Here is a 288,358-nt window from a genome sequence, read left to right as displayed (position 1 = left end):
AGAAATATATATCTCTGGGGATGTGTATTCATTCGCATTGCTATTAGTTTAATGAACTTGCGTCTGTGACGGTGGTTTCAATAATATCAAACAATAAAGTATGGATGATCAAATTCCAATACTTTGGGTAATACATAATGTGCATATGTAAGGAGTACCGCAATGATTAGATATTAATGCATCACGTCCGTCCTCAATCTATTTAAGATTTTTTAAACTAAAACTACGCAAATAGCGTAGTTCAATGGCGTAGAGGACATTCGTAATACATTAATACCATAGAGGTGCAATTTCAACTTCCACAAGACCTGAACAACTACAGGCTGGTTGCACTGACATCAGTCATCATGAAAGCGTTTGAGCGGCTGGTGCTGAATCACCTGAGAGAGAAGCGACTTATGCTGTGTACACACAGTGAGATTTTACATTATATTTTGACTATATAGTCAAAATCACATGCAGAGCGTATGCAGATCGCACAGGTTTTTTACCTTGTGATCCCGATGCGCACTCCCGTGACAGCACAAATCGAAACCCAAAAAGAAAGGGCAGCAATGATTATATAGTGCAAATCTAATGCAGATTGTATGAATTGCATGTGAACAGTACAGAGTTAGCAAAGATTGCATAGCACTCGAATCTTAAGTACACTTCATAACACTCACCTGGACCCCATGCAGTTCGCCTACCGAGGGAATAGAAGTGTTAAAAATGAGTCAACCTAGAGCTGCACCATATCCAACAACACCTGGACTGTCCATGAACTTTTGCGAGGGTCCTATTTGTCAACTTCAGCTCAGCATTCAACACAATTATCCCATGCACCCTGCAACCAAAACTTCTCACCTTAGGGCTTCCAGAATCAACATGCTCCTGGATCATTAATTTCCTGACAGCAAGGAAGCAAGTGGTGAAACCAGCTCATCCTCGTCCCGTGTGTGCACAACCAGTATGGGTGCCCCTTGGCTGAGCAATCAGTAAAAATCATAAAAATGTGCATATGACACCACAGTCATCGGCCTAATCAAGGATATAAGGCATACAGACGCTAAGCGGCCCGATTAATACAATGGTACGGCAGGAACAACTTCAACCATAACCCCCTCAATACAATCGAGATGTGGTGGACTTCAGAAAGAATCCGAATGTCATGCACCTACTTGAAATAGCAGACAGCAATGTGTCTTAGGTCAACTCCTTTAAGGGTCCAAAATCTCCCGAGACCTCTGTGAAGATACGAGTTCTTCAATCACTCAGACACCGAGCAGATGAAACCAGAAGAACGGTTTATTTTCCACAGCACGCACAAATAGACAATAAACAGTGGCAAAGGTAAATTGCAGAGTAGAAAGATATTCAGGTAGCAGGCCCAAACAGACAGTCCTTGTATAGTCACAGTCCCAGATCAGTTCCACAGGGCAAACTATCACTTAATCCACACAGCAGTGATAGCCGAAACCTGTGTAAATCCACACAACACAGACGCTCCACACCAGAGCTTGGTAGGATGCCCCCTTCCCGGGCAAACGATGTGTTCCACAAGATCCAGTGGCAGAGTATCACCTCTAGCCAGGATTGCGACTAACATACTGAGCTGGCAGGTGTACAAGTCATTTTAAAAACTTCCAATTTCCAACGGGGCTTAAACTGCCAGGGGGCTGGTACTTGGTTCGGATTGGTGGACCCAAGAGTCAGACACATCCCCCCAGGTAATATCCAGCTGCCCATCTGCTGCTGCCCCCTCCCCCCCCCCCTGCTGGGGTCGGTTCCAGTAAGTCTGCAGAATAGTGTCAGCACAAGATACAATATCAACACAAGATACAAAACACAGTCTGATTACATTATGTGGTGGTCACCCCCTGTGGACAACCTTCCTGTTGATAGCAGGGGAATTTGATCACCCCCTGTGGTGATTGTCCTTCAGCTATCACCCTCATGTAAACAGCAGGAACAATAATCGGCTGATTACATTATGGGCTGATCACCCCCTGTGGACAACCTTCCTGTTGATAGTAGGGGGATTCGATCACCCCCTGCGGTGCCTGGTTCCACAAAGTCTGCTAGAGCCCAGAGGTTTACAAAGAATGGTAAACCCCCCTGTGGAGATTGCCAATGGTATCAATGGTATAATGCTTACATTAATAAAGTCTTGGGAAATATAGACATTACATTTCTGGTGGGATTATACAGCCTAATAATATATGATCTGGAACTACACACACATATAGGGGGAATATAGACATAAAGAGGGTACAGACGGACTAAAATAGTACATTAATTACTACACCTAATAAAATATCATAATTACAGTCTTACGGTCAGTTTGCTAACCTCACAACCTCAAATCCCAACATTGTGGGGGTGGTACAGCCTCAAAAATGACATTTGGGGGCCATTGAACATGTTTGATACTAATTTCAATGAATTTGGATGCATTTCTGTTAAAAATCGCATGCGATCGCATGCGTTTTTTTGCTATGCGATGGACATCGTGGGAGCCGTGATTGTACACAAGTACCTTCAATATCCCTCAGGAGCTACTGCTTATCTTCTATATAGCCATGGTAGAGTCAGTCCTATGCTCCTCGATCACAGTCTGGTATGGAGATGCCAACGAGAGTGACAGACGAAGGCTGCAAAGGGTAGTGAGGTCAGCAGAAAAGATTGTTGGGGCCGACCTCCCCTTCTCCAGTAACTAAACCTGTCCAGCGTCAAAAGGTGTGCAGGGAAAATCGCACACTGGCCACAGCCTGTTTAAAACGCTTCCATCAGGAAGATGCTACAGGTCCATCCATTGGAAGTCGACCAGAACCACAGAAAGTTTCTTCCCAATAGCTGTCCACCAACTAAACAATGTCTGTTATGAATAAGAATGCTTAATATGTTGAGTGTAAAGGCCCAAACACACTGGGCAGCTTTGAGCTGAAAATCGCTCAAAACAGCAGCTTTGAGCGGCTTTCAGCTCAATGACTCCCAGTGTGTATGGCCTGGCGATGAGCGACCAGCAGATGAGCGGCTTTCAGGACGGCTTTGCATAGCGCTCCGCTATGCAACGCCGTCTTCCCCCCTCCGTCGGCGCCGGGCAGGGGGAAAGCCTCTCAGTATGTATGCACTGAGCGTCTTTCCCTGCAGCGATGACAGCGGTCAACGCTGTCCATACACACTGGGCATAATCCCCCAATGTGTATGGACCTTTATGCACACATAGAGATGCATTGTCCACTTTGATCCTGAATGTGTATTGTATGTAATGTGTGTTATGTATTTTTATTTCCTTTCGTGTTCTTGCTTGGTGATGCAATGTTGCCCAGGCTTGCCTACCCTCATGGAGTGGCCGGGAGCCTCCCGAAAATCGGGTCCTTCTCCCGGCCCCCCGCAACGGTAGGCAAGTCTCCCGCTTTCTGGTGATTGCCCCCGCTCCCCCCTTGCCCGCTGGTTTAATTACTGTAAAATTGCGGGTCCGCGGGGAGGGGGCAGAGCTTAAATGACGTGATTGCTGCATTTCACGACATTTAGGCCCCGCCCCCTCTCCACTGCTCGCGAATCACGGCGGTTTCCAGCATGGGGGCGGGGCCAAGTGATGTCAGCCTTGCCCCCGCCCTCCTGACGTGTTGCCTCTCCGGACTTCTCCCGGAGAGGTGAAATCCAAAGTAGCCAAGTATGATGTTACCGCAAAGAATTCCTAGTATATGCGAGTATACCTGGCCGTTAAAACTGATTCTGATTCTGAACACTAGAGATCTGAATGCCACTGTTTTATATTGCATAATATATTGGTGCGTTCTTTGTGCGCATTTGAATTATGCTAAATGTTTTCTTATTGCTGCCAATAATTAGCATTTGATAAGACAAATAACTACAAAACAAACAAGAATGGTGATTAGTTTTCCTAAGTAGACATGACTGGACAGAGGACTGAATCAGTAGGGTTCTTTAGAAAAGCAGACAATTGTGTGGAAAGTGGTTCCCATAGTGACAGCAGCAGGAAGTAACACAAATGTCTCAAACACACATTGCTGCAGCATGGTCACTACATACTCTAGGGAGTAGGGAGCTATTGCCTGGATAACAGAGAGACACAGAGTGCACACTTTTTCTGATACAGGTAATGACATTTGTGGTAGTTCATTGATTTCCAGGTGGTGTGCAACGCAGATAAGTCTATTTTTGTCCATGATGATGTAACAGAGTAATATGTGCTCAAGAGATGGTAGTCACTAGTCAGGGGGGGGGGGGGGGGGGTTATGGTGAAGGGTGTGGATCAGTGCCTTTCATATGTTTGTGTCACTTTATAAATTATTTACTTAAATACACAGACTAGGGTTGTCACAAAGGAATATATTTACTTTTAAAGGCTAGAATAGTATTGTATGTGATTTCACGTGTGAATGATTTTTGGACAGAATAATAATAATGTCATTAACAAAAAAGACCATCACTAACTTTATTACAAACATTTGGCATCCGCCAATAGCTTTTCCAGTGGTCAGTACTAGAGAGCAAATCATCCAAATAGTGAACCGGTTTGTACAGTGCTCCTTGCCCCCGAATGTGTGTTTGCTTCTTGGGATGTTTGAGCCATACCACAATTGCTAGCAATACTGATTTACTAGACTACTACCGTTTTAGTTTCACTTCTGCTGTCTAGTGAGTAGCCACTGCACAATGTGTCTCTGACATGGATGGTTATGATCCGCACAGTCAGCATGTATGCATCTGAAACTGTAATATGTATCAATAGACTATCATCAAAGTACACATGTGCTTCACAATTTTAGTCTTTTTAGACATGCAAAAAATTAAATAAACAAATATAATTGAGATTGATCTTTGCAAATGTCCAATGAAGCATTTTTAGACCTTAGTACTTACAGTACTGCATACTTTTTTTTTCTTAAGAATATTATTTTGTGCACCCCTCTTTAACACCACTACTTCCTGCCCAGGAAAGGGCACAGAGGTAGGGGGCAGATACTATCCAGGCTCAGGCTGGTAGGTATGTCGGGCAGTGTCCTGAGCCAGCTGCAGGAGGGTACACTGTCCTGCTTTTAGTGCTGCATTAACACTACTCCTCTACAAGCTACTGCTGGCTACTGTATATCAGCATAGTGGCACAGCAGGCAACTGCTTAGTGGATGATGCCTATCTGTAATAGCTTGATCCCATAGCTCAGCAAACAGCAGCATACGCACAGCTGGAACATACTTGCCTACTTTTGAAAACTAGTTTCAGGAAGATTATTTTTTTTTTACTTCAAATCTTTATTTCTTTTATACATATAAAGACAAATAGAAAAAGACTTACAACACACAAACTTGTACGCATAATTACAGTTCAGTGCATCTTTGTTACATAGACAAAATAAAATACATTTTTTTTTTTTTTAAATCATTGCGCCGTCGTCCTGCTACCCTGACTCATGTTTAAAGAACAGTTTGCCCTGTATGGCAAGCGATGTCGGGTCTTTCCTCCCTTGAGTATACTTATTGACCTTTGTACTACCCAGGTCCCTTCATGGGGACTTTGGGACAGATTCTTATATTTGTTTACCACCTGGGTAGTTGTTTTGGGGGTTGACCAGTTGAGGGCTAGATGTCATGGGGACCCACCAATGTTGCTGATTGTTACTGGATCTATTCAAAAATTGATATTGTCCCCAGGTTAAGGTCAGGGTAGTGACCCCTGGATGTATAATCTGAGTTTACTTGATGATGGGTGTATTAGTTCCGACAGGATAGTGTTGCCTTACCAACCTGAGATTTCTACAATTTAGTGAGGATAAGTGCATGTGTATAGAATAGACTTATATAGTTACAGTGCGAGAAAGGAGGCGAGAAAAAGTGTAAAAAAGAATAGTTTATGGTAGGTCGCCGCTACAGTTTCCATTACGTACAGTGATACCCTATTATACTTCCCATTATGTGCTTTTACTATGACGAACAAACAGGGTTTAACTGTGTGCGATATCTTTTTAATTATTACCTCGTGATACCATTAATGATATCTAGTATATAATATTTATAGTGAATGTTCCCTTCCCACCCCATCCCCCCTCCCCCTCCCCCATTACTGTCATTTATATCTATCATTGTGACGTAACTGTGTAAATTACATTTGATAATATGTGGAGTTAATCCACTTGTGCCATATTAGTTTGTATTTTGCCAGTGAATTACGGTTTGTGTATACGGATTGTTCCTGTCTAATGATATAGTTTACTAATACTACCCAGTTGTTCAGCTCGGGTGGTGCTTTCGCCATCCAGTTTCTCCCAACTACGACTTTTGCCAGCGAGACTAAGTTATTAATATAGATTTTCTCGATACCGCTCACATTATTGCCCATAATGCCTAGTAGGCAACACTTAATGGTTAAAATCTCACTATTTAACCCGGTATCTACTATTACCTTTTTGACTTCTTCCCAGAATTTGGCGACCCCCTGGCACTCCCACAACGAATGCAGGAAGGTGCCCGAGGTGTCGCCACACCTGGGGCATACTATGGCGGTTCTGCCTGAGAATTTACTTAATGTTTTAGCTGAGAGGTACGATCTATGAAATATATATAGTTGCGTTAACTGAACCCGGAGAGAACTAGTGGCCTTGTTTGTAGACTTCATTGCTGATAACCATTCCTCATCACTCAATTCACCGATGTCTTGTACCCATTTCACCCGAAGATATTTCAGTCCGTCTTTAGACGCTTCTTTCCCCAAGATCTTATATTCCCTGGAGACTATTTTTTTTTTGTTGCTAGATTTTAATATTGTTTTTGTCAGTGATTCCCCAAATATCGGGGGGTCACTGGCAAAATATGACTGTATAACACTTCTCAGCTGCAAATAGCGATAGAAGTGCGTTTGAGGCAGATTAAATTCTGTTTTTAATTGAGTAAATGATTTTAGGCCAGATGCCGTATAGATCTGTTGGAGTTTGGTCACTTCATAGGGGTGCCAGGCTTCTATAATCTGTAAATTGGACGCTTCCTGGTCAGTGAGTTGATCTACAATTCGATGATCTATATCCATGAAGTCTACGCCCAGTGTTTTGTCAACCTCGCGCCATATTTTTATGGCCTGTATTACTAGTGGCGGGTCTGCACTAGTGAGTTTCCCCTGTAAGATTTTTTGTAATGGGTTAACACTAGCTTTAGATAAAGAGAAGATTATAGTTGGTAATAGAATTTTACACAGTGCCCCATTGAGGGGGCGTGTTATGCTCCACCCAAAGAGCGTGTCTAGTTCCATATATGGAGAGATTGTAAAAAGAGAGAGCAAATGCATCTGTCTCTCATTCCTTTTTTACCAAAAAATGTAACAGTATATTGTGGGCTAGGTGACATGAGGGAGATTGCTAGACTAATGAGGGAGAGAGGGAGATTGCTGTTATTTCAGGGAGTCTCCTACAGAATGCAGGAGGGTAGGCAGCTTTGAGCTGGAGTCTCATTTTGCAGTAGTGGGCAGACAGGTTTTACAGGTGGGCAATCTTGCAGATTTCCAACCATCCCGGAGTCGCCCTTTAGCTGAGCATGTGTTGCTACATAAAATTTGTTTATACATTGTTTGGGTAGGGGATGTGTCAAAAGACCCCAGATTATAAATGGCTTTTGTTCCTAAATAACCTGGAGACATTGGGATGGTAAAATTATCTTGAGCACCAAAATTGTAATTTTCTTATCTTGTTTCCTGAATACATTTACAATGACTAAAGTTGAACTCTTTGGCATGTTCTAAGGATTGTGAGCCAAGGCTGAGGCAGCCAGAGGGCATATTTCCTGTGGTCCCCACACAGAGATTGCACCATGGCAATGCAGAAACATCTCAGTGTCCGAGAATGTCACAAGAGATCCATAACAGCACTTGGATTCCACTCAGCAAGACGGGAATTTCTCACAGGGTTTGAAGGTCTAATATCCTCAATTGTGTAATTATATCAACCATTTGAATATGTTGGGAGTCAAATAACAACATTAATATGATTCCACCATCATTATGCCAATAAAGGGGAGTTACTTGTTTCCTAGCACGGAGCCCGTCGCAGGTGATCGCATACCTTAACTTAAGGTATGCGATGGACGCGACCGACGCGATTTCAGGGCTATTTTAGCCTTTTCCCCGACAATTAAAAAATCGCGTCCATCGCATGCCTTAAGTTAAGGCATGCGATGCGACCGATGCGATGGACGCAATTTTACATAGGGAACAATGTTAAATGGGCCAATGGACCCGATTTTTCATTGTATACCCACCCTTATGGGTATTTTACATGTGAAATGCCCCCCCCCCCCATTGTTAACTCCACCCCACGATGAACGCCAACCCGAAGCGTGGCGAGCGCAGCGACCCCGCGAGGGGCGGCAGTACGCGTCCTCCGACCTTTTCAAACCCCCACTATCCACGTCGGCATGGAAGTGATTTTATAGAGTGTGGCGACCGCAGCTCGCCACTGAGCCCGAAGCGTGGCGAGCGCAGCGTGCCCCGCGAGGGGGCACGTAATACCTGTGAAGTAATGCGCGGCCACTCGCCACGCTTCGGGCTCGGTGGCTCGCTGCCCTCACCACACTATATAAAATCAACTCCACGCCGACATGGATAGTGGGGGTTTGAAAAGGTCGGAGGACGCGTACCGCCGCCCCTCGTGGGCTCGCTGCACTCGCCACACTTCGGGTTGGCGTTCATCGTGGGGTGGCGTTAACAATGGGGGGGGGGGCATTTGACCCATCAGGGTGGGTATACAATAAAAAATTGGGGTTTGGGGGGCATTTAGCATTGGGCCCAATGTAAAATCGGGTCTCAGGGACCATTTTACATTGGTTCCGATGTAAAAATCGCATTCGATCGCATTGCATGCGATTTGGTTGAATGCGATGCGATCGACTCAATTTTTGGGGACCCGATGGATACAATAAAAATCGCAGGCGTCATGCTAGGAAACAAGTACCAAAGGGGATATAATTGACATCTGTAAATTTTCCTGTCGCATCAACACATTCCTATATATTATACTAGTCTTAAGGCCTGTCCGATTTTCTGAAAAGGTTTGTAAAGTGAAAATGTTTTTCATTTAATGGAGCCTTCTTATGGCTGCTTGGGGAGGATTGGGGACACTCGGGGAGGTTCGGCCATGCTTGGCCATTCGTGTGTTCGGAAGTCAAAACACAGAAATGCCTGAACAGACAAGCGGCTGAGTACCTGAACACCCGAGGGCTCCCGAGCCCACCCCCAAGTGCCCCAAACTTCTCCAAGTGGCCGCAAACAGCCAAAGCCGGCAGCAGAAGCCCCAGGGAAGCAGGGGCTGCTGCAGAAGACAGCGTCTGCCCTTCTGTGGTGAGCATTTTCCTGCCGTGGTAGGTTTGTCCTAGGAAAGGACAAACCCACCAGGAAAACCCACCACTCAAGGCGTTAAGGGTCCACTTTAGGCAGTCTGTTTATTGTGTTGTATTCAGTGCCCTCGAGGGGGGTAAGCTGTCCTACAACCTATCACAATGCATGAAAACAAAAGAAATAGCATGGACCCTTATGACAGCACCCTCTTTGAACTTAGATTGTCTTTTAAGATGATACGGTAGTGTGCAAAGTTTGAAGATAAATAGTTAAAGCTAGAGTTATCGTGGAACATCCATACACACACATACACATACACACATACACACACACACACACACACACACACACATGCAAACATCATTCAGTTATACTTATGTACTATGTAGATAATACATACTAAAATAAGATTTGTTGCTGCTGACAACCTTGATATTGCATTGAATTGAATTGAATAGTACAACATGGCTGAATATTGCATTCATGACTCATTTTCTAGATGGTGTGATAAAATGGTGGGACCTGGATACTGGTCATCTGTCTCAGTCAGCAGCTGAACACTCAGGAATGGTCACTAATCTTTTGTACTGGTCAGAGACAAAGCTATTGTTTTCATCTTCAAATGATGGTACTCTTATTGCTTGGACTTCTGGAGCAGTGGTATTAGATAAGATTAAGGTAAATAAGTAATGTTCTCCTCAATATTCCCTTATATATTATCTTTGAAACAACTGTCTTTGGTAGATTATCAAATGCACTATGTTATACTATGCATTAATTTATCTTTCAATCCTGAGGGCACTACCTAGATGTAAGAAGGTAGATAGTAGACACTTTACAATTTAACACATTTAGGGCCAGATTCTCTAAGCTTCAAAAGCGATAAAATGGAGAGTGACAAACAGCTAGCCAATCAGCTCCTGCCTGGCATTTTTCAAACACAGTCTGTGACATGGCAGGTAGGAGCTGATTGGCTGGCTGTTTATTACTCTGGATTTGATCACTTTTGAAGCTTAGAGAATCTGGCCCTTAGAGAGGTAACTACTTCTTTATCTCCTCTCACACATATATAAGGGAGGGGGAATAGGAGGGGAGGATAGCTTTCTCCTCTCCCCCCCCCCCCCCCCCCCCTTTCTTTTTTCTCCCTTTTCACGGTTAAAGCACTTTACAAATTCACAGTAAGGAAAGTAGGTACAGTATATCACAGTAAATATAAATATTATTTAGATAAGTCAGTATATTTCCCCCCCCCCTCACCCAAATATAAATTAAGTTCCAAAAGAATCTTATATAAAGGATGCAAAATAATATAAAAGAGACTACAAAGCACAAAAACAAGTATATAAAGGCTCAGATATTAGAAAATAGAAAAGGAAAATAAAGAGAAAATATGTTAATATCGATATGATAGTAATATCGGAAGAAAATATTAGCATTATTACATGAAGATATGTGAGAAAGATAAATCCCAGGTATTATAATGATTAGTATGAAGAACAGGTACAAGTAAGTCTAAGGATGAAATACAAGGATGGAAATCTGAGGAAGAAATGTATGGAAAGATGAATATATATAAGTAAAATGACAATGTGATGTAACATGATGAAGTAATGGTGAACTGAAACTGTAAATGATCATATTTTGTTTGTGTGTTTGTGAAAAATATTAACTAAAATTTTATTAAAAAAAAAAGAGGTAATATTTCCAAAAAAATGTTCACAGTACAATGGTTCCAACATTGGAACAAAAGGCCGTTTGTCCAGAATATCTGTACACACTGAATGGATGTTAATGAAGGACAGAGCGATCATGTTCCATCCTTCAGTAGCATACTACTATAACACAGGACAGTGCATATTGGACATACACACTGAGCGATCTGCCCAATATGTCATTCCGATTGGGCTGGAAATTACATATGTGGCCGATATCACTCCATTGTTTACCCAGCTATAGGTACGTGCCACAGTGGCACATGTGGGCATCAATTTAATCACTATATTATGCTCTAACATCCTCCAAGATATTCTATCTCTCACCATGTCTGAAGTGAACACATATGGAGGGCAAATTGAAACGGTGCACTCAGGTACTTGAACCCAAGGTAATTTTCTCAAATTGATTAAAGTATATTGTACTTCTGTCCTTCAGCTGGGAAGCCCTGTCTTCAGTATGGCAATAAACCTCCGACGTCATCTGTTGGTGTGTGGATTTAAGAAGCACATTTCTGTCTACCCGCTGGATGAGCAGAAAACCTGCGGCCATGTGATTAACTTGAACAAGAGCTTTTCTGATTACCAACATACCGACATTGTCTCATGTGTCATTGCCCAAGACAGCCAGATCTACACTGTTGGGTCTGTAAAAAAATCAGCTCCTAGACAAATCTTTATTGTACACCTGTCACTTATAGTGGATGTACCCAATTGGTAGGCTGATTTAATATTCATGAAAATCCAGCCTATCAATTCTCAAGGAACTAGTGTAACGTGCAGAGAGAGAGAGAATTAGGTTATTTTGTTTCTGTGCAGGTACATTTTGGCTGCTCTATTTTTACACTGTCATTTAGATTTCAGCTTTAACACATCACACCCGAATGTAACTTTCTCTGCACATGTTGCCGCCCCACCCTCCCGCGGTGCAGCATGGTTTTGCCCTTTTTGAGAACAAATTTGCTTTGCGATCAGGCTCGAATTAGGCCCATTGTCTCAGACATCCAGATGCCTCTCTGGTACAATCATTAATTGTTTTCATTTTTATAACTAGAAATAGGAAATATTCAGTAAAACATGATTTTAAAAATGACTTAAGTAATCGTCTAAACAATTATCCAGCGTATAAAGTTATTGTTAATCAACATTTAGTATCACCACACTTCATAGGGAAGATGTATTGCAGTAAAGTGCTTGGCAGTGGCAAACGCAGGATTTCTAGAGGCTGGCTTTCAAATGCAGACCACAATCTCTCACTTTGTGAAACATTCGAGCAAGTACAGGAGTCTGGGGGGAGCATAAGAAGAACCTAGTAGCAATCCTGGGCACTAAAGTAAACTTTGGTCCACACACTGCAAACTTTGCAGAAGAAGCTTCTACCACTGAGCATGTGCAGCAGCTCCGCTCTTTCACGTAAACTTCATTATGTGGTGGAAACTATCATATTCATTTTATATACCATTTGCCATTGGTGTCATAATTTGAGCCATTTGTCAAGAGGAGGGGGCGGTTTCTGGGCAACCAGTTGCACCATCGGACTTCTAAGCAATCTTATGGTTGTTCAGAATATCTGTCACAAGAAAGCTACAGGGTCATTTACACAGCATACAACAATGCAGTCACAGGTTGATACAGCTCCAAAACTGACTTTGAATTGTCATCCCAGTACCTCCCACAAACTACCACTGACTGACAAGTGATAGTGTGACTCTTCCACATGCTCAGTGCAACCATTGGTCAGAAATGCAAAATTCTGCTTTCACCTCAGAATCAAGGCCCACGTCTTTAGTTCACTGTTAGATTTGCTATTTATTTGACCGCTTTCTCTCTCATTTCAGGTATGACAGAAAGTTTTTGATATTTGACACCTACCAGACCCCAGAAAAGACCTGCATCAGGACAGTGCACTGTAACTCACGGGCCCACAATGCAGGGATCACCCATCTTCTCCTTGTCCGTGAGCGCGAGAGCACTAGGTAAGAGCACCATGAGCAAAAAGTCATACATAGGTTTGACTCAAAAACAGACTGTTCCTGTGACCCATCAGTCCTAAGCTTAAGAAAGTAGTCATCATTTGATAGCCATGTGTTGTCTTTTCTTAAAGATCTCTTTGAATTATTTTTATTCTGCAAAGAGGCAGAACTACTGTACCATTAGTGCAGCAGGTGCAGTGCACCAGGCCCCTGAGGACTAAGGGGCCCACTGCTATGCCTGTCACCCACTGTTTTTTCTTATCACACTCAGTCTCTCACTGTCATCCTCTGCCTCTCCCTGTCACCCACTGCCATGTTGCATATTGTGAACTTGGTTTGGGGTGGAGGAGGGGGCCAAATTTATATTTTTGCATCTGGGCTCACCACCCACAGGTTCTGCCACTGTATTGAGTTAAGGTGCGTACACATGGTGCGATTGCCTTGCGATTCGGTCCTGCTTCAATCAAATCTCACAGCAAGCAAGACTAATTCATTTTTGTCTATGTAGTACAGATCTGTACTATATAGTCTTGCCCGCACAGTCTATTTTTCTTTGTGATTTCCACTAAAGCGCGCATGAGGATCGAATCGGCATCGAAAGTGTCTGAAATCCATTCATATTCAATTCGATTTTGACTAAATGTTGTCAGAATTGCACCGTGCACTATGGAACGCCCTTCCACGCACCATAAAACTCTCCACTAGCCTCCAAACCTTCAAGCATTCCCCGAAAACTCACCTCTTCAGGCAAGCCTATCATATTTAAGTATCACACATAACCCTCTGAGGTGATCCTGAATCGGCCCCAAAATCTGGAGACAGGTGATTATAGAGGAGTAAAATAAGACTAGGAATTATAAATAGAATTCTGGAGACCATATTCGGGCAATATTATGATATTCAAATGGTCTCAGCATTGATAAAGCAACAAGTAATGAGCTGCAACCACAATGAAATACATCGTAGGTTTACTCTATTCCTCCATGCATTATCATATTTACATGTATGCATTATAACAATGTATAATAATAATATTGGTCCTTATTCTAGTTCACTCATTCTGACAAAATCCTTCTTAGATGGACAAAACCATGTGCACTGCAGGGGGTCAGATGTAACATGTGCAGAGAGAATAAGATTTGGGTGAGTTATTTTGTTTCTGTGCAGGGTAAATACTGACTGCTTTATTTTAACACTGCAATATAGATCTCACTTTGAAGTAAAACCCCACCCAAATCTAATTCTCTCTGCACAAGTTACATCTGCCCCACCTGCAGTGCATATGGTTTTGTCCATCTAAGAAGGATTTTGTCAGAAAGAGTGAACTAGAATAAGGCCCATTGTTCCATAGTAATGAGTTCATTGTTGGAATACTCAGAGCTGAGATGAGGACCTCTGTCCACTCTATGTAAATCAATCCAGTAAACGCGTTAAAAGTCTTTTCCATTATGTCAGGTTTTTGACAGGCTCCTTTGATGGAACGGTTGGCATTTGGTCGCAGGTTGGTCAACTAATCCAGAGGCTCCGACAGTTCTCTGGGGAAATCACTGGGATGTGCTATGTGGCATCAGTGAGGACAGTGTGGATTACAAGTGGTAATAGTCAACCACTCATTCTGGACCCACGATCTGGGGATGTTGTGAGTTATTTTTTGCCTTTTTTAAAAAAATCAGCATGAGAAACCACATGTAGAGGTAGAGCAATTACACTAATAAATGGCAGAAAGTGTAGTTAGACACTGTGGGGTATATATATTTACTAAGAAGATGTGAAGTTGCCCTTAGCAACCAAGCAGTCCTTAAACTGTGGTTGCATTCCAGAATGCAACTGCAGTTTAAAGGGTTGCGCATGTGTGCTGCCAGGAACAAGCTGGGGCTGATTCAGCAAGCCCCGCTAAAGAGCGTAAATCACTTATTATAGATTTCCACACTTTGGCGCATGCAAGTCCTGGCTGTAAAGCACTGTAAGTGATGTTGGTTCTGTATAAATAAATGCTGTAGATTATGCTGGCTCTAAAGAAAAAAATCTTAGTAAATTAATTCATTTAGTATCTGCCTGGTTTTCTCTCTCATAGATTACTGACTTTGTGGACACTTTCCAAAGCCAAGAGGACAGTCCCCAAATAAAACAACTGATATGTCTTCCTGACACAAGTCATGTGATCGGTGAGTAACCGAGAAAACTCCCTTGCATGCTTTCTTTTACTTTTAATCATTTTTAGATGATATTGTCATTTCCCAATAGGAAACACAATTAAAAGAATAATTAGAGAAGTAGAAATGTAACTGCATGTTCTTCTCTGATATGGCATGTCATTACTGTATATTATTGACCATTTCTGGGATATGAATGCAGATATATTTTTTGAGTATTAGTTTATATGGTAACCAATGTGCATTCATAACATGACATGGGGGGTTATTCTGGTTGACAGTTCGCAGTGCTGCGTGTCATTTTTCACCTACCGTTCGCAAATGTCGCTTCCCCCTGAATTCCCCCGCACGGCTGCGAATGGATATTTAGCATAATAATCCCAGACATCAGCAGAATGAGAACTTGCTCCGATACCTGCCCGATGTTCTTTGAGTACGCTAAAGCTGGGAACACATTGGCCGATTTATTTGCTGTACAATGAAATGGACGATATATCGTGGGCGCATTGGTGGGTGTGTGCCCCCCAAATGTCTGTGAACGACTATATTCACAGACATGTTGTCAGCTGGTACCCATGCTATAGGTGCCGCCAGTGACTGACAGAACAGCTGGGTAGCCACATGTAAACTCCCACCCAGTTGTGATGTCAGGGCCGATTTATCATTTAAATCAAGAAATAAGAAAAAAATATAAATAAATGAAACACTGGAGATGGAAAATGTTTCTTTGTTTTATTAAGGGTCCACAAAAAGCAATCAGACGATTGTGTGGAAGTATCAGAAGATGGCTTGCGTTACTGTGCTGCACACTAAGCACCCTGTGGAGTGTCTCTCATACAGTAAGTGGCCATTAGTTCCTATCCAGGCTGTAGCTTTGCAGCTGTTGTGGAACTGCAAGTATCAGCATGTTTATGCTCTGATTTATAGTTTCACAGCAGTGTGTGTCTGTCTATAATCAAAACACTCAAGATTGCCTTCTTTTGTTGTTATACATTGTGTATACATTATTTTTCAGCTGCAAAGACCTTGCTCTTACTTTTCACTGGTGACAGCAGTGGCATAGTGGACAAGTGGAAGAGAAATGATTTGTCCCCCTTTACTTTCAGGTATGATTCTATGTTAATTTTTATTATTATAAATTGAAAATATATATATATATATATATATATATATTATTTTTACTATCTTTTTTTCATTGATTGTGTCTGGTTGATGGCAGTTCCTTTTAGTATATGATAGAATGGCAGTAACTAGAAATAGATCAAAAAGTCCTGTATCTGGCTTCAGTGAGGTAAATGAACTAAGATATGGGTTCTTTTAAAGATGGAATGTTGTCATAGCCACCAATCAGATTCTAGTTATTTATTTAGCATCTTCTACAACAGGCATTCCCATCCACCGTCCTCAAGGCACACCAATAGTGCATGTTTTAGTGATATCCAGGCTTGAGCACAGGTGACTTAATTAGTACCTGAGTGATTCTGATTAAACCATCTGTGCTGAAGCCTAGATATCACTAAAGGTGGCCATACACACGCAGATTTATCTTCAGATCTGGCTGGTTGGAACAAAATTCAAGAGACGGAGAGAGAAGAAATGTCCTTGTTGGGTGCACCAAAAAGATAATAAAACTTAACTTTTATTAATATTTAATCTAAGAACTGCGAAATAAAACACAACATATAGTAACAAACAAAGGTGGGGTTCACACAATTTAAAAACTAGGCGGCGGGCAGATGTGGCAGAAACTTTATTCAATAATCAGTATGTTGGGACAGAACAGTGTTTTGATACCTGATTAAGATAGCAGGAATACCTCTGCTGTCAGTACAGGTTATTTGAATATGAAAAGCGGGTTTGTGCGAAAACCTCTTTATAATAGTGCTTTTCTGGACGCTAGCTCACATATAGAGTAAGTATCATTAATGTTCACATACATGGGGTATAAGCGTTATTGCTTGGATCTGTCCATACTGCAGTAATTAAACAGTGTGTACTCCAATGAGGGAGGGTCCTTCAAACACCGTGGTCTGAGCAAGTGCTTATTCCCCACACATGTACTGGGTGAGTATTTATTCCCAGATTCAGTCACAGGCAGATTACCTAAATGACAGTGGTACACTATCAAGCGTGGGAACGCTCCGAGGTCTAATAGTGTGTATTCCCAATGTCGGGAAAGTTGTGGCTGCACTGATTATAATGGCCAAATATATTGGTCCAATGGAGTCGCCTCCAACTGGAATACTGCGCTGTATTCAGTGCTTTAGTGGCATGATCGCCCAATGGTCAGGGTTGCCAGGAATATGCCACAGTCGACAAGATGGGAAAAACAGTATTACATTAGTGAGCGTGGAGACGCTCCCCGATCTGATGGTGTGTGTGCGTGCAAAAGACTGCACAGTTATAATGACCAGTAACCTGGGTCCAATGGAGCCGCCTCCAGTTGGACTGATAGACTCAAGCGTGAGCGCCTTAACCCCTTCCCGACATTTGACGTATATATACGTCATGGCCGGGAAGTACTTCCCGACACATGACGTATATATACGTCATGGCTTCTAACTGTCACTGCGTCTAGAGACGCAGTGACAGAGGGACGATGTCTGCTGTCCCTGACAGCAGACATGTCCCTGCATGCCCAGGGGGGGCTGCGATGCCGCCCCCCCGTCGGCGATCGCTGTGATTGGCTGTTCAGTGTGAACAGCCAATTACAGCGTTTTCTGTGTCACCGGCGAATAACGTTCGCCGGTGACACGGGATCGGAGGTGATTGGTGCTGTAAAGTACAGCACCAATCACCGCGGGGTGTAAGGGTGACACTGGTGTCACCCCACCTCACCCCGCCCGCCCCCAAAGGCCGTGATTGGTCCGTCGGACCGACGGACCAATCACAGCCATGGAGGGGGGTTTAAACTAACGGGGACTACACTGCAGACGCCATTCCGGTCTGGAATAGCGTGCAGTGCGGTCACCGTGCCCAGCTGTCGCCATTTACTGACCAGAACCTTGCTCAATACTTACCTGATCACTGCTTGGGATCTTGCTTCATCTTGTGACATCCTGTGCTGTGTTGTGCTGTGTTGTGCTGCTGCAGTGTCATCGAGTTAGAGAGAGAGAGAGATAGAGAGAGAGAGATAGAGAGGCCTAGTGACAGAGAGTGCTATATTTTGTGCTGCTGCAGTGTAATAGAGTTATAGATAGAGAGATAGAGAGAGATAGAGAGAGATAGAGAGATAGTGACAGATCGTGCTATATATTTTTTTATATAACTGACTGCTGCCCCCCATTTTGTGCTGATCAGTATAAATTAACTGATCAGCAACTTTTTGGGGGCGCAGGGTATTTTTTATATATATATATATACCTGCTGCAGTGTCATAGAGTGATAGATAGTGAGAGATAGAGAGATAGAGAGAGATAGTGACAGAGAGTGATAGAGACTGCTATATTTTGTCTGCTGCCCCCCTTTTGTGCACCCCCAGCAACTTTTTGGGGGTGCAGGGGTTATTTTTCATATATATAACTGTCAGTGCTGCTGCTGCAGTGTCATAGAGTGATAGATAGTGAGATAGAGAGAGATAGAGAGAGATAGAGAGAGATAGAGAGATAGTGACAGAGAGTGATAGAGAGTGCTAAATTTTGTGTCTGCTGCCCCCGCCTTTTGTGCTGATCACTATATCTGAGGTGATCAGCAACTTTTTAGGGGTGCAGAGGTTTTTTTTTTTTATATATACCTGCCAGTTGCACTGTCAGTTGCACCAAAGGTTGTGCACCTGCTGCCCCTCACTGGTAATCAGTGTCGCATCACTGATCACCTTTTTTTTTTTTGTGTGTGCTGTGGGGTCTTTTTTTAATTTTTTTTTTACACACACTGTGATTTTGGGGGTGTCCTGTGGCCGCTGTGCGTTGATCAGTGACGTACATCACTGATCATCTTTTTCGGCACAGGGTTGATCTATTTTTTTTTTTTTGATCAAATTCCTGTTGCCTTTGAGCGCTGTTCAGTGACGGACGTTACTGACCGACATCTGTGCTCAATTTTTGGCGCAGGACCTTTTTTTTTTTTTTTTTAACCCCTTCAATTTTTATTTTTTTTAACCCCTTCATTTTTTTTTTTTTTGTATAAAGTATTTTTTTTTTTCTGCACTACATACACACTACACACTACATACCCCCCTGGTTGAAATAAAGTTTGTACCCCCCCCCTACACTATACACGTGTTGAAACATTTCACTACCAGTAACACAAAAATAAAAATGGCATCCCAAATGTCATCCCAAATGTCATCCCAGTCATCCAGAAGAATGTATTCAGTGGAGGAGGCATATACGATGCTTGCTTCTGACTCTGACACAGCCAGTGATGCAAGCGGGGAATTTGAAGGATTCGCCTTAAGCTCCTCTTCCTCCTCTGGTGATGAGGGACCCCCTCAAAGACGCCCCCGTAGAGCAGCTGAGACCCCCCCCCCAATAATTGATCTCGTATGGACCCCACCACCAGACAATTTTGAGCCCCAGGTTCCTGAGTTTTTGGCCATGCCAGGAATCCAATTTGATTCCACAGGTCTCAGAGAAATTGACTTTTTCAAATTATTTTTCTCTGATGATTTTATAAATTTAATGGTGGACCAAACTAATTTATATGCCCAGCAGTTTATTGCTCAAAACCCCACGTCATCATTTGCTAGGTGGACCCCTGTAGATGCAGTAGAGATGATGACGTTTTGGGGTCTGGTGTTTCATATGGGCATAGTAAAAAAGCCAGAAATTAGGCAATATTGGAGTACAGATGTTCTGTACAGCACCCCATTTTACCGTATGGCCATGCCCCGGGCTCGATTTGAGACGATCCTTAAATTTTTGCATTACAACGATAATGCACAGTGCCCACCCAGAGATGATCCCACCTTTGACCGGCTATTCAAAGTCAGGCCGGTCATTGATCATTTCAGTGCCAAATTTGAAGAGATGTACATCCCAGATAAATTCATTTGCATAGACGAGTCCCTTATACATTTTAAAGGAAGGGTTAAATTCCGCCAGTACCTTCCCAGTAAGAGGGCAAGGTATGGCATAAAAATGTATAAGCTGTGTGAAAGCACCTCAGGGTACACTCACAGGTTTAGGGTATATGAAGGGAAGGATTCAAGAATTGAACCGCCAGAATGCCCCCCCTCCCTCGTAGGTGTTAGTGGAAAAATTGTCTGGGATTTAGTGCACCCCTTCCTGGATAAAGGTTATCACCTCTATGTGGATAACTTTTACACTAGCATCCCCCTGTTTAAGGCCCTTGGTTCAAGAGGTACAGCAGCTTGCGGTACTGTGCGCAAGAACCAAAGAGGCCTCCCAAAAACGCACATTGCCCAAGTAATGAGAAGGGGTGAAAGCAGGGGAATATGCGCCGAAAATATGTTGTTGGTCAAATATAAGGACAAGAGGGATGTCCTTATACTGACAACAATTCACGGAGACAGTACCACCTCCGTCCCTGTACGAGGTACCAGTACCCACACCTCAAAACCTAATTGTATCCTGGATTACAATAGGTACATGGGCGGAGTGGATCTTTCAGATCAGGTACTGAAGCCGTACAGTGCCCTGCGGAAAACAAAAATCTGGTACAAGAAGCTGGCCGTGTATATCATCCAGATGGCACTGTATAACGCTTACGTGCTATTCCGTTCTACCGGCCAGAGGGGGACATTTATGCACTTTCAAGAGGAAGTCATAAAGGGCCTAGTATTTGGGAACCAGCAGGCAGAGGGCCCCAGTACTTCTAGTACTGGCCCCCGTATTGTACCAGGGCAGCATTTTCCGAACGAAATCCCCTCCACTGCAAGAAAGGGCAGGACACAAAAAAGGTGCAAAGTTTGCTATAAAAAGGGAATAAGAAAGGAAACTATTTTCCACTGTGAAACTTGCCCCGACAAACCCGGCCTATGTATAAAGGAGTGTTTTAAAATATACCACACATCTATGGATTATTAGGTTCATCATTTCACCGTGCTTCGGGGGTCTTGCTAATGCCACATAGCACCCACCAACATTCCACCAGAATCTGAGCTGCAAAATCCAAAAATCACTCCTTCCCTTCTGAGTCCTGCCATGCACCCAACTGGTATTTTTTGGTCACATATGAGGCATTGCCGTACTCGGGAGAAATTGGGGCACATTTTGGGGTGCTTTGTCTCCTTCATTCCTTCTGAAAATGAAAAATTTTGAGCCAGAACTGCATTTTTGTGTAAAAAAATGTAATTTTTCATTTTCACTGCCCACTTGTATCAAAATTGGTGAAACCCCTGGGGGTTTGAAATGTACACTATACCCCTAGATCAATTCCCTGAGGGGTGTACTTTGCAAAATGGGGTGACTTGTGGGGGGGTTCCACTGTATTGGTGCAACATAGCACCCACCATTCATTCCACCAAAATCTGTGCTGCAAAATCCAAAAATCACTCCTTCCCTTCTGAGTCCTGCCATGCACCCAACTGGTATTTTTTGGTCACATATGAGGCATTGCCATACTCGGGAGAAATTGGGGCACAGATTTTGGGGTGCTTTTTCTCCTTCATACCTTCTGAAAATGAAAAATTTTGAGCCAGAACTGCATTTTTGTGTAAAAAAATGTAATTTTTCATTTTCACTGCCCAGTTGTATCAAAATTGGTGAAACCCCTGGGGGTTTGAAATGTACACTATACCCCTAGATGAATTCCCTGAGGGGTGTAGTTTGCAAAATGGGGTCACTTGTGGGGGGGTTCCACTGTATTGGTGCTTGGGGGGTCTTGCTAATGCGACATAGCACCCACCAAAATTCCACCAGAATCTGAGCTGCAAAATCCAAAAATCACTCCTTCCCTTCTGAGTCCTGCCATGCACCCAACTGGTATTTTTTGGTCACATGTGAGGCATTGCCGTACTCGGGAGAAATTGGGGCACATATTTTGGGGTGCTTTTTCTCCTTCATACCTTCTGAAAATGAAAAATTTTGAGCCAGAACTGCATTTTTGTGTAAAAAAATTTAATTTTTCATTTTCACTGCCCACTTGTATCAAAATTGGTGAAACCCCTGGGGGTTTGAAATGTACACTATACCCCTAGATGAATTCCCTGAGGGGTGTACTTTGCAAAATGGGGTGACTTGTGGGGGGGTTCCACTGTATTGGTGCAACATAGCACCCACCATTCATTCCACCAAAATCTGTGCTGCAAAATCCAAAAATCACTCCTTCCCTTCTGAGTCCTGCCATGCACCCAACTGGTATTTTTTGGTCACATGTGAGGCATTGCCGTACTCGGGAGAAATTGGGGCACAGATTTTGGGGTGCTTTTTCTCCTTCATACCTTCTGAAAATGAAAAATTTTGAGCCAGAACTGCATTTTTGTGTAAAAAAATGTAATTTTTCATTTTTACTGCCCAGTTGTATCAAAATTGGTGAAACCCCTGGGGGTTTGAAATGTACACTATACCCCTAGATGAATTCCCTGAGGGGTGTAGTTTGCAAAATGGGGTCACTTGTGGGGGGGTTCCACTGTATTGGTGCTTGGGGGGTCTTGCTAATGCGACATAGCACCCACCAAAATTCCACCAGAATCTGAGCTGCAAAATCCAAAAATCACTCCTTCCCTTCTGAGTCCTGCCATGCACCCAACTGGTATTTTTTGGTCACATGTGAGGCATTGCCGTACTCGGGAGAAATTGGGGCACATATTTTGGGGTGCTTTTTCTCCTTCATACCTTCTGAAAATGAAAAATTTTGAGCCAGAACTGCATTTTTGTGTAAAAAAATGTAATTTTTCATTTTCACTGCCCACTTGTATCAAAATTGGTGAAACCCCTGGGGGTTTGAAATGTACACTATACCCCTAGATGAATTCCCTGAGGGGTGTAGTTTGCAAAATGGGGTCACTTGTGGGGGGGTTCCTAACTTTTAGCATCTTATGGTGCCTAGAAACCTACATGGTGCCTAAAAAATAATCTCATAAAAAGGAGGCTCCAAAATCAAGTAGGTGCTCCTTCTATTATGAAGCCTATGGTTTGGTCAACGTGCACACTAGGGCCACATATAGGATATTTATGAAAACAAAAGAATTGGGGGAATCAATTTTTAGTCACATTTCTCTAGTAAAATGTACTGTGTTCCTTAGAAAAATGTATTCAAATTGCAAATCTGCAAAAAAAATGAAATTTTGAAATTTCACCTACACTTTGTTTTAATTCCTGTGAAACACCTAAAGGGTTAACAAACTTCCAAAATGCTGTTTTGAATACTGTGAGGGGTGCAGTTTTTGAAATGGTATCATTTATGGGGGTGTCTCACATACAAGTCCCTCAAAGTCACATCAGAACTGAACTGGTCCCTAAAAAAATCAGTGTTTGAAATTTTCTTGAAAATTTGAGAATTTGCTATTCATATTGTAAGCCTCCTAGTGTCCAAAAAAATTAAAAGGAAGTTGAAATAATGATGTCAACATAAAGTAGACATATGGTCTATGTTAGTTATTAACTATTTTGAGTGGTATGATTATTTGTCTCACAAGCAGAAAATTTAACATTTTGCAAATTGCTAAATTTTTTTCATTTTTTTACGACATTTTGGTATTTTTCACAAAAAAACACAGACTGTATTGACCCAAATTTACCACTAATTTGAAGTACAATGTGTCACGAAAAAACAATCTCAAAATCACTGGGATAAGTAAAAGCAAAAAAAAGTTATCCCCACTTAAGTGAGACATGTCAGATTTGAAAAAAAGGGCTCTGTCAGGAACGCAAAAACTGGCTCTGTCAGGAAGGGGTTAAAAAAGGCTATAGCGTCACTGTCACCGTCTCGATACAGAATCAAAATACATAAGTAAGAAAAGTAACAAAAGTCTGCCTACATCTGCCCGCGCACCGCTAGCCGGCACGCGCTTCGCAGATACAGCTTCCTCAGGGCCAATCTGATGGGGTGTCTGCTGGGGTTTATATACCTGTATAGTGGTATAATGCTCCAATCAAAGAGTTGGAGGCGGACGTGCCTCCGGAAATGCGTCCCGGAGTTAAATGTCCTATCAAGTGTCTCATGTACTGACAAGCCTCTGGACGGTGTCCAGTATGGTTCAATTTAGCCTAGGAGTTGCCATAGCAACTGGGATTCGCGTGCACGCTGTGTGCGTCTGCCCGTGTCAGTCAAGTAGCGGCATAGAGGTTGCCGAGGCAACCAAGATTTGTGTGAGCCTAGCGCAGGCATAACCGTGTTGGTCCGTGCCGATCGCGCTGTCGGATATCCACACAGTGCGTGGATCCTTTATGTAGTCCTGTATTGATCCCGTGGCGATCTGAAAGTGGTGTCGTCCGGGATGTGAGAGGACGCATAAGTCACCTTATGTGTGTATCAGCCTTCTCCTTATGACAGATCCTGTTGTCATGGTGATCGGGCCGCCCATTCGTGCAGGTATCGGTCTATTGGTCAGTGGCGTCACGTTGCCATGGTAATCCTGTCCACCTTCCAGAGGCATGCTAGGTATATAGTGGTTGCTAAGTATAATGAAAGATAAAACCATAATCGTGGATGGTGTTTAGCTAGGATGCCAGCATATGGGTGGGGGATAATAAATCCCTATTCCAGCTACTTCGTAGTACTGGAAAATTATAACGTGGCTGTCCATATTAAAAATTGCGATTAGTACGCTTGGACTGTCTTGTTGCATTAGAAGGTTGTAATGTAACTCTCCATATTAGGAATTGTGATTGGTGCATCTGGACTGTATACATACGAGATATTATATTTCGAGTGGGGAACACGGGGTTAATTTGATGAATAACATTGTACATGATAAGATTATTGAGTGAAAATTGGTGAACAAAATATTGTGTCTGAATGTATAAATTAACATTGGGAAATGGAATGGGGATGTGTGGGATAAGATGAGATGAAACTAACGAAGATTGCCCTTTGAGAACAATGCAAAAGGTACAGTGAGAACGAATTCTAATTGAAGTGTCAGGTCTGTCTTCCGCAGAACCCACTATCGTGATCAGAAAGTTGGACTGTGTGTGTGCAGTGTGTGCAGTATACAGGTTCTGCGGAAGACAGACCTGACACTTCAATTAGAATTCGTTCTCACTGTACCTTTTGCATTGTTCTCAAAGGGCAATCTTCGTTAGTTTCATCTCATCTTATCCCACACATCCCCATTCCATTTCCCAATGTTAATTTATACATTCAGACACAATATTTTGTTCACCAATTTTCACTCAATAATCTTATCATGTACAATGTTATTCATCAAATTAACCCCGTGTTCCCCACTCGAAATATAATATCTCGTATGTATACAGTCCAGATGCACCAATCACAATTCCTAATATGGAGAGTTACATTACAACCTTCTAATGCAACAAGACAGTCCAAGCGTACTAATCGCAATTTTTAATATGGACAGCCACGTTATAATTTTCCAGTACTACGAAGTAGCTGGAATAGGGATTTATTATCCCCCACCCATATGCTGGCATCCTAGCTAAACACCATCCACGATTATGGTTTTATCTTTCATTATACTTAGCAACCACTATATACCTAGCATGCCTCTGGAAGGTGGACAGGATTACCATGGCAACGTGACGCCACTGACCAATAGACCGATACCTGCACGAATGGGCGGCCCGATCACCATGACAACAGGATCTGTCATAAGGAGAAGGCTGATACACACATAAGGTGACTTATGCGTCCTCTCACATCCCGGACGACACCACTTTCAGATCGCCACGGGATCAATACAGGACTACATAAAGGATCCACGCACTGTGTGGATATCCGACAGCGCGATCGGCACGGACCAACACGGTTATGCCTGCGCTAGGCTCACACAAATCTTGGTTGCCTCGGCAACCTCTATGCCGCTACTTGACTGACACGGGCAGACGCACACAGCGTGCACGCGAATCCCAGTTGCTATGGCAACTCCTAGGCTAAATTGAACCATACTGGACACCGTCCAGAGGCTTGTCAGTACATGAGACACTTGATAGGACATTTTACTCCGGGACGCATTTCCGGAGGCACGTCCGCCTCCAACTCTTTGATTGGAGCATTATACCACTATACAGGTATATAAACCCCAGCAGACACCCCATCAGATTGGCCCTGAGGAAGCTGTATCTGCGAAGCGCGTGCCGGCTAGCGGTGCGCGGGCAGATGTAGGCAGACTTTTGTTACTTTTCTTACTTATGTATTTTGATTCTGTATCGAGACGGTGACAGTGACGCTATAGCCTTTTTTAAGGCGCTCACGCTTGAGTCTATCAGTCCAACTGGAGGCGGCTCCATTGGACCCAGGTTACTGGTCATTATAACTGTGCAGTCTTTTGCACGCACACACACCATCAGATCGGGGAGCGTCTCCACGCTCACTAATGTATTCCTGTTTTTCCCATCTTGTCGACTGTGGCATATTCCTGGCAACCCTGACCATTGGGCGATCATGCCACTAAAGCACTGAATACAGCGCAGTATTCCAGTTGGAGGCGACTCCATTGGACCAATATATTTGGCCATTATAATCAGTGCAGCCACAACTTTCCCGACATTGGGAATACACACTATTAGACCTCGGAGCGTTCCCACGCTTGATAGTGTACCACTGTCATTTAGGTAATCTGCCTGTGACTGAATCTGGGAATAAATACTCACCCAGTACATGTGTGGGGAATAAGCACTTGCTCAGACCACGGTGTTTGAAGGACCCTCCCTCATTGGAGTACACACTGTTTAATTACTGCAGTATGGACAGATCCAAGCAATAACGCTTATACCCCATGTATGTGAACATTAATGATACTTACTCTATATGTGAGCTAATGTCCAGAAAAGCACTATTATAAAGAGGTTTTCGCACAAACCCGCTTTTCATATTCAAATAACCTGTACTGACAGCAGAGGTATTCCTGCTATCTTAATCAGGTATCAAAACACTGTTCTGTCCCAACATACTGATTATTGAATAAAGTTTCTGCCACATCTGCCCGCCGCCTAGTTTTTAAATTGTGTGAACCCCACCTTTGTTTGTTACTATATGTTGTGTTTTATTTCGCAGTTCTTAGATTAAATATTAATAAAAGTTAAGTTTTATTATCTTTTTGGTGCACCCAACAAGGACATTTCTTCTCTCTCCGTCTCTTGAATTCTCATTTGCCATATGTCCGTGGTAGCACACCCCTGATAACAGTTAACAACGTTACTGTGTACCTATAAACCACTCTAGGGGTCCAACATATTATGTCTTGTGCGACCAACAAAATCCCCCTCCTCTCATGGTTGGAACAAAAACCTGGTTATGGATGAGAGAAAATGACAGTTGACCATTTGCTTGGAAATGCTGGAAAACTGACAAACTGTCACTCATCCATAACCATGTTTTTGTTCCAACCAGCCAGATCTGAAGATAAATCTTACTAGTGTATGGGCACCTTAAAACCTGCACTGTTGGTGTGCCTTGAGTACCGTGGTTGGGAATGACTGTTCTACAGTAAAAGATTATAGATAGAATCTGATTGGTTACTATGGGGGGATTCGGCATGAACAGCCGGCGGTCAGGATCCCGGCGTTCAAAATCCTGACGCCGGAATCCCGAACGCCGAAATCCCGACAAGGGGGGGACGTGGATCGCCCCCCCTTGCGGGCTCGCTGCGCTCGCCACGCTCGGCACACTAATTTATTCTCCCTCCAAGGGTGTCGTGGACACCCACGGGGGGAGAAAGTGTCGGGATTTCGGCGTTCGGGATTCCGGCGTCGGGATTTTGAACGCCGGGATCCCGACCGCCGGGATTTAAACTGCATCCCACTATGGGTAACATTATATATTCAATATAACTCCCAGCTGAGTATATTTGCCCCATTGTCTAGTAAATAAACCCAAAATATAAAAAAAAAGTTATAAATATATATGAGCAGTACAGATGGTGTAATGGTTAGCATTACTGCCTCGCAGCCAGTGGCGTAACTAGATACATGTGGGCCCCATAGCAAAAGTTTGTAAGGGCCCCTATTTATTACCTTATGCTGAGAAATGTATACAGCACATGATACTTTGACAAGCAAAGTGGGCCCCTCTCAGCTCTGGGCCCCATAGCAGCTGCACCCCATGCACCTATGGTAGTTACGCCCTTGCTGAGGTCAAGGGTTAGATTACCACCATGGCCCTAACTGTGTTAACTTTGTATATTCTCCCCATGTTTGCGTGTGTTTCCTCCGGGTCCTCCAGTTTCCTGCCACAATCCAAAAATATACTGGTAGGTTAATTGGCTTCCAACAAAAATGAACCCTAGAATGAATGTGTGTGTGTGTACATGTGGTAGGGAAAATAGATTGTAAACTCCACTGCGGCAGGGACTATAATTGAGCTATTTATAGATTTACAGTAACAAAGGCTGGTGATGCTGCATAAATGTTTATTTATGTACGGATATTTAGAAGAGGTATAATAATAGATGGAATAATTCTAGTTCCTGAAAAAGATAAATTTGTATATGATCTTATTCTTACATTTACACTGTATATTTCAAGCAAAGAGTCATACAACATGGAGGATACCAGGCCGGAGAGGAGAGGATTGCGCTGCCTGCAGCAGAAACAAACAAGGGATCAAAGTGGGAGACCCCAATCAAGGCTTCAAAGACCTAGAACAGCTGGGATTTTAAGAAAGGGCATAATACTTAACAATCAGAGAACAAGTAGCACACGGTCAAAATGCAGTGGCTATACAAAGTAAGTGTTATCATGCATACCACGGGGGAATTCACTGTGCCAGATGACTCATTCAAGGCTCTGTGAGTTAGCTCAGTGCACAAGTTTTCAAATGATAAAATATTGATATACACTGACACATATCAGCCTTCCAGTTAAGTTCCGATGCCCATCTAAAAGAAAAATAGAAACATTTTTATCTTTGTAATACACATTTCACACCAGAAAATGCAGGGACTTCGTATACGATCATACGATCTGCTCCCGATCCGATCTCGATCGGTACCCATTTGAAGGAGTCATTTTCAAATCCTACCTTCTGCAGGTAGGATCTGAAGAATGACCAAATGACCCGCAAGGCCGCACATCGGAATCGGATCGGAAATGGCACAAAACATCGGCAATTTACATACAATCGTTCAAGATTGTATCTAAATTGGGTGTTTTGAGGCCAAATCGTTCTGGTGTGTACCCTGCATTAAGCTCAACAAGTGCTTATCTGGATCCTAGATTGCTGGAGTTTTCTAGAACTCCACCTCTCCCCAACAAGCATCAACATTATAGATGGGTCCACCGTCTATTGTTGCTACAATGCATACATACAGGCAAATGCATCATTGTAAATGCTACGTACATGCAAGTGCACAGTGGTTTCACACTGCAGCCTGCGTTCATCATACGGTACCTCAGACGGGACCGGTGTGAGGTCCCACAGCAGCAGGCTCCGGCTCTCAGTAGCTGCTGGGCCAGTCACCGGTGTGGCGGTGGCGCAACATCACACAGCTTCATGCGGCTCCACTCCGGCAGCTTCTCTTCTTCTCTTCTCTCCTCTCCTCCTCAGGGTGGATGTAGCACACAGGGGTTTGTTTGAGGCCAGCTGCCAGCCCGTCCCACGCCCAACACTGATCTTTGCTGCACGTCCTCTCCCAGCAGCTCTCATACTGACATCAGGAAGTGCTTCCGCCTTGCGGTGTTTGTGTGGCTGCAGGAGAGCTACACAAAATGCATTGGTAGACGGCCAACAGCGCGCTCGTTAGCGAACAGTTCTGCAGAATTGATAGTACATTAGGTATCGGTTCTGCAGAACCGGTGCGAACCGGCTAAATCCCACCACTGCTTCTTTCCCTATAACTCGCACAACAACAAATAAATAGCAATCACATTTAAAAATAAATAAGAGTATACAAAATGTAATTATTTTTAATGTATAATGAATATAATAAATAGGGCTATTTTCCTAAATACACTCTGATGATGGTACATTATTATGATCCAACACTTAATAAAGTCACCACATTGAATTAATAGACCCCCACAATATATTAATCGCCCCATAGATAATAGTGACTATGGATGCCAGCCTTGGTGACAGGTAAAGCTCATAGGGGCATATGTATTAAGAATGGAGAAGAGATAAACTGGAGATAAACTGGAGATAAAGTAAAATGAGATAAAGCACCAGCCAATCAACTCCCAACTGTCATTTTCATTGGCTGGAATATCTCCTTCACTGTATCTCCAGTTTATCTCTTCTCCAGGCTTAATACATCTGCCCCATAGTTAGACAATGGGGCAGATGTATTGAGCCTTAACAAGAGATAAATGCAAGGGCGATAAGGAGAGATAAATGTCCAGCCAATCACCTGCTAACTGCCATGTTACAGCCTGTGTTTGAAATAAGTCAGCAAGGAGCTGATTGGCTGGACGTTTATCTCTCCTTGGGGTAGATTCTCTAAAAATCTCCGCCCCCCTTCGCCGCCCATCGCATTTATAATTATCGCATATGTTGTAACATATGCGATAATTATAGCAAAGGACAGCTCTTGCTTTAAGAGCTGTCCTTTGCAGTGAGAGTCGCCGGGTCCCAGCAGGTCCCGGCGGCTCCCCCCTCCCTCCCACACCCGGCGCTGCTGCTGCACCGGGCTCTCCTCCTCCCTGCACCCGGAAGAGGATCAGTGCAGGGAGGAGGTCACAGGTCCAGGCAGCACAGCTCTGTGCTGCCCGGACACAGGTGAGGGGGCAATGCGGGGCGGCGGGGGTCCGTGCGGGGTGGTGGGGGGTCGTTGCGGTGCGGCGGTGGGTTGCAGTAGAAGCCCATTGTTTTTACCGCATTTCTTGCTTAGAGAATTTTCCCCCTGATCACCCTTGCATTTATCTCTTGTTAAGGCTTAATACATCTGCCTCAATGTATTTTTTTTAAAATGGGAATTACTTAATTACATACAGTACATTTGGTGCAGGTGAGGGTCTCCATGTTCTGCCTGATTTGGTGAAACTCACATATATATGGGGCTATGACTGCTGGCCTATTTTGTGATCCTCCTAGCAGATGCACCTTTTGCATCTATTACAGTTACACGTCAGGTGGCAAATTAACTTAACACCTCCAAAGGCAATAAATATAGGAGCTAATACATACCTGAGGACATAAGGTCCTCATGCCTGATGGCTAAACTAAACAGCAGCCCATTAATATGTGTGCAGGTCATTGTTCACAGAAGAATTGGATCTCCTGGTTATGGCAGCAGAGAATGGGGACATGTACCTGTGGGAGTTTGATGATGTTTCGGGAGGATTTCCTGAAGATAGTGCCACCACAGATAATAACCAGCATTGTATGGAGGTATGCTTCATCAGGGATTAGTGTACAGAACTAATAATGTTATGTATAACTTTGGGTACATAGAATTTGATTGGTCTGCATTGCCAGCATATCCAATTGAAATAATAATGCAAATAAGGTAGGAGCCATTTCATGGAGCTCCACAACACCAAAAGCTTCATCATTACACCAGCTTAGAAATGGAGGAGAAAGGGTCGTGTCATTGACTTTAATGGGATAGCTCTTGAGGGAAATGTAATAGGATGAGAGATTCAGAAAGTGAGAGAATTGGTAAGAAATCTCCAGGGGTTTTTTAAAGCGGCAATCATTTACACTGCAAAACCTGTTTGATTTTGCAGTGCAAATGATTGCTGCTTTTAAAAAAATTTAGATTTCTCACCAAATCTCGCACTTTCTGAATCTCTCATCCTATTACATTTCACCCCTTGTGTCATCTAGCACCTTGGTGTAGTAGCACATTTTGAGGTACAATCTGCCTATTGTAAAAGTAAAAGAGGGTCTACCTGTAATAAGGACTGTCCTGGTGTCTTTCTTACATCATTTGAGCCATAAAAGAGCCTAACCATGGGTTCTGTTATGGAGGAAGCAGAAGAAGTTTCATTTAAGGAAAAGGGTGTTTCCAAAGGGGTAGGACGTTGGCCTATTGATGGGACATTGACCTATTGAACCTCTTGAGATTTTTAGTCTCCCATGAACCTACAGTAATTATATATCTAGTTTGTGGAAAGGTTTACCAAGGATGAAGAGTGGGCGTAGATCGGTCCCCCAAGAGCATGGAGTAGGAATGGAATATGCAGAGAACAGAGAATACGCATGGACTGTTTGGCTGAGAGCAGAGAGTAATGGGGCATACACACAGGGCGATCTAAGCTCCATGTCTAAGTGATCTAACTAGATTGCTTAGAAATATTTGTGTATGCCCCATAGCGATAGCGATGCCCAGTTGCCCCTTTAACTGTAATTTGAGGTTTTAAGACAATCAGGTCATATCTGTTTTGGGATCTGTATGAGTTTTGGAAGTAAGAGATGTTGCCCATAGCAACCAGTCAGATTTTAGCTATTATCCTCTAGAAGGTGCTAGATATATGATAAGTAGAATCTGATTGTTGGGCAACTTCGCTAACTTATACATACTCACACCTTAGTAATTTACCCTGTTTTATCTCATTATAAGAATTGTGTCTATGATCCTAACCGTTACCCTAAGTTACCTCACCCCATTACAGTATTCATGTATGTACAGTATTACCATTCCCAAAGAGACAATATGTTATGATATACTCTGCCTAAGCTGTTTTCCTTTATACAACTCGGTTATTTTTAAAAAATATTGTCATTTTTATTTCTTGCTTTACTTGCATATGTGGGATGCTTGCATGCATGTGTCATACACTAAGAGAAAAGTGACCTCTTCCAATGTCCTTGTGAGTTTGTGGTTGTACACTATCATTTTATCTTTTATGTACGCAGCAATATGACATTTTGTTACCTGGGAATTCAGTAGCAGAAAGTCTACTAACAGCACAAGACATGAATGGGACACTAAACAAGCATCTAGCAGGTGAGAACAATAATACTGTATGATGTCATCTACAGTAGTTCAGGTTTCTGGTGCGCACCAGCGGCGGTGACAGCAGCAGCGGGGAAATGGGCAGCAGCTGCAGGGCAGAAACAGCATCTACTCACAACCACCTGCTGACAAGAGACAGTTGCAGTATCGAGTGGCAGCACAGAACTGCCGGCATTTATGTGTGTGTCCCCCCCCCCCCAGCTACAGTGCCCCACCACCACCAGCACCATGGATGGGCACCTGGAGCAGCTGCAAAGTACTGGCCAGTGTTAATTCCAGGGGGGGGGGGGGGGGGCTGTATGAGGAATGGATGGTATGGATGTATGTATGTACAGTATGTATGTATGTATGAGTGAGACAGTGGATGGATGGTTGTATGTATGCATGTATGTATAGATGTATGAATGGATTCAGTATTGAATCCCGGCGGTCGGGATCCCGGCGTTCAGAATCCCGACGCCGGAATCCCGACAGCCGAAATGCCGACAAGGGGGGGACGTGGATCGCCCCCCCTTGCGGGCTCGCTGCGCTCGCCACGCAGCGGGCCCGGTGCCTCGCTACGCTCGGCACACTAATTTATTCTCCCTCCAGGGGTGTCGTGGACACCCCAGGAGGGAGAAAGTGTCGGCATTTCGGCGGTCGGGATTCCGGCGTCGGGATTCTGAACGCAGGGATCCCGACCGCCGGGATCTTAACTACATCCCGTATGAATGAGGCAATATATGTATATGTACTGTATGTATGTATGTATGTAATGTGAGCCCCCTTTCCCAACCATGCCCATTTCCATTTGACTCATGCAGAAGTCTACTTTGGGTTGGTGTGGGAGGGGGAGGAGGGGTGGGGTGGGGGGCTGCCAAAATCAATACCCGCACACCATAAAAAATGATCTCAGACCAGCCCTGGGGAAGGAAATAATGTTGATCTGACCGCAGTCCCAGATCCGCCACTGCCTGGGTGACAGCTCTCCTCAGTCACACCTGCACTAGCCTGGGCTTCACATTCCCCAGCCCCGCAGCCCAGGCTCGCAGTTTCCCCTGCAGTGCCTCACCAATCACTGTCCTCACCACACACCACTGGGGTGGAGGGATTAGGTGTAGACACTAAGATGGGAGGTTAGGGTTTGGGCTGCGGGGAAAGTTGGTTAGGGTTTGGCACTAGCAGGGAGGGTTAGAGTTAGGTTGGGAAAAGGGAGGCTTAGGGTTGGGAGCGGGGCAAGGGGACGATAAGTATAATTAATAGACCCCTGTCGGGATTCCCTGCATCAGGATGCCGGCTTTGGTATTTTAACTGTTGTCATCCCCACCGTTAGTCATCCCTATGTATTCCCTAGATATGGGCTACTTTCAGAGCCCCTCCATCTTATCTTTTAATACAGGGGTTCCCAATCTTTTTTGAATCACAGCACCCTAGAGTAGAAGAATTTTTTTCACGGCACCCCTAGTCCAAAATGTTTTTTTTCATTAGATTGGGTTTATATGCGATTCTTAGGGTCAGTTATGTGGTAAAGGGCAGGATTTGCTTCTGTTGGTACACATTTTATGATTGACAGCCACTAGCACTGGTTTTGCTTATAAATAATTAACCATTAATAAATTGAGTTGGTCCTGGACCACCAAACCGTGGCACCCCTGCACGTGTCCCGAGGCTCCCCAGGGAGCCACGGCGTACAGTTTGAGAACCACTGTTTTAATAGACTCATGTGTATCATGGTCGTATGGTTTTTATATGAAAAAATAAAGTAAAGTAGAAACATGAGTGAGATTAAGAAAGATTGGAGTTTTCATGCTTCTGTTTAATGTTGTGTTTCCTATTGCATCGGTCAGGTTTCACCTGTAAGAAGGTATTGACTGGTCATTTTAAAGCGGTCACTGCGCTGGCCGTGGTTGGGAAGGAAAGTGACTTCTCCACGGTGTATTTGGTGGGTATACTGTACATAGCTAGCAGTGATAATAATCATGTGTCCACCACCCCATACCCTGTTTTTATCAAGAACAAGAGGAAATATATTCTAATTTATGGAAAGTATTGTCCTTTGTGTACAAAAATGTAAGACCTATTTAATAAAGATTGGGTTTTAGACCTGATGATTATAATTTCTTATCGCTGCTTATCATGCTATTAACAAATGATGGGGTAGCTGTATGAAGCAGTGATAAGGGAGAAGTGATAAAGTGCCTGGTACTTTATCACCAGCCAATCAGCTCCTGACTGTCCCTTTTTAAACCCAGCCTGTAACTTAACATTCAGGAGTTGATTGGCCGGTGATAAAGTTCCAGGCACTTTATCACTTCTCTTCCCTTATCACTGCTTCATACATCTACCCCTGACTGCTTAATGGATGTGAGAGATGGCCGGGAGTGAAGTAGAGGATGCTGCCGGGCTGCTCTCATTGAGTTATCAAGCACAAAAAGGGGCCAGATAGGGAGAATCCACTGCTTGCTGACAGACATGCAATTGCAGGATAACCTGCAGCCCCAAATCATCAGAATTCTACTGCCCCCATACCCCCACCACAGCCTCAGGGTTTCTAATGTAATGCTTGGGGTAGTTAGCAGTAGAGCACTACTAAGTAACCAGTAGGGAAACTGGTCACTATATACTGTACTATAAGTGTTGAGTGCTGTTGGCCTTCTACATGTGTCCTGTGTAATTAATGACAAGGATCAGATTAACTATGGAGCAAATTGAGCTACAGCTCCTTGCCTCCACATAAAATTGGCTCAGCATTATCAGCATTAACATTGTAATTCTAGTTTTGCTTTACATGGTGATGCAACTTTTCTTGTGTTATGTATTTAGATAAACAATAGTGCTAGAGTGTATGGGATGTACTGGCGCACATGACACTGGCCACACCCACACAGCATTAGTCACAGCTCCTCCCCTTCTCATTATAGGACCTGTAACATTTCAGCCCCAGGCTTATGTGGCCTTTAATTCTGCCCTTTTTTAGGACATAATAAAGGATTTAAACAAATTACAAGAGAAGTGGCCAAGAGTTAAGCTTCCCAAACGGGAAGCAGGAGGCATTCTCTGTGCTGGCTCCCATACTAGATAGCATCTACGAAGCAATTACTGACTTTTTTGCATATCCCTGAATTGTGCAAAAAATACCATTAGGGATAATGTCACACAAGTTTGAGAACCACCATCTTAGAGACACAAATTATTCTATAGTGAGGAATTGTCAATGTGAGCAGATAGTGTATGTTTCCTTTTCTAGTAGCTGAGTAGTGGCTGGGACCGCAGACTGTGTTTATGGGACCTACAAACATGTTCCCTCATTGAGACGTTTTCCAGACCCGAACTGGACCAATGGAGTGATCAAAGAGAAACAGCCTGTGATGGGGTTGTAATGGACATGTGTTACTGTCCAAAGAGGTAGGTACATTTCGGAGTCTTGCTACCTATACTGGCTGCACATTGGTCACTCTAGATACTGGGCCTGCTGATTCCAATTTATTGCTAGACATGGGTAGCCAAACTTTATAACTTTCTTATGAGTTTGGCCATACAAGAGAAATGGGAATCTCTTATTGCAGTTGGCAGATGATCACACACTGGCTGACTTTGGTTATATAATAATCAGATTTTGGATATTGTGAAAAACCAAACAATAAGATTTGATTGGATTATATTGACATCATGTATATCTTGGAGCCACAAACACAGATTATGGGACAATCTGCTGATATTGGTTCTAATTCAGAGATAAAAATGATCCCTAATAACCATAGTATAACTAATGTGCTGCAGATGTTTTTGGGCAGTGCCAGGCAGCATTGCAGGAAATGGGCATGATGTCCAGTGGCGTAACTACAGTAGGTGCAGGGGGTGCACTTGCTATGGGGCCCGGCCGCTCCGGGGGCCCGCGGGCCCAGCAAGCAACCCCCTGCACTAAGTTTTCCTTCAAGATGAGGCAGAAGCCGGGCACGGGCGGCAGTGACAGTGTCCTCGCCAGGCAGCAGCGCGGTGCAAACGCAGCCTGTAACAGGAGGAGTGGAGACACACACAACCCGCCGCCGCGCCCGCCCATCAACAGCGCGCTTCCGCTGCCTGCTAGGAGCACCACGGCAGGGACAAGGCCCCTGCCCGGCAGCAGCGCGGTGCAGAAGGAGCTCTGTGACAGCAGAGTGGAGACAACCCCCCCGCACCAGCCCAGCAGCAGCGCCTAGGAGCACCACAGTACAGGCTGCAGTGACAGGGCCCCCGCAGCATTGTGAGCCTAGAGCTGGCCGTAGCAGCGGTAAGCTGACCTGTATGTCATAGTATTCGCTGGCACAAAGGGGTGGTGGTGGGGGAAATTTTGGGTATACAGTATATTGATGTAGTTAGTACTGTATATTGATATATATGGATTGATGGATATGGGAATCAGGGTATGTATGGATGTATATGCAGTATGTATGTACCGTTTGTATGTATGTGGGAGGCACTGTATGGATGTTTGTGGAAGGCTATGTATGTATGTATGTATGTATGTATGTATGTATGTATGGGGAAGGCTATGTATGTATGTATGTATGTATGAGGAAGGCTATGTATGTATGTATGTATGTAGGTATGAGGAAGGCTATGTATGTAGGTATGAGGAAGGCTATGTATGTATGTATGTATGTATGTAGGTATGAGGTAGGCAGTGTATGTATGTGGAAGGCAGTGCATGTATGTGTGTATGTATTTCGAAGGCAGTGTATGTATGTATGTACAGTATGTATGTATGTATGTATGTATGTATGTGGAAGGCAATGTATGGACGGGATACCTATGCTGTATGTATGAGGAAGACTATGTATGGACGGGATACCTATGCTGTATGTATGAGGAAGGCTATGTATGTATGTATGTATGTATGTATGTATGTATGTATTGAGGTAGGCCATATATGTATGTGAAAGGCAGTGTATGTATGTGTGTATGTATGTGGAAGGCAATGTATGGACGGGATACCTATGCTGTATGTATGAGGAAGGCTATGTATGTATGTATGTATGTATGTATGAGGTAGGCCATGCATGTATGTGGAAGGCAGTGTATGTATGTGTGTATGTATGTGGAAGGCAGTGTATGTATGTGTGTGTGTATGTATGTGGAAGGCAGTGTATGTATGTGTGTATGTATGTGGAAGGCAGTGTATGTATGTATGTATGTATGTATGTATGTATGTATGTATGTGGAAGGCAGTGTATGTATGTATGTATGCATGAGGAAGGCTATATATGTACAGTATGTATGTGGAAGGCAGTGTATGTGTGTATGTGGAAGGCAGTGTATGTATGTACTGTATGTGGAAGGCAGTGTATGTATGTATGTATGCATGTATGTATGTATGTATATGGAAAGCAATGTATGGACGGGATACCTACGCTATAAGGATGCTGGCGGTCAAAAGAATGATCTCGGCATCCTGAATCTGACAGGGGATCCGTAGCACCCTTCCCCTCTTCCACTACCCTTCTAACATTCCATTGCATCAGCCTAACCATCCCCTCCCCGAAACCTAACCCCCCTATGAAGTGCCTAAACCTTCCCCCGCAGCCTAACTGTAAGTCGCCCCACCAGTGGCTAAACCTATCCCCCTTTTCTCAAATATCCTGCTTACCGCATACTTTCCATTTGGGATGCCGTCTGTCAGTATTCCGGCCTCTATGCAGTTCCAGCGCCGGTCTTTCTGAAGGCAGTCCTGATACCAACATCGGTACACTGAAGTCTGGCATCAGGACCGCCAGGATGCCGACTGTAGGCATGTATGTATGTATGTATGTATGTATGTATGTATGTGCGTGTGTATGTGGGAGGCAGTGTATAGATATATAGATGGATGGATGTGTATATATATAGATAGATATATATATATATATCTATAGATATATATATATATATCTATATATATATAAAAGAAAGGAGGTGGATGAATGTATTTATGTATGTATGTATGTAAGTATGTATGTATGTATGTATGTATGTGAGAAGCAGTGTATGTAGGACCTGTATATATGAGAGCGGCAGTGTATGGATGTATACATGAGAGACAATGAAATACAAAAGAGAGAATGTGTGTAAAGGGGGAGAAATAAAGATAGAAATGCCAATGTGAGAGATTAGATAAATACATAGTCCTAACCCCTCTGCAAGTGGACTGTATTGGTATACAGTCCTGGTGACCCCACCACCCACACTGCCCCGCCAGCCAGCACTCGGGACACACAGAGTTTTACTAGAGGATAGCTATTGAAAAAAAAACCTTCACAAAGGAGTGTGTTGCTTGCTGTGCCAACATTAAGATGCTGGCGACACTTACCACACCTCTTCTGCGGCAATAGACATGCTGACTTTATTGGAGACCTGAGTTGGGGGGCCCCTTCAAAAAATTTGCTATGGGGCCCACAAAGTTCTAGTTACGCCTCTGATGATGTCCCTGGATGTGCTTATGCCAGTAACTGCATCCTCAGTCGTAGCTTCACTGTCTCGAACAGCATGATCTCCCTGGACATCCTGGGTAATCTGATGGGTACTCAGATGTCCAATGGGAAAGCAGATGATCGGATGCTACGTACTTGCATGCAGCAGTGGATCACAGAAGCCGGGAGTGGGCGTCTTTTAGCACAGCAGCTATATACAAAAATGTATTGGCTGTGCTAACTGCTCCCATCTCTAAATCATTCCCATTGTCAGCAATATATACAAATGTTTTCCGACTTTGAAAATAATGGACAGTATTTCTGCCGGGATGCGGTCGAATGGTCGACAGTGTCTAAGATGACACTCAAAAGGACGACCACTAAAGCTCTATAGGCAACGGGTCGATACACAAAAAAAGGTTAACATGCATTAAAATTAGATTTTCACTTTTATTTTTTAAAGAACTTGTTCATGCTTTACCATCCCCGTGGACAGTGGAAATATAATAGTGTACCAAGCTCAGCGAGGCGCGGTGTCTCGCTGTGCTCACCGTGCAAGGGGAAGCGGTACATTTACACTGTGTCCTTGTTGATATATTTTTTAAAGTCGACGTAGACATAAAAAAAGCAACTCCAAAAATGTTAACCTTTTTTGTGTTGACCTCTTCCATAGCGACATTTTCCTTATTGACCGTGTCGACTCAATGCATATCTTTTTGTGTGTCAACATTTTGCCTGTCGACCATTAGTGGTTGACCTTTTTGAGTGTCAACCATTTGACCCATACCCCTTTCTGCTATCTTATGCATGTCCACCTTCTCACTAGACCTAGACTGCAAGGATATTAAGTATAGAGGAAGAATGTACAGGGCATATATTGCATGTAGACATGGCAGGTTTTTTCAAATACTAAACTGTGTTTCTAGGAAAGAGTTTGCCTACTCCTCCAGTGATGGAGACACTTACATCCGCCACTTTGCAGCAGTCAGTTCTGAGATGACCCTTGTGAATATTCTAAAGGGACATGAAGCAGAGGTCACTTCTGTGGTGTGGCATCACCTGCTGGACAAGTGGATCACAGGCTCAGAAGATGGAACCATTCGTATATGGGTAACTAGCCAAGCAGATACAAATCCGGACCAAAGTGGTCTGCTATTAGCAATTTACGGTACTCTTTACCTAGAACGGCGCCCGCGATTGGCATCGCGGGCGTCGGGGGTAAAAAATCGCGGGCATCGCGGCCATCGCATGCACATAAAAAACGGGTGCGACGCGATGCCCGCGATTTTCCCATAGGGATCAATGTTAAAAGTGAGATTGGACGCGATTTTAGTGTTAAATGCCTCAATGCCCGCGATTTTTACATAGGAATCAATGTTAAATGGGCCACAGAGCCCTAATAGTCCCCCTGAAGTCTTAAATGGCCCCCACAATTTTTAACGCCACCCCACGATCAACGTGAACCCGAAGCGTGGCGAGCGCAGCGAGCCCGCGAGGGGCGGCGGTACGCGTCCTCCGACCTTTTCATACCCCCACTATCCACGTCGGCGTGGAGTTGAGAATAGAATAGTGTGGCGAGCGCAGCAAGCCACCGAGCCCGAAGCGTGGCGAGCGGACGCGGATACCTGTGAAGCCCGCGAAGGGACGCGTTTACCTGTGAAGGTATCCGGCTGCGCTCGCCACGCTTCGGGCTCGGTGGCTCGCTGCGCTCGCCACACTATTCTATTCTCAACTCCACGCCGACGTGGATAGTGGGGGTATGAAAAGGTCGGAGGACGCGTACCGCCGCCCCTCGCGGGCTTGCTGCGCTTGCCACGCTTCGGGTTGACGTTGATCGTGGGGTGGCATTAACAATTGTGGGGGCCATTTCAGACTTTAGGGTGACTATTTGGGCTCTGTGGCCCATTTAACATTGTTTTCTATGGAAAAATCGCGGGCATTGAGGCATTGAACACTAAAATCGCGTCCAATCTCACTTTTAACATTGATCCCTATGGGAAATCGCGGCCATCGCGGGCATCGCACCCGTTTTTTAGTGCATTCGATGGTCGCGATGGGCGCCGTTCTAGGTAAAGCGTACCCAATTTACTAATAAAGTGCTCAGAAAGTTTCCAGTTAGCTTCTGAGGAAACACGGCCATAATGTATAGAAAAATATTAGGTAATTGCCAAAAACATTTTACAATAAAAATGCTTTACAATGTTGCAAATCTGAACAGAAGTCATTCTGTACAGTGCCTTTCTTTCTTTGTGTGTTCTTTTTTTGGGGGATTAAGACGAGAGGGATTCTTGACGGATTAACCTTACCACTGACCCAATGTTCAACCCTTCAGCTGCTCTCCACATATTTGTTAGATAAGATACACGCAACCTCAAGTCAATATGCAAAAGCACATTCTCAAATTCATTATAATTTACAGCAATCACCTCTTCACAAACTCACTTCGGGTGGGATGTTTGAGGCAATACATTTTCCAATGAACAACACAAGACAGGCAGAGCATACTGATGCCATCCAGTATATACAGTAGTACTGGACATACTGTGGTACTGAACATCATCCAGCAATATATGGTATCACAGAGCACTATAGAGAGGATTATAGCTGTAGAAGCCTTAAAAGACTGGCACATTTAAGGTTCCCTACTAGCAGTGCACTAGAGGTAATACTCAGGATGAGGAAGGGCTACTGTAATGTATTTACCACATAGCTCATACACTGTCTGTTTTAGACCTATTGTCTAGGTGCGTCTTCATATTTATTTCCATGATTTTCGTCTCTTGTGTGATTCACTACTACTAAAAGATCTCAAATCCATCTCTTCCTACGATTGCAGAGTGAGGATGGATCACAGTGCGAAAAGATCCTGAACACAAAGGGAGTGACCACTTGTATTTGCATTGACCAGACAAATGGCTGCATTGCTGCAGGAGTACATGACACAGTCAGGTAATGGGGCATTTGATTGCAGATTATAATACATAATACACAGTGTGGTAAATTTACTAAGATGGGAGTTCTAGTAAAGATGTGATATTGCTATGGGCAACCAATCAAAATCTACTTCTTATTTATGAAGCACCCTCTAGAAGATAAATAGATAAAATCTGATTGGTTGCCCATAGCAACATACCATCTTCTATAGAACTCCCATCTTAGTAAATAACCTCCTTTATGTCTGACACAACTACAGTACAATTAGAAAAAAAAGCCTAACCCTTAGCCATTATGGCTATGCTTTAAAAATGAATTTTAATACAGTATATATTTTAGTATCTTGCTTATGGGCAAAGGCCAAATGATCTATCTATCTATCTATGTATCTAAAGCACTGTACACACACATCGATTTGCTTTTGATTCGATGTTAGATTCGATTTTCTATTAGATCTGGATTAGATTTTCCATTCGATTTGGCATTAGATCTGTATTTTTGCATTAGGTATCAAATTCAATATACATTCATGGTACATTGTACACATTCGATTTACTATATCGAATTCGATATTTCCTTGGCTGCACAGTAGATTTTTCTGTTCGATTTTGTGAAAACGGGAGCGCGCATCGAATCGAATGTAGATCGAAAGTGACACAAAAACCATTCAATTTCGTTTAGGATTCGATTCGATTTTGCTTCTATATCGAAAATAGGGAAAAAAAAAAAATCGATGCATGTGTACAGGGCTTATCTGTGATTTTTCAATTAATGTATTGATTTGGTAAAATCCTAGGGTTTATGATCCAGACTCTCTACTTCTGGTTCAGTGTAACGTGGGACATACAGACTTAATCCGGTCCCTTATCCACATTCCAGAGACGAAGCAGGTACGCTGAGGTCATAGTATATCTGGTCTTTCTATAATCAGTAGTATATGCACGTGAGCAAATAAAAACTGCATTAATGATTGCCTTTGTTTTTGCAGTATGTTTCCGTTTCATGGGACAGAACAGTGAGAGTATGGAAAGCCTACCACAAGACAAACAACCAGCACAATTCTTAAAATGCATCACATAGGAAAGAATAAATCCATTATAGATAAACCATCTTGTTACTCAATCATGCAGGATCTACCGCTAGAATAGTGGCCAGATAAGGATAAGAATTCACTTTCACTCTGGATTGTATAAATTCATAAATACAATAGCAACAATGCCGTTACACCCCCATAGGGACCTGAGAGGCAGGTATACTAAAGAGACGCATTTGGATCATGGGTTCAAACTGGACAGCCCAAAATATTATTTTGAGGTGATGACTGTTAAATAATAGAACAATGATCTCAGCTTATCAGAGACGATAATGGCATAGGATTATCAATCTAATTCATTTTTATCATTATAGTATTTTTTACTTGTTTACAAGTGTTTGTTAATAAAATGAACATGTGTTGTATATAACATTGTACAGCAATGTGTTTTTATCACTATTTTATTCTTACTATCTATTTCCATATACTTTATAATGAATGCCATTAAAATGAGAAAACTCCAGTAAGTATTAAATATAATGTCATGTTAAAACAATTCACAAATGAAACAGCATAAACAAATTTCATAGATTCATAAGTAGTATTTCTAAAATTAAAATAATATCATCTCTCATAGAAAATAGTCCATATAAACCACACAACATGTACAGATGTACATATACATATACGGGATGCGGTCATTCGTCAGACTGCACTTAGGTCTACAGTCATTAGGTCGACCCCACTAGGTCAACTGGCAGGAAGGTCGACCTGACTTAAGGTCGACATGGGCCAAGGTCGACATGACTTAAGGTCGAATTTGCATAAAGGTCGACATGAGGAAGGTCGACATGGGTTTTTCACTGTTTTTTGAGCCGACATGTGCCGACAGGCGGTATTTCATGCCCTACCATCCACTAGGGCGTGGTGGGAGAATAAAATAGTGTGCCGAGCGCAGCGAGGCACCGTGCCCGAAGCATCGCGAGCGAAGCGAGCGATGCGAGGGTCCGATTCTCATTGCCAACTGTGTCCATGTCGACTGTGTCGACATTCGGATAAAAAACAGTGAAAAACCCATGTCGACCTTATGACCAGTCGACCTTCCTCATGTCGACCTTTATGCAAATTCGACTTTAAGTCATGTCGACCTTGGCCCATGTCGACCTTAAGTCAGGTCGACCTTCCTGCCAGTCGACCTAGTGGGGTCGACCTAATGACTGTAGACCTAAATGCAGTCTGACGAATGATCCCATTCCACATATACACACCACTGTGCGATCCAGCCTCCCAAGCTTGTTTGTTGCACCAAATTCACACCTGCAGGGCTGAATCACCACACTGCGATATCACCACTCAATGCATTTCTATGAGCCGCGGTAGTGAATTAAACGCATACCATAGTGATGGGATCAAGCCAATCGCCATGAGAGATGTACATACAATATGACAGGGATGTGTCCAAAGTCAAAAGTGATAAAACAAACTTTAAAAAATGGTTCAGTACATGGCTTTATCCAGGTGCAAAGTGTTAGCCTTTTTACCCTATCATATATTTCCCGGGTTATTGCACGTAAACGTGCAGCATTCTGGGATGTTGTGCACTCCGCTGAAATTACCCAGGTTGAGCAACCCAGCATTTCAACCCAACTAGCGAGCAGGGTTGAACATGGGCATAACTTTTCGATTCTAGTCTGTCTTTCATAATTGAGGTTGCTGCCTCGGATGTAAAGTTTATCAGAGCCCTGCTCTAGATTGTAAACTCCACCCATGCACATACTGTACTGTGCTTTGTGCCTGCTGAGATGAATTTATTATGTGGCCAATAGTGAGCTGCTGGCTGCTGCAGTATAGAACCTGCCAGACTGAGCTTTGTTTAATGACAATTTAATTTCAACATTTCTTTTAAGCCAAGTTATAAGGATACTAACGAGCTGATTTGGGGTGGTAACAGAAGTGTCTGCAGCTACACCTATTGGCGGTTGCCAGCACTGGTTCCACCATAAGGCAGCTGCCAGGATGCTGGCATCTTGGTGGCACCAAGAGTCTGCTAGGATGTTGGGCACACCCTCTGCCTTCCCTCTGATACATTTAAAAGGAACTGCTTTCGCAAAAGGGGAACAGTCTCACAAGGAAGGGGCTAATTATTCCCTTATCTCTGCTCTAGTTTTCAGTTACTGTAATACTTAGTTCTCTGTACCCTGTATTGTTATAATGGGCGCCATATGTACCGTGCTGTGAACCACTTGTGGCAGTGTAGTAAGTGTAGTAATAATCTCCCTGCATGCACTGCATTTCCAGTACGCTTCTCCCTGCCTGCACCTGAAATTGCAGTGATGACTGATAATCCGGACCCAAGCTGTGTGTACACCTCCTGACTCAGCCCACTGCTGGAAGACTAGGCGGTTGGATTTTAGCATAATAGAGGCTGTTAAGTAAAAGCAGTAGGAATAATCCATTGAAGATTCCACAGGACATTCAATGCTTCCAAGGAAGTACAGGAATCCTTACATTACTCACATATACTCGTCAGAGGCAGATTTAGACCTCATGGGGCACTAGCCAAGGTACCAGTTTGGGGCCCTCCTCATTCTAACAGTGTATAGCAATATATTGTGATAAATTCTCAGCTGTGTGAACATGGGCATTGCGTATAAATCTGAATCAGGCTCTATGTCCTTTGGATGTTGGCTTAATACCAGTGTCACATTTAAAGTAAACGGACTGTCCACATACAGGGGATGAAACCCTTTTCTGTGTCATTGTTATCCTATCAAAGGGACTTTAGCAGGGTTGGCAGGTTCATGTGGTGTCCAGGACATCACACGCTAGTTGTGCAATGCTCTTCTGGGAACATTTTGGGAAGCCAGGATATCTTTATGTGGCCCCTTTGTACCTGCTGGGTCCTAGGCAGGCGCCTAGGTTGCCTTGTGGAAAACCCACCTCTGATACTCATATATCTACATCCATGATCTATGTAATGCAGCATTTTAGTTTGCAAGCTGAGATCAACAAAGCAGTGCTGGTAGCTTGGGACTGTATAGTCCAGGTGTGGCTTCTGAGTCTAAGATTGATTCTTGTCTAACCAACAATGAAGTGATGGCAGATGGCAGTGGGATTACACAGGTAATTATTTAATGCTGAGCCAAAAACAGCAGCTAAGTCTGGCTTCCTAATCCTTTCTCTAACCCTCCCACTGAACTGTGCTCAAGTCATATGGAGAAAGAAGACCTGGCAGAATTCTGCTATCTCTGTGAACTGAGAAGCTTTATCATATTCCAACCACTGCTTTCTTCACAACAATACACTCAACAAAGAATGTTGCATTATGGGTGAAGTGCAAAAGGTATGTGCACATTTGTCAAATGGCTCTGGGTATTGATGTATAGTTTATATGCAGGAATAAAATAGATACCTGGTAATTGCAATCATACAGTATCTAACACGTTCAAGAAAGATAAATTGGAGAAGGTGCCCATAACAATCAGTTTCTAGTTATCATTGATCTAGAACAGTTTAAATAATGACAGAAGCTGATTGGCTGGATTTGATACATCACAACCATAATCATTTTGTTTGCTGTAAGTACTGATTTCTTATTGTGTATATGTCCTATTGTTACATAGAGTAGTATTTTATTGTAACTAGATGATTGTACCGTAACTCAGGTGACAGGAACAACATCCCCAGGCTGCTAGTGCATGTAATATTTAGCCCCAATATTTGTTACTAAATAAAATAAAAGTATTGGACATTGCAATAGGAAGGCAAAAGCAATTGTTTTACATGGAGGGAAATACAGCCTTTAGTACAGCCAATCAGAGTTGCGCTCGGATACTTCCAGGATCGAATGCTGTATGCACGTTATAGTGTATCTCCCATGCATAACAACATGTTTGCTGTGGTGTACGGCTTTCATCTCATGGCCTGTGATTAGATTTCTGGTGTTAGCTCAATTAAATGGTGTTGTTTTTTTTACATTTAATTCCTCTCCTCGCAAATTGCATAACAGCAGCAGGCTCCTGAGCACTCTACCAATTTACTGGCTCCGCCTTTTTCATTTAACAGTCAGGGATCAAAACCCTGGAGAACGTTTAATGAATACTAGGATCAGTGCAAGTGTACAAGGTGTTGAGATGCTCACTGCCAACATATATACAAAGACTCAGCAGACCATCGGTCGGGCCATCTGATTCTGCATATCTGATGCTGAATATCTGAGGTTCCATGGCCACCAGTGTCAGCAGAACTGCCTCTTTAGATGCATTTTGGTGAAACCAACACACCCACAATACATCCGCCACCCCTCTAGTCACCGCCCAGAAATGCCCATCCAGATTGCATGGATTTCCATGTAATTCCAATCTGCTTCCCTGATGGTAAATGTACCATTGGGTCACGGGCTCCGGAACAAGGGCCTAATTCATGGGTGTATGCAATGCTGATTGATTATCATTAGACTACACTTGTGCCTTGTACACACTGTGCACGTGCCAAGTTGCCATTGGATCACATATATAGGCATCACGGTGTGGGGCATAAGGTGTAATGGGCATCACAGTGTGGGACATAATGAGCATCATGCTTTGGGGTGCATTGTATAATGGGCATCACGGTGTGGGGCATAATGTGTAATGTGCATCACGGTGTGGGGCGTAATGTGTAACTGGCATCACGGTGTAATTGGCATTATGGTGTGGGGCATAATGTGTAATGTGCAATATGGTGAGGGGCATTATGTGTAATGGGCATCACAGTGTAGGACATAATGTGTAATGAGCATTATGGTGTGGGGCATAATGTCTAATGAGCATCATGGTGTGTGGCATAATGTGTATTTAGCATTTCAGTGTGCGGCATAATGTGTAATTGGCATTATGGATAAACAGTGTATATTGATTTTAAGTAGCCAGTCATTGGGCTTGATATGTGTGATGTACTAGGTCACTAACCAACTTAAGAGTGGGAGTACAACGACCATTCCTGCAGAAATCAATGTCGGGTCACGCAGGTTGCAAAAGTGAGGTGTAAGTTTACTGTTCCCCTGCTAGACCACACCCCTTATATTAAGCCACGCCCCGTTTTGTGAAGGCAAACATAATTGATTCACTACTAAGTTATGCAGGGGGGGGGGGGCACATTTTTATTTCTTCGCTCTGGGAGATAAAGTGTCTAGAAACAGACCTGGTATAACAAAGACGTTTGGGCGTCTATTATTTTTATGGTTTATTTATATGGCACGACAAGGATTTCAAAGCCACACCTAACAATACATAAACGAGCAAAAATAAGAAAATAGGAAAATAATGACTCATCTTCTTTTCTGGGCATCACTTGCAACTCTGTAGCCTAAAAATTGGCAGCTGCATAGGCAAATGCGTGCAAACATGAATTAGGCCCTTACATTCAGACTTTTTTTATGGGGCTGAAAAGTTTATTTGCTGATTATGTTCATGGTGTTCTATACTAAATGGCCTTCTGTCACCGAGTATGTGTTCATCCTGTAAGATTTATTACAAAATGCTGTATTTAAAGCCCCATACACACCAGAGGATACTGTTAAAGATATTGTTTAGAAAAGGCTTTCTAAGTGATATCTTTCACAATATTGTCTAGTGTGTCCACCCAATATGGTTAACGATGCTTGCTCCAGCCCATCGCTAATGAGCCTTGCTGTCAGCTAAACAGGCAGGTCAATCTGGCTATATAACCAACGACCTGCAGGTTCAGCGGGTCCCGCTGACGTCACTTATTCAGGTCGTTCACCGATATCGTTCAGGGTGTATGCTCATATCAGCAACCCGCGGCCTCTATTGTTAACTATATCGGGAGTGGCCTTGATCTCCTAGTGTGTATGGGGCTCAATGCTACAGTGTGCACTTAGTAGGACTTTCCCATAGTGCCATTATGTTGTAGAAGTATCATTGTTTTGTGGCTGATACCTTACTCCGGGAAATTCCTTCCTCATTTTTTTTTATTGATGTACAGTATTTATTGTGTGTCCTAGCATTTATTTGCTATGGGTTTTCTTTATTTAAGAATCTTACTAAAACTCTGCTATATGTACACTCCCTAGTGATTATCCATTTATGATTTGCTTATTGTTAATATACTTACATCTCCTAGTAATTATTGCCAATGCATGATGCAGGATTATCTAGAAGAATCTGTTTTCTCACAATACTGAGAGCTTACTAGATGGAGAAACTGTGGAGGTGGTGGGATATTTCTGCTGGACATATGGACACTTTTGTTTCCCTTCTCTCCCAACTAAACCAACACTGAATTGGTCTTAATTAATTCCTGTACTAAACATTAATGGGCGGGATGTTCTAACATCCGCAGCGCTGTTCGCCCCCCCTTCGCTGGTCACCGCATTCTTAATGACCGCATATGCTCTAACATATGCGGTCATTAACGCAAGGGACAGCTCTTGCGATAAGAGATGCGGTGCCGGTGTTGGACTTCCGGGTGTGAACCGGGAGTCCATCTGCGCATGTGTGCAGAGCACGGCGCCGGCCACAGGGCATGCTGGGAGGTATCCGTGACGGATCCCTCACACATCGCTGCGGTAAGAAGCCCATAGGCTTCTGCAGGGAATCGCCAGCTTTTGCAGGCGATTCCCTCCGTAGCGGTGACACTGCGGAGGGGGCACAGAGCATACAGAAATGCGGTAAAAACCCTGTTAACGGTTTTTTTTTACCGCATTTCTGTTTTAGAGATTCTCCCCCAATGTATCTACATATTACATTACTATTCCAACTATATTACCTTAATAGCCCTCACACATTACATTAATGCCACACACAACTTTGCCCTTGTTCTAAGAGGAACAGCTGTGCACCTTGTGCATAAAATCAAGGGGCATCACCTCATGACTAGTGACCTCATGCTAAATGCTGTGTCAGTGACCTATGCCCTCTGGGAGCTGCAGGCCATGTCCCGAGGCCCTCCCGTAAATGAATGCTGCGCACATGCACAAAGCATCTATTCACTACTGACCAGAGCATTGACCCCCGACGCATGCTGCAGCCCATGGGTGGGTTGGTGGGACAGTGCCGCAAAAAATGTCCCACCACATTTAGGACAGTTGGGAGCTATATTTATATATTAGTACCATTATATTAAGAAACCTCCCAACAAGCACAGTGCCATATTTGGGCCACTTTTGGGGGGGGGGAGCAGGGATCGCGGAAAAGCCTGTGCAGTGTCTAAACCATACCCACGGGGAATACATATGGGGCCAGATGCACTAAGCTTCAAAAGTGATAAAATGAAGAGTGATCAACAGCCAGCCAAACAGCGACTACCTGCCACGTCACAGCCTATGTTTGAAAAATGTCAGGCAGAAGCTGATTGGCTGGCTGATTATCACTCTCCATTTTATCACTTTTGAAGCTTAGAGAATCTGGCCCTCAGATGGACAAACAGCGACATCACGATGGTAACTTCCTGTCAGGGACTTGGTAAGTATACTTACCCTCTTCCCCTACACCTCTCACCATCCCTGCCAGATGCCTAACCCTTCCCCTTCACAGCTCAATGCTTAGCCTTACGACATGGATGGGTGAGGTTAGGGACACGGAGGTGGAATTATAGGCTTGGACAGTGAAAGGGAGTTACAGGGAGGTTGAGGTGAGACAGTGAGGTGTAACTACATAGATGTGAGGGCAAGGACACAGAGGCAAAGTTACAAGGAGACTGAGCTCAGGGACACAGGGTGGGAGTTACAGTGAGGGTAAGGTCAGGGATACAGGGGGGAGTTAAAGGGAGGGCGATGGCAGGGACACAGAGGAAGTGTAGAACTGGCAGTGGGTGAGTGATTCTACCAAATTGTGATCCTGGCCAATGGGTAGACATGCCCCTGCTAATTACTATAATCTGGGACTGATGCACAGTTGCATTAAAGACCTTTATGTGGACAGGACTTGCATAGACATCTATAAGTAACTACAGGGGAGGCTGAGGCATAGGCACCACACTGGCATCTGCAGCTGTTGCTGAAGGAGCTGGGCAGCAATGAGGCATTGGCGCATAGGCCAGGCTGAGCATATGAAGCTTGTGCTATGCATAGTTGTACGTATGCTGAGATTCCTCTGATTTTGGGTGGTGCTATTGCAAGGGCATGCTGACTGTAATGGCGGCTATTTCCCCAAGCCAATGGATAGGAGCAGTACTGCTGCATGGATGTGTACACTTCTGAATGCAGGGCAAGTGCAATTATTGTAATTCATCAATAAAATCTGCGTATACTGTGTGTATTTTAATGATTGATTTCCTCTGAAGTACTGTACATATAGCTGCTTACCATAAATAAAGTTTTTAACTTTGTGCTGTGTTTCTAGGGTTTGTTGTCACTTGTAGAAGGGTTAAAAAAGGTTGATCATCTTGCCGAGAATGGGATAAGAATTGTACTATTAGGCCTTGACAATGCTGGAAAGACAACCATCCTGACCAGACTGGCCTTGGAGGAGGTCAGCAATATAACCCCAACACAGGTGTGTAAATGGAAATACTAAAATGCTTTATTGAATACAAGAGCAACAAACAATAACACTGATCACACTCTGTGCTCGACTGCATGCTCATCCAGCTCATGATTCCTACTATACTTTGCGAATATGTAAAAAATATATTTGGTTTTAAACATGAAAACAATGAGCTGGGACTTCAGGGTGAGTAGAAAAGGTTAGGAGAATTGTGTGGACACCAAGGGGTATATTTACTGGTTTTTAGAAGTGGAGATGCTGACTTGTACCACTGTTTATGACTGTACCACCTATAGCTGGCAATGTGAAAACAGCAAACTCTTACCGGTTATGCTGAGGACATGTAGAGTTGAAGATCAGTAACCCATTGCCGACAGTCAATAGTACAGCAGTATACTCTACAGTGGAGGAGGAAAACGGTAGTTAGTAGGAACATCATCTCAAATACCTACAGCAGTGGTTCCCAAACCTTTTTGAATCACAGCACCCTGGAGTATCCACTTATATTTGTCCACATAGTTTATGATTGGCAGCCACCAGCACTGGTTTTGCCTATTATTATGACCATAAATAGTTAGCATTGCTTCTGATCCACAAACCCGAGGCACCCCTGCAAGGGTCCCAAGGCACCCCAGGGTACCACGGTACACAGTTTGGGAACCACTGATTTACGGCAAACTCACAGTGATACTAAACAAAATACAGTATGCTGCCAATAACTAGTATCGTTGTTAACCGACCAAATTGTCAATATTTTTTCCAAAAATGCTCAGAAATTGCTGGGTTTTCTACAATTGAATTAGGTCAAGAACATTTATTTAAAACTTATCAAACACCACTTTATTAAAATAATCTTTTCTTTTGAATTCAGTATACATTAAAAATTACAATGTTATGGTATGGTGTTGTCACAGTCTCCCGGACCGCGGGAGTCTCTTACCGGGTCCGGGGACGTGGCTTCTGAGGGCAGCAGGCTGGGCGCTCCAGGCACTGGCTCAGGCAGCGCTCTGAGCAGACTGGGCGACACCGGTCTGAGGCAGGCGGTGGGCGGCGGTGTAACGGGCGGCTGGCGTCTCTCCCTGCACAGGTCCCGGCAGCGTGTCTGCAGCTTCCGGGTACGCGGGAGCGCGCTTACTAGGGGCGCGCGCCGCACGTTCTAATGTTTAAAGGGACAGGCAGGAAATTGAACTGCCTAGTCCACAGTATAAAGGAAGTCTCTGGCAGGCAAATCACTGCCAGAGTATAGGCTCACATCTACTCCAGCGTTACTGTGCTTAGTTCTTGTCTCCAGTGCTACTGTTATTGATCCGGCTTGTTACTGACGATTCTCCCGCTTAACCCCTTGTACTCCACTTGTGACCTCTCCGTGTATGACCCCGGCTTGCTCCCGACTATCCCTCCGTCTCATCCCAGTGTACCGCAACCAGTGTCTCCCGTGTATGACCCGGCTTGTCTTGGACCTCCTTTGCCTCTCCCCTGGGCTCCTAACTGACCGCATAGATACCGACCCGGCTAGACGACCGCTTCTCCATATCAACTACTCCCGGCCTTCAGCTCATAAAGGGAAACCTAATCAGAGGACCGCGACCGACGTGTCGAGTGCCGCAGAAGCCCAAATCCCAATTGGAGGGGTCACTGGCAGAAAACCCTCGGCACGGTTAGACTCCGCACCTCTGCATTAGGTATAGCCAATTCCCGAGCTGAATAGGCAGGTAGTCCAGTGCAACTTGTGACAGGTGTACTGTGCACAAACGTGAACGGTTGTCCTCTATTCATATCCTTGATCAATATTACCAGAATAAAAATGATTTTCTGAAATGAGTTCAACTATCTGTACACTTCATCAAGGTAATATATACCTCAATAATCCCATGGCCTATAGTCTGAGGATCAATCTTTATTGGGGAATGCAGTTGAAGGCCGACGTGCTGCTCCGTTTCTATGTCCTTGGCTGCTCCTCTCTGTAGCCACTGGGTTTTTGAACTGGGATATGGAGAAGCCAGCACTGAACTGATTCACATGAGTGCTGTGTTTTCAATTTCCCCAATGGGTGCTTCTCTCTGCAATTGCCAGGTGGTGGAGTGCTGCGGCTGCCCAGACACAGCAACTTGCAGTGATTGGGACACAGTGGGAAAGGAACCCAAGGATGCAGAGAAGTCAGATGTTCCTCTGGGTTTGTTAGAGGAAGCAGTGGTCTACCTGTTCTGGCCTCGTGGTTAATTATAATGAAATAGAGAACATTACACACGTGAGAGGTCTTGTTACCTTACTTATTGTCCATCGTATAATTGTTCTGTAATGCCGTCAATAGGCATAGAACATACAACAAGATTATATGAATACAAGGTGAACAGACAATTACAGATAGGTTCCAAATGTAGCATAAATTAGTAATTACATAATTAAGGGAAAAAAAGTTATGCTGTGTACACACGGGGGCGATAGAGGCTATAATCGCTGGGAATATGGTCGCAGGCGACCATATTGCCAGTGATGGAAGTGTGCCCCGGCGATAAATCGCCGGGTGCGCGCTCCCGTTTTCTGCGCCATTGTAATCGCTGGTCGCAGGAGCTTGCTCCTGCGACTAGCTAATTACCTCTGCGGCTCCCCCAGCCGAGGTTCCTTTTCATCAGCGACCATCTCTGGTCGCTGATGAAAAGGAGACACTGAGCAATATATTGCTCAGTAATATATTGCAAGCAATATATTGCTAGCAATATATCTCCCCCCGTGTGTACGCACCTTTAGAGCTTACATTGTAGTTTGAACAGATCGCACAGTACACATCACTGGTTAGTCCGCACATACACACATAGGGCCTTATTCTAGTTCACTCTTTCTGACAAAATCTTTCTTAGATGGACAAAACCATGTGCACTGCAGGTGGGGCAGATGTTACTTGTGCAGAGAGAATTCGATTTGGGTGGGATTTTACTTCAAAGTGAGATCTATATTGCAGTGTAAGAATAAAGCAGCCAGTATTTACCCTGCACAGAAACAAAATAACTCACCCAAATCTAATTCTCTCTGCACATTTTACATCTGCCCCCCTGCAGTGCACATGGTTTTGTCCATCTAAGAAGGATTTTGTCAGTAAGAGTGAACTAGAATAAGGCCCATAGTGATGTGTGTATGGGCAATCTGAGCTAACCCAGTGTTTGTTATACACATGCAGGCGATCTGACTAGTTATTGACTGCATGTGCTTACTATCTGAGCTGGGGGTGGCGACGCGTTGGGCCGCGCATCACCATCCTTATGTGAAATACACACAGAGCGATCCTTGCTTAGAGCAAGGTTCAGACCTGATTGCTGGGCTGCGAATCTTCATAGACCAGCAATCAGGTAAATGCCACCTCAAGATGTCCAGCACATGCGAATTCACACCCATGTGTACGGCTGCGAGTTCATTTGCAGCCGTGGCACATGATGGCAAAACCATAGGAAATCACTCACCATCAGATGGTTTTCCCCTCTGTTCACAGCGGTAAATAAGCCAGGACTGCGGTGAGCATGGGGAGAAGGAGCTGATGTTAGCGCCCCTCTCTCCCAGCGGCAGGGAATTGGCTGCATTTTCTGGGGCACTCCCTTTTCTAAGCGATCTAGACAAGAAAAGAGGCTTTTATCGCCCCGTGTGTATGCCCCTTATTAGACATTTAAAGTGATACAATTTTCTTTACCATGTCTTAACCCTACCATTTTTTATTTCAGGGCTTCAATATCAAAAGTGTCCAGTCTCAAGGGTTAAAATTGACAGTCTGGGACATTGGAGGTCAAAGAACAATTCGTGCACATTGGAAAAGATACCTTGGAAGCACTGACTTACTGGTGAGATATCTATCTTAAGGGTGTAAATGTAATGCGCAGTACATTTGTTAATAAAATTGACAACCCCCCTACATGAACATCTGAAGACCACCACTACTATGTCTATTCCCATATATTAGTATAAGTGCTTCAGTGCTAGATGTTGCTCCCCGGATGGATTTGCAGTAGTCATCGTGGAATTTGTTTGCTGGTCTTCGCCAATTGGATTAGTGGATTTTCCTGGTTGCAAACCACCAGCTGCTGAGGTTACTGGTCATCGAGATTCCCACTTGTTAAGTGGCCTTGCATAACATCAACGGTACAGAGTTGCAGCTGTTGTTGAAATGATACAGCAATTCCACACTTTGTGGCTTGACAGGCTAGGAGCTGTCCAGGCCGGCACAGTATTTAATGCAGTATTTGTTGGTTCATGAATTGCATATGGATTTGCAACTGGATAGCAAATGGCGATTTTCCGCCATTCATTTGCAGATTTGCGCGGGGCTTCTTTCCTTCTTCTCTGGATAGCGGCTTTTTACTTGCATTTATCTGCAACTTAGCAGATGAGCAATCAGGTCTGAATCAGGCTCTAAATACGTAGAATATTCCTCTTGCACTTAAATGTGGTAGTGCGACAGCTCGGGAGTTGCACCTAATTATAGACTATTTAATCACTTAAGTGCAACCAGTGATTTTTAATTAATAATATTACACACATAAGAGAAATACTGCAGTGGGTTTCATTACAGGTCAAGCAAACACTATATATGATGTCTCCTTATTGATTAATGCTTAATGATCCTTAATGATTGATTAATGGAAGTGTGTTGTTAAGGTTTATTCATTTCTATTGTATCACACAAAAATTCTGTGTTAGAACCCGAATTATACACATACCTGATCGAGCAGTTTCCAGGTCAATTTTGCAATTCCTTGACATCTTTGCTTCGATTCCTATATATTTCCTAAACAGTACTTTGACCTACTCACCCCAATGCTAGGTGGTTTCTACATTCCTTTGGAAATCCCACTGTCTCTGCTGCTTTAAAATTAATTTTGCTTACTTCCTCATTTGGTAATTCCCAGTCATCTCACACCTGGGCCCTTATTCAGATCTGATCGCAGTACAAATTTGTTCTCAAAATGGGCAAAACATGTACTGCAGGTGGGGCAGATGTGACGTGCAGAAAGAGTTAGATTTGTGTGAGTTATTTAGTTTTTTTGTGCAGGGTAAATATTGACTGCATTATTTTTACACTGATATTTATACCCCTTTCACATCGCACTTTTAAAACGGTATATTGCCGTTTTTTTCCCTTTTTAAAACGTTTAAGGGTGCACTGTGAATGCACCACAGGCAATTTACCGTTTTAAGTTAACTGGCATTTCGAACCGTGTAAAAAGCAGAGTCCTACACGGTTCCTTGCCGTTTTTTGTGCAATGTGAATGTGTGCAGTTTGTCTGAAACGGTATTTCAGGCAAACAACACAAGCACAAGCACTGATAGCCGCCCCCCCCCCCCCCCGGACAACATATATCCCAGCACTTGCCCCCCCCCCCGTTAAAAGACCTCCCCGGGAGCTGGCAGGGGGTCCGTGCGGCGCGGAGGTACCTGTTAAGGGAGAGCCTGGAGGTCCCTGCGCCTGCGGCGCTGAGTATGATGCTGCCGGGGTCCCTGCAGTGAAGTGGAAATAACGCGCTATCTCCGCTGGAGATAGCGCGTTATTTCCACTTCACTGCAGGGACCCCGGCAGCATCATACTCAGCGCCGCAGGCGCAGGGACCTCCAGGCTCTCCCTTAACAGGTACCTCCGCGCCGCACGGACGAGCACCGGGGATGGCGCTGATCAGTGCATTACACTCTGCCTTGAAACGTGTTCAGATTGAAACGTTTCAACTGCAATGTGTAATGACACTGAACCTGCTTTTAAAACGTTTAATCTGGCCACTATTAAGGCTCTGACCCGTTTTAATTACCGGTTTAAAATACCGGTTTTTAAAACGGGTCTGCGATGTGAAAGTGGTATTAGATTTCAGTTTCAACACACCCCACCCAAATGTAACTCTCTCAGCACATGTTACATCTGCCCCACCTGCAGTGCACATGGTTTTGCCCATTTTGAGAACAAATTTGTACTGCGATTAGATCTGAATAAGGGTCCTAATGTGATGGATGCTCCCTACACTTGATCCCATTTTGCTCGATACTTAGTTTGTCCAATTTGACTTATGATAGGTACACACCAGAACAATCATGATTGTGAGCAGATCGTATGATGATCGCACGATCTGTTGGAACACGCTATCTGCAAACGATCCGATCACGATCTGTATCCAGTTGAAGGGATCTTTTACAAATCCTGACTGCAGCAGGTAGGATCCCTAAAACGTCCATCAGGGACGCGCATCGTATCGGATCTAAAACATGCCCAATATACATATAATCGATCGAGATTGCATCGAAATTGGGGGAATTGAGACCAAATTGTTCTGGTGTGTATCCAGCATTACTGGCTCTCTGACCACAACCTTCTTCCCTACAGTCTCAAATTGTATTTCATGTTCCTCCTTCTGCACCCAAATTAATATGCACACAGCAAACCTTAAATATTCACTAATCAATCCTCCAAGCTTCATTAAAACTAGCCTTTTCTCCTATAACTACAATTGCCCTGATTTGGATTCCTTTGTACAACCAATTCTCAGTCATAGTCAATGATGCAGCTCAACATCAGTCTCCAGTATTCCAAACCTCTACCATTGCAAAGTAATTATACCTATCCAAAAGTTTTCCTACTCTGATGAATAGAACTAAGGTGGATCTCCAAAGCCAACCCACCACTCACAGCCCATGATTTTCCTGCTTACTGGTAGAGACAAATTTCAACAACATTCAGATCTCTTAATGGGCCCGATGTACTAAGCTTCAAAAAGTAATAAAGTGGAGAGTGATTAAGTATCATCCAATCAGCTCATCACTGCCATGCTACAGGCGTCTTTGGCAGTAGGATGCGATTTTATCGCACTTTTCAAAATCGCAACATATTGCCGCACATCGCACTTTTTAAAAATCGCAAAAAAGCGCGATAAAATGCTATATAGTGCGATTTTTAGTCTTGAAAATGTGCGATTTTCAGTCATGAAAATCCACACATTTTCAGACATGTGCGATTTGTGTACAAAAACAACAACAAAAAACGGCGTGGGGTCCCCCCTCCTGAGCATAACCAGCCCTGGGCTCAAAGAGCTGGTTTCATAAAACCACGGGGCAAAACAAATAGGGGTCCCCAGTATTTTATAAAACCAGCACCAGGCTCAAGGGCCGGTCCTGGTTCCCAAAATATGGGGGACAAAATGAGTAGGGGTCCCCCGTATTTCAAGAACCAGCACCGGGCCCAACCAGCCAGCAGGGTAATGCCACAGCCAGGGGAGACTTTTTATACAAAAAGCATTCAGCCCTCTGACCCCAGGGGTCCTGGGGAAGTGGGGACCCCCCCAAAGAAGGGGTCCCCCAGTGGCGTAGATAGCGTAAGGCAGCCCCTGCTGCTGCTTGGGGGAGCGCGGGCTGCGTGGGCGCCGGATGCTGGCACCGGCCACTGCCCTCCACCCCTCTCCTTACTGTTCCCTGGCCGCTGTCTCCCCCCCCCGCATCTGTATTCCGCCGGGAGTCGGGACCGCATATCTACTAATCTGCCCCTGCGTCCCGGCGCCTGGCTCCTTGAGTCAAATGTCCATTACAAAATGGCCTCCTCCTTACAGCAGACCATTTGTAAGAATGCTAGAGGAGGCAGCGACGGCCTCCTCTAGCATCCTTACAAACGGTCTGCTGTAAGGAGGCGGACATTTTGTAATGGACATTTGACTCAAGGAGCCAGGCGCCGGGACGCAGATTAGTAGATATGCGGTCCCGACTCCCGGCGGAATACAGACGCGGCGGGGGGAGGCATGGTAAGAACGGGGGGCAGCGCTAAATTTAGGGAGGGGTGGGCGCCTAAATTATCCGGCGGGGGGGGCGCAAATATTGGCGCTACGCCCCTGAGTCCCCCCCCTCCAGAACTTACCTGCCCATGCTGAAGCCCGGGGCTATCCTCGATGCCCCTGGGCGGTCGGCATCGAGCTGATAATTGGTGTAAAAATATACAAAAACTATTGTATACTGCTGTGGAACTATGAGTCCCAGCAAGCCTGCACCGCATGCAGGGACTTGGAGAACCACAAGTCCCTGCATGCAGGGCAATAAAGGGCCCGATGAGACTTGTAGTCCCACAGTAGAACAAATAGTTAAATAAATACACTTACACACTGACAGTAAAACTTTATTACACACGGAGCCCATTCATCCAATACTCACCTATGTTGCCACGAAGCATCGGTCCCCTTGTCCAGTAGTATCCACTCGGGTACCTGTGGAGAGAAAACATACTCACTGGACATCTTCAGGGCTTCTCCGGGACCTCTGCACCACTGTCACCACGCTCCGGTCTTCTGTTTACTTCTGGGGCTCTGCCCTCCGGCCAGCCCACCAGCCAATCCAGACCATGATTTTTACACACCTCAAACATGCGAATTCCGTTTGCGCATGCCATTAAATAAGCGATTTGTATGCTTTTCTATGCGAAAACATCTGGATGCGATAAAAATTTGATTTTTTTTCTGGCAAGGGAGAAAGTGCGAATTATCGCACAAAAAGTGTGATTTAGTGGACTTAGCGCACTCTATTAAATTGGCGATTTCAGAAAAAATGCGAAAACGCCATTTTGATGTCTATTTATCGCCAAAAAAGCAAAATCGCATTGTATTAAATGTTACCCTTAGCGTCTAATTGGCTGATACTTTATCACTCTTCAATTTATTACTTTTTGAAGTTTAGTAAATCTGACAGAACCTGCAAATCATGCCCACTGAAATTGATCTAGGGCAGTGATTCTGTGAGGAGACCTGCAAAACATGCACTGTTGGTAGCTCTCGAGGACAAGGGTTGGCTACCCCAGGATCTAGGGCCAAATGTGAGAAGCAGAGGAGCTGTGGCCAATGCTGTGTGGGAGTGGTCACTGTCGTGTTGGTGTACACCCCTACACTATTAGCCCCAATAAAAATAGCATCATTGTGTGAGGAAGCTAGAAATATGTCCTTCAGTAAAGACACTCCAGCAGACACTGGTCAGTAAATGAAATGTACGTATGATGTCTCAACATCTGTTTATTTCCTTTGTTGTAGATCTATGTAGTGGACAGCGCAGACCGTAAACGATTTGAAGAAACAGGGCAGGTATGATGTCACAAATGCTGGAGCTTCATTTTTTGGAAAACGTGTGTAAACTCTAGCTTTAACAATTCTTTCAACAAACATAATCATACTTGCCATTTGCCAGCCTGATATGGTGCCCATATTGCATATTTGTCTCCCAAAACCTAATAGGACAGGTTGGAGTAAACTGAAATCTTAACTTCACTAAAAATGAAACAAAAGTGTGCCCCCAAAAAAGAAAACCCTTTGATAAATGGATGTCTGTTAAGGTGCCCATACACGGTACAATTATTGTATACAATATTGCATCTCATCTCATCTCATTGCATCGCACAGGTTTTGCAATGCAATGAGATGAAATGAGATCTAGTACAAAAAGTATGCGCAGATCTCATCTCATCTCATTGCATTGCAAAACCTGTGCGATGCGATGAGATGAGATGCGATATTGTATACAATAATTGTACCGTGTATGGGCACCCGTGCCCCTTTCCCACTGCAGGTCTTATATTGCCGTTTTTTTCCCCCTTTCTAAACGTTTAGGAAAGCGCCAGAGTTGATTTACCAGTTAAAGTTAACCGGTATTTCAACACGTTTAAAAAGCAGAGTCCTACATGTTTCAAAGCCGTTTTTAGGCAGTGGGAATGCCTCTTAAGGTGCCCACAGACACATCAATTATCGAATGCGTGTTGTACTTTTTAAGCACAAATTGCATCCTATATACAATTATTGGATGGTGTTTATAGGCTTGTGCGATGCGATAAGCCCGATATTGTATGTCTAAAAAAGTATGTGCTGCACGTACTTTTTAGACTACATCTGAAATTTAACATTACAAACATGGGTTCATCACATGCATCCAAGTGCACATCTCATAGCAAGCTGGAAGAATAATTGTATAGAACCATTGTACAGTCAAAAACGCATAGCACAGTACAATTGTAGCGTCTGTGGGCACCTTTAGACGGTATTTAAGATCCTACACTAGTTTCTCCCCTCCCTTGGTACCTGTCCTGCCCCCCCTACCCCCCGTACCTGCCAGCTGGTACCCTCGCTTCCCCCCTTGCCCTGGTACCCCCCCCCTGCCCTGATACCTTGCTCCCCCCACCCTCCCCTGGTACCTTGCAGCTGGTACCTTGCATCCGGGCAGCATGGTAGGCAGAGTACGGGCAGCGGGGCAACATGGTAGGCAGAGTAAGGGCAGCATGGTAGGCAGCGGGCATTGAAGGGCTCCTAGTCGGCAGGTCCCAGACTGATTGCTGAAAGCATCATGCAGGAGAAGGCTGGTGCACAGACAGCGGGGGCACTATGGATCCGGGCAGCGCGTCCGTGCTCAGGAGGACGCGGAGGAAGGTCCATTAGGAGATTGTCATTTCATCGGCGAGGGGTCCCTGCTGCGAATGGGAAATAGCGGAGCAGTTAATTAAATATGTGCATATTTAATTAGCGGCTCATTAGATATATATGCATATCTAATGAGCCGCTAATTAAATATGCGCATATTTAATGAACAGCTCTGCTATTTCCCATTCGCGGCAGGGACCCCTCGCCGATCATTAAATATGGGCATAGTTAATTAGCGGCTCATTAGATATGCATATATCTAATGCGCCACAAATTAAATATGCGCATATTTAATGAACGGCTCCGCTATTTCCCATTCGCGGCAGGGACCCCTCGCCGATGAAATGACAATCTCCTAATGGACCTTTCTCTGCGTCCTCCTCCTGAGCACGGACGCGCTGCCCGGATCCCCAGTGCCCCCGCTGTCTGTGCACCAGCCTCCTCCTGCATGATGCTTTCAGCAATCAGTCTGGGACCTGACGACTAGGAGCACTTAAATGCCTGCTGCCTACCATGCTGCCCCGCTGCAAGGTACCAGCTGCAAGGTACCAGGGGGGGGGGGGCAAGCTACCAGGGCAGGGGGGGGTACCAGGGCAGGGGGGGGGGAAGCGAGGGTACCAGCTGGCAGGTACGGGGGGAAGGGGGCAGGACAGGTACCAGGGGACACGAGGGGTTTAAACGGTATAACTGCAATGTGAATGGTACTTAAACGGTATAAAAAGGTAATCTACTGCAATGTGAAAACTAATACCGTTTTAAATACCGTTTAAAAATACCGGTTCTTTAAACGGCTTGGCAGTGGGAAAGCAGCATTACTTACAACCATACATTTAAATTTGAGTAAACTGAAATCTGTCAAATGAATAGAGGAGGCCAAGTATAGAAATAGTGACAACGGACGTAAGAACATGGGCAGTGCCAGACTTACCCACAGGGGTACCGTAGAAATCTCAGATGGGCCCCACTATTGAGGGTCTAACCTCACCTCTAAGGATCAGGTTCCAAACTAATTATACCTTGGTCCTCTGTTTGCGACCTGGTCAAGCAGGACCAATGTTAAATACAGTAGGGGTGCCCGGTACACTTCTATAAAAACTAGGGATGTGCACCAGCCACTTTTCAGGTTTTGGGTTCTGATTACCTTGAGGTTTTGGGGTCTAATGGGTTTTGGCAAAACACCTCCTAAGTGTTTTGTGTTTGGATTTCTTGGGTTTTGGGTTTTGATTTTTTTTGTTAAAAAAGCATAAAAAACTGCTAAAATCGCAGAATTTGGGTTTTTTTTTTTTTGCTCCTACGCTATATTAACCTCAATAACATTCATTTCCACTCATTTCCAGTCTATTCTGAACACCTCACAATATTGATTTTAGGGCAAAAGGTTGCACCGAGGTAGCTGGATAACTATGCTAAGCCACACAAGTGTGCGGCACTGCAGTGCTAGGGACCAGGAAGGTAGATACAGCAGTACTAGACACAAGATAGGTAGATAAGGCAGTACTAGGCAGTGGGCCCTGTGAGGTTAGCAGACTGCCAGTAAGACTGTAATTATGATATTTTATTATTTGTAGTGATGAATGTACTTTTTAGTCAGTCTGTACCCTCTTGTTCTCTGCAGATGTTCTATTCCCCATATATGTGTGTGTATTTCCAGATCATATAGTATTAGGCTGTAGAACTCCACAGTAATTAATGTACATTTTAGCCCTCTTGTTCTCTGCAGATGTTTCTATTCCCCATATCTGTGTGTACCATAGTATTAGACTGTATGTTACCCAAATATGGTCGGACAGGAAATACCCAGAAAAGAACAGTGTATGAATTCACCAAAATGTTATGTCCAATTACCTTACTATTGTCCCTGCTATTTACAGGAGGGTGATAGCTGAGAGACAATCTCCACAGGGGGGTGATCAAGACATAATGCAATCAGACTGTGTTTGTGTCTCTATCTTCAGTTCCTTTGTGTAACGCTGGTCAATACCAGACTTAGTGGGACCGGGCACCGCAGGGGGTGATCAGCACATAACGCAATCAGCTGGTTATTGTTCGTTGTATTGATACTCCCTTGCATATCTCTGGTCACTAGCAGACTTACTGGAACCGAACCCAGCAGGGGGGGGGGCAGCAGCAGTAGCTGGGAGGGGGTGATACCTGACTCTTGAATCCACCAATCAAGATCCACTGCAAGCCCACTTTTGGTTTGTGCACCGTGGGAATTTAGAAGTTTTTAAAATGACTTGCACACAAGCCAGGAGGGAGATTTTTTGGACTGTCCTAGACTAAGAGGTTGTGCTCTGTCTAGGTATCGTGTGGACTTATCTGCTATCACTGCTGTGTGGAGGAGTGATAGTTTTGTGCTTTGGAACTGCTGCAAGGACTGCCATTGTGGACTGCTACCCGATAACGTTTATATGCTACATTTGCCTCTTGTTCCTGTCTTTATCTACATGTGTGTGCTGTGATAAAAATAAACCATATTTTGGTTTCATCTGCTCGGTGTCTGAGTGATTGAGGAACCCCGTATCTTCACATTTGGCGGCAGCGACAGTGGGATCATTCAGACACCAACCATCGAGCACAGAGAACAGAGGATCAGACCATATGTAAGGAAACGGAAAATGCAATAAGGGGATGTTCAGCAAGTGAGCAGGTGTCAGTCCTGTGAAAGGAAAAATGTTTCCAAAGAAAGAAAATCGATGCCTCAAGACCCCTGGAGCAGAGGAGCTCAGGGATGGAGGTTCTTCAGTGTATCGGCAGGCTGGGAAGCCGGATCTGTTATTTATTGTCAGAAAAATGCAGTATATCTGGGAGTACTGGGAAGAAGCTCAGCAGATGATCAGCGGGTGGAGAGTATCCAGCATACAGGACAAGTTGTGTTACCTGGGGGATGCATTCCTGCACTGTAAAGGTGAGGCCACCTCGTGGAATCTGCTGGGGGAGCCAGAGTTTGTAGAATTTACAGAGGAAGTGATTGCTACAGTTACCCAGATGCTACAAAGAGGACAATATTCTGAGGCTGAAGGACAAGTCCAGAATAAATTGATGCCCCAGATAGAACCAGAGGAAGGGTCCAGAAGGGGGCTACTGCAATCTGGGCAGACAACCGAGGGCTCTGCCACAGAATTATTTGTTACCACAAGAGAAGGGTCGTTGTCAGGGGGGCCCCTAACTGCCCTTGAAGAAATTAGTATGGAGGAGCTGATAGCAGAATGTCAGCTGCGAGGTATACCCATCCGATCCTGCACTCACGGGGAAATCCTTCAGCAGATTCTTCAAGATCAGGGAGATCCTACAAATGCATTTGCTGATTATCGGGCATGGATCCTCCATTTTGGTGCTCAGTTGAGTGTGTAGGAACAATTGTAGTGTCTGGAGGAGTGCTTCGTGGTGGCAGAGGAAGAGGCAATTGATCGCGGGCTCTTGGATACCCCAGCATGGCAAGATCAGTGTCGCAGGGGGCGTGATGAAAGTCACCGTTTGAAACTGCTTCTCCCCCATCCTAGGGAGGAAGCTGCTCAGTGTTCTCTGCAGGGGAAGGTTATCCCCAAAGTGAAGGAAGTGGGGCCTCTGAGCCAGGCACCCCGGGAGGAGCTGCACTACAGCTTCCCTTTTGCTGAGATGGAAGATGAAGAGCTATTATCCTGCTGCCAGGGGATCTATGAGGACTGCGTCCAAGAGGAGATCACCGTGGTTAGAGGAGTATCCGACAACATCCAGGCCACAAGCATACCAGTCGCAGATGATGTCTTGCTTCAGGCTGCCCAGCATATTCAGCTGGGGAAGGTGGTTATCCTGGAGACTGAGGACTGCGCAGAGGAAGCGGCAGGTGAGACCCAGGCTTTTGAGGGGGTAGGACTGGCCTTGGACCAGCCTGCCCTGCAGCCACCAGCGGAATGGTTTCTGATGGAGGGTCCCTCCTCAGCCCTGGACAGTGAGACCAAATGCTGTACTGAAATTTGCCATGCCCCTAGTTTGGGTTGGAGGGAGGAAGGATGTGACAGAGGGGCGGAAGTGCCAGGGCCAGAGCCCCGATATTGGGCTGCCGTTTGGCAGATGTTCCTTGGGCAAGAGGGGGAGGTGGAAACTGCTCCCTGCCCCATTGTGCCAGAGGCAAAAGTATTAGCAAACCCTATAGGTGTACCCAGTGTAAAAGGTTACAATGTTGCAGAGGGGGGGTACCCAGCATCTGAAGAGGAGGAATTGCTAAATCCCTTGTTAGTTCAAATGTATAACTTAGATTGTGATATTGCCCTTGCTGACTCTGCAAACCAGCCGCCTTTTACAAGATGGGTTTCGTATGATGTCACACTGTGGGACTCAGGTGGTGCGCCTCTAGCCCAGATTCTCTGCTCTGAATCACACTGCTCCAGGTTGCCGGAACAACTTGTACAGTGACTAAAGATGTAGGGGAAGGAGTGTGAGGTTAGCAGACTGACAGTAAGACTGTAATTATGATATTTTATTATTTGTAGTGATGAATGTACACTTTAGTCAGTCTGTACCCTCTTGTTCTCTGCAGATGTTTCTATTCCCCATATATGTGTGTGTATTTCCAGATCATATAGTATTAGGCTGTAGAACTCCACAGTAATTAATGTACATTTTAGCCCTCTTGTTCTCTGCAGATGTTTCTATTCCCCATATCTGTGTGTACCATAGTATTAGACTGTATGTTACCCAAATATGGTCGGACAGGAAATACCCAGAAAAGAACAGTGTATGAATTCACCAAAATGTTATGTCCAATTACCATACTATTGTCCCTGCTATTTACAGGAGGGTGTTATCTGAGGGACAATCTCCACAGGGGGGTGATCAAGACATAATGCAATCAGACTGTGTTTGTGTCTCTATCTTCAGTTCCTTTGTGTAACGCTGGTCAATACCAGACTTAGTGGGACCGGGCAACGCAGGGGGTGATCAGCACATAACGCAATCAGCTAGTTATTGTTCGTTGTATTGATACTCCCTTGCATATCTCTGGTCACTAGCAGACTTACTGGAACCGAACCCAGCAGGGGGGGGGGGGGGGGCGGTAGATACAGTGGTGTAACTATAGTCCCGCAGCCCCCGCGGTGGCGGGGAGGCGCTAAGAAGGTGTGGGCGCCGGGGGGTCTGCAGGGCTATAGTTACCTGCTGCTGTCCGCCCACCGGTGCTTCTGAGATCGGGGAGCCGGGCGGCTGGCTACTCCTGTGCCGGGTTTTCCGGCTAGCTGTCAGTGTGGCCAGGACGCTCCCCCTCCCCCTGCTGCTGCCGGCCACCGGGTAGGTGAGACGCGGCTCCTCTTTGTAAACACGCTCTCCACATTGGCTGCCCGGCTGCCAGCGATGCGCACCCCGCCTGCTGGTACCTCCTGCCACTGGCGTCTGTCGGGTCCTGGGCTGGCTCCAGCTGCTAACAGAAAGTGACACATGGAAAATGGCTGCCCCCATACCTCAAAAGCTGTCTACATTATGGGGGCAGCCATTTTCCAAGTGTCACTTTTTATTAGCAGCCAGAGCCGGGAAAGCCACGGGGACCCGTCAGAAGCGCCAGCGCTAGGAGGTACCGGGGGGGGGGTTTTGAGCTTGTTAACTGTCCCTGGGGGGCGGTAGAGCTTGTTAACTGTCCTTGGGGGTGGGGGCGCTGCCTAAATTTGTGGCGGGGTGAAAAATTTGTAGTTACGCCACTGGGTAGGTACAGCAGTATTAGGCAGTGAGCCCTAGACCAGATGGTAGATATGGCAGTATTAGGCAGTGAGACCCAGACCAGACGGTAGATACGGCAGTACTAGGCACCAGACAGGTAGATAAGACAGTACTAGGCACAAGACAGGTAGATACTAGTATTGTGCACCAGCAGAATTATAATAATTAATTTTATTATTAGGTAATGCTTGGCAGTGGCACTCAGTGGCGCACGTCAGTGCACCAGCAGCATGGAATTATTTTTTACAGTACCACAGAGCACAAGTATTATTTTTTAATTAAATTAGATATAGCAGCCTAGTATGTAGTTGTACTATTAGGTAGGTACACTTAGGCAGTAACACTGCCAGTGGCAACAGTGGACTACAAGTACTACAAGTACACAGTTAGACTACTAAGTACCAGCGAATAAAAAATATTGCATTCAAGGTCAAGTTTAAGCCCCAGCAGCAGCACCATCACACCCTCTCCCAACCCACTACTGGACTGGAGTGAAGATGGCGGGTGCAGCAGCCGCTTTTAAAGCCTCGCGAAATCCGGCGCCGGGAGATAAAGTTCTGACCACGCGGACGGACCCGAGTGAGGCGGGAATCTCTGAGCGCTGCTCGGAACCGGGCTTGGAATGATGACGTTCATGGGGGCTCGGATCTCTGGAATCTGAGTCTGCACATCTCTAATAAAAACGACACCAAGATTTAACCAATAGTTATCTATGATGGCTGGCCACACCCCTCTAGGGGGTCTCCACACCCCTTTAAGAATGGACTCAACCACTGCATTCTCCTGGTGGGCCCTTCATGCTCCAGTCCGACACTTAACAGGAGTACCTATTTGTATTTATTGGCATAAAGTGTATAAATTCTGCCAAAGAATTGCTGTAGGGGATGCAGTTTAAATGCCGGCGGTCGGGATCCCGGCGTTCAAAATCCCGACGCCGGAATCCCGAACGCCGAAATCCCAACACTTTCTCCCCCCGAGGGTGTCCACGACACCCTCGGAGGGAGAATAAATTAGTGTGCCGAGCGTAGCGAGGCACCGGGCCCGCTGCGTGGCGAGCGCAGCGATCCACGTCCCCCCCTTGTCGGGATTTCGGCGTTCAGGATTCCGGCGTCGGGATTTTGAACGCCGGGATCCCGACCGCTGGCTTTTCATGCCGAATCCTGCTGTAGAATTGCCTGCAGAGTCATAAACGTTGTGATCACTTATATTTCCAGAACACTGCTGTGTAAAGAGGAATGATTCACAGTGCAATATTTGAAATCTAAGCAAAATCGAATGCTTTTAGCAGCATTTGATCCCGATGCGCGCTTCCGTGTAGTGTAAATCGAATAGACATTAGTCTTGGCAGGCAAGACTATATAGTGCAGATCTGTACTATATAGTCAAAATCGAATGCAATTTGCTTGCCATTCGATTTGATCCCAATTCGATCCCAGGATCGAGTACCGTGTGTACCCACTATTATGGTGTATACACACGGTGAGATTTCCACTCGTTTTCTATTCAATTTTTGCTTATAGAAGCAAAATCGAATTTAAATCGAATGGGCATCGAATAGTTTTTCCACATTCCATGCAGAATAGATCCTGATGCGCGTTCACATTTAGTGGAAATCGGCAAGACTATATAGTAGAAATCAAATTGAATGTCAGATCTAACTGTGTGTTGCCACTATGAGATTGGGGGAGTTATTTTGTTTTTTTTGTTTTGTTTTTTGTTTTATTTTAGGTACTCTTTACCTAGCACGGCGCCCATCGCGGTCATCGCGGGCATTGAATGCACTAAAAAATCGGGTGCGACCGACGCGATGCCCGCGATTTCCCATAGGGACCAATGTTAAATTTCTCAATTGACCCGATTTTTCTGTTCAATGCCTCAATTGACACGATTTTTCCATAGGAATCAATGTTAAATGGCCCACAGAGGCCAAATAGCCACCCTGAAGTGTGAAATGGCCCCCACAATTGTTAACGCCACCCCACGATCAACGTGAACCCGAAGCGTGGCGAGCGCAGCGGTACGCGTCCTACGACCTTTTCATACCCCCACTATCCACGTCGGCGTGGAGTTCAGAATAGAATAGTGTGGCGAGCGCAGCGAGCCACCGAGCCCGAAGCGTGGCGAGTGCAGCGAGCCCCGCGAGGGGACAAGGATACCTGTGAAGCCCGCGAAGGGACGCGTTTACCTGTGAAGGTATCCGCGTCCGCTCGCCACGCTTCGGGCTCGGTGGCTCGCTGCGCTCGCCACACTATTCTATTCTCAACTCCACACCGACGTGGATAGTGGGGGTATGAAAATGTCGTAGGACGCGTACCGCTGCGCTCGCCACGCTTTGGGTTGACGTTGATCGTGGGGTGGCGTTAACAATTGTGGGGGCCATTTCACACTTCAGGGTGCCTATTTGGCCTCTGTGGGCCATTTAACATTGTTTCCTATGGAAAAATCGTGTCAATGGAGGCATTGAACAGTAAAATCGGGTCAATTGAGAAATTTAACATTGGTCCCTATGGGAAATCGCGGGCATCGCATTGGTCGCGTCGCACCCGATTTTTAGTGCATTCAATGGCCGCGATGCCCGCAATTTTTTTACCTGCGATGCCCACGATCAAAATCGTGGACGCCGTGCTAGGTAAAGAGTACCATATTTTACTTTCTTTCAAAATTCACCATTATATAGTTTTATTTTGTGAATTATTTAGTGTATTTAATATATTATAGATTTGTATTTGGGACCAATGATTAATTGCTCACAAATATTGTACATACAACTATTCACATATTGGTTTCTGTAACATCACTGGATGTTTTGGGATTTAGTCATTGAAACAGTGGAGACTATAGACAGGATCATAGGATAGTTGATTTGTTTTATTATAAAATGTAAATTGCATTTGACTAGAAGAATAAATTATGAGCAGCACAAATGCCAAAAGCAGAGAACAGGTGGATTTTGATACCTTGCTTGGATTGCTGACCTTAATATGTCAATTGTATACTTTTTAAAATGGTATCCGGAGGATAGGTCAAACCTGATTAAGTAGTGACAGTCAAACCCATGTGGTCGACACACATTAGATTCACCGGTTCAAAAGGTCAGCATGGCCATTAGGTCAACAGGTAAAAGGTCAACTGTGTCAAAGGTTGACAAAATGTCGAGAGGTGCAAATGGTTGACATGACATGGTCAACATATATATACAGTATGTCGGCACAGCATTTAATAAAAAAAACTATTTTTTTTTACTTTTTCACACTCTGCCATCTAAGTAACCCAAAGCATGGCGAGCAAAGCAGTACACGTATTGCATACCTCCCAACATGACCCTCTCCAGGAGGGACACAATGCTCTGCTCCTGGACTTTCCTCTTAATGTATGATTACCATCACCTGTGTTAAACAGGTAAATTGCTAAGAAAGGTGCTTCAACACAGGTGATGGCAATTATAAATTAAGAGGTAAGTGCAGGAACAGAGCATTGTGTCCCTCCTGGAGAGGGTCATGTTGGGAGATATGGGGTAGAAAAAAAATATTTTGTTTTCCTGTTGACATAACTGCACTTTTGACTGCAAATTTAATATGGGTCAATCCATTGATCCATACCCATTTAACACTTAGGTTATCAAACTCAACCCTCAGGACCCCAGATAATTAATGTTTACAAGGCCTCCTCACAGAATCAAAACATAAATAATTAGCTCAACCTGTAGATCTTTTAAAAGTGAGTATTGAGGGCACCTGTGCATCTGATAGGTGACCTGGAATACAGGTTTGGGGTCCTGACAACTGAGTTTAAGAATTTCTGATTAACATACTTTTTGTACTGGAACACTGATAACTGGTATCCATCAGCATTTCACTATGCACAGCTCAAAGATAATGCACAACAGTACACACCTAAAGTTTTGTCTGTCCAATCTGTCTGGTGCGAACAAAAACCTGGTAATATATGTGAGCATATGAGAACTGAACATTTGCTCCCAAACACTGGAAAAAATTACAATAAATTGGTTAAATCCATTTGATTTAACATATTTTACCAAACAAATTTTTTTGCCCATTTTCCAGTATTTAGGGAGCGAATGGTTCACTGTAATTTGCTCCCATGTATTACCAGAATTTTGCTCCTACCAGACAGATAGATCTATAGGTGTGTACAAAACTTCAATAAGTCTATGTAGCTGCATAGCGCAGCAAAGCAATAGCCTTTTCGTTCTTCTGGTGTGTATGGGGAGCAGGTGACATGAAGATAAATTATCACTACTTAGTACTTTTTTACTAGACATCTAGAATAATATCACCTTGCATGTGCCACTGATTAGTATACAGAATAATGTATTGTGAATGCCCACCTTGATTATGACCAGGTCTTGTTTTCAGGAACTGGCTGAGCTGATAGAAGAAGACAGTCTGATTGGCGTGCCCCTGCTGGTGTTTGCCAATAAGCAAGATTTGCTCACTGCTGCCCCTGCGTCAGACATCGCTACTGGGCTGAACCTGCACACTTACCGGGACCGCACGTGGCAGATACAAGCCTGCTCAGCACTCTCAGGTGAAGGGATCCAGGTAATGTCTTTTCACTGTGCCCTGAAATAGTATTTTTGCTGTATATCTAGATCTATCTATCTATCTATCTATATATATATATATATCATTTGCTTACAAAGTATAAAGTGACGACGGTCTGTCTGAACCCGGTAATCTTGTAAACCTCTGGATGAATTGTTTTGCAGTTTTCAGTATATGTGCTGCAGTTTCCCCAGAAGGGGATTTATCTAAATTGACTATTTCCCTAAACTCTATGGACACTGAGCACTTAATTAAGTTTTAAGTTTAAGTTTTTCAGCAGGGAACAACTTCGCACAAGACCATGTTGCTGTACCCCACACACTGTGTAATACCCCTTTCACACGGAACATCAAGTCATACCTCCCAACATGACCCATTCCAGGAGGGACACAATGCTCTGTTTCTGGACTTCCCTCAATGTATGATTACCATCAATGTTTTGAACAGGTGAATTGATAAGAAAAGTGTTTCACCACAGGTGATGGCAATCACTAATTTAGAGGGCAGTCCATGAATAGCTATTCTGTCCCTCCTGGAGAGGATTGTATTGAGAGGTATGATCATATTACCAGGTGAAGCAGTTCTACCTGGTAATTTATTGACTGTGAAAGGGTCAACCCGGATTGCCAACCCTGCTTTTTACTAGGGATTGTTGACCCGGGATTTTGGACCATTTAATTCAGGAATTTTCCGTGTTGACATTTTGTAACCTGATAATTTGCTGGTCATTTTAAAAAGGGGTCAGACTGCACTCGGCAAAATGTCAGGTTAATGCCTGGTTGCATGTCTGAAAGTGGTATCAGTTATACCTCATTGCTAGCATTACAAATTACATTATGCCTGCATCCATTTTCCCCACAGGCAGTCTTACCTAAGCTCTGTAACGTGCCTTGTCATATGCCATCCCCACGGTGTCGTGATACACTTTGGCATTATGTGTGGGGTCTGTAATTCAGAACTGTGCTGGCTGGTCACAGGGCCCATGGAATAGGGACTGTGTTATGGCAAGCAGAGGGTATACATACCTCCCAACATGACCCTCTCCAGGAGGGACACAATGCTCTGTCCCTGGACTTCCCTCTTAATGTATGATTGCGAGCACCTGTTTCACACTGGTTAATTGATAAGAAAGCTGCTTCAACACAGGTGATGGCAATTATAAATGAAGGGAGAAGTGCAGAAACAGAGCATTGTGTCCCTCCTGGAGAGGGTCATGTTGGGAGGTATGGGTATATGATAGGTAGAAGGGGCATAGACTGGGTTGGCTGGCGAAGGGTGTGTGTGTTAGGTGCATAAGACCTAACACGCATGGAGTGGGGAGGCTGGTGCAGGAAGGTTAGCATTGTCTATTTACATATCTGTCTTTGCTTGTTGGCATTGGTTTGGTTATACTCCTCTTTGGGCTTCTCCCATAACAAATACTGTTCAAAGTAAATAAGTACAGTATGCTTATTTCAGAGAAGACAAGACCCACTCAGGTATAACTATTGCCTTACTGGATTGATATGTGAACATAACAGATTGGAGTATAGCAACAATTAGTCAAAGCACACCTGATTTAGGGGGTTATTCCGGTTCACTAATTCTGTCAAATTCCTTCTCAAATGGACAAAACCATGTGCACTGCAGGTGGGGTAGATGTTACTTGAGCAGAGAGAATTAGATTTTGGTGGGGTTTTACTTCAAAGTGAGATCTATATTACAGTGTAAAAATAAAGAAGTCAGTATTTACCCTGCACAGTAACAAAATAACTCACCCAAATCTAATTCTCTCTGCACATTTTACATCTGCCCCCCCTGCAGTGCACATGGTTTTGTGCATTTAATAAGGAATTTGCCAGTAGGAGTGAACCAGAATAACCCCCCTAGTTAGGAAGGGCGGGGGGTAACTGGTAACCATATTGATCTGCAGGAGCAGCAAAGCAAGATTTGCCCATTAACCTCCAATCACCCTAAAGCCATTACACACTAGGCCAGAGGTTGCCAAACTTGTCCTCAAGATCTACCAACAGTTCATGTTTGTCAAGCAACCTGTTAATGTATATTAGGAATGAATGCAGCATGGTTGAAAATGTGACAGTAATGACTACAGCTGTGCAGCAGGTAGATAAACTGGAAAAAGTGAACCATTGATAAATCTCGAGGACCAGTTTGGCCATCCCTGCACAAGGCGATCTTGTGAACATCTCTCAGAAAAGACCTAGTGTGTACACTCAATATCGTTAAAGATGCACGCTCACACACATTGTTAATGATCCCCTCCATCATTCTTCATATTCAGACAAGGGAGGTCCTTGTTAGCAACAGCAACATAGCCGTCTCTCCCCCACCCCCCCCACCGCCACCAATATCAGTATTGGCCGGGAGTTTGCATTAACCATCTGTGCTCACCTATAAACATATCCTTAAAACCTGGACCATTGGAGTCCCTTCAGGGCCATGTTTGGAAACCCTGGCATAAACACTGACCAAGTCAATAATAACATTGTGTAATCTGCTTTCAGACTCATTAAAGACCATTTTTGTATATATTTCTCTTTGCATTCAGGATGGAATGAACTGGATATGTCAAAACATCACTGCAAAGAAAAAGTAAAAAATATATTTAAGAAAGGAAAGAAACATGGAAGAGAAGTCAGCTAATGCATTATTCCTGATGCATGTAATGCATATAATTGTGACTACAGGATTGGCAACAATGTGACTGCTGGAATGCAATAAAAACACTTGTACCTTACATAATGCAATAAAAACACTTGTACCATTCTGTCCATATGTTACTCCAATAGTAAAAGCAGTTTATTCACCTTCCTGCTTCTCACTGTTCGCTATTTCTGTTGAAGTATTAAAGGACTTTTTTAAGCAAGATAAACATACAAGACACTCAATATATCATTATATTAATATTAAGCAGTATATCCCAGTGTGTACACCCCCACATCGCTATAGGGTGTACACATGGGGCGATATGTGCTTAATTTCAAAGCGATCTAGTCAGAGCCCTTAGAAATAGCACTAAAATCGCCCCATGTGTATGGGGCTTTACACACAGGCTCTCCAACCCCTCCATCTGTGCCCCATTCACAACATTGAACATGGACTTTACGGAACAATGGGGAGTTTCCTATTAGCTGCAATCATTTTTTATTAATTGGACACCATCCAAAGTCTGAATTTATGAAAATTAGCTCAAGTGATGTTGGTGCCTCGTCCGGGGCGTCCTGTAAAGTCATTGTGCATGGACATGGAGTTCTCACTAGTGATTTGTGTAGCTATTACAACAGTGGTTCTCAAACCCGGTCCTCAGGACCCCACACAGTTCACGTTTTCCAGGTCACCCGACAGGTGCACTCATTACTGACTGACACATTTTAAAAGATCCACAGGTGGAGCTAATTGTTTTACTTGATTCTGTGAGGAGACCGGAAAAACATGCACTGTGTGGGGTCCTGAGAACCGACTTTGAGAACCTGTGTATTACAAAAACCAGAAGAATGCAGTAAAGCCATACATAATAGCCATAAACAAAGCTGTGTGGAAACTGTGGGGCAGATGTATTAAGCCTTAACAAGAGATAAATGCAAGGGTGATAAGGAGAGATAAACGTCCAGCCAATCAGCTCCTTACTGACTTTTTTCAAACACAGCCTGTAACATGGCAGTTAGCAGGTGATTGGCTGGACGTTTATCTCTCTTTATCACCCTTGCATTTATCTCTTGTTAAAGCTTAATACATCTGCCCCAGTGTTCCTAAAACAATTGATCCATGTTTAACCATGCATAAAGCTATATATTTTTTGCAAAAATGTGAAAAAAATCTCAACCAACTTTTTTAAGAAAACTATTTATTGTATAAAATTATAACTATAGAACAGTACTGCAATGCTGGTATAAATTATCCTTGGGAAACCGTTTTCTTTTCGAAGACAGTTTGAAATGTCTTACTTGTTGTAAGGTCGACAGTCAAAAGGTCAATGGTGAAAAGGTCAACACATTAAAAAGGTGAACGTGCATTAGGTGAAAAGGTTGACATATGCAAAAGGTCGACATGGAAAAAGGTCAACATAAGTTTTTCACTTTCAGGTGTTTAACCCCTTCCCGCCGCAGCCTATTTTTGCCTTCCTGACAGAGCCCTTTTTTTCAAATCTGACATGTATCACTTAAGTGGGGATAACTTTTTTTTGCTTTTACTTATCCAAGTGATTTTGAGATTGTTTTCTCGTGACACATTGTACTTCAAGTTAGTGGTAAATTTGGGTCGATACAGTCTGTGTTTTTTTGTGAAAAATACCAAAATGTCGTAAAAAAATTGAAAATTTAGCAATTTTCAAAATGTAAAATTTTCTGCTTGTGAGACAAATAATCATACCACTCAAAATAGTTAATAACTAACATAGACCATATGTATACTTTATGTTTCCATCATTATTTCAACCTCCTTTTAATTTTTTTGGACACTAGGAGGCTTAAAATATGAATAGCAAATTCTCAAATTTTCAAGAAAATTTCAAACACTGATTTTTTTAGGGACCAGTTCAGTTCTGATGTGACTTTGAGGGACTTGTATGTGAGACACCCCCATAAATGATGCCATTTCAAAAACTGCACCCCTCACAGTATTCAAAACAGTATTTTGGAAGTTTGTTAACCCTTTAGGTGTTTCACAGGAATTAAAACAAAGTGTAGGTGAAATTTCAAAATTTCATTTTTTTTGCAGATTTTCAATTTTAATACATTTTTCGAAGTAACACAGTAGATTTTACTAAAAAATGTGACTAAAAATTGATTCCCCCAATTCTTTTGTTTTCATAAATATCCTATATGTGGCCCTAGTGTGCACGTTGACCAAACCACAGGCTTCATAATAGAAGGAGCACCTACTTGATTTTGGAGCCTCCTTTTTATGAGATTATTTTTTAGGCACCATGTAGGTTTCTAGGCACCATAAGATGCTAAAAGTTAGGAACCCCCCCACAAGTGACCCCATTTTGCAAACTACACCCCTCAGGGAATTCAACTAGGGGTATAATGTACATTTCAAACCCCCACGGGTTTCACCAATTGTGGTACAACTGGGCTGTGAAAATGAAAAATTACATTTTTTACACAAAAATGCAGTTCTGGCTCAAAATTTTTAATTTTCACAAGGAATGAAGGAGACAAAGCACCCCAAAATCTGTGCCCCAATTTCTCCCGAGTACGGCAATGCCTCACATGTGACCAAAAAATACCATTTGGGTGCATGGCAGGACTCAGAAGGGAAGGAGTGATATTTGGATTTTGCAGCACAGATTCTGGTGGAATGTTGGTGGGTGCTATGTCGCATTAGCAAGACCCCCGAAGCACCAATACAGTGGAACCCCCCCACAAGTGACCCCATTTTGCAAACTACACCCCTCAGGGAATTCAACTAGGGGTATAGTGTACATTTCAAACCCCCAGGGGTTTCACCAATTGTGGTACAACTGGGCAGTGAAAATGAAAAATTAAATTTTTTACACAAAAATGCAGTTCTGGCTCAAAATTTTTCATTTTCACAAGGAATGAAGGAGACAAAGCACCCCAAAATCTGTGCCCCAATTTCTCCCGAGTACGGCAATGCCTCACATGTGACCAAAAAATACCATTTGGGTGCATGGCAGGACTCAGAAGGGAAGGAGTGATATTTGGATTTTGCAGCACAGATTCTGGTGGAATGTTGGTGGGTGCTATGTCGCAGCAAGACCCCCGAAGCACCAATACAGTGGAACCCCCCCACAAGTGACCCCATTTTGCAAACTAAACCCCTCAGGGAATTCAACTAGGGGTATAGTGTACATTTCAAACCCCCAGGAGTTTCACCAATTGTGGTACAACTGGGCAGTGAAAATGAAAAATTAAATTATTTACACAAAAATGCAGTTCTGGCTCAAAATTTTTCATTTTCACAAGGAATGAAGGAGACAAAGCACCCCAAAATCTGTGCCCCAATTTCTCCAGAGTACGGCAATGCCTCACATGTGACCAAAAAATACCATTTGGGTGCATGGCAGGACTCAGAAGGGAAGGAGTGATATTTGCATTTTGCAGCACAGATTCTGGTGGAATGTTGGTGGGTGCTATGTCGCATTAGCAAGACCCCCGAAGCACCAATACAGTGGAACCCCCCCACAAGTGACCCCATTTTGCAAACTACACCCCTCAGGGAATTCAACTAGGGGTATAGTGTACATTTCAAACCCCCAGGGGTTTCACCAATTGTGGTACAACTGGGCTGTGAAAATGAAAAATTAAATTTTTTACACAAAAATGCAGTTCTGGCTCAAAATTTTTCATTATCACAAGGAATGAAGGAGACAAAGCACCCCAAAATCTGTGCCCCAATTTCTCCCGAGTACGGCAATGCCTCACATGTGACCAAAAAATACCATTTGGGTGCATGGCAGGACTCAGAAGGGAAGGAGTGATATTTGGATTTTGCAGCACAGATTCTGGTGGAATGTTGGTGGGTGCTATGTCGCATTAGCAAGACCCCCGAAGCACCAATACAGTGGAACCCCCCCACAAGTGACCCCATTTTGCAAACTACACCCCTCAGGGAATTCAACTAGGGGTATAGTGTACATTTCAAACCCCCAGGGGTTTCACCAATTGTGGTACAACTGGGCAGTGAAAATGAAAAATTAAATTTTTTACACAAAAATGCAGTTCTGGCTCAATATTTTTCATTTTCACAAGGAATGAAGGAGACAAAGCACCCCAAAATCTGTGCCCCAATTTCTCCCGAGTACGGCAATGCCTCACATGTGACCAAAAAATACCATTTGGGTGCATGGCAGGACTCAGAAGGGAAGGAGTGATATTTGGATTTTGCAGCACAGATTCTGGTGGAATGTTGGTGGGTGCTATGTCGCATTAGCAAGACCCCCGAAGCACCAATACAGAGGAACCCCCCCACAAGTGACCCCATTTTGCAAACTAAACCCCTCAGGGAATTCAACTAGGGGTATAGTGTACATTTCAAACCCCCAGGAGTTTCACCAATTGTGGTACAACTGGGCAGTGAAAATGAAAAATTTAATTATTTACACAAAAATGCAGTTCTGGCTCAAAATTTTTCATTTTCACAAGGAATGAAGGAGACAAAGCACCCCAAAATCTGTGCCCCAATTTCTCCCGAGTACGGCAATGCCTCACATGTGACCAAAAAATACCATTTGGGTGCATGGCAGGACTCAGAAGGGAAGGAGTGATATTTGGATTTTGCAGCACAGATTCTGGTGGAATGTTGGTGGGTGCTATGTCGCATTAGCATGACCCCCGAAGCACCAATACAGTGGAACCCCCCCACAAGTGACCCCATTTTGCAAACTACACCCCTCAGGGAATTCAACTAGGGGTATAGTGTACATTTCAAACCCCCAGGGGTTTCACCAATTGTGGTACAACTGGGCAGTGAAAATGAAAAATAAAATTTTTTACACAAAAAATGCAGTTCTGGCTCAAAATTTTTCATTTTCACAAGGAATGAAAGAGACAAAGCACCCCAAAATCTGTGCCCCAATTTCTCCCGAGTACGGCAATGCCTCATGTGTGACCAAAAAATGGCAGGACTCAGAAGGGAAGGAGTGATATTTGGATTTTGCAGCACAGATTCTGGTGGAATGTTGGTGGGTGCTATGTCGCATTAGCAAGACCCCCGAAGCACCAATACAGTGGAATCCCCCCACAAGTGACCCCATTTTGCAAACTACACCCCTCAGGGAATTCAACTAGGGGTATAGTGTACATTTCAAACCCCCAGGGGTTTCACCAATTGTGGTACAACTGGGCAGTGAAAATGAAAAATTAAATTTTTTACACAAAAATGCAGTTCTGGCTCAAAATTTTTCATTTTCACAAGGAATGAAGGAGACAAAGCACCCCAAAATCTGTGCCCCAATTTCTCCCGAGTATGGCAATGCCTCACATGTGACCAAAAAATACCATTTGGGTGCATGGCAGGACTCAGAAGGGAAGGAGTGATTTTTGGATTTTGCAGCTCAGATTCTGGTGGAATGAATGGTGGGTGCTATGTGGCATTAGCAAGACCCCCGAAGCACGGTGAAATGATGAACCTAATAATCCATAGATGTGTGGTATATTTTAAAACACTCCTTTATACATAGGCCGGGTTTGTCGGGGCAAGTTTCACAGTGGAAAATAGTATCCTTTCTTATTCCCTTTTTATAGCAAACTTTGCACCTTTTTTGTGTCCTGCCCTTTTTTGCAGTGGAGGGGATTTCGTTAGGAAAATGCTGCCCTGGTACAATACGGGGGCCAGTACTAGAAGTACTGGGGCCCTCTGCCTGCTGGTTCCCAAATATTAGGCCCTTTATGACTTCCTCTTGAAAATGCATAAATGTCCCCCTCTGGCTGATAGAATGGAATAGCACGTAAGCGTTATACAGTGCCATCTGGATGATATACACGGCCAGCTTCTTGTACCAGATTTTTGTTTTCTGCAGGGCACTGTACGGCTTCAGTACCTGATCTGAAAGATCCACTCCGCCCATGTACTTATTGTAATCTAGGATACAATTAGGTTTTGAGGTGTGGGTACTGGTACCTCGTACAGGGACGGAGGTGGTACTGTCTCCATGAATTGTTGTCAGTATAAGGACATCCCTCTTGTCCTTATATTTGACCAACAACATATTTTCGGTGGATTGTGCCCTGCTTTCACCCCTTCTCAGTACTTGGGCAATGTGCGTTTTTGGGAGGCCTCTTTGGTTCTTGCGCACAGTACCGCAAGCTGCTGTACCTCTTGAACCAAGGGCCTTAAACAGGGGGATGCTAGTGTAAAAGTTATCCACATAGAGGTGATAACCTTTATCCAGGAAGGGGTGCACTAAATCCCAGACAATTTTTCCACTAACACCTACGAGGGAGGGGGGGCATTCTGGCGGTTCAATTCTTGAATCCTTCCCTTCATATACCCTAAACCTGTGGGTGTACCCTGAGGTGCTTTCACACAGTTTATACATTTTTATGCCATACCTTGCCCTCTTACTGGGAAGGTACTGGCGGAATTTAACCCTTCCTTTAAAATGTATAAGGGACTCGTCAATACAAATACATTTTTCAGGGATGTACATCTCTGCAAATTTGGCACTGAAATGATCAATGACCGGCCTGACTTTGAATAGCCGGTCAAAGGTGGGATCATCTCTGGGTGGGCACTGTGCATTATCGGTGTAATGTAAAAATTTAAGGATTGTCTCAAAACGAGTCCGAGTCATGGCCATACGGTAAAGTGGGGTGCTGTACAGAACATCTGTACTCCAATATTGCCTAATTTCTGGCTTTTTTACTATGCCCATATGTAACACCAGACCCCAAAACGTCATCATCTCTACTGCATCTACAGGGGTCCACCTAGCAAATGATGACGTGGGGTTTTGAGCAATAAACTGCTGGGCATATAAATTACTTTGGTCCACCATTAAATTTATAAAATCATCAGAGAAAAATAATTGGAAAAAGTCAATTTCTCTGAGACCTGTTGAATCAAATTGGATTCCTGGGATGGCCAAAAACTCAGGAACCTGGGGCTCAAAATTGTCTGGTGGTGGGGTCCATACGGGATCAATCATTTGGGGGGGGGGGTCTCAGCTGCTCTACGGGGGCGTCTTTGAGGGGGTCCCTCATCACTAGAGGAGGAAGATGAGGTTAAGACGAATCCTTCAAATTCCCCGCTTGCATCACTGGCTGTGTCAGAGTCAGAGGCAAGCATGGCATATGCCTCCTCCGCTGAATACATTCTTCTGGATGACTGGGATGACATTTGGGATGCCATTTTTATTTTTGTGTTTCTGTAAGTGTAATGTTTCAACACGTGTATAGTGTAGGGGGGGTACAAACTTTATTTCAACACGGGGGGTATGTAGTGTGTAGTGTGTATGTAGTGCAGAAAAAAAAATATTTTATACAGGAATTTGATCCCAATAAAAAAAAAAAAAAATAGATCAACCCTGTGGCAAAAATGCTGATCTGTGATGTACGTCACTCAGCAACTTCAAGGCAGCTTTTGGTACAACCTTGAAGGGGTTAAAAAAAAAAAAAAAAAAAGGTCCTGCGCCAAAAATTGAGCACAGATGTTGGTCAGTAATGTCCGTCACTGAACAGCGCTCAAAGGCAACAGGAATTTGATCCAAAAAAAAAAATAGATCAACCCTGTGCCGAAAATGCTGATCAGTGATGTACGTCACTGATCAGCGCTCAGCGGCCACAGGACACCCACAAAAGCAACGTGGGTGTAAAAACAATTTAAAAAAAATAAACCACAGCACTCTCCAAAAAAAAAAACAATTTAAAAAAAATGCAGAAAAAAAATTATATCAACCCTGTGCCAAAAATGCTGTTCAGTGATGTACGTCACTGATCAGCGCTCAGCGGCCACAGGACACCCACAAAAGCAACGTGGGTGTAAAAACAAAACCCCACTGCACTCTCCAAAAAAAAAAACCTGCAGATCAGTGATGCAGTGATGCAACACTGATTAGCAGTGAGGGGCAGCAGGCACACAACTGTGGGTGCAACCTGACAGGGTATATATAAAAAAAAAAAACCTGCACCCCCAAAAAGTTGCTGATCAGTTAATTTATACTGATCAGCACAAAAGGGGGGGCAGCAGGGGGGGCAGCAGTCAGTTGCACAGGCAGCACAACCTTTGGTGCAACTGACAGGTATATATATATAAAAAAAACCCCTGCACCCCCAAAAAGTTGCTGATCAGCACAGATATACTGATCAGCACAAAAGGGGGGGCAGCAGACACAAAATATAGCACTCTCTATCACTCTCTGTCACTATCTCTCACTATCTCTCACTATCTCTCACTCTATGACACTGCAGCAGCAGCACACAGGAAGTCACAAGATCCAGGAAGCATCCAGCTGCTGGCAGCACGCTACCAGCGGTGATCAGGTAAGTATCAGGCAAGGATCAGGTCAGTATATCACGACAGATTGGCACGGTGACCGCTCTGCACGCAATTCCAGACCGGAATGGCGTCTGCAGCGCAGTCACCGTTAGTTTAAATCACGCGCCATGGCTGTGATTGGTCCGTCAGTCCGATCCCTGTGTTACCGAGCGTCTGATTCGCCGGTAACACAGGAAAACGCTGCGATTGGCTGTTCACATTGAACAGCCAATCGCAGCGATCGCCGACGGGGGGAGGCATCGCGGCCATGACGTATATATACGTCAAATGTCGGGAAGGGGTTAAGTACTGAGTTCGACACCCTTTTTAATGCTCCCTCTATGCCCACTGGGATGGTAACGTATGAACACGTCGGTTTAAAAAAATCATGAAAACCTCATGTTGACCTTTTTTTACGTCAACCTTTTTTATATGTAACTATTGACTGTCAACCTAATGACTGCATTCCTGCAGCATAATGTGCTACTGTCAAATCGCCTTACAATCAGCCATGGCTGACGTTTAATGGGATACATTTTGCTCCTTAAGCCAGATACACACTAGACCAGGGGTCAGGGAACTTTTTTTAACTTTTACCTCAAAATATATTTATATATGCTGACTTGCTGTGTGTGGTACAAAATTTGTATAGATTCATATGCATGCCCGGATGTGTCTCAGCAGAGCGAACGTCCAATTCCCACAGGGATTTTATTTTTACCCCATTTGAGGTAAGTTACCCCTGTTTCCTGACCACTGCAATAGACAATTCACTCCTTGAGGCGATATAATCAACTATTTTCCTTGAACTCTAGGCAAACGATATAGTGCATACAAACTAAACTATAATGCTAATAATATCGTTCAGTGACATCATCGAAACCCTGTTACATACATCCAGTCGTTAACAATATAATCAAATTGAGCTGCATGTACAGATGACGGAGGACATTGTTAACAACCCGCAGGAACGTGCATCGGTTGAGCACACACACTATTGCTGGCCATACACTGAATGGAGAAGTTGCCCGTGACCCCACCTTTAAGACACTGTGACCTTCCAAACGGCAAGATCGCATGCGATATATCATATGCAGTCTTTTTGCACACAATATATCGCATACGATCCCAGCCAAGCCTGCCTGGCAGATCTGGTGGTGCGACTCACAGGCTCCAATGCGATACGCAAGGAAGATGCACCACTGGCCCTGCTGTCAAATGCATGCAATTTGGATGTTTTTTATGTGATCGATAACTGCAATTGCATAAAAATTGCCAAGCAAATATTTTTATTCATTATAATGACCTGTAATGCTTACCATATATAGGAAATATAATCTTTTTTGCACAAAATTATTTATTTGAATTTATATAACAAATGTGAGCGACGCTGGCATTTTTAGCAGATATTTTGAACATCTCTTAAGCTGTGTACACACGGGGGCGATAGGGGCTAAAATCGCTGGAAATATGGTTGCTGGCGACCATATTGCCAGCGATTGGAGTGTGCACCGCTGGCGACCATATTGCCAGCGATTGGAGTGTGCACCAGCGATAAATCGCCGGGTTCATGCTCTCGTTTTTAGCCCCTTTATGATCTCTGGTCGCTGATGAAAAGGAGAAACTGAGCAATATATCTCCCCCGTGTGTACGGGGCTTTACAAAGAATTTGGAACTCAAAGGGTTACGCATTAAAGGGTTACGGGGCTTTACAAAGATTTTGGAACTCAAAGGGTTACGCATTATTACACACAATATATCTCAGAAGTGCTAGTGTTTAAAATATTACTAAAGCCCCGTACACACGGGGGAGATATATTGCTCAGCCATATATTGCTCAGTTTCTCCTTTTCATCAGCGACCAGAGATGGTCGCTGATGAAAGGGAACCTCTGCCTGTGGTGCTGCAGAGGTAATCAGCTGGTCGCAGGAGCAAGCTCCTGCGACCAGCGATTAGAACGGGGCTGAAAACGGGAGCGCGCACCTGGCGATTTATCGCTGGGGCACACTCCCATCACTGGCAATATTTCCAGCAATTTCAGCCCCTATCGCCCCCTTGTGTACACAACTTTAGTGTGTATGGGGCTTTATACTATAAGAAGAGAATTCTGCAACATTGGTTATTCACATCTCATATGTATCACCCAACAACACATACAAATAATGTTTCTACTTAAATCCAATGGATTCAATAAATCTGCAAATTGATAGGCAAGTAATTTATTTATTAACATTATTTACATAGCACCTCATTATTATGTGGACCGTGCTCATCTTACAACTACAGAATGATCCAAAAAGACACCTCCATGACTGGATATAACATAATGTTCTCACAAATATATTGAGTATATATTTGAAGCAGCTGTCTCGTGCACTACTGAGGAATATCCACGGATGCATCAGCGTGGGGTGACATGAAAACTCTGACTGCAATCAGGGGTCTATTTACAAATACTTGGGTGACAGGACTCAATTGGCAGCAAGGTAAATCTTACGCTCAATGTTGGATTACTGCAGGTATGTGTGCTCCCGATAGCCATGCTTACCAATTTAAAAAAGGGACTAAGTAAAAACCGGACCCAGAACGCCGGTAAGTGTCCCGTCCAGGGGGTTTCTTGTCTGGGGGGATGCATGTGATAGCTTTCACTTGGGACATGGGAAAGGGGAGCTTACAGACTCCCCGTGTTGTCTGGACCTTTCCGGTTTTTGCTACATGCCCCGACCGTACAAGGAGGCTTTATTCTCTCCCTCCTCCTCTCCCTGGTGACAGCTGTCACAGACAGCCCCCCCAGAAAGGACATCCCTGGACAGGCACCTCCCGGAACGGACACTACATGCTCCGGAATGACACAAATTGATGAATAGACCCTGTTCAGTCTGGTGTTCTGGGGACCTGTCTGGGCTGTGATTGTGTCAAGGGGCGGGTCACTGTCCGGGAATCGCTCAACACAAAAGTGGCAACCCTAGGAGAAGAGGAGGGGGAGAATAAGCCTCCATGTAGGTCCAGGCATGTAGTTAAAGCTGAACAGTCTGGACCACACGGAGAGGCTGTAATCTCCCCTTCCTCATGTCCCTGGTGAAAGCTATCACAGGCATCCACCCGGACAAGGCACCCCCCATTCCGGAGTCTTGTCCGGGTCCGGTTTTTACTTGCAAAATAATAGGTGGAGACAGGGCCGGTGCTACCCACTCAGAAGCTCCTGCAAAGCTGGGAGGGATTCAGTACTGAATCCCGGCGGTCGGGATCCCGGCGTTTAGAATCCCGAGGCCGGAATCCCGACAGCCGAAATGCCGACCAGGGGGGGACGTGGATCGCCCCCCCCCCCCCCCCCTTGCGGGCTCGCTGCGCTCGCCACGCAGCGGGCCCGGTGCCTCGCTACGCTCGGCACACTAATTTATTCTCCCTCCAGGGGTGTCGTGGACACCCACAGAGGGAGAATGTGTCGGGATTTCGGCGGTCGGGATTCCGGCGTCAGGATTCTGAATGCCGGGATCCCGACCGCCGGGATTTTAACTGCATCCCGCAGGGAGGCTCCATGCTGAAAAGGCGCTGTCTCCCTCCCTGCTCTGCTAAAGCTGCCTCAGCCCTCACTGTCACTGCCTACTGCAATAGCAGTGTGCGATGCGATGTGCGCTCTCGTGGGAATCGCATCGCACAGTACAAAAAGTATGTGCTGCACATACTTTTTGTACTGCTTTCGGATTGCATTGCACAAACATTGCATGCATGCTGTGTGATGCGATCTAGCCCATAACGTATGCGATTCTCGCAGCCTGTATGGGCACCTTTAGGGCGAGATTCTCTATTACAGAAATGCTGTAAAAACCCTGTTATCGGGGTTTTTACCGCATTTCTGTATTCTCTAACCTCCCTCCGCAGTGTCACCGCTGCGGAGGGAATCGCCAGCAAAAGCTGGCGGTTCCCTGCAGAAGCCTATGGGCTTCTTACCGCAGAGGTGTGTGAGGGATCCGTCACAGATCCCTCCAAGCATGCCCTGCGGCCGGCGCGTCAGTCTGCGCATGCGCAGACGGACTCCCGGGTCATAGACCCGGAAGTCCAGCAATGGCGCCGCATCGCAAGGGACAGCTCTTACCGCAAGAGCTGTCCCTTGCGTTAATGACCGCATATTTTAGAGAATATGCGGTCATTAGAAATGCGGTGGCCGGCGAAGAGGGCTGCGGATTTTAAAGAATCCCGCCCTCAGTGCCTCCAACATTTTGCGGACACAGCACTGAGATGGTGTATGCATACATGTACATGCACCCGAAATCCTCCATAGGATCGCATGTTGCATACACTCCCACAATCGGGCGGCAGCTTGTTGCAATGGCAATGGGCGCAAAATTTATGATTTGCAGGGGGGCGCCGAACACCCTAGCACCGGCCCTGGGTGGAGAGTAATAAAGTTACTTCAAAGCTGATTGGTTTCCGTGGGTAACTTTTTCCCTGGCACTAACTGACCTTTATACCTGTCATGTGCAATGCATGTGAGGGATGTGACAGACAGACACAGCACATAACAGCACTGGGGGAATTGTAAAGCGCTATACTACTAATACAGCTGCCAGTTCCGACTGACTGCCACTAGAACTACACTTCCCAGAATCCCCTTCCTCGCCGTGACGTCACACACGTGCGACCTGCACGGCGCGCCGCTAGGTGTGTGTTGCAGACTTGCAGTACGGGGAAGGGAGAGCGCCGCGTGTTTCACCACAGCAGCAGACGCCGACGCAGTAATGGGGAAAGTGAGGAAGAAGACCAAGAACACGTTCAATTACAGCGTCAATAGGAAGAAGCTGAAACGCCGGGCGCAGAAGAAAGCTGCTCCGCGGATCACCTGGTGAGGACACACATGGGCCGCAGCGCACTGTACATATGCTACTGCACCCCCCGCATCTCCAACCCGATCCTTAGCTGGCAGGGGGCGCAGGGATTTGTAGTGATCCAGCTGGGGGCAACTAAAGCTGTGTGCGGAATAGAGGTGATCACTTGGGAGAAATGTATGGAGAGAGAGCGAGAGAGAGAGCGAGAGAGAGAATCAATCTATACAGAAAATTGACAAAACTGAAGGTGATCTGCACACTACCGATATACAGTACCAACTAGGGATGTCCGTTGACCCTCAATGATTCGAAATCATCGATGGTTTATTGCAGATGTTGAATACTTTTGCCATCGATCTAAAACTATTGATTGTTGTCCATCATATAGTTTATAACAATCGATGGCTGGTTGCAGACTTGCCTCGAATACGACTGCAACAATGGCTATCTCTAGTATCAATCTGCTGCTAACTTATGTTTTACAAGCTGTGAAAAATGACAGGAGCTGATTGGATGGTACTTTATATCTCTGACCAAGATTTGATATATTTCCCCCTAGGTGTGGGCTGCACATGTAGCACAACTCTGTCAACTGTGTGACTGGGTGAGTGTAGTCCGCCCTGGCAGCTCCTACTGTACCTGGCTGGAGAGGCTGGGCACAACAGAGTAGATGTTGCAGAAATCTGGAGCGCCACAAAGAGTAAGCGGAGTTGATGGGAGATATGCACAAACTTCAGGGCATGGGGCAGTGAGGAGTCTCCAATAATCAATAGCCAGAAAAGCAGAAATGTCACCAGATCCATCGGATATCCATTGCCCCCTAGGGGGTCTCGAGAGCAGCATTATCTCTTTTCTGCGTAAACAGTTATTTCTTCAGGTATACAGCTGCTTGAGCAGCCCATCAGGTACATGAAAGGCTGAGAAGCAGTTGGTTCTTGTTGTTAGATCAACTATGCATAAGTAGACATGGTGAAAAGGTTGATGAGTTTTTTTGACAATTCTTTTTTTATTCATATGGCTTGTGCAAACTTTTACAATCAACATGGACTACAGTTGGGAATAGTAAAGTGCGCCAAGCGACGGTCCATTGGGGGGTACGCATTACACTAATTGGGTGTCCATTATGACATATGTTAACATAGACACCAAAAGGTGAAAGACATCACCCTTTTCCTATGTTGGCCTATTGCTCATGTCGACCTAAAAGACCTTTTTCCTGTGTCGACCATTTCACAGATGACTAATAGTGGTCAACCTAATGACTGTCGACCTAATAATTCACTCCCGAAGCAGGGACTAATAAAACAAAGACCCCAGGTTTGCATACCATTTTACACTGACCAAACATTATGCAGGATCCAGCTGTAACATTCCCAAACCACAATGTAGCTCCACAGTGCTTCAATGTACAAACTACAATGTAATCTACACATCACACACCCATTACATGTCGTCATGCACATTACACTTTATGCCACACACCGTAATACCCATTACACATTATGCCATGCCGTAATACCTATTACATATTATACCACATGCCATAATGCCTAATGTGTAGCACAGAGTAATGTGACAGACTGTTACGTAATAACAGTGTAACGTGACAACGCAATGTAATACAGTGTAATGTAGCACAGTATAACACACTGTAATGTGACAATTGGAGTAGTGTATACTGAGGCATGACAGCAATGATTGCATGGCGTATGATGTGAGTGTTTCAGTCACTATACACATGTATCATACTCGCAAGGTTAGTAGGCGCGCTGCCACAACGAGCATACCCGGACCTCCGTGCAATACCCGCCATGTAATACCTGAAAAACATCCTGGTGAAACCCCTCGAATCCCCCACGAACTTGCAGATTCTTCTCACATGCGGATATCTGCAGGCGGCGGTCAAACACAAAGATGGTTGCGGATGCCGTGTCCAGTCTGCCCATGTATACTGTTGCCGCCTGCATGGAGATCTTGCCAATTAATACATTATACATTAATAATGTTAATTGATAAAAAAAAAAAGTTTATTGTAGTAATTCACAAAACATTTGCTATGTCAGGTGATCTGTAATAAAAACAATTCTTAAAAATCATGGGGAAACTCTCCAATTGGAGCGCCTGTTCCTGTATGTTCTTACTGGTTACGGCAAAACTGCTACATACTAGGGCAACCTCTGGACTCACAAAGAGATATCCTTCAGCTAGGAGAGGGAATACCCCCTTGTGGGGGAAATCTCTAGGGAACCATGGCACCAGGATCACGCTTCTCTCTGGGCATTAAGAGGTACAGGGAGCGGGTAGTACTTACCTATACTTACCGATCAGCAGCTGCTGTGTAGACATTGGGGAAAGCAAGGAGAAAACAGGGAGACAGACTGTAACAATCTATACATAAATAGGGCAATCTAACTACATTGAAAAGGCCTAATGGCATGACCAAGATTTTAGCATTTTGAGGGGATACTCAGCACTTCCCAAGCAGCTGGGCCCACCTCCACAACTTCCCTGCAGCGGCTTCCCCCCCGCTGCCTGTCAGTCAGCAGTGACGTTGGCGGCAGGCTGGAGGATGTTTGAGGCAGCTCGGGAGGACTCGGGTGCCTGAGCGTTCCAGAGTCCCCCTGAGAAATTTCTGGCCATACCACCTAAGGGGTTAAGGAAGTGTGCCATTGCAAAAATTTAGTCGCACCTGAATTAATTTGTAGTGAGTGACATTTTTTTTAAACCGTCAATCATTTACACTGCAAAACCAGCTGATTTTGTCTTGTAATTGATTGCTGCCTTATTACATTCGGAACAAAGTGTCAAGCTAGAAAATCCTTTTATTTCTGTCATTTAACTGATGTTCACACTTTGATCACAGCGATGAGATCAGAAACGCTTGGAATGACGCCAAATCTGTGGCTAGTAACCTGGCTGATATGGGACTGGCTGCTGACCCCAATAAAGCTCTACCAATCCATGCGCACACTGTAAGTATTGAACGAACCAAAAAATAAATCAATAAATAAGCTGTATCTCAGTTGCTGTGATTTATCACTGTTTTTATCATATTGTTAATGGCTTTAATGTATTATGGCTACACAGGTTTGATCTTTATCTTGCAATAAAAAATGTATATAAAAAGTTTGAGTTCCTCCACTACATGCAGGTAATGGAGGGGTAATGTTAATATGTAAATGTAGAGAGAGCGAGAAAAATAACTTATAGGGAATTGGCCAGCTACCGGTACTTTGGCATGTATATGCAATGGTGTTGAACTAAGTCATTTTTTTTTTTTCATGTTAATATTTTTTTTTTCTCATTGCAGAAACACCGAAATGTGGAGCAGGGACAGGTTCGAAAGCCATATGTCATTGAAAGTAAGATGTGCTGCCATTTCTGAATTGATACCTTTCCCTATTAAAGAGCCAGTAGTTTGTTTAAACAGACAGTATTGTTTTCATTAATGATAAACATTCAGGGGCAAAATATCATTGGATGCTCCCTCACCGCTTTACAAATGCCTTTGTCCTCAGCAGTCATGGCTGTTAAGCATAGCTGCAGAGCCGGCTTTGTATAGACCTCATAACCGTGTCAATTTTGGCTCAGGCTCTTCCCCTGGTTCCGAAGCTGTAGCCTCCTTGCAGACAGACAATAGGCTGGTATGGGGGGGGGGGTTGTTTGCTGTGCTTACCCTGGAAGTTGGCACACCTAGTTCTATGCCTCATGGACCCAGAGAAAGTAGCATTCAATGAATGGAGATTTTGCCAATTAATACATTATACATTAATAATGTTAATTGATAAAAAAAAAAAGTTTATTGTAGTAATTCGCAAAACATTTGCTATGTCAGGTGATCTGTAATAAAAACAATTCTTAAAAATCATGGGGAAACTCTCCAATTGGAGCGCCTGTTCCTGTATGTTCTTATTGGTTACGGCAAAACTGCTACATACTTGGGCAACCTCTGGACTCACAAAGAGATATCCTTCAGCTAGAAGAAGAGGGAATACCCCATTGTGGGGGGAAATCTCTAGGGAACCATGGCACCAGGATCACGCTTCCCTCTGGGCATTAAAAGGTACAGGGAGCGGGTCAGTACTTACCTATACTTACCGATCAGCAGCTGCTGTGTAGACATAGGGGAAAACAGGGAGACAGACTAACAATCTATACATAAGTAGGGCAATCGGTACTTGTGTATTATCTGGACTCCCATGTTAAATGCACCCCATTTTTTCATACCCCTACTATCCAACTACGCATGGAGTTGATTTTATATAGTGTGGCGAGCGTAGCGAGCCCGAAGTGTGGTGAGTGCAGCGAGCCCCGCGAGGGGACCTGGTCTCATAAGAAAAACGGGAGTCCAGATATTACATAAGTACCGGGCAATCTAACTACATTGAAAAGGCCTAATGGCATGACCAAGATTTTAGCATTTTGAGGGGATACTCAGCACTTCCCAAGCAGCTGGGCAGCCCTCCCTGTACTGTATAGATGCTGTGCACATACACTCATGTTATCCTGGGTAATAGGTTCATACAACCTATAGATGGGTATTCAATGCCCCTGACAGCGAGGTATGACTAATCCCTTGTGCCCTAAAGCATACATATCCAGCAAGTGCACTCAGCAGGAGTAGTAACCCTCGCTTTGTTGGTGTATAACAAAACATGAGGAACCACTGTGGAGTAAAAGCACACCGTTTTTCTTACACTATATAGATATAATAGCTAGTGGTAAAAAGTGAAACTCCAAAAGATGGCACTCTTAACTATCAGAGAAAGAACAATCTCGGACCCTATTCCATATATACCCTAGTCTGTATTGGGTTTATGAGACCACTGCCCATATACAGTTGCACATGCAGATTGTTTTTTCCCAGTGTTTCTTTAATGACTCTGGAGATCTTGTTTCAATTAAAAAAAAAAAAAATTGGTCTCGGATGTAATAAATGTGACTGCATATTGGGACTGAGCACATTTGGGGAAAAAAATTATTTGTTTTGTGTAAACGGGTACGGCTCCTGTTTACATCAATGGGGAAAGCCCAACCTCTGGACTGCAGTGTCCGCAGGTTGGACAGGGGAGGCACACACATCCTCCGCTGCTGTACTCTGCAGACAGCAGTGGGGGCAGGGAGGAGGTGACTGAATGCTTGTGTGAAGCATCCATTCACCTCGTGGATGGGGGCTGGGGCAACCCAGCAGCTTACCCCTAGCACGACGATCGGCTGTCCCGGCGTTTGGAGATGATCATCATCTCCAAGTGCCGTCTCCATTTACACTGCGGGTAGGCGCTGCAGTGTAAACGGTGCAAATCCCAGATCTGACCTGGCTTGGATCCGTGTTCCAAATGCTGGATCGGATTTGGGTGTAAAAGGGATATTATTTACTTCTAAAAGGTACTTCTACTAATGGTAATGAGTGCTTTCCCCATAGATGGTTTCATTGTGAGTTGCACGGGACAAGTCTGCTTAGACTTGTACAAGGACAGATACCTAAATAAAATGTTTGTTTACATATAGATTGTAATAGGAAAATCAATTCCAGGTACAATATACTGTCATAAACACCACAACACAAAACCCTTAAGCTTACAGGTATGTGCTTTTGTGCATTTATGTAGATCGGTAGGAAAGGACTGTTGTCACTGTGCTCTTTACACCCATCCCATAAGTCTTCTGGGATGCACACAGTGGTTCTATTTCCTAATTCAGTATTGTCAAAATGTTATATATAATTATTATTTTACATTACAGAACTAAAAGCTTTAGCCAGCCTGCCATCAAAGAAGACTATGGGCATATCTTCTGACATGGTCCTTTATGTTCGTCACATGGTGGAAAACTATGGAGAAAATTACAAGGTATGCCTGTCATGTATACACAAGCCCTATATGTTACAACACTCTGGTAACTATGCACTGGTCTGTTCACTTTAACAGCTCTGAGACTACTTAATGTGAACATAAATAATTCACTGTACTGCGGCTATATAAAACTTTTGTATGCATTAGGTAATATTGATATAGGAATAAATACTGTACATATAGTACAAGGAGCACCTCTTACATCAGGGATGTGGTGTATATTTATTTTCATTGCCAGTCCCAGGATTGAATATATTCTATTTCCTTTTTTGTTCAATCATTCTTGGTACAGTAATTCAGCTGAGTAAGGTTTGTATTTAAAATAGTTATTCTTTAAAACGGAAGAGAACACCACCTAGTTAGTCTCTATTTATTCTACATATCTGGTGGCTTTATTAAGCTCGGTGAATTGATAAAATGTCTGTTTTTTTATCACTGGCCATCAGCTCTTACCTGTCATTTTTCAAACCAAGCCTGTAACTTCACAAGTAGGAGCTGATTGGCCAGTGATAAAAACCAGACACTTTATCACTTCACCGAGCTTAATAAATCTACTCCTGAGTGTTCTAGACAAAGACAGACCCATAATGTGCATTAATAAAACACTAATATATAACTATTCCTAAATGTGCCCAGTAGATCTGGGTGGGAAGAGAAAAACAAGGCATTGGCACTAAACTGATACACTGTGGGCTTTAACAGGGTTTGCACTCCCGCATGGTAACAAACCAGATCTTAATATCTCTCGTCTGTTAACCTTCCTGCTACATGTCTGTAGTGAGGAAGCAGGAATTGCTATAGCGGCACGATTTGTGTCCAGTATCCAAGTACTATTTGCTTTTCTTAAATTAGTTTTACATAAAAGAAAAAAAATGTTTAAAACTGCATTTAGAAGAAAACAAACCCTGAGATTGCTGAAACACACAATACTGTTGCAGATTGGTAATCACAGATCTAGAATAGCACACTATTGTAAGCCATGACGTGGTTGAGGTATATTTCTAGAGTTAAGGCTTTCGCCTCAAAACCTACGGTATCACTAACAAGTGAAACACACACTGGACTGAAGCTGTGTACACACGGAGCAATATGATCACTGGCAATATATCTCTGTGTCCCGTTTTCAACAGCGACCAGAGATGGTTCTTATGAAAATGACCCACTTCTTGGAGAAGAGGCAGGGGAAGTCGCTGGTCAAAGGAGCATGCCCCTCCGACCAGCAATCATTAGGGGCCTGAAAATGGGAGCGAGCACCCGGCGATTTATCGCTGGTGCACACTCCAATCGCTGGCAATATGGTCGCTCAGCTACCATATTGCCAGCAATTTTTGCCCATGTGTACACAGCTTCAGCACTTAGTGTCTCTTTACATTTAGTTTTAAAGTGTCACCTCAAAATTTTGTAAACATTACTCCTTGATCTACGAGTGGCTAGAGCTTTTCTAGGCAGAGTGGTTATGTTATAAAAGCTGTCTTAAACTGGCCGCCCGATGCACAATTTTTGACAGATCGTGCAATTGAATGTGTGCACATAATTAGGTATTTTGGTGCTATGCGCAGTCCTGCAGGTCAAGAGGACATTCCACTGAATATACATGCTGCACATATGATCAGTCTGGACGGCTTGCAGTCCTAAGCAGATATGTGTTTAAGCACTGATCGATCTTACGACCTGTATCGTATGCAGTTTGTTTGAATGTATGGCCAGCTTAGCAATGGTGCTCATTTTTCCACCTTCTGTCTGCAGGCGATGGCACGAGATGATGAAAACTACTATCAGGACACACCTAAGCAGATACAACGCAAGATCAACCTGTACAAACAACACCACCCTGATGATTATAAGGCTCTGATTGCATCAAGGACAAAACAATGACTTTTACCTACAGTGATGTTTGCAGAAATTCAAATAGAATGTGCTTGGAGTGAGAGATGATGATGGAGAGCAAACTGGACCTCCAAAATTGTATAACCCTTCTACAGACCAAGCTCTACTTATATAGAGCAGTGAATACAATCACTCATTACACAGTGCATGAGGACAAGTGGGTTTGGACTAGACCTGTTCTGTCTCTGTGTACTGCAGGCATAATTTGTTTTCATTCTACATTAAGTTTTATATTTGTATTATTAAATGACCACAATTCCAAAGTAACATTTTTATTTTTGAAAAAAAAATAATTATTGGTCCTTCTATAAATAAATTATGTTTCAAGGAGTGAGCAGGCAATGTTCTAAAAGCCAGAGGTTGAAGGTGGGTCCAGCCCTCACTTTCTGTGCCCTCTGTAAACACATATCTTACAAATTTGGCAACTGTTTGCGCGTGTGGCGCTGGCCAAGTCCTTCCAGCTGCACAAGGAAGATGATGAGCCGTCTGGTACGGATTTAGGCACTTTTCTCTCTTTCCAGAGATGTTGGGCAGTGATTGCTTTGCTGATGTAGCACTTGTGGTACTTTTACCATGTGTAACCTTTCCTCAAGCAGGGATCTTACAGTTTGTAAAGTGGTGCTCTGTCCATACCCATCACATACAGCGCTAGTCCCCAGCAGGGTCACCTCTCTTAGGCCTTGGATTCTGTGCAGCGATAGTTCAGTGTAAATGTCAGAGATGCCAAGTGTAGATTTACAATCCTGAAAAGATAGGCCAATATTAAAACATTAGTTATATGCATGTGTGTGTGTGTATATATAGCTCTCTAGCAAATACATTGCTCAAAAGCAAGATCCTAATGAAGAATGGAAGCAGACTTTGACTAACTAAAGCTATTAATACACTGGATGAGAACACTGCTGAGATAATTGATGGATTGGTTTGTGTAATGGTGTGTACACACTGGTATAAATCACCCTGTGATTCTGACTATATAGTCAGAATCGCATCGGTATCGCACGCAGATCACAAGGGATTTAACTGATGCACTCTCCCGTATCGCACGGTAGAAAGTCTTGGCTATATAGTGCAGATCTGCACTATATAGTCAAAATTGTATGCCATGCGATCACATCGGTGATCATGCACATCACACTGTGTACACACCATAAGACTTCTCTCCGTTTGTAGTTCTTTATAAAATCTTTGCTTTAATGACAACAACAAAAAAAGCACATTCTTCACTGGTTTCTATTAACCCTTTGAGTGCCAACATCTGAGAGCTGTTCAAAATATCCACTACAAATACAATTTATATAACTAATGTGAGCAAAGCTGGTAACACAAACAAAAAAAAAAAATTAAGTTAAACATTACAGGTCGTTATTATAATTAAAAATGTTTGCTTGACTATTTTGACATTCACTTGGCCATAGCGACCATCTTGCACAATAGATAATTGGCATTCAATCAATTTTGTTTTCGACTTTTGGAAAGTCTGGAAAAGAGGTGGATCTGCAAATCAACATCTTTTTATACGCAAATGGTGCTAATTTACATATTTACTGTCTGTTTCTGCAGCAGGTTCGTCTTACCCAGTTTAAGTCTAAGAATGTGTGCATCTTACCATACGGCAGCCACATATGTACATTGGGGGGGGCGGCGGCTCTATTTCTACATATAGAGAATGCTTCCCGAGTCATTAGTCTGGGAAATACATTACTTCAAATGTGCTCACTGTGGCAGGATTATGTTTTGTAGCATCAATCAGCAGCTGGAGCACTCAATTCTGTGCTCGATGTAATGATTCTTACAAGTATTTATTTCTCAACACAGCAGTCAGAACTTTAAACTTCCCAGATTCTGTACTAGAACCTACAAATCCTGGAGATGATCAGTATACTTAATACAATAGCCCAAGGCTATACAAAACACAGATGGATGGAAGTTGTACTTTCTTATTGCATAAACAAAAAAGCAATTATGGATTGGTGACCTGCTAGGTGAATACCCAATGTGAGTCTTTCTGCCATGGCTCTGGCACAGCTGGCCTGTATCATTTTATAGCATGCAAATTATAGATGTTGCGTCAATACTGATTATGGGCAATTTCTCCCTTATCACTGTTCCATACATCTGCTCCAATGGATGCTAAATATTGAGTAGAATCATTTCAATATTACCTATTTTTGATTTGATATAGCCTTTGACCATTACCACAAAAATGAAGTCACTAAAATTAAAACCAGCAAGAAAATACTTTGCTTTACGTGGGTTAAACCAGTATTAAAATAGGTGTCTGTATGAAGTGTTTTAGAAGGAATGCCTGATTTTTAAAGGGCAAATTACGCCCTATCCCTCTAGCAGCACCCTGCTAGAACAGCCTGCATCCTACTGGTGTGCACTTGAAAGCCCATCGCCAGTAGATGCCAGTTCCCCCTTTGATGAGGTAGTCAACCAAGTTCAGCATCAGCGGCCCGGGCCCACCCACAACTGTGATGTCGGCGGGCCCAGTCCTTCATACTGCCCCCGTACAGCCCTGCCCAGTTCCTAGAAGGAACACTAGTATGCAAAGTGTTAAATCAGGCCTGGCCAAGCTTTCCAGCTGCTCTTAAACTACAAGTCCCAGAATGAACTGCACCAGTTCTGCTATTTGGGAATGCTTAAACCTAGCAGGCCATGCTGCAATGTGTTACACAACAGCTGGAAAGCCACAGGCTGGCCAGGTCTATAGTAAAAGGCTGTTGCATATATCCAGTTGATTACTTGCTTTCTATAGGTCACGTCTTGCAACTAAAAAATATTAAAATTACTGTTCATTTTTAATTAATTAAAAAACACAGTTTTTGCTGTACGCTAATTGTGGAGCCTCATGGCATTATTGGCAGGACCTCAGAACGAACATTTTGTGTTGTGATGTTTTGTTTTGTCATGATATTCATGTTTATTATCAGAGAGAACTTTAGCAGGCTGCGATAGCATTCTCAGCTCTCTGACTATACCAATTTATGCTTCGCGATCGGAAGTTGTATGTAAACAAACTTTGTTGCCAATATTAATTCATAATTAATTTTCACAATGTTCTATTGATTTGAAAACAAAGCGAGATCGTGAAATTTTACATATAAGCGTACATTTGTTTTGAGTTAGAAATGTGTTAACAGTTGTGCAATTTTCATTCCACATCATCTTCCTTTTATATTATTGATCTTTTCTGGTCTACTGTACATGAAGTTGAAAAAATAAAATGCCACCAGAGCAAAGAGCTAGATATGATGGAAATAAGAACAATTCCACAAGGAATAAAATGTTAGTGGCAAAAGGAATAAAATGTTAGTGGCAAACAAACAATCTCAAACAGTGGAATCTCAAGAACAGAGACTTGGGACCCTATTCTAGTTTAATTGCTCCCCCGCTTGTACTCACAGGGGAGAGATTTTTAGTGACTGCCCATAGTCGTGCATGCACAGCCACTGTGCGTGAGTGGGCAGGCGCTCACACATAACAGTGGGGCGGCAGGTCTGGGGGATTCCTACATGGGAACCCCCAGCGTATCATGGTCGTTCCCCTGAGCTTAATACATTGTCTTCCTTTGTTAAGTATCTTACCCTAAAATGCAAATGAAGGCCCCTATACATGTGCAACTTGTCTGAAGGGCAAGTCGCATCCTATATCCCTTGATGTCCCCCAGCAGCCCTTCAATCCGATTTGGCACTTCATGTGCCATTTTTACATGAGACATGCCCGGAGAGTTAAAAGGGAAATCGGATGCAATAAACCGGATTCAGCTGCGACACTGATGGCTGCAATTTCAATTTATCCTATATGCAGGAGGTTCAATCTCCGGATCCAATGTGCATGGAGCCACACATTGGATCTGGGGGGCGATTCTGGTTGGATTGCAAAAGCAAACTCCTTTAATGAACATAACCATGTGCACTGCAGGTGGGGCTGAGGTAATATGTGCAGAGTGTTACATTTTGGTGAGTTATTTAGTTTCTTTGCAGATAAATACTGGCTGTTTCATTTTTACACTGCAATTAGATTTCAATTTGAACACATCCCACCCAAATGTAACTCTCTGCACATGTTACATCTGCCCCACCTGCGGTGCACATGGTTTTGTTCATTTCTCAGGCCGATCTGTCGAAATTGAGTGAAACCGGCCCAAATTGCATAAGTGTATGGCCACCTTGACACTAGGATGTCCCTACACGTACTGTGTTCTAGTGTTTTATAACACACTGCACCCTTACAAAAAACAAATGGGGGGGGGGGTTGGTTGTTTAACATGATAGGTTAACATATTAAAAAGGTAGAAAGCATCTCAGGTCAACAAGTTTTTATTTTATATTTTCAACTTCATCATATACATCCACGTGGTCTACAATTGGGAATTGTAACTTGTGCAGCAGCAGAACAAGGCACGTCATCTGAAGCATGGCGAGTGGTACATTAATTGGAGTTGCATAATAAATAATAAATGGCACCCAAATAAAAAAGAGAAAAAATTACTTATCAACTATTTCCATGTTTACCTCATCCAAGTGTGTACCTTTTGCATGTCACCTATATGGGGTTGACCTAATGATCCACACACCCCAAAAAAGAACATTCTCTAAAAATATGTGCTTTGCAGATGTGCACAGGATTGTGTCACTATAGCTATATGGCAGGCCTGGCCAACCTATGGCTCTCTAGCGGTTGTGAAACTACAGGTCCTAGCATGCCTTGCCACCGTTTTGCTGTTTGGGAGTGCTAAAACTGTGTGACAAGGCATTCTGGGATGACAAGGCATTCTGGGATGATGTGCCATACTTTTATTACACTAGAACTATTGCTTTCAGATATGGATCATTGGATAGACAGCAACTAAGTTGACATGACTGAGGGTTGACATGCGGTTAGGTTGACAGGGTCATTAGGCCGACACAAGCATTAGGTTGACATGGGGTTTTTCACTTTTTTTGTCCCTAATGTCCACACAGTCGACATGGACATTAAAAAAGTGCATCACTGTGCACCGCCATGCTTCGGGCACAGTGCCTCGTTAAGCTCGGCAAACTATTTTATTCTCCCACTATGCCTTAGTGCACAGGTCTTCAACCTGTGGCCCTCCAGATGTTGTGTAACTACATGTCCCAGCATGCCCTGACAGTTTTGGCATGCTCTTATAGGAAAAAAATGTGTCAATGCATGTTGGAACATGTACTTTCACAACATCTTGAGGGCCACAGGTGGAAGACCCATGCCTTAGTGCAGGGGTGGGGAACCTTTTTTGTGCCAAGGGCCGTTTGTATGGGGGGGAAATCCTTTGGGGGCCATATGTAAAAATGTATCTTACAAATTGTCCTGCTGCAGCCGTCCCACGCTCCGGTGGCTGCCGCTGAATAGAACTCCCAGTCTCCGGTTGCTGTTGATTAAGAAGAATCTAGCGAGAACGACTGACCTCTCGCGAGAATTCCACTCAGACCAGCTACGGGGGCCGCATACAGCCCCCGGCCTGAGGTTCCCCACCCTTGCCTTAGTGGATGGCAGGGCATGAAATACCACATGACTGCACGTTGGCGCAAAAAAATAAAATAAAAGTGAAAAACCCCATGTCGACCTAGTTGTTGTAGGCCTAGTGACTGTATCCCATTGCTTTCATAGTTCTACAAAGAAGAGGCATCAAGACCTTAACAGCCGATACCAATATAGCTGCCAAAGGATGTAGAATGGTCAAAGCCACGATACTCTGTGGCTTGGATTTAATAGCGTGATAGTAATACACCCAGAACATGCCTGGTTTTGCATGTATCACAATTTAATAATATAAAGCCAGCAAAGCAATATTTTAGTATATATACACTCCCAAATACCTCATGTCCCTAGAATAACACAATACATCTGCTCAGAATTTACCTGCTTATTTGCCAGCACCATCAGCGGCAGTCGTGGTGCCTCTTCCAACAACCGATGCAGCTCATGTCTAGCTAGTTGCAAACGCTTGTCATCTGTAGAGTCTACCACGAATACCATAAGGTGTGCGTTCTTTAGATACTGGTTCCAATAGGTCCGAAGATTCAGGCTGCCTCCAACTAGACAGAAGAAAACCGCCATCAATATATAATCGGCGATACATTTTTTACTGCAGCAGCTCTTAAATGCAAAAAAAACTTCCAGTACTGGAAACTAATATGGCTCGGATGGGAACAATTCCAATAAACTCATTTTCGGCATAAAAAAATGGCTCTTACAATTACTCACCCTCTAACAGTTCAAGTCTCAGACCCTTGCTGAGGATTTGAGCAGTATTAAACCCATGAGTTGGTGCAGAGCTGGATCTGATGGTGTTCGTGCTCAATGCATGAATGATGCTGCTTTTACCGGCTCCATCCAAACCCAGCACTAGAATCTGCCGGTCCAAATATTTGACCTGTATAGATATAAATGAGACAAGGGTTACATTGGGCAGATAACATAACTCAGTTTAATCAGGAGCTGTCCTGTTACATCACAACTGGGCAGAAATGTACATGCATCTGTGTAGTTGCACTGTTATGGCCCATACAACTCAGTTTCACCGTTCGAGCTGCCCAGTGTGTTTGGGCAGACTGAGCACTGATGCAAGATCCCGCACCATCACCAGCAGCTGCCATTAATCTTCTGGTAATACTAGCAGACTGAACGGCTTTCCATAGCGTCCTGCTATGGAAAGCTGTTCACAGCAGCGTAAAAATAAAAAAAAATCACTCAGTGTGTATACACCACTGTGCATATATGCCGTGCAAAAAAGTGTGGGTAGTCAGCAAATCGTCCGTACACATGATCAGTGCTATGTGCTGATATATCGGCCATGCTACACAGACAAGCGTTATATAATCGGCTGTTGTATCCAGCATTGCTCTGATCACTGACATACCTAACCCAATCTACCAATATATGTGCAGCACAAATAATCTTGGTGACCAGCACAAGACTCCTACATTAGTATGCCTCCCAACTATCTCGCTTTCCACGGGACATTTGGGAGGTATGTTTTGGGGATGGTCCCGCGTCCCGTTCGAGGCCGCCAGAGTCAGGGTGAAAAATAGGGCATGGCCTGAGGACGTTATATCCCACTAGACCATGCCCCCTTTCCATAGGTCACTCCTCCTTTTTGGGCGCTGCTGTGTGTACCAATTAGTGACACACTGATGTTGGGAGGTATGGATTAGGTCGTTTTATACAGTTTGCTTTACCGCTCTTCCCATCATTTTAATATTTTTAATTATGCCACCCAGGGCAGTGGAGTGCCTGGCCAAACCCACATACCTTTTTAAGGGCATGGCCTAATCGTGGGAGGCATGACCATGCACCCTTCGAATAAAATGCAGAAAAAAAAAAACACACTTTAAGCACCTGCCTGGCCACGCAGCAGCCCGGCACATAGCAGCATGTGCTGGGTTGATAAGAGCTGCTGTTTCCATGTAACCGGGGCCCCTCCACCCCTCTCGGTGCCACTTTACAGAGAATGCTCCATTCAGTCCTTTCCTCAATGGTAAAGCACACAGAGCCGACTGCTGCTGATAATTCTGAGAACATCCCCCAGCATCAGGAGAGCTGCACTACGAGCAGAGGTTGAGCAGCAAATACAGTGTGTATAGATATTAACAAACAAAAACCCCAAAATCCTCAGAAAACATAAATTGTTCCTTTGGCCGGTCTGGTGTGCACCTAGCGTTATTAATTCTGCAGAACACAAGGCACATACATTGAACCTTTCTCACAAGCTAGAAAAGAGCTGTGAGATTTGAATGTTTAGCTAGCACTTCTCAGAGTCACACTGTACTGCAAGCAGCTTACACTTGTTTATATCTAATAGCTGCAATGATGTAATGCATCTGATACACAACTATTGGATGCTATATTTATAGCTGTAAGTAACACAAACTAGGTTGCTAGATATACAGGTCATTGGTCTAGTGCTGGAGGCTACATCTGTATTCCTAGAAATTGTTGTTTAGCAGGGTGGGGAGGTGGGAGGCCCTTACCATCCTGTGGGGAGACCCAGCACTGCTGCAGCTGATAGGTTACTGTGTTTGATCAGGGATAACCAGGAGGAGTAACAGGGGTGTAAACATCACACTGCTGTCCTAGTAGCACAACATTCATAGCATTCCCATGTGTGATGCAAGTACCTGCCCATAGGGCTGTGATGACTCGAAGTAACCCCCGCTGGCAGCATAGAGTTCACACACACAGATATACACTATGCCCAGTGCAGTAGCCAGGGACACTGCTCATCTCTCACCGTCAGACAAACACACTAATATACGTAGTGCTATAGCTATACACAGGCATGCAGAGCAAGTGCAGAGCCTGACCTATAGCTGTACGCGGAGCATGGTACTGGCTGTGTATACGGTACCAGGGGCAGGGGAAGCTCAGAACAGCCGCCTCCCGAGACAGTTGCAAAGGCATAGCATAATTGCCGGGTGTGTGCAAAGCAGCAGGGCAGGGACAGCACATGCAGCCGCCTCACCTGATCACCGATTTGCAGCCGCTGGTGTTCCGTCCACCGCAGCCGCCTCCTGCCGGGCACGTAGCGGCTCCAGGCGATGAACAGCACAGAGCCCAGCGCCGCCACAGCCGCTCCGATCACCATTGACAGGTTCCTAAGAGCCGCCATCAACCCAGCAGCGACTCCACCGGGACCAAGCCCAGTTCTGACGTAACGGTACGGCCACGCCCCCAAATTCGATTTAAAGAGCTCTTAAAGGCACCGCAGTCCTAAAAGCGTGGTATATCAGCCTGTGTGGAGTAGTCTTTGCTATAAGCAAAGGGAAGGAACTCGGCGCTTGTTTACAAAATACAGGATAAATGGGGATAAAGGATCATTGGGGGGTCTGGTCGAGGAGAACCGAATAGGAAGAAAAACAGTGGAACACAATGAGATCAGTTTAAAAAAAAAAAAATAATAATAATAAAAATTAATGGTACTTGTTTCCTAGCACGGCACCCACGATTTTAATCTTATTCCATCGTTTTGATCGCATCGCATGCGACCCGTGGAGTTGATTTTACATAGTATGCGCAGCGAGCCCGAAGCGTGGCGAGCGGACACGGATTACTTCACATGTATTCCGCGGCCCCTCGCCACGTTTCGGGCTCACTGCACTCGCCACACTATATAAAATCAACTCCACGCCGACGTGGATAGTGGGGGTATAAAAAGGTCGGAGGACGCATACCGCTGCCCCTCGCGGGCTCGCTGCGCTCGCCACGTTTCGGGTTGATAGTGGGGTTGGCGTTAAGAATGGGGGTGCATTTAACATAGTAATCACCCATCAGGTTGCCTGTACAATTAAAAATCTAATCGCATCGCATGCCATTATAACGGCGATATTAAAATTGTACAGTTCGGCTCTTAGGACCCAAAAATCGGGTCCCATCGCATGCCATCGCATACCTTAATTAGTGGTATGCGATGGCATACTATGGGCGCCGTGCTAGGAAACAAGTACCAAATTAATCAAATAAAAGAAGAAAAAAAAGGTGCAGCAGTATGTTTATGCTCTTTTATGATATCTTGGGGAGGTCCAGTGGAAGCTGACTAGTTGTCCCTGACCCTCTTATATCAGCATGTGTGATCGGATGAGGTGACGGTGACAACAGTAAGTGCGGTTTATGTACACATAAGCCGTTGGCTGTATAAGTCTTTTTGTTAACTTTTAGTCATACAGAATAAGTTTGGCAGCCTCAGACCCACCCCCTCCCCCTTACATTCTCAGCAGACCTCCCACGTCTCAGCATGTACCCTAGACCAAGGGCAGATGAACAATGCAGCTGCTGCTCCAGGCCTCCTCATAAAAATAGGCTTATCACAGGGGTGCCGATTTATGTTTTTGCTGGAGGTTGCGCAAGGAAGTGTGGCCTCATAAAAAGGGCCACGTCATTTTGGGAGGGGGTGTGGCTGGCCCTGCAATATGCTGACCTGATCGGTCCTGAATCACAATGTACACACTGTGAAGTTATCAGACTCACTGTAAGACTGTAATTATTATATTTTATTAGGTGTAGTGATTAATGTACTTTTTAGTCCGTCTGTACCCTTTTATTCTCCGTAGATGTTTCTACACCCCCCCCCCATATCTGTGTGTATTTCCAGAACCATAGTATTAGACTGTATATCAGAGGATGTTGCCCAAATATGGTCAGACAGGAAATGTCCACAGGGGGTGATCCAATTCCCCTGCTATTTACAGAAAGGTTATGTCCACAGGGGGTAATCAGGACATAACCAAATTACCTTCCTTGTATTTACACTCCTTTGTGCCTTTCTGGACTCCATACCTCCCAACTGTCACGATTTTAGAGGGACAGTCCCGATTTTCGGGTCCTGTCCCGCTGTCCCACCCGCGGCAGGCATTGTCCCGCAGCGTCTATTCTCGTATGAAAATGAGGTCGCGGCTAATTAGCATAAGCCGCACCCTCATTTGCATACGCCACGCCCCCTTTTCGGACAGAAGTTGGGAGGTATGGGACTCTAGTAGACTCTTTGTAACCGGACCCAGCAGGGGGGCAGCAGCAGATGGACAGCTGTAGATTACCTGGGGGGATATACACTGTTCCTTGTATTGACACTCCTTTGCATATCTCTGGTCACTAGCAGTCTCACTGGAACCGGACCCAGCAGGGGGGGCAGCAGCAGATGGACAGCTGTAGCTGGGAGGGGGGATATACCTGACTCTTGAATCCACCAATCGAGACCCAGTGCAAGCCCACTGATGGTATGGGCACGCGTGGGAATTTAGAAGGTTTTAAAATGACTTGTACACATGCCGGCTCCTCATGTTAGTCGCAATCCAGGCCGAGGGGTCAAACTCTGCCAAGGGATCTTGTGGAACACGTCGTTTGCCTGGGGTGGGCATCCTACTACGCTATTGTGTGGAACATCTGCTATCACGGCTGTGTGGAGAGTGATAGTTTTGTGATTTGGAACCGTGATGCTAAAAAGGACTTGGACTGCTACCTGGATGTTTCTATGCTACATTTTGCCTATTGTTCCTGTCTTTATCTACTTGTGTGTGCTGTGATAAAAAATGAACCGTATTTTGGTTTGATCTGCTCGGTGTCTGAGTGATTGAGGAACCGGTAACCTCACATTTGGCGGCAGCGACAGTGGGATCATTCAGACACCAACCATCGAGCACAGAAAGCACAGAGAACAGAGGATCAGACCATATGTAAGGAAACGGAAAATGCAGTAAGGTGAAGTTCAGCAAGTGAGCATGTGTCAGTCCTGTGAAAGGGAAAATGTTTCCAAGGAAAGAAAATCGATGCCTCAAGACCCCTGGAGCAGAGGAGCTCAGGGATGGAGGTTCTTCAGTGTATTGGCAGGCTGGGAAGCCGGATCTGTTATTTATTGTCAGAAAAATGCAGTATATCTGGGAGTACTGGGAAGAAGCTCAGCAGTTGATCAGCGGGTGGAGAGTATCCAGCACACAGGACAAGTTGTGTTACCTGGGGGATGCATTCATGCACTGTAAAGGTGAGGCCACCTCGTGGAATCTGCTGGGGAAGCCAGAGTTTGTAGAATTTACAGAGGAAGTGATTGCTACAGTGACCCAGATGCTACAAAGAGGACAATATTCTGAGGCTGAAGGACAAGTCCAGAATAAAGTGATGCCCCAGATAGAGCCAGAGGAAAGGTCCAGAAGGGGGCTACTGCAATCTGGGCAGACAACCGAGGGGTCTGCCACAGAATTATTTGTTACCACAAGAGAGGGGTCATTGTCAGGGGGGCCCCTAACTGCCCTGCCCTGCACGCGCAGGGAAATCATCCAGCAGATCCTTCAAGATCAGGGGATCCTACAAAAGCATTTACCGATTATCGGGTATGGATCCTCAATTTCGGTGCACAGCTGAGTGTGTGGGAACAATTGGAGTGTCTGGAGGAGTGCTTCATTGTGGCAGAGGAAGAGGCGATTGATCACGGGCTCCTGGACACCCCAGCATGGCGAGACCAGTGTCGCAGGGTGGCTGATGAAAGGCACCGCCTGCAACAGCTTCTCCCAGAGCCTATGGAAGAAGCTGGTCAGTGTTCAATACTGGGGGAGGTTATCCCCAAAGTGAAGGAAGTGGGGCCTCTGAGCCAGGCACCCCAGGAGCTGCACTACAGCTTCCCTTTTGCTGAGATGGAAGATGAAGAGCTATTATCCTGTTGCCAGGGGATCTATGAGGACTGCGTCCAAGAGGAGATCACCGTGGTTAGAGGAGTATTCGCCAACATCCAGGCCACAAGAATACCAGTCACAGGTTCTGAAAACCAGCCGCCATTTACAAGATGGGTTTGGTATGATGTCACACTGTGGGACTCAGGTGGTACATCCAAACCTCAGATTCTCTGCTCTGCATCCCACTACTCCAGGTTGTTATTGGTTCCTGAACAACTTGGTACAGGGACTAAAATAGTAGGGGAAGGAATGTGAGGTTATCAGACTCACTGTAAGACTGTAATTATTATATTTTATTAGGTGTAGTGATTAATGTACTTTTTAGTCCGTCTGTACCCTCTTATTCTCCGTAGATGTTTCTAACCCCCCCCCCCCCATATCTGTGTGTATTTCCAGAACCATAGTATTAGACTGTATATCAGAGGATGTTGCCCAAATATGGTCAGACAGGAAATGTCCACAGGGGGTGATCCAATTCCCCTGCTATTTACAGGAAGGTTATGTCCACAGGGGGTAATCAGGACATAACCAAATTACCTTCCTTGTATTTACACTCCTTTGTGCCTTTCTGGACTCTAGTAGACTCTTTGGAACCGGACCCAGCAGGGGGGCAGCAGCAGATGGACAGTCACACGCAGCCGCGGCGGTGCGCGGCGGGCATACTACTCACCCGTTCACGCCCGCCGTCGGCTAGCGTGTAGTGGTCTCCAGGTCAGCGGCAGCAGGCAGCGGCAGTCTGGATGGCAGCAGGCAGCGTGGGACGCCGGCAGGTGTAGCGGTATGTGCTGTAGGGGCGCCGGGAGGCCGGCGCCGCCATCTTGATTAAGGGCAAATAAGCAGATTGGTCCATGTCTGAGGTTTCCGCCCATACTGACCTGACAGCCAATGGCAGCCGCCCTCTAGGGATATAGGGGATCTGCCTAGGCCTGTTCAGTGTCAGTACAAAGAGTCTCCAGAGGCGTTCACAGCTCCCAGCTGACTCCGGCTCTCTGACTCACCTCTCCTGACTTGGTGCCTTGCTTCCAGTGCTCTGTGTTTGGTTCCGGTTCAGCTTAACCCCATCGCTGCCAGTTCTCTCCACAGTCTGGTCTCTGCCTGCATCCCTGAGCTTCCTGGCCTAAGCTCTTCAAGCCTTCTGCTTCCAAGCAACTTCCCATTCTTCAGTCATTATCCATCTTCTTTCAGTCTTCAAGGATCCCTCATTTCCATCAAGCACATTCTCTTTCCGGATTCCATCATTCTTCAAGACCCCAGCCTGCCGTCCTCAGTGTCCTGAACTGTCATTGTTTAAATGAACTTTTTCTTCTTTCAAAGTGCCTTGCTGGCCAATTATTATTATTACCACTAACTGTCACTTAAAGAAAGTATTCAAGTGTGTATTGTTCCATTTATGAATTCTATTATTAAACCTGCATGATTTAATCCTCCCTCCTCTGGTCCGTCTCCGGTTGCTACACACCACACGACTTCATCCAGCCCTTCAGTTGTGACAGTTTGTACTGACCCGATGGAGTCGGGTGAAGAACAGGCTTCCATGACGGACGCATTTCACAGCATCGTGGCTCGTCTGGAGCAAGTAGAGGCTACCCAATGCCAAGTGGCTCAGTTTCTTCAGGCCTTGTCTCCGCCCCAGACGGCTCCCTCAGTTTCTGTGGCTTCAGCACCAGAGGTTCCAGTTCCTGTTCCTACACCTGGACCCGTAGTCCCTCATCACATGCAATTACCAACCCCCAGCAGATATGATGGTTCACCGAAAGGATGCCGTGGGTTTCTGAACCAATGCGATGTGCATTTCACCTTACAGTCATCTCACTTTCCTACCTCCAAGGCAAAGGTGGCTTATATTGTGTCTCTCTTGGCAGGGTCAGCTTTGGACTGGGTGTCCCCACTCTGGGAATGTGCTGATCCCCTGCTCCATGACTATGAAGCTTTCATTACCTCTTTCCGTCGTATCTTCGACGAACCTGGCAGAGTGTCTTCTGCCGCTACTGAGATCCTGAGGATTCGCCAGGGTAGTCGTTCAGTGGGACAATATGCTGTGCAGTTTCAGACTCTGGCTTCGGAATTAAAATGGAACGAAGAGGCTCTCGTCTCCGCCTTCTGGAATGGGCTGGCAGGTCGTATCAAGGACGAGTTAACTACCCATGACTCTCCTGCTACTTTGGCTGAACTCATCTCCTTGTGCAACAAAGTAGATCTACGGATGCAGGAGCATCAATTAGAGAGAAATCGTTCCGATCGTCTCCGCCCTCGTCTCACCATCAATGCTGTTCCTGTTCCTAGACCAGGTCCCTCCACAACCACACCTCCAAACGAACCCATGCAGATCAACCGCTCTCGGCTTTCCTTTGAAGAAAAGTCCCGTAGACGTCGTGAGAATCTTTGCATGTACTGCGGTTCTTCCACTCATCTGCTGTCTTCCTGTCCACTGCGTCCGGGAAATGAACGCTCCTAACCTCCCCGAGGGAGGCCAGGTTAGGAGTCCTGCTTTCATCTCCCTCTTCAACTGTACCCACCATTCCTGTTACCCTTGTGTGCCCTCAGGGGAAAATCAAGATCCAGGCTCTACTAGATTCCGGAGCGGCTGGGAACTTCCTTTCGTCGTCTTTCGTCCTTCAACATTCCTTGACGGTGCAACCTTTGGCCCATCCGTTGGTTCTCACTGCAGTAGATGGGAGTCGCATCAGCAGTGGGCAAATCACCCTTCAAACCAATCCAATGACAGTTCTCGTGGGTGCTTTACATCAAGAGACTCTAGAATTTCTTGTCCTTCCTCAGTCCTCACACCAGGTAGTCCTGGGCCTACCATGGCTTACTAAACACAACCCTCATATTGATTGGACCCGTATGGAGATCAAAGCATGGGGTACGAACTGCCTAACTACTTGCATGCCTTGTGTCATAACACTCCATCAAACTAATCCTCAAGAAGTGGGAGGTCCCAGTCTTTCGCCTTCACCAGCTTCACCCTTGTCGTTACCCACACCATATCTTTCTTTTTCTGACGTCTTCAGCAAGGGAGGTGCCGATACCCTGCCGCCTCATCGTCCCTGGGACTGTCCGATAGAGTTGATACCTGGGAAGTACCCTCCGCGGGGCCGCATCTACCCCTTGTCTCTGCCTGAGACCAAAGTCATGTCTGACTACATTCGTGAGAACTTGAATAAGGGGTTCATTCGCCCATCTACTTCGCCAGCCGGAGCGGGGTTTTTCTTTGTAAAAAAAAAAGATGGAACCCTCCGGCCATGTATCGACTACAGGGGTCTGAACGATATCACGATCAAGAACCGCTATCCTTTACCCCTTATCACCGAATTATTAGATAAAATCCGAGGGGCTTCCCTCTTTACTAAACTGGATCTAAGAGGGGCGTACAACTTGATCCGAATTCGATCTGGAGATGAGTGGAAGACGGCTTTCAACACCCGAGACGGCCACTATGAATATCTGGTGATGCCATTTGGTCTTTGCAACGCTCCAGCCGTCTTCCAACAATTTGTAAACAACATATTTCGAGATCTACTGTATCATTCCGTTGTGGTGTATCTCGATGACATCCTCATCTTCTCATCTAACCTCCATCTCCATCGGCAAACAGTAGCTGAGGTCTTGCGGCGCCTTCGACAAAAAAAATTGTTCTGCAAGATAGACAAGTGCGTCTTTGAGGTCACTTCCATTCCATTTCTTGGCCACATCCTCTCCAGCACTGGGATAGAGATGGATCCAGAAAAAGTAAAAGTCATCTTAGACTGGACAGCGCCCACCACGCTTAAAGGCATCCAGAGGTTTCTGGGCTTCTCAAATTATTATCGTTGTTTCATCCGGAACTTCTCCACCCTTGCTGCACCCCTTACTGCTCTTACCCGTAAGGGCTCAGATCCAAGTCAGTGGTCAACTGAGGCCTCCCAAGCCTTCCAACAACTAAAGGATGCTTTTGTCTCCGCCCCAATCCTTCTCCAGCCAAACCTCGACAAACCCTTTATTCTTGAGGTGGACGCATCCTCAGAGGGGGTAGGGGCAATCTTGTCGCAGAGAGGGGAGGATCAGGTGCTTCACCCCTGTGCCTTCTTCTCCAAGAAGTTTCTTCCAGCGGAGAAGAATTACCCCATTGGGAAGCAGGAGTTACTGGCAGTCAAATCTGCGTTGAAGGAGTGGCGGTACCTCCTGGAGGGGGCACGACATAAAATCACTGTGTATTCCGACCATAAGAACCTCTCATTCCTCAAGCACGCCCAATGTCTAACAGCTCGTCAGGCTCGCTGGGCCATGTTCTTTGAACGCTTTGATTTTCAAATCAGATTCAGACCCGGAACGATGAATGCCAAGGCCGATGCTCTTTCACGCTCTTTTGAGACGTCAGCTGACCTTGAGACTCCTCCTCGACCCATCCTCGACCCTCTGGTCTTTGCTCAAGTAACAGTCCAGCCTTCACCTCCGCCAGGCAAGACCTTCGTCCCCCTCAGTCTCCGCAAGAGAGTGCTGTCCTGGGCACACGCTTCCCGTTTCACAGGGCATACTGGGGCACAGAAGACTTTAATGTTCCTGTTGCGTTCATACTGGTGGCCTACCATTCGTCGCGATGTAATGTTGTCGCCTCCTGTGTAAAATGCGCCCAGCATAAGACCTCCAGAACGTCCCCTGCCGGTCCTCTTCTACCTCTAGCCATACCAACAGAACCATGGTCCCACCTGTCTATGGACTTTATCTGCGAACTTCCTCCCTCTAAAGGGCATACGGTAATTTGGGTGGTGGTTGACCGGTTTTCTAAAATGGTGCACTTCTTCCCATTGAAAGGCCTTCCATCCGCTCCAGTGTTGGCTCAGCTCTTCATTTCCACCATCTTCAAACTCCATGGGTTGCCCAAAGAGATTATATCTGACCGTGGAGTGCAGTTTGTCGCAAAGTTTTGGAGGGCTCTCTGTTCCGCTGTACAAGTCAAGCTCAAGTTCTCCACTGCTTTCCACCCACAAACCAACGGACAGACAGAACTAATCAACCAGGACTTGGAGGCCTTCATTCGTTTGTTCATCTCTTCCTCTCAAGACGACTGGGTAGACCTTCTGCCTTGGGCGGAATTTGCGCACAACAATTCCTATCATTCATCTTCCGGCACCACTCCCTTTTTTACTGTCTTTGGCAAACATCCCCGATCTCCAGAGTTCTCAGATCTATCATTGCCTGATGTCCCTGCAGCTGCTTCTTCCCTACAACGGTTTGCAAAGATCTGGTCAGACGTTCATACCGCTCTCCTCAAAGCATCCGCTCGATATAAAAGGATGGCGGACAGGAAAAGAAGAGCGGCTCCTAAATTGAAGGTTGGAGATCGAGTATGGCTGTCTACCCGCCATATACGCCTTCGGTTACCATCCATGAAGCTGGCTCCTCGGTTCATCGGGCCGTACCCAATCACTCAGGTGATTAATCCGGTGGCCTACAGACTACAGCTCCCTTCTTCCTTGAAGATATCAAATTCTTTCCATGTGTCTCTTCTGAAGCCTTTGAGATTGAACTTATATCAGAAGAAGGTGCCTAAGCCGCCCAAGATTGGCTCAGAGAGAGAGACAGAGTTCGAGGTGAGGCGCATTATTGACTCACGTTGCCGCAATACCCATCTTCAGTATCTGGTAGAGTGGCTTGGATTCGGTCCTGAAGAGAATTCCTGGGTTGATGCTGCAGATCTCCATGCTCCCCGTCTGGTGAGACAATTCTTTCAAAGGAATCCACACAAGGTGCGTAGGTGCCCTGGGGTCACCCAGAAAGGAGGGGGTACTGTCACACGCAGCCGCGGCGGTGTGCGGCGGGCATACTACTCACCCGTTCACGCCCGCCGTCGGCTAGCGTGTAGTGGTCTCCAGGTCAGCGGCAGCAGGCAGCGGCAGTCTGGATGGCAGCAGGCAGCGTGGGACGCCGGCAGGTGTAGCGGTATGTGCTGTAGGGGCGCCGGGAGGCCGGCGCCGCCATCTTGATTAAGGGCAAATAAGCAGATTGGTCCATGTCTGAGGTTTCCGCCCATACTGACCTGACAGCCAATGGCAGCCGCCCTCTAGGGATATAGGGGATCTGCCTAGGCCTGTTCAGTGTCAGTACAAAGAGTCTCCAGAGGCGTTCACAGCTCCCAGCTGACTCCGGCTCTCTGACTCACCACTCCTGACTTGGTGCCTTGCTTCCAGTGCTCTGTGTTTGGTTCCCGTTCAGCTTAACCCCATCGCTGCCAGTTCTCTCCACAGTCTGGTCTCTGCCTGCATCCCTGAGCTTCCTGGCCTAAGCTCTTCAAGCCGTCTGCTTCCAAGCAACTTCCCATTCTTCAGTCATTATCCATCTTCTTTCAGTCTTCAAGGATCCCTCATTTCCATCAAGCACATTCTCTTTCCGGATTCCCTCATTCTTCAAGACCCCAGCCTGCCGTCCTCAGTGTCCTGAACTGTCATTGTTTAAATGAACTTTTTCTTCTTTCAAAGTGCCTTGCTGGCCAATTATTATTATTACCACTAACTGCCACTTAAAGAAAGTATTCAAGTGTGTATTGTTCCATTTATGAATTCTATTATTAAACCTGCACGATTTAATCCTTCCTCCTCTGGTCCGTCTCGTTGCTACACACCACACGACTTCATCCAGCCCTTCAGTTGTGACATGGACAGCTGTAGATTACCTGGGGGGATATACCTGTTCCTTGTATTGACACTCCATTGCATATCTCTGGTCACTAGCAGACTCACTGGAACCGGACTCAGCAGGGGGGACAGCAGCAGATGGACAGCTGTAGCTGGGAGGGGGGATATACCTGACTCTTGAATCCACCAATCGAGACCCAGTGCAAGCCCACTGATGGTATGGGCACGTGTGGGAATTTAGAAGGTTTTAAAATGACTTGTACACATGCCGGCTCCTCATGTTAGTCGCAATCCTGGCCGAGGGGTCAAACTCTGCCAAGGGATCTTGTGGAACACGTTGTTTGCCTGGGGTGGGCATCCTACTACGCTATTGTGTGGAACATCTGCTATCACGGCTGTGTGGAGAGTGATAGTTTTGTGATTTGGAACCGTGATGCTAAAAAGGACTTGGACTGCTACCTGGATGTTTCTATGCTACATTTTGCCTCTTGTTCCTGTCTTTATCTACTTGTGTGTGCTGTGATAAAAAATAAACCATATTTTGGTTTGATTTGCTCGGTGTCTGAGTGATTGAGGAACCGGTAACCTCACACACACAATAAGCAATAGCTTACTGCACACTGTATACCCAACACATAATGGTGACTAATACTGCCCACTGTAAGCACACATACTACACAAAAAAGGGCAGTGTGTATACAAAAAGAACACGTTAGGCAGCACACACACTGCACTCTGCCCAGCAATTATTACTCACCAGAGCAGCAACCTTATGATGGTGCCAGGCAGACATTGCTAATGGCATACCTCCCAACATGACCCTCTCCAGGAGGGACACAATGCCCTGTTTCTGGACTTCCCGCTTAATCTATGATTGCCATCACCTGTTTCACACAGGAAAGGAATTTCTACACAGGTGATGGCCATCCTAAATTAAGAGTTAAGTCCAGAAGCAGAGCATTGTGTCCCTCCTGGAGAGGGTCATGTTGGGAGGTATGTAATGGTGCCAGGCATCGTCTTGTATGTGCAAGTGCACATGCGCCAGTTGCTGAGTCACGGTTAAGGAAAGGGGCATGCTTACAATACACTTCTCCTGGCATACTGCCTCATCATGTATCCCAGGCGGTACGATTGCAGCTGATGCAAATCAGCAAGTAAATATGACCTGACAGTGGGACTTGGGAGATTGCGGGCCCATGGGTGCTCATAATTTTTTGTGAGTGATCAGGCCCTTGAGCACCCACAGAATTGGCGCCTATGGCTTATCATCAGGGACTAAGTAAAAACTGGACCTGGACAAGACCCTGGAATTCCGGACAGAACATCAAACTCTGCATTCTGTAGCTTGTAGTGTCCAGTCCAGGGGGATGCCCCATGCTTTCACCAGGGACATGGGGAAGGGGAGATTACAGCCTTTCTGTGTGGTCCAGACCATTCTGGTTTATGCTACATACCCGGACCATACAGGGAGGCTTTATTCTCTCCCTCCTCCTCTACAGGCAGCCCCCACAGAGAGGCACCCCCGGACCGGACACTACAAACTCTGGAATGCAGAGATTGATGTCCGATCAGACATTATGGGGTCTTGTCCTGGTCCGGTTTTTACCCATACCCTTATCATCATGACAAATTGATGGTCACCAAACAGACCTATTTTATACATGTATGCAATGTTTGTACTTTTATTTATCTAGGAAGACATTGGAACATTGAGCTTTGTTCAGATCTGAGCTCAGTACAAATTTGTTCGGAAAATGGGCAAAACCATGTGCACCGCAGGTGGAGCAGATGTAACGTGCAGAGAGAGTTAGATTTGGGTGAGTTATTTTGTTTCTGTGCAGGGTAAATACTGGCTGCATTATTTTTATACTGCAATTTAGATTTCAGTTTCAGCACACCCCACCCAAATGTAACTCTCATTTCACATGTTACATCTGTCCCACCTGCAGGTTTTGTCCATTTTCCAAACAAATTTGTACTGAGCTCAGATCTGAATAAAGCCCATATAGTGTATGGATTCTACATGCCTACATGGCGTTGGCCTTACCTCCTCCACTTCTCAATATAGCCTCTTGATTCTTGAACATTTTCAGCTCCAGGCCAATTAGTCCCTTAATCCAGCCCTGCCTCAGACCAGTCAGGTCAATGGCTGGGGAGGTACTGGCTAGTAATAGAGATTATACAAATACTACGAAGCTCATATTCATAAGCTATAAATAACTTATTTTTATTATTCTGATTATTTTCATACTTAAAACTCTAGAGCAGGGTTGACTTCACGTGTCGTAAAGATATACCAACAGTTCATGTTTTTCAGGCAGCCTGTGGATCTACAGTAGGAATGAATGCAGCATGTTTGAAAATATGACAGTAATGACTACAGCTGTGCACCAGCTAGGTGATCTGGAAAGCGTGGACCATTGGTAGATCTCGAAGACTGGTTTGGCCACTACTGCTTTTGAGTGTACTGCCACCCCTGGTCTCAGGTCACTGCCTCAGACCTGTACATATGTCCCTCTGACCAACCCTCAGACCAGTGGTTCTCAAATACGGTCCTCAAGCCACGCTATCAGTCTGGGTATTAAAGATACCTGCATTTAAGCACAGGTGATCTACTGTATATCCCTTTCAGACTCGCAAAAATATTACAGGATTTTGCTTAGGGGTGTGTCCAGCCAAACATAGATGCTTGGTTAGCCATTAAAGAGTGCAAGGGCTGGGCCCCTGGATAAATATATATATAGTAAATAGTGATAGCACATGCATAATAAATAATGCAATGTAAAGTCCTGTGTAAAATATGGTACCATATGTATGATTCAAGTGCACAGTCAAGAACAGTGGTTCCCAATCTGGGGCATGCTGCAGGCTGGTTGGGGGTACTTGAAAATAATATTGGTAATGGCAGAAGAGGAAGAAATCTCCTGTTGCTGTGTAGATGAACCACATTGCTTCACTTCCAGTTCCATATCCAGCTTCTCCTCGTACTTTTGCATGACCAGAAATCACCTGGGAGCTATCTGCGCTGCCCTCAGACATCAGCATTCATCTCTCCCTTGCTGACACAGATGGGGAAGCAGCAGTATTAGTCCTACGGGCGTTAGCGGGAACCCTAGAGATAGTACACAGCTGGCAGCCAGACACAGAGGGACACGATTCTTGACCGCACACTACTCCTCCACTACTCCTTAATATAAGGACACGCATGCCACTCACCTCCACTTGTAAGTTCTGTGGATATTTAAATTGAGATGAGGGGGTAATCATAAATGAAAGGGGTATGGGAGAGACAAAAAAGTTGGGAACTGCTGTTCTAGAACCTTACCCCTAGAGGAGGAGATAGGGCTCCAGGCAATAGGGCCCACCGGAGGTTTGTGCTGTGCCCCTGTGGACCAGTCCAACCTTGCTCCCAACTCCCCTAATTTTCGAGAGACAGTCCCTATCTTTGGAATTGTCCCGTTGTCCCAGCTGCCGGTAACTTTTTACCACAGTAAGGGTGGGGGGTAGTTGGGAGTCCCCCTGCCACTTGCTGCACTGTTAGGACAATGGGTTTAGTCCCCATGTCTTACTAGTAAATAGATTGCACTTTAACAAGTCAGGCAGACAGAAGAGTGGGATTTTCCAAGCTACTTGCTTTTGGGTCATATGGAAAACCCTACATCAAGTTGCTGCTGATTTAGGCAGCGACAGCGCTGTGCCGCCACTGTTTGTGATCACCTAACAGGTACGGCACCCAAGATTTGGCATTGATGAAAATAAAAATGATCTTTATACCAGCAATAAAGGCTATTAGACCAGTTCATCTGCTGTAGTTGCTATTCTGAGAAAGTAATACCCGGCAAAGTCATTTTGAATATGTAAAATAAGTAAATTCATTAAAATAAAGAAATAATCCTTAAGAAAACAAAAAAAAATTATAAATCAAGACAGCAACACATACATTTCTGCCTTTAATGAATACAGTGTATTATATGTGTGTCTAGTACTCCATATGTACTAATGCCGGGAAGGTTTTCATCCGCAGTCGGTCTAGCTCCATTCGGAGCACAGTAATCTCGTGAACTTGCGCCTTTGCGAGATCTATTAGCTTGCGCCGCTGTACAATGTCCGTGTATCTGTCCCTCGCATTCTTCGCAGAGCTTTGCTCTCGTCCTAAAATAAACATCACAATGAACAAACCAGTAGTCAAATTCTTTTTTAAGCCAATAAAAAAAATGTTTTATCATTTTCTTTCTCATTTAGAAAAATCTGTAAAAATCATAAATGAGCATTTTATTAAAACAACAGATTATCCCTTCCCTTTCCATATGGCTGGCTGGGTTCAAGGGTATTCGGTCACTAGGTCAGCATGCATTAGGTCGATCACTGAAGGTCGACACACACAAAAGGTTGACTTGGCTTTAGGTCAACAGGGTCATTATGTTGACACAAGCATTAGGTCGACATGGGGAAGATTCACATTCAAAAGGTCAATATGGGTGCAGATTTCTGTTGATTTTCTACTCAGTATTTACCCTAGATTCGGAAAGTGAAGGAGCAGCACCGCTTCTATGACATGACAAAGCCACCCTCAAATTCCCAACACTGTGCATGTGGCCCCTGGCAGACTGAACAGTGTTTCCACATCCATGTTACACACACATGAGCAATAAAATTACCAGCTGGCCAGGTGGGCTTTATAAGCCTAAACTCTGTAAGCCCCCCTTCTACCTGGTTAGTCAGGACACGAATGGACACAACCTACTGTATCTGTCTTTGCCTCAGGAACATATGGGGACATATTACTATGGCACAGTATGAGAAGGAGAAACTGCTACATGGCCTGTTCCCTCACTTGTGCAGGAAGGAGTTGGACGCGGGGGCAGTGGCGGTGGTGGGGCATGGGAACACCCAACGTTCCATGGGTCTCACAATGAAAATGCTGGGCGTTCCCATGCAATTGTGGGCGGGCCGCAGAGTGCCGGGGGTGGGCAGTTGACGTCACACAATGTCAGCCGTCCGCCCTGTCTTTGTCCCGAAGCCCCCACAGGTCTAAGTCAGTCTCCACTGACTTACATTATATTTGCGAGCCCAGGATAAATCATTTGATGGTCGGCGACCATCAAAAGATTTCTTCTACTGCGAGACATGCGAGGGGATGTGTTTTTATAACACATCCCCTCGCATGGATGTGAGGGGATACAGCGGTGGGTAAGTCGGGCCCTCTGGGACTTGGCAAGCTGCAATCTTCACAGCTTACGGAGTTAACCAGAATCAGGCCCTTAGTTTGTGACTTGAGTAATATGAGATACCTAGTGGTGGCGCCGGCCCTGTATGCAGTCATTAGATCTACAGGGGGAAATTTACTAATATGAAAAACCGAGTTTTTCGTATTAGTATTTTCCCTACGACTGCATACGACTGTTTCAGTCGTATGCAAAGTCGTGTTCCGGGGGGTCATTTACAAAGCAGTCAGATACGACTGCTTTGTAACCCACCGATGTCGTAGGAATTCGTATTAGCGGCCGTATATACGGCTGCTAATACAAATTATTTGTAGCAGCCTGCACGGATCAGTCAGATCCGTGCAGGCTGCAAGGTGTAAAAAAAAATGGATTCTGATTTACTAAGCAGCCGTACTGATAATACGGCTGCTTAGTGGTGTAAAACAGGCATACAAATACGACAGGAAAATAGAACACCATTTTCCTGTTCTATTTGCTTTAAGCCTGCACGGATCAGTCAGATCCGTGCAGGCTTCAGTGTAAAAAAATAGAAAAATTAAATAAATAAAAAAAAAAAACGGCGTGGGGTCCCCCCCACAGCCAAAACCAGCACCATGCTGACGGAGCCTGGAGCCGGTAATTAAAAATCAGGGAACCCGACAAATAGGGGTTCCCCGATTTTTAACAACCAGCCCCAGGCTCCAGGGCTGGTTCCCAAAATACGGGGGACAAAATGACTAGGGGTCCCCCGTATTTCAAGAACCAGTCCCAGGCACAACCAGCCAGCAGGGTAATGTCACAGCCGGGGGACACTTATTATATAAGGTCCCGCGGCCAAAACATTAACCCTACCGACCAGTCAGCCTGGCCAGGGGCCCTGGGGGAGTGGGACCCCCCCAATGAAGGGGTCCCCCCCTCCAGGACTTACCTGACCAGGCTGAAGCCTGGTACTGTCCCCGATGCCCCTGGGCGGTGGGCATCGGGCTGATTATGGTGTAAAAAATAGATTAAACTATTGTTTTTTACTGTGGCACTAAAAGTGCCAGCAAGCCTCCCCAGCAAGCTGGGACTTGGAGAACCACAAGTCCCAGCCTGCTGGGCATTAAAGGGCCCGCTGGCACTTGTAGTTCCACAGTTAAAAAAATAGTACACAAAACACACTGACACACTTTTAAAATAAAACTTTAATACATACAAAGCCCACACATACTAATACTTACCTATCTTCTTTCCGTAGGTAGCCCTGGTCCTGTGTCGTCGTCTTCTGGTCCTGTGTCGTCTTCTGCCTCCATGTCGACCGTCGCTGTCGCCGTCCGGATCCGACGAAATCCATTTGGGAAGCTGTGGAAGGAAACCATACTCACCTGTCCCAGCGCGACGTAGTCCAGGTAAGTGTCTTGGCAAAAAAACAAACCGAACACCCCGAAACCAGCCGGACAGGGAGACGCACGGTACTCTGTGTACATCGTGCGGCTCCGCCTCCCGAATGCCGCTATTGGCCGCCTTGCGGCCTAGCGGCCAATCAGGAGCCGCTAGGCCGCAAGGCGGCCAATAGCGGCATTCGGGAGGCGGAGCCGCACGATGTAAACAAACACCGTGCGACTCTCTGCTGTCCGGCTGGTTTCGGGGTGTTCGGTTTGTTTTTTTGCCAAGACACTTACCTGGACTACGTCGCGCTGGGACAGGTGAGTATGGTTTCCTTCCACAGCTTCCCAAATGGATTTCGTCGGATCCGGACGGCGACGGTCGACATGGAGGCAGAAGACGACACAGGACCAGAAGACGACGACACAGGACCAGGGCTACCTACGGGAAGAAGATAGGTAAGTATTAGTATGTGTGGGCTTTGTATGTATTAAAGTTTTATTTTAAAAGTGTGTCAGTGTGTTTTGTGTACTATTTTTTTAACTGTGGAACTACAAGTGCCAGCGGGCCCTTTAATGCCCAGCAGGCTGGGACTTGTGGTTCTCCAAGTCCCAGCTTGCTGGGGAGGCTTGCTGGCACTTTTAGTGCCACAGTAAAAAACAATAGTTTAATCTATTTTTTACACCATAATCAGCCCGATGCCCACCGCCCAGGGGCATCGGGGACAGTACCAGGCTTCAGCCTGGTCAGGTAAGTCCTGGAGGGGGGGGACCCCTTCATTGTCGGGGTCCCCACTCCCCCAGGGCCCCTGGCCAGGCTGACTGGTCGGTAGGGTTAATGTTTTGGCCGCAGGACCTTACAGTATATAATAAGTGTCCCCCGGCTGTGACATTACCCTGCTGGCTGGTTGTGCCTGGGACTGGTTCTTGAAATACGGGGGACCCCTAGTCATTTTGTCCCCCGTATTTTGGGAACCAGCCCCGGACCTGGAGCCTGGGGCTGGTTGTTAAAAATCGGGGAACCCCTATTTGTCGGGTTCCCTGATTTTTAATTACCGGCCCCGGCTCCTTCAGCCTGGTGCTGGTTTCGGCTGTGGGGGGGACCCCACGCCGTTTTTTTTTTTTATTTATTTAATTTTTCTATTTTTTTACACTGAAGCCTGCACGGATCTGACTGATCCGTGCAGGCTTAAAGCAAATAGAACAGGAAAATGGTGTTCTATTTTCCTGTCGTATTTGTATGCCTGTTTTACACCACTAAGCAGCCGTATTATCAGTACGGCTGCTTAGTAAATCAGAAACCACCATTCTTTTGAATGGTGATTTCTGTCGTATCCTATCGATGGTGTAGACATTCGTATTTGTAAATACAAATACGAATGTTCCATCTTTAGGACTACGAAATGTTGTATTTTTGGGATTGTAAATCCCGAAAATACAAATTCGTAAAAAAAAGGTGTATTTCTCCCTACGAATACACCTTTTTTCTACGAATCCATTTTGGTAAATGTCCCCCACAGTGTCTAGGTCCACCACTATTGGTCGACATGCTCAATTGGGTGATAGTCAAAATTTTGACATGGTCACAAGGTCAACATGGTCGTAAGTCAAAATGTCAACATGGTCAAAAAATATACTCGCAGGCTAACTGGCTCCCAACAAATTAACCCTAGAATGTCTGTGTGTGTGCGTGTACATGTGGTAGGGAATATAGATTGTAAGCTCCACTGGGGCAGGGACTGATGTGAATGTTCAACTATTCTCTGTACAGCGCTGCGGAATATGTGTGCACTATATAAGAAACTGATAACAAGTAATAAATACATTTTGACTACATTGACCTTTTGAGCCTGTCAATCTTTTGACTTTCGACCAATAGTAGTTGACCTTATGACTGTAGACCTAGACATTGTAGATCTAATATACCATAAGCATTAAGAATACAGTTATATCTTGCAGGTTACTTAGTAATGTACAACTTACCAACTGCATCATAGATATGTTTTCTTTCAGAGAAAGAGACAAGTGTTTCCTGCAGGTCACTGTCTAGTTGTTCATTTGCCTCTTTCTTTATGTTAATTTGTTTCCCCAAATCCTTCATCATTTTTCTTAAGCGCTTGATATTTTTCTCATGTTGCTGCAATATAGGAGACAATGAATGCAAGATACCATACCTCCGAACTTTGGAGGAGTCGGATGCGGGACGCAGCTGCTGTGCGCCGCAGGCGTGCCGAAAATTTCGGGGTGTGGCCTAATTTGGGGCGTGGCCTATACTCGCGGCTCTCCCGCGAGGCCACGCCCCCATTTTGACGCTATGGGGACATGACCCAGAGGCTCTGTGAGCCTCTAGCCATGCCCCCAGCCCCCTGGCTACGGGAATAGACGCTGTGCGCATGCGCACAGCGTTTATTCCCCGCTGCTTAGCAGCCGACAGGGGGGACTCCCAACAGCCCCCCCTCACCGCGGGACACTGCCGGCCGCGGGTGGGACAGCGGGACGGGCCCTGATAATCGGGACTGTCCCACTGAAATCGGGACTGTTGGGAGGTATGAGATACAATACACATAACAACTGTTTTTAAAAACCTTCACTGATAGAGATCTTCATCCTAAAGCCCCATAAACATGGTCAGATATTGCCTAATGGCCAATTTTGACTAAGCAATTTTGACTAGATGCGTTGGAGATTTTGACTAGATTAGACTAATAGACTAATTATAGTCTATGATCTAGTCAAAATTGGACAGTCAATCTCTATGGGAGGAGATACTGACTAGCAGCGGTATCTAGCATGAGCAAACTGGGAGATTTTGGCTAACCTTCTGGGAGATTTTGACTATCTAGTCAAAATCTCCTGCCAAAATCCCATCATGTGTACACCCATTTAGTGCAGTAAAACTTGTTCTCCTCAACCAACAGATTTTTATCTTTGTTGTCCCATTCACCCCTTTATTTTCTTGTTGGCCATAGAAAAGATCAGGCTCACAGATGGCAGTCAGGTCTCGTCATCAGCATCTTTGAGACCTCGCTGATTCAGATGGTATTTGAGGAAATACCCTGAAGCATGTCACTCAGCCAAAAAGCCAGGTCGCCCTGTGTGTGTGTGTGTGTGTGTGTGTGTATGGGGCTTCACAGTTCAGATGTGTATATAATCCTGGCCCTGCTCAAAACATCATCAGTACAGTAGACTGTTTTACATGGTTTTTAGTAATTTGTAAGAACGAGCCCTGAATCTGCAGCAGACCCCATACATTTTGAGCTGCACCATGCTGTCAGTGAGTAATATCAGCTTACGGTATATATCATCATTAGTCATTTAATACAGTGTACTTAACATACTTTTTCTTGAATGCTGATGGTGTCTTCAAGGACCAGTATCTGATTGGACACACGCTTATCGTAATTTGATTCATTCAAAAACTGTGCAAACACAAAGTAACAGTTATGGGATGACTGAATGAATGAAGATTATCAAATAAGAAATTGTAATGTAATTTCCTGGGTCACTGTATGACATTAGGAACCGTTATACAAATCATGATAGTTCTTGATACCAGTGGCAAAGCCCCCTTCCCCCTGCAAATTAGGACACCTGTTATATTAATAGCATTCTAAGCTATTCTACAACACGCTTTATTCTAACATGTCTAACATATTTTGAAATGTTTTAAAGAGCTGCGCTATGGGGCCGATTCATACCCATTTGTTCAGGTCCAAATTCGGGCCGTATCCGATGGTTAGGAGTTTGCGCCCAACCATTCACTTTGGACAGGGAGGGCAGGGGGAGGCAGAAGTGGAACGCCCAGTGTTTTATAAAAACGCTGGGTGTTCCCCTGGAGGTGCAGGCGGGTCGATGCCTACATGTGGCGGACGGCTGACATCATGTGACGTCAGCACCCGGCCGTTTCCGTACATTTCCGTCCAGGATAAAAGTATAGACTTACTTTTATCCACCAACGGCGAAAAAAAAAATGTGATGGTCAGCGACCATCGAATGATATTTTTGTCCGGATGGCAGCATGCAAGAAGATGCAACGGGCTGTTTGCGTACACATCACCTCGCATGCTAGCAAGGCATTCAGTGGGGTGGTGCTTACCTGTTCACTAGGTTGCGAGTATATGCAGCCTGGCAAACAGGTCTGAATCAGGCCCAATGTCTGTTCCTTTATAACAGTGCTATAAATGAAAAAAAGTGTTGTTGCCTGTAGCAACCAACTAGATTTCTCTATTACATCCTAGAAAATGATAGACAGAATCTGAATGGTTGCTATGGGCAACATCACCTCTTTTCATTTTTTTAGAAGTTTAGTAAATTTGGTGTCCACCCCTTTGATGCTCTCATTAAATTAAAACCGCTGGGATTCACAGGGCTAGAAAATGAAATATATGTCCAAAACTCTGATTTATAAGGCACACTTTTTTACTGATTTCCATTGGTGGATTTACAAGCGGTTTTAAAAACCTCCCATTCATTAAAAGTATATTTGCTACATGTAAAAAGTGTCACTGAAATGAAAGGGCACATTGCAGGGGCAACAGAACCAGAAGATGTGTCATTTCTCCATCTGTTTCCATGGGCCTGGTGTCCCCAGCCACCATCACAATGGATTTTCATCACATCAATAGCGCGAAGCACATATTTAATTAAGTGGTTAATTCATTGGCTAAAACTTTGTGCCTATTCTGAAAACTGAACTCTCCCACTGCAATTTTAAAAAAATTAATCAGTAATAAAATGTAATTGCACATAATTAACATTCATTTGCTAACATACAATAAATAATTTAAGAACTAAGGCAATTAGTTAATAGCCTGCTAGTTGCAATTCTGTAAAAAAAAATTGCCTGTACTATACACTTAAAGCTGTAGCAAAATAAAAGGGCAAAACCATCCTGGTTGTGCCTTTTTCATTAATACCCTCTGAATTTTTGTTATAAATTGCCAGAATACTGCCAGTTCTGGCAACTCAGAGGCCAAAACTCTATTGATGTGGACAAAAAAGTTAGTACTGGTGCACTGTGGGAAAATAGGAACACAAAAATAACCATTTCTTAAAGACCATCCATTATTTGGAAAACATCTGGTATAGGAAATGGCAAAGTGGGAAGATGATAGTGGAGTTGGAAAAGGTATGGATCATAGGGTCAACAGTGTCTAGGTCGAGAGTCAATACCAAAAGATCAACGTGCACAAGGTCGACACTGGAAAAAGGTAGACACAGAAAAGGTTAACATAAGTGTTTCATAATTTTTGGTGTCCATGTCGACACCTGCTTACATGGACTATCACTTAGGGCAGTATTCAATGCTCCCGATTCACCATTTTTTTGGGGGGGGGCGAATCGGGCTGGTTTTTTTTTGGGCGAATCACTAAAAATCTGATTCACCCTATTCAATGTTCACTGTTTGCCGAAAGCGAACAGCAAATGCCGGACAGTTCTCCGTTTCATGCTCGCTGCAAGTCGCTGGTGTATTTCAATGGGGTTTTCACTGTGATTCGCCGAGAGTGTATTCAATGCTAGGATGGAGAACTGCTTTCAGCATGATTTTCGCCATGATTCACCATTTTGCATTTGACATCTTTTTAAGGTGAACTGGAAAGTGATCTTTAAAATAAAGAGTTTTTTGAATGGAATATATATTTATATTAGATATTCACTGCACCGGTCCCGCTCATTACATATGCACGAGCGGGACCAGTGCAGCGGCTCCATCCACCGCGTTCCCTGCCAGCTCTCCTGGGGGGCAGCTTCTGCTGCCTGTGTCCCCTGGAGCCCTCCTTCTCCTCCACACATTCCGGCGCAGGCAGGGAGGCTTTCATCTCCCTGCCTTCTGCCGTCCCCCGGCTCCCTGCTGCAGTTAAAAATGCCATCCGGGGCAGCGAGCCCCTGAAGTGTTGAATAGGGTGACAGGGAGGGCAGGCTGCGAATGACTCTCGACCTAGATACCTATGACTTACCATCCGGATCCCGGTTGCACTATAGGAAAATGAGTCTTTTCTATATTGCTTAATATGAAGTGAAGTTTGAGAAGCGGATGGGAGGGAGGTCACACAGGATTGGTTACAGTACACAAAGCAGGAGATTATAAGAAAGTGGATTCATTAATATCTATAAAGGGGAGCAACCTGGCAATGTTTTAGAAACATGTTGAACTTGGAGTAGTATTGGGTTATCAAATAATTAGTGAAATTGCAGAGAGCTAGTTTGCAGCAGGAAAAGTCAAGAAGCAAAGAGGTCAGGGAGCTGTGGGGAGGAGTGGTAGACTTGGGCGCCATAAGTGGTGTAGATTCTGGACACTGCAGGAGTGTAGTACAGAAAACAGGAGGCGAGAGGTGAGAACCTAGCTGAGTATGCATTCTTGTGGCACTCTGAGATGTAAGAGAGTGGTAAGAGTGGAGGAGGAGCTGGAGGAAAGGGGAACAATTTATAGATGCAGAAAGAGATCCAGGAGAGAACAGAGCCAGGAATGTAAATGCAGTGAAGTGTTTGCAGAAGAGGTATAGCTCATTTGGATTACCTGATCCAAGTATGTACACTAAATGTTGTGCTCTTAATAAAAACAAATATTAATAAAATATCATACTATCTGCATTTCTTTTGTGACACGAAGCATCATAATGTCCTTGGATTTCTTTTTCAGATCTTCCATCTCCATTTGTATTTTCTTATGTTCCCACTGAAGTTGGAAGATTCCTTTGCGGAAATCTTTGCTTTCCACCATGGTTGCAATTTTCTGTTCTCCCAGCCCCTGCACATGGAGGTAGAGCAACACAGAGCATATGTGACATAGGCATCCATACCTGTAGCATATTTCTGCAAGCCGGTGAATATATTTACTATGCTGTTATTTCAAAGCCACCTCCTCCTCAGCAGCGGTGTCGCTGGATTTACAGGGGTAATTATATTCCAGACAATGGAGTCATTGGAGTATTTTTTTATATTGATAATAGCACCTGTGTCCCAATCCATACCAAAAGTATAATGTGTGCAGACTTTGTGTGCAGACTAATTTTAAGAGGGTGATTCAAATGTTTTTTTTTTTTTTTTGGGGGGGGGGGGGGTGCACCCAAAGTAATGGGCATGTATCAGAGCAATTCAATTGTTACTCTGACAGGGCATCCATTACTTTATACGTGTTCAAATAGTGTATAAAATCCTGGCTAGGGCACCCAACTCTGAGGCACCTAAACCACAGACTTTAATTCTTACCACCTAATGGGCATCTAAACGGAGTAAAAATGTAATGGCTCTATTTTATGCCCCCTACTGGTAGCCACGTGGGAAAACAATTGAATCACCCAATAAAAATGATACAAATAAAAGGTGACTGTTCTGTGTACTATTGAGTACCATTGGAAAATAAGATCACTGCTATTACCTAACTCACAGTACAAAACTGTGAACCCTTTGTGTCATAAGCAGTATTTCATATGAATTGTTGTTTACCCGTATAGTGTTATTTAAGTCTTCTATCACACTTCTATGGAGAAGTACTGCATCTGTATAATTAGGGATTAAATCCACGCTCTCTACTTCCACCTGCCCTTGTTTAAGTATGAACTGAACAGTCAAATCCAGCTGAAACTTCATTTTCTCATTCCGCAATCTAAAACAATAAAAGATTCCAAAAGACGTATAAAAATAGCTAATATTACAAACAATAAAAACTTGATGTCTTGGCAAATCATTTCTTATTAGAGTGGGTTGTGCAATGAAAGTAGCAGGATGTAAAAGATAGATAATATGTGTCACATAACAGAGTCATGCCAAATATACAAGTGCAGAAATATAGTGCTTGAAGAGAGAAGTGCAAAGCAGGGTACACACTGGAGCGATGTCCAGTTCCAACGTCCCCAACCATGTTAATGAAGGATGAGCGTACACTGTCCCGTCCTTCATTAACATGCATGGCGTTGCTAGTGATGTCGCTACGTTTGAAATGCAACACATCAAAGCTAGAAACAACAGTGAGCATACATATGGCACATACACACCGAGCGCTATGCCGGTCTGATTCATCCGACCAGGCGGCATCTAAGACTATCTACGGTACATGTGACTTTCAGTAGTATAAACATCAGCAAGGGAATCTGACAAATAAGTGGCATCTGGTTTTACAAAAATTGTTATGTATAAACAAAATGAATATGTTAATTACATATTGAGTTCTTGAATAATATTTTCGATGTCCTGTCGTGTTCTCTCATCTTCTTCTATCCTCATATTTAGAAAGTCCTGCATTTCCGCCAGGACAAGGGCCTTACGCTTCACCTAAACAGGCAGAAATTTTGATGGACACAATATATCATCTATATAACATCTAAACTTTGATCATTTAGAAAACAAAAACATTGATGTCAATTTAGACCCTGTATTATAGAAATTCTGAGCTAATATTAACAAAATATGTTTTTCACCAATTTCCCTTTCAACAACAGGGACCTGGGGGATTATGTAAAAGGTTCCGAGATGACTAAACCAGTGAGATTTCAGCAGATCACTGCTATATATATAGCGCCAATCCTATATAATATAAGGATAACACTGCTCATCACCCCATTCAGTGGGGCGAGGGGATTCAACGCGCCTTTTTCCGCATTTAGCACAGGTTTTACACAAAAGGCTTGCTTTTTATCATTATCATCATGCATATAACAGCCATTTAACACATTTTAAGTGCCTAAAATATTTATATTATGCCATCTGATATACTTTTACACTGTTATGCTATGTTACATTAACATTTACAGGCTGATTTCCTTACTTTCACTTGCACTCTTTAATGGTTATTACATCTCAGATCACCATTTTAGAGATTTTCTAATGGGATAGGCTGAAAAACAGCCTATCCCTTATGTCATGCCTGTGATAAGCTTTTACTTTACCTGTGATTGTGGATTACGTTCTCTCAGCTAACTGGATACCCCCCCCCCCCCCAGGACTGATTCATTGTTTATATTAATGTATAGATGCGGGCCGTGGGGTTAGGGGGCGGTGCCTCGGATGTAAGAGGCATGGCACTCCCCAAGCAGCTGGGCAGCCCCTGGCTCCTCTCTCTGGCCTGATTGATGCCACGTGACATCTATTCACTGAGGGGTAGATGTATGAAGCGGTGATAAGGAAGGAGAAGTGATAAAGTACCAGGCACTTTATCACTTCTTCCTTATCACTGCTTCATACATCTACCCCTGAGTACCAGGACCGTGTCTAATTAACAGGACTGTTCTGCTGTAATCAGGACATTGGGATGTATGCAATGGCCAGATGTGCCCATTTAATAAGCCTGATTCCTGCTTGTGGTTGTGAGAGAGAGACAGACATGTATTTGTTGCATACTTGCTGTTCATACTCCATCTTTGACCTTCTTGCCAGGCAGAAACGCTCCCACACTGGCAGGTCCAGTCCTTCTGGCATATGTTCTGGAGTATCTAATTCATCCATAGCTTTCATTAGCTGTACAATGGAGTCATTATACGCTGAAGACGATCCTGGACGATCACCAAATGGTGCCTCATTTTCTGTCTGAGTCCTAAGGCGTTGAACTCTAAAATGTAGAACAGGTGAAGTACAATATAGCTGGTTAAAATTTTGTGTGGTATAAATTACAGACAAAGTTGCGGTTGACATGCACAAGGTCGACATTGACAAAAGATTGACATGGAATAGGTCTACACATAAAAAGCTCGACATGTTTTTTCATGATTTTCTTTTTGTGCCAATGTGGACACCTGAGCATGTGGACTAACATTAGAGCACCGCGCACCCTTGCATGGCTTGCTTCACTGTATATTTTTGGACCAGATTCTTCGCTGCACTGCCGCTGGGCACGGCACACTTTACGGTTACCAATCAAATTCGACATGGATGTAAAGTATAAAAAATATATTTAAAAAATCCCCCTCACTCACGTCAACCTTTTCATGTGTCAACACTTTCCATGTTGACCTTTTGGTGTCAGACCGGGAGCGACATATTATAATCTTGTAAAAACATAATAGCAATGCGTTGATAACATTTTAGCATTGCTTTGTATTTTAACATGCAGTAGTATAGATGTCTATGGCTTCTAAATACAACGTATGTGTAATTAGCATCTTCATTTATACACATATTCCCTATTTATACACCTATTCCTGTATTTTAGCCATAGTATCATAGTCTCCAGGTATCAAACATAGGGGCAGATGTATTAAGCCTTAACAAGAGATACATGCAAGAGATAAACGTCCAGCCAATCAGCTCCTTTTGACTTTTTTCAAACACAGCCTGTAACATGGCAGTTAGCAGGTGATTGGCTGGGCGTTTATCTCTCTTTATCACCCTGCACTTTATCACTTGTTAAGGCTTAATACATCTGCCAAAACTTGGATAGAGAAAAAGAAGGGAGAGATAAAGTCTGTAATATGGCACTTAGGAGTTGATTGGCTGGTACTTTAGTTCTCACCAAGACTTAGTACATCTCCCCCATAGTGTTATGGGGCAAAGGGGGGTATTCAATCTTCGGGTCATGGCAGACGAGCTTGCTCGCCTGCCGTGACCCAGTCCCGTTCTCGGTCAGCTCGACCGAGAACATGCAGGCGGGATTCAATGTCCCGCCTGCAGCGGGACGAGAAGGGGGCATGGCCGCGAGTTGCGGCCGGGAAGTGACGAGATGCAGCCGGCAGCTCGTCACTTCCCGGCTGTTCTCGGCAGAACGAGCCCGACAGCTAGAGATGTCGGGCTCGTTCTGCCAGGAAACCCTGTTCAATGCTGTCGGGGAAGACAGCATTGAATAGGGCCCGTCGAGCATCTCCCCCACGGGAGATGCTCGACGGCGATTGAATATCCCCCTAAGACTTCATGTGTCGGACATACCTACATACTGTTTGTGTGCAGACATTTCCCCCCAAAAGAAAATGTCCTAAGGCAATACTACCTTGGTCTTCGTTTGTATAGTTTATAAAGTTGGTCCACATAGTGAGCCGGGATGTCAGAGAACTCTTTCTTAAATCCTCGATCTACCAACTACAACCGAAGAAATTTAATTATATGAATATAGTGATCAGCATAAATATAATTTTTCAGTGGTAAAATGCTTGTGGTCATGACCTTATCTTCTGCCACAAGGTCATCATAGGACTCCCTGAATGCATCCACCTCAGCTTTGAAAGTCATTACTAGTTTAGAGGTTTCATTCTGTAATAAAATAATATATTAGAAAATAGTCTTTTTTTTTAACATAAAGGTGTTTTAAGGAGAGCGATTTGTTTGGCTGATGGACATTCTTATTGGACAAACCACTTGTCCATTTCCAACTGATTCCAACTTTCCATCTATTACAGTACATGCAGCTCCTCCCTGATCCCGAGAGTCAGGGCCACTGAAAGGTATGCCGGGCCCCGGTAAAATTTTTGGAGCGTGGCCTAATTGCGGGAGGCGTAGTCACCTACTGCAATTAGGCCACTCCTCCAAAAATTTTAGGGGGATGGGGTGAAAAAGAACTCTAAAGTCAAGGGGGGAGTGTTATTGTCATCGCCCTTCCCCCCCTCAGCAGCAGCAGCACACTTACAGCATGTGCTGTGTAGACAGCAGGCTCAGCATGAGCTCTCATGCTATCGGTGAGACACTCATGCTGATCCAGCTGTCAGCAGCCCGGCTGCCCTCCCCTCCCCCGCTAACAGAACACTGCAACCTGCGGGCCGCACAGCGGGACAGTGTCCAATTAGCGTGAATGTCCTGCTGTAAATGGAACAGTTGGGAGGTATGATACTGTATTTTAAAGAAACCAGTATAGTTTCTGTAGCTAGAACAGGTCAGCATTTAATACAAATGTAGATATTTCTCTCACCTTGTCTTTGCGTTTTGTGCCCAGCATATGGTTTAGTTGCGCAGCTCTGGTATTTATCTCATCTTCAATGAGAACAGAGAGTAGAAGGTTGCTTATTTTCATTTCCTCCTGTCCGGTATAAAGTGTAGATCAGTCTGTGTTGTGCCATCAATTAATTGTGTAACCCACATAACTCAGCTGTAACATAGTTGCTAATGCTGTATGCAGCTGCAAACCAGCGAGGATTCTAATTGATTTTATTTCTCTATGAAAAATTGCTGTAACATATCTAATGTATTTCTCCATCGGAGAAAGAATCACAACTCAACACATTGCTCTTTATCGCTTTAAAATTTAGTGTACAGTGAATACATGTCCCCCAGAGAGGGATGGCTATATTTACTAAAGGTCAATTTGGTCAACTTCAACCAATTAAAATCGATCTTCAGCAATGTTGGGCTGCCAGAGCTAAAATACACATTTAGTAATATTTAAAAATGAATGTAAAAACGCATCTCAGCGGTTACCTGGTAAATGACCATTTCGGTTTTCACCTTCTTTTCAAATAATCTTATCAAGATGTCATCAAAACCTTGTGTGCTTTCCATTATTGAGGTTTGAATCTTTTTCATTTCTGCTTCTAGTATCTAAAGGTAATTAAAAAGTAATTAGTGAGCAAGAATATTCGTTATTTTAAATACAAATACAAAACACAAAGCTGCCTTGCGTTTTATAGGTGAGCAGGGCTAAGAACAGGATTGCCCAGTCAAACTAAAATCCTTAAAATATCTATAGATTTTATCTGCATATCTATAGCTTGCATCAGACTTCATACCATTTCCCTACATCTCCCTAAATTCTCCTTACATGCTCATTAGACCTCTGTACATGTTATATGACCTTCAGTCCATCCCACATTCTACCAGACCTACCCACATGCCCTAGACCTCTGCAGAGGCCTCTTACATGCCCATTAGACCAGCACACATGCTTCCCAGACTTCCTCACAAGCCATTTATATGCCTATAACACCTCCCTACGTGCAACAGAGCTTCCTCCCAGGCTCGCAGATCCCGCCATAAGACCACCCTAAATGTTCTTTGCATGCTTATCCTTCCTCCCTCATATGTCTCACAGAACTCCCTCATGGCATTACCAGTTTCATTGCTCCCTCGCTATTTTGATTTACATAAACCATTAATATAGTTTAACAGTGCAGTTTCTTAATAGAAAAATAAAAAAAGCAGATACTAATGAAGGGAATGCATGTTTTGGCCCCACATAAAGGACACATAAAATATATATTTTTCCAAGTATCCCAAAATATACATAATATTTATATAAAGTATAGAACAGTAGGGAGCTAGTAAACTAATATAGACATAAGCCAAAAATGAATTCACTAGTTTCAGGTAAGTTATTTAAATTTGAAAACCAGAAAACTTAGTAACAAAGAACAATAATAACAATAAACATTTTAGTCATGTACACACACTTTAGGCAAGTACATCTTATTCAGGCATGTACACACACTTTAAACATGTACACCTTTTTTAGGCATGTACACACTATTCAGGCATGTACACACACTTTAAGCATGTACACCTTTTTCAGGCATGTACACACTATTCAGGCATGCACACACACTTTAGGCATGCATACCTCCCAACTTTGAGAGCTTAGCAGGCGGGACGCTGCTGCTGCGTGCCGTAGGCGCGCCAAAATTTTCGGGGGAGTGTCCTAATTCGGGGGTGTGGCCTATACTCACGGGTCTCCTGTGAGGCCACGCCCCCATTTTGACACTATGGGGGCATGACCCAGAGGCTCTGTGAGCCTCTAGCCATGCCCCCAGCCGCATGCGCACAGCGTTTATTCCCCGCTGCTTAGCAGCTGACAGGGGGGGGACCCCCAACAGCCCCCCCACACTGCGGGACACTGCCGCCCGTGGGTGGGACAGCGGGACAGGCCCTGATAATCGGGACTGTCCCGCTAAAATCGGGACTGTTGGGAGGTATGTTGTACACCTTATTCAAGCATTTACACACACTTCAGGCATGTACACCTTATTCAAGCATTTACACACACTTTAGGCATGTACACCTTATTCAGAAATGTACACACACTTTAGGCATGTACACCTTATTCAAGCATTTACACACACTTTAGGCATGTACACCTTATTCAGAAATGTACACACACTTTAGGCATGTACACCTTATTCAAGCATTTACACACACACTTCAGGCATGTACACCTTATTCAAGCATTTACACACACTTTAGGCATGTACACCTTATTCAGGCATGTACACACACTTCAGGCATGTACACCTTATTCAGGCATGTACACACACTTTAGGCATGTACACCTTATTCAGGCATGTACACACACTTTAGGCATGTACACCTTATTCAAGCATTTACACACACACTTCAGGCATGTTCACACACTTTAGGCATGTACATATTATTTAGCCATGTACATGCACTTTAGGCATGTACACAGTATTCAGGAATGTAGTCACACCAGAGCGCCCCAGACGCTTCGGTGCTCAATACTAATAAAGCTGGAAGTTCTACTCTATTAATATCAAATAGACTCAGAAAAAAAATATATATATTTGGTAAAAAAACCCGAATCTGTTGACATGTTGTTCTGGGTTACTAAAATGTAATGTTTTTTTCCCTTTGGAATTGCAGTGCGTCGGCACTGAGCATTTGAGGATTAGGATTGGACCTGGTGTGTATTACCTTCCTGTACTTGTCCTTCTCCTCATTCAGCTCCTTACATTTCTTATCATAGTCCTTAAACTGCTTTTTTTCATCTTCAGTCCATTCAGCTTCGGCCTTAGATAAAAACCCTGGACGCGTGACTTCCTGAAATAGGACAAATAAGATAATGAATGTAAAGTTATGAAACATCAATATTAGTAGGATGATGTTTTTTTTTTATTATATAAGAATCCAGCATAAAATACATACACAGTAGGTAGAATGTTGGTTTATTGATGGTACTAATCTAATTAAAGGGGCATACACACAATGAGATATTGCAGGGTTGCCGACTTTTATATTCTCCTCTCCGGGAGTAGCCCGGAGAGGAGACTTTCAGCAGCCATTCGGGGGGGGGGGGCTTGGGCGTGCACCGTTTTAGCTCCGCCCCCTCCTCTGAGACCCACGGATTTCAGCATTTAAATGCCAAGGTAGGGATAAGAGGGCCGCGATTGGGGGGCGCAGTGGGGGTCCCGCTGAATCCAGGAGGGTTGCCCACCTTTCCGGGGGGCCGGGAGGGGGACCCGATTTTTGGGAGACTCCCGGCCATTCCGGGAGGGTAGGCAACCCTGAGATATTGGATATGGCTGATTTTGACTACGCAATTTCCAATTGAAGTGCATGGAGAAGATTTTGACTATGAGCCCAAATCAGACCTGATGCAGGCGTGCTAAAGCCTGTTAGAGGAGGGTGTTTGACAGTAGCAGCCTGTATTCATCGCAGCTGCCAGGTAAGTCGCAGCGGCTGAAATGACTGGTGCCCAGTGTAAAAACAATAATTTGATGGTGAGTGACTTCCGAGGGGATTTGGACATATTTGCTCTGGTGTGAACGAGTGAATGTATAGCCGTACATATCCATTTGCACAGCGAGCACATTCATTCCTATATGTTTTTTTCTGCTTTGCTTATAAGGGATTGACTAACCCATAGATATATACTGCTGCTGATTAGGAAGGTAGCCAACGTAAAGCCTATTAAATATGAGATATTTTCCTGTTTACAGTCATTCGCAAGGCAGGATTTCACTGGAGCGGGAAAGAGGCTGAACTGATCGCTGGCCGTACAAATTTGCAGCCATGCAATCAGGTCGCAATCAGGCCCTATGTGCATGTGCGATTTTGACTGTGTGTGATGTGGCCTATGGCCAAATAAACTGTGTGTCACATAGTCAAAATTGGCTTGCCTGCAGTCTATTATTACTTGTAATACCGACCTTGCGGTATCGCTAGAAGGTAAAACACTGAGATTTTGCCTATTTTTTCTTACAATTTTGACTATATATTATGACATAACTAAAGGGGTTATCCCGGATATGTCATCCTTTCAATATTCAGCAAACAATGGTAAATTAAATTTACTGTTGTTTGCCTCTATACCACTCTCACCAGCTATAGCTGGTGAGAGCAGCACTGTCCCCATTGCTGGCAATGGGACCCAACAATGCCTTATTGACTCGCCAGCATAAAATACATACACATAGGTAGAATGTAGGGTTATTGATGGTACTGATCTAATTAAAGGGGCATACACTTGATGAGTTATTGGATATGGACAGATAAAAACCGAATCTGGGGTTTTGGATTGCACGTTAGTCCCTCCCTTCTGATTTCAGATCAATTAATGTTAAGGGTGTTAATACTATAGGAACAAAATCAGATCCAAGTTCCATGATTTTAGCTGTTTTGTTTTATTGTATTTTTATTTTTAAAGGAACTCCGTTCCAAAACCGACCCCAAATCATATGCAGTGCAAACCCAAAACATAATGGTGATTTGCAGACCAAACTAAAAACATTGGGGTCTGTGCATATATCTACTTTCAAGGCACTGTGCATATCTTGTAAAGCCATAGAAATAAAGGCAAATCATCATCAATTATTATCATGTAACAATAAATGCCTTATTCATGATAATGTAATTTCCCGATACTGGCAATGCCGTTGTATAAAAGGTACCAGAATTGTTCTTACCGTTCTTAATATATCTTCCTTCTTTACTTCTAGGACACCTCCCATCATGTCATTGAGCGCACGTTGTTTGGCATTATCTTCCTACAGGAAATAAGAATAATACATATATCATTCCAAGCCCCATCGCTGTGCATTTATTTTACAAATATAATTTGAATTCCTCTAATAAACCACATTTGAACGTTTACTGGTAAGTGTCATGAAAACGAATAATAATATGTGATATATGTCTACAACCATTCATGCACACGTCTTATAAACTAGAGAATGCATCACACCATGTGCCAGTAATGTCTATCCCATACTGAGCTTTCCCTGTGAGATTATAGGTAGACTTACCTGTTCGGCCAGGCGTTTCTCCTCTTCCTGTTTGGCGACCTGCTCTGCCTGTGCTTTCTGTTCAGATGTTAAATGTTTTTCCACATTTATCTTAAATTAGAGAAAAGATCCAGTTATAGATAGCAACCACAAACTGTTTCCTTAAAAAGCCAGTCTTATATATATTGTGGCCCAGACAGTGCTATATGTGTATATTTTCCTGAATGCTGAGCTGTACTCATCTATGTGGCCGCATCGCCCCGGAACACATGCTGGGTCATATAACTCATAATAATCAGCATGTACTCGTACAAGCCTTTATGCTAGGTATAAGAGATCTGCCTAAAATCAGATGGATCTCTGCAGACACACAGCTTAGTATAGCCTGCAATTCTGTCTACACGCTCTCACTATGCTGCGTCTATGTGATAATGCCCACTTGAGCTTGACACCCAGTTGTACCCAGTCACCCGCAAGTAGAGATGAGGAATAGATGTAGAAGACTTCCAATCACATGTAGATGCTTGTACTCAGCTATGGAACATGTACAGTATGGTGCTAAAATTGTAATAGCTAACTGCAGGACAGACTTGCATTGCAACCCCGCATTAGCTTCACTACATCAGACAAAAAATGACATAACTTGCAAGATCAATATATATCATATATAACAGAGCTAACACTGCTTCTGGCCTCTATGAGGGGAAGTCAAGCGTTTTGTGCACAGGGGCCACTAGATGGTGTCTTACAGAGCAATGGTGCCTTACAGAGCAATTCAAGTGTTGCTCCATTCGGCCACACACAAGCGACTGCACTGACATTATGGTCATGTTGTTCTCTCATTTTAGATGGCTGGTGAGTAGTACTGTGTATTTCCTTTGATCACCCTTCTTTAATAGATGTCTATTTATGTCAGTCCACTTAAAAAATATAGGCACCATATTAACCATAGAATAAATGCGATACTAAGGCACTTTCTGAGGTAATATTTATTTATTATTTATTAGCAGTTTTCTATATAGCGCACACATATTCCACCGCGCTTTACAGAGAACATTTGGCCATTCACATTGGTCCCTGTCCCAGTGGAGCTTACAAACTATGGGGCAGATTTAATAAGGCTGGATAAGAGATAAACTGGAGATAAAGAAGAGATAAAGTGAAAGGAAGAAAAAGCACCAACCTGTGGTTTGAAAATGACAGTTGGGAGTTGATTGGCTGGTGCTTTATCTCTCTTTTACCTTATCTCCACTTTATCTCCAATTTATCTATTCTCCAATACATGATCTGCCCCATTGTCCCCTACCACACTTGTACATATGTTTAATAAAAGAGAACTATTGTAAAGCAATAAAAATAATATATATATATATATATATATATATATATATATATATATATATATATATACAAAGCGAATTAATCCAGGTAAGTGGAAAAATAGGAGGCGGCACTCAACGTATAAAAAGGTATATTTGAATCACATCAAAACATAGTGACAAAAAATCAACCACTCAGCCTGTGCGTCAACGGTTTCGGAGCTGGCGCTCCTTCATCAGGACAGCTGATAAGTGCAAAATGACAGCATAACAAAAATCGTGCAGAAACAGTTTGTTTCTGCACGATTTTTCCACTTACCTGGATTAATTCGCTTGTATATTATACCTCGTGGAAGGCACCTCCACCATCTCCCTTATCAGTCCAAGTGCCGGTCCCCATCGCTATATATATATATATATATATATATATATATATATATATATATATATTTATATATATATATATCTATATACATACTGTAATATATGCAGTATATACCACTACAAGCTACTTTATTACATAGACTTTTCTAGTATGCCTAAGAACAACCTGAATTCTTTGTGCCTTGGATTCAATGTTGGAAGCATTCCTAGGGCATAAATTCCATGTTAGTAACACACAGCCCCAGGAACTGCAAGGATAGGGGGAGTAGGGATGCTGGCCAGCACTAACGGTATTGCCGTTAGCAACATTTTATTTTAGATTTTCTCTGCCGTAGGTTTCTCTGGGGCCCCTCTGCTTGTGGGACCCCCGGGCAGTAGCCCATCCAGCCCAGTGGATGCCAGTTCCTGTTAGAACAAAAGTGCTAAGTACACTTTGAGTGACTTTGTATGCAGCTACGATGTTTCCAAGATGCAAAATTCAATAAAGAATATGATTTGCTACACAAGGAGTGTCTGCCAAGATTCTCACATCATATGGTGTAGAAAAGCTTGATAAATAAGGACACATCTGTACCACTGGTGGAACTCATAGCCATAGTTCCTGTCACTGCTTCATCAGCTTGAACATCTATGGTAGATATTTATCGTGGGCATATAAATTCATCTACTAGCCTTACTAGCCATTCATGTTACTAACTGAAGGTGCAGGTGCATGCAGTGGTGCATGCAGTGGTCTGTACCACCCTTTAAAGACGGAACCCTGAAACAGAGGTAGCTAATGAGTGGCCTTCGCCTAATTCATACACATAGAAAACTGCAAAGGTGGATTATGTTTTTAAATCAATGCTATAAGACAATAAGTGCCTTACTGCACCCTCACATTTAGGGCGGCATTCAATGAGAATACCTGCGAGGTACAGGGAATCCTTTTTAGGATTCGCTGCACATTCGCCACGTTCCGGAGCCGGCGGGCTCCGGTATTCAACGTGTCAGGGGCTCGCTGCCCCTGACTGGCGAATATGAGCTCCTGCGGCGATTGCCGCAGGGAGCCTGAGCACAGGCTGCCCCCCGGGGGTGCCAGCAGGGGAGCGTATATTCACTATACCCGATCGTAACGATCGGGTGCAGTGAATATATGAATATGTAATGAGCGGCTCGGCTCCGGCGCCCCCTGCTGGCTGCTGTGTAAAAATTTTTTTTTTTTTTAATTAAATATATATTCATGTGCTTACAGCACATGAATAAAAATAGCATGCCCCTCCTCAGAATAAAATTCCTGATTTTTTGACACCAAATGTAAAAAACAAAACACTTTATTTTAAAAGTTCACATTCCACTTCACCATAAAAAGATAGCTATTGCTACTCGGTGAATCATGGTGAAAAAAACCTTGAAATGTATTCGCCATGTGGTCATTGAATAGGGTGATTCACCGTTTTAGTCAGAAATTCGCCAAACAGCACAAATTTGCCATAAAAACATGGCGAATCAGGCTCATTGAATACCGCCCAACACAAGCTATCTCATACCTCTGACTCTTCCACAGTTAGTGCTCTCTCTGGTTTCTCATTATCTGTAAACCTTGGTTGTAGAATTTTTTCTTGTATGTTCAGCTCAGACATGATCTCCAGAATTCTCTGGTTCCTCTCATTAACACGGGTGACTTCTTGCTCCTTCTGCCTGCAGACCACTTCGAATTCTTTGTTGAAGGCAGTTTTGACATTGTGTATAATATCCTGCAGTAAATGTAAACAGTATAAAATAGCTACATAATAACATTAAAGCTGTGTATATGACAATAATAATTCACATTGGAATGTGCATGCTTTCCAAGAATATTACAGAACCAATATAACAATGTTCTTTATTCATTACAGTAGTTCTCTAAGTAGGCACATAGATGTGCCACGCACGCTTCCATCTACACAACCTCGACAAGCCTTTACTAAGCCTAAGTGTGATTGCTCAATCACCACCCAGTTCTGCCCATTCAGCTACAAGTGCCTGAGATGTGGCTACAGCCCATGGGCCTGTTGGAGCTGTGTCCTCAGTAACAGCGTATCAGAGAAGTTATGCAAATGTAGACATTTACCCACTGCTGTTTTCTCACATCTGCTGCATGCACCGAAAGACACAACAACAGAGCACCATCGGCAACATTGTTCGGGTCATCAGGCATCTGAGCAAGGACACAAGTAAGCAGCCAAGGCCAGTGTTTCTTTTGGCCAAAAACACAATACTGGTTTCAGCACACCTCAAAAATAGGGGCCCATACGTCCTTGGTTTCTTAAATGCTTTACCTCCCTGTCCACAAATGGCAGCAGACAGTAAATCAAGCACCATCTGTTGCTGAATTGCATCCAACAACGTAGGACCAGATCTGCACATGCACAGCGAGGCTCCTGCACATGGGCAAATGAATGAATCCTGGGCCATACAATTCTAACATAGTCGTTGAGTTGAAAAAAGGACTCCATCAGCTTGGTTGCTCTTCTCTGGACTTTTTCCAGTGCCATCATGTTCTTTTTGTAATGTGGGGCCCAGAGTTGCACTCCGAATTCCAGGTGAAGTCTAACCAGTGCCTTGTACAGTGGCATAATTTTGATTTCATTCCCCTTTTTATGCAGGCTAGTATCCTGTAGGCCTTAAGGGCTGCTTCATGACACTGAGCACTGCACCCCAGTTTGATGTCAATGTGGACTCTTAGGTCCTTTTTCAATTCAGATTTACCCAATTCTACACCTTTTAGGGGAATTCTAGGGGTTTTCGAGCAGGGCTGGGCTGGGCCGGGGGACATCTGCAGCCAGGCAGTGGATGAATGTCAGCATGCTGATTAGTGGATGGCTTGATCTATCCATCAATCAGAGAGCAACATTCTCTACCTGTCTCACACAATGAATGGCTACCATCATGCTGATTGGTGGATTGCTAAAGCTTTCTACCAATCAGATCGCTGACAACTATTCACTATGTGTAAGTATATGGAGAGATGGCGTGGGACTGCAGAAAAGTAAGTTGTATATATTTTTTTAAACGTAATCATGAATGTGTGGTTAGTGCGTTGCTTTGCCCAGGGCTCATAATCTTGTTAACCCTTTGAGTGCCAGGATAAATCATTAAAATAGGTGTGAAAATTGGCAAGCAAACATTTGTATTTATCATACTGACCAGTAATGTTTACCTTATATAGGAAATATAACCCTTTTTTTTTTACACAACATTTTTTATTTGAATTTATATAACAAATGTGAGCGACACTGGCATTTTCACAGAGATGTTGGCACTCAAAGGATTAATATGTTCCTGGCCAATTCACAGCAGCGCTTGGGCCCGACTGAAAACCTGTGAGCAAAACTTGCATGCAACTATGAATCAGCCGCAGCACCATAGTCACATAAAGTGTTTCCATTGCTGACTACAGGGAAGAGAAGAATCCACATTGATACTGCAGCAGGACAATCTGTATTACCCAAGGCCCTTATGCCACTTACTTGCAACAAGATAATCTGGTTAATTTTCTCCTCCCTGCTGTGCATTTCCAACTGGCTGTACAAGTTGGAGGTATCACCGCCATACTGGTCACTCAGGCTCCCAATCAGAGATGTGGTGTCCTGGCTTTTCGCAGTCTCCTCCTCCACTTCTTCATCCTCTTCTGATCCATTTTTTGCCTGAACCTCAACAATTTCTTTTCTGACCTTAAGGGAAAAATAAACATGATGTTGGCTCCTCTTACAATTTGTTTTGCACCTGATAGATAATCCACTGTGTTCCAGCAAGATGTAACTAACAATAATATGTATGAAGTAGCTGGTTATATTTCTGTATGGTGTAGTTATTGCACATGAGTAGTAAAGAATAACTGGTGTAGGCAAGGAATTCTACTTTTAAGTTAGGATTTATCAGGTCTTGTAAAGTAGTTGACATATGAACAATGTAAACTGGGTACGGAGTTTAAAAAAAAAAAAAGGATCAATAAATATAACACAAAGCAAAAAACAAACAAAATCACACATTACTTCCCCTGAGTGTTATAATAGTTAACAAATGGTGGAATGAAACAGGTCTGGGAAAAACAGACAAGTTCAACTTAATTTATGGGAAGTAGTCTATGTTCTAATGGGAAAAACAGACTAATTCAACTTAATATATGGGAAGTAGTCTATGTTCTATGCAATGTTAAGGTGTCAGTAACTGTCATATGGTAAACAGGTACAAGAGATCGACATGGTCAAAAGGTCGACATGTAAAAAGTCAACAATGCTTAAGGTTGCCCGGTTCATATGGTCAACATAACAATGGTCGAGACATTAAAAAATGCTATTTTTTTATTATTTACCATGCATAAGATTTGCAACAGTGTTAAGCAGAGTGGTAGCAGAGCAAGGAAACTTGGCGAAAGCACCATGTTGCGAAAGGGACATGGTACAATGTAATGATGGGGACTTGGTACACTAATTTGGCCGACAAGTGCTTACATTTATAAAATCTGTATCAACTATTCTAGATGCACTACATAAAGTCATCTCTCCATAACAAACATGTAAATTCGTCATGTAGCCTTTTGCCTTACCTTCCATGTTTAATTAAGTACAACAAACAAGGTGCTTTACATTGGGACTAACTTGCAATATATTGTCTGGGTGGATATTACCGTTAAAAAAAAATGACACATTGCTGGAAAAATAAATGGAACAAAATAAAATCAGCAACTTAAACTATTAAATGGAAAATAATGCTAATTTTTATTTTACCTTGAGATCGGCAGATTCAATCTTCTTAACATTTAAAACTCTGGCAAAATCTTCCAATTCCTTAACAGTCCGCTCTTTCAAGGGATAGTTCTTTACTTCATATTCTGCATAAAAAGACTTAAATAACATAGAAATCAATATAATTCCTCAAGCTGATTAATCTTGTGACACTATAAAGACATGTAATAAACAAATGATTTTTTTAGTAGATACATCTTAGCATTTTGCGATGATTGCCTTGTCCATTTAACAAAACTATTAACTTTATATTTTATTATTGGATTGCAAAAGCATAAACTATATTTACCATAATAGAGCGTCCTTTAACAGCCATTGAATCCCAGCATTCTTTTTTAATGATTTCACGTAGATATTGTTTAGACACATTTTCCAGTTCAATTTCTCTTCGTACCTATCAGGAAACACCAAATATTTGGGCTAAGATTTCATGTGCAAGTGCACCAAATACATACCTCACAACTTTTTGTCCCCCTGGTTCGGGACAGGCGTGGCACAGGAAAAGGGGCATAGCCGCGCGGGATGACGCGACCTACGGCCGCACCCCATTTTTTGCGCACAGGGTCTATTCTCTTCAGGCTGGGGAGGACTCCCAACTGCCACCCCCAACGCGGGACAATGGTAGCCCCGGGCGGGATGCAGGAACGTCCCCAAATACCGGGACTTTCCCGCGGTAAACGGGACAGTTGGGAGGTATACAAATATAGCACATGTCTTAAGACTACAGTAATGGTCACATTTTAATTTGCCATTTTATATGCTAACTCACTCTCTCCACTTCCTGCTCACTTTCCGTCTGTAGTCTTTCCTGCTCCTCTGTGTCCAAGTTAAATTCCTGCTGGTCCAACTTTTCAATGTCAGGTAATGATTCATTCTCTCGCATCATAGCTTGTATCTAAAAGGACACACAGTATGAGCACCGAAATCTACACCTCATACACAGAGCCTGAAAGATATTTCATACAAGTTGAGTTTCCCTGTTATCCAAATTATTCCAAAAACCATAGTTTCCTGAATGTACTTTTTTTGCTAAAAAGCACTACTGGGGACATCTGTAACTGGTACTACTGGGCACATGATTTGTAACTGGCACTAAATATGTGCAAGGAACTGATTGCTTAGCATTATAATTCAATGCCTGAAATAGTACCCAAACTTTGTTTTATGTTTTAAAACCTAATATCATGCACAAATCAAATATATTGTGTATATTTCATGTGCTTATGTGTTTATACAACATAAATGCATTTTGTGTTGACACATGGGTCCAATCCTCAAGATACCACATTGAATTACAAAAATATCTGACATACAAAATAATCTGCAATCCAAAGTGCTTCTGGTCCCGAGAATTTCGGATAAGGGATACTCAACCTGTACAAGATTTTTAATAATTGTGTGCATGAAACACATGGGGGTATCCAATTAGCCCCAAAAATGTTGCACCAGTGGAAAACAGGGTTTTCTTGCAATTTGTTTTGTCTGATCTATCCAATTGTTACTTCTGAAACCCCCAGGTTTTCTATCTTTCTCTGGAAGGGCTGTTCCATTGCACAAAATGAGCTAATGTCATCCAAAGATGAAGTTAACCCATGCGCAGTGGTGTAACTATAAATTTTGCTCCCCCTTGCCAAAACAGACAAGCTGAAGCAGGAGAGAGGAAGAGAGACCAGCAGACACTGCTGCTTCCCTTGGCTCCAACGCATCCCAGGCCACCCTAGAACGCCCATCCGCCCGCCCATCCTGTACACAGTAGCCAATAGCCGGCTCTGTGTACAGTCAAATGAATCAGTGGGGGATTTGTCGTCTCTGCCATGGCCGCACCTGTGCTGCGACTGACTCGCCTCCGGTGCTCAGCCAGTGGGCAGTGGCAGGTAGCAGCATGTCAGTGCGTCGAGCGAGTGCCATTGCCCACACAAACCCTCCTGCCACTTGCTTCCTCAAGCGGCTGCTGGGGTTGCTTTACAGTAGTTACGCCACTGCCCATGCGTGAGAAATAGAAAACTATTAACCCCTTCCTGACAGAGCCAGTTTTTGCGTTCCTGACAGAGCCCTTTTTTTCAAATCTGACATGTCTCACTTAAGTGGGGATAACTTTTTTTTGCTTTTACTTATCCCAGTGATTTTGAGATTGTTTTTTCGTGACACATTGTACTTCAAATTAGTGGTAAATTTAGGTCGATACAGTCTGTGTTTTTTTGTGAAAAATACCAAAATGTCGTAAAAAAATGGAAAATTTAGCAATTTGCAAAATGTTAAATTTTCTGCTTGTGAGACAAATAATCATACCACTCAAAATAGTTAATAACTAACATAGACCATGGGTGAAATGTAATAGGATGAGAGATTCAGAAAGTGAGAGATTTGGTAAGAAATCTCCAGTTTTTTTAAAGTGGCAATCATTGACACAGCAAAACCAGTGTGATTTTGCTGTGTCAATGATTGCCACTTTAAAAAAACTGGAGATTTCTTACCAAATCTCTCACTTTCTGTATCTCTCATCCTATTACATTTCACCCCATATGTCTACTTTATGTTTCCATCATTATTTCAACTTCCTTATAATTTTTTTGGACACTAGGAGGCTTACAATATGAATAGCAAATTCTCAAATTTTCAAGAAAATTTCAAACACTGATTTTTTTAGGGACCAGTTCAGTTCTGATGTGACTTTGAGGGACTTGTATGTGAGACACCCCCATAAATGATACCATTTCAAAAACTGCACCCCTCACAGTATTCAAAACAGCATTTTGGAAGTTTGTTAACCCTTTAGGTGTTTCACAGGAATTAAAACAAAGTGTAGGTGAAATTTCAAAATTTCATTTTTTTTGCAGATTTGCAATTTTAATACATTTTTCTAAGGAACACAGTACATTTTACTAGAGAAATGTGACTAAAAATTGATTCCCCCAATTCTTTTGTTTTCATAAATATCCTATATGTGGCCCTAGTGTGCACGTTGACCAAACCACAGGCTTCATAATAGAAGGAGCACCTACTTGATTTTGGAGCCTCCTTTTTATGAGATTATTTTTTAGGCACCATGTAGGTTTCTAGGCACCATAAGATGCTAAAATTTAGGAACCCCCCCACAAGTGACCCCATTTTGCAAACTACACCCCTCAGGGAATTCATCTAGGGGTATAGTGTACATTTCAAACCCCCAGGGGTTTCACCAATTTTGATACAACTGGGCAGTGAAAATGAAAAATTACATTTTTTTACACAAAAATGCAGTTCTGGCTCAAAATTTTTAATTTTCAGAAGGTATGAAGGAGACAAAGCACCCCAAAATCTGTGCCCCAATTTCTCCCGAGTACAGCAATGCCTCACATGTGACCAAAAAATACCATTTGGGTGCATGGCAGGACTCAGAAGGGAAGGAGTGATTTTTAGATTTTGCAGCTCAGATTCTGGTGGAATTTTGGTGGGTGCTATGTCGCATTAGCAAGACCCCCCAAGCACCAATACAGTGGAACCCCCCCACAAGTGACCCCATTTTGCAAACTACACCCCTCAGGGAATTCATCTAGGGGTATAGTGTACATTTCAAACCCCCAGGGGTTTCACCAATTTTGATACAAGTGGGCAGTGAAAATGAAAAATTACATTTTTTTACACAAAAATGCAGTTCTGGCTAAAAATTTTTCATTTTCAGAAGGTATGAAGGAGAAAAAGCACCCCAAAATCTGTGCCCCAATTTCTCCCGAGTACGCCAATGCCTCACATGTGACCAAAAAATACCAGTTGGGTGCATGGCAGGACTCAGAAGGGAAGGAGTGATTTTTGGATTTTGCAGCACAGATTTTGGTGGAATGAATGGTGGGTGCTATGTTGCACCAATACAGTGGAACCCCCCCACAAGTCACCCCATTTTGCAAAGTACACCCCTCAGGGAATTCATCTAGGGGTATAGTGTACATTTCAAACCCCCAGGGGTTTCACCAATTTTGATACAAGTGGGCAGTGAAAATGAAAAATTACATTTTTTTACACAAAAATGCAGTTCTGGCTCCAAATTTTTCATTTTCAGAAGGTATGAAGGAGAAAAAGCACCCCAAAATATGTGCCCCAATTTCTCCCGAGTACGGCAATGCCTCACATGTGACCAAAAAATACCAGTTGGGTGCATGGCAGGACTCAGAAGGGAAGGAGTGATTTTTGGATTTTGCAGCTCAGATTCTGGTGGAATTTTGGTGGGTGCTATGTCGCATTAGCAAGACCCCCCAAGCACCAATACAGTGGAACCCCCCCACAAGTGACCCCATTTTGCAAACTACACCCCTCTGGGAATTCATCTAGGGGTATAGTGTACATTTCAAACCCCCAGGGGTTTCACCAATTTTGATACAAGTGGGCAGTGAAAATGAAAAATTACATTTTTTTACACAAAAATGCAGTTCTGGCTCAAAATTTTTCATTTTCAGAAGGTATGAAGGAGAAAAAGCACCCCAAAATCTGTGCCCCAATTTCTCCCGAGTACGGCAATGCCTCACATGTGACCAAAAAATACCAGTTGGGTGCATGGCAGGACTCAGAAGGGAAGGAGTGATTTTTGGATTTTGCAGCTCAGATTCTGGTGGAATTTTGGTGGGTGCTATGTCGCATTAGCAAGACCCCCCAAGCACCAATACAGTGGAACCCCCCCACAAGTGACCCCATTTTGCAAACTACACCCCTCAGGGAATTCATCTAGGGGTATAGTGTACATTTCAAACCCCCAGGGGTTTCACCAATTTTGATACAAGTGGGCAGTGAAAATGAAAAATTACATTTTTTTACACAAAAATGCAGTTCTGGCTCAAAATTTTTCATTTTCAGAAGGTATGAAGGAGAAAAAGCACCCCAAAATCTGTGCCCCAATTTCTCCCGAGTACGGCAATGCCTCACATGTGACCAAAAAATACCAGTTGGGTGCATGGCAGGACTCAGAAGGGAAGGAGTGATTTTTGGATTTTGCAGCACAGATTTTGGTGGAATGAATGGTGGGTGCTATGTTGCACCAATACAGTGGAACCCCCCCACAAGTCACCCCATTTTGCAAAGTACACCCCTCAGGGAATTCATCTAGGGGTATAGTGTACATTTCAAACCCCCAGGGGTTTCACCAATTTTGATACAAGTGGGCAGTGAAAATGAAAAATTAAATTTTTTTACACAAAAATGCAGTTCTGGCTCAAAATTTTTCATTTTCAAAAGGTATGAAGGAGAAAAAGCACCCCAAAATATGTGCCCCAATTTCTCCCGAGTACGGCAATGCCTCACATGTGACCAAAAAATACCAGTTGGGTGCATGGCAGGACTCAGAAGGGAAGAAGTGATTTTTGGATTTTGCAGCTCAGATTCTGGTGGAATTTTGGTGGGTGCTATGTCGCATTAGCAAGACCCCCCAAGCACCAATACAGTGGAACCCCCCCACAAGTGACCCCATTTTGCAAACTACACCCCTCAGGGAATTCATCTAGGGGTATAGTGTACATTTCAAACCCCCAGGGGTTTCACCAATTTTGATATAAATGGGCAGTGAAAATGAAAAATTACATTTTTTTACACAAAAATGCAGTTCTGGCTCAAAATTTTTCATTTTCAGAAGGTATGAAGGAGAAAAAGCACCCCAAAATCTGTGCCCCAATTTCTCCCGAGTACGGCAATGCCTCACATGTGACCAAAAAATACCAGTTGGGTGCATGGCAGGACTCAGAAGGGAAGGAGTGATTTTTGGATTTTGCAGCACAGATTTTGGTGGAATGAATGGTGGGTGCTATGTTGCACTAATACAGTGGAACCCCCCCACAAGTCACCCCATTTTGCAAAGTACACCCCTCAGGGAATTCATCTAGGGGTATAGTGTACATTTCAAACCCCCAGGGGTTTCACCAATTTTGATACAAGTGGGCAGTGAAAATGAAAAATTACATTTTTTTACACAAAAATGCAGTTCTGGCTCAAAATTTTTCATTTTCAGAAGGAATGAAGGAGACAAAGCACCCCAAAATCTGTGCCCCAATTTCTCCCGAGTACGGCAATGCCTCATGTGTGACCAAAAAGTGGCAGGACTCAGAAGGGAAGGAGTGATATTTGGATTTTGCAGCACAAATTCTGGTGGAATGATGGTGGGTGCTATGTCGCATTAGCAAGACCCCCAAAGCACCAATACAGTGGAACCCCCCCACAAGTGACCCCATTTTGCAAACTACACCCCTCAGGGAATTCATCTAGGGGTATAGTGTACATTTCAAACCCCCAGGGGTTTCACCAATTTTGATACAAGTGGGCAGTGAAAATGAAAAATTACATTTTTTTACACAAAAATGCAGTTCTGGCTCAAAATTTTTCATTTTCAGAAGGAATGAAGGAGACAAAGCACCCCAAAATCTGTGCCCCAATTTCTCCCGAGTACGGCAATGCCTCATGTGTGACCAAAAAGTGGCAGGACTCAGAAGGGAAGGAGTGATATTTGGATTTTGCAGCACAAATTCTGGTGGAATGATGGTGGGTGCTATGTCGCATTAGCAAGACCCCCAAAGCACCAATACAGTGGAACTTCCCACAAGTGACCCCATTTTGCAAACTACACCCCTCAGGGAATTCATCTAGGGGTATAGTGTACATTTCAAACCTCCAGGGGTTTCACCAATTTTGATACAAGTGGGCAGTGAAAATGAAAAATTACATTTTTTTACACAAAAATGCAGTTCTGGCTCAAAATTTTTCATTTTCAGAAGGTATGAAGGAGAAAAAGCACCCCAAAATCTGTGCCCCAATTTCTCCCGAGTACGGCAATGCCTCACATGTGACCAAAAAATACCAGTTGGGTGCATGGCAGGACTCAGAAGGGAAGGAGTGATTTTTGGATTTTGCAGCTCAGATTCTGGTGGAATGAATGGTGGGTGCTATGTGGCATTAGCAAGACCCCCGAAGCACGGTGAAATTATGAACCTAATAATCCATAGATGTGTGGTATATTTTAAAACACTCCTTTATACATAGGCCGGGTTTGTCGGGGCAAGTGTCACACTGGAAAATAGTTTGCTTTCTTATTACCTTTTTATAGCAAACTTTGCACCTTTTTTGTGTCCTGCCCTTTTTTCCAGTGGAGGGGATTTCATCAGGAAAATGCTGCCCTGGTACAATACGGGGGCCAGTACTAGAAGTACTGGGGCCCTCTGCCTGCTGGTTCCCAAATATTAGGCCCTTTATGATTTCCTCTTGAAAGTGCATAAATGTCCCCCTCTGGCCGGTAGAACGGAATAGCACGTAAGCGTTATACAGTGCCATCTGGATGATATACACGGCCAGCTTCTTGTACCAGATTTTTGTTTTCCGCAGGGCACTGTACGGCTTCAGTACCTGATCTGAAAGATCCACTCCGCCCATGTACCTATTGTAATCCAGGATACAATTAGGTTTTGAGGTGTGGGTACTGGTACCTCGTACAGGGACGGAGGTGGTACTGTCTCCATGAATTGTTGTCAGTATAAGGACATCCCTCTTGTCCTTATATTTGACCAACAACATATTTTCGGTGCATATTCCCCTGCTTTCACCCCTTCTCATTATTTGGGCAATGTGCGTTTTTGGGAGGCCTCTTTGGTTCTTGCGCACAGTACCGCAAGCTGCTGTACCTCTTGAACCAAGGGCCTTAAACAGGGGGATGCTAGTGTAAAAGTTATCCACATAGAGGTGATAACCTTTATCCAGGAAGGGGTGCACTAAATCCCAGACAATTTTTCCACTAACACCTACGAGGGAGGGGGGGCATTCTGGCGGTTCAATTCTTGAATCCTTCCCTTCATATACCCTAAACCTGTGAGTGTACCCTGAGGTGCTTTCACACAGCTTATACATTTTTATGCCATACCTTGTCCTCTTACTGGGAAGGTACTGGCGGAATTTAACCCTTCCTTTAAAATGTATAAGGGACTCGTCTATGCAAATGAATTTATCTGGGATGTACATGTCTTCAAATTTGGCACTGAAATGATCAATGACCGGCCTGACTTTGAATAGCCGGTCAAAGGTGGGATCATCTCTGGGTGGGCACTGTGCATTATCGTTGTAATGCAAAAATTTAAGGATCGTCTCAAATCGAGCCCGGGGCATAGCCATACGGTAAAATGGGGTGCTGTACAGAACATCTGTACTCCAATATTGCCTAATTTCTGGCTTTTTTACTATGCCCATATGAAACACCAGACCCCAAAACGTCATCATCTCTACTGCATCTACAGGGGTCCACCTAGCAAATGATGACGTGGGGTTTTGAGCAATAAACTGCTGGGCATATAAATTAGTTTGGTCCACCATTAAATTTATAAAATCATCAGAGAAAAATAATTTGAAAAAGTCAATTTCTCTGAGACCTGTGGAATCAAATTGGATTCCTGGCATGGCCAAAAACTCAGGAACCTGGGGCTCAAAATTGTCTGGTGGTGGGGTCCATACGAGATCAATTATTGGGGGGGGGGGGGGTCTCAGCTGCTCTACGGGGGCGTCTTTGAGGGGGTCCCTCATCACCAGAGGAGGAAGAGGTGCTTAAGACGAAGCCTTCAAATTCCCCGCTTGCATCACTGGCTGTGTCAGAGTCAGAGGCAAGCATGGCATATGCCTCCTCCGCTGAATACATTCTTCTGGATGACTGGGATGACATTTGGGATGACATTTGGGATGCCATTTTTATTTTTGTGTTACTGGTAGTGAAATGTTTCAACACGTGTATAGTGTAGGGGGGGGTACAAACTTTATTTCAACCCGGGGGGTATGTAGTGTGTAGTGTGTATGTAGTGCAGAAAAAAAAAATACTTTATACAAAAAAAAAAAAAATTGAAGGGGTTAAAAAAAAAAAAATTGAAGGGGTTAAAAAAAAAAAAATTGAAGGGGTTAAAAAAAAAAAAAAAGGTCCTGCGCCAAAAATTGAGCACAGATGTTGGCCAGTAACGTCCGTCACTGAACAGCGCTCAAAGGCAACAGGAATTTGATCAAAAAAAAAAAAAAAATAGATCAACCCTGTGCCGAAAAAGCTGATCAGTGATGTACGTCACTGATCAGCGCACAGTGGCCACAGGACACCCACAAAATCACAGTGTGTGTAAAAAAAAAATTAAAAAAAGACCCCACAGCACCCACAAAAAAAAAAAAGGTGATCAGTGATGCGACACTGATTACCAGTGAGGGGCAGCAGGTGCACAACCTTTGGTGCAACTGACAGTGCAACTGGCAGCAACTGACAGGTATATATATAAAAAAAAAAAACCTCTGCACCCCCAAAAAGTTGCTGATCACCTCAGATATAGTGATCAGCACAAAAGGCGGGGGCAGCAGACACAAAATTTAGCACTCTCTATCACTCTCTGTCACTATCTCTCTCTATCTCTCTATCTCTCACTATCTATCACTCTATGACACTGCAGCAGCAGCAGTGACAGGTATATATATATATATAAAAAAAAAACTGCGCCCCCAAAAAGTTGCTGATCAGTTAATTTATACTGATCAGCACAAAAGGGGGGGCAGCAGTCAGTTATATAAAAAATATATAGCACAATCTGTCACTATCTCTATCTCTCTCTCTCTATCTCTCTATCTATAACTATCACACTGCAGCAGCACAAAATATAGCACTCTCTGTCACTAGGCCTCTCTATCTCTCTCTATCTCTCTCTCTCTATCTCTCTCTATCTCTCTCTATCTCTCTCTCTCTATGTCTCTATCTATAACTATATCACACTGCAGCAGCACAAAATATAGCACTCTCTGACACTATCTCTCTCTATCTCTCTCTATCTAACGCTATTACACTGCAGCAGCACAAGTTCACAACACAGGAAGTCACAAGTAACAGGATCCAGGAAGCATCCAGCACACTACAAGCAGTGATGAAGCAGTGATCAGGCAAGGTATTTGCAAGGATCAGGTAAGTATTTGGCAAGGTTCAGGTCAGTATACTGCGGCAGCTAGGCACGGTGACCGCACTGCACGCAATTCCAGACCGGAATGGCGTCTGCAGTGCAGTCACCGTTAGTTTAAATCCCCCTCCTTGGCTGTGATTGGTCCGTCGGTCCGACGAACCAATCACGGCCTTTGGGGGCGGGCGGGGTGAGGTGGGGTGACACCAGTGTCACCCTTACACCCCGCGGTGATTGGTACTGTACTTTACAGCACCAATCACCTCCGATCCCGTGTCACCGGCGAACGTTATTCGCCGGTGACACAGGAAAACGCTGTGAATGGCTGTTCACACTGAACAGCCAATCACAGCGATCGCCGACGGGGGGGCGGCATCGCAGCCCCCCCTGGGCATGCACGGACATGTCTGCTGTCAGGGACAGCAGACATGTTGAAACTGTCACCGCGTCTATAGACGCGGTGACAGTTACAAGCCATGACGTACATTTACGCCATGTGTCGGGAAGTACTTCCCGACCATGATGTAAATGTACGTCAATTGTCGGGAAGGGGTTAAGGATGGCTGATGTGAGAGTTAGTGCACAGTAGACATCTTCTTATTTTTAGATTGGTACATACCAGCAATACTTAAAGCAGCACTTAACATGCAGAAACAACTATTTCCATATATTTTACAGGCTGGATTGACTAATAAAGATTGCACATGTAGATCTAATGAACAATGTCATTTATCACAATCCAAACTCCATCTGATATGGACTCTATAGTACAGGGATAGTATACGGCATTACACCTTTATATATAACAATCTCCCTCTTGTTCATTCCTTCCAATTATAAATCGTCTCAGATTTCCTTACTTTATCCCGGAGCTCCTTTATGCCTTTTCTCAGAGTTTTCTTTTGGTCAAAATATTTCTGTGTTTCTTCTTTTCTAACCTTTTCATGATAAACATATAAGATGAACAGCGAATATCATTACATGAACTATGCAGCGGTTAGATGGCTTATTTTAAACCTTCATTTATTTCATTTGATAGAGTAAATTACTTACATACTAGTATATAAGGTATTTTGGCTACTGAGCCTTCTAATGTAGGTTACAAAGGAGTGTTTGTTTGCTCACATACACTCTAGACCAGGGCTGGGCAACACCGGCCCTCCAGATGTTGATGAACTACACATCCCAGCATGCCTTGCATCAGTTTCAGCATGGCCACATAGCAAAACTAATGCAAAGCATCCTGGGATGTGTAGTTCATTAACATCTGGAGGGCCGGTGTTGCCCAGCCCTGCTCTAGACCCAGCCATGCGATTATCGGTGAACCGCCTATGCGCACAGTAGGCAGTGCGCATGCGTGAGCCATCCAACCGCAGGCAGCATGCGAAGGCTAGCCTTCGCTTGCTGCTCGCAGGGTGATTGACACCCTCTGGGCATCCCCAGAAAACCCAGGCATTCCCCAGCTGTTGGGAGGGAGGGCCGCTGACATCACTAAGTACTGCAAGCAGGGGGAAAATCATGGTAAAAGATTCCCCCCCTGTGTACATGGCTGCATTGGCATTCACAAGCGTGCACAGGGGTGGGGTAGTTCAGGGGGAGTGCATTTTTCAGGCAGCGTTTACCTGTTCGCTAGGCTCCGAACACTGGCATTCCAGCGTGCAGGTCTGAATCGGGCCCAAAGTGCCCGTCAATCAGCTCATGACTGCCATTTGACAGACTGTGTTGAAAAATTATAGTTAGGCTAATTGGCTGGTACTTTATCTCTCTCCTAGAGGTTCTAGGATTGCAAAAATCAATAGAATATTACAAAGATCAACTGTGAAATATGTACCAATAGGTCATGTGATCAAATGTTTGCTACTTTCACAAGGTAAATCAACATTTGGCATTACCAATATAAGTAGGGTTGCATATATAGCATGCTATAGACACTTTATCACAGCAGGCTGTTACCATAGTCAGATTAAGGGGGGGAAACAGGGGGTACTCTGTCACTGGCCCTCCAGTCTAAGCACAGTGACATCACTAGCTTCCCTGTTCCAGTGTATAAGTAGTACAGAGGCTGATGATAATCTTACATGTGACAAGATAGATGATACAGTAGATTTTATTTCTCTATATGTATTTTAATGTTTTTTTGTGTTGTCTTTGTTCCACTGCAAGGAAACTTTATAAAAATAGTTGTCTCTCAATTAGGTGGAGCAGTAAACAGTACCCGGGCATTATTAAACTATTAGTAATATACTATTCAGTAATATGCTTCAGTGGTTTATATGTAATATACACAATCCATACATCCCAATGTGACCCATCCAGGAAGGATACAATCCTCACTCTATATGAACTTCCTTATTAATTCATGATTACCTGTGTTGAAATTCCCTTATTATTAATTAAGTAGTTCAACACAGGTGGCAACAATAATATTAAGGGGGTATGCAATCTGCTGCCGCTATTTCCGACGTGGGAAATAGCGGCAGCTCCCTATTCAATGCTGTCATTAGCGACAGCATTGATGCGGGATCACGGCAGAATGGGCCCAACTTCAGAAGCTGTCGGGCCCGTTCTGCCGATAACGGCCGTGGATTGTCCCACCTGCCGATGGGCGCAAAGGGTGCGTGGCCGCGAAACGGCCGTGGATTGTCGATCTGCGGCCCGGATAACGACAATCCACGGCCTTTATTGGCAGAACGGGCCCGACAGCTTCTGAAGTCGGGCCCGTTCTGCCGTGATCCCGCATCAATGCTGTCGCTAATGACAGCATTGAATAGGGAGCTGCATTGAATCCCGTCTGTCGTTTTGCGGTCGTTCTGACCGCAAACGGGCCCGGATCACGGCTGTCGGCGGGGATCGACAGCCGTGATCCCAGATTGAATATCCCCCAAAGAGAGAAGTCCAGAAACAGAGCATTTTTTTCCTTCTGGAATGGGTCATGTTTAGGGTATGCCCTTCCCCCGGGCTCCCTTGTGTTATGTGCCCCGGGCCCCTTCAAACCGTAATCTGGCCCTGGCTGTTACATAGACTGACTGCTGTTACATTTTGTTTAATAGCAACATGGTATGTTTAAGTTGAAATCATTTCTAAACTGTCATACTGTACATACCTCATCCAATTTCTGATCGAGCCAAGTGGGATCTCCATTCACAGCTGATAAGAGGCTGCTTTCTTGTTCAGTGACTTCCACACTTAGCTGCTTTTCCTGAATGAAGAAAATATAAAACATTTTTAGAGCTATCTTACAGGATATATTACATTGGGTGAGATAAGGAATTAAGGCAAAACATTCAAACATTTTGGGTGCCATTTAATGAAAAAAGTGTTGTTGTTTTTTCGATTTTTAGGCAAAAAAATTGCCAAAAATGCATGTTTTTTCCGAATTTGAATATTTAAGGAGATGTGAAAAACGGCAAAAACTGTGGATTTTTCCGCAAAAACTCACATTTTGAAGGTGTGAATTTTAGTACCGCCGGAACTCGCATCCAGATGTTTTCGCATTGAAAAGTATACAAATCGCATATTTAATGAGATGGGAAAATGTTACTAAAGATCTCCACACATGCAGACCAGGTTCTGACAGGCGAGTTTTCCAGAACCATGCACAGATCATTGAGATCTGTGCATGGTCCTGTCTTAAAAAATGTGTAAAAGTTAATTTCGTTAAAAAGAATGGCGTGGGGTCCCCCCTCCTCAGCATAACCAGCCCCGGGCTCATTGAGCCGGACCTGGTTCCAAAAATACGGGGGGGGGGGCAAAAAATTTGGGGGTCCCCCGTATTTTGAAATCAGCATTGGGCTCCAACAGCCCGCGGTGTCATGCCACAGCTAGGGGACACTTTTTACATAAGATCTTCACCTGTCCAGCTAGTTTATGTAATTCTTCATTAAGGCCATGGATATGTATAGAGTAATAACCCTTTATGACCCCTTCTCCACACATAAATAGCCATGTACACATATGGAGGACATGTATTTAGGAATAGACCTCTTTATCTGGAACAGGCATCGCATCGGCATCAGGTGTCCACAATGGCATCTTCAGCAAAGCCTCATTTTCACTGAATATTGCATCCTGAAGAGAAATGCTGAGGGTCCTTCCATACTCATAAGCTGCCTTCAATGCATTATTCCCAGGAGGTCTGCGAACACAACAGAACATTGTACAGGTTGAGTTTCCCACATCCAAAATTCCAACATATGCAATATTCCAAAATCCAGAATGTTTTGAGCACCACTGAGACAGTGATACTTTTTCTTTCTGATTATTCAATGTACAAAAACTTGGTTTAATGCACACAATTCTAACAAATATTGTATAATATTACCCTCAGGCTATGTGTATAAGGTGTATATGAAATATAAATCCATTCCATGACTAGACTTGGGTCCCATCCCTAAGGTATCTCATTATAGTATGCACATATTTCAAAATACAGAAAAATCTTATTTCCAAAATACTACTGGTCCCAAGCATTTTGAATATGGAGGGCTCAACCTGCATAACATTACACTGCAAACTTCAATGAATTACATGAATTGCTTTATCGTTCATTGCATTGTTCTGATGTGTAGCGCAGATACAATGGGGGAAATTTACTAAAGGAAATTTGTAAAAAAAATAGGTGTATTTGTATCCAGAAATACACTTATTTTTGACTTTTACTATCCCGAAAATACAGCAATTCGTATTGAAGTGCTATCAATACGAATACGAATTGCCGTATTTTCGGGATAGTAAATGTCAAAAATAAGTGTATTTCTGGATACAAATACACCTATTTTTTACAAATTTCCTTTAGTAAATTTCCCCCTATATGTCAACCCATCAGCCGCGGTATCATCAGGGGTATACACCGCTCTCTCTAGTGTGTACCAGGTTTAGTGATCTCTGTATTAAAAATGAACAGCTACTTTGCTGAACTCACCTCCAACCCAGACACACCAGTACTCCATCTCCCATCCCTGTGGTAACCAATGTCTGTCCATCTGAAGAAAATGCTGTTGAGCAGATGCCACCAGTGTGATAGGAATGGCAACATATTTGAGCAAAGCTTTCCTGGGATTAGAAGACAGGGTGTATTTTATAAAATAGAATGGATAAATGCTGGATTATTGTCAAATGTTGGATTAATAGGCACATTTTATAAATGTCATAGCAGGAAAGCAAGCACATCAAGGTGCACTAGGTGCTTTAGTATGTGATGTGCTTAGATGCACAGCTAAGTGTTTGGCTCTCACTAAATTATTCTACAATGATGGCATGTGTGGGTTCCTACCAGTAACAGCCACTGGGAGGGGTTACGCAAGAACACAGGGTTCTCAGAAGGTCAATGATGGGCGTCCGATGTATGCACCATAGTACACAAGTGGCAGATCTATATATACTTACCAAGTTCAATGAATCTCGAAGATACAAAGTCCCATCTTTTGCAGCCACAGCCAGCCACCTGTGATGCGGAGACAAGCACAGAGATCCAGGCCCAAGGTCACTTCCACGAACCTCCTTTTCTACATGGAGAACTTTAACATGATCACTGGAGACTTCCTATAGAGAAATCAGACAATCACATCACAAGAAGCATAACGTCTGTATTTGCTAGTGTGCCTAAACTAATGGTTCATATAACAAAGTTCTGAAACCCAGAGTAACCAATCACATAATCATCTACTGGTAGTTAGATTATTGAAAGGAAATGTTTTATAGTGTTCCGCAAGAGGATGATATAGTGCATGCACACTGAACAATATCGTTCAGTGACCTCACCGGGACCCTGCAGAACATGCAGGTCATTGGCTACAAAAGCCAAAATTGACCTGCATGTTCAGGTGACGGGGTAATTAACGATGTGCGGAAGCATGCATCGTTATGGATATTGAGTATACACATGGGTAGTGTATGGGGCTTTACTCACATACATTGGGCTACATGCCCTGTTTTCAAGTTTAACTGAAAACTTTTTGCATCTCAATATACAGTTGACAAATCCATTTAGTACCACCATAAAGAAAGTGGCAGATAATATCTAACATCAACATGTATTAAAATAAGCAAAAATAAGAATAGCCAGCACGAGGGGTATACGTGAGATGAACATTTATATTGTTAACAAGCAAAGCACCAAAATTGATCCACTTGTCATACATTAACAGGTTATACCAATACAGTAACAGAAAATGACATAAGACTAATGTTTTGAACACACAGGCAATCATTGTAAAGGCCCATACACATTAGAAGATTTTCATTTCAAAAGACTTTCCAAAAATCTTTGATAGATATATATTTCCCCAAAGTAGTGTGTACACACTGAGCCATTTTCCCAAAGAGCAAGAGATTTTCACGAGGTGAAAGACTTTGCTGAAAATCTTTCATATAAAAGGCTATTTACATAGTGGGCTGGGTTTGAATTCCAAGGGTGGGAGCAGCGGCCATTTTATTCAGTGCATTTCTGTTCTTGGTGCCTGATTGAAAACTGATCGGGCTGCATATATTCAGAGCCCAGAGATCAGGTACACGCTGCCCCACCCGGAAAAATCCATTCACCTGTGCCAACAATGTATACTCTATTGCCATAATAAAATAAGGGTTACCACCTTTGGTTTTAAAGACTCCCTTACAGAGGACCGCTCCATGACCACCCACTGCCCGCCTCTTGATTGGCCTTATAATGTTTTTTTTTCCAATCTTTGCTAAAAATCTATTCTTGATTTTGCACAACGTAATGCCACTTACACATTATGCCACACATCGTAATACCCATTACATATTATGCCACACACTGCGATGGCCATAATGCATTATGCTATACACCATGATGCCCACTATGTCACATACCATAATGCCCATTACACATAATGGCACACACTGATGCCCATTAAATAGTATGCAACACACCATGATGCCCATTATCACACACCATAATGGCTATTACATATTATGCCACATTAGTGCCGCTTACCTACATGTTAATTGCTTGAGGTAATGTATACATTGTTAGCCTGCGCTGTCAATGTATACATTGCCGCCATAAAAATAATACATTGGTGGGCAGTGGTGCCAGTAATATATACATTGCTGGCATGTGCCAGCAATGTATATATTACTGGCTTATAAAAATGCATTGGTGGACAGTGGTGCCAGTAATATATACACTGTATATATAACTTGCTTATAAATAACATTGGTGCCCAGTGGTGCCAGCAGGGCCGGCGCCACCACTAGGCAGGTTTAGGCATTTGCCTAGGGCGCCGGCCACTGGAGGGCGGTAGTGAGCCGCAAGAGTAGCAGCTGCAGCAGCAGCAGCAAGAAAGTTCCCGCGGAGGAGAGCAAAAGGAAGAAAGCTGGTCCCTGCCAAGCATTCGGTGACGGTGAGTGCCCCTTGCGCCGGAGCCCGACCTCTCCCCCCGTGCTAGAGCCCAACCTCCCCCCTGCACCAGAGCCAGACCTCCCCCTGTGCTGGAGCCCGCCGATATTAAATTCGCTCCCCCATCCCTGGCTGGTCATCAGCTTCCAGCAGAGATCTTCGGCAGTGGGCGGCAGCCTCCCCCCCCTGCCGGTCAGCCGAAATCCGCAAGCCCCCCCCCCCCCGTGCTGGGCTGTATGTGCACAGTGCCTCTGCCAGGAGGCTCTGTGTATGGGAGAGCTGGAGCACACAGCCGCTGGCAGGGGACTCGGACGGAGCGCAGTACAGCGGTGCCCGGGAGAGCAAGGGGTGTCTGTGCCTCTGCTCTGCCTGCGCACGGGGGCACAGCAGCAGCGGTGACAATGTGGCTTGGCCGGGCTGGCTGCTGACCAGTGCTTCGGCCACGTATTGTAGTCCCCGCTGCAGCCTGCCTGCCCACCCGTGTACAGCTAGAAGTTGCCTGTCCACCCCCTCCCCCCATGCTCCTGTCCTAGCACCAGCGGCGCTGAGGAGCTGGCACGAAGCATTGCGGAATGCGGCCATGCCAGCAGCGTTCGCATAATTGCATTGCCAGCCAGCCACATCCTGAGCCAGTAGCAGCAGGGAGCAGTGAACCCCCACACCAACGGTAGGATGCACTGTGGGGGAATGGTATGCCTAGCAGTGGCTGCCTGGGGGTAGGAGAATGTGTATATATGTTTGACAGAGGCTGTGTATGTTTTTATTTATATATATATATATATATATATATATATATATCTCCTATATATTTGGCTACATCTGTCACTCAAAGTGGGTGTCTGTGTCTATAACGCTCTGTTCCTGGACTTTCCTCTTAATGTGTGATTGCCTTCATCTGTGCTGAACACCTTTCTGAGAAATTAACCTGTTTAAAACAGGTGATGGCAATCATACATTAAGGGGAAGTCTAGAAACAGAGCATTGTGTCCCTCCTGGAGAGGGTCATGTTGGGAGGTATGTGACAGAGAACCAGCCCAGTGAGCCCACAGACAGTGCCAGACACCCACTGCCTTCCCATGTTGCCCAGCACTGCTACTCCACAGCCATCAGGTGAGCGCCCCCCTCCCGCGATTTGCGGCAAAACCTCCCCCCCCGCGCACCCCTCCCCTCCCGCGATTCGCGGAAAAAACACCAGCTCCCCCGCGACCCCCCCTACCGCGATTCGCAGCAATAACACCCCCGCGACCCCCCCTCCCGCGATTCGCTGCAAAAAGAACCCCCCCACGACCCCTCCCGCAATTCGCGGCATAACCACCACCCCGCGACCCCCCCTCCCGCGAATCGCGGCAAACCCTCCCCCGTGACCCCCCCCCCGATTCGCGGAAACCCCCCCCCCCCCGCGACCTCCCTCCCGCGATTCGCGGCAAAAAGAAACCCCCCCCGCGACCCCCCCTTGCACGATTGGCGGCACCCCCCCTGCGACCCCCCTCCCGCGATTGGCGGCACCCCCCCCTCCGCAATTCGCAGCAGCCCCAGGATTAAATGGCACATGCAAAACACTGACATGGCTATGGTCGACAATGAAAAAGGTTGACATGAGTTTTTGAAGATTTATTTTTATTTATTTTTTATTTTTTCATATTCATTGTCATGTGTCGACATGGACACCAATGAAGTGCCACACTTATGTCAACATTTACATGTGTTGACCTTTCTGTGTTGATTTTTTTCTTGTGGCGATTCGCGTCACACCCCCCTCAACCCCCCCTCCGGCGATTCGCGGCACCCCCCCGCGACCCCCCCCCCTCCCGCAATTCGCGGCAACCCCCCACCGGAACCCCTATGAACCCCGCGATTCGCGGCACCCACCCCCCGCACCACCCCCCCTCCCGCAAATCGCGGCACCCCCCGCGATTCGCGGCAGCCCCAGGATTAAATGGCACATGCAAAACACTGGCACGGCTATGGTCGACAATGAAAAAGGTTGACATGAGTTTTTGAAGATTTATTTCATTTTTTGAATGTTTTCATATTCATTGTCATGTGTCAACATGGACACCAATGAAGTGGCACACTTATGTCAACATTTACATGTGTTGACCTTTCTGTGTTGATTTTTTCTTGTGGCGATTCGCGTCACACCCCCCTGCAACCCCCCTCCCGCGATTCGCGGCACCCCCCGTGACCCCCCACCTCCCGCAATTCGCGGCAACCCCCCACCAGAACCCCTGTGAACCCCGCCCTCCCGCGATTCGCTGCACCCAACCCCGCGACCCCCCCCCCCTCCCGCAATTCGCGGCACCCCCCGTGATTCGCGGCAGCTCCAGAATTAAATTGCACATGGAAAACACTGACATGGCTATGGTCGACAATGAAAAAGGTTGACATGAGTTTTTGAAGTTTTTTTTTTTCATTTTTTGAATATTTTCATATTCATTCTCATGTGTCGACATGGACACCAATGAAGTGCCACACTTATGTCAACATTTACATGTGTTGACCTTTCTGTGTTGATTTTTTCTTGTGGCGATTTGCGTCACACCCCCCCCCACCCCCACTCCCGCGATTCACGGCACACACACACACACCTCCCCCGCGATTCTCGGCACCCCACCCCGTGACCCCCCCTCCCGTGATTCACGGCACACCCCCGCGACCCCCCCTCCCATGATTCGCCGCAACCCCCGCCCCGTAACCCCCCCTCCCGCGATTCACGGCACCCACCCCCGCGACCCCCCCCTGCCGCAATTCGCGGCACCCCCCCGCGATTCGCGGCAGCTCCAGAATTAAATTGCACATGGAAAACACTGACATGGCTATGGTCGACAATGAAAAAGGTTGACATGAGTTTTTGAAGTTTTTTTTCATTTTTTGAATGTTTTCATATTCATTCTCATGTGTCGACATGGACACCAATGAAGTGCCACACTTATGTCAACATTTACATGTGTTGACCTTTCTGTGTTGATTTTTTCTTGTGGCGATTCGCGTCACACACCCCCCCCCCCACAACCCCCACTCCCGCGATTCACGGCACACACACACCCCCCCGCGATTCTCGGCACCCCACCCCGTGACCCCCCCTACCATGATTCGCTGCAACCCCCGCCCCCGTAACACCCCTCCCGCGATTTGCGGCAACCCACCCCGCGATCCCCCTCCCGCGATTCTCTGCAATCCCTCCCCTCCCGCGATTCGCAGCATCCACCCCCCCCCAACCCCCCCTCCTGCAATTCGTGGCACCCCCCGCGACCCCCACTCCTGCAATTCGCGGCATCCCCCGCGACCCCCACTCCTGCAATTCGCGGCACCCTCCGCGACCCCTCCTCCCGCGATTCGCGGACACCTAAGTTGCAATACAGGGCATCTTTCATACAATTCTAACCATATTTCTCTTATACATACGTTCACAAATTAAGGGGGCGCAGCCCCTTACGACGGTGTGAAGAGCGCCCGTAGGGCGCGATGAATCACCTAGTATATATATATATATATATATATATAGTATGTTTGTGTATGCTTTTATGTATGGAGGCAGTGTATTGATGTGTATATATATATGTATGTATGTATGTATGTATGTATGACAGAGGCTGTGTATGGCTGCATATATATGTATGTACTGTGTGTGTATGTACTGTATGTATGTATGTAATGAGGGGATGGATGGATCACAGAGGTAGTGTATATACAGTATGTGGCTGTATTATAAAGCACCACTGACTACCCTATTTATACTCACCTCATTTCTTTTGTACTTTTTGCTTCTGCGGAACACTGAGGGGGGTTGGGGGGAGGTGGGGGGGGGGGGGCGGTATCCTGTAGGTTTGCCTAGGGCGCCTAGTTGCCTTGCACCGGCCCTGGGTGCCAGTAATATATAGATTGCTGCCATGTGCCAGCAATCTATATATTACTGGCTTATATATATCTATGCATTGGTGCCCAGTGGTACCAGTAATATATAGCTTACTGGCATTTGCCAGCAATCTATATATTACTGGCTTATATATATGCATTGGTGCCCAGTGGTACCAGTAATATATAGACGCGGAAGCAGGTACAACTGAGATAAATGGTAGAGAACAGTCATGATTGACAACATTTTTTACATTTGCAATAAAGCAATAGCCTAAAATTCATTTACCTTTGGCAGCAAAAACTTGTAAATATTCGGGGAGTCACTGCAGTACCCATATATAGAGCTAGCATTGCTTCCGAGAACAGCTGAAAACAGAGGCTGGTCCACTTTGTATTGTTGCTTCTGGATCATGCTGTCGTTAAACATCCCACGCAGATCAATGTAATCAGTGGGACCTATTAGTGCAATGCAGAGGAAACACATTAGTGCAAAACATAAACCTTCATGTGCAAGAAAGCACTGTATATATAAAACTATGGGCCTAATTCAGCATGGATTTCTGATTAGAGAAAAAAAAAACAGATGCCTGTGATCAAAAAGTCACCGCCCAGACAGGAAGTAAGGTGCAAGGTGTTTAACACCTTGCAAAATTGCGAATCAATCCTGAAAAAATTATGCATTTGCAGATCCATTTACAAAAACCCAACCATTAAACAGTTTTTCCCCATCTGAGTAAGGGGGTTAATTCTGGTTGATTTGCAAGGCTGCGCTTTGCGAGTCCACCAAACCCCACCTGCAAATGCAGGGCCACCCTCGCAGCATGTGTTCCAACGCACAGGCTGTGAATGGATGTTTAACATAAACATCCATTTGCCGGGCAGGGGAACCTCCCACATAATTTGATGGTCGCTGACTGTCGAAAGATGTGGAAGGTGCACGCATATAATAGTGCCTTTCAAGTCACTTACATATGCATGAACGCTGGGAAGGAAATGGACGGGCAGCCGACATCCGGTGATGTCAGCTGCCCGCCCCCCACACCAGCGTCACAGCCTCATTAGCATGAGAACGCCCAGCGTTCCCATGACAACGCCCATGAAGCAATGGGCTTTCCCATATGCTAATAGGGCTGCCTCTTCACCCCCGCCCGCTGTCCTAGGTGAGTGCACCCGAGGAACAGGCGTCTGCAGATGCACAGAAAAGCGTCTGCGAATGCACGGGGGATGCGAATGGATTAGATTACCCCTCTAAGTGTAGTGCTTACACTATTCTGGTAAAGACCCAGGCTGGAAGCAGTCATCGCTGAAATCAGAGACCCAACCAAAAACCACCTAAGCACGCTTACATTTTGACAAACACACCCAGAAAATGCCATGCTTCAAGATGGGAGTTCTATAGAAGATGGGATGTTGCCCAAAGCAACCAATCAGATTCTACTTCTTATTAAGCTTCTCCCGTCTCTGGCAGTGTGCCTCTGTGCAGTGTGACAAGGTCAGAGGTCGCCCTGGTTGCGCTGCCCTCCACCGTGTCTATTGCATCCTGCCGGGCTCCAGGACAACAGCCCGCCCACCTTGCTTTTGGCAGCATCATGGCTCCCAGCTCCATCGCCCACCCCCCCGGCTCCCGGCTGCACCACATAGCTCCCATCCGCACCACATAGCTCCTGGTCATAATGCACATATAAGCAAATATGCAGCGCGGCCGGGTTTTTTTTTAATTAGGGAAGCCAATCCCGGGAATCACGGGATTAGGCATTTTTCAATCCCCAATTCTGAAATTGAAAAAATGCCCTGGGATTGGCATCCCTAGGCCACACTATAGTGCCCCCATCCACAGATTGCAATACACAACTTATTGCTTCTCTGGTGCAGTGCTTCTCTATCTTACATCATTATGTATTTGCTTATACACCATCACAAATCTTTTAATAGAAAATAATAAAGTATTTATTTTTTTAAAACCTTTTTTTGTCAGGACCAGTGCCTATACACATCCTTAAATAGCACTTGTCTTATGACAAAACCAAAAGCAAACATTATCATCCTATTAATTTAAGGACATAACTAAAGATCAATGGAACTCACATGGTACGTATTGTTTTTAAAGAACGTTGTATGACCAGGAGACTCGCTGGTGTCACCGCTTCCTGTGGTACTATAGTACATAACGCACAAACACAGAACTGGGAACCATAACTATTTGGTCACAAATGTAGTTTCCACACACAACTTCTATAGCATTTACTTGATAATATTTTCAGAGATAGAGAAAACATCTCCAGCTGGGTGCCACCTTCCTCCTTCTCCTGCTTTCCTGTAGGACATACAAGTGCCAGGACCTTAACATGTTGTGTGTCCACTGAGCTTAGTGATGACAATGACAGGATATCTCCGCCAACCACTGCAAGAGAGAGAGAAAGATTTGCCCATGCACAAGGTGAACTGGGATATGCAGCTACAGATGATGAATTACTGACTTCAGCTGTTACCATACAAGTCTAATTAAGTGTTTTAACAACCTTTGGTGCAAATGAAACAACTCACTTGTAAACCATGTGGGTATCTACTTACTAAAAATATGTAATAATAATCACAGGCTAAAATAAGTGTCCTGCTAAAGCCCCAATGCATTGTGCAGAACCCCTGTGAACTTTTATTAGTAAATTGTTTTCAAATAACTTTCTAATGCTTTGATAAAGTAACAGAAATCTTTGTATCTATCTAATTGAGTTCTTGATGACTTTGTCCTTCTCCTCTCTGGGAGGAGCCAGGCTCATCATGTAATTAGACCACGCCCCATTTCTGCAGCATTCAGCTAATTGTGGGTCAGAGTGGAGGGAACAGAGGGTTAATATAATATGAATGCGTCATATTGGACGACCCGTCCCCTATGGTATTATACTTGTACAATCAAATGGGTAGTTTCCTGCACCTTCCAAGAGAGTAAGTGTGGATAAGTGTTATGTATTTCTTCATGCTAGCATATGATAGTAACCCAGTAATATGTAAGCACTTATAATAGGTAATTAAGCAATGTATTTAAGGGCTTACAACACTGAACTGAAAATGTATAATTGATTGTTTTTGATCAAGTGATTTTTGTAAGCCCAATAACCCAGTCTTGATTCGGACTACGTACCAGAGGATGTTGCTGTAAGCTGGAGCCAGAAAGCAGTTTGTCTAAATATACATAGCTTATATTTCCCTATAACTATAGCAAGCGATAACTCACATTCTAGTTTTCATATACTGATTTTCTCTGGGGAAAATGGAAATCGAATAGTGTCAGTATGAAAAATGTAAGTGCACGGCAGGAGAGTAGGGGTCATTTGTGCCACGCTGAACATGTAACATCACTAATTTAATTAGAAATAAGGTTCCTATCTTTTTTTGCCAGACTTCCAGACAGGAGGTGTGGCCAAAACTGCAGTAGACTAAAGCCCTGTACACACAGTTCGATTTTGGCAATTTTTCTAATAGATTTTGCCTATATAGTCACAATCAAATCGAATTGAAATCGTTTAGTATACAGCCACATTAGATCGTGATGCGCAGCCCCATGGCATCAAATCGAATAGAAAAATAGACTTTGCAGGCAAGACTATATAGTACAGATCTAACTATATAGTCTAAACGGAATGTGTACACTGCACCATGTGATTTGATCCCGATTGAATCAGGATGGAATAGAGATGAATCGCAGTGTTTGGGGCTTTACAACCATTTCATTTGTCAAAGTTTAGACCAGTGGTTCCCAGTGGTTCCCAACCCTGTTCCTCAAGTACCCCTAACAGTGCACATTTTCCAGGTCACCCGGCAGGTGCACTCATTATTCAGGCACATTTTAAAAGATCCACAGGTGGAGCTAATTATATCACCTGTGATTCTGTGTGGAGAGCTGGAAAACGTGCACTGTTGGGGGTACTTGAGGACCAGGGTTGGGAACCACTGCTTTAGACCATTTTCTTACCATTTCTCCTCATGCCCTGAAAATGCCATAGCATCCCATCATGTCTATTTATATGCCTCAGTGCCCTGTCATGCCCCTTTATATGCCAACCCAGAGGCCCTTATGCCCCGACTCTTGGCCTCTATATGTTAACTAGTGACTCATGATTGACAATGGCAGAACAGATCAGAGAAAGCCACAGCCCCAAGCCTCCTTGCCTTTTGCTACCTGCCCAACAGCAGATATCTACCTGAAGGACAAGGGCCTCTAACCCTGTGAACATGGACATAACTGTCCCCGAAATATCTTCCTATGACCACACCATTAATGAATATACGCTGCTTAGCAAACACGTCTGAATCAAGCCTAAGTTTATCTTTACATGGCTCTATATCTGTCAGTGACTCTGGTGACATATGTAAGACCAGAGGCACTTCTAGAGATGAGGAACCCTGTGTGCAGACTCTGGGCCAGATGCACTAAGCTTCAAAAGTGATTAAATGGAGAGTGATAAACAGCCAGCCAATCAGCTCCAGCCTGACATTTTTCAAACACAGCCTGTGACATGGCAGGCAGGAGCTCCAGTGGGTAAGTATTGAAAAGAATGGGTGCAGGGTGTGCAAATTTTTGATGGACAATTATTGTACTAGCTTTATTTTCATAGTAAAATCATTGCTCTTTTTACATTTCGGGCATAAACTTGATCTGGAGCATCAGGTTTTAGAACCCAACACTTAGCAAATAAACCATTAGAGAGAACATAAGCCCATGAAAACAATACAAGCTCTCCCTATCAGTTGCCCAGTCATATTAAATGCCAACAACAAATTATGTTTTAACAGTAGATTTCAGAAGTAAAATCCATTCTAGCATCTAGATAATTACCTGTGTATCCGAGAACCTGGAATGAATTGGATGGCCTGACGTCTAATACAAATATGTGTCCATCAGCTGCTCCAGTCATGAGAAAATTGCCTTTTTGATCAAAACTAGGAAAATATAACAGTAAATGTGTAAAGACCATGCTATATGCACCTGTGTACTAGTAAATGTTCGAAAATATAATTTCCTTGTTTTTGAAAAACTGTTCTATTAGTAATCAAGGCACAAACACCATACTAGATCTATGTAGATGTGTATACACACACACAGTTTAATTACAGCGTCACACAGAAATACTCTGGGTACGGAAATATTAGGATTTTGCTCTTTTTTTCCCCCTTCCAAATATGTTTTATTGATCCTCACATATCACAGTTGTAACAGACAGTAGGGATAAAAAAAACATAAGAGTATTAAATGAGGAGCAATCCACAATTTTCCAAAAACATATATAAATAATAAAAAAAAATTAAAAAAGAGGCATAACATGACAACTCCGGTGGTAACTTAATGGTGGTTTGAGCATTGATATATGATCAGCAATACCGTATATAGAAATATAGGCAGCATTGACTATTAGAAGACGGGAGTTAAAAAAAACAATCAGTGATATAAAAGACAAATCAGAAAACAAAATAAACAAAAGAGCAAAATAAGAATTAAGCATTAAACAATAATAAACAAGTAAATAACTAACAGCCAGTTCCTAGTTCCAAGCCATCAACCCATCCATGGACCAATCCAGTCATCCAGCGAGAAAGGCTTTTGTTCTCAAGAACATTGAAGGAACAGTGCTCCTTTTGACACTCTGAAGGAGGGGAAATCTTGCAATAACCCAAGGCAGCCGTCTGTTCGTACTTCATTTGAGAGCTCTTTTATTATTTTGTTACAATACCCTTAATTAAATAACACACTTCAATACTGCCATACCCAGGATTCAACCCCATAACTTATTGCATTCCAGTTAAATGCCATACTATTTGATCCTACATAAAATATTAGTGTCTAACCACAAAAGCTACCTGTAAATTGCAAAAAATATCAGTATTTCAATTGAAATTATACAGTATATTTAGTGCGCAGCCACACATCCAATTTAGCTGCAATGCTGATATTTTTTCAAAGTTCCAGGTGAGCTTCAAATAGTCAGAATTCTCTAACTTTCTATGCAAGGGCAGATTGCTCAATGAATGCAATGTCACAGCCGATGGGTTTGAATCCCGGGCATATAAGCATCTGTAATAAAGGACAGTGTGACTGAATAACAAAGAGCTCTCTGGTTATGTTAATGAATGCTGTATAGTTACTAGGGATGGAAGCGATTGAGGCTAGCATCTACTGACCACCCCTGTCTTCTTCCTCTGAGGAGGGAAGCTACAAATGAAAGCTGCTACCCTGCAGCACTGTGTGTGGTGGCACACTTTGCACCAGCCTAGTTATGGGCTGTTTGTCCAGTTTAGAAAATTAATGCAAACATTGGAGTAGTTGCAATGGGAAAAGCCATATTTTCTATACAGTAACCTGTTGAAAGCTATCATAAAGAGGAGGTACTACAGACCCTGGAGGTGAGGGGACCTTGCAATGCTAGATTCCAGGCCCCCTTTCTTAATTCTAAACCTGGAAATGGCCAGCACCATGCAGTCAAGTCCACTTTTGAGCTACACAACAGATGTGCTGACCTTCTCACCTCCTCAGACGAGTAGAGGGGGAGTATCATATGAGCATGTGCAGGTCTGGTGCATGTGCAAAGTGAAGATTTCAACAAGGCCTCATTGTCTGTGTACCAGTCCTGCACATGCTCAGAAGCTGATACTGTGTACATGCATCCCCAGATGTTGCTATGGAGTACAGCATTGCCTTGTGCTCCTAGTATAATATTAGAGAAAGTATAGAAAGATCCAGCGTATTTCAGTGTAACACTATAGTAACTCACTGCAGGTGTAGCACTGGGACATGGTAAAGTCGTTTTCTTCTAACTATACGGGGAGCTTTAACTTTCATAACATCAATGAAAAAGATATGTCCGCTGCTACTCCCAATAGCTGCGTAGTTAGATGATGGGCAACACGACATGCACGTCGCCTGAAGGAAATAAACAAGAACAATATTATCCTGAAGAATCAGCATGTGAAGGAGATAATATAATATACCATGTGACCTGTACAAAAGGTTGATTATGACACAAAGAACAGGAAGTTACAGAAGAATAACAACCCAAATATAAAGTTTAGATATATAAAATAAATACCTGTGTATCGATACACAAAGTGCTGATGTGCGCGCCATCCTCCAGTGACCACAGCTGCACTCTTCCTGATCTTCCCACACTCTTTAGTTAGAAAATATAAAGTTACATCTAACAGCTACAAATAAAGTTGAGTTTAGAAGTAAGTGCAGATTTTCCCAACCGATTCAATATATATCTATTCCACAGCTTTCCCTCTCTTGAGTCAATATTACAAGATTTTGCTGCATGACAAAACAAACTAATAGCTGCTGTGAACATTTAGCAAGTTACACAAACAGTTAATGTTAGAAAAAAGTTAATGGGTGGTACTACCATTGGTGCAGCAGGAGCAGTGCCCAGGGCCCCTGAGGACTAAGGGACCCACTTCTGGCCATGTCACCCTCTTCCTATCACCCACAGTTTTTCCCTGTCACACTTTGCCTTCCCCTGCCTTTCCCCATCACCCTCTACAGAACAGAACAGAAATAAGTTCCCGGACCTACAGATGGAGCCCACCTCATTCAGGCTGGGGCTGGCGATCGAAGCGCCAGCCTCCACCATCTGTCGCCAGATGCCGGAAGGGGGCGTGCGCACACGAGATCCTCGCGTGCCCATTACGACGGCACTCCCAGTCGGTCGCCGCTGCCTCCCACCCCCTAACTCTGCCTGCCTTCCTGAAGTGGAGATGGGGAGGGTTTCTAAACCCTGACGCCGAGTGACTGGGATGCACGTGCGTCCCAGTCAGATGGAGCCCCTCTCAGCCAGCGCTTGCCAGCGGGGACATTCTGGCGAGCCCTGGAGCTGAATGAGAGGGGTTACATCTGTATGTGTTACATGGTCGCGACATCCCAAAACAAGCTATTTATCAGGGATTTATTTTCAAGCCTGTTCATTCTTAAAAAAAGTCCCCATTAACTGCGCCCTACAGGCTGCTCTTGAGGCTAATTGGATAGCCTCACTTCTTCAGTTGGCCTACAGTAAATTACCACAGTAACTGAGCGGCAGATTTATTACGCTCGGTGAAGTGATTAAGTGTCTCGTCTTTATCACCGGCCAATCAGCTCCTACCTGTCAGCCTGTAACTTCACAGTTCGGATCTGATTGGCCGGTGATAATAACCGGACACTTTATCACCTCACCGAGCTTAATAAATCTGCCCCTGGTTTTTTGGCACTCTGCATTTTTGGCCCTCTACATTAGGTTAAAAAAGGATCTCCCAGAGTCCTCCTTCATTTTATGATAGTCAGACTTATGGTTGCCCCCCAGATTCTGGAGCCCCTTAGCAGCTGCCTAAATCTGCCTAATGGTAGAGCCTACCCTGGTAGACATCCTAATGATCATGATATGACTAACCAACCCTAAATTGCAACATAAAACTAGCATTACTTGTTTAAGACCTGTTATTACACGGGCACTGAAGTATAAAGATATATGACATATTAATCTCAGGGGAATGTGCACATTGCATTTTTGGCAACTGGCATTGGAAAAGATTGGCGCTTACCAAACAGTGACTGGTTCCATTTGTCACAAGATCAGCAGCGATTATGTCTTCATTGTATGAATTTAATAGTTTAAATGGCTCTCCAGATTGTTTGTGGGGGTACAAATATACAGAACCCTAAAACAAAGATGAAAACAGTCATTGATATTGAAAACTAACATTTACTGGAACCCTATATTACATATAAATTAATCATTAATATGCAATTTATATGAAACAGATGCAGGACTTCTATGTTCATGCAAGTTTCTTAAACTTTATTCTTATTGATATTATATAATATTTATATTATAGCCTTTTGCTACCAATTTTAATAATTAGAACTACAGTAGCTATTTTAAACTGTACCAATTTACTTTCTCTTGTAATAATTTGTGTTACATGTACTTAGTGATAAAGTTGCAGTACCCCCAATTGAAATAGAAATAATAATAATAATGGCATTGGTTGTCCTTTCAGGGGGGTATTTAATTAGCTGTGTTAATTTTTTGGCCCATAAAGTGGGCTATTATCACACTTTTAGCCATACTTGCCTCCTTTTGAAAACTAGTTTCAGGGAGATTATAGTCGGTAATAGAATTTTGCACAGTGCCCCATTGAGGGGGACGTGTCATGCTCCCCCCAAAGGGCGTGTCTAATTCCATATATGGAGAGAGTGTGAAAAGAGATTGTGAATGTGGCACCTGGAAGCGTGGTTATGAATGTGGCACCTAGAAGCGTGGGTGTGCACTGCTACATCTGACAGAAATCTTTTAAAATTACTTATATCCAAATGTAAATGAGCCCCAAAGCAGTTAGTAAGAGCTACTATACTTGCTAAAGTGCTGGGAAATGGTGCTGATGATTCAATGTAAATGCATCTATCTCTCATTCCTTTCCCCCCCAAAATGTAACAGTGTAATGTGAGCTAGGTGACATGAGGGAGATTACTAGACTAATGAGGGAGAGAAGGAGATTGCTGTTATTTCAGGGAGTCTCCTGCAGAATGCAGGAGGGTAGGCAACTATGCTTTTAACCCAATGGTCATTATCAGGATATCCTTTTACAGGCCATTTTTTTCCATCGGAATATGTTTCCTGAAACAAGTTCTCGGACTCGTGTTTTATCGCCACTTTAAGGGCTGTTTATCGAGGATTATGCTTTGCAAGACTGAAGCATGTGAAGTGCCCGAGAGGGCCGTCTATACAGCATTGTAGGTCTAGGGTAAAGCAATGCACTGGAGAGCCTTCCCGTCCATTCATGGGAAAACATGAATACATAAAGACAAACAATAACTTAACCTCACATGCAGAGCTTCTCTCCACATGATTCCATACAGTGAATGGCTGTCAGCACTGTGATAGCTCCAGTCATCCACCAACCACTGTCTTGGGAGGCAGATAAAAAGAGATAGAGGCTGATAGAGGCTGATTTTGCATAACACCATCCTGTCAACTTTAGTATACCTTGTTTGTTGCAATTGAAAGCATCCTGTAATCTGGGGAAAAACTGATGCTCTCAATAGGTTCATTTGCATTAAAGCATTCTTCAAATTTCATCTCTGAGCCCTTTAGGGAGCATGACCATAAGATTCCATCCTGGAGGCAGAAAATAGTAAATGACAGCACTGAATGGAAACAATATAGGTTTCTTTAATGCAGGGACGACTGTCATACAGAGAAACACAATCACAGATCTGCCAAACCTATACTTGTCGGCAGTGCTATTTTTATAGGAAAATAGGTTCAGGAACTGGGGGCGGGGGCAGAAAGTGGGCGGTGATGTGGGAGGAGCTACAAAAGAGGCGGGGCATTACATAAAAAAAGAAAAAGAAAAACATAATTACTCACTCCGTCACGCTTATTATACATATGCCACACACAGAGATTTCCATTATACATATGCCCCACACTGTGATGCCCATTATACATATGCCCCACACCGTGATGCCCATTATACATATGCCCCACACCGTGATGCCCATTATACATATGCCCCACACTGTTATACACCGTTATACATAAGGCCCACACATAGATGCCTGTTATACATATGCCACTCACATAGATGCCCGTTATACATATGCCACTAACATAGATGCCCGTTATGCATATGCCACTCACATAGATGCCCGTTATACATATGCCACTCACAGATATGCCAATTATACATATTCCCCGCTCCGTAACACAGAGAGATGACCGTTATATATAAGGCCCACACCAAGATGCCCGTTATACATAAGGCCCACACGAAGATGCCTGTTATACATAAGGCCCACACCAAGATGCCCATTATACATATGTCCCACACCGTGATGTCCATTATACATATGCCGCACACAGAGATGCCCGTTATACATATGCCACACACAGAGATGCCCGTTATACATAAGGCCCACACAGAAATGCCCGTTATACATAAGGCCCACACAGAGATGCCCATTATACATAAGGCCCACACAGAGATGCCCATTATACATAAGGCCCACACAGAGATGCCCATCAAACATATGGCCCACACCAAGATGCCCATTATACATAAGGCCCACACAGAGATGCCCATTATACATAAGGCCCACACAGAGATGCCCATCAAACATATGGCCCACACCAAGATGCCCATTATACATAAGGCCCACACAGAGATGCCCATTATACATAAGGCCCACACAGAGATGCCCATCAAACATATGGCCCACACCAAGATGCCCATTATACATAAGGCCCACACAGAGATGCCCATTATACATAAGGCCCACACAGAGATGCCCATCAAACATATGGCCCACACCAAGATGCCCATGCCACTCTGAGATATTTCAGACAGCAACAGCAGTGATAAATATAAAATTGCATTAATTAGTGTTCAGTAAATTACCAGACAATTGAGGCTGCCGCTCGGCTTGAGGGATCAGATGGGAGAGTAAGCGCCCTCAGGCAGGCAGGTGGAGGGAGAGTGAATCCTCGGGGCGCTCCAGACAGGCGGGCGGGAGAGAGCAGCAAGAGAGGCGGGTGGGCGCAGGGCGGGACAGCGTGTCTCGGCGGGTGGCAGGCGTGGGAGTCACCATGGATGTGCACTGACACTGACGTCAGGCGCATCCATGGAGTAGGAGGCCAAGGGGCGGTCGCAGGAAGAACATCTTCCTTTGCGCCGCGGAAACAGAGATTGGAGATAATCTCTGTGCTGCAGCCCGCGCCCGGTGTTGAACTTCCGGAACGCCATTCCTGGTGAGGTCATTTTTCAACTGAACTTCAGGAACGGCGTTCCGGACTGTTCCACCACAAATATAGCCCTGCTTGTCGAGATCCTTAAGAGTATGTGAAACAGCAAAGAATATTTGTAATTGCATTTATGTTTCACTATAGAAAGCACCAGTGGCAAGTTTTTAGTTATACAAGTAGAATAAATGCACAGCCTGGTTTTCCATGGTTGTTACACAGGAATAAGCTATGTGTTAGTCAGATAGGGCCTATCTGATGTCACGGGACACTAGTAAATGTAAGAGGCATTATTCTAATGACTGAGGTCTTAATTGATACACCCAATGGGGAAATTTACTAAGATGGGAGTATTATTTCACATGAGACGTTGCTATGGGCAACCAATCCAATACTATCGATTATCTTGTAGAAGATGCTAAATAAATTAGAAGTAGATTTTGATTGGTTGCCCATAGCAACATCCCATGTGAAATAGAACTACCATCTTAGTAAACTTTCCAGAATGAGCCTGACGTTTCTGAGGCTGCTTTCCCTTCCGCCTCAACATTGTAATCTATGCGTATGAAAGTGCAATAATATGCCACCCACTGTTCTAGCATTCGCTGATATAACCATCAGTATCGATACCTACCATGAAAGGTGCAAGAGATCAGTTAGAAACAGGTGCTCAGTCCCTGCACACATGAAACAGAATTGAATGGAGGTTTACATACATGCCTATGGGGTAAATTTACTAAGATGGGAGTTCTATTGAAGATGGGATGTTGCCCATAGCAACCAAACAGCCAACATCCCATCTTCAATAGATCTGCCATGTTAGTAAATTTACCCCTATGACTTCCATCATAAACAGCTGCACCATGCATCTTGTTACTCTCCCCCAGAAACACTACTGATGGCTCTGTTGGCACAAGATGCTGCACCTGCTTGCAACTTTGGACGCATCATGGGCCAGATGCACTAAGCGTCAAAAGTGATAAAGTGGAGAGTGATAAACAACCAGCCAATGAGCTCCTACCTGAGATTTTTCAAACACAGTCTGTGACATGGCAGGTAGGAGCTAATTGGCTGGCTGTTTATCACTCTCCATTGTATCACTTTTGAAGATTAGTGCATCTGGCCCCATATGTGGACACCATATTTGGCAATTCAGACAAGCCCCACAGCCAACGTCCATTGGGCCTGATTCAAACCGATGTTGCGCGTCTGCGCATGCGGGTATCTGCGCATGTGCAGGCGTATGGTGCGTGCACCCACGGCGACCTTTCGGGTCGCCGGGTGCATGCACCCATGCTGAGGTGGGGGGGGGGGGGGCGGAGATGGGCCGGGGGCACCGGGCTGCTCCATTACCATATGGGAACGCCCAGCATTCCATGGGCGTTCCCATTAGAATGCTGGGCGTTCTCATGGTAATGAAGCAGTGACGCAGGTGTGGGGGGCGGGTAGCTGACATCACCGGATGTCAGCTGCCCACATATATCCACGCCAGCGTGCATGCAAATGTAAGTAACTGAAAAGTCACTTATATATGCGTGCACGCTAAATATCATTCGATGGTCGGTGACCATCGAAAGATGTGGGCGGTTACCCGAGCCATGCGAATGGATGTTTATGCAAAACATCCATTCGCAGCTGCTTGGGCGAAGCTGCACTTTGAGGGGGCGGCAGGGGGGGGGGGGGGCGGTCTACCCGGGCGGGGTATGGTGGACTCGCAAGGCTGCAAATTCGAACAACCTGAATCAACCCCATTATCACAGATGTCTGATTCAAAATCAGGCCAATGGGATTTAAGTTTTGATTTAATAAGACAAATAAACGAGTTGACTGACAAAACAGAAACTATAAAATATCACATGTAACAGATCAGCTCTTACACTTCCCGCAATGTAGAGTCCATCTCTATAAAGCGCCATAGTGTGTATGCCTCCTACACATAGAGCCGTTCTAGGTGACTGTTCTGGAGAATAAAAGTGTTTGTATTAGTGAATTACACATATCGGTTATGTAAATAAAACAATATAACACTGAACACTAGTGGGTGGACTAAGGGCCTGATTCAGACCTGATTGCAAATTTACACCGCAGGCGATTATCAATACACTGCGTATGCTTACGGCCCGTAACGCACATGTGCAAGGCCATCCTGCGATGACGTCCTGTAACTTTTCTTTACGCATACGTTCACAAAGTGAGTGACAGGAAGTAGGCTTCTGGGGTGGAAACCGGTCCTTGGGAGTGCTAAGAAAAATGCAGGCTGCCAAGGAAAACGTTGGGATTGTCAGGGAAAATGTTAGTGGTGCCTTAGTGTCTTAGGGGAGGATGCGTGATGTCAGTTCCAGCCCAGATATGTCTTTGTCCATCGCACTGCCCAGTAAGTTTCCGGCTACGCAGCACCTGTGACAAGTTGTGCCCAGTGTAAAAATCATTAGACGGTGAGCCTGTTATGATGGGTTTTGGACACATTTGCACAACTGCAAATGGATGTGTAGCCGTATACATCCATCCACACAGTGTGCACATTGATTCGCAACGTGGGATGTCACGCTAGTGAAGCAGTGGCTTAAGTGAATCCTGGACATGTTTCTTTGGGATTGGGCTTCTGGTCTCATTTAAATAGAAGCTATAATGAATTAATGGTTATATTTTCTCTTCAACCACTTCTAATTAAACACACATTTACTGCACTCACCACTTGCCTTCTTCCCCCATTCCTGTCCGGCCTCCCTAATTTCCCTATCACACTAAAATCCTGGGTCCAACCAGGGTTATTGAACACAGTTCAACCCGTGTCACAGCAGTTCAGTTCCCTTTTCATATTGCACCTTGGACCCAAGTTATTCCCAAGTTGTCCCTGTCACACCTGTGCCTGCTCTGCATGTCACTCACTTGAGGCGGACATCAATATAAACAGCCAATCAGCAGCTTTAAAACATAATCTAGGTCATATAACCGGGATGCACCTTTCACTCTACAGTTTATCTCCGTTCTTTACTACATCCAGGGGCAAACGCATGATTACTGGAGAAGGTTACCAAATGTTTGCTTTTAGAGCCATTGTCAAAATTCCATGAAGAATACAACATTAGCATGCTTAGTTGGAAATTGTGATGCGATTTGAACAATCTATATATAATAAAGCTCAGATTTGGCACATTTTCTTTTTCTTCATTCACTACGCTATAGGGGAGTGACTACCCCATGCCAGCTGCTGTTAATTGCCCAACACACACCCATTTGTTCTTTCTATATTAATCAGAAACAGCCCATGTAGGACATACAGTATGTTACCATTTGTTGGTTGCTCTGTTAGCCGTAGAGAAGTAACTTTCTGTGTCTCCGAGTTAATGGACAACACATGTCCTCCTTTACAGCCCACATACAAGTCAGATGATGAACTCCAGCAATGAGTATTGGGTTTAACGACAGGTTTTCTTTGTGCTATTGGCTTAAATGAAGAGTAAACGTAGACATAATACATTAATTTAATATAACATTTTACACATTATACATTTTAATTAACATGTATGGACTAGACTGAGGTTACTTTGTTGCAGCAGTAGTACAAGTGGTAATCATTGTTATAATATATATATATATATATATATATATATAGAGAGAGAGATATATATCTATATATATAGATATATCTATATATATAGAGATATATTCAGACACTGTGAACACAAAGCATGAGATAGTAGGCGGCACTCAGTTGGATTTATATAAGAATCTGTATTGAAAAGTGCATTTTTAAAGCATAATTACAGCAGTGTCCATGACGACGTTTCAAGACCTGGACGGTCTTTTCATCAGGTCATTTGTGCAAATAAAGCAAAACCATGTGCAGGTTATAGACAAACAAAGCAAATTATAACTTGCACATGGTTTTGCTTTATTTGAACAAATGACCTGATGAAAAGACCGTCCAGGTCTTGAAACGTCGTCATGGACACTGCTGTAATTATGCTTTAAAAATGCACTTTTCAATACAGATTCTTATATAAATCCAACTGAGTGCCGCCTACTATCTCATGCTTTGTGTTCACAGTATAAGTGTCTGCAGCATAGTCTAAAATTCAAATAGGGGAGCCACGCCAACTATCAGTGTGTTCCGGACAGCGATGTTTGAGGTGGCAGTTGGAGTAGTTCCCCTATTTGAATTTTGGATTGTGTTACATCCACACCTCTGGAGGTGCCACTGCCTTGGACTGAGCCTTGTGGTATTCCAAATCGCAAATAAAGTGTAGAGGAAATGGATCAAGCGTGGCTAACAGTGAAAGATCAAAGTGATAAGTAGGATAAGACCAAGTTGGCAAAAGTGTCATATGCAGAAGAGATCCAGGATAATTACAAATAATTAATGGCCTATTATGGATTGTTTCTGGAGCCAAATTTGGAGCTTACTCCAAAATAACTGGACTACGATATGTTTTGTGCCAAAATAATGTCAGTTTTGCAGGTGGAATAATGATATCTGGAAGTTAAATGATACTCTTACAAAAAAAACAAGCTTTGAAGTTTTTTATTTGTGGATAGAAATCATTTTTCATTATAAGCAAAAAGCCTGACATTCAGCTCCCAGTACCAGGTCAAAGTGATGGGTCTGGTGAGGAGCACCCTGAGCGCTGCTTAAACAGTAAAGTTGACCAAAACAAGACATGGGGTGAAATTTAATAGCGTTCAGTTCAGTTTTTGGTCATTTTCCGAAAATCGTCCATTTTATAGGATGTTATTTGTGGCAAAAAAAATCTCACTTTTTGGTGCGAATTCGCACATCCACATGTTTTCCCATTAGAATTTGTCTGAACCATGCTCAGATCATTGTGACAAAATTTGTAGGGTTCCCCTGTATTTCAAGAACCAGCACCGGGCCCAACCAGCCACTACGGTAATACCACAGCCGGGGGGTGACTTTTTATACAAGTCCCCCCGGCCAAAGAATTCTCCCCCTGACAGATCAGCATGGGCAAGGGTCCTGGGGAAGTGGGGACCCCCCCAAAGAAGGGGTCCCCCCCCCTCCAGAACTTACCTGCCCATGTTGAAGCCTGGGGCTGTCCTCGATTTTATAAAATCTTGTGTACCTCTATTTGTTTTGCCCCGTGATTTTATGAAACCGGGACCTGCTCTTTGCGCCCGGGGCTGGTTATGCTCAGGAGGAGGGATCCCACGCCATTTTTCCACTTTCCAAAATCGCACATGTCTGGAAATGTGCAGATTTTCATGACTAAAAATCGCACATTTTCATGACTAAAAATCTCAACATATTGCACCTTATCTCACTTTTTTGCTGTGAATTTGCATCTCATTAAATATGTGAAAATCAGGCCAATAATGCATTTTAAAAAAGTGTGATTTGTTGCAACTTCACTAAATCTTGCCCATGATGCTTATGAGTTGGAGGCATGAAAAATATTATATATTTTTTTAATTTTCATTGTTTGCCAATATAAATATACATTCTATCTTGTTCTACTAAATAAATTATTTAAAATATATTTGTCTTAATTAGGTAATAAACATGTTGTCCTGGTTCTACCGCAAGATCACTATAGCATAAGCTTTGTTTTGGTCATAAAGGTGTTGCACTCTATTTAGGCTTATCTGTTAAGTAACTTCCCACCATTATATGCTACAGATTTAATAAGATACTGCCATGGTTCCCAAACTGTGTGGCATACCACACATGGGTGCGGCGAGACATTTACAGGGGTGCCACAGGTTGGTGATCCAGGACAAAATCAAGAGGGTGTTAAGCCTTGCTAAATGATAAAGTGGAGAGAGATAAAAATTAACCAATCAACTCATCACTAACATTTTACAGGATGTGTTTGTAAAATGACAGAAGCTGATTGGTTGGCAATTTATCACTCCTAGACTGCCCAAAGTTTTTTGTGGTCAATCTGAGCTGCTGGCTGTAAAGCATAAAATAATTTGAGAATCAGAAACACCATACTGTCCAGTGGCACCACCACATAACTGACCCTAAGAATAACAGCTTAATTTAATTAGAGATGTGCAGACTCGGATTCCAGAGATCCGAGCCCCCATGGATGTCTTCATTCCGAGCCCGGTTCCGAGCAGTGCTCGGAGATTCCCGCCTGACTCGGGTCCATCCGTGTGGGTGGAACGTCATCGCCCGGTGCCGGATCTCGCAAGGCTTTAAATAGCAGCTGCCGCGCCTGCCATCTTCACTCCAGTCTAGTAGTGGGTTGGGAGAGGGTGTGTTGGTGCTGCTGCTGGGGCTTAAACTTGAGCTTGACCTTGAACGCAATATTTTATTCGCTGGGGCTGTCTCTCAGTGCTGCTGTGTACTCTGTTCTCCTCTCTGCTTAGGGTGGGATCACCATAGCAAGGAGGACAGTCTAACTGTGTACTTGTAGTACTACTGTCTCCTCTGCGCTGGGGCCTACCTCTGGTGCTGTGCTGTAATATTATATATTATATTAATAATTCATTTTTTTATATAGTCCACTGGTGCTGCCTGCACTGAATCTGCCAGTATTATTTACTCAGTCCACTGTTTCCCCTGGCAGTGCTACTGCCTAAGTGTAACTACCTAGTACACCTACCTAGTACATACTAGGCTGCTATATATAATTTAATTAAAAAATAAGACCTGTGCTGCGTGTGACTGTAAAAAATTATTGCATGCAGCTGGTGCACGGACGTGTGCCACTGAGTGCCACTGCCAAGCAGTACCTAATAATAATAAAATTATTTATTATAAATTCTGCTGGTGCATAATAGTCTGCTACTGGTGCTGTGTAACTACCTTTTGTGGTGGCCGCTGGCAGTGCTACTGCCTACCTACCTAGTAGTTTAGTTTCTATACCTACTAAGCTGCTATATTATTAATACTTAATTAATTTAATTATATAACGTCCACTTGTGCTGCCTGCACTGAATACTGTGAATAGAGGTTGCCAGTATTATTTACTCAGTCAACTGTTGCATTGGTAGTGTCACTGCCTAAGTGTACCTACCTAGTACAACTACATACTAGGCTGCTATATATAATTTAATTAAAAAATAATACTTGTGCTGCGTGGGACTGTAAAAAAAAATTCCATGCTGCTGGTGCACTGACGTGTGCCACTGAGTGCCAAGCAGTACCTAATAATAAAATTAATTATTATAAATTCTGTTGGTGCACAATACTAGTATTGCTGACGTATCTACCTGTCTTGTGCCTAGTAATGTCTTATCTACCTGTCTGGTCTGGGGCTCACTGCCTAATACTGCCGTATCTACCTGTCTGGTCTGGGGCCCACTGCCTAATACTGCCGTATCTACCTGTCTGGTGCCTAGTACTGCCGTATCTACCAATGCAGTGCCACTCTTACATGAGCCATGTGTTTGTGCCGCACACTTTTGTGGCTTAGCATTGTTATCCAGCTACCTCGGTGCAACCTTTTGCCCTAAAAACAATATTGTGAGGTGTGAGGTGTTCAGAATAGACTGGAAATGAGTGGAAATTAATGTTATTGAGGTTCATATAGCGTAGGAGCAAAAAAAAAAAAAACAAATTCTGCGATTTTAGGAGTTTTTATGCTTTTAAAAAAAAAAATCAGAACCCAAAACCAAAAACCCCAAAACACGAAAAGTGGCCGGTGCACATCCCTAAATTTCATATTTGTTTCTGAATTATTCAATTAGAAACCTTTGGTCTACGGGTGCTATGATAAAGATAGCTGCTTTTCTGGAGTTCAAGGATTAAAGAAAGTCGGGGAACCACTGAGATACAGCATTTAAATTTAGTATTGACTTACTTTGAATCGTTCTGCTTCACTACCCACTAAGCCAGCAATGGCAGGTACAGGCATTAGTGGTCCAAAGTAGGAGAGCTGAATGTCTACTTGAGCACTGATAGGTCCATCCTCTGCAGCCACTGTGCCATCCTCATAGGGAAGTTTCACTGGCCTAACGATTAAAAGTAGCATTAGTTGTGTCTGTAATTTCTAATGAATTAATAAAATATAGTCCCTAATATCTAATATTAGTATAGATCTCAACATGGATAGCTTAAATCAGGCATGTCCAACCTATGGCCTTCCAGCTGTTGTGAATCTACAAGTCCCATCATGCCTTGCCACAGTTTTGCTATTAGGTAATACTTAAACTATGGCAAAGCATGCTGGGATGTGTAGTTTCACAACAGCTGGAGGGCTACAGTTTGGACATGCCTGGTTTAAATGTATGTTAGTGACAAATACTTTAAGAGCAATTTAAAATGTTTCATGAGTGTCACACACAAAGGTTTTATTTGGTCAAATAAATTAAACTGACCATCTATTTGGATTAAATTTAACAATTTACATTGATAAGAATATATCTTAATGCCTTTGACTTAATGCTACAGTACATTTTACCAAAAATATGTTAAGCAAGGCGGTTTAGACTAGGGGCGGGATCAGTGGTGGCTCGTACCTTATTGGGGGAGGGGGGCTGCCTCTGGCTGCAGTGGGGGTACCGCGATGCAGGCACCCCCTCCCCCTGTCACCGCTGCTGCTACTTCCTCTCCTCCTGGCGCCTGTGCTGTGATGACCGGCGCCGGGACTGGCGCATGCGCAGTACAAACGTGTACTGCGCATGCGGCCAGCTTCAATGGGCTGCTTGGGCAACAGCCCATAGAAGCAATCTTGGTCCCAGTTCCTGTACAATATAAGTTACAGGCACCGGGACCAGCGCGTGCGCAGTACCGATATAGGTACTGCGCAATTGCCGTTTTTGCACGGCAGCCCGCACAAAGGTGTCCTGGAGGGAGGGAAAACCTCCCAATGGGACTGCCTTTGTGACTGGAAGGTCGGACTTCCAATTGTAAGTCACTTCCAGTCACAGTGAAGCCAGTGCAGTCTCACAGACTGCATCTGGCTTCTCTACAGTGGCAGATTTTACCTGGGGGGGGGGCTGCAGCCCTGCAGCCCATTGGTAAAAACCGCCACTGGGCGGGATGTACTAAGCCTTGAAAGGTGATAAAATGGAGAGTGATAAACCACCAATCATCCTGTAATTATTTTTCAAAGACAGCCTGTGACATTGCAGTTAGGATCTGATTGGCTGGAGGTTTATCACTCTCCTTTTTATCACTTTTCAAGCTTAGTACATCTGGCCCAATAACAAAAACCTACCGAGTAAATTATTCTGACATAACATGAATCAGCACCAGAGTGGAACCTGAGTAAATATAAAGAAAATCCCATTTGACAAAACCAGAAGATGAGTATACAAATTTTTACCACTACCCCAGCACCTACAGCCTAGGCCCTAGGGGTAACTAAATGTATTGCTTAGAATGCAATAAAAAAACAAAACATAAAATACAATAATGCAAAGACTTATACAAAAGCACGAAATTGCTTCCTTACATTGCTTTCAAGTGGTACACTGTGTTGCAGACTTCAATATTCCAAACAGTGAGAGACTCTTCACTAGACAGGCACAACTGGTGCCAATCCATGGGGTTAAAGGTCAGATTGGTAAACCCGGAGCTCAGATTGGATTTGCTACATAGCGCAATGCCTTCCTGCCAGTTCCTGGTGTAAAGAAATAACAGTATATGGTACTTGTGTAGTTTAACGGAGGCAGTTACTTCCTTAGCATAGTGTCCCTGTCAGAATCAGCGTAGTGTTCCCGCGGCCAGTGTAGTCAGTCAGCGGCCAGCATAGTTAGCGTAGTCAGTCAGAAGTAGCGTAGTGTTCCGACGAGCGTCCCTGTCAGAAGTAGCATAGAGTTCCCGCGGCCGCTTAATGAGCCTCGTGAGGGGGGCATGTTACGCGTCCTCCCGACTTGTTCATACCCCCACTATCCACATCGGCTTGGAGTTGATTTTATAAAGTGTGGTGAGCGCAGTGGGCCCTGTGAGGGGATGCGGAATACATGTAAAGTAATCCGCATCCCCTCGCGGGGCTTGCTGCGCTCGCCACGCTTTGGGCTCAGAGCTCGGTGGCTCGCCACACTTTATAAACTCAACTCCTCACCGATGTGGATAGTGGGGGTATGAACAGGTTGGTGGGACGTGTATCGCGTCCCCTCGCGGGGCTCGCTGCACTCGCCACGCTTTGGGCTGGCGTGAATAGTGGGGGTTTCAAATATAGGCATTTGCTAGTATGTGCATGAGACACACTTATTTTATTTATTTATTAACAGTTTCTTATATAGAGCAGCATATTCCGTTGCGCATTACAAAAGGACTTGCGGCCGCACCCCCCTTTGTGCAGGAGACGCACGTGCTACCGAACCCCTAACCCTGTCGGCAGGGTTGCCGTACCCTGCCGCAATAATTACTGAGACGCAGGAACGTCTGAGACGCTTCTGCGTCTCAGACAGATGTAGTGCCTCTCTTCCGGAGGAGAGGGGATCATGCGGGTGCCGGAGCTGTGTGAGAGGCGCTCACTAGGCTTGCCAGGGACGATGGGGACAGAGCTGCAGCTCCCGGGGCAGTACGGTGACTAGCTGCCTGACGTCAACACTACGCTGACTGCGCAGGGCTGCCGCAGAGTTACTACCCTGACTGCGCTAGACAAATAAGGCAGCCGTTGGGCTATGCTGATAACGTCGCTTCAATCGTAGAGTAGGCTGCCGCCGTGAAACTACACAAGTACCCAGTATATAAATACATTGCGTTACTGAATACAATTCTACAAAATAAAAACTGATAAGAGACCTAAGATACAGTAGTTATTGACTTGAGGAGAATTAACATTATATGTTCATTAAACAAAGAACATTGGGCCTTATTCTAGTTCACTCTTTCTGACAAAATCGTTCTTAGATGGACAAAACCATGTGCACTGCAGGTGGGGAAGATGTAACTTTTGCAGAGAGAATTAGATTTGGGTGGGTTTTACTTCAAAGTGAGATCCATATTGCAGTGTAAAAATAAAGCAGCCAGTATTTACCCTGCACAGAAACAAAATAACTCACCCAAATCTAATTCTCTCTGCACATTTTACATCTTCCCCCCTGCAGTGCACATGGTTTTGTCCATCTAAGAAGGATTTTGTCAAAAAGAGTGAACTAGAATAAGGCCCATTGTGCTAAACCCGCAAAGTGGTCACGTTCCATTAACGTGGTGTATGTAAAATAAGACACATTAGCGAGGGGCTAATAGAAATGTGGAGGAAATGCAAAAGGCTAAGGGCCGCATTTATGAACTAATATTTGCGGCTAAATCCCCGAAAACACCCGTTTTCGGGGGTTAACTGCAAATATTAAGTGTCCCCCTAATGTATCACAGGGGACCGCAGCAGGAATCTCCGATCCCTGCTGCGATCACCCCCAGCAACATCGCCGCCCGCATCCCCCATAGGTTTCTATGGGGGATGCGAAGCTGCCCGATGTATCAACATCGGGCAGCCCGGCATCGCACCCCTGGGCTATCGCCATTCTGATATGGGATAGCCCATTGTAGCCTATGGCTACACATCGCACAACCCGAGCGGCAGTGCGGTCAGCGGGGTCGCGGGGAGGGGTCAGCGCGTAACCGCGCATGCACAGACCCCCCAGCTTCCGGCTACAGGCATCGCAGAGACAGGCTCCTTTCCACAGCAGGTCATACATTCGGGCGAAATGATCGCATTTTACAATGCGATCCTGGGCAGTAATATTCTATCCAGATCGCATTGTAAATGCGATCAATGATAAATGGGGCCTTAGTGAGCCAATCCAGCAAATCATTGTTTTAGACGCTAAACTTAATACATTATGTTAAAATACATTTTATCTATGTTGCAATGAATTTAATTTAATCACAAAACTATACAATATAAAATAATGTTGTGTGTTTTCTTACCAGATTGTGAGCAGGTGATCAGGAGCAGACGAGTAACTTCCTAAGTAGTGTCCTGAATGACTAAACGCTAGTAAAGAGTACTCCAGCTCTGCTCCCTCTGTAAACGTGAAGAGATCAGGTTTGTTAAATATAAATACAACAGAGAATATCATGTTCTTGACAGACCTAATACATCACAGGTATAACTGTGCTACTTGTGTATGTATCAGAACATAGGTCACCCTGCTGGCACCTTACTACAGTTTCACTCTTCCCTTAACCAGCAATAATGCGAAATGCTCCACCATTTTCTCTCAAAATGTTACATGTTCTGTCCTCTATCATTGACAGTATACCTATCAGTTCTGCTCTTTTTACAAATCCTGGGAAGGTATATATGTATATATTCGGTTGAAGCTTCTGGTCAGTAAATGCCACCACTTCTGCGCATGTATTAAGAGCGAATGCTCCGATACTCCCAGAAGAACACTGCAGCACTGACTGCTTTCTTGTCTCTGTGTCAGTAAATACTATAAAGTTCCCACATGGGTAGCACACTGTATTGTGGTTGATAAAAGTAACATGCTTCTGATTGATTCCCTGCATCCATCTGAAAAGATACAAATAAAGTAATTATGAACAACACATAAGAACACACATGTACACACAGGGTGAGGCAAAAAAGAAAAAAAAGAAGTCACAAAAAAGGTTAACAATAGAGGCATAGTAAATACTATTCAAAATTGTAGTACATAATGCAAAAGTTTTTTTTTCAGTTATCTTTGAACTTGATCTTGTCCAGATAGTGGCCTTCATTCATGATACAGGTTGAGTATCCCGTATCCGAATATCCGTTATCCGAATTATTCCGAAAACCATACATTCCAGAAAGTGGACAAAAAATTTTTTTGGGGCTAAAAACTTACTGGGGACATCTGTAACAGCACTAGTGAGTGAATGATATGTAACTGGCACTATATATGTACAAGACAATGATTGCTTGGCATTTATATTCAGTGCCTGAGATAGTACACACATTTTGTTTCATGTTTTGAAACCTTGTTTTATGCACAAACAAAATATATTTGTGTTTATTTCATGTGTTTGATGTATATGTACAACATAAATGCAAGATACCTCAAGATACATCATTGAAATATTAAAATATTCCGAAATACGGAATAATCCGTTATCCAAAATTCTCCTGGTCCCGAGCATTTTGGATAAGGGATACTCAACCTGTACTAATATTTGGACAATATGAAGTCTACACAGCCAACTGGGCCATCTGATAGCTGGTCTGCATACATTGACCATTAATGAACCGAAGGCTGTTATATGCCAGCAAATTATATCATATTTAAAACCAATTGAAAATAAACTCTATTTCATGAACTTTTAGATTATGCACTAACTTTTTGTTAATTTTTGTTAGCCTTTGTTTATTTGCCTCATCCCATATTTCTCTGTTTCTAAACATGGTTGGTTTTACTTTGGTTTCCTATAAAATGTGTAATTTATTCTGCAGAAAAATACGACCTTAGTGTGAATTTGCATTTACTAACAGCTTGTGCACTAAACTGCCCTTTGCACCACTAAATATCAGTTCTTAATCCAATCCAACATCAGTGATGGAAGAGTGATACCTTTTGACTGACTGTTGGGGTCTCCCAATAAAGTCTCACCATCACCCACATTATTTCTATAATATACCCATTATCTTTTTGGGGGAGTCCACAATTAATTTCAGAAAATAACGTTGAATGGTTTCCTGTGTGCACTGCAAGTGCATCTGCGAATGTGCTAATAACCACACACATGTGGTGTAGAGCATATACCTGACTTCAAGCGAGCAGCCGGGGGACGCCATGGTAATCCCGGGGACCCTGAGATCAGGATACTCTCGCAAACTCGATCCTCACGAAAGTTTACGCCGGTTGCTAGGAAACCCTATACATCGTATTCCATTGGCCGGGCATCCTGTGCCGGACTATCGGAGCATTTCTGCGCATGACAAATCTGATTCCCCAAACAAAGATGGCTACATCAGCCCCGTGACGTCACTAACTAGGGGCGCATGCGCTCAATCTTTTCCTCCGGGCACCGCCTCGCGCATGTGCAGTGCGCTTCATTATTGGTCGCCATTCTACAGCAGATAATGGCTTCTTTCCTCGCTGATGTAGCCGGCAGCTTTTGTTGTCACTGCACGTCCCGAGAAAGAGGAGATATAGGCGGTTGTTAGTGTACAAGCTGTCGGGAGCAGTCGCTCTGCAGGTGAGGGGGATGGGTATCCGTTTCGCGGTATGGCAGGAGCAGCCTGCTCTGGGCAGTGTCCCCTTCCCTCGGACTGGGAAGCTTCATCCTGGCCACCTGGCGTCCCACAGGGTCCCGCCACCACGTCACCAACTAATGGCAATAATGGGGTGTTGCCACGTTGCGGTGGCAGTGCCAGCTGTGCCCCGGCGCATCCTTTCACAGTCCCTAATCTGTTATGTCCCCTCCATCACTGCCTCTAATGTACCGCTACCCTGCCTGCTCCTCACATAGCGCTGCGCTGGTCACACACCAGAGGCTCCCGATTTAGGTGTTTGCGGGAAACCGGGTTGGTGGTACACAGGACCAATGTACCAATTCAAATTATTTATGGGCACTGTAATGGGCAACATCAGTGCTGGTGCCTGGCAATCATAACTTGTAGACAAACTGAAGCGACTAATTTTCCTTACCACATAGTCGACACTAGGCATGACATATAAACACATTCTACTTAATTTAATATTTATTTCTCAAAAAAAAAAACCTTTATCCTCGGTGGGTCCTGTGAAAGAAATTGTGATACTGTAGTACGCAGTCATTTGGTGTGTTCGGGAACCTCTGGTTTACACACTGATTTATTCATATTGCACTTGCTCCGATGTTAACCTAGTACAGAGTTGGGATGTGTCATCTCATATTGCTGCTCCTCTCCCAAATGTAGAGGCATGTTTGACACCACAATCCCCTTCCTGAATGTGGAGGCATGTGTGACTGCTCCTCCATACCTTTTCCGAATGCGGGGGCATGTGCAGCACCACATAATATAAATATATATATATATATATATATATATATATATATATATATATATATATATATATATATAGAGATGCTGAACGGCTGGCACTCTCAGGATTTTGTAAATCATATGAAATTCATTCAAAGAAGATACCGACACAAGGGTATGGTGTCAACGTTTCGGGCTGTGTGCCCTTTATCAAGACATATGTCTTGATAAAGGGCACACAGCCCGAAACGTTGACACCATACCCTTGTGTCGGTATCTTCTTTGAATGAATTTCATATGATTTACAAAATCCTGAGAGTGCCAGCCGTTCAGCATCTCTACATTACCCTGCTCACACAGGGTCAGCAAGGCACCCAGGTCGCTGATTTATACAGCGAGTGCCAGGAACTCTCCTACTATATATATATATATATATATATATATATATATATATATATATATATATATATATATATATATATATATATATATATATATATATATATATATATATATATATATATCTCTATCTATATCTATCTATATATATATATATATATCTTTTTTTACTTTTATAGCTTAACTTGTGTGTAGTGTATAATGATCACAAAAACCTAAACAAAAAAATTGAATTCCTTTGCCTTATACCTACATATGTTTATTACAAAATGCACTATTTGTGGCATCATCCTTCAGGAACAACAATATTTTGGGGGATTTTAGAGCTCTACAGACTCGTAGTAATGTCCCTGGACTTAAGCGGTAGGAATGCTAGGGACCTTCCTGATAAGGTCCCATGACTGTGGTGGGTAAGCCAATACTTTGCCGAAAATGATGCAAATAACCTCAGTTCTACTGTCTGCAGAATTGAGCACAAATATTCTAATAATTATTGTTTGGAGTGTACACCAGCGGTTTGCTTTCTTGTGTGTGGCACTACAAGTCTCAGCACGGTAGAGCCTCTCATGTTTAAAGTTAGGTCCTGTAGTCCAGGCCATATAATGTGATAATTTGTGCTCGACGGTGTCTAAGTCAAGCACTATTGGTTAACAGGCAGAAAGAAGGCCGACACTGGCAAAAGGTGTGTTTTTTTTTTTTTTTTTTTTTTTTAAAGAGACTTGTTCATACTTTACTATCCCAGTAGGCATAGAGGGAGAATATATAATAATGTTCCAAGCGCAGCAAGGAGATGTGGTATACTAATAAGGTATCCATGTCCATGACACCAAAAAACTTGAAACTCGTTATGACTTTTTTCCATGTTGACCTATTGACTTTCAACCAATAGTGGTTGACCTAATGATCCTCACCCTGGGTGTTAAGCTACAACAATGTTTCATGTTGCTTTTCTGCAGCATAAAGAAGTTTAATTGGTTTCTACATAAGGTGAGGGGCAGGGAGTAATGCTTCATGTTGCTAACGTATGCTGACCTTCTCTATTTGGTTTTCAGGTACCCTGCATGGACTACTCTGGCACTCCTTCTGGGTTTTTGCTCTATTTGCACTATGTCCATTTGTGACACCTCTCATTCCACTTAATCTCTGTTACACAGTGGCCTGGTAAGATCTTACTTCATTCTCCTGTCGATTTGCTTGTTCCAGAAGAGCTAAAGCCACATCCTGCTGACTGATACTGTTAAGTGAGATGTAGCTTCAGATCATTCATGTTTTGTATGACTTGCCTTTTCCTTCAGCAGTAAATAGATGCTTGTTTTTACCAGGTAACATCAATTGTTTTCTGGAATTCCATAGAAAAAAGGCAGCGTCTGTAATCAGTCATGGCATCAAGACAACCTGAAGTACCTGGTAACCTACTTTCTTATTAATCATGGTACTCCATGAAAAGCAGCAATTGTTCTATAGTGTGGATCTGGTGTACAGCAGACAAAACGTCTAGCATGTGAAGGTCATGTCTGAATGAAGTGGACTATTATTTAGTGCGCATACAACAGTAAATACATTAGAATGCAATTTGGTTCTCTGCTTACTATTTTACTGAAAAAGCCATATTCTTTCTACGCCCAGCCTCTGCCATTTGTGATGGGTGCTCAGATGTCATGGTGCATGATTTTTATGAAGCGCCAGAGACTAGACCAATCCTAGTGGTTTTACTGTGCTCTTTCAATGCTGTGATTTTGGGTCCAACATAAGTTGTCGGGTACTGGGGGACTCTTATCACTCAAGAAGGGTTTATTCCATATCTGTATATATCATTGCATGGCTGCCACTTCACTTGTTTCTCCGATAGGTCCAAATTATCTTTTTTTTTGGCCAGGCTTCCTTCCAAAATGTTGATGACGGGGCTTCCCATTAATCTTTTTTATACAAGTTCCCCAAACAACCTAGGGAAAAAGTGCTCGCTTAGTATCTTTCAGTTACATTTGCACTTCTTGCTATCAAAGTTAGCCCCACAGTTGTTTGTCGCTATGTTGTTTTGGACCCCCAGAGAATTGTTCTAACAGCTTTTGTGGGCTGTGTTTGCACTTAGTCATCTCCTGCTGCACTAAGAGGGTGCCCATACATAGGCCCAACTTCTCTGAGACACAAGCCGGATCTGTATTCCTCAGATGAGCTCCATCTGCCTTTGCACTTGATATGCCATTTTTTCCATGTGATTCAGCATGTGAGAGCGGGGGAATTTGGAGGTGATACACTGGGGGTGCTAATAAAGCACCTGCGATATGTAGCTGGTGGTCCGCTATCTTTATGTGCTGCACATAAGATCTCCAGGATCCGATGCACACGGGAGTGAGCATCGGATCCAATCGAATGTCAAATGCCCCCGATTTGGGCCGATGGATATCGACTCGTTTTGTCAGTCTAGTCAAATTGGACCTCTGTATGGGCACCTAAAGTGCCTCATGGCCAGGTCTCCTTGGTGGCCAAATTGTGTGTCCATAAATGGGGGGGGGGGCTTTTGTATGTGTGCATAGTTGTTTGTTAATTGTATGTGCTTGTAAATATTTTTATCTGCATTCCAAGATGGCAAGGTAAGGTCATTATGACTTTTACTTTCTTTTCAAACTGAATTTTAAGTAAAAATAAAGCCAAGAAGTATATGTGGAAAGAATAGTGAGGCATACTTGTATAGCTGTGTCTAGGTGATCTCTGTAGTAAGTAGCTGGCTCTTTATCCCCAGCCATTGAGCACGGCTCCGGTGGGCTTCTAGGAAAAATGTCCCTGCCTATTGGGATGCACCGTCGAGCTTTCAGCTATGACGATGCTCTGGAGGATACAGCACCAATGACACCACCCCCATCGGATATGTGCAGTAACATCTTGTGGAGGAACCCTGTAATTCCAGAACGTAAATACCAGAAGCTGTCTAAGGTATGCTGGGGGGATCCTCCTGTATGGGGGACACTGGAGCGGTGTAATGTTTGCTGGGGTAGAGCCTCCTGTATGAGGGCGGAGGACCGGGGAGCTGAGAATTATACAGTGGGCTGAGACACATATAGTGAGCCATACTGATGTTAGCAGGATTTAGTAGCAATAGAAATCTGCATTGAATTGGGTTAAAGACAGTGACAACTGTGATTTCTTAAACGTCTGTGACGTATAATACTTAATTACATAATATAGTAACCAGAAGTATTTCGTTGTATTGTCGTGTTCTACAGTAGAGATCCTTGTAGCCTTTGGACCAGTAATTGCCCAAAATAACTTTGATTGAATTGCCCATGAGATGCCCCCTCTTTCTCTGACATACCTATGTTAATTTTGATGTTTTGAAAGTAGTGGAACTTTGTGTCCTGTCAGAAGTAACATCCATACCTCATGCCTCATTGGTAGTACTAGTTTCTATTGTGTTTTATAGGCAATATTCTTATGGTTTGATCAATGCACAATCTGATTGCTGGCCACTGTTCAATCTCTCATTATGTGTATGGGAATCTCTGCAGTATTGATGTTGGGATGACATCTAAGCCTAACCATATGTCTGTCAAAACCCAAAACTCGCTGCTATGGAAAAAATCTGGGGTATATAGTTACAGGATGTCTGATTAGTATAACAGGATAACCGTATGGGTGTTACTGGTTGTAGAGGAAGAAGTGCAATGAAAACCTGCTGTAAAATGAGTTATAATATATTGCCCCCTCTTCTCATAACATTATTCCATGCCCATTCTTCTCTCCATACATTTTCCATTGTTTTGAGCAGGTTGAGGATGGGGATCATAGCATGCCCCCACCTACTTTGCCCCATTCCTCTTCCATTGAGAAGGCCCCTGTGGTGAAAGCCAAAGCAACCTCTATCATCATGAATTCTCTAATGACAAGTAAGGACGTATCTTTGTTTTTCTTCCCTGCTGTGCACTAGTTATTAGTAGATGTGCTGTGACAAGGACACTCACTATAATGCTGCCCATACATATGTGAGATATCGCATACAATCCTTCGATTTCGACCACATCTGGTCGATAAATCGAATGATTATGTGCATTTTTAAGGGGACATTCGACGGGATGCGCGGGCACGCCGGTCGAATGTCTGGTCTCAAGATCTTGTGTGCTGCACATAATATCTATTGAATCACAAGAGCGATCGCATGTGGTTTTAACCACATGTGACCCGCAGGTGGGTGGGCGGAGGAAACGCATTTTCATTGGCGTGGGTATGGGGAGAGGGGGCCGGGGGGACCGCTGGCGCGTGGGAGACGGCGGGCAGAGGGCGGTGTTATGAAGCGCTAGCGGGTGGCGGGGGTCTGTCAGCGGTGGCGGCAGAAGTGTTTAAAACACTGGGCAGCCCTCTGATTGGCTGAGCTATCTCAGCCAATTAGAGGGCTGCCCAGTGTTTAAACAATTCTGTCGCCACCACTGACTGACCCCCGCCGCAGCGCTAGCGCTTCTTGCGCTACATAACGCCGCCCTCTTCCAGCACCAGATGTGCCATCTCAAGATGGCATGCGACATCGGGTGCTGCAAAGGGGACACTTTAGCACCACAAGATGCGATCGGGTTTGACGCGCACTGAATCCGATCACACATGTATGGGCAGCATCAGACTGCTGATTGCTTCTGTTTGATGGACTGATGCTATAAACCTGAGTAAATCTCTTCATAGTAAACCTTTAAGTTGCTTTAGTTTATATGTAAATTATCTTTTTTTTTTCTTTGATCAACTGCTGCAAATGGAGCTTTATAGCGAAGCAGTGAAATACTGTATGTCATTAGACATCCCAGAAAGCTTAGTCAATAGGCATGTGATATAAAAGCAATGCATAGTCGTTATTCCCCACCACCCACTTTAGATGAAGTTCCTATTTTATACGCGTTACACACATTTCTATCCAAATCCTGACCCTTTTATATCGCACCACATTCTACAGTACTTCATCTCATTTCTGCATTCTCTTTACTCCATAACTCTTCCAACCTATTTATCCTTCCTCTGCATGCACACTTTATCATTCCTGCCATACTGTCACCTACAGTATGCTCTCCCATTGTACATTATTATGTACCCTTAATCACTTAGCTGCTATCATATCATTAAACCTAAACTCTATAGGTGCCCACACACTAGAACAATTTTTTTTCCGATAAATTGGCCGATATCGGTCTGATGCGCGCTCCCGTGGATCTTTTGCTGAATCTTCTGATCTTACGTGCTGCACAAAAGATCCGAAGATTTAACAAAAGATCCATAGGAACGCACACTGGATCTTAAGAAAAATCTTTGGTAAAGATGTGCACTTGCCTGAAATCTTTTGTCCAGGACGGACAAAAGATTTCAAGGCTAATTTATGCGACATCTTACGATCGCAGATCTTTCTAGTGTGTGGGCACCTTAAAAGTAACTCCTATTCTCTCACTGTCATTGTGCGCCTCTACTAACTGTACATTATTCCTATGCGGAGAACCCTTGACCTACATAGGCAGAGACCCTTAACTGGAGAGAAACTAACCGGCGATCATTCACAAGATTAAATTTGCTCTAGAATGCCTGGACATGGAGAGCTCATTACTGCTACATTTGGTGGAGAAGGACAAATGTACATGCACACACTCATGGATAAACAACCACCTAGGATATGTCAATTGCTGCTGTCCTGTGACTGAGTAGCAACTTGGTACTAAAAGATTAAGATCAAATGGCAAACTAGATTGTGAGAGAACTTCTCAAAACCACATAGATGTGGGGTAGTGGTCCTAGGTCCTAGTCATAACTTCCACATCCATTGTAACATAACTGAGAAAAGGGAGGTTTAATAGGACTGGGGTGTCCAAGCTGGGAAAGAAAGCAGAATACTAGCACACTGTGCTTGCAATAGTAAATACTTTCCTGGTATTATATATTTCTATTGTAGCATTTACCGTTCTACTTCAGAGCTGCAGGTGGTACCGTTATCAGCGTTTTCATACTGAAACATGCCTACTTCTTTGTTTTCTCAGTGCGTGTTTTGCTTTTTGTCCTGGTTTTTTCCACCCTTCCCCTATCTTATGCCAGCACAGTCTTTTGGAGCCCCCAGTGACGTCTGTTCAGCAGTTTGTGCTTATTGCCATCTGTCCTATGTTTATTCTGTAACAGGCTGCAGATCTTTCATAATCAGTATAATTGTTCATCTGATGGAAATAGTTTTGATTACATTTAAATGTGAAATATACAGTGTCTCTGTTTGCAGACTAGCAGAGGTTATGTGGTGTCTAATATAGGGCATCATGCATGTTTTATGTGGGTTTCTTTCATTGCATCTTGTGCATTTCTTGAGTGCTTTATTATTGTAATGACACAAATCATAGCTCCCTATTAGTATTTTCCTCTAACCAGGATTGAACAGACCCCCGCCCCCCAATCTATCATTTGCAGCAGTTGGATCAAATACATTTTTCAACATTTTATATTGCTCATACATTCCACACCACTTAAGTTCCTGCCCCAATTAGGAATGCTATTTTATTTATATTGTGTGTTTCTTTTAGTTTTTTTTTTGTCCACCTTTTACAAGACCAGTAAATAACAGTTGAACTGGTGGTGGCTATAAACTGGTTTGGGCATCTTTAGATCTGGTGGCTCCCTTGAGAACAGCGGAAGGTACACTATTGTGTCGTTAGAAAAACACTGCTCTAGTCTCTGGGATGGTCTCCAATGTAGTTATGGTTGTACTCCGTAGTGTGTTCGTCCCCTACATTCTTAAGCTGGCCATGCACTTATACGATTTGGGACATTTTGACCTGACTTCCCTTAAAATTTCAAATTGTATGTTTTTAATTCCGATCTGATGCACGGTCCTGTGCACATCGGATGGGAGGTTGAAAATGCTGCAAGTAGGATCCCGCAGGCCTTGCTGGGGTCACATACGATACATTGCATGCATTCCTGCTGCCTGATAAGCTGCTGGGTGGTTCAAGGGGGATTGTGTGCCACTTCAGAGAAGTCTCACCAGTGTATGGGGGGCCTTTAACTTAGTCTTATTATTAATGCACATTTTATTATCGATATGTCAATGATCCCTAACCGTACTGTCAATGATCCCTAACCGTACAGCCTTTGTCCTTGTTCTTCTCACCATGCCATATGAAGATTTTCTGTTTTTGTTAATGAATGATGATACAGGTTCATTCTAACAAAAGCATTGTAACCAATTGTGAAAGAAACAATTTTTTAAATACAATAGTTATTATATATAATAACTATTTTATATAATAGCTATTTTTATTTGTCTTGTTTAAGTGCTCATTTGCAATGTGTCCAGTATGTGTCTGCATGTTTATCTGCTCCAGAAGTAAGGCTCCAGTCAGTCTCTGGCTGTTGCACCTGCCTGAAAGCTGTGTGTGCAAATGTCTCCCATTTCAGAGCATACACAAGAGAGTATTCAGCGATTCGAGCAGCAGGCCGGCCTCAGGGATGCTGGATATACTCCACACAAAGGCCTCACTGCCGAAGAGACCAAGTACCATCGCGTGGCGGAGGCCCTGCATGTAAGACTTGTGGCTTGCCCTCTGCCCCCTTACCTTTATGCTGCTGCCTGGATTGTGCACCTCGCCTTATGGTGATGCTGTGAAGAAAACCAACTGTGCTTTGCTTGCTGCTTCTATCCATCTCCTCCAGTGTGGCGGTGTACTCCTTAATTGTACTGTTTGCATGTCTCATGGGGTGGTGTAGATGTTCGTGTTCCCAGGGGGCTTTAATTGTGTGTGTGTGTGTGTGTGTGTGTGTGTGAATAAGAAGATCTTAACAACTGTAACAAGAAGTCAACGTTTCGAAGCCTTTTATTATGGCTTCTTCATCAGGACATATACCTGTCCTGATGAAGAAGCCATAATAAAAGGCTTCGAAACTTTGACTTCTTGTTACAGTTGTTAAGATCTTCTTATTTATCGTGTGCCGCCATCACCCAGTTATTGGGGGACACATGAAAATTAGTGCGGTGGTAATAGTAACTTATTGGGTATAGATCATTGGATAGACAGCAACTAGGTCGGCAGTCAAAAGGTCGACATGGGGCTTCTCACTTTTTTTTTTTAACCCGGATGTCGACATGGTCACTAAAAAGGAACACCAAGTCCCCTCGCTGTGCTCCGAACACTATTTTACTCTCCCACCATGCCCTAGTGGACGGTAGGGCATGAAATACCGCCTGTCGGCTCAAAAAAAAAAAAGTCAAAAACCCCATGTCCACCTAATGCTTGTGTTGGCATTGTGGGGTGGACCTAATGACTTATTCCAACTTATCATATCCTAAGTGCATTTCTATTACTACAATATAGGAATGTAAACCTGGCTGCCGTGGGCGTACACCCATATTGCCGATTCCGATCTTGCCTAACCACTTTTCTGCCCATACTGCTCGGGAATTAATGGACCTGTTTAATTCCGTTGAACCGGCTTCTTCCACATGTATTTATCAATGTGGCTTATAATGCAATTTCCTTAAGGCTTTCCATGTTGCAGCCAATTTGGGCCACATGTGGCCCGATATTACATCCTCTGTGGTCAGCGTAGGGTGACTATATAATTACTTTTTAGATGGAAATCTAGGGTGTTGTGTGAACATTGCACATGCATCACATGTTTTCTCTTAAGATAATTGTTTGTTTTGTATCTTACTTGATGTACACATGCTAAGTCTTTGATCTTAAGGTGCCCACCCACTAGAATGATTTAATTTTTTTGGTCGCTCGGCGGATTTTACCGCGAATCAGCCGATATTGATCGGATGCGCGCTCCCAAGGATCTTTTGCTGAATCTTCTGATCCTACATGGTGCATGAAAGATCAGAAGATTTAGCAAAAGATCAATATGAACGCACATGGGATCTTAAGAGACGTCTTTGAAGATGTGCATTTGCCTGAAATATTTTGTCCAGGACGGACAAAAGATTTTCAAGGCTAATTTATGAGCACATCTTAAGAGCACAGATCTTTCTAGTGTGTGGCCACAGTAAGTCTGTCCCACTGTATAGAACAGCTAGCGGCGAAATGACAAAGGATCAAAGTGAATTGTGACTGGTGTGGATCATTATGTTGACCACAGGAGGGTCGACATTGGGAAGGTTGACATGTTTTTTTTGTCCTGAATATTGACAATGTCTAACCCTGTATCGGTGCACCGCACGGCTCGCTGCGCTTGCCATGCTTCAGGCGCGGTGCCTTGCTGCGCCTGAAGTGCACCTAGTGGATGGTAGGGCATGAAATACCGCCTGTCGGCTCAACAAAAACAGTGAAAAACCCATGTCGACCTTTTGACTGTCGACAGAGTACATATCATGATATCAAAACGAGGCGCTTTGAAATGAGTGTGCTTTTACCAAGCACTTTTGACTGTCGACCTTCCCTGTGTCGAACTAATGACTATGTTGAGCCATGTTGACCGAATGCATGTCAACCTTCCTGTGGTCAAGCTAGTGGGCCTATACCATTGTGACACCGCTTTTTATCTTGAATGGACAAAGTAGTGGAATGGTGTTTCTATGGATGGCAACATAACTGACCCAGAAAGACCAACTGCCGTCACCTTCATATTCGGGTGTATAAAAACTAGGTTACTGCGCGATGTTGTTGAAGCCCCATGCGGGTTATAGATCATTATATAATAGTTCTAGCAAGAGTGCCGGCTGCACCTGTACAGATGCAATTTGGCATTAGTTTGTGTACTTTATTTCATAGAGTAATTGGTGACCAATGAACTGTATGTGTTTGTATGGGATTTAGCCAGTCAGAAGTACTGTGCACCTTGCTCACAGCAGAAGGCAAAAATGTTTTAAATAATGCTTAAGCTACGTATTTCTTTTGACGGCCTTTCTGTGTCTTATCTGATCAGAGCTGCTTATCTGGTTATAGTGACGGCACACATGGGCTAAATGCACTGTTATGTTTTGTCCCCTACATTCTGTGGTAGCAGCTATAAGTGCTGAATTGAAATTCCTCAGAGTGCAGCTTGTCACCTTACTCTGTTACATCAGATATGTCTCCGCCAATTACTACTGAATGGCTGGTTTCTAGTGGACTATACGGGTTTCCATCAGAAATGTTATTTCGGCTTCAAATTAAGCTTCAACTTTGTTAACCAAAAAAGCTAAGAGGGGTTGTATATAAGAGAGGGCCAGGATAAACCAGGTATTTACTGCGGAAGTAATTTGAGTGACTTTCTGTCTTAAGCTGTCTCAACACGGCCTTCACATGACTGCTGTACTCCACTTATGGAAGCTGGAACCAGGTTTTCTGGGTTGCCTCTTTTCCGTGACTTTAAAATGTACAATAAACTGGCCCTTCCAAAGCTCTTGATATGAAGAAATACAGTACATTGTAAGCTACTGCTGTAGCATGCTAGAAAACAAGTGGCATATGAGAGGATGCTATATCCGTTTGCTAAATGAGCACTGTTCCGGGTAGATAGGCCTGCCTGTAGTGCTGTCTCATTGAAAGAAAATACTTGTGGTGTTGCAGGAAGACTCATAGGATTTCTGCAGCCACATTTTCATGCACATTAACAGTTTGATGGGCCCTACACACACACACACAGAGTAATGTGTGTAGGGCAGAGGTTCCCAAACTTTCTTGAGTCACGGCACCCTAGAGTATCAGAATATTTTTCAGGGCACCCCTAGGCCAAAGTTTGTTACCAAATTAAATGAAAAAAAAGTTGTGCTTAAATGTCATCCTTAGGTACAGTTATGTGGTGAGGAACACAATTTGCTTCTGTTTCCCCACATATTTTATAACTGGAAGCCCAAGCACTGATTTTGCCTGTTTCATTGGCCATAAATAATTTGAATTGGTTCTGGACCACCAACCTGAGGCACCCCTGCAAGTGCTCCAAGGCACCCCAGGCACACAGTTTGGGAACCACTGGTGTAGGGTGACCTAGCTACGCTACGTCAGGTAGTGCTGCGCCGCTGTTGCTCAGCACACAGAGCTGACAGCCCACACACAGAGCGAGCTGTCCGCTATATGTGCTAAGTGAGCTGAAAGGTGGAGAACACTGGCAACCAGCGACATTGATGGATACTGCCCATCAATCTCAGCCAGCGACGCGCATTGCTGTCACTTTAGCCCCTACACTCACACACACATCTGAAAGTAACCAGAGAAAAGGTTTTTCTTTCCCGTTCACAGAAGTTAAAGATGCAGACTGGAGAATCCAGTGACGAGAAGCAAAGTTCATCAACTCAGTCCACTCCTTGCAGCACTCCAGGCTCCTCCCCCAAGCAGATGCGCAGGTACCATACAGTGTGCAGCTTGTCATCCAGCATGCTGGTTTTACCATAAGAATAGGATTTTCCATGTCTTCTCACAGTCGAGTGTTCCTTTAGGTGCATAGGACTGTACTCCCATTTAGCTTGGAGTACTGCTTAATTATTCAAAATTGACTATTAAATGGGGATAAGGCTTCACATAGTTCACAGCATTCCATTTGTCCGTGTAGCTGCGATATATTTAGACACCGAAAGTGACTACATGGTCCAGTTGCCTTTTCCTCCCCATGATGAGAGGAAGGGTTTAATGGTTTTGTATTGACCCAGGAATACAGCCCTGATCTTCAGAACGTAATGTATGTGTGGTTGGTGTTACTTTATAGGCTGGTGGCAATCATGCAACTAGTGCACTGATGTGGCCTTCTCTGCAGGAATCTGCGTGTTATAACAATGTTGGCGCACTCGCCAAATCTGCGCTTCACGTCTGTATCATATGTTCTACCATCCTAGTATACATCAATAGTAGTGACTGTTTAAATGTTACACTGGGTAGAGGGAAACCATTTTAGAACTTTGTTTTAAATAATGTTCTCAAATTAATGTGTAAAATTTGGTTTTCTGTGTGAGGATTGAGCAGCTTTTTTTTTTTTTTTTAAGTGTTTTTATTATTTAATATCCAACTCTCCAAAATTGCTGCACTATCAATCTGTCTTCTACATACATTGTACTGGCATTATTACTTTTTGTGCAAAAGTATTTACCTTAAGTTAAGGTATGCGACGAGATTTCAGGGCTATTTTTAGCCTTTTCCCCGACAATTAAAAAATCGCGTCCATCGCATGCCTTAAGTTAAGGCATGCGATGGATGCGATTTTACATAGGGAACAATGTTAAATGGGCCAATGGACCCGATTTTTCATTGTATACCCACCCTTATGGGTATTTAACATGAGAAATGCCGCCCCCCCCATTGTTAACGCCACCCCACAATGAACGGCAACCCGTAGTGTGGCGAGCGCAGTGAGCCCGCAAGGGGCGGCGGTACGCATCCTCCGACCTTTTCTGGTACTTGTGTATTATAGCGGCGCCCATCGCATACGGCATGCGATATCGCGCGATATTGTACAATGTCATACAATTTTAAAATTGTATGACATTGTGTATGGCATACAATGCGATGCGATTAAAAATTGTATAAGCACCCTAATGGGTGCTTAAAATGTGAAATGCACCCCCATGCCACCCCCCCACTATAAACGTGAACCCGAAGCGTGGTAAGTGCAGCGAGCCCGCGAGGGGCGGCGGTACGCGTCCTCCGACCTTTTCATTCCCCTACTATCCAAGTCGGCGTGGAGTTGAAAATAGAAAGTGTGGCGAGCGCACGCGGATACCTTCACAGGTATCGGCGTCCCCTCACGGGCTTCACAGGTATCCGCGTCCGCTTGCCACACTTTCTATTTTCAACTCCACGTGGATAGTGGGGGTATGAAAAGGTCAAAGGACGCGTACCGCCGCCCCTCGCGGGCTCGCTGCGCTCGCCACGCTTCGGGTTCACGTTTATAGTGGGGGGGTGGCGTGGGAGTGCATTTAACATTGTAAGCACCCATTTGGGTGCTTAAAAGCACCCTTTAGGGTGCTTATACAATGTTTCATCGCATAGGGGGCAAAAATCGCATCGCATGCCATCAGGTGCATGGCATGCGATGAGATAAAAACATTGCGCGATGTACATCGGGGGCGCCGCTATAATACACAAGTACCCCTTTTCTTACCCCCACTATCCACGTTGGCGCAGCGAGCCACCGAGCCCGAAGCGTGGCGAGCGGACGCTTAATACCTGTGAAGTAATGCTCGCCACACTTCGGGCACGGTGGCTTGCTGCGCTCGCCACACTATATATAAAATCAACTCCATGCCGACGTGGATAGTGGGGGTATGAAAAGGTCCGATTTGGTTGCATGCGATGCGATTTCGGGGGGTCCCGATGGACACAATTTTTAACGCTGGCGCTGTGCTAGGAAACAAGTACCACATTTTTAAAGAATGCTGCAAGAACCCTCAAACTACTCCTGTGCAATGTATATTTCAGATTTGACATTGTGTATCCAGCAGAATTTGTATATAAGGTACTTGTTTCCTATCTGGGCGCCCACGATCAAAATCGCGGTCATCGGGGGTAAAAATCGCGGTGATCGCGGTCATCGCGGGTAAAATTGGATGGTCGCGATGACCGCGATCACCGCGATTTTCCCATAGGGAACAATGTTAAAAAGGCTGATTGACCGCGATTTCACTGTAAAATGGCTCAATTGACCCGATTTGGCCATATTAACCCTGAATTAGGCCCAATTAACCCTTAAATGTCCCCCCAAATTTTTGACGCCACCCCACGATCGACGCCAACCCGAAGCGTGGCGAGCGCAGCGAGCCCGCGAGGGGCGGCGGTACGTGTCCTCCGACCTTTTCATGCCCTACTATCCACTAGGGCGTGGTGTGAGAATATAATAGTGTGGCGAGCGCAGCGAGCCACCGAGCCCGAAGCGTGGCGAGCCCCGCGAGGGGACGCGGATACCTTCACTGTGAAGGCCGCGAGGGGACGCGCATAATTGTGAAGGTATCCGCGTCCCCTCGCGGGGCTCGCCACGCTTCGGGCTCGGTGGCTCGCTGCGCTCGCCACACTATTATATTCTCACACCACGCCCTAGTGGATAGTAGGGCATGAAAAGGTCGGAGGACGCGTACCGCCGCCCCTCGCGGGCTCGCTGCGCTCGCCACGCTTCGGGTTGGCGTCGATCGTGGGGTGGCGTCAAAAATTTGGGGGGACATTTAAGGGTTAATGGGCTCTGTGGCCCATTTAACATTGATTCCTATGGCCAAATCGGGTGGATTGAGGCATTTAACAGTAAAATCGGGTCCATCGCGGCTTTTAACATTGATTCCTATGGGAAATCGTGAGCATCGCGTCGCGGGCATCGCGGGTACATTTATGGCCGGCCGCGACGCGACCGACACGATTTCCAAGTTTAACATTGGTTTCAATGGGAAATCGCGGGCATCGCGTCGGTCGCGTCGCGGCCATACATAAATGTACCCGCGATGCCCGCGACGGGCGCCCAGATAGGAAACAAGTACCGTATATAATGCAGCAAACAACAATATTTCTTATGGCTTACGTTTTTTCCGTTACTGTACCAATGGAAATATGTGTATTTGAAATGTATATTTTCACTCTACTCTCAATATGAACTGTGTTTGTGTGAGAGATCTCAATGTCTTTTGTGTTTTGCATAGATCATGGTTCAATCAGGGTTCCACCACTTCCCTTCCAGCTGGGGAGATCCAAAGCACAGAGGCAGATAAATGGAGCATGTTTGGGCCTCGTACTGTGCAGAAATCAACCACAGATCCAGGTAATTTATAGTCTTCTGTACATAGGAAACTTGCAAAAATAAAGGGAGAACAACGCACCAATGAGTACAGTATTGTAAAATATTTACTGGGAATATATGCTCACATACATCATAATAGAAGTAGAACAGCTTGCCAGCTGATGGAATATATCAGAGCATCACAAATACACGGACATACAGGTGGATGACACAGGGCACTCCAATGCGTTTTGTCACAGGTCAGACTTCCTGATGAAGTCCGACCTGTGACTAAACGGATTGGAGTTGCCTTATCCCTGACGGAGTGACGTCTGTACTACTGAATGTCCAGCTATCCGGCATCCAAATCCTGAGTGCTGTGGTGAGAGCGACTGCTTGTGTGCGCCGTTCCAGCAGTGAACTGCCCTGTGTCCTACACCTGTATGCCCGTGTATTTCTGATGCTCTGATATAGTCCATCTGCTGGCAAGCTGTTCTACCTTTTATTACGATGTATGTGAGCATATATTCACTGTAAATATTCTACAATACTATACTCTTGGTGTGCTTTGGGTGGCCATCCTGGGGGCCCCACATACTCATTGGCCACCGCCAGTTTCTATGCGGCAGGCTACTGGTTTACATACTATTTGACTGTTCTGCTATACAGCGGCTCAGCTCTCAGTCAGGGCAGAGGGGAGCTGGGAGCGCAGGCATCTGTCCCCATCTCCTGGGGGGTTTTGGAGCATTGGGTCAACATCTGAATAGTTTTTCACTTTTTTTTTTCTGTCCTGAATGTTGACATGTGCACCACGACTGTCGACCTAATGCTTGTGGCGACCTTAAGCATGTCTATCTATTTCAGGTGTCGACCTAGCCCATGTCAACCTTCAATGGTTGACTCAATGTATGTCTAACTTTTACTGTGTTGACCTAACGACTGCATACTGTAACAATCTGCACCAAGCTTTCTGGATATGTAATCGATGCTTGTTTGTACATGCCATGCAGGTGGCTTTACTGTCCAGTCTTACAAAGGAGCTCAGAAGCCAACCCCTATGGAACTGATGAAAGCCCAGGCTAACAGAATAGCAGATGACCCTTATACATTCAGACCACCAAAGCTGGAAATGCCACCATTGCTCGATGGAAATAGCAAAGTTCCCAGAGGCCACAACCTCAAGCCACGTGAGATGAACATCCTCACTCCCACTGGATTTTAAGAGGCACATCTTCCTCCATTGCAAAGTCTATTTAAAGGCAAATGAGCAGTCTTAGTAGTAGCCTTTTTCTTCTCTTTCCAGGCTCTCCTCTTGAAGTGACCACTCTGTAAAGTGCGTAATAGTAATCATCCTCTGTTCTTCAGAGGTGGAAGCTTAATGGTTTCCCTGAAATCTTATGACAAACAAGGACCAAGAACGGATACTAACGTTTCTTTCCACCCATGTAGGTCTTGCCAGAAACTCTCTTGACTTATGCATTGCTATGACTATCTTATCTGCAAATCATCCAGTGACTTACATAAGCGGTTACTAGATTAGTTGTACAGAACGGTGGTGTAGTGTAATGCAAACCTTAATACACTTGCTGCAACAGCTTCTCCCTTCCCCTACATCCTGTCATACAGCTATATCCCCATCACCCACATGCCATGCCACAAGTGTCCCTGCTAGATACTGGAACGGTCTTCACTAAACCTGTTTGGGTTTTGACACCATGTCTTGTAAATATCACAAATGATTATAATAATAAAAAAAAGGTGTCTATAGATTTTATTTGGAACGTGAGATTTGTTAGAATGCAAACCTTTCCCCCCCCTCTGTAGGAATTTTATTTGCTAATTAAGTGATGACTGGATCCGCAAATGGAACGACATGGTTCCTGTGTAAGGAGGGCACAGGCAGACTGCATCGTAATCGTCTCCTTTTTTCTGCACACCGAAAGCTTGTTTAATTTATTTGTACGTATTTTGTGTGCAGTTGTGCCTACTTTTATGGTTTCAAATAAACTTTCTTATAGGAGGCTGTGTTTGAGGCTTGTAGGTTTGTATATTTCTATCCTGTACGTTCACTGCTATTATTAAATGGAATTAATTTAATATCTATTTTACAGGTTGAATATCCCTTTATATAAATATCCGTTATCCAAATTATTTTGAAAACCTTAGTATCCAGAATGTACTTTTTATTTTTTTTTATAAAAACCTACTGGGTACATCTGTACTTGGCACTACTGGGAACATTATATGTAACTGGCACTACATATGTGCATGCAAGAGAATGACTGCTTGGCATTCAATTCAGTGCCTAAACCTATAATGTTTTAAAATCTTGTTTCATGCACAAATAAACTATATTTGTGTTTATTTCATGTGTTCGATGTGTTTATACAACACAAATGCAAGATTCATCATTCATATATAAAAATATTCCAAAATACGGCGGAATAATCAGTTATCCAAAATACTTCTGGTCCTGAGAAATTTGGATAAGGGATACGCAACCTGTACATGTGTTTTTTTTTCTGTTATGGTAATGTATGTATATAAAATCTATAAACACTCTGGAACCACATCTGAATACAAATGCAAAATAATATTAAACTGAAGTAAAACAATAAAGTACACCGCTGACTTTTTTAGATCCTCAGCATAAGCTCTTTTTATAGCCTAAAGAAGCTGTGCAATCACGAAGGGACAAGGTTTAGCGTTGTCCCACAACCTTGCTTCTCAAGATACAGCAACAGTTCCGGTTTTACTGATATCTATGTTTGAGCATAGATTGATAAATCAAAATAATTGAGGTACTAATTCAATTACCTGTGTTCAAACTGTGACTCATTTAAACCTGGACTGTTAAGCCCCTATTTGGGCTGTGCTTAGCGATGTAGTTGAGCACAGATCGCTCAGAACACATTGCTATACATACATACATACATACATACATGCTATGCACCAGCTATGTGTGCAGAGCAGTTACGGTATATTAGATCTACAATGTTTTGGTGTTTGTTGGTATGGACACCGTATTAGTGTACCGTGTGTGCCTATTATATGCTCACATGAATGGTAAAGTATGAACAACTCTTTAGTTTTTCCTGAGTTTTTTTTTTTTTAAAGGGGGGGGGGGGTGCGGTGCTGAGCGATCTGTGCTAACTCACTCTCGTGATGCTTACGTAGGTGATCTGACTAGATCTAGACTACATGCGGACAATGGAGACACCATTCCTCAGGGGGGCATACACCCTGAGCGATCTGTGCTTAATTTCTAAACTATCTGGCCAGGAAGAGGCTAAAATGCCCAGGTGTAGAGAGAAGGGGGACTAGGACAGATCCTTAGTAACCTTGGAAGAGTGAGGGCTGTAGATTTGGAAGTAGTCTGTTATGGAATAGTTAGAGAAGGAAGTGGTCTGACAGTAGCTGCAAGGATCTTATGATTCCCAAGGAGGGGATGTTATTACTGTTTTAAATGCAGTACCAGTAACTAGATGATTTGGAGACTGAAGCTCAGGATATTTTCATTAAAAAAACAAAACATTAAAGCCCCTACAAACTACCCAATCCCAGCTGATATTGGTGGCAGCAGGGGTACCAGCATTGGCAAATGCATACACACTTTCTTATGCCAGCTCAGAAGGGAGACATGGGCATGCTGCAGCATGGCCATCATTAACACACATCTCCCTCACTTGAACATGCAGGAGGGAGAGAGTCGTAAAGAAGCGCAGGAGCATGCATTGATAATGATATTCAGTATATACACTAGGCCAAACTATGGCCCCCCCTAGCCGTTGTGAAACTACACATCCCGGCATGCCTTGCCATAGTTTTAGCATCCCCGAATAGCATAATTGTGGCAAGGCATGATGGAACTTGTAGTTTCACAACAGCTGGCGGGCCATAGTGTGAACAAGCATGTACCAGGCTATATTCACAAAAATGCTCAAAGTCCTTCCTGAATGATATTGTTTACAATATTGCCTAGTGTGTATAGGGCTGAACTCAGTGAGAGGATAAGTAATAACTGGTAAGTTTGGATGTAGGCATGTAACTGGACTGCAAATAGGTCGCATAGTGAGGTAATGATCCAAATTTGGGGCAGATGGGCAAAACAAAGCTACGGGCAGATAACCCAAAGGTAGCAGAATTCAAAAGAATCCTTGTAACTGGAGACAAACAGCAAGACAATTGATCAGAAACTAAACAATAGAAATATACTTTAACTGCACTGAGATACTGGCAAGATGGTGTTTTATCATGCAGTCCATCACTGAGAAGGGAGTTTCAAGACCAGCTCTCCCTCATCAGCACTAAAGCTCTGAGAACACCAGGAAAAGCACTGAGATGAGGATGCAAATTTCTGTTATGGCAAACTGACGTCCAGTGGTGGTACCTGCGGCTACATTCCTGAGCAATGATTGAGCTACTGTACCTGATACATTCAACTGCCGAGGTTGCAATCGGGCAAGGGAAATATCACAGAGCATGGAGAGTTCTTCTCCAAAGGACATTACCTCAATGACCTTCTCAATACTAAAGTCACAGAAGGGGAGCAAAGTGAATAAGACAAAAAGGTTTATCTTGGCTTTGTAATTGCACCTGGCACTTTCAGTTCTATGATCCTGCAAAAAATAGTTGCAAGTGTTGCAATCTTATTTTGTAATAAAACTTCCCATTTCTTCATGTAACACAGTCATTCTATATTGTATACTGTTCATATGGGTGGGTGTTCTCTAATGTTCTTGCCTACCTGACCCTCTCCATGAGGGAGAAAATGCTCTGTTCCTGGACTTCCCTGGTAATGATTGCCATCACCTGTGGTGAAACACCTTTCTTATCGATTACCTAGCTCCCCACAGGTGATGGCAATCATACATTACCAGGGAAGCCCAGGAACAGAGCATTTTCTCCCTCATGTATAGGGTCCAGTAGACAAGTATGGTCTAAAAATATTTCCTGGTCGGGAAGGAAGGCATGCAGTATATGAATGACATGGTTTGACATATGTGGTATCGCAGAACAAAACCAAGAGTGACCAGCATTGACCATTAACCCTTTGGGTGGTATGCCCGGAAGTTTTCTGTGAGCAGCGGGCTGTCCCGGAAAATTTCTGGGCATACCACTAATGTGTTATAGGTGCGCGCCAGTGGTGTCCAGGTGTTCACCACCTTTTTTTATTTTTTATTTTTTGCTGCTATGCTCTCAACTCTAAAGGCCTTGAGTAAGCATTACAGAAATTGCTGAAAGTTACAAATGACAAAATTAATAAATGATTAATTTATAACAAGGTGGAAAATGTCAGGTACTCTGTCCTTCATAACATTTCCATGAAAATAATTTTGTGTATATTCTTTAGAAACACTGCAAAGCTTAAGTTTATTTCAAATTTGGTATATATATTTATATAATATCTTAGTATAAACCAGTGATGGCTAACCTTGACACTCCAACTGTTGTTGAACTACACATCCCAGCATCAGTTTTAGCATGGCCAAATAGTAAAACTGATGCAGTGCACGCTGGGAAGTGTAGTTCAACAACAGCTAGAGTGTCAACGTTAGCCATCACTGGTCTAAACCCATACATCCCCACTTCTGGATTCCTGAAACTGGTGCAAGAAACCCAGAAAGGGGCATGGCCCCTGGTCCTCAGTGGTGTGGGCATGGCTTCATGGCCAAACCCTGTTTAATGGTTTTGTAGGAATGTCCAACGCTCCTCAAGCATCAGGGCAGTTCCCAGTACTGTATTCATGCACAACATCGATTCAGGGAACAGAGCAGCAGGTGACCACAGACATTCCCATCTCTGCCTAAAACAAGTGTTCTCGCATACCACCAACAGGTTGTTGTCTCAGTACTTTTTAAAAAAAAAATTATCATGCACAGGCGAGCTCATCTATTTTGCTGGCAGTCATTTTCTCACCAGCTTCCACAAACCAAAATCCTCAAAATGTGAGCTGTTGGGAGCCACTGGTCTAAACCAGTGGTTCCCAACCCTGGTCCTCAAGTACCCCCATCAGTGCACGTTTTGCAGGTCTCCACACAGAATCACAAGTGCTATAATTAGCTCCACCTGTGGATCTTTTCAAATGTGCCTGAATAATGAGTGCACCTGCCGGGTGACCTGGAAAACATGCACTGTTGGGGGTACTTGAGGACCAGGGTTGGGTACCACTGGTCTAAACTATAAAGTACTCATTGTTATTAAAAGTAAATATATATGAATGAGGCAACAACTGTTATAGTGTGGATTTATAATTTGGTCCAACATAAAATATTATATGCTGACCCCCATATAAATTATATATTTAAATTTGACCACCAACTAATATTGCCACATTTATAATATACCACAACCAAATAAAATATCCCCCCATTATATTATCATTTTTTTTCTTTATCCATTCATGGGAATCCTTACCTTCTGATTGGTACACCCTCCAAACAGTAAAATCTTAAATACATATTTTTTTAAATCTAAAACTATTTACATTAATAATGTTTGTGTTGAAACAAGCCAGACACCGAAGATAAAAACATTTGCTAAAATAGTTTAGGAAGTAAAAAAAATAATGCATTAACTTTTGCTCACAGGATAATGTAAATGAACAGTTCGGACATATTACTACGTGTGCCTTTTAACAGCGCTTAGTAGTAAAGACCGTAACATGTAAAGTCTATCCTTAAGTGCTGGGGGAGATTCTGCTCTGAGAGAAATCCGTTCCTGGAACATGTTGAGAGAAGCCTCCACTTCTTCTTTAGTAATCTCCTCAGATGCAGATAACTGAGAATGTGGTTTCTTCAGTACTTCATCCATTCGGTATGTAATCTGGATTCGCAAGTGGTCTAGACAGGGAAATTCCAGTGAATATTACACATTTAACAGCTCAGATTCCTTCAATTGAAAACTTTGGTTAGAAAGCACTACTTTTATAAAGACACACATAGAACAGTATCTATTGTACATAAATTAAAAAAATTTTACATATTTTTGTGAACAAAACAAATATCACATGATATTCTCAAATTTGAACAAACATATAGGTGGATGAGAAGACAGACATACAAGGGGAGGAAAGAGACCTGAGACATTTTACCATAAAACACGTAAGTATTGTATCATCCTAAAATAATTAAACTTAAATACTCAAATTACCCCAGAAGTTAGGAGGTGGACAATAATTATTATTTTTTTTTATCAAGGTACCACTTGGTATGATCAAAGATTTGTTCCAGAGTATGCTGGTCTAAATTCTCCGGAGATGCGCAGTGGTTAAATAAACAATTAGTATATATACAATGAGTTTGTTCCAGAAGTATTTTATTTTGCTGCAATCCCAAAAGAAATGGTAAAAGGAGGCAATGGACATATGGCATTTGGGCAGTTACCTGATGCAGTAGTGGTAGAGGGGGACTATCAGGCTGGAGAGAGAGATGCATTCAAAAATGCACTTGGAAGCAGGAAGACCTAAGACCTAGTGGGATCATAGTGGTGCCTTAGTAATTAGAGGAAGTAAGGGTGGGGATATTTAGTGACCATCAGGGGCGGATCCAGGATAAAATGATAGGGGAGGCACCATGATAAAAGAGGATTTCGGTGGGGGAGGGGCGGTGTTAGTGGTGCCAATGTACATGCTAAGAGAGCGGCAGAGAGAGGGTGGGAATGGGATTAAAAATAGGCCCTGGCATTTAAAGTATTCAGGCCCACCATGGCGACAAAAGTGAAGGATGTAGTTGTGCACGCGACGAAGGCGTGCTCCGGAAAACTTCATCTAGTGAAAAGGGGGTGTGGTCACTCAACAAGGGGTGTGTTCTTGAGTGTAGTGTACAACAGCATATACAACTTCTACACATTATGCAACAAAATACTAGACCCCATTATACTTGCCCATTACACATGATGCCAAATGGAATGAGCCAAAATTCAAATAATGCCACATGGATTAAGCCAAAATTTACATAATGCCAAATGGATTGAGCCAAAATTCACATAATGCCACATGGATTGTGTCAAAATTCACATAATGCCACACGGATTGAGCCAAATTCACATAATGCCACACGGATTGAGCCAAAATTCACATAATGCCACAGGTAATGAGCCAAAATTCACATAATGCCACACGGATTGAACCAAAATTCACATAATGCCACACGGATTGAACCAAAATTCACATAATGCCACACGGATTGAACCAAAATTCACATAATGCCACACGGATTGAGCCAAAATTCACAATACGTGTCATAAACAGGGACATTGTCCACCAAAGGCACGCATTAAACATTTACATCATAAATGTCCATTACACGTTAAGTTACACGCCATTATGTCCATTATGTATTATGCCAAACACCATAATGCCTATTAATAATTATGCAACATAAGTGCTGATTATCTACATGCTCATTGCCAAGGGTTCCATGCTCATTGCCAGAGGTTCCATGCTCATTGCCATGTGGGATTACATGCTCGTGGTAAATGGGGGACAGCCGCCGGCAGGCAGAAGTGATAGCCACTGACAGTGACAGAGCCTAGCTGTATTCAGAGCACTGCAGGTCCCGGATATTTGAAATAATACCCCTTTCACACCAGAAAATGCATTCCCGGGTTGGCCCCTTTTACACCAGCCTAGTCCCTGCATTTTCTGTTGTGGGGGGGTGGGGAGAGAAAACCACCCCCCTCCCCCTTCAACCAGTTATCTCATTTAACCGGCTATATCTTCGGAACCAACTGACCCATTTACATGAGACAAGTATCATATTGAAGAACTTTTGAGTGGGCTTTGAATGATTTAGGTCCAGTGAAACTGGAACGTTTGGTTCCAGAGTAACCTGCCCTCAAAGAACATGAACAGCCATGAAATTACATTTCAAATATAAAAAAATTGGTTTACATGCAATATCTCTGAAACCCATTGAATGATATGGACCAGTGTGGTATCATATTGAAGGCCCAGTGATTTGGAATTGAATGAAATCAACCACAAGCTTCTGTGATGCCAGGGGGGGAACTGGCAGCCGTCGGAACCGGGTGGGGGTTGGAATTGACGGGTCCCATATTATCCTATGGGGAAAAACGTTACAACTTTGCCAGATATCTCCGGTTCCCGGGGGGCTAGAGACATGGGGCTGGGCTAGTTGGAAAGCCCTGGTCCTGGTGCCCGGGTGCCCCCCCCTGAATCCGCCACTGGTGACCATTGAGCATGAAGTAGAGTCCATCTTTCCTCAGAGACCATATCAGAGAGCAAAATATATAAAAGTCGTATTCGAGAAGTATATTTATCATAACTTCAATATAGCAGCTGCAGCTTTTTTCCAATACAAGTTCTGTTATGCTCAGTATACACTCACGCATAGATGTCATAGAAAATTAATTAGCAGTCTCCTCATGTATCATAGTTACATTATGTTGCTACTAAGCAGTTTCCACAAAAAAAAATGGCTGCCCAATGTTATAGTTGCAGCTCACTTATGGTGTATTGAGCCTAGATGAATGAGGATGCATCTGAACCATGGATCTCTCTATACATTTTATTTTTCCACCACTTGCCAAGGTGCAAATGGTCCCATTTTTTTTTACCTACAGTAGCTCTGAATCAGGCCACATTGCTAGTTGGCCAGTAGTATAAGAAGCAAAGTACCAATATTATGGCTCTCTCGGTTCCCATAACTGCATTTCCCACCATCAACCATGTGTCACTTGAATGACTTTTCAACACCATTGCATATACATGCCAAAGTACAGGTAGCTGCCCAATTCCCTATAAGTTCATTTTCTCTCTCTCTACATTTACATATTAACCATTACCTGCATGTAATGGAGGAACTCTTAAACTTATAGTCCGACATTGATATTAAATGCAAACTACAGATCAAAATAACTTCAGAATCATTCTAGATCAGCTGTTGGTCCATTTTCAGGGCAACGGGATCGGACATTCAGACACCAGTGCCTCTAAATTATCCTTCATCCCCTGACCGAGCAATGAACAGTTATTCATTTTGGTAATTTGAGAAATTCTGTTAAAAAGAACTGATTGCACGACTGCCACAAACTCACTAATTAGTCTTCATGCAAGAAATCAGTGAAGTCTTGAAAAGATCATCTACCTACCTCTGAAGCATGCCATCTTACCATGTATATTATGCCCGGAGACAATTTTACAAATATACTGTTCTGAAGCCGCACAGGATTTTAGAATGGTTCCAGTCAATTTACAGACAGTTAAATAAGTCCACCCATATGGTTGCCATGCAATAGGTCGATGTAGTCAAAAGGTTGATAGATAAGTGTAGATATGTCTAATGTTGTCACACTTTGTCTGCTACTTGTCCTGACGACGGGGGTCTAGCCCCCGAAATGTTGACTGTTAGAGACCCCGAAACATTGACTGTTAGAGACCACTAATGGAATAAATTTGGTCTTGTGTTCACCCGCTGATTGGAGTCCCTGAGTGCCCGTTCATTGCCTGGATATAATTTGTGGGCTCAATGCAAAAACATGAACAACTTTAATCCGACATGTTTCGGGCTATTGCCCGTCCTCAGGGATCAGGAACAGAAGCCCGGCTCCCCTGCACGCTTCTGTTCCTACGGCATCCATCGGCACGCTGTTCTTACCTGTGGTGTCTCCAGCGGGTGATCGTGGACAGCGCTAGTGCCCCGGGAAGGCTGGTAGGAGGCTGCTGGGTGGTTGTATATACAAAAACTTGTGGTACCCAGTCCACAGCAGTTACTTTTACGGTACGAGCATTTGTTTGCTCTACATGTATTTGATTTTACTACTATCTTATTAAAATTGTCATTTATGCACTATGGAGCACCCCTCCTGTCCTGTTCTTTGACATATATATATATATATATATATATATATATATATATATATATATATACACACACAGGTCGAGTATCCCGTATCCGAGTATCCGTTATCCGAATTATTCCGAAATACGGACATTCCAGAAAGTGAAAAAAAAATTTTTTTTTGCTAAAAACTCACTGGGGACATTTGTAACAGCATCACTGGGGACATGATATGTAACTGGCACTATATATGTGCAAGACAATGATTGCTTGGCATTCAAATTCAGTGCTGAGATAGTACACACATTTTGTTTCACGTTTTGAAACCTTGTTTTTTGAACAATTAAAATATATTTGTGTGTATTTTATGTGGTAATAAAATATATTTGTGTGTATATTATGTGTTTATACAGCATACATGCAAGATACTTCAAAATACATCATTGAAATATTAAAATATTCCGAAATACGGAATAATCCGTTATCCAAAATTCTCCTGGTCCCGAGCATTTTGGATACGGGATACTCAACCTGTATATCAAAAAAATATAGGGAACACTAACAACACACCGTAGATCTGAATAAATAAAATATTCTTCTTAAATACTTTGTTCTTTACATAGTTGAATGTGACAACAAAATCCCACAAAAATTATCAATGGAAATCAAATTTATTAACCCATGGAGGTCTCGATTTGGAGTCACACTCAAAATTCAAGTGGAAAAACACACTACAGGCTGATCCAACTTTGATGTAATGTCCTTAAAAGAAGTCAAAATGAGGCTCAGTAGTGCGTGTGGCCTCCACGTGCCTGTATGACCTCCCTACAACGCCTGGGCATGCTCCTGATGAGGCGGCGGATGGTCTACTGAGGGATCTCCTCCCAGACCTGGACTAAAGCATCCGCCAACTCCTGCACAGTCCGTGGTGCAACATGGCGTTGGTGGATGAGCGAGACATGATCAGATGTGCTCGATTGGATTCAGGTCTGGGGAACGGGTGGGCCAGTCCATAGCATCAATTCCTTAGTCTTGCAGGAACTGCTGACACACTCCAGCCAAATGAGGTCTAAAATTGTCTTGCATTAGGAAGAACCCAGGGCTAACCGCACCAGCATATGGTCTCACAAGGGGTCTGAGAATCTCATCTCGGTATCTAATGACCCACTGCCAAACCGGTCATTCTGGAGGATGTTGCAGGCAGCAGAACGTTCTCCTTGGCATCTCCAGACTCTGTCACATGTGCTCAGTGTGAACCTGCTTTCATCTGAAGAGCACAGGGCGCCAGTGGCGAATTTGGCAATCTTGGTGTTCTCTGGCAACTGCAGTGTGTTGGGCTGTAAGCACAACCCCCACCTGTTGAGGTCGGGGCCTCTTACCACCCTCATGGAGTCTGTTTCTGACCGTTTGAGTAGACACATGCCCTCCTGATGTACTGGCCTGTCTCCTGGTAGCGCCTCCATGCTTTGGACACTACGCTGACAGACACAGCAAACCTCCTTGCCACAACTCGCATTGATGTGCCATCCTGGATGAGCTGCACTAACTGAGCCACTTGTGTGGGCTGTAAACTCCATCTCATGCTACCACTAGAGTGAAAGCACCGCCAGCTTTCAAAAGTGACCAAAACATCAGCTAGAAAGCATAGGAGCTGAGAAGTGGTCTTTGGTCACCACCTGCAGAACAACTCCTTTATTAGGGGTGTCTTGCTAATTGCATATAATTTACACCTGTTGTCTATTCCATTTGCACAACAGCATGTGAAATTGACTGTCAATCAGTGTTGCTTTCTACGTGGACAGTTTGATTTCACAGAAGTGTGATCGACTTGGGAGTTACATTGTGTTGTTTAAGTGTTACCTTAAACAAGTCATTGACGAAACGCATCTGGGCGTGTTCTACCAGACGCAAACTACTATACCCGGCACAGGTTAGGAGAGCGGTGAGGAGTAATATACCTGGTTGCCTTCCCTTCAGTGTCCGGTAATTGGAAGCTGTTGAAATAAATTGCAGTTGCGGGCGGCACTCCGAGGATTTATAAATAAGTCAAACACAGACTATCGATATAGCCAATAGCAACTGCAATTATATATATATATATATATATATATATATACACACATACATACATACATACATACATACATACACACACACACACACACACACACACACACACACACACACACACACACACACACACACACACACACAGTGAGCGGATAAAGACACCCCCCCCCCATATAAATAAATAGATAGAAGTCCTCCATACCAGTCATTATCTTCTGTAAGCTTACAAACAGCAGATAGATGTACAGCAACATCTCATCCCATCGTTGCCACTCAACACCCTGTGGACAAGACACATTCATTAATGCAGGGTAACCTTAAAGGTACCAATACATTGTGTGAGGGTGCTGTGCATCCCATCACACAGCACATAAAGTCTGTGCAACCCGTGCTTTTTGAACTAGGTCCCTATCGCATTACACGCAAATCGCATGCCATGCGATACAATCTAGTTCATAACGCACAGGAATATTGTACCATGTATGGGCACCTTAAAAGCAATTATTTGTAATATATCTCCATTTGATCAATTTGCCCACTGTATGTATGTTACTGAAACAAATAAACAAACTTTATCATGACCAATAATATTACTATATGTTAACGTAAAAGCATGTAAACTGCAAGCACATATCACAATTTCTAATAAACAGTGTGTGGTATGTGAGGTACTGTATCACAACATACACAGAACACAACATCAATAAACAAAAGTATAAAGCAAAATTTGTATCTCTGAGCCCGTATTTGTGCCCATTGTGAGTTGAGTATGTAAGTAAATGTTTGGAATCAGCCCTGTGGGTTATTACATACTTGTAATTATTAGATGAACACATTGCAACAGCTTTCATGTGATAAATTAATCTATTTATCTGTATGCAGAAGTGTGTTTAATATTCAGAAAATACTTGAAACTTCTCAGAAGTTGGGATGCATGGCTCATTGCATTATGAATGCAGTGCACCCCCCTACTCATCATTTATGAATATAGCTCTCCCGATGAGGTGTGGGAACATTCAGCACATACACTGTATAACGCACGTGCCACAGGGGGTGCTGGGAGGCATCAGATTGGATCCAACTATGGGGATATGATAAATGCCCAAAGGCCATCTAAAGATAACATTACTGCACCTAAATATCTAACCCAATGCCCACTGTGGACTTTCAATTAACATTGACCAATAAAAAAATGGCTGGTTTAATACTCATCATCAGTTTCAGATTCAAATATGCCTACCAAGTGATAGGGGGTTGTTTGTGCCAACAGCAGCACTCGAATCACGATTTATCTAGCGAGTAGCTAGGTGTAGTCTATGGATTCAAATAGTTACGCTGGGTTTTCCGATAACTACCGTAACAAACTGACATTCGCTGCACTTCGGTAATAATCAACAGTGAAACTAAAGAGAGCCAATAGATTATAAATGTATAAAGCATCATAATAATATGGACAAAAAACATAATGGCATATCATATTGAACTAAAACTAATGTTTATATATTTTACATATTACATTTATAAAGACCAGTTAGGCTGTCACTATTCAGAAAATAATAAACCACTGAATTAATTCAGATGATAATCACAAAACAGACAGGGGTTGTGCTGTAATGTAATATCTTTTAAAGTCAGTGAACTCCTTAATGGACCCATTCAAATTTAGTAGGTGGTATAGAACACCAACCAATTAATTGTTGCTTACCTGGTTTTCTAGGCGCAGTGTTGAATTACCAATGAAGAACAGTATTTGGTCTAAAGAAAGGGAGCGGTCTTGAGGTAGAGAAGCAGCACAACTATGCTGGAAGGTGACCTCTAGGATCTTAGCCCGAAGGAGGTGGTTTTCAGTGCTTAAGAGGAACAGCTCTCTAAAGAACAAGGACAAAATACCATGTGTGTGTCTTCCGATGTAGTTACTAGCTGGAGACAATACAGTAAAACAACAACATTCTAAATAGTAATGAGATTATCAAATGAAATTCCACTAAAGTTAATAAAATGTAATTACTGGATCTTTTGTAATTCACTCTTGTGAACTTGATTAAAGTTTCAGAAACAGTATATTTCTAAGGCGCACTGGGAGTTTATTTACTAAGATGGGAGTTCTATTGAAGATGGGATCTTGCTATGGGCAACCAATCAGAATCTACTTACTTAATTAACACCTTCATTAACACTCAGGAGGGAACTTGTATTGATCTCCCTGGTGTGTATAATTATATATAATGTGTAGACCTGAGATATTGTCTATTCAATATTGGTAGAGCCACCGATTGGCATAAAGGGATGTTGTCTAACACACAGAAGTTAAGATTTGCTACAAACTCTAGACACACTCCTTTCTATTAGTGTTCATATGTAGTATGCTGTATATAACCACATTCAATATAGCACATATATTGTCTGCCGCAAAGCCTAACAATCTCCCTTCTGTTCGTGGTCTCTGATATAGTACCAAGTGATCAACATTGCATACGGACTACGCGATGAGAACAGGCTGCGTGGTTGTTTAACAGGTTACTGCTGGAGCACTTGTAATGTACCTACTTTAAACTATACCCCGCTGGGAGGGACCCTGTTGCAGGATCTGGAGGCCTTTTTATGAGAAGCAGCACCCTGGGCTGACTTTCATTTAAGCGCTATATGAGAACTTATGACATCATAGTTCTCCACCTTTTCCGGTCACTTTTCTTCCCCACTGGGGATTACCAGCAAGCATTTGTCTTTGTTTTTATTTACCATTTGCCAATTTGTATATATGCAAATAAATGTTATCAGTGTTACACTATATACACACTTTGTTTCTGTTTACATACATGAATACGGATATATGGATGATTCTGGGACTGCAGAATTGCACCTTTGGTCATTGTTCAAAAGCTACCTATCATAACGGAGAAGAGGAGACGTTGTTTTCCCTGATAGGGACGTATGGCATCCTAACCCCTACCCACGTGGTGGACACTTTCCATAATTAATGAACGGAATCACATATGTTCTGATCTAGTGAGAGGCGGAGAAGAGGAGACGATAATCCCATATCAGGGATGTTCATTTTTTATTCTCCCTGTTAGCGCTGGTGTAGGGGACACGCTGTCTGTGCTCTTTCATAACACTCTCCTGTTGATAGTGCGACATAGCGTTGCCATGATGAGTGCCCTACGTATTGCGGCAACTATATAACTGGACACAACTGTATTTATCACTAATAATTCACGTGTAGAACGTAATTCATATGAATCCTGCTCTATATTATTTCAATTGGAACTATGTTACTATAAGACCTAAGTCCTGTTAGAGAAAGAACTCTCTCATATATAATCAATTAGTGTTAGGCAACGATTAAAATTTTTAATCACGATTAATCGCATTAAATTTGTGCGCATTGTTAGGCAAAAAATTCAATAACAAATTCAAAAGTAGTGTACTGGGCACTTTTATTGAGAACTGCTATAGGAACAACAGTGCAATAACATTTGGTTTACAAACACTTTATAGAATGTGCTTTTTCACAGCAGTATTCACTTATACTGTAGCATTTAAAAGAATTTAAAAAAAGTGCAAGGTGATAAAGCCCCAGTCAATAATTATCAATCTGAAAAATGACAGGAGCTGACTGGCTGGTGCGTTGTTATCCTGCACTTATCACTGCTCATCACAGATGGGATTTACTGTGCAGGGGACTTTTTAGTTGGTCCATTCCTCAGACAAGGGTACATAACTAAAATATATCTGCTGAATCTGTCTGGTGGGAACAAAAATCTGGAATGTATCAGAATCAGCTTTATTGGCCAGGTATACTTGCGTTTACTAGGAATTTGTTTTCGGTTTGCTGTGCAGCAGCCAGGTGGGTAACAAGTAAACAGCATACAGAATAAACAATATAAACAGGTGGGGGAACATGTACAGTCATATATAAAGTTATTCCGAGGGGACACCGTGTTAGATTATGTGCAAAGGGTTATGCCGCGACTAGACAGTGAGGTGTTCATGAGTTCACTTGTCAACAGGTGAACAGCTTGAGGGAAGAAAATTTTAGGCTTCTGGTGGTCTGCCTGATGGTAGCAGGTTAAACAAGACATGGCCAGGATGTAGTTGGTCCTTGACCATCTTCGTTGCCCGCTTTTTTGATCTGGACAGGTACAGGTCCTGGACAGAGGGAAGGTCCATCCCGATTATCTTCTCCGCAGTTCTGACTACCTTTTGGAGTCTGCATTTGTCTCTCTCGCTGGTGGAGCCGTACCAGACCAGTATTGAGGAGCACAGTACAGACTCCACAATCGTGGAGCAAAAGAGGAGCAGAAGCTAATGTGGGATATCGAACTTCCTCAGGAAGAATAGTCTCTGCTGCGCTTTTCCAACAATAGTATCAGTGTTGGGCCCCCATTTAAGGTCCCGGGAGATTGTGGTTCCTAGGAACTTGAAGGAGTCCACTAGCAACACCACACTGTCAGCAATTGTTAGCAGAGGAACACCAATAGCCTTCTTCCTAAAGTCCACTACCATCTCAATGGTTTATAGTGGGTTGAGCTCTAGATGGTTGCTGCTGCACCACCTGGCCAATCGGTCCACTTCTTGTCTGTAGGCCGTTTTGTCCCCGAGCAAAAAACAATCAATCATTTGCTCCCACACACACACTGGAAAACAGACGAAAACAATTGTTTGGAGAAAATTATTATATAAATCCAACGGATTTAATCAATTATGAATGACCATTGTCTGTTTTCCAGTGTTTGGTCGGAAAAAGTTGATTGTCATTTACCCTCATAGATAACCAGATTTTATGCCCACCAGACAGATTGGACAGAGATCATTTAGGTGTGTAACTAATGTACTCCTCTGCACCAAGCCAGTTGCTAAGACACACCATGTTAAGGGCCCCATACATCAGCAATTAATTGTGACAATTTTCAGATATGGAGAGGATTGCCACAATTAATTTTAGATGTGTGTGCTCCCCCTTTTGGCAATCCCAATCAAAATCGCCAATCGATTACTTAATCAGGTTTTTAAACATGTTTAATAATCTGGTATTATCTGCAGATCTTTTTTGTATGTGTGGGCATTCCCAATTCGTCTTCTTCATCTATTTACATTATGAAAAGCAATCGATTGGGCAATTTCCAGATATGAAGATGCAATCTTCAGATGGAAAAATCTGCCGATCACTGAAATAAATCTGTAATGTGTGGGCAAAGTCAGATAGATTGTAAAATCCATTTATCTGGCCAAAAAATCCCTGGATCTGGAAATCCATTAATTGTGATTGCTGATGTATGGGGCCCATTATTTACATTTTCAGATGATAAACAAACTCTTCTTCTGCACAAAATGACCAGCCAGAGAAAACAACCATTCAAAGGGTACTGATGTTTCAGGTGTGGCCAAGAACTTCTATGCAATGGAGGCCAGTCTGCTGTGTGGACCTGCATGTTTGGACCACCACTAAGGAACAATACTGATTGTGGGCTCCGATCTGCATCGACGCACACTGTTCTCAACTGAATCTTTCTATTGTTCAGAATCTGACTCTGATAAAGCAGCCAATAGGGCTAACTTTATTTGGTGGCTCTGATGTTGCTTCCACCGGTTTCTCTGCAGCAAACGTCTGTTCCTTGAGTAACTTGGTGGCTGTGGCCCACACCTCACTCCTCTCAGATCTGGGTATACACTTGAGGTCTTTGAATCTTGGATCCAACGTGTTTGGCACTTTCCTTGCGTCTCTCCAGGTCTGTTCTAAACGTAGAATACATTTGACCACATAGGCAGGGTCATCATCTGAGCTCCCCATGACCTGAGATAGATGGCAAAAATGCTGGCAGAAGCACAGTGCATGAACAATACCTTTCTCCTCCCAAAAGTTAATTCACATACTTGAAACATCAACAAAGATAAAATTAAAACCCATTTGTTTTGTATGGGAGACTGGCACTGAGAATGCTTGAGACCAACAGCGGCATCCCGGCATCCAGAATCCCCACAGTCCCTGTTAAGTACATTCATGCTATATTTTTACAGACACAACATACCTGCAGGGCTCCAGTAGCATTTTCCAACCTCTGCAATTTGTCCATTTCAGCTGTAGTTGGCATGGCAATCTTAGTGTTGTATGTGGTGAGGACATCCCTCAGTGGCTGTTCATTTATGCACATACTTTTTAACATGTCCAGAGTTCTGGTTGGAATGCCTTGTATAAGCGACTCATTCTTTTGTCCATGTTCAATTTTGTTGTTGTTCTAATTCTGCAGCATTTGCTGGACTGTGTTTAAAGTGGCCCAAAACCTTTCTGCATTTGGCCAGGACAAACGCACTGTGATAGAATGCTGGAGACTGTGCGCTGTGCAGGGGAGGTGTTCAAAAGGTTGATCCAACGTAATTTGCTGAAGCCTCCCTCCACTATTTGTTTCGTTGGTCGATTTGCTGGAATCAATTGCATTTAAATGATACTTTAAACTCTAAGTACTCCGGTGATCAGACAATTCAACGTTGCTGTGTTTACAAATTTGGTTTCATCAACTCTGCTGTCTGTAAGAAATTTAAAATGAAAATGTCCATGTAATAATTCTGTTCCTTTCTCCATTCTGTCGTTTGTTTGAGAAAGAAAAGAAAAAGGACATAAGACCACTGTCACTGTATCGTATAGACTTTACACCCCAGTTTTGCAGTGCCACTAATTAATGATTAATGTCTTGCGAGCAGGGACCTCCTAACTTTTAACTGTAAATACCCAGTTTGTTGTATCACCGTCTTCAAATGTAAAGCACAGCGGAATATGCTGCACTATATAAGAAACTTAAATAAAGGGTCCCCTGCAAGCATCCTTGCAGAGGGGTACATGAGGCATCCTTCCCTCAAGTAATCCTCTGTTATGGGTCTACAGTTACATCCTCCGATCATGTACCTCTCTGATTTGGCATCCTCCCCTCATGCACTCCTCTGTTATAGGGCTGAAGTGGCATCCTCCTCTCATATACCCCTCTGTTACAGGGCTGCAGTTGCATCCTCCGCTCATGTACCCCTCTGTTACAGGGCTGCACTGGCATCCTCCTCTCATGTACCCATCTGTTACAGGGCTGCAGTGGCGGCATCCTCTCATGTACCCCTCTGATATGTGGCTGCAGTGGCATCCTACTCTCATTTACCCCTCTGTTACAGGGCTGCAGTTGCATCCTCCGCTCATGTACCCCTCTGTTACAGGGCTGCACTGGCATCCTCCTCTCATGTACCCCTCTGTTACAGGGCTGCAGTGGCATCCTCCTCTCAAGTACCCCTCTGATATGTGGCTGCAGTGGCATCCTCCTCTCATTTACCCCTCTGATATAGCATCCTCTCCTCATGTACCCCTCTGTTACAGGGCTGCAGTGGCATCCTCCTCTCATGTACCCCTCTGATAAGGCATTCTCCCCTCCTTGTAATTACAGTCTTGTCTAGAAGCCTACTCACGGTGGTATGATGATGTGATGATATGATGAAGCCCTATTGTATATTCAGCATCTTCCTCAGAAGCATGCACCCGGTGATCTCCTCCCACCTCATAGCTGGCAGCTCTGGCCCCATTGCCGGCCTTTAGTGTTGTCCAAGTGAGGTAGCACATGCGCTGGGACCTCGGCAGCCACATCCTGGTGTCCTCCAAGCACAGAAGCGCGGACCTCGGCTGCTGTGCCCTGGCGTGAAAATGTGCTGTGCTTCCGGGTCTGACAGCAGCTGGGTCACATGGGTGCACATTTACTTGTTAAAAATATTATTGCCATTAATAGGTTGCTGCGTTAACGCGACTATAATGCATTAATATGCCCACCACTAAAATATATATATCTGTATATGGGTCGGTGTACTGGCACTCCCTTGTTGGGGTACGGATAGTTGGGCCCGGTACCTTCCTTTACCTAACCTACTGGTGGGAACAAATAGACTGCGGATATCGGCGGCACTCCACGGTGGCTTGCAAACAATACTAGGACCAGTTACTGTGGTCAATGTTTCAAAGCCTTGATGCTTTTTTGTCAGGATAAATATACAAGCAAGTAATCTTACCTTTATAGTTACACCCAGGTGATCAAGATGTCCAAATCCCACCCCACGCCAGACTCATGAGGTCATAGATTTTGACAAACCCTCAGCCACAATAAACTGATACATTGTCCTATAAGGTACAGGAAAACATCAAAGTACAAAAACACTTTTCTTAAAAAAGAAACAATAAAAAGCATTCTGATATACTCAAAAGTTGCTTGTAGCAAATGCTAGTAGTTGACTGGATAAATACAATGTAATTATATGAACATAAAATGTAGCAATAAAGCTCAGTACCCTAACTAGATCCAAAGTATTTAGGACCTTCTATAATGTTGTCCAGTCAGTACAACATCAATACCAGGAAAACATTTATTACCAAAAGGGAAACGAATTTTAGTGGCTACATAGTCTACAGATAAATTAATTTAGTATGTGATAGAACTATTCCGATATTGAGATATACTGGCCACTAAAATGAGGATAAATATCAACCTTTAGAAAAGATTTTATGTTTATGATGGGATATTATAAGAAGCATTGTAACACAAGCTGTTCCTTAAGACCTTTGGGGCCAGCGTGTCCAGCCGGTAAATCCATTTGGACTCTAACTGTAGAAGCTGCAGGCACCTATCACCTCCACGAATATTCGCAGGTACTTCGTCGATGATACGGTACCTCAGTGTCGACAAGTTATGTCGATGTTTCAAAAAGTGATTTGCAACGGGCTGGTCTGCAGTACCTTTTTCTAGTGCTAGCCAAATGGTGCTTCTATGAAGAGCCATTCTTTCTTTGAACATCCTGTTTTTCCTATGTAGCATTTGCTACATGGGCACACAATCATATATACTACATATTTTAAGGTAGAAGAGACTCGATGTTTGAACAATTTTGTTTTACTTGTTTGTGGGTGGCAAAACGATTCTCCTGCAATCATTGATCTACAGGTAGTGCAATTTGCACGCTTGAAGCACCCTAATTTTTGGTAATGAGCTTTATTGCTACATTTTATGTTCTTATAATTACATTGTATTTATTCAGTCAACTACTAGCATTTCCTACAAGCAACTTTTGAGTACATCAGAATGCGTTGTTGCTTTTTTTTTTTTTTTAAGAAAAATTTTTTTGTACTTAGATGTTTTCTCTGTACCTTACAGGACACCATATTCTGACCGGTCATGGATTTTTTATTGTGGCTGAGGGTTTGTCGCAAATCTATGACCTCATGAGTCCGGCGTGGGGTGGGATTTGGACATCTTGAGCACCTGGGTGTAACTATAAAGGTAAGATCACTTGCTTGTATTTTTATCCTGACAAAAAAGCATCAAGGACATGAAAAGTTGACCTCACTAGCGGGTCCTAGTATTCTTTGCAAGCCACTGTGGACTGTCGCCACTATCCACAATCATACATTATATGTATATATGTATGTTGTGTGGAGCTACTTGTATTTCTGTCTTGACAAAGGGTCCCTAGTGACCCGAAACGTCGACCTCAACCTTTTTACTATGATGGTGAAATAAAATTACTTTTTATTCTATTGGTGAAATCTGATGAGTGCACTCTTTACAAAATATAAAAATGGTACTCTTTACCTAGCACGGCGCCCACGATTTTGATCGTGGGCATCGCAGGTAAAAAAAGGCCAAATAGCCACCCTGAAGTGTGAAAGGGCCCCCACAATTGGTAACGCCACCCTACGATCAATGTCAACCCGAAGCGTGGCGAGCGGCGGCGGTACGCGTCCTACGACCTTTTCATACCCCCACTATCCACGTCGGCGTGGAGTTGAGAATAGAATAGTGTGGCGAGCGTAGCGAGCCACCGAGCCCGAATCGTGGCGAGCGGACGCGGATACCTTTACAGGTAAACGCGTCCCTTCGCGGGCTTCACAGGTATCCGCGTCCGCTCGCCACGCTGCGCTCGCCACACTATTCTATTCTCAACTCCACGCCGACGTGGATAGTGGGGGTATGAAAAGGTCGTAGGACGCGTACCGCCGCCGCTCGCCACGCTTCGGGTTCACGTTGATCGTGGGGTGGCGTTACCAATTGTGGGGGCCATTTCACACTTCAGGGTGGCTATTTGGCCTCTGTGGGCCATTTAACATTGTTTCCTATGGAAAAATCGTGTCAATTGAGGCATTGAACAGTAAAATCGGGTCAATTGAGAAATTTAACATTGTTCCCTATGGGAAATCGCGGGCATCGCGTCGCACCCGATTTTTTAGTGCATTCAATGCCCGCGATGACCGCCGTGCTAGGTAAAGAGTACCTATATATATATATATATATATATATTTTTTTTTTTTTTTCTGGTGCTAGTTACATAACAGCTACACCCACTGGTTACAGGTTTGTATATTTCACATTGACATGCTCAGAAAAAGAACAGGTGTATGGCCTTGGTGTTTTGCTTGCTACTGTGAAGGCCCATACACACTAGAAAATTATCTTTACAATCTGGCTGCTTGGAATGAAAATCTGGAAATTTCTGGGAATATATTACAATCAACCCTTTGCTCCCAAACGTTGGAGAATGGGCAAAAGCAGTCATCTGCATAAATGGATTTAACCAATTTGTCTGTAGGACAAATTTTCGTCTGTTTGCCATGTTTTAGGAGCAAATGGTCAATTGTTATTTGCTTCCAAAAATTTCCAGATATTCAATCCAATCAGCCAGATTGGATTGAATAGTGTGTATGGGCCTTTCGAGGTCTGCATGCATGCATAGTGGTATATGGTAAATAGTTACCTCTGCTGCCGTGTTTTCAGGACAATAAAATACGGAAATATGAAGTCAGCTATCCTGTTTGAGTTTATTGTAGGCAAGTTATCAACTTCCACCGCTATAGAGACCATGCGTTGTAGAAGGAAAACCATCCTGTGGTCAGGAAATAAGGATTTAGAAAAGGCACTAAATGGCATATTCTGCATATTTGACAGAACGTATATCAGAGATAAAGCGATCCCTTACCTTTGTCTGTCACATTCAGAACAGGGATCCAGTTCCTGGCCCAAGCCAATTCCAGAAATGTTATCCATTAGCCAGTGTATGACATCTCTGTAACAAACACAAATGCTAGAAAGAGCTCTAACAGTTCAGTCAAATTGGTATTAGAGCATACAAATCCATCACGGATGGTTTAGAGCAGGCATGTCCAAACTATGGCCCTCCAGCTGTTGTAAAACTACAAGTCCCATCATGCCTTGCGACAGTTTTGCTTTTAGGGAATGCTAAAACTATGGCAAGGCATGCTGGGATGTGTCGTTTCACAACAGCTGGAGGGCCATAGTTTGGACATGCCTGATTTAGAGGTACACTGCATGTAGTCTTGACATCTGTTATTTCCAGCCAGGTATTAATATCAAATGTTTTTATTGCCATTTTATAAAACACAACTTTAACATTTTCTCCATTAGAAATAACTGTATATCGGGAAAACATAGTAACATAGCTTTGTCACAACCCATGACCTGCAGAGATGTTAATAGGTTGACATGTTTGGTTAGGACCCTCCTTAGGATAGATCTCCCATAACTCTCATATTCGTGGACAAATAGGCTATTTCATGGTCAAGGTGCTGGAAGACAACACTTCTGATCAGCGCCTCTTCAGCCATGTTGCATTGCCCCAGTTAGCACACAATTACATGGTGTACTATTCCATTATAGGAGAAATACATGTGTAGGCTTTCATCACTGACCATTTCAGAGCTTAAGGTGAATAGAATATTTGTGCAAGCTCTTCGGATCATCACAATTAGAGCAGATGATGGAAATGGAAGCAGATGTAGCATACCTATCACTAAGCATTGGGAATAATAAGCTAGAGGGTGGAAGGCAACCTGTATGAGACATAAGCCTGCTAGGCTTATGGTAGAAAGGGGCCTACTGGCACCCCAATTCCCCCACGGGGCTCATTCAAGGCTCTCACCATTTACCCTGATTTCATATGTACATTTGTTTGTTTGCAACTATAAAAATAAAATTGATTTCACATTATCAGCATCTTGTCACTCATTTACACATACAAAGGAGAGCGCTTAACTAAAACCTCTGATTTATACTATTTTTGAGCACGGACCACTCAGTTAAGCTGCCCCACATACAAAAGGTAAATAAGCGCTGTAACCACCCCAATTGTCAATTTCCCATCTAGGCCACCGATAGACATATATACAGTAGAAGGATGTCAACTATTGTACAAATAAATATAGTATATTTACTAAAAATTGATTATATGCCCTCTAGTGGTAAATGATAACATAACATAAATTCAAACAAGATGCTTCATAATTTATGCCTTCTATTAAGAAAACAAGGATGCTATAAACTTCTGTGTGTGGTCAAAGACACTTACTTAACATTACTGAAAGAGGATAGCATTGTTTTACACAGACAGGACTTCAGGGACCGTCGCTGCAAGGACAGCTGGAAGTCGTCATCTAGAGTTTGTACAACATACTGAAGAAATAGGCAGCAAGTCTGGATTGGAAGAAAGAAAAAGGCAAATTATAAAACAAATATATATTTTATACACAAACAAATACACACACACACACACACCCTGTATATAGCTAAATAATGCCCTTTCTAACATAGACCAACTGCATACTTCCTACATGTTTGTTTTAGGACATTTGACAAGTAAACTGTTACAACAGACACAATTTCCTGTCCTTCAGTAATAATACTACCATTAATGATTGTTCATATAGAAAGTACTATGACAAGTGCTAATTGTCTATTGTAGATCATCACCACAAGTACTGGCAGCTCAAGATACATACATTTTGTGTTAAGAGTTTTGAGAATACTTTGATAGATCTGCTAACAACAGATCAATGTCATTTATAAATCTGAATATGACAATATTTTATTTAGTCGGGACCACATGTCCTTTGAAGAGACCACATTGAACAGGTTTCATACACATCTTGACCCTCATTCTGATTGACCCGCAAAGCAGCTTTGCGGGTCATCTAATTGCTGCCTGCACGAAGATCCACCCGCAGATTACACCTGCACGCATGTGAATGGATGTTTTGCATAAACAACCATTCTCAGCTTGCGTGCGGGGCAGAAATCATTCAATGGTTGCCACTCTCTGGTCTCTTAGATCTGCGGTGCCCCTGTACCGGAAGAGGGTGGGAAGCTCACATACGGTGACGACAACTGCCAGTGCCCGTCATCCTCATTACTGGCGCATTTTTAAATTGGAACACCATGAAACGATGGGCGTTCTCATACGCATTAAATGTGTCTGTCACCCCACACCCCCCTGCCCGCACTGTTGGTGTGAACGGGCTGGCGAATAATCAATTTTCCGCGCACAAAGTTTATGCACATGTGCAGTAGCTAAACATTGCTCCCCTGTACAAATGCCCAGGGGAGGGATCAAACCAGAATCAGGGCCCTTATGTATTTATATATTGTATACTTATCCCTCTTAGAACGTAAGGTTTATATAGGAAAATAACTCATTCATTTAACCACTCATCTGTACTCTTTCAAGACCAACAACATTTTGTGACTTGGTTAGCCATACTGACCATAAGGACTCACATGGGCTTGATAATTCTCTTCTCTTCCATGATTAATAAAACAGACAATACATATCCTAATGACTCAAGCATGGCTGTGCTTATTCATAAATACACATTTCCTATCATGATTCACCAAGCATATGGAGGGGAGGGGGTAATCAGATTACCATCAAAAAACTAAAATTTTTCCAATTTTTGGCATATATTGTTATCAAGCAATACTATTATGGTACCCCCCAAAATATCACGAAAACACAGTTTTAGTGAAATGCGTTTTTTTTTACGGGCAGTCGCTGCTTTTGGGGCTTTTGTTTTCACTGCCTGAGACAGGGAAAGCAAAATCTCTATAAGTAGCAATTACACAGTGTTACACAACTCTTGTCACATTGCCACTTCTGAAGTAACTGGGAGGCAATAGGGCATTCACATGAAGGATAGGTTATGTGAAGCTGGGCCTTTGTAGTTGTGGGCCTAGTTATTTATACAGTGATCCACCTGGATGCTGATGAATCTCCTACACCTGGTATAAGAGTGATGCGAATATGCGCTGATGAGAACTGCTATTCTTACAAGGAGATGGATAGGGACCACATGGTCACATAGATCCTACAACTCTGCATACAGGTTATCAGTAGCCTATAGTTCCATGCACAGTGAGAGTGCATTAACTTTGTGCACAACTATGAATTGGCCACAATAGGTTTTTGCTCTATCTTAATAGACTATATCTACTTTAGCCAGTGTCTATGCTTCTAATAAGGTCTTACATTTTCCAAGGATATTGGACATTAAAGAACAGGATATTAAACAACAGGTGTGCCAAAGATCCCTCCTTGTTACCCACCTCAGTGAATACCTTCTTCTCCATCACCTCTGAGAACAGCTTCCAATCCCAGGCCACTGTATCCGAGGTAGCTGGGTGTAGCCTGGAAAAAATAAGCAGGGAACAGCTTCACTAAAATGACTTAATTCCTCACTTTTACCAGTCTGATTCAGTGCCTGTAAGCACATTTTAGTTTGCCCAATGGTTTAAAATCGGTCTATTCAATTCCAACAGATTTTTCTGTGTGAAACTGACTTGTATTTAGGAGGCCACACACAGGATCTGGTATAAATTCCTGGATCCATGTGTATTCGTGATCATGGCCATCAGGGGCGGATCCAGGATAAAATGACAGGGGGGGCACCATGATAAAAGAGGGTTTGGGTGGGGGAGGGGCGGTGTTAGTGGTGTCAGTGTACATGCTAAGAGAGCGGCATAGAGAGGGTGGGAATGGGATTAAAAATAGGCCCTGGCATTTAAAGTACGCAGGCCCACCATGGTGACAAAAGTGAAGGATGTAGTTGTGCGCGCTGAAGGTGCGCTCCAGAAAATGGGGTGTGGCCACTCAACAGGGGGCGTGTCCTTGAGTGTAGTGTACCACACCATATACAACTTCTACACATTATACAACAAAATACTAGACTCAGTGGCGTAACTAGGTTCCCCCCCCCCCCGCCGTTATAGGAGGCGCCTCCCCCCGCCCCCTAGCCCTTCCAACACAGCCCCCCTCCCCCTTACCCCGCTGCATTCCCTCTGCGCAAATCTCCTCTAGGCTCCAGACCGTCTCCTCCTGACGTACATTGCTAATGAAATGTTACATCACAAAATGGCTGCCCCCTAATAGCAGACAGTTTTTAAGGATGCTAAAGGAAGCTGCCGCCGCCTCCTCTAGCATCCCTACAAAAAATTGTCTGCTATATGGGGGCAGCCATTTTGTGAGGGGCAGTTTTCAATAGCACTGTACGACAGGAGGAGACGGTCCGGAGCCTGTAGGAGATCTGCGCTGTGAGAATGCGGCGGCATGAGGAGGGGTAAGGTTTCTGATTAACTCTACGAGGGAGGGCGGAGGGGAGGGCTAGGGGGAGCCGCGCTGTCTGCCCACACGTCCTGGTCAGCCACACACAGTGAATAGTAACATAGCCCCACAGCGCAGACCGGCGCCCACAGTTACACAGCGCCTCCCCGCCATGGCGGGGGCTGCGGGGCTATAGTTACGCCACTGACTAGACTCCATTATACTTGCCCATTACACATTATGCCAAATGGAATGAGCCAAAATTCACATAATACCACATGGATTGTGTCAAAATACACATAATGCCACAAGGATTGAGCCAAAATTCACATAATGCCACACGGATTGAGCTAAAATTCACTTAATGCCACATGGATTGAGCCAAAATTCACATAATGCCACATGGATTGAGCCAAAATTCACATAATGCCACAGATTAAGCCAAAATTCACATAATGCCACAGATTAAGCCAAAATTCACATAATGCCACACAGATTAAGCCAAAATTCACAAAACGCTTCATAAACAGGGACATTGTCCGCCAAAGGCGCGCATTAAACATTTACACCATAATGTCCATTACACGTTAAGAAACACATCATAATGTCCATTATGTATTATGCCAAACACCATAATGCCAATAAAAAATATGCTACATAAGTGCTGCTTATCTACATGCTCATTGCCAAGGGTTCCATGCTCATTGCCATGTGGGATTACATGCTCATTGCCGTGTGGGATTACATGCTCGCGGGAAATGGGGGACAGCCGCCGCCAGGCAGAAGTGATAGCCACTGACAGTGGCAGAGCCTGGCTGTATTCAGAGCACTGCAGGTCCCGGCTATTTGAAATAATACCCCTCTCACACCAGAAAATGCATTCCCAGGTTGGCCCCGTTTACGCCAGCCTAGTCCCTGCATTTTCTGGTGTGAGGGGGAGAGAAAACCACCCCTCCTCCCCTTTAACCAGTTATCTAATTTAACCAGCTATATTTTCGGAACCAACTGACCCATTTACATGAGACAAGTATCATATTGAAGAACTTTTGAGTGGGCTTTGAATGATTTTGGTCCAGTGAAACTGGAACGTTTGATTCCAGAATAATCTGCCCTCAAAGAACATGAACAGCCATGAAATTACATTTCAAAAATAAAAAAAATCGGTTTACACGCAATATCTCTGGAACCGATATGAACCAGCCTGGTATCATATTGAGGGCCCAGCGATTTGGAATTGAATGAGATCAACCACAAGCTTCTGTGATGCCAGGGAGGGAACTGGCAGCCATCGGAACCGGGTGGGGGTCAGAATTAACGGGTCCCATATTATCCTATGGGGAAAAACGTTACAGATTTGCCAGGCGATATCTCCGGTTCCCGGGGGCTAGTGACACGGGGCTGGGCTCTTTGGAAAGCTCTGGTGACAGGGGGGGCACGTGCCCAGGTGTCCCCCCCCCTGAATCTGCCAATAATGGCCATAAAAACCGGTCATTTGTCAGTGATTTCCTTTTCCTGCCATAGGACCGATGGGGAAAGAGCACAGATGCTGCTGGCTTTCTTGACTAATTGGATAGCCCTCAGGAGAACCATTAACTACAGTAATTTATTACAGCTCATTTCCCCCATTATTAATGCAATTGCATTTCCATGCAACCAACTTAGCTAAAGTGTGAATGCACCATTGTTGCCCAACGGTTTCCATTTATTCGCAGGTGGAGATGCGAAGGACCTCTGCGCTAACTCTTGATTAACCCTAGAGAGACTAAGATGCACGTACTGTATATGCCCTGTTAGCAGTACTATTTTTCTGGAAAAATAGGTTCAGGAACTCCAGGTCTGCGGGTGGATCAATTAAATAAAAAAAAAACATATAATAGAGAGAGGGAGGGAGAGATAGATGTATATAATGTATTTAGAAACAAAGGCACTCGCAGGTGACTTTAAAATAAAACTTATCTTATGAAAAGTACATTTTCAGTTCCTGATGATGTCATATTCAATTAGAGGTTCAGGAACTGAGTTCCTGCTGGTTCCTGCTGAAAAATAGCACTGCCTGTTACCATAAGCAGCAAGACAGACTGCAGACGCGGCCATCTAAAACAGGCCCTTTTGGTGCATGTAAGTTGGTATCTGAGGATAGTGTTGCAAATATCTTTTGTCCTTATGTGATGCAGGGGAAGCTTTTTCTGTTGAGCTAGCACAATGTAGAATTCCTTAATGACCAGTTTCATTTAAAACCAAGTGACCGGTCTGGCGGTCCAGTGGCTTTACTTACTTTTGCACTTTCATCAGGATCATGTAAGCTTCATGCTCAATTGCTTGTTCCTCCCCACAAAGTAGAATAGTGTTGATGACATGACTGATAATATCCTTAGGCGGGTAATAATATGCAGATACAAACTCATTCAAGAAGTGCAATGTGCCTTGATGGAAGCTTTCATCCTTTGTGTTGTTCACGATGCTCATACGACTTAAAGGGATTGGCATTGAAGGCCGTTTCTGTTACAAGGAAAAATGCAAAGTGCAATACTGTGTGAAAGTTACAGAATTCTAACAGTTACTGTAAACTAAACCTAGAAATAGAATGGCCCGAGCAAATACTACCAACATACAAACTGTCACATGCTCTCTAAGGCCATCTGGATTGTTGCTAAGTGTAAATGGGCAACAGTTATAGGACAAGTAGAAAATGTTTGGTGATTATACCAATTAGACCTGTGATTTTCAACCTTTCTTAAATTGCGGCACACCAAGCAAATTGTAAAATTGCCAAGGTCCACCGTCAGTCACCCACAGGGAAAAACACACAGACATTGATTCCTCACCAAAGAAAAACAATCACTCTGGCTCCCAGATGAGCACAGGAGAGACAATATGTTAATGACAATTGTTTCCAATTCATAGTGTCCCAGAGTGTAGAGTTAAAAATGCCATCATGTGATCACCATATGAGTCACTGCCCAGCTGCCATCATGTGCTCCTAGGGAGCTAGAGCAGACAGCATAGCACCGGAGCAGCACGTCTCCTTCCTACTGTACCTGTGACCTGTCTTATGTAAATCCTGACAATCCATTAGCATGTCCCCAGCAACAAGCCCTTGAACCAGAACAACAAGGACACAGACACATTGTAGCTGCCCCAAACAATTGGTGATAAGCCAGGGGCAAATGTAGGATTTTGCTGAGGGGGTTTCTGATCATTTTTCTCACGCACACTTTTGTACGTATACATACAGCATACATACTGTACTTACACTGCATATTACAAAACATATACATACACACTGCAGACAAACACATACACAGAGCATACATACTTTACACACACACACACACACACACACACACACATTTAGCATGTATACTTACAGACACACACATAGCATGAACACACACCCTCCCTTTTCTATCAAACATCAATAAAGCAAGTGCCTCATCCTGCCAAAATAATAACTGAAGCCTGAGGCATATTACACCTACCTCATTGGCTTCTGAACATCCCTGCATGATCACCCCAGCCACATGGAGCACAGCCTGGGAGGAGCTGCACACTGCCTCTGCAGCTAGCTCCCCCTGCTGTATGCCAGCACAGCAGCATCAGGATTGCAGCCTGTCTCTCTCTACCAGCGGACAGATCCGGACCCACTTACATCAGAGAGAAGCGGTCTTATACTTATGTCTAGGATACACATACAGGAGCAGGAAAAGACCACTGCAGCCTAAAATTAATAAGGCATCTCTGAACACATTGGTTGAAAAACACTGGATTAGACCATACCAAACATGAGGAAGCCCTAGAAGGAAATCTTGTGTATGTATCCCCTATAAATCTGGTTTCTGGTGACATATAGGAGATTACCACCACATGCATTTTCTCAGCCTGCCAGTTTTACAAGATTGAAAGTGTCATTCTGTTACCTTATCATGTTTAAAAGTATTGAAAAAGAAGTGATTGACTGGAGGTTTCCTGAAGTACCTAAGTTTGTACAGAAGGGCAGTGTTGAGTTGCACTGCTTGTGTATCAGGGTCTTTGTTACTGTCCATTTCATTTACCACAGTTTGGGTGGATGCAGAACTTGCCACAGGCTGTGACTGTACATTGTCCGGTAAATACACAGTGCAGGTGGCTTCAGGCGGCCAACTTTGTAAAGTAGAACAATTTGTCAAGGGACCATTCATAATCGTTTGAAATGCAAGATCCTCATTTTTACAACGAGCGTCCTCTTGTTTTATCAGAACGTCACTTGCACAATCTGAAATGCTCTGGTGCTTATATGTAGTCCTCCAGCTGCATTCAGCAGACTTGTCTCCACAATCAGGGATCTCATCATTTAAAAGTCTGAGGTCCCCAGATAACCAAGATTCATTGTTGCTACTTTCCGAGTCGGACTGTCCATCTGTGAGGAGACAACTGCTGGTGCTTATGGATTCTGATGGTGACAACTGCTTGCATTCAAATCTTATGTCCTCACTAGCAGTCAAATCTATTACACGGTCATCAAATGCGGTCAAATCCACAAAGTCCTAAAAAGAGAAAAAATAAAATAAACATACACATGGATTACATTTTGTCACACACGGGTAGTCCTGCACCAGTTAAATATTATTATATACTAGTAAGCCCGCTCAAAGCAAAAGCTTCGAAAGCTAGTCTGCCACCTTCTGTGTTTGTGCATGTGTGAGAAAGAGATGTAGTTTCACTTTCTGCCAGCAGATGGCAGAGCTTCGGAGACTCATAGATGATTGATATAGGATCTTTTTAATCTTATATTTACTTTAAATCAGGCATTCCCAACCACGGTCCTCAAGGCACACCAACAGTGCAGGTTTTAGTGATATCCAGGCCTCAGCACAGATGGTTTAATGAGAATCCCTCAGATACTAATTAAGTCACCTGTGCTCAAGCCTGGATCTCTACAAAACCTGCACTGTTGGTGTGCCTTGAGGACCGTGGTTGGGAATGCCTGCTTTAAAGGAATTATTATTCCATTCTTTGTCCTGTTAAAGGTGCTAACACTTACTTTTTATCAAGATCAATAACACCAACTTTAGAAAAGTAATAGTGTGGGTGCACTAGAAATCCTAAAACATTATTTAGATCAGGCATGTCCAACGTTGGCCATCCAGATGTTTTTAAACTACACATCCCAGCATGCTTTGCAATAGTTTTAGCATTCTCTAATAGCAAAACTGTGGCAAAGCATGCTGGGATGTGTAGTTTCGCAACATCTGGAGGGCCAGTGTTGGACATGCCTGATTTAGATTATCTAAAACCTATTCCTAATTTTGGTGAAATATAAAACCTATAGTTTTTCCCTATGGTGTGGTGACGGAAGCATGGTACTACGGCAGTAGAACAAGTCTCACTCTAGAAAAAAGAACAGTGCCGTGGCTAGTGTTCATTCTAGCACCCGCCATCTTTGAAGATCCATGCAGTTCCTCTTCCCTGCCTGGGGTGTCACTGTCTGCTGTGGTGTTTCTAGCACAGGTTTGGTTTGCATATCAATGCTGATATACAGGCCACACTGTGCTTGAACACTACAGCAGACAGCAACACCCCAGGCAGGGAAGAGGAACTGCATGGGTTTTTAAAGATAGCGGGTGCTAGAATGAACACTAGCCGTGGCCAATCACTTGACATGCATTAGAGAGGAAGTTGCCGCAGTTCAAATACGGCTTCAGATAAAGCATCACTCCCAAAAAATAGCAGTGTAATATAATATACTCTATATCAGACGTTACCGCATAGGAGGGTATGTGTATAGGAATGAGAGTAATTAGGTCGATAGTCAATAGGTCGAATGGCAAAAGGTTGACACAGGAGAAAGGATGACACAAGCAATAGGTTGACATGGAAAAAGGTTGGCATGAAAAAGGCTGACGTGTGTTTTTCATGTTTCTTTGGTGTCTATGTCAACATAAGTTGACATGGACACCGTATAAGTGTACCGCTTCACTCACCCACCGTGCTTCGGGCACGGTAGCTCGCTACACTCAGCACACTGTTAAATAGCTCCCTCTATGTCCAAGTGGATAGTTAACTATGGAAACATGTCAACCTATTTCTTGTGTCGACCTTTAGACCATGTCCTCTTTTTTATGTGTTGACCTTTTGACTGTCGAACAATAGTGGTAGACCTAATGGAGGACCAAAGGGGATTATATATAAACAAAATCAACTCTATACCTGCCAGCAATAATTATTGTGACACTGCGTACAGCTCCATCATACTATTTTAAAGACATGTTAAAAAGTACTGATGGGAATGTTGCTTTCAATTATATTGGTCTACAAGATACTAAATAATAACTTATAATAAACAAGTGAAGCATTGTGTAAATTGGTGACTCTTTATATTATACAATACATACAGTACTTTGTGTAATTAACCACAATGGAGTAGAAATTTGTGCATTTTACATCTATCTAGAATGAATTTAACTAACTGAAAGGAAAAGAACACTAACATAAAATGGTAAACAATGGAGAGTCATATCAACTGTCCTGAAAAAGGAAACATTTGTTACTTTATTCAGTTTACAGTTAAGACATAGGAATTCAGCAAGCAGACTTGCGAAAACAGAAATGAACCTTATCCATTCATGTAAAATCTTCCAGCTTGAATTGCAACTTTGAATGGAAATGGTTCTTCTAATCATTAATTTGTCTTTTTTTCTGATAGTTACATTATTCTGGAATTTTTATATTCTTTCTTTGTTGGAATTATCAAGATAAAGGAATATACACAAGTCTACATGCAGAATATTAACAGAATTTTCTTCGGAATGTTTTTTTACAGCCCAATTTTATTTGTTTGCTAATTTCTCTAATATTATGTTTTTCATTATTATGTATGTATATATTTCTGTTTATATATATACAGTATAATAACCATACTGTTTCCATTATAATGCTTTTTATAGAATGTCTTTAGTCCATTGTATAATGCTGATTGAAGTTATAAACATTGAGAAATTTGCTGGTTATCTATGTACCATACATTGTGAATGAAGGAGAACACTATTTTGATGCAAAGCCACTTCCTGTTTCAGCACCATTTTGTTTTTTTCCTTGAGAACTGTTTTTGCCCAGCGTGTGTACACAGCAATGAACGTTTTCATCGCTGGGGGGAAAGCCGCTCAGCACATACACACTGAGCCGGTTTCCCCCTGCCTAGCGCCGACAGCGGGGGGAGGATGGCTTTGCATAGCTCAGAGCTAAAAGCCGTCCTCAAAGCCGCTCATCTGCTGGTGATACCAGCAGATGAATGGCTTTCCCAGAGATTATGCGGGAGCGCGCAGGGGCATACACACTGGGCGGCTTTGAGCTGAAAGCCGCTCAACCATGCTGTTTTGAGCGACTTTCAGCTAAAAGTCACCCAGTGCGTAAGGGCCTTAAGTCACATTTTTTTACTCTTGTATTACCATGAAAAGGCCTCGACTGAAAACCTGGTTATAGCCCCATTCTCAGGGTAGTAATTTTTTTTATTAGCACTTTTCTGACTGATCATACCTTTTCTGCATTCTCTATTGTATTTGTAAAGTTTGCGGTACACTTATAATGAGCAGATAGGCTATTACCTGCTTCTCAGCATCTAATTTACATTTTGCTTCTCCTTTTTTACTGTTAGTGGTGTGCAGGGAGCGTAACATAATTTCTAGTGGGCTACACTAGTGCAGCGACTTTAATGCACTAGATCATATAATTGTTACAGTGCAGTTGAAAATCTTCTTTAAAAGGTTATTTTATTATGTACCCTTCCATAAGTGGCACACAAATCACAATGGTGCTTATGACTTAAGTCGAGCTGCAGTGTAAAGCCCCACAGTTTATAACCCGGGTTGACTAACCCAGAAATTCCGACTTGGGTTCTAAAAAGGCAACCCAGGTTTAATGTGAAAGAGCAGGTGCCGGGATCTAATCCTGGGTTTGGTCAGTGAGTTTCATCCAGGTAAACCGGTTTCCACCCACACGCCAAAAATATACTGGTAGGTTAATTTTCTCCCAACATAAATTAACCCTAGAATGAATATGTATGTGTGTGTTAAGCCCCGTACACACGGGGCGATTCTGGCATATATTGCTGGGGATATGATCGCTAAGCGACCATATACCTGTGTGTGTGGGGTGACTGTCGTCAGGAGCGCACTCCCGCGACCAGCCCCGGGGTGGTCGCTGGTCGCAGGAGCATGCTCCTGCGATCAGTTGTTTACCCCGGTAGAGAGTCTCCTTTTTATCTCTGGTCGCTAATGAAAACGGGACACTCAGCAATATATTGCTCTGTGTGTACGGAGCTTTAGGGAATGTAGATTGTTAGCTCCACTTGGACATGGACTGTTGCGAAAGTTCTATTCCTGTAAAGCATGGCATAATTTGTGTGCGCTATATAAATAACTGCTAATAAATAATAAACAGACTTCACAGTAAAGACCTCATGATAATAACACAGAGCTTGCTGCTCTCAAGTACAGTTTCTCTTTTCACTATCAAATTCACTGCCAAACTTTTTGGCAGGGGGGAGCAAAATTTATAATTAAGACACTGCTCCCAATGTTTACTTGGGTTTCTTCCCACGCTACTAAAACATACAGTCCATGTAGGCTAAGTGCCTTTTGAGAAAAATTGGACCTTGGTGTATATGTGTGCCCATGTTGTACGTAATAGCGATTGTTAAGTATACTGTGGCAGAAAATGACGTGAATGACTTATGGGCAGATGTACAAAGCCTTGGAGAGAGATAACATGGATGGAGATAAAGGGGGTGATTCGGGTTGGTTTGCAGGGGCAGACTCCTTCTTTGGTGGACAAAACCATGCTGTACGGCGGGTGGGACAGGTGTGGCATGTGCAGAGAGTGTTACATTTGGGTGTGGTGTGTTCAAAATGAAATCTAAATTGCAGTGTAAAAATAAAGCAGCCAGTATTTACTCTGCACAGAAACAAAATAACTCACCCAGGTGTGACTCTCTCTGCGAATGTTGCGTCTGCCCCGCCTGCGGTGCACATGTCCATTAGAGAGGGAGGTTTTTTTTGCGGGCCAATCTGAATCACCCTCAAAGTACCAGTCAGTCAAATTCTAATGGTGCCCACACACGCACCGATCCCGGCGGTGCGATGCTGTACGATGGGGTGCGCGCTCCCGCGGCACCTCATCGTACAGTACAAAAAGTATGTGCTGCACATACTTTTTGTACTAGCTTTTTCTAGCATAGCATCGCATCGCATGCACATCGTATGCACAAGGCATACGATGCGATGCTGTGTGTGCTAGTTAAGCCCACAACGCACGCCGGGATCGGTGCGTGTGTGGGCACCTTTAGGGCGGTTTCACACACTCCGGCTCCTGCCGGACGGTGAAATCCCGCACGGCCAGGGAGCCGTGCCGCACACATTAGTTGTGAATGGACACTATTGTGTCCATTCACACGGGACAGCCACGACCCGGCCGCACGGCTGCAGCCGGATCCCACCACTGGAAGGGACGGCTGCCGGGCTGTGGCCATCCCTTCCATGTTAAACTAGTGTGTGCGGCACGGCTCCCTGGCCGTGCGGGATTTCACCGTCCGGCAGGAGCCGGAGTGTGTGAAACCAGCCTTACTGTTATTTTTCAAACACAGCCTGTATCATGTCAGTTAGGATTCATGTTACAGGCAGTTATGTGTAAATAACTAAATAAATCAAGTTACAATGTTGTTCTTTTTACTACAAGAAATTTACTGGAAAACGAAAATAAATAATACAACTAAAAAAAACAAAAAATACATGCTGCACATACTTTTTTGGTTTGCAATATGAACTACACGGGAGCATGCATCGCAAGCCAAAAGAAGTGAACTTTGACAAAAACTGGGGGCTGAAAAAGCGCTTTTCACTTTTTTTTTTTTTTTTTTTTAAATAGAGTTCTGATGCATGAGGGCCAGCTGCTGGATAATAACATTGTAATGCAGGTGAGGGATACAGCACAAGGTACCAGCACAGAGCAGGCTGAGGGGGCAGCAGGAGAGAGTCCCAGCACAAGGAGAACACTGCAGGTGCCAGGCCAGCGCAGGGTGAGGAGGCAGCAGTGGAGAGTCCCAGCACAAGGACTTATAAATAAAATTGTAATAATAATAATAATAATAATGATAAAAAAACAACACTGCTGGTGCCAGCACAGAGCAGAGATGAGGGGTAAAGCAGGAGAAAGTCCCAACACTGAAGATGCCAGGAGAGAGCAGGACAGTGCCAGCACAAACAGGGTGAGGGAGCAGCAGGGAAGAGTCCCAGCACAAAGAGAACACTGCTGGTGATGCCAGCACAGAGGAGAGATGAGGGGTAAAGCAGGGGAGAGTCCCAACAGTGCAGGTGCCAGCACAGAGCAGGGTGAGGGGGCAGCAGGGGAGAGTCCCAGCACAAGGAGAACACTGCTGGTGCCAGCACAGAGGAGAAATGAGGGGTTAAGCTGGGGAGAGTCACAACATTCCAGCACAGAGCAGGGTGAGGGAGCAGGGGGGGGAGAGTCCGAGCACAGCGCCGGCAGCAGTAACGGGAACACCGATCTTTGCACGCACTTTGGTTACACCGGGAGGAGCAGGGCCCCGGCTGCCGCTCACCTGAGCACCGAGACTGCCCGGACGTCTCCGCTCTAGCCTGCAGACTGCCGCCCGGTACTGTGCCCCGTCTGGCTCGTTTCCCGAGTCCTCGGAGTCCGAGATAACGATGGGATCAGCCATACTGCCTCCCCCAGCGCCGGAGACCGTGCCAGAGCTGCTGCCTGCGGGGAGGCGGTGCCATGACTACGGGCGGCTTCCTTCCTTCCCCGCGCTGGAGCGCCCCCCCTACTGGCCGCAGCTCGTACACTGCACCCCCGAGCCCTTATCTCCTCCACTACCGCTTACAATGCTCTGGTAGCAGCTACTTCCCAGGCTGCCAATGCTCGGCTGCTGTCATATCGGTATCCGGATGATGGGTCGACATTGACAAAAGGTTAACACAAGCAATAAGTTGCCATGGCAAAGGTGTTTTCATGGAAGGGTGGACTTGATTGTTTCATCATTTTTTTTTTTTTTTTTTTAGAATTTAACACCCACGTTGAACTCGCTGACGATTGGGTATGGTAGTGGTCCGAACCATGGCGAGCAAAGCGATACACAAATTGTGGGTCCACGTGCTCAGATGGCAATATTGATACCAAAAAAAGCACATCCAGACCTTTTCATGTGTGGACATATTTTTAATTTTAAACGAGTGCATGTCAACCTTTTGTCAATGCATTTTGGATACAATACATCCTCTCTTATTGGATGCATACTTGCATAGCAATTAATAACTATAATAGGATGCACAGTTATACTAATAACTATAATAACTATATTATACTAATATACACACTGGTGTCACTTTGTATATGGTAAGTGGCAGAATGTTTCACATCCACAATGCGATGTATGATACACCCCACCCTATGTCCTCCGTTCAGTATATAACAACACACTTACCTTACCTCTATTTGTCACTGTACTGCTTATGCTAGCTATGTCTCACACTCATCCATGCCCCCTACCATCATGCCACTCCATCTGTCTCTCATCTCTCCTCTCCCTCCAGTAGCGCACGCAGGGGGGGTTTCTGAGTACCCAGAAACCCCCCCCAAGTCTAAGGGCCCTAGGCTGAAAGCTAAGGGTCCCTTCTTTCCATGGGTACAAGAATTTTAAAAATCGGCCCTTGGGAACCGGAGATATCTGACTTCAAAGCAGTGGTCCCCATCCAAGCCTGTTAATTGCTCTTCCCAGTCAGATATTTCAGGTTCTGCCTGACTTAGAGTTTTTCTGAGGATATTTTCCAAAAGCTGGGACTCTCCCCCTTTGAGGGACATGAGTAGCTTGTCTCTACTGTGCCCAGAACCAGAGATATCAGCCTTCCAGCAGCTGGTTACTGCTCCAGCTCCACACACCTGGTATGTAGTTGTGTATATACTCGTTGGCAGATTTGCTCTGCCTCCTGAACTCTGATCCCCTAGTCCCCAATACCATTTGGTAGGTGGGATTCTCTAGTTTTTAGTTCCATTAAAATCTAAGAAATCTATTTCTGGGAACTGGAGATATCTGCAGTCAAGCAAGCTGTCCTCCCACCAGAAAAGTATGAATAATAAGCCCACTCCACTATACACCCCTCCTCTGCATATTAAACATCCTCTACCACCCTGGAAGTTATGTATCAGGGCCCCTTCATTAAGCCCAATGTGCCCTTCTTCCACCCTATCTCCCACCATCTGTGCAGTAAAGGGGTAATTAGTGGAAATGACTGATCCATCCTACATGCTGAGCGGTTGATATAATACCCCCTACCACCCGGGGCACATCAAAGCTTCCCCTACCGCTGGAGGATCGGTAGGTGCCCCAATACATTGCTATGCCCAGGGGTCTACACGGCTGTTGATGCCCCTGTATGTATGTATATATATGTATGTATGTATGTATGTGTATATATATATATATATATGTATGAATGTGTGTGTGTGTGTGTGTGTGTATATATATATATATATTTTATTATTATTATTATTTATATACATTTGGTCTATCTATAATACTTTAATGTAGCTTTCACATCACACTTTTAAAACGGTATATTGCCGTTTTTTTGCCTTTTAAAACGTTTAAGGCTGCAGTGTGAAAGTGTCATAGTTGAAATACCATTTAAAGTTAACTGGTATTTCAACACGTTTAAAAAGCAGAGTCCTACCCGTTTTAAAGCCAATTCAGAGCCGTTTTTTGTGCTGTCTGAATGGCACTGAAATGGTATTTAGTAAAAAATAAAGGTTAGAGCACTGTGATAGGCTGTCCCTTGTCTTGTGTCCCTTCCCTGAACCAGGAAATAAGCTGTGGGTAGAAACGTGTTCAGAGGTTAAACGGCTTGACTGGTGATGTGAATTGTACTTAAACGGTATTTTTAAATGGTAATCTGCTGCAATATGAACACTAGACCCGTTTAAAATACCATTTAAAATTACAGTTTTTCAAAACGTTTCAAAATGTTTTATGTGATGTGAAAGCTACATAACTGACCCGGCATATACTGGGTCACCTAATTGTCCATCTCCGTGCTTTGCTCCGCCCCTCTGGAAACCCCCTTCTGAAAATCCTGCGTTTGCCACTGCCCTCTGGGTGTAGTGTGCAGCTGCATTCCCAGCCTTGACCCTCAAGGCACACTGATATCACCTAAAGAAATATCTAAAGACCGATTGGGTAGTGCAGTTCAAACAAAGTCTCAGTTCAACAGCGCACTGTCAACCGCTGCTGGGTCACTATCCAGGAGCACCACTCCTATAAGTACAAATCGAAAACCAGTAGAAGATAGTTTCCCAGCACTGGTCTATTTTATGGATGGGATCCACCCGATGTTTCAGAGTCCTAGAGTATGTGATTAATGGGACCACAATGACCTTGGTGTTGGTCCCTATGTGCAAAATAAGGTTTCTTTAAAATCTGAGGTCTCCAAGATCCAAAACCTCTATCAAGGGAAGGGAGGAAATGGTTTCAAATAATGATGTAACTGACCTGGGAACTGATCCCTATGTGCACATCATGGTATCTTTAGCTTAAATTTTCTGTATCATCCACACAATATAGCAAATAGTACAGGTCAGTACTATTTGCTATATTGTGTGGATGACACAGGACATTGAAGCTAAACTATCTTCTACTGGTTTTTGATTGGGTAGTGCACCCGCCCAGTTGCACTGTCAGCCAACTCCAGATGATTGTTATGCTGGGTACACACCAGGACGACTAGGGCCCGATCCCCTCAATCTAGATCCAATTCCGACCAATTGGATGTAGATTGTGTGGTGATTGGGCCCTTTTCTGTCCTGGTGTGGACCGATCCGATGCGTGGTCCCGCGGGTCGGTCGGTCGTTATTGAGATCCTACCTGCTGCAGGTAGGATCTCAATGACGACCATACAGCCGGGTGCGGTCGCCATCGGATCGGAACCGCTCACTATGCACATCGTGAGCGGGTCGTGCCCCCCCGCGTCACCGTGAGCGGGTCGGACGAGACACTGACGACCCGCTCACGATGTGCATCGTGAGCGGGTCGCCCTGGTGTGTACCCTACAGGTGTACAGGCAGTTGGCGGATTGCTCGTACACACAGCATAATGTACCAATGCTCACAAACAGGAAGTCCGCCGAGTGCCGGTCCCATGTGGGTCTGTTATATGCTGTTGTTCTGACAGGGCACCCCGGCACAAGAATCTATGATTGGAGAGAGTGCCTGCTATTCATGAATATACTGTGTATATATATATATATATATATATCGGCCAGTGTTCACCCAGCATTAGTGAGCCTTGAGTACCAAGGTTTGGAATGCCTGTGCTAGAAGGATATTTAAGCACATTTTATGATAGATGCTGCTAGACTGGATCAGCGCTGTAATAAGTGCTCCAGGTCTCTGTGCTGGCCCCACCTCCTATACATGTGACACAGGGGCACAGGGGACGGAGTAGCCGGCATCAAGTAACTACAGAAGTCTTCGGAGTCTGGGCCGCTGGATGCTCTACTGACTGCAGGGTGCTGTTCCATGCACCTTGCAAGACAGGAGTGTGGAAAATGGGGTGGGTGACAGTGAGCCCGCAGTGCATCTGTGCAGTGCACTGCTTGTCTACACCTAACTAGGGTCTGGATAATATACACCATTCCTTGATTATTTTTAAAATAATATTTAGCCTAGAACAATGTGGTTATTGCCTAGAGGTTGTCCTCATTATGGCCCTTATTCTGGTTGGTGCGGCCAGAGCCGCACACGGGGCTCCGGCCGCACAAACCAATCCCCGCCCACCCTACGGATCGCCACGGCCGTCCGTACACGGACGGCTGGCGATCCGCATAAAAATGGTGGAGGCTACGCCTCCACCATGGTGGGAGCTGCCCCCTGCATTCGATGGTCGTCGACCATCGAAGGCAGGTCCGCACGCCGCGGCAGCTCCCGCAAGCTGAGACCACACGGACAATCGTCCGTGTGGTAGCTTGTATGGGGGCTGAAAGCTGACATCCGGCGACGTCAGCTTTCCGCCCCCATGAGTTGCGTCATGGCCTCATTACCATGCATACGCCCCGCGTTTGCATGGGAACGCCCATGAAACGCGGGGCGTACACATAGGGAAATGAGGGCATGATGCCTCTCACGCCCCTATACGCCCCCTTTGCGGCGGACGAAATACGTCTGCGGCGAAGGGGGCTGCACATGCGCAGATTCACCTCTGCGCATGTGCAGAGTAAAAACATCGGCGGTACGGCCGCACGCGGGCCGTACCGATCCGATTAGAATAAGGGCCTATGTAATTATGTGCACAGCAGCTGATTTAACTTGTTTATTTTCTGAATGCTAAACATTACAATGGCTACTAAATATTACAAAATGTTTATTTGGAAAAAATGTTACTTTCTGCATGGTTCAAAAATATTGTAAGTATATAGAGCAGCAAGGAATACATATTTTTATTTGTAAATATATGTTTTGAAGGTATTAACTTGTAGAAACTGCATAGCCAGCCTAATGACCAGAGGTGAAGCTAGGTGACATGGGGCCTTATTCTAGTTCACTCTTAGAGGCAAATTCCTTCTCAAATGGACAAAACCATGTGCACTGCAGGTAGGGCAGATATAACATGTGCAGAGAGAGTTAGATTTGGGTGGGTTTTTCTTCAAAGTGAGATCTATATTGCAGTGTAAAAATAAAGCAGTCAGTATTTACCCTGCACAGAAACAAAATAACTCACCCAAATATAATTATCTGCACCTGTTACTTCTGCCCCCCTGCAGTGCACATGGTTTTGTCCATCTGAGAAGGAATTTGCCTCTGAGTGAACTAGAATAAGGTCCATGTTGCCCAGAGCAAAGGTATGTTTCAGCACCCCCCCCCACTCCTTGTCATTTTCCTTCTCATAGTAATGCCTCATGCAATGCGCCACATTATGCCACACACCGTAATGTCCATTACATATTATGCCACACAATGTAATGCCCATTACACCACGCAACGTAATGCCCATTACACAATGGGCCTTATTCTACTTCACTCTTTCTGACAAAATCCTTTTTAGATGGACAAAACCATGTGCACTGCAGGTGGGGCAGATGTAACTTGTGCAGAGAGAATTAGATTTGGGTGGAGTTCTACTTCAAAGTTAGAGCTATATTGCAGTGTAAAAATAAAGCAGTCAGTATATTCCCTGCACAGAAACAAAATAACTCACCCAAATCTAATTCTCTCTGCACATTTTACATCTGCCCCCCTGCAGTGCACATGGTTTTGTCCATCTAAGAAGGATTTTCTCAGAAAGAGTGAACTAGAATAACCCCCAATATGCCACACACTGTAATACTTATTTCACTTTATGCCACACACCATAATGCCTATTATACAATATGCCACACTGTGATGCCTAATACACATGATGTCCACGTGTAGTACCGCTGACCAGTGGCGTGCGGTGGGGGGAGGCAGGTGAGGCACAGCCTTTCCTGTCATACTAGCGCATATGCCGGCATTTTGAATTGATAAAGTATGTCAAACATACAAATAATTTATAAAAAAATTCGGTACTTGTGTAGTTTCACGGCGCCACCGCGCGCACAGTCTGTGTTTGAAACTTGGCAGCTTGCCAGACTCTGTGTTTAACTGTGCGCGTGCCGCTCTAGCTGTTCTCAGCGCAGCGCGTGCCTGCTTTACATATGTAATCTACGTTATCAGCGTAGCGATGGGCAGCAGCAGCGCACACGCTAAAATTTAGATGCTAAAGCGTCTAAATCCAGACTCCCTGGAAACCGCTAAGAAGGGGGCATCTACATAGGGGTGCACTGTGCAAAACACTCTTAAACCTGTTCACAATGACACTAGTCGACGTAACAGCTTTGGACCTTGTTAATTCCACTATCCACGCCACCCCGAAGCGTGGTGAGCGCACGCGGTATGCGTCCGACCGACCTTTTCATACCCCCACTATCCACGTTGGTGTGGAGTTGATTATATAAAGTGTGGCAAGCCACCGAGCCCGAAGCGTGGTGAGTGCACGCGGATTACTTCACAGGTATACGCGTTCTCTCGCGGGGCCCGCTGCGTTCGCCACGCTTCGGGCTCGGTGGCCCACTGCGCTCGCCACACTTTATAAAATCAACTCCACGCCGACGTGGATAGTGGTGGTATGAAAAGGTCGGTCGGATGCGTACCACGTCCGCTCGCCACGCTTTGGGGTGGCGTGGATAGTGGAATTAACAAGGTCGACAGCTGTTACGTCGACTAGTGTTATTGTGAACAGGTTTAAGAGTGTTTTGCACAGTGCACCCCTATGTAGATGCCCCCTTCTTAGCGGTTTCCAGGGAGTTTGGATTTAGACGCTTTATCGTCTAAATTTTAGCGTGTCCCGGGGTGCAGGGAGTCTGGATTTAGACACTTTAGACGCTAAAATTTAGACACTTTAGCGTCTAAATCCAGACTCCCTGCACCCCAGCACACGCTAAAATTTAGACGCTAAAGTGTCTAAATTTTAGCGTGTCTAGTTTAGAAGCCCTGTAAGTTAGCGGTGTGCCGGGGTGTCCAGTTTACATGCCCCCGTTGTCAGCGGTGTGCAGGACTGTCTATTTCACTGTGGAACTACAAGTACCACAGTGACCTGTCAGCGATGGGCAGCGCGCGCTGCTGCTGCCAGCGCTACGCTGATAACGTAGATTATGTAAAGCAGGTACACGCTGCGCTGAGAGCAGCTAGAGCGGCACGCGCACAGTAAACACAGAGTCTGGCAAGCTGCCAAGTTTCAAACACAGACTGTGTGCGCGGTGGCGCCGTGAAACTACACAAGTACCAAAAATTCTTATTTTCATTATTCTAATCATTTTTATAGTCAAAATGCTGGAGTAAAAAGTCTATGGCAGGTGAGGCAGTACCTCACCTGGCTACCTTTTCTGCCCATCTCTTATCAAAACTCAGTTAATCTCTAGCTGTACACACTGCTGCACATGTGTATAATGCTGGTATGTACCCCATGGCTCATATATTGTGTGCATATCTGGCTCTGGTACTTGCCAGGGACTCTTGAGCCATTTACCTCACCGCACATCCATGCGGCTTACATATATAATGCCCCCTGTAATGCCATTTACACATAATGCCCCCACGAGTACCACTTACAGACCTAATGTCCACTGTAGTACCACTTACACACATAGGGCCTTATTCTAGTTCACTCTTTCTGACAAAATCCTTCTTAGATGGACAAAACCATGTGCACTGCAGGGAGGCAGATGTAAAATGTTCAGAGAGAGTTAGATTTGGCTGAGTTATTTTGTTTCTGTGGAGGGTAAATACTGGCTGCTTTATTTTTACACTGCAATATACAGTAGATCTAACTTTGAAGTAACACCCCACCAAAATCTTATTGTCTCTGCACAAGTAACATCTGCCCCACCTGCAGTGCACATAGTTTTGTCCATCTAAGAAGGATTTTGTCAGTAAGAGTGAACCAGAATAAGGCCCGTAGTTTCACTCGCTGCCAACAGATGGCAGTGTTTCAGAGCCACACAGACACTAGACATGTTTCGTTTACATTGAATCATCAGCGCCATTTTCTAACACTTTAGCAAGTATAGTCACTTTTACTAACTGCTTTGGTGCTAATCTACATTTGTATATAAGTAATTTTAAAAGATTCCTCTCATATGTAGCAGTATACACCCACGCTTCTAGGTGCCACATTCACAATCTCTCCATATATGGAACTAGACACGCCCTTTGGGTGGAGCATGACCCGCTTTGCAAAATTCTATTACCAACTATGATCTCCCCGAAACTAGTTTTTAAATGTAGGCAAGTATGTGTACAACGTTTATTTTATATAGAACTGTATGATGTCACAATCTTTGTGCATTTTAAAAATAAATTCACATAGCAGCTCTGCTGGGCCAATTCAGTCATATCCAATCTTGCATTGCAGGTCCCGGTACATGATATGGGAGTTGTGCACAGCACACATTATAAAAATGCAGAGTACTACATAGGCTTCATTTAGGATGCATTTGTCAGCTTTCACATTCTATTCGAAAGACACAATTGCATTGCAGGTAATTGAATTACCCACTTATTAGACCCTATTCTGGTCCATTTGTTCCCCTGCATGTTTTTGGGAGCAATGGTGTGCAACTGCGTCTAAAACGTTATGCACATGTGCAGCTGCTTGGTGCGAGCAGCAACGGCGAATTGAATATTCGCCGGTTGCTCGCACACAGCACTGCAGGTGGTGGGCATGGTCCAGTGGTCACACCCATGGGAACACCCAGCGTTTCATGGGCGTTCTCATGGAAATTCGGCAATGGTGCGGGCAGCTGCCCGGACGCTTTCCGCACAGGGCACCAGCAGACCTAAGACATCACAAAGGTGTCTTAGGTCTGAGAGCGCTGTAGAAATCATTCCATGGAATGATTTCCTCCCCTCACGCAAGCTGCGAATGGATCAAAAATCGGTGTCAAACCTGGGATTTTATACTCCGCTCCAGCCGAGGTGGGACCCGGCCTGTGACCCATTTCCACTGGCCTCCCTACCTGGCATAATGCCAGATGGATGATGGCAGAGGAGGCGGATCCAGAGCTGGTGCTGGGAGATGAGTTAATCTCCCAGCACCAGCTATTTCATTAAAGTGAAGTCCCGGGTCACATTGACCCGGTTTTCCCATTTGCACTGCACCGTAACCCGGACTGAATCTGTTACCCCTTTTCCACTAGCCTAAATAACCCAGGATTTTACACGGGAGTGGGCAAAATCCAGGATTTTAGGCAGGTGGAACGCTCCACATTGAAATAACCCAGGTCGTGAGACCCGGCATTTCTACCCAGGTAGCGACCAGGGTTAAACATGGGTTCAACCTGGGTCAATGTGTAGTGTAAACGGGTAACCGGGATCGATGCGACCCGGGTCCCGTTCACTGCAGTGCAAAACCCGGCGCTGGAAGATGCTCTCATCTCCCAGCGCCTCCCTTGACCCCATTTCATTATGCCAGGTGGGGACTTTAGTGTGAATGGGTTTGCAAGCCCGGCTTGCAGATGGAAAAGGGGTGTGTTTAACCCTGCTCGCTACCGATGTTGAAATGCCAGGTCACTTGACATGGCATATTTTAACTGGGTGCATTTACACTGGCTGCAATCCTGGGTTTTTGCACGCTCACGTGCATGAACCCGGGTTATTTCAGGGGGTTTAAAAGGAGTATTTCACTGCCTGAAACAACCCGGGATTGCATGCAGTGTAAATGCACCAAGTTTAATTATGCTGGGTCGAGCGACCCGATATTTCAACCTGGCTCGTGTAGCAGTTTCAAAACCTTTGGCCATCTGTGGCCAACCTTGATGCTTGATGTCCATCTCTACTTCCATGCGTAGGCGTAACCTACTATCCATGAAAACACGTACTTTCCATAAAATCAGTTGAAATGTAGTTTACAAATCATCCAGTCACAGAACAGAGTATTAATAGTGGGGGTGCCACAAAAAGAACGACTTGTGGGTTAAACCCTGAACAATATCAAGTGACGTCACCGGGACCCCGGCCACTGATAGCTGGTAGTTCTGTGAGATTTCTGCATGAGTGGGCACACCATCAGCAACTCACACAAAGTTGTCATTATGATTGCATGAGAAGTTACAACTTGGTTGAAATCACAACAATAAAGGAAACGGAAGTTGCGCCTGATACCCGGAAGTGGTACCAAGCGTTGCCATGGAAGTGTGGCGGCGCCGGAAGGGGTGGTGTGATGCCGCTGACGTTCAGTTCCGGGATGTCCTAGCTGAAGCATCTCAGCATCATGTCAGCGCTGGGGCTGCAGGAGCACTTCCGCGCTAACTGCAAGACCCGGGAGTTTCCGGCGCATAATGCTAAGGTGCACTCGGTTGCCTGGAGCTGTGACGGGCGGCGCCTGGCATCCGGCTCTTTCGATAAGACCGCATGCGTGTTCGTGCTGGAGAAAGACCGCCTGGTGAGAGGACTGGGGCTCCCGTGCCCGGTAGCGCTGTGACTGTTGTGCTCATGGGGGAGTGTAATGCAGCTTTCCATTGTTTCCTCTCCTGATTCCACTGACCTATGAGCCCAACAGCAGAACCTTTTCAATAGTGTTATAGCCACGTGGGCAACAGTGATATAAGAATGTTGCTCTTTTGCAAACAGTCTTCCTCAGAAAATTTTTTGTATTTGCACACTCGTACAGTATTGATTTGTTATTTTGTGGCAATAGCTCCGGGGTTTAATGGGGCTGTACAAACTGGTTGGCACCTACAGCTAAAGAACATAGTACCTGGATCAGAGAAGTATTCAAATTACTGTTGCAGCAGCTGTGTGAAAAATATACAATAGGTGATGCCTGGATCTGCATTAGACACACACTGGAATCCTCTCAGATCCTCTGTGTACAGACATAACAATTGGATGCAGATCGGTCAGTAGCTGACTATCTGCATAACCTATAACTGCACAGACTGGCCCATTGGACTGAGATGCTGGAGTCTTTTTCACAGGATCGTGGGCAGTTCCATGCCCACAAAACTCTCATGGCACACCTCTGTTTAAGTAGCCACCCCTTGTTACCACAAATGGTGCATGACTCCATCACTTTTGCAATAAAACTCTCACTGCAAGTGACATCACATGTAATAATCCACATTGCCTACATCTCTGAATCAGGCCTATAGTACATGGAGGGTCATATAATTGCAGACAAAGGGGAAAAGAGGCTCATCCCACAATATACATGGCCCCTTTTCAGTTATGGCTTGAAATAGGATTTTGCTGCTGGTGAGAAATCGCACATGCCACTATGTTAATGTTGGTGCAGATGCTAGATGGTGGAAGCAACTTGATGCAGCAAATATGTAATATCCATTTAGATGTGACATTTGCCTCTTTCCCACTGAGATCCATTTATGAGGTTAACATTCTGTTCTCCCTAAATCTTAAATTATAGGTTAAAGAAATTAATTATCGTGGACATGGGGAAAGTGTTGACCAACTCTGCTGGCATCCCTCAAACCCAGATCTCTTTGTCACCGCATCGGGAGACAAGACCATCCGCATTTGGGATGTTAGGTCTGAAAGGTGCCTTACTACCGTTACCACAAAGGGTGAGTATTCGCATGTCTGGATTCTTAGCACTTTGTTTAAGAACAGGTTTACTTGCGTTTTGATGCTGACGTTTGAAACAGGTTGCTGAAAACATGCATACATCAACATTGGTTGTATTTGTTTTCGGTCATTAAAACGTGAGCCTAAAGCTCCATACATAGTGGGCAATTTTGAGCTGAAAGCGGCTCAGTTTTGTAGTTTGAGCTGCTTTCAGCTCAAAAGCCAGTGTGTATGGGCAGGCGATGAGCACTGATGCATGCTCCCGCATCATCACCCGTGGCTGTCATTCATCTGGTTTTATATGCACTGAGTGATTTTTAGCCCATCGATTTCAGCGATCATCGCTGTCCATACACTCTGGGCAAAATCGCCCAGTGTGTATGTACCTTAACCCCTTGAGTGGTGGGTTTTGTTGGGGCAGGACAAACCTACCTACCAGGGTAGGTTTGTCCTGCCCCAGCAAAACCCACCACAGGTCATAGGTACCTGCCCCTCCCCCACACACCTTCGCTACGGCGTACGCCGTAGCTCCCCTCTGGGATGTTTTGTGGTGGCTCAGGAGGACTTGGGTGTCTGAACTCTCCTGAGTCCCCCCCCCCCCTCCCGAGCCTCCCCAATAGTATGGTGATTGGCGGCGGGGGAGCTCCGGCGTACTATCGCCGGAGTGGGGGGACCAACAGGAGGTGTGTGGGTGGGAGATGACAGAGGGGGGGACCCCTAAAGGTAGTGCGCTAGTGGTTCTCCAATGGAGGCACCCCTGGCGCGCCCCTACTACATAGTGGTATGCCCGAAAATTAGCGGCAGCGCAGCTGATCCCGTACAATTTCTGGGCATACCATTCAAGTGGTTAAGGCAGTGATTTGCAATAACCTGTGTATAGAAACTGCAGATTATTAGTTTTGTAGTAGTGGGCAGAGATAGTGTACAAAACCTTGTTGCACTCTTGGGAGAACTCTATTGTAAAGGCCCATACACACTAGATGATGTGTTCAGTGAATTATATTTCTGAACAATTTCCCTTTTACTTCTAGTGTCTAGGACAAACTATATTGTGCATACACACTGAATGATATGATGTACAATCTAGAGCCTAGTGATATGCAGCGTTGTGTGAGTTACATAGCCAATATTAAGCTGTATGTACAGAAGACAGAAACCCTTGCTAAAGATCCACAGAAGCGCACATCGTTCATCGTGAGCACATTGACAGATATTATAAACTATATTGTTCAGAAGGGCCAAAATGAACGCTATTATTCAAAATATCAGCAAGTGTGTATTCACCTTAATTGTTGTTTTATAGGTGTACCATGGTGAAAACAAACGTATCAAATAAGGGCAATAGAATCCCGATGCACCATAACATTGATTAAGAATACCACTTTAAAAATGAAAAAATATAATAAATTTGAGCTGGTCTTCAAATAGTTGTAACTTTCAACATAGCACCATTGTTGTACTCTATAACAAATTAATCTTGCCAGCCAGTTGATATTCAATTGGAAACATTTTCTATCGCTCTGAAAATGTTTATTTTCTAATTTTGAGACCAAAAACTTCAGTGCATTAGAACTATAGGGAGCCTTAAGTTGGGGTACTCGCTGGGCCTGACGCAGGTTAGTGCAGTATTGCACATTCTCAGTGAAGCAGTTGTACAATACTGATTTTGATCTCTGGCCTGACCCTGCCACTAAACCCGGGTTGCCCATTATGCAAAGGGTGACCCGGGTTTAACCTTTCTTATAACCAGGGTTCAATTGCCAGGTTGGTCATCCCAGGTTAATCAATTTAGTGCTTTCACACTGCATTCTGATCCAGGTCAACCAGCAAATCCTGGGATATAAATACTATTTGGAATGGGTATATGATATAAATGCCTCTTGCATGTATTTGTGATCTGTGTGATGGCTACCCTAAGCCAGGATGTGTAAGCTGCAGCTTAATCAGTCTGCTTGGTCCAGGAGGTCTGGGCATCACCCGCCTAGAAAATATCTTTGTTGATTGCCCTAAACACCCCTTTGTCGCTGCTCCCAAACACGGCACCATGTCAGTTTACACCTGTTTAGGGATGCCAATCCCGGGGCATTTTTTTCAATCCCGGAATTCAGGATTGAAAAATGCCCAATCCGGGATCCTGGGATTGGCTTCCCTAATATAAAAAACCCACCTTGGCCGCCCCGCATATTTACTAACAGATGCATGGTGCGGCCGGGTGGGTGGGTGAGCCGGGGAGATGGAGCCAGGGTGGGAGGACGAGCTGGGTTGATGGAGCCCGGGCTGGTTGCCTGGTGGGTGGGCGGTCTGGTCGGTCGGTTGGTGGGTGGGTGTTCGGGCCGGGAACAGGACGGAGGCAGCCTGTGCGGCCTGCGCAGCGTGACGTCTGACATCGTCAGACTGCGCAGAGCCGCACTGCCCAGGACGGGAGATGCTGTGCAGCCGCTGCCCGGCATAAGACTGCGCATGCGCAGTCTAATCCCGAAATCCCGGGATTGGAAACTCCAATCCCAGGATTGAAATCCCAGCGTTTTGGGGGCCAAATCCCGGGATCCTGGGATTGGCCACCCTACACCTGTTGTTCATCACATCATCCCACCTGATGTGCTTTACTTTGCATGGGATGATGCAATCCACAAACTGGAGTAGTGTGTAGGTAGGACCACACTGTATGTTGGTCTCTGACGTTAGCATTTGGTTGGTTGCTTAAAGTGACACCTCCCCTTCATGTAATTAGATGAAAACAAAGAAACAAAGTACAGCGAAAATCTATTTAGTTTTGTAATGTCTGACTGACAATCTTAGTTGGCTGCAATATAAGTCTGTTTACAATTAATAACTGATTTTAAAAGAGCTAACCTTTCTGTGTTAAAGAAGAGGGTCTAATATTTCTTGTTGATCTGTTATTGTGGAGCTTTAAATTTTTTTTTTTTTTTTTTTACTTTTTCTGAAATGTCTGTACAAAAAGTCATCCTGCAAAATATTACATAATAATAGGGGTATTCAATCCCGGGTCATGACTGTCGGGACCCTGGCCCGTTCTTAGCCGCTCACCTTTTATTCAGTAGGCGGGATTCAATGTCCCGCCTGCCAAATGTTGAAAAGGGGGTGTGTCCGCTGAAATTGCCATGGATTGTCGAGATACGGCCGCGATCTCGACAATCCCCAGCCGATCTCAGCAAAACAAGCCCGACTGCTTTTAAAGTCGGGTCCGTTCTGCCGAGATGCCTCTTCAATGCTGTTGGGAAAGACCGCATTGAATAGGCGCCTGCCGCTATTTCACTCATCGCAAATAGTGGCGGGTGGTTTGAATACCGCCCTAAGTTTTGTGAAGTCCTCTCCACCATACTTGAATCTTTATACTTTTGTGTGTATCTTGTTTCTAGGTGAAAATATAAATATCTGCTGGAGTCCAGATGGACAGACCATTGCAGTAGGAAATAAGGATGATGTAGTTACATTCATAGATGTCAAAACTCATCGCCCCAAAGCAGAAGAGCAGTTCAAGTTTGAAGTAAATGAAATATCCTGGAACAATGATAACAATCTGTTTTTCCTCACCAATGGGAACGGCTGCATCAACATTCTGAGGTATGAATTCTGTCACTAGTTCCACAAGTGCAGGTCACTCTGATCACATTTGACATTTCTGTTAGAGCATTTGTTACATCTAAGCATGTGATTTTAAAATATAATTCATGTTAAGTATGAATAACATTTATGGAGGCTATTCCCTCTATATAGCTTTATGTTCAACTAACGACTGTACATGCACAGTCTAATCCTGGGCAGCGTCTGAGCACTCGCTCAGACGCAGCCTGGCTGCTCTCATCTCCAGCTGTGCGGCATGATGTCACAGACATACTGCAATTTAAGTTCTTGCCTATGCATTCTGTGGTGCGCACGCATGCACAGAAGTGCGGAAAGTGCCAAATAGCGATTTCTGCAGGAATTTCTAAATGATCCCCATAGTGTTCACCATAAACTCAGAGTGCTGACCAATGACAAGGGAATATTTTAATTTGTCATTTTTTAGATGTCATGTATTGCTACAGCTATTCGAAATTGTTTCATACAGATGTGTCCACAGACACTTAACCTTCTTGCAATATTATTTGTTACCAATTATGTAGCGCACATGTTCAGCAGCGCTTTGATGTGAATATTTGGCCATTCAAAACAGTTCCTTTAGTGAAGCTTACAATCTACCATACTACATGCGCGCGCACACACATTAACGCTAGGATTAATTATACAAGAAGTAAGAATATGCATGATCGATTTAGGGCCGTTGAGGAGTTTAAACCCATGATCTGAGTGATTCGAAGCAGTAATGCTAACCATTACACTGTCCGTGCAGCCCTTTTACTCTCACCATGCCGTTGTATGACTCTGTAGCACTAACTGTCTTTGCATACGGCTTTTTTCATTCCAATGAGACTTATTCAAAAAATGGTGCATATAGGACGCACCTGCATCTTCTGCTGATTTAAAATGTGGTATGTCTATATTCTGTGTGCAACCGCTGATGTAGATGCACACAAAATTCTATGTTGGTTTTTTCTAGTAAAACAATGTACCTTAGTATTTTCTATGCAGATACATCTAGAATCACACACAGAATATAGGCTTTTGCATCCTATATGCACTGTTTGGCAGATTTGACTATTGAAATGTGAGTTGCACATAGACGCTCTGTGCTAGCGAGTCACATGGAGCTCACGCATTTTGTGTAACGCGACTTGAAGTGCACAGAGGATAGATGTATGTAGTCACATGTAAAAGCCAGTCTTACCAGGATTTCTAGATTAAAATTCTCTAGATCCTTTCTTCTATATTTGTCACGATACCTTTTTTTTTTTTTTTCTGCAACAGTGTCTGCCAGTCTTGAGGTTTTTTATTTTATAATTAATTTCCACTGATTCATGCCTGCTAGGAGCTTAAAACACAAATCCGGGGACTAGCCTTTAATTGGATTTTCCATTTTTTTGATAAATGTAGCATAATTTTGCTTGCTAATCAAAGTTCAATTTTAAATATTTAATTTAATAAAAATCTTACTGTTTTTATTTTTAGCTATCCGGAGCTCAAGCCAATTCAGTCAATCAACGCTCACCCTTCAAATTGCATTTGCATAAAATTTGACCCTACAGGGAAGTACTTTGCTACAGGCAGTGCTGACGCCCTTGTCAGTCTCTGGGATATAGAGGAGCTGGTGTGTGTACGTTGCTTTTCCCGGTAGGTACCTGCCTGAATGTGGCATTGTGTCTAATCACTGACAACTATTTAGTCCTCAGACAGTTCTATTTCACAGGATACAGAGGTCTTCCGTTTTGATGCAGGGTGTTTTTGTAAAATGTATTGCCTGTAAAGAGCTAATGCTGAGACTCTGTCCATTGTACTTGACATCCTGCATTCTCTGTACTGTACTGTTAAGTGGCTCATTCATTATCTTGTTTTTATGAGGGAACAATTTTACTTGCTAGTTCTTTTCTTCTTAAGCACAAAGTTTTTTTCTCTTCAATTTCACCAATAAAAAATGTGGCGTATAAGCCAGGCTATAAATAGATGTACGACTTATTTTGTAATAATTTAGTTCACATTTTTTCCCATATTATTAATCTGCTGGGTTGAATTAAATTCTGGTTTATGTATTTACAGGCTGGACTGGCCTGTGAGAACACTAAGCTTCAGCTATGACGGAAAAATGCTAGCATCTGCATCAGAGGATCACTTTATTGACATTGCACATGTTGAAACAGGTATTAAATATATTGTCGCAAATCAGTAGTAGAATAGGATGATATTTCTTGTCTCAGAGTAGAGGGGTGGGAGAAAGGTTTGGGACAGAATTCGTCTTGAACATTTGAATTCAAGTTTCCAAAAAACCAGAGTGCGTGATCTTTATATTACTTTGGAAGGCACTGCAGGAAGCCCTTTGCATTTCACTTGATAACAGATAAAAACATCTCATTGACATAAATACAGATGGAGAGCCTCTCTTCTTTGGCCGGGGATTGCCAGAATGTCCTCGCTGGCGATCGCATGTGCAGAGGCGCTCCATCTGACTGGGACGCGCTTCAGATGGAGCCGGTTTCAGGACGGCACCGCTGTGGGTCCCTGCCCGTCTCCACTTCAGGGAGACGGGCAGGTATAGGGGGGACAGAGAGGCAGCGGGGACCCGTAGCCAGGGGGTGCGCGAGCATCTCATGTTCGCGCACCCCTGGAGAGAGACGGCCGCTGGCGATACTATTGCCAGCCCCTGCAAAAACTAGGCTGGCTCCATCTTAGTAAAATCTGATTTGATATGGGCAACATCTCTACTTCTAAAAACCTGTACTTTAGCCAATACACCCCATAATCTCTTAATAAAGGGAATGTATATGTAAGATGTATGGATGGGCATTACTCTTTATTCACTCTTGTATGATCCTATTTTCAGGAGAGAAGTTGTGTGAAGTTCAGTGTGAATCCCCCACTTTCACTGTGGCCTGGCACCCGAAGAGATACCTTCTGGCATTTGCTTGTGATGATAAGGATGGCAAATACGACAGCAGTCGTGAAGCTGGCACTGTAAAATTATTTGGTCTCCCGAATGATTCTTGAAAGACATTATAGAAATGGCAAAATCTCCAGCATGGCATAACTGAATAAATGCCTTTTACATCAGTTGCTTGTGGAAGGCCTGTTGATGAAATTCCATTGCTTTTAAGTGTTTTGTATGAAAAGTCTAAAAAAAAAAAAAAGTGAATTAAACCTGTTTTATTGTACATGAGTTTGCACCTTTTTTAGGAGGAATTTCCTGCGATTTTTAAGCCGCAATAATTGACACCACATAACCAGGTCGGCTGTGCTGTATACATGATTGCTGCTTTAATAATCCCACCAGGCTTGCACAAAATCTATTACATTTGATAAGTTTTATTTATATAGCTCTATCCATCTTATTTGTGGGTAATGTTCTCCTTTGAAATGGTTCGGATTAAGATTAGAGTTTTGTATGAATGTTCAGTCTATTATTTGATGAAGAATCATGTTATGACGTAGTTACATCCAAATAATACTAATGTGTGTTTTTTCAAACAAAAATCTTATAATTCTAGAATAACTGAAATGTAGTATTAGTTTTTCTACTTGATGCTTCATTAAATACTTGACTGGTGTATTTAAGCCAAATCTGTGGGTTTAATCCCTATTTGATGGCTAAATGTATCCTGGCTACTGTTTAATAGGTCCACGATTGCGTTTATTTGCGCTGATCACTCCAGTTGCCACGAGCACTGCAGGACTGAAGTCCAATGACATTCATGTACATGTATTTGGAACTGTCTTTACATTGTGGGACACATTGCTTGCCTACAATTGTTACTATAGGAGAGTAGAAATGCAGAGCCCTAACGGAACTACTGTCTGGCTGGCTTGAGACAGGTTAACAGAAAAGAGAGACTAGCATCTGTGTGTTATTAATCTAGATGGAAACATTCCAGATGGAGAATCAGAGATCGGGTTTAGAGACAAAGGTACGGTCCCCATAATGAATGAATATAGCACTGACCATTTGCTCCTGATCACCAAGGGCCTTATTCTGGTCGAGTCCATTCCGAAATTCTTTCGGAAATGATCGAACGCCACGCACGGAGGACATTCTAAGAACACACGACCACAGGTCGTCCGCATCCGTTCGGAAGGACTCGCTAAGAGGGAGTGTCTTCAGACTGTATCCAAACGTGCGTGTGTGGTGGGAACTCAAAGATTCTGCACGGTCTTACTGCGTCCGAACAGACGGGAAGCTGACCGTACGCACTGAGTTGGTGTATTTCCGCAAACCTCACTAATCTATTCGGAAGTCATGCTTCTGCAACATGACACACTTATCCAATTAGCCTACCTCATAACTAGAGACAGGATTATATGCAACAAAAAAAGATTGAAATATGCATGAAAAGTGTTAAAATATGCTACATTAAATAATAAAAAAGTAATTTTTAACTTATTTATTTAGAAAGCAGAAGCTTCGTCATGGCATCCGCCCTCAATGACTATTATCAACATGGATTGGTAGCCTAGAGCAGTGTCAGACATAGCGTACATCCAAGGTTCCCCACTCTGCACACATATTGCCCCAGCCTGCACACTCTACCACTACCTGGCCAGCAGCAGAAGGGTAAAGCAGTGCTGTGACTCGCGGGTGGGAAGGGGGCTGGGCCTAAAATATGCACCATCACTAGATTCTAGGGAAAATATGCAATATCCAGTGAGAATGGGCAAAATATGCAAATGCATATATTCCTGTCTCTACTCATAACACATAGATTATTTTTAAATGTAATCAATTACTTCCTAATTGATAATTAAACACATTACTTGCACTTTAGATTAACCCTTACATCATGTTAAGTGTCATTACTTCATTCTTGCCCGTTTACCTGTCTTAGTGGTTCCAATTGAACCTGTGAAAAGAGTGTAATTAATGACTAGAGGAGTGGATTGTATTGTGGTCAGCTGCGAGTGTTTAAGGTGCGGGCGTACTAATCGGGCGATCCGAATGCACTCCCACGTATACGCCCAGATTTATGCCCAGTTTTGCCCACTTTGAAACCGCTGCCTTGTGTACACCCACATGACGCCCATATTACGCCCATATGTCCCAAGGGAGTTCGGTGCACATTTGTAGACGGTATTGGTGAGAACGAGTGCGCAGACAGTACGTTGCACATGCGCACTATGTATCCCTTTTACTGTTATAGATTCTTGGGCATTTTGGAATATCTACCCCCCACCCCATGATGTGATTTTACACAAAACCATTGACCTTTATTCATTATTTTGTTAAGGAGAGTGTTTATATCCCCCCCCCCCCCCCCAGTACGTGGAGGGATCATTGGAATATAGTTGGGGCACGTGGTCACGCACGTTAACCCCTTTTGAACACCCCTGATAGAATTTTGTGCTAAGTGTGAGTGCGGTCTTCTTTGGATCTATATACATACATACATACATACAATACTTGTGCGGTCCCCGGCACTCCTGATGCCCCCAACTTGGGGGTTTCTTGCTCAGTTGCCTTCCCGTGAAGGTAGAACCTCCTTGCAGTATGTAGAGAATAACGGGCGGGACTCAGAGACTTCCAATAACGGTGTAACCAGTGAAGCTTTATTCTACGTTTCGGAGCTCGTGGCTCCTTCGTGATGACTAAGAAGCCACGAGCTCTGAAACGTAGAATAAAGCTTCACTGTTTACACCGTTATTGGAAGTCTCTGAGTGCCGCCCATTATTATATATATATGTTGTGAAGAAATATGAACCTACGTATTTGCAGTGGAGGGCACCGGGCAATTTATCTACATTTGGCGGGAGTGCCGGATTTACATTTCACCCTCAGCAGCAGGGGACACTGCAGTCTGCACGTACGGGAATAGAGTTGGAGTACTGGAGGAGTCGTCACTTTAGAAAAGTTTCGATGTGGCTGGCTCCTCCCCCCTCTATCCCCACCAGACCCCAGTCTTAGAAAAAAGTGCCAGGAGGAGTCGGTCTCCTGGGCAGGGTCTCCATAGGGAGACTCCTTTTTCCTATTTTTTATTGTTATTTTTATTTTTTCGTTTTTTGCAGGCAGAGCAGGAAGCCTGTGTCTGCCACAGAAAACCCTGGAGGGGTCCGGTCAACACTGCACGCAGTGTTTCCTCCGGTACCCAAGCCACCAGAGCTTATGCCCTGGGGACCCGCCGCAGCTGCACGCGGCTCAGCGTTACGGGTCCATGGCATCTCCCCCGCTCTCCAGGAGGCTGCCTGCGGGTAAGCGACGCTGTGCGCTTTTCATTGGGGGGCGGCTAGTCGGAGCGCGCTAGCCGCAGAGAGAGAGACTTCAGCCCGCAGCATTCGGTGCTCGCGGCGCTGATAGGACGGCTAGCGCAGCAGGGCTGGGAAGTCTCTGCTAGCGCAGTGGTTTAATTTTTGCCGTCACTGAATGCGCGCGAAAGAAGGGGGCGGAGCTTGTCCTTTCCTTCTCTGTCGGCGCCATTGTACGGAGCTCCAGCGTCTCTCTCTCTCTAAGGGTCTGCAGATCTGGTCTTCAGTCCCGGTCAGTCCAGCCAGCGCTCTCCCCTGCGATCACAGGGACTACTGTGAGTCTGAAGGGGTTTATTTTTTCAGTCTTCTGGAAAATAAGGTAATCGGGAGGGTAGTGGCTCCTCTCTCCCTATTGAAGCACAGACCTCATATCTGGCATAGCCTTTTCTTGGGTATTGTTTGATTTGTCTGTGTGGTGTTTTTTTTCTTCTTCCTGTATTGCCTGTTCTAGCAGTGTATTATGGCAGGAAGAGGTACCTCTTCAAAAGCAGCACAGAAGGTATACACCTGCAAAGCCTGCAGGGTGCAATACACGCAGCATATAAAGGGGGTATCCCTTTGTGAAAGACGCTCTGGGCGTTGAGGGTCTTATAAGGGAGGTTCGTTCTACCCTTTACATAGCCGATACGTCGGTACCCTCACAAGTATCTATTTTTGGTCGGGTACAGAAACAGCCTCTAAATTTTCCAGACTCTGAAGATTTGGATAATCCTTTATTCAAGATCTGGAAAACTCCTGACAAAAAAATTCAGGTGTCTAAAAGACTTAACACTCTGTACCCTTTTTCTTCAGAGTCAAGGGCAAAGTGGGAGACTCCTCCCGTGCCGGACGTATCCTTATCACGCCTGTCGAAGAAGACCACTCTCCCCATTCCGGGGGCAGTTTCCCTTAAGAAGGCTCCAGATAGACGCCTGGATGGTTCTTTAAAAAATATTTACACCACGGTGGGTGTTATTTTACGGCCTGCTCTCGCCTCTTCTTGGGTGGCCAGAGCAATGGAGAATTGGGCTGCTGACCTAATCAGAGGCCTTGAACAAAACTCTTCTAGGGATGAGTTGTTGTGTTTGGCAGAATGTATTAGAGATGCTTCCACATATGTCGGGGAAGCGGCATCTGATATTTCTACTTTAGCAGCAAAGGCCTCGGCCTCAGCTGTACTTGCTAGGCGCACGGTTTGGCTGCGCTCTTGGCAGGCTGAGCCAGAGATTAAGAAAGCGGTAGAGGCGCTTCCTTACACGGGGGAAGTTTTGTTCGGCCCTGAACTGGATAGACTTATTTCCCAGGCCACAGGAGGGAAGTCTACATTCCTCCCGTCCTCGGCTCCTGCTCCAAAAAGACAGTTTGTAAACCCTCTTTTTCGTTCCTTTCGAGGTAATGCATCCAGGGGTCGTTCAAGAGGAGGTTTCTCTTCAGAGGCCGCAGAGGTCGAGGCGCCAGACCGGCGCAGCCCTCCTCTTCCGCTACCTCTCATAGGGACACCAAGTCCTCTGAAAAGTCAGTGGCATGACTGTCTGCCCGCTCACTTGGGGGATCCCAAGGTGGGTGCCAGACTGTTGCTTTTTGCAGAAACATGGAGGACTCATTGCACGGATGCATGGGTTCTCCAGTTAGTTTCGCAGGGCTACAAGCTGGAGTTCTCCACTCCGCCTCCAAACAAATTCTTTCCTATAAGTCTTCCAACGTCCGTCGAGTCAAGATTGGCTTTCTGCTGCGCCATACAGACTCTTCTCGAGTCACGTGTAATTATTCCAGTGCCAGCTCACCAGGAAGGAAAGGGATACTACTCCAGCGTCTTTGTGGTGCCCAAGCCGGACGGATCTGTTCGGCCGATTCTGAATTTAAAACAACTGAACGAATTTGTGTGCTACCACAAATTCAAAATGGAATCTATCCGGTCGGTAGTGGCGTCCTTGGAAAAGGGAAAATTTCTCCTTTCCTTAGATATAAAGGACGCGTACCTACATGTGCCAATTTGGGAACCGCATCAAAGATTCTTAAGGTTCGCGGTGCAGAACCGCCATTTCCAGTTCAGGGGGCTTCCTTTCGGCCTTTCTTCTGCCCCTCGGGTGTTTACAAAAGTAATGGCGTGTATGATCACAGCTCTTCGTCTCCAGGGAATAATCATCATCCCATATTTAGACGACCTCCTCCTCAAGTCTTCGAGTCAGGAGAAACTTGTAGCCGACGCTATCCAAACCTGCAGTTTTTTGGTTCAAAATGGATGGATAGTGAATTTCAAAAAATCCCAACTGAACCCTTCTCAAAGATTGCAGTTTCTTGGTCTCATCTTCGACACAGTCGAGGAGAAGGTTTTCTTACCATTGGAGAAGATAAGGAACCCTGCAGACGAGGGTGAGACAGGTCTTGCATCCACGCAGAGTCTCGGCTCATCTGTGTACCCGCTTGTTGGGGCTAATGGTGGCCTCTTTCGAGGCCCTTCCTTACGGGCGGTTCCATTCTCGGACTTTTCAAGAGAATCTGTTGTCACAATGGTCGGGATCTCACCTTCAGATCCACAAGAAAATCACTCTCTCTCAGAAGGCCCGCTCGTCTCTTCGCTGGTGGCTTTACACCCCACACCTACTTCAGGGGCGAAGTTTCAGCCCTTGTACATGGACCATAGTCACGACAGACACCAGCCTCAGGGGTGGGGTGCAGTGGCTTTGGAACACACGTTTCAGGGGAGGTGGTCTCCTCAGGAATCGAAACTTCCAATAAACATCTTGGAACTGAGGGCCATCAGACTGACTTTGTTGCAGGCGCACAGTCTTCTCCAAGGTCGACAGATCAGAATTCAATCGGACAACGCGACAGCGGTCGCTTATATAAATCGCCAGGGGGGCACCAGAAGCAGAACGGCCATGCGAGAAGTCCGTCCCATTCTGGAATGGGCAGAAGCCTATGCCAAAAACTTCTCGGCAGTCTTCATTCCGGGGGTAGATAATTGGCAGGCGGATTATCTCAGTCGCCAGGAGTTTCATCCGGGAGAGTGGGCCCCCCACCAGGAAGTGTTTCACCAACTGATCCTGCGGTGGGGCAAGCCCGAAATAGATCTTATGGCCTCCAGACTGAACCATCAGCTTCCGACTTACTGCGCCAGATCTCTGGATCCTGCAGCAGTGGCGATAGACGCTCTCTCAGTCCCGTGGAACTACAATCTGGTGTACATATTCCCACCATTTCCGTTGCTCCCAAGAGTGCTAAAGAAGATAAAAAGAGAATACACGTCTGTCATCTTAATAGCCCCGGATTGGCATCGGAGGGCATGGTACTCAGACCTCAAACTTCTATTGGTGGACACCCCTTGGCGTCTCCCTCTGAGACAAGACCTACTTCAACAAGGGCCATTCGCCTACCCAAGCTTGCATCATCTTCATTTAACGGCCTGGCTGTTGTGGCCGAGTTGCTAAAACGAAGGGGCATTCCTTCAAAGGTTATACCAACGATGCTTCAGGCTAGGAAGGGTGTAACTTCGGCCCATTATCATAGGATCTGGAAGAGCTACATATGCTGGTGCGAAAAGCATGGTTTCCCAAGGGCGGTTTTTAGCTTATCTAGATTACTAGAATTTCTCCAGGTGGGCCTGGAAAAAGGTTTGCGTTTGGCTTCATTAAAGGTACAGCTTTCAGCTCTTTCAGTTTTTTTCCACCGCCGGTTAGCCCTCATACCGGAGGTACAAACCTTTTTGAAGGGAGTTTTGAGGCTTCAACCACCTTTCGTGTCTCCTACGGAACCTTGGGACTTGTCTTTGGTTCTAAAATTCTTACAGTCTGACCTTTTGGAACCCCTTGATTCGGTGAACCTGAAATACGTCACTTGGAAGACGGTTATGCTATTAGCATTAGCTTCTGCTCGACGGGTATCGGAGTTAGGGGCCTTATCTTGCCGTCCCCCTTTTCTGATTTTACATAACGACAGAGCTGAACTTAGGACAAATCGATCTTTCCTACCAAAGGTGGTTTCAGCTTTTCATCTAAACCAGCCTATTGTCATTCCGGTTTTTGCTGAGGACTCAGCTTCATTGGATGTGGTGCGTGCTTTACGTATCTATCTGTCCAAAACAGCTCCGTTAAGAAAAACAGACAGTCTTTTTGTTCTCTATTGTGCAGAACGCAGGGGTTGGCCTGCGTCCAAGCGAACTTTGGCGCAATGGATTTGCTTGACCATAAAGGAAGCCTATCTTCATTCAAGTAAGAGTGCCCCTTCAAGGATAACAGCGCGCTCTACCAGATCAAAGCTTTGCCTTGGTTCTCTGAAAGTTCAGTTCTCGGCTTTGTTCATCTGGTTCCAGAAGAGACTGGCTTCACCAGATGTTTGTACCCTCTTCATGGGGGTACTGCAGATACAACCTCCATTTATCCCTCCAGTGGCTCCTTGGCAGTTGTCCTTGGTCATTCGAACCTTACAATGGCCTCCATTTGAACCATTAGAGACAGTGGACCTCAAATGGATAACAGCAAAAATTTTCTCCTGGCCATCGCTTCAGTCTCTGATTTGAGAGCACTCTCCTGTTGCTCCCCCTTTTTGGTATTTCACCAAGACCGAGCGGTCCTTAGGACCAGACAGGGTTACCTACCTAAGGTAGTGTTCACTTTCCACGTCACGAACCAGTTGTGGTACAAGCCTTCCTTGAACCCAAAATTTCACAAGAGTAGGCCTCTTTATATGTGATCCATGCTCTTCAGATCTATGTGGGCAGCACTAGCGCTGTTGGGAAAACTGATTCCTTATTCATTCTATGGCTTCCACAAGCAGGGTTGGCCAGCCATGTAACAAATGTTGGTTTTGCATGACCATCTTGCAGGCTTACATGTAGACTGATATGCTTTGCTCTGTGGGTTATTCATGGGCAGCCTGCTGTGGTGTGTCTGCTGAACTACTCTGCAAGGCTGCTATGTGGTTCTTCGTCCACATGTTTCTTAGGTTCTATGCCTTTGAAACGTTTGCTTCTCAGGATGTAACTTTTGGCCTCAATGTCTTACTGTCAGCCTAGGAAGTTACTCTACCTATACCACTGCTTTAAGACATCCCAATGTAAAACTTGTGGAGACCATTTACCCAGTAGAAGAATATAAGGGGGTCCACAGGGCACCCACCCTGACACACCTAGCTTCAAAGGGTTATGATCTCGGTCCCTAGTTCCCTTCTCCTGTGTTCAAGTGTGTTTTCTGTATGTACCATTTTTCTCTCCTCTCCAGCTCCTGCTCTGACTTGTTAATGAAAACTGAAGTGGATGAACATGTGGATGGGGTATGAGGGAAGAGGAGCCTAGTGCATTCTGGGAGGCCACAAGCTTTGCTGGTTGGTGCCTGATCCTGGTCTCCACCATTCGATGAATTCTATAAACCTCCAATCTGACCAGATACTGTTTAAAAAACAACCAAAAAAACAAACAAACGTTGTTGCACCAGTACTTTCTCCAGTCTACGCTTTTATATAAGCCTTTGCTTTTGCATTTTGTATTCACATGGGTAATGTCGCCCAGAATTATGGAACACTGGTATCAGGAAATGTAAAAGGTCTCTGAAATATTCGGGTATGCCCAGGTAATTATTTGATGTCGAGAAAAGCCCCATTGGTTCCATAAATATCCACATTAATGAGCTTTTTTTTTTTTAAAGCATTCTATGGTATGCATGATACTTGCTCCATATACTTTGGTACATAATTACTACACTAGAGAGCACGGTTTCTCACATTTTTTGTAGCGTCTAGTATTTTGAGACGTGACAACTGTCTACTAGGAGAATAACCAGCTGCCACCTGAATTACAAGGAGCATGTTTAAATAAAATACACAGACATCTTATGGTTGCAGTGCTTCGATCAGTACTGTCTATGGCAGTGGATCCCAAACTGCGTGCCTAGGCACCCTGGGGTGCCTCAAGACACTTGCAGGGGTGCCTTAAGTTGGTAGTTTGAATTCTATTGATTCTTTTTCAAGCCATTCAGTCAGTGCATAGGATACATGATACATCATATTGCTGTCTTAGTAGACATTTTTTGTTCTACCTGTGTATTAATTTGTTTTCATACATTAGTTTTGTACATTGCATAATATTTTTAAAATATTTATTTACATATTTTAAAGTCCTCAGCTGCTTTTAGCAGATCAGTTTTTTTTAAATATGGAGATTACAGTAGGTCTGTCTTGGGAATGGTGGTTCTGGGTAAATGGCGAAAGCTCTGCCAACCACATAGCATATTTTTTTTTTTTACATTTAATTGTTGCTTAAGTACATAGCTGCCTACCCTACCTACCTATCAGCATCATTTCCCAGCACTTTAGCAAGTATAGTAGCTCTTACGAACTGCTTTGGGGCTCATCTACATTTGGATATAAGTAATATTAAAAGATTCCTCTCAGATGTAGTGGTACACTTCTAGGTGCCACGTTCACAATCTTCTTTTTACAATCTCTCCATATATGGAACTAGACACGCCCTTTGGGAGGAGCATGACACGCTCCCTCAATGGGGCGCTTTGCAAAATTCTCCTACCAACTATAATCTCCCTGAAACTAGTTTTCAAAAGTAGGCAAGTATGCTTTAGTATTATAATTGTATAAACAAAACGTGTTCTCACAAAGATCACAAGATGGTGCTGTACTACAGCTAAAACATCATTGCCCTATTTTTCTTAAAAGCCTTTTGGCTAGTGTATTTTGTATTACATAAATGCAAGAAGTAATAAACTGTTAGAAGCTGGTGAAATTATGAACTTAAAGAAAGGAAATAAACAGTCATTACGCAATGTACTTTCAATTCACAATAAACGACTTATAGATTTGATTGCGGACAGCAATTATCATGTACATTTCCTAATACCAGCAGGTTATCCTAATTTAAACCCCTTTTAAACTTGTTGTTAATATTGTGTATTTTCAACTGTGATTACAAATGTATTTAATTATATTAAGATTAGCAATTGATTTGAAGGTACATTGCGTAGTTACAACAATTATTGGTGTACAATATAATTACACTCCAGGTAAATGAAGTTGTACTGTGCACAACGTGCAGCCACTTTCCAGGTTGATGTGATTACATAATGTGTATATGCTGCATTGGACATTGGGCATATGGTAACTCAGTGAGAACAAATATACAGATGAAATCATCATTTGGATTGCCTCTCTCAGAAGAAAGATACCAATCTACACATGTGTTTTCTGTGTTGGTAATGGTAATGCATATCAGTTGTTTATCAATATAATCCATTCTTTTAAACCTGCTGGTAGGTCTCGGCCTAGCCAGGAATCTGTTTTTTTGAAAATGAAGCGCTTGTGACTAATTATGCTGTGTACACATCAGAACGATTTGGGCTCAGTTCCCCCAATTTCGACACTTCTAACGACCGATTGTATGTAAAAGAACAGAATTGTACAGGTTTTCAATGCGATTTTTGATCCAGTGCACATCCCCTTCGGTCGTTTGGTCGCTTTGGAGATTTTACAGGGGGAAGGTGAACTCTGGAGTCCTTTGTATGTTGGTATCGTCGTCAGGGGTTGTAAATAGCAGTAGAACCGGTTACAACTAGATTCCTTTGTTATACACTTTTTAACAGAAAATGTCTTGGGAATATGGATTTTGTCCATAACTATCGGGCCGTATGGATTGCGATTTATTCGCAATGACCGGAATACTGCGCATAAGAAACGTAACGTAACGGTACTAAACATTATACAGACGGATGTATGCAATGCTAACTAAGCTATGTGTGGTGCTCTAAACCTTTAACTATATTTTATTTAGTGTCAGTATGTTATTATGAATTTATGTGTAATAGTATGGCTGCGCTTATGGTCCACTTTGTCACACAGACTCGGGTATGGAAACTTTATTTGCGCAACTCTGCGAACCAAAATGGCGGCCATACTATCCTAAAATGGCGTGTATGCAACTCGACTTTAACACAGGTAAACTACAAGTCCAAGGGGCCCATTAATGCCCGCATGCTGGGACTTGTGGTTTGCCAAGACCCAGAATGTGGGGGAGGCCACAGACGCTCGGAACAGCCCCGGACGGGTGAAGCCTGGGGTGACCCCTTTATTGGGGGGTCCTCACTCCCCCAGGCACCCCGTCCAGGGCTGAGCAGCCACAGTGAGAATGATACGGCCAGAGGACCTTATGTAAAAAGTGTCCCCCGGCTGTGGCATGACACTGCGGAGCCCGGTGCTGGTTCCAAAATACGGGGCCCCCAGTTTTTTTGTCCCCCGTATTTTTGGAACCAGGACCGGTCCAAGAGTCCGGGGCTGGTTTCAGAAATACGTGGGACCCCTACGCTTTTTGTCCCCCGCATTTTTGGAACCAGGACCAGCTCCTCGGCGGCCTGTGAACAGGTTTAACAAAACACACGTACACACGTGGCTGTTCACTGGCACTGCACATGCAGCACGCATAGGAACTCAACGGTGAACAGTGTTAAATCACTAGCTTTATTTAAAACAGTATAGTAATATACTGTGGATAGAGCGGTGATTAATAAGAGAAAATAAGTTTTTCTTTTTGTTAATTTTCTTATAAACAAGCAACTCAGGCATTATTTTAATAGATTCCTATAGCTATTTAAAAGGGGATTTATACCTGCATAAGTACCTAGTGAGAAGCTACCAGCCTGGGAAGATTTTTCTGTACAGAAATATTTCAAATATAAGCATAAGACCAAGGTGTAACTAGCACCCAGTGCGAAACAAAACTAAGGTGGACGGGTGTGTGACGACACGACTCAAGCGCAGTGTAGTCCAGTGTAGGACAGTGTGGTGTAGGACAAGGTGCACGTAACGACGTGCCCATAGGAACTGCCCCTTCCGTGGAACTACCTATTTTGATCCACTGGGAGGGTACAAGAGGCAAAATCGGAACCCAGTGATCCGATTAGCTACTTTAGAAATACCGATTTTGAGAATACAGGAAAAACAAGTTTTCTTGTATTTTGCAAAATCCGGCCGCACCCCGCAAGACGTGTAGTGATGCGTTTCTGACCGTAAAGCGAGTGGTGATTGAGTACATTACCTCGCATAGTGGGCTTCACGCTTGATTGCGGAATAGTGCCATTTTGTGGAGAAGGAGTGATTTGGGAGTGACTCACTGATAAAGGGCCCTCCGGTTTCTGCTAACTGTGAACTTTTATTCCTGTAACAATGGGAAATAACAGGTCACACAGGGATACCGAGTCAGTTAGGGAGGAATCTAGTCGACCCAAAGGGTCGGCCGCTTTCATAATGTGCTGTAAGCACGGTGAACGAGCAGTTGTTTACCAAAAGAAATGGAAAAAGATGACACAAGGCAGCAAGTTAGAATTTCCCAGTGTTGGTAGCTTTGATCCAGAAATCTTATCGGCAGTAAAAGATGAAATATGTCTACTCTCCAGTCGCAAGAAGAGAGTGAAGAACATAGAAATTCTTAAATTGTGGCAGAAGGAAGGGCAGGAACAATGGGGAATCAAATGTCTGGCAATACCAGATACAATCAGCCACAATAAGAATGCAGCCGCTACCGCTCCCCCACCCCCATATGTGCCGAAGGGGTTAATAACTAATAAGCAAGACATGAGTAATAATGTAACAGTTGCTAACTTGTATCCTGTCTTATCCCTTTATAAGGAAACCCGAGAAGAAAACGAGCAGCTGTTGGCACTAGCCGTCTCCCATGCAATTAATATGATTGAAGGAAAGGCTGAACCAGCAAAACCTGCTGCTGGGGCTCCAGCACAGGAAGAGGAGACGGCTGATGCCAACAGCATAGTCTTGGACCCAGGTAAGAAAGCACTACACAACACAGACACAGACAGCCCCACGCCAGGACCCAGTAATGCGGATGTGGTGCAAACATACCCTGTACGCACGCTGGAGGTTCCTTATGGTAAGGCAGACAGAGAGGGTGTGATACCTACCAGAAAGATGACCATGCTAAACCCATGGACACGGTTAGAATTGCGGTCCATCATTTCAGATTTCCCTGATCCTAGGAAAGATCTGACATTATGTCAGAAATTTGTAAGGGATCTGGGAAACTCTGATGAACCCACCAACAAGGATTGGAGAATCATGTTGAGGGCCTGTCTCCCTACTCACATCGATATCCCGAAATTCATTCAGGATAGTGGATTGAAAGTGGACAAGGAGATAAATGATGAGATCAACCAGGAAAATATCCGCCTAATCAACTTGCAGTTGGGAGTGTATTTTCCTGCAGCAGTGGAATATAGCAAGATATTCACTATCAGACAAAAAGATGGTGAATTAGCTAGCGAATATTTCAACCGGGGTTTGATGACGGTATCAAAACACACTGGTGTCGCCGATCCTAAGGATAACCCACACCTGATGGAGATGGTTGTCTCTGTGTTAGTGGAGGGGCTGAGAGAGAAATTAAGGACCAGGGTCCAGACATCGTTCCCAAATTGGCGAGGAATGACAGTAGATGCCCTACGGGAATCTGCTGTAGACCATGACAAAAACATATAAAAAAACAGAGAGATGCAAACCGAAAAATTAATGGCGGTTAGCATCCAAGCTTTTACAAATGTCCCAAATAAAGCTGCATACCAACAAAACACCAGTTGAAAGCCAATAATTTGCTACAAATGCAATAGAGAGGGACACATTGCAAATCAATGCAAATCAGGAAACCCCAGGACTTACAGAACACATAGGCGAGACTGGGAACCTCACCAGGGTGAGACGCGGAGATACCCAACCCCTAGACAGTGGGAGGAGACAGACAGGTCACGCAACATGCCTCCTCCCCATCTGATGGCTGACACTGTACTAAGGGCAACCCAGGTAAGACAATAGGAAACAGGTCATACCTGTATCCTACAGCCAGTTAGATTAACACAACACCTTAGAGAGGAACCTCAGGTAAAGGTTGATATAGCTGGAGTAAGGCAAACCTTTTTGGTTGATACAGGGGCGGCCAGATCTGTTCTCAACACTCCTCTTCACTTGGGTTTCACTGACCAATCAGTAGCAGCAATTGGGGTAACAGGAAAAATACAACATTACCCACTGACGAAACCAGCGGAGGTTACAATCGGGCCCCTGCATACCAAACATTCTTTCCTGTTGGCTGCAGCGGCCCCGACTAACCTCCTGGGCAGAGATTTACTATGTAAAATGGGATGTGTCATCTATTGCACCCCCGATGGGGTATTTCTGGACACTCCTAGAAATCTTACACAAGAGGTGCAAGATATGCTGGACAGTCCTCAGAGGCTAATGTTGTATTCCACTGTTATAGAGTCAAATCCATCTAGGGTAGCTGAAATTACAGCACAAATACCGAGTTCCCTTTGGACTAAAGATGGACAGGATGCTGGGCTGATGGCAAATGTAGCTCCAGTAGAGATCCGCTTAAAAGAAGGCAGGATAGCCCCAAAAATACCACAATACCCTTTAAAACCTGAAGTTGAGCTAGGAGTATACCCAGTGATCCAGCGATTGCTCCAACAGGAAATCCTAGTCAGAACTTCCAGCACGGCCAATAGTCCCATCTTTCCTGTGAAAAAGAGCGGGGGGAGGGGCTACAGACTAGTGCAGGATTTAAGAGGGGTAAACAAAGTAGTTGAGAGCCAATTCCCCGTAGTGCCAAACCCAGCTGTCATCCTAATGCAAATTCCACCTAACTGTACTCATTTCACAGTCATTGATTTGTGTTCTGCGTTTTTCTCTGTCCCTCTACACCCTGACAGCCAGTATCTGTTCGCCTTCACCTACAGAGGAGTACAGTATACCTGGACACGACTCCCCCAGGGATTCATAGACAGCCCCAGCATCTTCTCCCAGGCCTTGCATGATTGTTTACAGTCCTTTCAACCCATGAGTGGTTCGATACTAATACAATATGTCGATGACTTATTGTTGTGTTCTGAGTCACTGGAGTCATCAGTGGATGACACTAGACAACTGCTGATGCATCTCTCAGAGACAGGACATAAAGTATCAAAGGATAAGCTACAATTATGCCAGACCAGGGTTAAGTATCTGGGCCACTGCCTTACCCAAGGGCTGAGACACCTCACCGACGACCGAATCCAAGCGATTCAAAACATGGTACTGCCACAAACCCAGCACCAGATCCGTACGTTCCAAGGCATGTGTGGATACTGTCGCAATTGGATCCCAGAATTCTCTATTCTGGCATTACCACTACAAGAGATCGTTTCCTCAACTAAGCCAGACCGGGTCTCTCATACTGAGGAATCTGAGCTGGCTTTCGAGGAACTAAAGGTGAGCCTAACAAAGGCCCCAGCACTGGGAATGCCAGATTATGGGAAACCCTTTGAAATGTACGGAACTGAATCAGCTGGGTGTGCGGCAGGAGTACTTGTTCAAAAGCATGGTGATGCCAATCGACCAGTAGCGTACTACAGTGGCCAGCTGGACACAGTAGCACGCTCACTCCCAACTTGCTTACGAAGCGTAGCTGCGATAGCACAATTAGTAAGCAAGAGTGAGGATGTGGTGTTGGGACACGATTTAACTGTTCATGCTCCCCATGCTGTCTCTGCCCTCCTAAATTCTGCCCAAACACGTCATGTGTCCTCATCATGGTTCACCAAGTGGGAACTGGCGCTGATGGCCCCTGTAAATATTACCATCAAAAGATGCAACACACTAAACCCAGCCACATTCCTTCCTCATGTGCCCTCCAAGGCACAAAGGGTGGAGGGTGATGGGAATGTTGCTGAATATGGTAAAGCAGAGTTTAGTGAAGGTGAGGACAAACATGATTGCATGACCTACCTGAATCAGACCTTTACAGCACGTCCTGACATAAGCGACAGCCCATTAAGTGAGGTAGACATAACCTTATTCACTGATGGTAGCTGTCATAGACAAACGGAGACGGGAGAGCTGTGCACAGGCTACGCGGTAGTAGATGGAGAAGGTATTGTGGAAGCTGAACCCTTGGGACCACCTCACTCAGCACAAGTAGCGGAACTGGTGGCACTGACCAGAGCATGTGAACTGGCCAAAGGAAAATCAGTTAACATATATACCGACTCCAGATATGCTTTCGGAGTAGTACATGATTTTGGAGCACTATGGCGCCTCCGAAATTTCATGACGGCGGCTGGCACACCAGTTGCGCATGCGACATACATTAGAAGACTTCTGGGAGCTATCCAGCTTCCAGACAGAGTGGCTGTTATCAAGTGCAAAGCTCACACATCAGAGAAGGACCCGGTGTCCCTTGGTAACAGCCGCACTGATGAGGCAGCGAAAAGGGCCGCATGCCCTGTAAATATTCTCACTCACCCTACAAACCTCTGTACACTGAACATGGTATCCACATCCAAACTGATAGACATGCAGAATTTGTGTTCCCCACAGGAAAGAGCAGTATGGAAGTCGAAGGGATGTGGCCAAGAGTCCACCGGACTTTGGAGAGATGGACACGGGAAACCAGTGGCCCCCAGGGCATACCTTCCTAGTCTAGCCGAGGCGGCCCATGGGCTGACACATCTTGGGAAGGAAGGTATGTGCAAGCTGGTAAAGGCCTACTGGTGTGCACCAGGGTTCGCTTCTCAAGCAGGTAGAGTGGCAATGTCATGCCTCACCTGTTTGAGGAAGAACATTGGAAAAGCCATCCCAACAGAGCCATCCCACATCCCTCCTACAGAAGGCCCTTTCCAGGTAATACAAATCGACTTCATACAGTTACCACCCTGTAGAAATTTGAAATATGTATTAGTATGTGTTGACATGTTTTCCAGCTGGGTGGAGGCTTTCCCCGCTGCCTCCAACACTGCTACCTTTACAGCAAAGAAAATATGTCAAGAGTTTGTCTGTAGATATGGTATCCCAAAGGTCATTGAGAGTGACAGAGGCACTCATTTCACAGGAGAGGTCTTCCAAATCATGTGTAAACTCCTGGGGATTAATAGTAAACTTCATACTCCATATCGTCCCCAGGCGAGCGCCAAAGTTGAGAGAATGAACGGTACTATTAAGAACAAATTGGGTAAAGTTATGGCTGAAACAGGGTTGTTATGGCCAGAGGCACTGCCTATTGTGCTGTATAGCATTAGGACCACTCCCAGGGCTCCGCTCAACTTGTCCTCCTTCGAGATATTGTTTGGTCGGCAGCCACACGTCATGATAGACCCACAGGATGATCTCAAGTGTAACAATGAGCTAACTGTACAGTATATCCTAAAGCTAAACAAACAGCTAAGGAAACAACAAAAGGAGCTGAATTTATTAACACCTGATATGCCTATCGAAAATTGTCATAATCTTAAACCAGGAGACTTTGTTATGATCCGAAATTTTTTACGCTCAGGTTGTTTGATAGACCGTTGGGAAGGACCGTACCAAGTTTTGTTGACCAGCACTACATCAATTAAAGTCGCAGAGAGAGAGACTTGGATACATTCGTCCCACTGCAAGAAAGCCAGTAACCCAGAGTTCCCGTGTGCAGAGAGCGAAAGAGAAGAAGTGTCGCTAGAAGCATTGTTCCGGGAAGACTGAAAGGCAGCCAAGGTCAAGCAACCTGAGCGAACAAAGGTCAAAGAGCAGAGCAAATAAAAGTCCCCTGGTAGAGATGATGGAAGGACTCCAAGCAACAGGTTCACAGTTATACATCTATTTCCTTGTTTTCTTTCTGTTTCCTCTTCTTCATCCAAGGATACTCGGTGGCTGCCACATCCCAGAGCGATCGGAGCGGAGTTCTGACAGTGTAATAATGGACCCAGATATGGGTGAAGTAGAATCCCTAAACCAGCTTGATACTTTACCCATAACAGGAGAAGGTAAAAGGTATGAGGAAAACGTAGTTCAAGGACTATGTGATGAGTTATTGTCTGGTGAGTACTGTGTCTGTAGATATTGTCAACCGAAAATGGAAGAAGAATGCATCCAGCGATTTTAGTCAACAAGTAAGGCAACTACAGGCCGACATCCCTTGAGTGATTACCACTCACTAGTGGGTAAGGTATTAAACCAAACAGAATGCTGGGTGTGTTCACAAGTACTACATAAAAGGAGTAGTGTAGGCCTAGTCCCATACCCGCTTAATATCTCTGAGATAAGCGTATTAAATAAAGGGAGGCCACTGGATAAGAGATACCTGTATACCAGGTCCCCTAGTCTTAGATTACACCCATACCAAGTGGATAAGTCCCTGGTATGTATGAACTTCTCTAGTTCCAGAATGATTGGTACTTGGGAAGTGACATGGCACAACCAGACAATAACTTACTCCCAGCGTCCAGGTGGAGAGCCTATTGATAAGGAATTATTGTTAAAGATCCGCACCAGTGGGAGACACTATAAATATGTCTACACTGTGAAGAAAAGTAAAATGATGGCCGGCAGAGTATCAGCCGGCTACTGTAATATGACCCTACAGCCAGAGACCTGTGAGGAACAAGTCAGGGAGCAGGGGACGGGAATGTTCTTATGGATAATGTGTGACAAAATCATGAAATACTCTGTCCCTTATTTTCTCCCTGACGATGTTTATTATATTTGTGGTAGAAGGGCATACAAATGGCTCTCCATGAACTACGTTGGAATTTGTTATTTAGGTAGAGTGTTACCTGAAGCGATGACCCTTACACATGATGAAATGGTAAGCATACACAGAAGTGTACCTCCTCCTTACACTCATACCCATTATAACCAAATCCATAAAAGGGATTTAACAATCAAGAAAGAACCCCTAGCTTCCGAATTGATACACGAGTCATTCGGTATCCAACTCCTCATTGCATTAGATATCACCCATACCGCCAGAGGAGTCATAAATTTTAAGTATATCCAAGCATTAGCCAGCTTGGTAGATAACATCACTGAGATTTATGATGACACCTTTAGATACACTGGGAAAGAGTTACAAGCGTATAAAAGAGAGCTAGTCCAACATCGGATGGTGTTGAACTATCTGACAGCTATGACAGGAGGATATTGTGTCACCCTCTCTACACAGTTTGGGGTGAAATGTTGTACATATATCACCAACAATACTGAAGACCCAGAAGAAATCATCGATCATCGGATGGATGAGATTCTTCAGCTTAAATGGGAATTTAGAAGGGAACACAATATCAGCCTGGCAGAAATAGGTAACAAAGTTAGCGAATGGACCTCCTGGTTGAATCCAATGCACTGGTTCTCTGGTTTAGGAGAATGGGCGCAAGGAATTATAGCAAACATAGGAAAACTCCTTCTCTGTATCGGTGGTGCCATCATAGTCTTTGTGCTATTGTTCAAATGTTTAAAGGTGGTGACCCGGGGAAAGACAAAACGTACTGAAATCATGAGTGTAAGAACGAGAGATGTAGAGGAAGACCAGAGTTTGGTATATGACCCTAGAATCGAAACCACCACCCTTTAATGAAACCATATTTGTGAAAGTGTATATGTTGTAACCTCCCTTGTTTTTATTTTTATCCCAAAAATTGTACATTATCCTTCGTTACCCTGAGTAGATTGTTCGATAAATGCGGCCCATCGTTTATCCATGATCCAGGATCGGCCAAAAAGCAGATGGTTTACTCCCCTTATATGTTTAATTCACGGATCCCAATTTCTCTGTTAGGATTATGAATTTCTGTATCGTTATGTAAAATGTTTTGTACTGTGACAGTTTTATATTTACTGTCAAAGGGTGGACTGTTAAAGTCGAGTTGCATACACGCCATTTTAGGATAGTATGGCCGCCATTTTGGTTCGCAGAGTTGCGCAAATAAAGTTTCCATACCCGAGTCTGTGTGACAAAGTGGACCAGAAGCGCAGCCATACTATTACACATAAATTCATAATAACATACTGACACTAAATAAAATATAGTTAAAGGTTTAGAGCACCACACATAGCTTAGTTAGCATTGCATACATCCGTCTGTATAATGTTTAGTACCGTTATGTTCCGTTTCTTATGCGCAGTATTCCGGTCATTGCGAATAAATCGCAATCCATACGGCCCGATAGTTATGGACAAAATCCATATTCCCAAGACAGTTTCTGTTAAAAAGTGTATAACAAAGGAATCTAGTTGTAACCGGTTCTACTGCTATTTACAACCCCTGACGACGATACCAACATACAAAGGACTCCAGAGTTCACCTTCCCCCTGCACCTTTGCCCCAATCACAGAGGACCTGACATACGAACCCTGACCAATAGGAATGGCCTTTGACCTCCCCCTTCTGACCCTATAAGATAGGTGACCCAGGGCGGCCTCGGTCACTTCGGCACATCTTCCTTTCCCTGACCTTCGACCGGGCTATAGTTCAACCCTGAACGATAGCGAGCTCCGACCGGACTGCGCTGCGCATATTTGATGAGACGGTAAACGGTTGCATTCACTGTACTTTCTTTTATTATATTGTGGGCTGATTGTATCCTGTATCTGTTTTTCTTCAGAGCCTGATTATTATACTCATTGTTAGACTACTGTATTACTTGTTATACCTGTATTTTCTATTCCTGTAAACCCCTTTTGTCCATTAGGGACTTAAATACATCTTTTTACGGAGTTTCTACCTCCTTACTTCTATACTGTGGTTGTGTCTGTTATTCGCATAGCGATAAGGTATATTACGGACACTGTCCTAAAAGGTATATTCGCAGATTAGAGTCAAAGTACTGCGAAAGGATCTCTTATTAAGGTATTGGTTCTTTGGTGTGTAATACACAATAAAGGTACGCTTCGCTGCGCTACGTTTTGTTCACACGTAGCTAGGTATAAAGGGTACGCAGGTTACGGACCTAATACGTAACCTGTGCTTTTCACTTATTGTTTCTTTGGTCATATCTAATCGCCATTAACACCTGTAAAAAGAATGTTGAAAAAAAACACACCGACACTGAGAAAAGTAAAAGTTTATTAAACACACACATTAATTTTACACCTATACTCACATATCCAGGCTCCAGCGTTGTCTCTCTCCTGTCACCTGCAGCAGCTCACCCCGCACTGAATGCGGGGTGAGCCTCCAATGTAATGATAGCAGAGGAACGCCCTGTGTCCCGGGGTGACTAAACTTTAAAGTGTGGTGGTTCTGCTGTGGTGTCCTCCGCTGTTGTCGGTGCCATCTTGGACCTGGTGAGTTGGCTCCTGGTGTGGCATAAGTAGCTGAGGCCTGTGTCTGCCTTCTATCACTCACCCTCTTGCTGTGGCTGCTTCATAATCCTGTGTTTGGGGTCCCCCTATCCTTGTGAAACTTTGGCTATCCTGTCCTGTAGGATCGGGCAGGCCTATACTTGTACATAAACTTTGCTTGCCTACTGCCCTCCCATCTTCCAGATTGTTGTGCTGCCATTACAATACGTGATACTGCTGCCCACACTTGGATCCTTCTAACTGGAAAATACAGATTGCTATTGGTGTCTTGTATTGCACTTATATAGACCCCTGATTTATTATCTTGTACTTAACCCCCGCGCCGGCCGCTCGCACTATGCAACGTTCCGGGGGAATCCTCGCAGTCACAGAATGGCGAGGATTCCCCTAAACTGCGAGAGCCGAGGCTAGTGCAGCAAACTCGCTGTAATTAGCCTCGATTCTCGCAGCTTTTGGAGGCACATTCGCAAATTCCCCCTCGCTCAAAAAACGGAGCGAGGGGGAATTTGGGAATGAGGGGGGTCAGTTGAATACTGACAGGGTGAGCGGTGACTGCAAGCAAAAAGTCCTGCTCGCAGTCACCGCTCGCCCACGGCATTGAATATATGCCATTGTCTGTGACAGGTAGGAGCTGATTGGCTGGCTGTTTATCACTCTCCATTTTATCACTTTTGAAGCTTAGAGAATCTGGCACAAGATATGCAAAATCTCTGCAAATGAGTTGGATGAGTGGAATAATGAGTATCTTACTTGTAGGACACTAATCACCCGCTAAAGCTTACGGTTTCTGATTTATCCTCCCAAATGGCAGCAGTTAAAATGAATTTATCTGATATTGAAGGCCGATTACGGAGAAATAATGTACGTTTTGTCAGTCTGCCTGAGAGAGCAGAGGGGACCTATCCGGAAAAATTTGTTGAGGAATGGCTTTTGAAATCCTTCAGCAGGGACAATTTCAGTGCTCAATTTGCGGTGGAACATGCCCATCGACTACCAACTCAAGTCCCGCCTCCTGGTGCACTGGCCCGCACCCTTGTTGCTCGCTTTTACATGATAAAGACCAAGATGCTGTCCTGCGCTTGGCGCATGTGCAAGGTCCTTTGTTGTTTGAAGCTCGTAATATGGCAGTGTTACCAGACTTTGCAATGGATATCCAAAAGTCAAGACCCCAATTTTTGCAGGTTAAGAAGAAACTCTGTGATAGACACATCCAATATTCTTTGCTTTTCCCAGCTCATCTACGTGTTGTGCATGAGAATACTAACTACTTCTTTGCTAGCCTGAGAGAGGCGGAGGCATTGTTTGAACAAAGACCACGCCCACTGCACTGACGCTGCCCCTGACGGCTTCTTTTTGCTTATATTGTTTATATTATCGACATTACCATTTGCAAGTGGTAGATTATTCAAATACTCCTTTATTCTTGTTAAATTTGTGTGCCATTTCTTGTTTATGGGGGTATTATAGAGACGTACACTGTTGCCCCGCCTCAGGCGATGTGTTTAAAAGTGGGAGTTGGATACTAGGAAATAGCTATTAGGATTTCTCTTAGATTCCTGATATCCATTTTTTTTTATTATTTACAGTAGGTGTTAATTGTATTGGGGTAATTACTGGTTAGGGTATAGGTATGTCTAAGTTTCTAATAGATATGCAGGGAGGTTGGTTAAGTTTTGGTTTTTCTTGTTTTCTTTGATTGTTTTTCCTTTTTTGTGCTTTTGATGTGCTGTTGTGCTTTATTCACAACAACGAGATGCAGTGTGCTTTTGAAGTATCCTTCAACTATTTGTTGCTTGATGTGTGTGATGTTTGCCAGGTAGAATTATTGCAAACTTTGATCTTGCTCTATGTTACATATTGGGACTTATCACCTGCTGCTGATTCCACTTATCTTTCTCACTCTCCTGTCTGTACTAATTCAGTTTTTTCATGGCCGACATGAGGGTTTACGTATATTAAGATGGAATGTGCATGATAACGTCGGATATTATATGTCTCTCAGAAACTCACCTCACTGGTGGCAAGGTTTGAGCTCTTAAAAACCCATGGGTGAGGTGGATTTTCGATGGGGATTCGCCATTACGGTTCAACTCCTCATTTAAGGACTTACTCTCCCTGTTTCGAGATAATATTTGGGTAGGGGCAGGGGTCACTACATTACAACAGATATATTGTGAGGGACTTTTTAAATTGTTTGATCAAATTAAAACATGCTGCACAGACAAAATTTGGGAAATCTCCTATAACTATAATGATACTGGTGCATAATTCCAGTTCAGTAATACTACTAAATAGTGAAAAACCAGCGCTTATCCCTGTTAGCCTAAAAACTCAGTTGATGTTACCGTGTTATTAATAACTTCAAATATATGTCAATTGCATATCATTTGGGAAAGTTTAATAAATTTAAATTAAATTAAAATAAAAAACTCTAAGACATAGAAGATTCCAGCAGCGTGAACGGGAATTGCCAACTCCCAAAGTAAAAAAGAAAGGTAGAGGTATATGAACACGCTCTTGGAATTA

The 288,358-nt window shown here is 44.1% G+C and overlaps 8 protein-coding genes across 19 annotated transcripts; 5 read left to right on the top strand and 3 right to left on the bottom strand.

Moving 5' to 3' along the window:
* Window positions 1-3,992: 3,992 nt before the first annotated feature.
* LOC146074211 (uncharacterized) lies at window positions 3,993-44,135 on the top strand. Of its 3 annotated transcripts, XM_083182068.1 has the most exons (18): window positions 4,008-4,105; window positions 7,736-7,905; window positions 9,824-10,002; window positions 11,476-11,681; window positions 12,875-13,012; window positions 14,465-14,648; window positions 15,084-15,174; window positions 15,903-16,001; window positions 16,178-16,268; window positions 28,713-28,913; window positions 31,377-31,515; window positions 32,986-33,076; window positions 34,912-35,006; window positions 36,315-36,469; window positions 40,416-40,599; window positions 42,326-42,438; window positions 43,220-43,313; window positions 43,412-44,135. In XM_083182068.1, exons 2-18 carry the CDS (start codon window positions 7,803-7,805, stop codon window positions 43,487-43,489), a joined length of 2,241 nt encoding a protein of 746 aa, XP_083038194.1. In that variant the 5' UTR covers window positions 4,008-4,105; window positions 7,736-7,802; the 3' UTR covers window positions 43,490-44,135. The 3 variants fall into 3 exon arrangements, with proteins under 3 accessions (XP_083038195.1, XP_083038194.1, XP_083038196.1); XM_083182069.1 differs by lacking the exon at window positions 7,736-7,905 and having other exon boundaries at window positions 3,993-4,105; XM_083182070.1 differs by lacking the exons at window positions 4,008-4,105; window positions 7,736-7,905 and having other exon boundaries at window positions 9,873-10,002; window positions 11,476-11,589.
* A 1,871-nt stretch (window positions 44,136-46,006) lies between these two features.
* LOC146074212 (ADP-ribosylation factor-like protein 3) lies at window positions 46,007-75,334 on the top strand. Its single transcript, XM_083182071.1, has 6 exons — window positions 46,007-46,799; window positions 51,799-51,951; window positions 55,653-55,769; window positions 60,966-61,016; window positions 72,404-72,589; window positions 75,141-75,334. The coding sequence occupies exons 1-6, from the start codon at window positions 46,782-46,784 to the stop codon at window positions 75,186-75,188; spliced, it is 573 nt and encodes a 190-aa protein (XP_083038197.1). The 5' UTR covers window positions 46,007-46,781; the 3' UTR covers window positions 75,189-75,334.
* Window positions 75,335-88,179: 12,845 nt separating this feature from the next.
* Window positions 88,180-96,365, top strand: NOP16 (NOP16 nucleolar protein). The gene is made up of 5 exons (XM_083182067.1): window positions 88,180-88,376; window positions 91,223-91,331; window positions 91,670-91,721; window positions 94,102-94,208; window positions 95,958-96,365. The coding sequence occupies exons 1-5, from the start codon at window positions 88,273-88,275 to the stop codon at window positions 96,084-96,086; spliced, it is 501 nt and encodes a 166-aa protein (XP_083038193.1). The 5' UTR covers window positions 88,180-88,272; the 3' UTR covers window positions 96,087-96,365.
* ARL10 (ARF like GTPase 10) lies at window positions 96,355-104,769 on the bottom strand. Its single transcript, XM_083182066.1, has 4 exons — window positions 104,587-104,769; window positions 102,330-102,498; window positions 101,985-102,160; window positions 96,355-96,841 (listed from the first exon to the last, which is right to left on the bottom strand). Exons 1-4 carry the CDS (start codon window positions 104,731-104,733, stop codon window positions 96,596-96,598), a joined length of 738 nt encoding a protein of 245 aa, XP_083038192.1. The 5' UTR covers window positions 104,734-104,769; the 3' UTR covers window positions 96,355-96,595.
* A 14,058-nt stretch (window positions 104,770-118,827) lies between these two features.
* Window positions 118,828-191,942, bottom strand: CFAP43 (cilia and flagella associated protein 43). 2 transcript variants are annotated; one of them, XM_083182057.1, is made up of 38 exons: window positions 191,299-191,942; window positions 189,817-190,070; window positions 189,482-189,578; window positions 187,056-187,223; window positions 185,460-185,610; window positions 180,979-181,135; window positions 179,565-179,647; window positions 175,933-176,064; window positions 174,488-174,604; window positions 173,005-173,085; window positions 172,690-172,838; window positions 170,760-170,863; window positions 168,171-168,326; window positions 166,212-166,381; window positions 160,093-160,248; window positions 159,629-159,759; window positions 158,689-158,842; window positions 157,811-157,906; window positions 155,568-155,645; window positions 145,569-145,694; window positions 145,089-145,193; window positions 144,782-144,898; window positions 143,522-143,725; window positions 141,560-141,766; window positions 138,349-138,438; window positions 138,010-138,090; window positions 136,019-136,144; window positions 133,796-133,915; window positions 133,290-133,397; window positions 132,551-132,637; window positions 132,378-132,466; window positions 130,799-131,006; window positions 129,621-129,733; window positions 128,909-129,068; window positions 128,046-128,210; window positions 124,801-124,881; window positions 123,446-123,599; window positions 118,828-119,046 (listed from the first exon to the last, which is right to left on the bottom strand). In XM_083182057.1, exons 1-38 carry the CDS (start codon window positions 191,328-191,330, stop codon window positions 118,874-118,876), a joined length of 4,980 nt encoding a protein of 1,659 aa, XP_083038183.1. In that variant the 5' UTR covers window positions 191,331-191,942; the 3' UTR covers window positions 118,828-118,873. The 2 variants fall into 2 exon arrangements, with proteins under 2 accessions (XP_083038183.1, XP_083038185.1); XM_083182059.1 differs by lacking the exon at window positions 155,568-155,645.
* Window positions 191,570-210,145, top strand: KIAA1191 (KIAA1191 ortholog). 2 transcript variants are annotated; one of them, XM_083182064.1, is made up of 9 exons: window positions 191,570-191,734; window positions 193,955-194,063; window positions 194,225-194,309; window positions 195,643-195,833; window positions 196,666-196,783; window positions 200,301-200,425; window positions 204,062-204,165; window positions 207,433-207,551; window positions 208,520-210,145. In XM_083182064.1, exons 3-9 carry the CDS (start codon window positions 194,282-194,284, stop codon window positions 208,729-208,731), a joined length of 897 nt encoding a protein of 298 aa, XP_083038190.1. In that variant the 5' UTR covers window positions 191,570-191,734; window positions 193,955-194,063; window positions 194,225-194,281; the 3' UTR covers window positions 208,732-210,145. The 2 variants fall into 2 exon arrangements, with proteins under 2 accessions (XP_083038190.1, XP_083038191.1); XM_083182065.1 differs by lacking the exon at window positions 195,643-195,833 and having other exon boundaries at window positions 191,571-191,734.
* A 3,895-nt stretch (window positions 210,146-214,040) lies between these two features.
* Window positions 214,041-246,623, bottom strand: SIMC1 (SUMO interacting motifs containing 1). Of its 8 annotated transcripts, none has more exons than XM_083182060.1 (10): window positions 246,330-246,617; window positions 239,698-240,303; window positions 238,056-238,279; window positions 234,787-234,868; window positions 232,757-232,881; window positions 231,371-231,457; window positions 231,149-231,277; window positions 222,087-222,249; window positions 220,584-220,662; window positions 214,041-214,351 (listed from the first exon to the last, which is right to left on the bottom strand). In XM_083182060.1, exons 1-10 carry the CDS (start codon window positions 246,489-246,491, stop codon window positions 214,131-214,133), a joined length of 1,878 nt encoding a protein of 625 aa, XP_083038186.1. In that variant the 5' UTR covers window positions 246,492-246,617; the 3' UTR covers window positions 214,041-214,130. The 8 variants fall into 8 exon arrangements, 4 of the variants coding, with proteins under 4 accessions (XP_083038186.1, XP_083038187.1, XP_083038189.1 ...); XM_083182061.1 differs by having other exon boundaries at window positions 246,372-246,615; XM_083182063.1 differs by lacking the exon at window positions 246,330-246,617 and adding an exon at window positions 244,733-244,844.
* A 9,926-nt stretch (window positions 246,624-256,549) lies between these two features.
* Window positions 256,550-264,681, top strand: THOC3 (THO complex subunit 3). Its single transcript, XM_083182056.1, has 6 exons — window positions 256,550-256,778; window positions 257,760-257,916; window positions 261,298-261,502; window positions 262,988-263,149; window positions 263,573-263,673; window positions 264,354-264,681. The coding sequence occupies exons 1-6, from the start codon at window positions 256,608-256,610 to the stop codon at window positions 264,515-264,517; spliced, it is 960 nt and encodes a 319-aa protein (XP_083038182.1). The 5' UTR covers window positions 256,550-256,607; the 3' UTR covers window positions 264,518-264,681.
* Window positions 264,682-288,358: the final 23,677 nt, after the last annotated feature.

This window comes from Crinia signifera, chromosome 4 (genome assembly GCF_055691185.1).
Source record: "Crinia signifera chromosome 4, ASM5569118v1, whole genome shotgun sequence".
NCBI classification, from domain to species: domain Eukaryota; kingdom Metazoa; phylum Chordata; class Amphibia; order Anura; family Myobatrachidae; genus Crinia; species Crinia signifera.
The sequence above is the reverse complement of the archived record's forward strand: the minus strand, read 5'-3'. Positions and strand labels throughout refer to the sequence as shown.

What these genes read in the sequence shown, in the direction of transcription:
- ARL10 (XM_083182066.1), bottom strand. Translation starts at nt 104,733, where the DNA reads ATGGCGGCTCTTAGGAACCTGTCAATGGTGATCGGAGCGGCTGTGGCG. An exon ending in GAGACTTGAACTGTTAGAGG is followed by an intron (nt 102,161 to 102,329) that starts GTGAGTAATTGT and finishes TCTTCTGTCTAG; the next exon opens with TTGGAGGCAGCCTGAATCTT. An exon ending in TGGTGCTGGCAAATAAGCAG is followed by an intron (nt 96,842 to 101,984) that starts GTAAATTCTGAG and finishes CTATCTTTTCAG; the next exon opens with GATTGTAAATCTACACTTGG.
- CFAP43 (XM_083182057.1), bottom strand. Translation starts at nt 191,330, where the DNA reads ATGGCGTCCCCCGGCTGCTCGCTTGAAGTCAG. An exon ending in AACAGAGCAACCAACAAATG is followed by an intron (nt 179,648 to 180,978) that starts GTAACATACTGT and finishes TTTATTCTCCAG; the next exon opens with AACAGTCACCTAGAACGGCT. An exon ending in TCACAAAAGAAATGCAGATA is followed by an intron (nt 124,882 to 128,045) that starts GTATGATATTTT and finishes GTGTTTGCACAG; the next exon opens with TTTTTGAATGAATCAAATTA.
- LOC146074211 (XM_083182068.1), top strand. Translation starts at nt 7,803, where the DNA reads ATGGCAATGCAGAAACATCTCAGTGTCCGAGAATGTCACAAGAGATCC. An exon ending in TGGTATTAGATAAGATTAAG is followed by an intron (nt 10,003 to 11,475) that starts GTAAATAAGTAA and finishes TCTGTCCTTCAG; the next exon opens with CTGGGAAGCCCTGTCTTCAG. An exon ending in ACCCACGATCTGGGGATGTT is followed by an intron (nt 14,649 to 15,083) that starts GTGAGTTATTTT and finishes TCTCTCTCATAG; the next exon opens with ATTACTGACTTTGTGGACAC.
- SIMC1 (XM_083182060.1), bottom strand. Translation starts at nt 246,491, where the DNA reads ATGGCTGATCCCATCGTTATCTCGGACTCCGAGGACTCGGGAAACGAG. An exon ending in ATCCTGATGAAAGTGCAAAA is followed by an intron (nt 234,869 to 238,055) that starts GTAAGTAAAGCC and finishes TATTTTTTCCAG; the next exon opens with GCTACACCCAGCTACCTCGG. An exon ending in TCCTCTTTCAGTAATGTTAA is followed by an intron (nt 231,458 to 232,756) that starts GTAAGTGTCTTT and finishes TGTTTGTTACAG; the next exon opens with AGATGTCATACACTGGCTAA.
- THOC3 (XM_083182056.1), top strand. Translation starts at nt 256,608, where the DNA reads ATGTCAGCGCTGGGGCTGCAGGAGCACTTCCGCGCTAACTGCAAGACC. An exon ending in TACTACCGTTACCACAAAGG is followed by an intron (nt 257,917 to 261,297) that starts GTGAGTATTCGC and finishes TCTTGTTTCTAG; the next exon opens with GTGAAAATATAAATATCTGC. An exon ending in CATTGCACATGTTGAAACAG is followed by an intron (nt 263,674 to 264,353) that starts GTATTAAATATA and finishes TCCTATTTTCAG; the next exon opens with GAGAGAAGTTGTGTGAAGTT.
- LOC146074212 (XM_083182071.1), top strand. An exon ending in GATTTGAAGAAACAGGGCAG is followed by an intron (nt 61,017 to 72,403) that starts GTATGATGTCAC and finishes TCTTGTTTTCAG; the next exon opens with GAACTGGCTGAGCTGATAGA. An exon ending in TCTCAGGTGAAGGGATCCAG is followed by an intron (nt 72,590 to 75,140) that starts GTAATGTCTTTT and finishes CTTTGCATTCAG; the next exon opens with GATGGAATGAACTGGATATG.
- NOP16 (XM_083182067.1), top strand. Translation starts at nt 88,273, where the DNA reads ATGGGGAAAGTGAGGAAGAAGACCAAGAACACGTTCAATTACAGCGTC. An exon ending in AAAGCCATATGTCATTGAAA is followed by an intron (nt 91,722 to 94,101) that starts GTAAGATGTGCT and finishes TTTACATTACAG; the next exon opens with AACTAAAAGCTTTAGCCAGC. An exon ending in ACTATGGAGAAAATTACAAG is followed by an intron (nt 94,209 to 95,957) that starts GTATGCCTGTCA and finishes TTCTGTCTGCAG; the next exon opens with GCGATGGCACGAGATGATGA.
- KIAA1191 (XM_083182064.1), top strand. Translation starts at nt 194,282, where the DNA reads ATGGCATCAAGACAACCTGAAGTACCTG. An exon ending in GCGTGGCGGAGGCCCTGCAT is followed by an intron (nt 200,426 to 204,061) that starts GTAAGACTTGTG and finishes TCCCGTTCACAG; the next exon opens with AAGTTAAAGATGCAGACTGG. An exon ending in TCCCCCAAGCAGATGCGCAG is followed by an intron (nt 204,166 to 207,432) that starts GTACCATACAGT and finishes TGTTTTGCATAG; the next exon opens with ATCATGGTTCAATCAGGGTT.